The 244771-nt window shown below is 41.3% G+C and overlaps 6 protein-coding genes and 1 long non-coding RNA gene across 13 annotated transcripts; 3 read left to right on the plus strand and 4 right to left on the minus strand.

The window, feature by feature from the left end:
• Positions 1 to 1445: 1445 nt before the first annotated feature.
• ZAR1 (zygote arrest 1) lies at positions 1446 to 3049 on the minus strand. The gene is made up of 4 exons (XM_071432436.1): positions 2150 to 3049; positions 1973 to 2065; positions 1824 to 1898; positions 1446 to 1740 (listed from the first exon to the last, which is right to left on the minus strand). The coding sequence occupies exons 1-4, from the start codon at positions 3047 to 3049 to the stop codon at positions 1597 to 1599; spliced, it is 1212 nt and encodes a 403-aa protein (XP_071288537.1). The 3' UTR covers positions 1446 to 1596.
• A 220-nt stretch (positions 3050 to 3269) lies between these two features.
• SLC10A4 (solute carrier family 10 member 4) lies at positions 3270 to 6124 on the minus strand. Its single transcript, XM_071432437.1, has 3 exons — positions 5499 to 6124; positions 4888 to 5098; positions 3270 to 4231 (listed from the first exon to the last, which is right to left on the minus strand). Exons 1-3 carry the CDS (start codon positions 5882 to 5884, stop codon positions 3716 to 3718), a joined length of 1113 nt encoding a protein of 370 aa, XP_071288538.1. The 5' UTR covers positions 5885 to 6124; the 3' UTR covers positions 3270 to 3715.
• Positions 6125 to 6156: 32 nt separating this feature from the next.
• LOC139592473 (uncharacterized) lies at positions 6157 to 36892 on the plus strand. 2 transcript variants are annotated; one of them, XR_011680008.1, is made up of 5 exons: positions 6157 to 6308; positions 7246 to 11976; positions 29774 to 29900; positions 30910 to 36125; positions 36643 to 36892. It is a non-coding gene; the product is annotated as an uncharacterized lncRNA (long non-coding RNA). The 2 variants fall into 2 exon arrangements; XR_011680007.1 differs by having other exon boundaries at positions 36711 to 36892.
• Positions 21871 to 56306, minus strand: SLAIN2 (SLAIN motif family member 2). Of its 5 annotated transcripts, none has more exons than XM_071432431.1 (9): positions 55852 to 56302; positions 46355 to 46503; positions 41261 to 41425; positions 39694 to 39855; positions 38146 to 38505; positions 35905 to 36042; positions 30898 to 30975; positions 26228 to 26537; positions 21871 to 24512 (listed from the first exon to the last, which is right to left on the minus strand). In XM_071432431.1, exons 1-9 carry the CDS (start codon positions 56208 to 56210, stop codon positions 24446 to 24448), a joined length of 1788 nt encoding a protein of 595 aa, XP_071288532.1. In that variant the 5' UTR covers positions 56211 to 56302; the 3' UTR covers positions 21871 to 24445. The 5 variants fall into 5 exon arrangements, with proteins under 5 accessions (XP_071288532.1, XP_071288533.1, XP_071288534.1 ...); XM_071432433.1 differs by lacking the exon at positions 21871 to 24512 and adding an exon at positions 29024 to 29145 and having other exon boundaries at positions 26337 to 26537; positions 55852 to 56306; XM_071432432.1 differs by lacking the exon at positions 30898 to 30975.
• Positions 56307 to 73658: 17352 nt separating this feature from the next.
• TEC (tec protein tyrosine kinase) lies at positions 73659 to 117293 on the plus strand. The gene is made up of 18 exons (XM_071432439.1): positions 73659 to 73808; positions 89149 to 89330; positions 103147 to 103248; positions 104267 to 104348; positions 105879 to 106007; positions 107378 to 107418; positions 107929 to 108110; positions 109052 to 109117; positions 110851 to 110905; positions 111068 to 111147; positions 111695 to 111828; positions 112647 to 112721; positions 113424 to 113595; positions 113759 to 113975; positions 114501 to 114565; positions 115522 to 115640; positions 115992 to 116149; positions 116804 to 117293. The coding sequence occupies exons 2-18, from the start codon at positions 89193 to 89195 to the stop codon at positions 116879 to 116881; spliced, it is 1893 nt and encodes a 630-aa protein (XP_071288540.1). The 5' UTR covers positions 73659 to 73808; positions 89149 to 89192; the 3' UTR covers positions 116882 to 117293.
• A 2405-nt stretch (positions 117294 to 119698) lies between these two features.
• Positions 119699 to 139666, plus strand: LOC139592475 (tyrosine-protein kinase TXK-like). Of its 2 annotated transcripts, none has more exons than XM_071432440.1 (15): positions 119699 to 119765; positions 125594 to 125645; positions 125864 to 125966; positions 126156 to 126364; positions 127373 to 127435; positions 128047 to 128101; positions 128924 to 129003; positions 130343 to 130470; positions 131654 to 131728; positions 132664 to 132835; positions 133536 to 133752; positions 134683 to 134747; positions 136717 to 136835; positions 137307 to 137464; positions 138774 to 139666. In XM_071432440.1, exons 1-15 carry the CDS (start codon positions 119750 to 119752, stop codon positions 138840 to 138842), a joined length of 1581 nt encoding a protein of 526 aa, XP_071288541.1. In that variant the 5' UTR covers positions 119699 to 119749; the 3' UTR covers positions 138843 to 139666. The 2 variants fall into 2 exon arrangements, with proteins under 2 accessions (XP_071288541.1, XP_071288542.1); XM_071432441.1 differs by having other exon boundaries at positions 126159 to 126364.
• Positions 139667 to 143272: 3606 nt separating this feature from the next.
• On the minus strand, positions 143273 to 154024 carry NIPAL1 (NIPA like domain containing 1). The gene is given in 7 exon segments (XM_071432442.1): positions 143273 to 146071; positions 146203 to 146363; positions 148158 to 148248; positions 148701 to 148757; positions 149826 to 150092; positions 153891 to 153961; positions 153963 to 154024. Coding segments are annotated over 7 exon segments (1314 nt in total). The 3' UTR covers positions 143273 to 145466.
• Positions 154025 to 244771: the final 90747 nt, after the last annotated feature.

Consider the following 244771-nt stretch of genomic DNA (forward strand, 5'->3'; position numbering starts at 1 on the left):
TAGAACCATGCTCTGCTCTGGAGGGAGTAGGTCTACTTCTTCCCAGAATGCCTCACACTGCTATAATAATGAATGCAGCAAGAATAAATAAAATTACTTTGCAATAAATTGACACTGAGGCATTAAGCCTACTGCAGCAGGTTCAAGGGCATATTGAAATAAGGCAGGAATTTACAGCAAGATGAGTGAAGCATATAGAAATAACACTCACTGCCATTTACAGAAACTGGGACTGAAGCTGTTCTACAGCATGGGCTCAGACTGATTCTCTCTTTAGCATTTAACAGAATGGTCTCTCAAGTAAGCTGGGTATAGATGAAGAAAGGTTTGCTATAGCAAATATAAAAAAAATCACCCTTTTGAAAGAGAAGTTATCTTGAGAGTTCTGCAAAAGGCTTGGTGACTCTATGCCCAATTTAAAAATTAACAGTGCTGGTAGCATTCTCAGAAAAGTAGGTTTTCATCTGAGTTTTTCCAGCTTCATAGCTAAAAGGTAGACTGGGGCAATGGTGTAGGTTTTGCTAGCTTGTGAACCTGTTCAGATGGTGAGGCTGTACATTGGTCACAGAGCCAGCTTGTAACACTTGGCTGAAGCATGGTGTTCCTGTAGACAGCACCACCACTGAGAGCACCAGCAGCCCACAGAGAGCATCATCTGCAAGTAACCAGTGCTGGTTCTGCCATTACTACCAAACACAATAAGTACAATTCCTAGCTGCAAACCCAACCCCAGAGGAGTGTGGCAGTGTCAATCCTTCTGATGGCGGGCATCTAAACTGTAATTAGATCAAACTCCTCAAGTATAATCCACCAAGTGCACCGCTCTTGCACTTCACCTGCAGGTTGAAAAGGAAGCCAAGCAGATGCAGTATTATTGCATCTTGCTCCTCTGAAGTGTCACTTCTCTCCATAACCTTGTGCAAGTAAGATGAGCAATACATTTACCAAGAGACCTTACCATAACATCAGTGACTCCATTCCTCAGCATTTTGTGAGAACCATCCCTGAAAAGCTTTCTTTCACTTTTACCTACAGACAAAACCACCAACTTAGCTAAATGCAGGCCAGTACCAGTAGAATGATTCAGTACTTACACAGCATTTCTCAATCATTTTCTAGTGATGAAAAACAGGTGCAGGATGCTTTATACATTGAATAGCAGTGTGACAAAACAAGTGAGTACTACTGGTGTTTTGTTCATCATGAAGGATGGACTACTACCTACTGCAGATGTCAATTTGATGTTAGCTTCAAGCATTTGATTAGTTCAAGAGCAGGAGCAGTAACAGAAACCCTTTCCACCTGAGAGTTACAAAATCCTGAGTCAGTTGCTTCCAAGACCATCACTGATTTACAATACGCCTCTAGGCTTGTTGCCCATGCAAGTTACAGAATTTACAATATGCACCCTCTGAGTTGGGCACAAACCCACCTGATCATTGGAGTATGCTTTGCAATGCTTTTATTTTCATGCTTTCCTAGCTACATCTCACCAAGTACCTTCAACAATACCAACAAAAACAACAACAAAAAAAATCTGCTCAACTTGCAGTTTTCTTGAAGAGCCCTAAACAAAAACAAAGAACCCCATCCCACTCAGATGATGTATTTGAAACTGAATGTGCTGTCGCAGGAGAGGCGTTTCCCTTTGCATCTCCCACAGAGGTCCTGGCGGTGGGGCCTCTTGGGATCCACGTGGCGCATCTTCACGGGGCAGGTGCACCGCGTCTGCTTGCAGCTCTGAGGGAGGGGAGAAGGCGGCGGTCGGCGCGGGCAGCCGGGCCCGGGAGAGACCGGGCTCAGGGCAGGGCGGGGTCCCTTACCTGGCAGGTGATGTCCTCCACGCGGTACGGGTTGTAGGACTTCTGGCAGGTCCGGCAGAACTGACGGAAATAGACCTGTGGGGAAGGCCAGGGTCAGCAGGAGGGTGGCGGCGAGGAGCGCTCGCCGGGGCAATCCGAACCGGCCCTACCTTGTTGGTGCCCTGGACGCACCAGACGTAGGCGCTCTCCCAGCGGATGTTGCAGGCCTTGCAGTGGTAGTACCCGTACTTCTGCTCCAGGAACTGACGGGGACAATGTTATTCGACGGTGAGGGCTCCTCCCGGGCCTGCCCGGCCCCGCTCTGCTGCCCCGCGGCCGACACTCACCTGGAAACGCAGGCGGGTCTTGCCCGCCGACGACTGCTGCTCCTTCTGGGGTGAGGCCGGCGGCTCTGCCGGCTGGGCTGCCGGCTCTGCCGCCCCTGCCTGGGCTGAAGGCTCTGCCGGCTCTGCCGCCCCTGCCTGGGCTGAAGGCGCTGCCGCCCCTGCCTGGGCTACCGGCTCTGCCAGCTCCTCCTGGCTTGCCTCCGTCGCCGGCTCCGGGGGGACGGCCGAGCGCTGCCCGAGTGGCTCGGCCGAGCGCTGCTCCAGCGGCTCGGCGCCAGCCTCGGGGGGCTTCTCCCAGCTCGCCCTCACGGCAGCCGCCTCCGCCGCCCGCTGCTCCCGCAGCGCTGCCGGCTCCTCCTCGACGGCCGGCGCCTTGTCCTGCTGCTGCGGCCGCCGCTCCGGCTCCGGGCTCGGCTCCTCCAGGAAGGCGGTGAGTCTGCGGGACGCCACGGGCGAGTAGACGGCGATGGTGCGGGGGAAGCGCACGGCGCGGGTGTTGGTGGTGGCGGGGCTGCCCAGCTCCTGCTCTCGCTCCGCCTCACGGGGCCGCGGCGCTGCGGGGCCGGGGCGGCGGCGCAGCAGCGTGCGGGGCCCGAGCGAGCACTGCACCGAGGCGTCCTGCCGCGGGTTCACCTGCACGCCCACCTCCTTGGTATTGGCCTTGCGGAGCCGCGGTGTCAGGTTGGGGTTGACCTGGGACAGGATGGCTTTCAGCTGCGCCCGCTGGTAGTTGTCGAAGTACTCGGCGGCCGCCTCCCCGTAGCCCGAGAAGTAGCTGCTGCTGCTGCCCCGCGGGCGCCAGCCGCCCGCCGCCCCTCCTTTGCCCTTGGGCGGTGGGTAGCGGTAGGAGTAGGGGTGGTAGGCGGTGTACAGATAGCTCGCCATCGCCTCCTCGGCCATCGTACCGGACCCAGGGCAACCCCCGGGCAATGGCCTTAAATACCCCCGGGGCGGGGCCCGGCTTCCCGCGCCCCCGACGGGCGCCGGCCTTGCGGCCCCTTACCATCCCCACCTGGTGCGCGGCCTTGGGCCATCCCCCACCCCCCTCACAGCTCCCCAGCTGAACCAGGTAGCGCGGCTATTAATTGCCTCCGAGGGAGTAAACAGCGGAGAACACGGGTTTGGTTCGGCTTTGCCATGTATTTGTGGTGACAACAATGAGAACAATGCTTTAACAGCAGGTGGGAGGCACAGAGATACACATGCTACGTGGTTTTTCCTGTCATCTGAACTGACACTGAGTTGGTGTTGACTCTGTAGAACACTGTTTCTTCTACCCATTCCTGCTGCACTCAGCCAGGCAGCAGCCTCCTTGCATGAAGTTTTACAGTTACTGGTTTGTGTCGCAGTGATGCTTTTTCTTTTTTCTTTTTTTTTTTTTTTCACGTTTACTTTTGAGGAAGTAGAACTGTCATGGTAATAAACACATATCACCTTGTACAATGGGAGTAGCTGGAGAAACGATAGAGGCCGGGCAGCTCCACTTGCACAGCAGCGAGCACGGCCCCAGCCTGGTTGCAAACACAACACACATTCGCGTCTCTGGGAGTTACCTCTTTGTCCTGCCTAAAGCGCCGTCTGAGTCGGCTCCATCTGAATGGAGTTGTGCTCCTCTGTGGTCACTGTGCCATATGAAGTATCAGCTACCTCCTCTTCCTTCAGCTTCTTGTAGGAAATATCTGTGTCTTCCTCTTCACCAAGTGCATCTTGCTTGTAGCTGTCTTTTCCGTACATCTTGTATGCCAGCACAAACAGTCCCGCTTCTGCTGACTGAAAAAGCGCATAAAGCAACGGAAACATGTACATGCTCCCTATGAGCTCCGGGGAGAAGGTGAGTTTTAGGATGGCGGTGCAGAGCTGGACGTTTTGGCACCCTGTTTCCAACGATACCGTTCTCCTGCAGTGTGGGGGCATTTTAAAGACTGTGGCTAAGCCGTATCCCAGGGCGTACCCTGCCAGAGGCATCAGCACTGCAATGGCGTAGACAGACGCAGGAATCTGTGCCAACAGATCCGGGCCCAGCATGGTCCCAGTCAGGATGAACAGGACCACCAGAGTCACCAAGAGGGACCACAGGGAAATCTGGCAACAGATAGAGACGTTGATAAACAATATGAGGGCTATTATTTTGTAAGGATAAGCATAGCAGTTAGAGGCTTGCTAAAGAATCTAAATGGCAAAACGTGGTTGCGCTGCCCTTCCCAGGTTTGCTCCTGGCCTGGGATTTTGGTAGTATTTGATCATATCCCAGGAAAGAAATGGGCTGAGGTCATCGTCCATCATTTTGCTTTGGGATGACTTGCTGGGAAACAAGAGTCGGCACTTGTGCCTCATTCTTCCTTTCTCAATTAAGGTAATTTAGTTGCACTTTTTAAGGAAGTGTGGCTGTGCCTGCAGGTTGGTTTTGCCTGACCTGGGTGCAGCAAGAGTGGGGAGAAAGTAGGATGTCACGGAATGCCTCTCTTACAGGGTCCAGGATGCCTGCCGGGGTAGAACACCACGCTGCCCTGCCTCCTGTGTGCTGCGATAGGGGGTAACCCGCCCTTTCTCTCGCTTTCTCTGTCCCACCGTTTTATTTCAAGACTATAAGTCTTTGTATTTCACCTAAGTAGTTGAATATGCTTGTGTGACACTAACACCGGTTTGGAGAGACCACAATGCTCACTGCCATCGGCTCCCGGTCCCCGGTGTCGCCCCGCGACGTGGCCGCCCTCCTCCCCTCCGGGCGCCGTGCCTACCTTGACCAGGAGGTCGGCGGCGCGGGGGTGCCGGTAGCGGATGAGCACCCCCAGGCCGATGGGCAGCAGGGTGCTGCCCAGCGTCAGGCTCACCGCCCCCAGGGGCAGCAGCTGCACCACGGCCGTGTTGATCCAGTGGCGGCTGTAGATCCAGAGGCAGAGTGGCATCAGGAAGAGGGCCAGCAGCGTGGAGGAGGCCGTCATGATAATGCTGCGCCGGGGGAACCAAAGAAATGCTCCATCACCGCGCGCCCGGCCGGGGGGCAACCCTGAGAAGCTCCAACCCCCGCTGGAAGCGGCTTCTGCAGCCGGCCGGGCACTTCTCACGGCAAGAGCCCGCTCGCTCCCCTCTCTCCTCTCTCCATCCTCCACCCCGTTAACTGCTCCGGCCAGGGCGCGGGCACGCAAGCTTTTTAGGGAAGGAGGCAGGAGGCGTGTGTCGGGCTCCACGGGAGAGGCAGGAGAGCAGTGCTGGCGATTCCCAGCGCGCCGTGCCCACCCGCCCCTCCGTCCCGACTCCACCGGCGGCAGATGCCCAGCGAGCCCTCCCCGTTTCCCGGGGCCGCCGCAGCCCCCGGCCGGCCGGGGGCGAGGGGCAGCGGGGCACCTACCTCAGATTCATATCCCCGTCGACGAGCACGGACATGAGGTTGGAGAGGTTGCCCCCGGGGCAGCAGCCGCACAGCAGTACAGCCACGGCCGCCACCTCGTCCAGGGCGAAGATGAGGGCGAGGAGGAAGGCCAGCAGCGGCATGGCCACGAATTGTCCCAGCAGCGCCAGCAGCAGCCCCACGGGCCGCCGGAGCTGCTGCCCCAGCTGCCCCAGCTCCACGGCGCAGCCCAGCCCCAGCATGGTCACGCAGAGCCCCAGCCCCACCAGCACGCTCAGGCCCTGGCTGAGGGAGCGGTCGCCGAAGGTCTCGCCGCCCCCCGCCAGGGACCCGCCGTCGGGGCCGCCGCCCCCCGCCGCCGCCGGGGGCTGCGCGGAGCTGGCCATGGGCTGCGCGGCCCCGGGAGCCGCCGGCTCCCCGCCGAGCCCCGAGGAGAGTGCCGGCGGCGGGGCGGCCGTCAGTGCGGGACGCGGGGAGGTGTCGCCCCGGCGGGCGGCGGTGCCCGCATCCCTCCCCGGCTCCGCCGGGAGCTCCGGGCGCTGCCGATGCGCAGCGGCCGCGGTCCCCGGCTGCCTGTCTGCTGCGGGCGCCGCCCGCGCGTCCCCGGACCCACGCGGGGCCACCCCCGGCGTGGGCGGTGTCTCGCTGCCGCCTCGACGGCGGTCATCGCCGGCCGCCAGCGCCGCCCGGGCCCGGCGGAGGGAAGCGCAGGCGGCGGCGGGTTCGCGGCTGCATCCCCCTCCCCGGTGCGACCCCCGGCAGCCTCTTCTGGAGCCAGCAGGGCCCGACCCTTCCAGCGGAGGACCTGAGGTATCACAGGGTTTACTTTGGCGTCGGCATTACAAAAAGGTCAATTAGCGTCGCAATGTCACGCGATGGGGGTGGGCAGCACTAGACCCCTCTGCCGAGGGATTGCCAAGCTCGTTCCCCCTCCAGGCAAGTTGCTATTGATATGAAGGTTTTGGAATGTGTGAGGAAGGATGGAAAGCCCCTTCATGAAGTCGAGAAGGCACCACTTTCTGCTGGTGGGGACCCAGAAACTTGTCAGGAGAGGTGATACCTTTTAAAGGGTAGTCAGTACACGTGAAGGAAGCAGGCAAGCTCAGAGGCACACAAATATTCAAAGCAGGGTAAGACTGTCACCCAAAAAATCACATTCAAGGGCGATTAAATTGCTTTCAGTCATAAAATTGTGCTTACAACATTTGCTTTTCATTTAATAATTGTGTGTCACTCTGTTCCTTCAGGAGTAAAGTGCTGTATAGAATGCCCAAATAGACTCACAAGGGCAGGAGTTCCTGAGAGAGGAGGGCAGCTTCCCAGGGCAGGAGATACATCGTGACTCTCACTCTTGGCGCTGCTATTGGCCGTGTCTTAGGAATGTAACTCTTCCCCTCCTTCACCCACGGGGTTTAGAGGGATCACAGCCACCGCTTCACATTGCCACTGCTGGGTGAGGGTAGCTGATTCAGGACAGAGCATCCCCAGGGCCTCCCCCTTGGCTTCTGCACTCTGTGGCTCTATTTCTGCATGGAACATTTCGGGTCACAGCTGAAGGAGAGCACACTGGATGTAAGGAGACAGCCTGTGGGAGCTGCCCTGACTGGCTGCTTGCCTTAAGCTCCATCAAACAGCAAGTGTGGGTAAAAGTTTAGGTTGTCCTGGGACTCGAGTAGAAATTATTGGTGGCTTGAAAGAAAACTGGACAGTTTGTTTATTAAACCTTTGGTTGTTTCTTGGCGCACAGGTGTTACAAGAAGTGCAAGCAGTACCTGGTGACAAAATCCTGGAAAAGCAACTTTGCCAAAATGATGCCAAGTTCAATACTGTTCTGCCTGTGTTTGTTTCCTTGTCATTAGCCTAAGAAGAGCTCAGATGAGAGCTCAGGGAAGATGAGTCATCAGAGCTGAACAACCAAATAGGACCCAGATTGCTTTAGTTCATTCATATTTTTGGCCTCCAGAGGAGGGGAGCTCAGGATCTGGTTGGCTTTTTGAGCCAACAGCATCCTCTGGATTTAATTTTCTGGTTTGCATACACAGAAGAGTGCTTGCAGTGTATTTATTGTGGTTCATAAAGTCTTACCCCTGTTATATCTTATTCCATCCGTCATGTAGCCAATTCTTGGCTTTGCAGCATGCAGGTCATTTGCTTATCATACCCTCCTTGGTTTGTGCCTGGGTGTTCCCTGTGGTGTGGCTGACCAGGGATCACTGTGGGCAGACCCAGGATGGATCCACTGTGTAAGCACAAGGGGGCTCCTTATTGAGCAGGTGGGAAGGGCACAGCCAGCCCTCCTGTTTTATCTCTGACTGCCACTCTCCAAACTCCCCACTGCAGCAGGGCTGGCCACAGGAAGATATTTTTATATCATAATGTGTGGCACCTATGGTGCAGGCAGTTACAGGAGGAGTCCAGTATCCCTGGAAGCAGATGCAAGCTCTTTCAGGGCCCACCCAGTCAGCATAAACTTCAGTTTCAAGGGACACTGAACTATAGTGGGAAAATGTCATGAATGCATTGCAACAAAACAAGACCTCTTGAGATTTTTGTTATAATTTAGCAGCTAAAATTTAAGTTAAACTCTTGGTTTAAACATGAGCAGTGAAGCTGCCTTCAGGGAAAGCCAAGTGTCAACCCAGCCAATTGGTTTTGTAAATTGTCCATCCACAGAGTACCTCCACTCCAAGTGGGCACCCGGAATATTTTCACATGGAGCATTTAGAATGAAAGAAACATTGTACCTGCTGCTGAGCATGGTTCTTGTCTCTAACTTGCTGCAGGCTTTTCTGATATGTCATAATGAAGGCACAGTCTGGAGTCTGGAGTGATACTGAGTAGTTTTGCCGGATCTGGCTGAGATGCAGCCAGCTCACACATAGTGAACACCTCAATGTATCTACACCCATGGATAATTCCTTTCTGCTTTCTTTTGGGGAGGGCAGGAGAAAGGATACTGCCTATCCTACTGGAAGCCACAAATTAAATATTTGAGTATAAAAAGACTTGGCAAGTAAACCTGATCATACATCATTCTCAATTATTCCTTGTTAGTCCTTCTGTTGAAAAATGGGTAAAAAGATAAGAGTTAGCAAGAACAAAGAAGAGGGAGAGAAAGGACCACTGAAATACGAACTTGTTGTAATTTGTAACTTATATTAAAATATTGCCTTACAATAATCTTAGAAGAGGGTTGATTTCCACAGAAGAGCACTTGTGCTATAAGCCAGTCTGGAGAGAGAGAAGTCTCTCAAAACTAAGGAATTTTGTTTGCTCCTTTGTAAGAGGATTTTTGTGCCCTCCCTTTATTTAACTGGAATCAAAGGTGAAAAAGAGAGGATAAATTTGTAAGGAATTCTGATAGTACTGTAAGGAATGAGCAAAGCAACCTTGCTGTTTACTCAGTGACTGCTTCAGCATACTGTATAATGTTGCTTCTCCTGACAGAGATTAAAAGCATCTTGCATAGCCCAGGACTGCTGCAAAATTGCAATCATTGTATCTGTGCTTCCTCTTGGTGACCCCCAAGGGAAGTCACTGTGGGTGTTGTCCTCTGAGCTGAATTTGGGGCAGCAAGAGGAGGTTTGGTGTGTGCCTGTCGCTCTGCAGGCTCTAGAGCCTCAAGAAACAAGGGCTGGTTTTCAAATCCCAAGTGAGTTAAGGATAAATCAGGGTCTTGAACTTGAAAGCCTAAATCCCAAACGTGCGCTTCAGGTGTGTGCCTGCTGTAGTTATGAGCACTCCATAAAAGTGGCCAGTGGGGCTGGGTAAGAAAGCAAAGCGTGGTCACCCCCTCTTTTCCCACGCTTCCCATTTGAGCTCAATGTCCATTTCAGCTCCTCCCGCCCTGGCTCCCGCGCGCTGTGCCTGGGTCTGTGGGAAGTGGCGTCACCCTCCCCTAAGTCATGCTCTGCCTCTCTGCAGTCCGTGCCAGCTGATTTGTGGAGCTGTGCTGGGTGTTTGCAGAGGGGAGGCCTCTGAAGGATAGTCCTGGAGGATGGAAAGCTTTCAGTCAGCACCTTAAGGCAGTGTGCTACTAAAGATGCTGGGACAAAATACTGCTGTGAAAGTGATGTTCAGGTGAGACCTAGCAGGAGCAGTTTCTGATTTCCAGGGGATGTACAATTCCTTCATTTCTACCTTACTTGCTATGCAGCTAGGCTATGGATAGAAATAAAATTAAAGACTCAATAGGGAATTAATAATTTACCATGGGAAAAAGAAAAGTCTTTGCTGTTGCCTTGAATTAAAATATTCCTTTGTCATGTATTGTGTGATCCTCTATATGCAGTTAAAGGTAATTTTGTGGTAAACTCCATGAAATGCATAAGCTTGATCTTTATTTATAATGTAAATCCAGAGCACTGATTTTTGTGGCTTAGGAGAATTAGGAGTTGGAGCCTAATTGTGCAGAGATATTGGTGCTTTTGCTTGTTCTTCCATGGTTATTTTTGTGCTGGGAAGGATGTGTCACCTGTTCCCTTGCTGAACTAGGACCTGTCTCCCACTCTGTCTCTCAAGAGTAGCAGCACACAGGGGACTTGGCACCTTTTGTCACTCCTACCCATAGCCCACCTTCACGGAACCAGAAACTGTCAGATCTTAGCAGACAAGTGACTTTATCCTTTTTAAAAAAATTATGTTGTTTGGGATGTTGTTGTTATGTTGTCTGGTCACTAAACAGGTGAGAAAATACATTTTGGGAATAAGATGAAGCACTGAGATCTGTGCAATCAAGTTTTTCCCAAGAAACCTCCCCAGCCAGACATGGGCAGAAACTGCTTTGGTGAGGATGTGCCCTTTGATCAATGTTGCTCCTGCCCCAAGCTGCTTGTGGGTCACACAGAGGCAGAGTGCAGTTGTACCATGGAGGTGGAGAAAACACAAGAGTCGTGGGTTTCCTGCTAGTTCATTGCAAATGTCTGTAGTGCAGAAGCACTAGGATAGACCTGCCTTTCCTGCCTCCCAGGCTTTTCTGCTACTGTTCAACATGGCACCTGGCCCCATTGCAGCACTGTTACATCTCATCCTGAGCTTGTTTATCTTCAAGTCTCCTCTGTCCTGTCCTTAGCAAGGTGCTGCTGCTCAATCCTGCTTGGTAAATCTCCACAATAATCAGCATCTTTTATTCCATGGCCAGCATCCTCAACCAGTCCCAGGGTCTGAATTTCAGGGTGCAGAAAATTAGATAAATGTCCCTTCCTCTCCTCTTCAGCAGCAGTCATTGCTGCGTCCCTGTTGTCTCCTCTCAGAGATGAGATCCCATCAAATCATCCTTGCCTTCTCCTGGCTGAGGTGGCAAAGGCATCCAGGCACCCTCTTCTGCTGTGCTGTGTCTGCCTCTCCTCTTCTCTGCTGTCTTTGTAATTTTTCTGGTCATGGGAGTGCCATCCCCCTTTTCTCATGGGCTCTTCTTCCTAATGATGCCTGTTTCAGTCCAGTCCTGCTCTGTATTTATGCCTGCCTTGGGAGCAGTGCCCTCTACCAAGCAACTTAGAGCCTCTGAGATTTTATTAAATTGAACTGGTGTGGAAGGGAAACAAGTATAAGCCTTGTTACCTGGCAGGGCAGTCTCCTTTATGTCCCCGCTATACATTCAGTCTCTGACCATATGGGAACAGAGCCTTTCACTGAAGCTCTGGGTTAGCAATAAAGGGCAGAAATTATTAAAATCCTCCTGTTGCACTTGGTGTTTCCTCACATTTATTTTTAAGATGTCTGAAACATTAATCAACAAGTAAGTGCACGATGCCTCAGGTTGCAGTGTTCCTGTACTTCATAATTCCAGCTAAGTGTATAAGGCTGTGTGATCTGCCTTCCAAATGAAGAGGCCTTTTGCCAGCCATCCCATTAGAAAAGGTCATCTGGTCCATGAAAAGAGATGAAATCAGGGAATCATTGAAGGATAATTTTGTAAATTGACTGCTGACAGTGAGTTGTTTAGGCAGTTGTATCCCTACAACTGTAAAACAATTACTAGCAGCAAGTTTTTCTTTAAGCAAGTAAATGCCTTTGTGTGAGGTACCTTTACCCAGATTCAGATAAGAAAGGATTCTGCCTCATTCACTATTCCCTTTTGTTGTCATTTGATCTTTTTCTGGAGTTGGAGTATTACCAGAATTAAAAGGAAAAGTCATAATAAATGACCTGATGACTAATGCATATGTTGGTCCAGAAGAGCCAAAATTATCATCCTGCCCATCAGATAGGGACAAGGAGGTGAGACGAGGATGACTGAAAGCACTGGATTCAGATTTAAAATTCAGTGGTATTTTGCACTGCAGGGACAGGCTCTTACAGGCAGGTGTTCATAGGACTTTAGAAACAGGCATGTCTTGGATGTCAGAGCTCTGATTGACCTCCCCAAGAGCGTCACAACAGCCTGCTCAGCACCTTCCCTGATGGTGTGGGGGACCCTGATGGCTGTGGAGGACATCAAGGCCAGAGAGCACAGTGACAATGGGATGTGCACAGCCTGGTAAGTGTTGGGGCTTCAGGATGGATGTGCAGTTGCAGCTCCGAGTCCAGCTGGGTTTACTTGGCATCCATCACCTGCTGAGAGTCCCAGCCCCCTTTTAATTTTCTATGTTTGAACCTGGGGTTAAAGGCATAAATCAAGAGAGGTAATGTGGAAGTAGATCACACAGATGTGGTTTTGTGCCTATATAACCTATAATTTGGGTTTTGCAAAAAAAAAAAAAACAGAGTAAATTACACCAAGATATTGTCCCATAGATTAATTTAGTTATCAAAAATGTATAAATAAATACATTTAATACCATCTATAGCAGCAGTTGCTTCATAGACTATTCATTTAATTGAAGAAAGACACCCAAAAGAAAAATTACATCACTCACCTGCCAAAGCTTTCTCCATATTAAAAGGAATGTTAATGGTGAGCCCCATGGGAATAGCAAAAATTAATAGCATCAATATTCTATATCTCAGGTTGCACACAAAAAATATCTTTGCACTCAGTTACCAGCCATTTGTATCATGCCATTGAAGGTGCCTGGATGTGGACTAAAGCTGTTTTGTGCTAGCATAACCATAGAATAAAAATGCTTCTTGTCCTGCTGCCAAATTTTTACCGGATATTAAAAATGAGTATCAGTAATGCTGATCAGCAAATAAGGAAGCCCTTCAAAATAGGTGCACCATTACCTAAATTAACTCTTGAGCTGTCTAGAAAAAAATGTCAGGGAAATGGAGAGAAATAAATCTCAAATGTAATAGACATCTCTTAATACTTGTCTTAGCTAATGTTGTATATTAAGCCTATGAAAATAGCCTTGGCACAGTGTTATGTGCACTTTTAAAACCGTGATGAAGCAGAACATTTTTGAATAAACCACGGTATCGGTAGAGCCTGTATGTCACTGCAGCTGAGGCAGAGGGACTCTGGGCTTTGTATATTTGTTGATTTTCCAGAGAGATGAAAGCATGAATGTCTTGATCAACAAGATGTTTTATTTCCTTTCTGCAGTACCTAAGCAGAAATGCTGGGTATGAAGCTAGGGGAATGTGTTGTTCCTGCCTGGGCTGTCCATTCTACCAGTAGCTGAGACTAATCTCTCTTTATAAGCTCACAACTCCTCAGAAACACAGTGGGTTTAAGCTGCTGTAAGAGAGATTGGGATTAGATACTGCTGGGGCCAATAAAAGCCGTGGTGCTGAAGGCTGGATGGTCCAGGCAGGCAGCAGCGATCTCCTGGGAAAGGTCAGGCGAGCAGCTCTGCGGCAGCGCAAGCTGCTGCTGCTGCTGACTTGGCTTTGGGGTGGCACAGGCTCCTCCTGGCCCTGCTTACCTGGCTGCCTGTACCTTGTGCCCTTTAATGTGCCCTTTAATGCCCTTTATCCAGCGCAGTCACCGCCGGTACCAATAGAACCTCGCATCTCTCTGGGGCGTAACTGCAGCTGGAGCTGCCGGCAGCGCCTTCAGGATCGCAGGCGTCTGCCCAAGCTGGAGACATCAGGTGCAGTTCACAGCCCAGAAATGAAGTCTGTGTTCTGAACTGCTTGCAAATTTTATTAAGCTGGCAGCATCTTGCATCCTGCCTGCCAGAGAACGAGCCTCAGACAGAGCTGTTTCGGATTGGATAGTCAGTGGAAGGAATAAAAAGCGGTCAGTCCCTTGTTTCAGGGTGAAAGAATTAAAGAAAGACAAAAGATTGGAATAAACATACACGAAAGGGCCACCATAAGAGCTCCTTTCCTCTGCTCAGTCCATTATAAGAAAGCAAAATATTAGCGATATTATTAAATTAATTTTAGGATATTAAAATATATAAATTACTAAAATAATATAAATAAACATATAACATTTATTTCATACACACTGTTTAAAGCATATAATTTCTAAATAAAGTATTTGAAACACATTTTACCCATATGTACATAGGTAATCTAAATGCTGAGGAAGTTTCAGTAGGAGATTCTTGCTGCTGAAATCAAAGCTGACTGGGACCAAAGGAGTAGCTGCCCACAGACATCTGTAAGGTGTCAGTGCTCAGTGTTTGCACCCAGCTGTGAGTGGTACTGTGCAGTAACCCCAGGCCCATGGGGGAAATTCCACCCAAACAAACCCAGCCCAAACCCCTCCAGGCAAGGGAGCCCTGTGCAGGATAGAAGCTGGGGATGGGCAGGAGATGACAGAGTCACCACTTCCCGTGGAAATCCAGAAACTCATCCTTACAAAACAAGGGGCTTCAAGCTAACACCAAGACGTCTAAACAAATCCAGGTCCCAAATGCAAGGTGCTAATGCAAAGCTAGCTAGTGAAGGGACCTTCCCTGTCCCCAGAGAGTTTATTATCAAGTGCAAAGATGCAGGGTCATTACATTATCATGGTTATGTACAGAGGGAGAAGTTATATATACATGGGAGTGATTAATTTGCGTGAGATCATGCTGGAAATAGCAGCAAAGCTGCACACTGGTGACAAGTGCACTAAGCTCCAACAGGTACCATACACCTGAGGAGGCAGCATGTACAGTGTGATCCCTCAAGGACAAAACAATTCTGTTTCTCTACCACTGCAAAACAACTACAGAATCAATTTTCACTTGTACCTTCTTGAAGTGTTTGAGTGGTATTGCTGAGACCCTCCTTAGGACCTGCCATAAGCAGTGAGCAATCACCTCCAGTCCCTACAGACACATGAGTCCTGGTCCCAGAGAGACTCTACAGGGAGGATGGCTGCTGGGCTCCTCCAGGAAGCATCAATTCATTGTAAGGGCTTCATTAAACCCTTTGATTCAGTAGCAAAGGAAAGCTGTCCAAGCATATTTTCCCTTCAACTGGAGAGGCTGTCTCACAGCTCGTAGCTGCTCCCTGTCCCTGCAGCATGCTAGCACTCACCATTAGCATCCCAGGCCTTTTGACATTCAAGACATTTTTGGCAGTGATCTTAGCCTTCATTAGATAATGAAAGATATTATCTGAGAACTCAGAAGGAGATTTTAGAAAGACCTTAAGTAACCAAAAATTTAATTTTGAGGGATAACAAACAGTAAGAGCCCTTGGCCAACCAGCATAGGAAGCACTAATATATGAGTGCAAATTTCACTGTTGCTTGTGCAAAAAGGCATGTCACAGCTGAGCTCTTCCCAGGAGATTTCTTGGATCAGATGCCCAAATCTGGAAGCCCTGAGAAGCTGAGCTCTGCAGAAAAGGAGACTGACTCTTGCTCCCTGTTGCAGAGTAGTAACAGCATCAGTTTGCAGTCACTGCTGTTGCCCCAAAGCAGAAGCAGTCCTGGTTCAACTCAGACTCCCAATCCCTCCAGGGATTTCACAGCCATGCCAGTGGGAATTGGTGGCTCAGCACTGCACTTGGGTTGCTCAGAGGGGCTGCTCTGTAGGTTGGCTCTACTTGAGTGCTGTGCTAACTGCCACAGCAAGAAGAGGAGGGGTGTATGTCTTGTGCAATGCATGCAATCCCAAACTCTGTATTGAGTGGCTCAATGAAAGTCTTTGTGCTTTCCACAGTCTTGAGATGTTGCTGTGTCACCACACATTTAGCTGGAAAAACCCAGACCAGTAGGAAAATATTTCTGAAATCCTAAACAATTTAAGGAAGTTTAAGTCCAGTGACACTGAGTAAAAAGTCTAATGGGGGTGTTTCAGACTCCTCAAGAGGTGTTTTTTATGGCCTGCTGTGTGTGGCTTCATCCTCCCTCAGACTAGGGCTTTCCTGGCATAAATGCAGCTGTTAATTACATTCAGGACCTTATGGACAATTCAGTGAAAACTCCGGACAATGTGTTGAATTAAAGCTGAACTAGACCAAACTTGGCAGGAAAAAGCACAGTGAGGGCAAAATCATCCTCTAGTGTCTGAAGAGTCCTGGGTAGGAAGCAGAGAGCAAAAAGAAAACCCTGCAATACTTAATAGAGTAATAAAAGGCAAAAATTACAGGAAAATAGAAGGGCTAAAAAAATGCTTAAATGGGTTATAAATGTAACCTACCAGTGGTAGGTGACATTTCAAATTTTGAAAGAAGGTTTCTGGTAGGCAGATTTCAAGTGACTTGTTTGGGTAATTAATGTTATTTAATTATCTTGATAATGAGAAGGATGCAGAAAGTGAGAGCACAGGGATAGAATCTGGTAATGAAAACAGCTGAGAGACTTCAGTGTGGAGAGCAGCACAGAGAAATGGCCTGAGCAAGGAGCAGGGGAGATGGGCTGAGGCCCTGAATAGGGTACATGGTTGGAGCTCCTTAACAAGAAACACCTATTTTTGTACTTCAGTTCTGCCATTGAGGCACTTGGGCCAGGGAAAGGAGTCTTAAACTGATGTTGTACCTTTGTGAAGGTGGGGAAATAGGGTACAAATCAGTAGAGCCTACTACACTGTAGCAAGTCTTGAGCAGTAAGTTGTGAAGTGGCGTTGTAAATTGTAGGAACAGAGTTTGTGGTACTTGGGAGTGGGGCTGTGGCTGAGCCTCATCCCCAGTGGGTACAGCTGTGAGGAGCAGGTGAGCAGCATTGACAGCAATGAGCCATGGAGGGCTGAGGTTACTGACCAACCACCAAAGGGAACAGAGGGCACACAGTGCAATGTGTGAACATGAGGGGGATAAAAGGTTGGGCTAAAGAATAAGAAGAGCACATGCTTGCAGCCTTCTGATGTGGGTTGATGTTACTCTGTATGGGCAGACACTTGAAGCCTTCTGCTGTGGTTGGGTGTTGCTGTGTATGGTTGAAGCTTTCTGGCATTGTATGATGTGCTCTGTGTACCGTGGCCATCTCAACTGCGACGTGTGCGGTGGCATGTGCTGCAACAGTTAATGGAATTTTCCATTTCTTCCACTGACAGTGGGCCTCTGGGCAGGAGAGCTGGCCATGGTGGCTGGATGCAGGGACCTGCAGAGAATTGTATTTCGGTCCCCTGGGTAAATTTTCACGTGGGTATAAATTGCAAAGGTGAGAAGTCCACCATATATCAAATCCCTCTGTTCTGCTCTGGTAAAGGTAGCCTGAATTTGCCAGATTTTATCAGAGCCTTGTGTTGCCAAAAGTTGCTTTATTGCTGAGGAAGACTGAGCTGTGCTTGGGTGCTTTACCAGCTCCATGATTTTAAGCAAGTGCCTTTAATTTTTCTCCAGTATGTTTGTGTATGTGGGCCCCACCATTCATGCTGAGCCTGTGTGAATGGCAGCATCAATAGTCACTAAATCTTTGTTGATGTTCTTTTAAAGGGAGAATAAGAATCCCTTGACTCTGACATTTACAGTAGGAATTATCTGCTCTCTGACATTTGAGCTCATAAACTGAGGTCAACCAAATTTCTGTTCTTAACTTACCCTGCTGTATCAGACCAGATATGAACTGACTGACTGTCCCTTCCTCTAAAGAGCAGCCACCTGCCCCTTGCTCCCAGCACGTGAGTCAGGAAGCCTGGGAGTCATTTCAGTGATGATGGACTGAGCCTCAAGGAAATAGATGAGCAGAGCAGGGAACTGGCTGAGGGTATTCTATAGCCCACTCTTGCACCATAACAGATTATTTCCTTGAGTCCACAGGCATTCAGGAGGTCTGTGTGCACTGACTCAGCAGTGCTGGCCAGGCAGCAGCCGTGCCGGGTGTTATCAGTGGCTGCTATGGCAGCGCAGCCGCTCCCTCGGGGGAATTTCGGGCGGTGCCGTGACCCTGCTGCAGGTGCTGCGTGTGCAGGCAGGGGCGTCCTGTGGCTCGGGAGCTGCCCGTTCTGCCAGCAAGGCTGGCCCCGCATGGAGGGGGATGCTCTGGGCTCTTTTCTGAGGCTGTGTGATGGTGGTGGCATCACACTGCTGTCTCTGACGTGCAGGCATGGTTTTAAAGGGATGAGAATCAGGACGAGGTTTTCATGGCTCCTTTGAAGACCGGTCCCTTGAAGCGGCATTAACAGTGGTTTTCTGTGTCTGCATTAGCCTGGTGGGGAACAGATGAACAGAAACAATACAAGCCTGCCCTGGGTGCAGTAGTTGGGTGAATTAATGTAGGGGTAAATGGATCACTGTAGAGCTCAGAAATACAAGGCTAAGGCAGGAGCTGAGGCAGAGCATGAAAAGGAGAGGGTTTGCCTGATCTCCCTCTTTTCTTTTTCTTTGAGAAGGGACTCAAAATGGTAGCAAGTGCTTCAATGAAGTTTTTATTTTTAGAGGCGGAGAGTAACACAGATACAATTAATGTGGCACAATACTCTGTCCTGTCCATCATTAAGACAAACAGCTTTGAACAAGAACACTTACTCTGCTTTTAATTTGGCATGTATTGGGTTCAGTAAGCCAGGAGCACATTGGCCTTACCCTCTGCTCTGAACAGGAACCAAACTCGTTGTAGCCCAGAGCTTGGTCCAGCATGACTTTCTCCTGGTAGCATTTTGGCACTCGTGTGCAGCACAGACCAGCAGCAGCTGTACAATTTGCACAGCAGTGTTAACCCTGCTGAGTGAAAGGCAGGTAAGGATCAGTGGCATAACTAAGCTTTGGAATGGGTTGTGCAGTTTTGTTTGCTGATGATCTCTAAAGGGAGCAGCTTAGGAAGAGTGCTGTAAGAGAAATGGAGGAGACTGCTGGGGGTTACAGTGCAGTGATACTGGTGTTAGAGCAGGGCCCCCTGTCCAACCCAGCAGCTGATGTGTCAGTGCCCAAGGTAGGTGCCTGGGAAGAGCAGGAGACTGGGGAAGGCTCAGCATGCTGGCCCTGTACCCTGACCACTCTTCCATCACACCCCAGCTATTTCCTGATCACATTTGTGGCTTTAAGCAGCCAAGGCCACACAGAGTCCCAGGTCAAGTCACTGATGACCTACTCCCACATTTAATAAGGACCTTTTATCTCTTGGGTAGGGCAGAGGTGGGAAACAATGCAGAACAGAAGTGTCTTTATTCACCTTCCTGTTACTATGTAGAGAGTTTCCATGAAAAAAATCCTACCTTGCTACTGGAGGAGAGTGGAGGTAGCTGGTATGAGGCTTCCAGAGATCATGTGCTGGGTGGGGGGCCTGTCGTTTGTCTGACATTAGTCCAAGCTGTTTGCACTAGTGAGGTTTTTAATCAGCCTGTCATAGCAGGGCTGTGAAAGGTTGCAATTTTCCAAGTCCCAAGAAAATAATGGCAAAGAGAATGGAAAATAATATATAGTCTGTATTCTGTGCATTGTGCATGATAACCAGCAGCTGAGTGACACTGGGAACCACAAAGTCACCTTCTCAGTAAGGCAGATCCCACTCACCCCAAAAGGTGTTTTGGCTTGAGTCTCCCATACTGTAGTGCCAAGGGAAGCAAGCTTTCAGGGGTAAACTAAAAACAGCAAGGAGGGGAGAACATGCTGGGGGAGAAGGCATCATATGCCACTGGCTTTTAAACTTTACTGTTGTTAGTTATTAAAACTATTATTTACTGTATTTACTGATTAAGTTACTAAAGCTATTTTCAAAAGAAAATGGATTTACATTATTCTTGTTGCTTTCAGGGCAACAAAGCTAGTGAACAGTCTGGAGCACAAGTTCAAGTTGTTGTGTTCTAGTTTTAGCACAAGGAGCAGCTGAGGGAGCTGGGGTGTTTAGCCTGGAGAAAAGGAGGCTCAGGAGAGACCTTATCCCTGTCTACAACTGCCTGAGAGGAGGTTGTAGTCAGGTGGGGATTGGCCTCTTCTCTCAGTCAGTTAGTGACAAGAGGACATGGCCCAGCTGCGCCAGGGGAGGTTGCATTTGGACATAGAATTTTCTACACAGAAAGGGTGCTTAGACATTGGAATGCACTGCCCAGGGAGGTGGTGGAGTCACCATCCCTGAAGGTGTTGAAGGAAAGACTGGACACGGCACTTGGTTGGTTGGATTCGATGATTTCAGAGGGCTTTTCCAACCATGTGATTCTCTGCTTATGCTGCTGCTGACGAAAGCTCAGGTTACAATGTATCTTCTTTTGTTTAGTCTGATGTATCCTTATACAGTATACTTTTGTCCCCTGAGAGTGCCACATTGCATAGAGATCTCAGGCATTCCAGTTTTCAAATCTAGTAGGTTTTTTAAAATTCAGATTGTAACACGTTGATGATGCACCAAGTTAAAAAATGACTTTGCTGGTAAAAAGTAATTTTTGCTACCTATTCCTTTAAATCCTTTAAATAAATGTTGAAGAGCTACAAATCAGCTTAATCACTAGAGTTGCATTTTGTGTCCTTCTAAGTGCTTAATGTGGTCCCAGCGGAATTTATCATTTAGTGCAAAGAGGACAATGACACAACTGTGTGTGGTATCATAGGTGAAAACAGTTGTAAAAAAATCTTGTGGAGAGTGAGTCAGGTGGAGTTTGCTCCTTTAACTCTTAGAGCCAAAAGCCCCTTCTTCACGGGGCAGTTGCGTGTAAAACACGGGTGCTCCCGAGAGCAGCCGAATGCCAGCCCCACCTTCCTGAGGCGTACAGTGAGTGCAGACAGGCTGCCTGTAGGTGTCAGACTCGGACTGCACACGGCATAAATGCCAGTCAGGACCAGGTGGGCCTTCTGGTTTGTTTCTTAAATCAAAGCAACCTCGCTTGTTGCCTGTTTTAGTTAAAAAATAAACATTAAATCTAAAGTTTGTTCTGTTCCAATCAAAAGAGGGAGACCAATCAAAAGAGGGAGAACTGCAGACAATACTACTGTTCTAATGCAAATAATTCTGAGAAACAAAAAAGGTAAGTTTTAAATTATTGAATTGTGCATTCTGCAGCCATCTCAAGACCAGCAGCATATGCATTTTCAGCCTTCTGCCTCCTTATATGTTCATAGCTTTTTTTCCTTCACCACTGCAAGTGGGCTGCCAGAGGGGAATACACATGAAATGTAAGAGGACCCAAAGGAGCTGTCACACCTTCCCTCAGAATGAGAACTGAGAAAAATACTATTTCTAATCCTCAGTCTTGCAATATGGTGATGATACTAATTATAAACAACAGTTTAAAACAGAAGAGTTTGTTACAGAAACCTACTAAAAGAGAAGTGCAAAAGGCTAATAATTACCAGATTTTGACACTGCTCTACTTTCCTGAAGGAATGGGGCAAATGGTACTTGACTGCAGACTAAAAAGTGACAATACCTTTTAGAAGCAGCAGGTCAGAAGCCAGTTCTCCATAAATACGTCAGTTAACCAGGGGGAAACATCTTAACCTACTGGCTTAATTACAAAATAGGGGACTATGGTGGGATAAAGGATTAGTTAGAAGTTTTATAGCTTAAATTCTGTTAAATTTAAGTGCTACCATATAGAATTAAACCTGCCCTTATTAATACCAAGACAAAGATGGTATTCACATTACTATTGAATCCATTGCTTTATAATAAAATGCAGATTACAGAAAAATACCAAGTTCAAAACTAACTTCTTGCTTGTAGGTGAGCCAAAGATGGAGGCATTCATGTAGAAGGTAGATAAAATGTGGACTTTTCAGTTCCAAGAGGGCTTAGTAGGTACACTTTTACATGGGTCAATTTTCTGCTAAATGCCAGAATTTTCAAAATTAAAATTTTTTTTCATGTGGTGGTCTGAAGTCCTGGAAAATGGAAAGGAAGGCTTGTATACTTCAAACTGCCCATACAAATCTCTCGGGATGAACATTTAGAATACAGTTTTTCATGTAAATCTGAACTATGCAGGGTCTTTCTGGAACAGAGGCACGAGTCCACCTCTGTCTGTCAGTGAAATCACAGATTTTACCCAAATACAGTGTTGTACTCCGTTCATGAATTACAGTAGGCAGAAACCAATACTGGTAACCTCTAAAAAGAGAATACAATTCCTGAAAAACAACCCAACCAACGAGACAAAAAAAACCCCATAAAATATCCTCTAAATTTCTAAAAGATTTTGAAAACACTTTGTTGTAAAAATAATGATCCAGGAAGTATTTTGTGGTAAGAATATTTTATATTTTTTTTACACTTTTAACACTTACAAAAACATTCAAACACAAAAAAAAATTAAATTACTTTGGGAGCAGAATAAATCCTTCTGCCTACACACATACATCAATTCCAAGCTGTTGGCACAAAAAGGAATCCACATTCATAAAACCCTTACTACTATATCAAACATAAGTTAAGTAAATCATAGGCACTATTTTATCAAATCCATATTTCCACAATTCTGCAGTAAATCTCTAAACACAGAGCCCCATGATTTCCTGATATCAATGAACTGGTAATGCACAAAGGCTTTCTAGCAGACAGACAGTCTGTCTTCTCAGGAAGTCATTTGCTGTATTTTGGGGAGAACAGCAGAGAAAAAAATCCTATAAAACTCAAGCTGAATTTACCCAAGCGATGAATTACTTAACTTAAGGAAACGTACACAAGTTTGATGCAGCCATGGCAAAACCCCCAATATTGTCACCTAAACTGACTTTCAAAATTTGTAAGTCAAGTGAAGTTTGATCAAATCCATCAAGTTAAATTCCCCTTTCTTCAGTGAAGACTGCCGCACTGATTTGTACAATGCTGAAATATTAAAATTCAGGCTTTACTGAGAATATGCACATTTGATCTAGTCCTGTTTTCTGCTGAACAGTGCTGTGAGATACATCCATTCCCTGTACCTGCAGGTGACTCAAGGCTGCGTTAGTGGTATGCACTGCTCTGTAGTGGTGAAAGGTGGTTTCTGCTGCAATCTAACAATTACAGTATATTTGACACCCTGACTTTGAAGTCTTAGCACAGATCTTGGTCTGGTGTGTGAAATCACCCATCAACCCAGAGCTTGCTTGAGTAGTTTAAGTTGCAAGTTAGCCTCCACTCCTTCCTATTTGGTTTCTTCCAAGTCAAGTAGTATTGAATGGCTTTTCATCCAGGAATATGTTAATGTTGGCCTAAAATTCAAGTGCTAGAATTTCAGGATTAGTTATCCTCTTAGTGGTGGGAGCAAAATACACCAGCAGTCCCAAACTCAGTTACTAATGGGGTTGAAGGCTACCTACCGTCCAAGCTGACTTGTAGTGTTTGTCAATCATTGCACAAAGGATTCACATTCTCTTACTTCATCAACTGTACATCCAAAATATTGAAAAACCTTCAAACAAAATCCCTTCTGCTTAACTAGTCCCACTCAATACAACTTCAGGTACAGATTTTTGTATGATGTCTTCCAAAACAGAAAACAATGGTTCAATGCTAAATATATCAGTTGTTCTGAGCAAAATGTATTAGAGTAAGTCAGAGCCACCAGAGGAGTTTAATAGCTTGTAAACAGACATAGCAGGTTTCATACTCTGTTACCAGTAATGTAAGATACACATATGTAAGGCAAAGTACATATTTAAACACACTTACATGGGCAATATCTTCTGTAAAAATATTTACAATTTAAAATAAACCAATTTAAGAAATGGATGAAAGTAAAAAAATAGGATACAGAAAACTCCCTCATACCATGGAACATCACCTAAATGAATATCATTTGGCATCAAGAGTCAACTCATTTCCTTAAAATTTGTATGTTACAAGTGCATAGTTGTGTTTCCTTCTCCTTAACTATCAGCATTTATAGTTGCTGCAGGCTGCATGTATAGTGGTATGGTATTAGAATAAATCAAAATTATCACTTGCTCTTTCTTCTGCAAGGAAACCTGCTATAAAAATTTTTTCCCCAAATAGCAAGCCATGTGTTAAAAATGTGGCTACAATAATGAAGGCCATCTTTCCTGAGCCAGGAATTTAAAATTAGAAAGATTGTACAACTGATACTAAGCCCTTCTGGCAATCAAATGTAGGAGTAGGTAAAGCCAATAAATCAACATAGGAAAGATGCAATCTATACTATTGCATTGTGTGTGTCTGCTACATTCAAACCTTTTAATGTGACAGAAGTCATGGCTACAACTCCCTGTCCTGCCCAATCCTCCAGAGTAGCTGCTGATTCTTCCTGCGCTACTGAAGGACAGATCCAGCCCCAGTTGGGATCTCACACAATTGTTAAAAGCAACATTTCCCTAGCACTGTAGCAGTCTGCAATCAGAACATGCGCTCTGATTCATGTAGCCTTGTTTCAATAGTACATATTCAGCAATCTTTCTTGCTGAGTTAAAGCAGGTTGAAAATGAAGTTTTGGATGATGTGTGTTGATAGTTATCCTTGCTGTTTTTCAAGATGGGCATTTCTTTGGCATTCATTCATTTTTGCCCCGACATTGGCCACTCTCATAAATGCTCATATTGATAACATTTTTAGCAAGCAATAAAAAAGCCCCCAGAACTGATAGCAATTTAATGTAGAAGTGATTGTATGACCACCAAACATCTGATGTTAGATGTCATTAAAGTGCTGCTTTATAATAATCTCTGCCAGTTTGTGCTAATTAGAGACAGAGAGGTTTGGAATTTTTACAAATTCCAAGAGTCATATCTGAACAGTTTGTTTAATCAAGCTGTCTTTTTGCCTGGTGAGGAAGTATCCATGAGCACTGGAACTCTGCATTAAGCTGTGCAGATCAGTAGCAGCCATCTTTCCAACTCTCATCTTTCACGTTGCCATATGTCTTGGGAGTGGGTAATGATCTAAAATGAAATGAGATTTTTTCAGTTTCATATATAACTGTTCAAGTTATATACATAACAATACAATAAGAATACATAAGAATTTAAACATTTTATAAATAACTGAAATATACACTTCATTCATTTACTTCTCTGCAATACAGTTTACTTAAGATAATATTGAGAGTATTTTCCATTTTAGGTTTCATGTGTTGTATCTTCGCAACTACCACGCCAGGAAAAACGCTAAATAAATAAACAGACAGAAAACTTATTGCTATTATACTCTGTGAAAATGCAAACTTAATCTGCTTCCACCTAAAATGGGCTGATTTTTCAGTGATGTATATAAACAGGCAAATCCTTGTTTAGAATATAGCATTTTGCTTACATCAAAATCTGACATTCCTAGAAACTTGATTATTGCATTGTGTATAGAGTCTGCATTATAGAGCCATGGAATTGTTTAGGCTGGAAATGACCTGTAAGATCATCACGTCCTACCATTAACTCAGCACTGCCAAGGCCACCACAAGACCATGTCTCAAAATGCCACATCTACACATCTTTTAGATATCTCCAGGGATGATAACTCCACCACTTCCCTGGCCAGCTGTTCCAATGTTTGAGAACCCTTTCGGTGAAGAGATCTCCCCTGATACCCAATCTAAAACTCCTCTGGTGCAAGCTGGGTCTATTTCCCTTTGCCCTATACATGCAAACTTTAAAAAAAAATTTTTATAAAGTCAGTTTTAAAAAAGTTTAGTAAGGGAAACACTTTTCTATAAGCTGTGATTTGGACAACCGCACTTCACTACTATTAGCAAACTCCTAGCAAAACAATTGCTTTTTATTACACACAGTTCTGTACTGCTGATCAGTGCAGGCTTTAACCACAAAAGTCAGTGCTGTGACAGTCACTTGTCATTCCCCTGCCTAGCACTCACTGCAGAGCAGAACTTTTCCACTGTGCTATTTACCACCATTTTGTCTTTTCTACAGTACTACAGACTAACTGTTTTTCCCTTCTGTTTAAAGAGATTCTTATTTCTCATGGATGACTGCTTCCTTATGTGAGCTTCTACTTAACACCTTCAGTGAAAACTGACATTTACAGTTAATACTCGGTCTCTCTTGCAGTAGTTTTCAAAAAGACACATCAAGCAACGTCTATAGTTGGGTGTTAGCACAGTTATGTTTAAGCTAAAAATTCTGTTTCATCCTGGGGGTTAACTGCAGTGCTTTTTATTTTAAGTTTAGCAAATGCTATAGATGTCTCAGTGCATCTTCCTTCTGGAAGTTTTCAGCTGCCCAAGGAGAGAAACTACTCTCACCATGGTACTGTTGCTTGAGTTATGGAGGCAAGCAGTTCTGACTTCAGAATGTGTGACTCACACAAGTGAATTTTCTCTTGCCAGCTGTATTTTGGTAACTTTTTACCACATGAAGACAAATTCTTGCTGCCTTATCAGCCCAGACTAAGATTTTGTTTACTTAGTTCAGTATCTTCCATTACTGATTTCACTTTCACTCGTTTACTTTCACTCTCATTAAAGAACCTTTATCTCTCAGTTTGGATTCAAAACTGTTTTGGAAATACTTCACATGGAGGTCTCCATTTCTGTTCTGAAAACCTTAAGATCAAAATAACAATTGCAAGAAGCAGCAGCACAAATACACAGTGAACAAATTTAGTTTTAAAAACTTCAACCTCAGACTGCCTGTCAGAGACTCACCTGCGAACAGGCTGTGCAAGTTTGCTACGAGGCACTGGGATGCCCCCTGTGGAAGGGGCACTGGGTCTGGGCAAGCCACTCCTCATCCCTGCTGGTCTGGTAAGAGTAGTACTGTTAATACTGCTGGCAGGACTGGGCAAGCCTGAGCTCTGGGCTGCGAGGGGCCCTGGTGAAGAACTGCTGTGCGTCAGCTGAGCGGCTTCTGGAGAGGCAGCCAAGCCCGGCCCGTGGGTGCTGAATGCTTTCACCGGCTGCCGCAGGGCCAAGGGAGACGGTGCCGCGGGCGAGCGGAATTTACTTGAAGAAGGTACTGCAAAATACAGAAGTCACTTTCAGCTTGTGCTACAATATTACTGAAATGAACAACTGGAAATTACTTTATGTGATTGTACAAACAATATGGAATGTATAATGGAATACAGCCAATCAAGCAGCAATGAGAAACAGGAATTCAGATGTCCTCTTTGTCATGTGTTTTTGATATCATAACTCTAATGCCCTCTTTGCTGACTACAAATATTTATTTGGATTTGTAAGTGATCCTAATCAGGCTATAACTGTTGTATCAGTTAAGTCAAAAGAAATAGAGAAAAAGGCTTAAGAAGAAGTTTAACTGCTTCAGAAACATGTGAACTTAATTCCCGTCTGTGAAAGAACACGTTGAAGAACACAGTATTCTAGTGTGACACAGGCTTTAAACAGATTCAAAGGCTATTTTAGTCTTCAATGATGAAATTTTGAGCACAGAGCATCTTGGTGTTTTTTTAATGCTGTTCTGTTTAACCACTGAGTTAGAATTCATCTAAAGATATAGTTACATCCCACATTTTCTGGCAGATGGAAAAAAAAAAAAGATGGGGTTATCTGTCCTGATTTCAGCTGGGATAGAGTTAATTTTCTTCCTAGCAACTGGTATAATGCTGTAGTTTGGATTAAGGATGACATCAGCCAACCCCCAACACCAAAGAGGTTAAGGTGCTGCTTAATGAAACTTAAACCAGACAACTCTTAACAATTTATAGCCTTCCTCTTCTTACAAACATTACCTAAATGATCAGTATAACTAATACCTGTTTCTAGTACTTTGTACCTGAGTTAGTATGCAAGGTTTTGTTATCAGTCCTTTCTGGGATATGTTAATAAGACAGAATATTCAACAGTCCTTTGATAATGCCAAACCTTAAGCATAATTCTTCACAAGTATGAGGAATATTTACAAATTATGCATAACTTATCACTGAATAGAATACTTAAATAAACTCATCATCTTAGTAATGGAATGAAATTTCACCAGCTTTTCGAAATGATTAGTGAGTCAGTAAGAGTCAACACAGGATGATCAAATCAATCACGTAACAAAAGCATGTTTACATCTAGTAAATCTGCATTAACTATACTTTCCTCTACTAAATAATTGTTTTATACTGAGACCAAAGTTGCATCGTTTTTGACAGATGTTGTGCATAAAGAAGCTGGTCCTTAACACAGCTTTTATTATAATTTTCAAGGTAGATCCAGTAAGAACACGAGGAGTGAGAAAGGAAACAGGTAATGCAGGAATGCAGCATCCCAAATGGGGTACATAAGAACTGGTAATTTTGAGATTGTATTCTGAAGCTGTTTCTTATAGGGGATGTCTAGGAAGATTAATATGTACCTCATTAGAGATGTGAATTGGATTTGATTTCTTTCTGGATTACCCAAGGGGACCTTTCCCCTGACAGCAATATCAAACACAGCATGAAGCCGCTCATGGGAAAAGCTGACAAGAAAAGGTGACAGAGAGGTCAAAACCACATGACAGTTGCTAAGTGGCAGGGAGATTAAGTAAAAAACCTTAAAATAAAAGCTGGCATGAAGCCAGAGTATGGATTAAGGAAAGCATTACCAACGGAATGACTGGACAAGAAGAGCATCCAAGTGCTGCTAGGACTAAGATAGATTATATGTGAGTTTTTAAAACGTGACATCGCCTGTTAACATCGATGCAATCACATCTGCAGAATTTCCAAGTGACTCTACAGTGCAAATAGTGGGAGCTTTTATCACTGAACTCCTCATTATAATGTTTGGAACACAAACACAGCACCATGTTAGCAACTACCAACAAAGCAATGCCAGTGTATAAAAACTGAATACAGCTTCAGGCCTCTTACAGGCACAACAGGGAAAAGGTTTTTAGGTAAAGAATACAAGCAACAAAAAGTTGCAACAGAAGTAAGCTTCCAGCATTCCCAGAAGTAAGGATCCAGTAAATTACTCTTCTCCATCCTCTTTAACCTTCTGCTGGCCATATTTTACCATGCTGCTAACTTGAGCTGTCAATTCATAAAACATTTCCTGTCAGCACAGCATTGCAGACATTGCTGAGAGCTATATTCATTCTTGTGCATAAAGGAATGAATTGTCTTCCAGAGCAGCCCACATGATGCAGTCTGGCAAACTGCCTAATAGTTCTGTTCTACAGATAAAGAATTTGGTCTCAGAGCAGTTTTTGATATTCATTATAGTCAGTCTGGTCTATCTGTAAGACAGGATCACAAAGACTGAGGTACTGCCTCACAGACTATTTGGTAACTGCATAACCATGTATAGTATTTAGCTGATCCATGTTCAACAAAAACATGTAAACATGTAAGTGTAGTGCTTAATAACTTTACACAACTCAGTCTCTCCTTATAAAGTAAACTAGAAACAGCTACAATTAAAACATCTGGCAGCCAAAAAAAAAAAGAAAAAGAAAAAAAAGAAAAAAATTAAAAGGCATGGTGCAGTTATGATATTTAGATGTCCTACCCTCTCTGGACTCTGTCCTGGATTGTGGGCAGGGAGCACGAGATCTCCATGTGGCAAAGTAGGGTGCTGTGAAGCTGCAAACTTATTTGGCTTGCACTCCAAGGCCAGCTGCTGCACACCAACTTGAAAACAGATTAAATTCTAATGCAGTTTTTAAACCACAACCATTATGATGAGATGAATCACCCCAATATGAAAGAACAGATGAGGTATAACTATTGGAATCAGTAAACTGATCTGTCATCTCAGTACAGGAAAGATGTGGACCTGTTGGAGCAGGTACAGAGCATGGATGAGTATCTCTCCTCTATCTGGAGAGAGGTGGAGGTCTTCAGCCTGGAGAAGAGAAGGTGCTGGGGAGATGTTACCACAAAGTGGTAAAAAAAAGCCAACATGTGTGTGAAAGGTGTCAAGCTATGTAATGAACAGTATTTTAAGAAGGTAAAATCAATTGTTGCTCAGCTGTTAATTTCTCTGCTTCATTACTATTAAATACTTCTATACTCATGAGGATCTCAGATCAGAAGAAAGAAAACCAACACATTAAGGACTATAAAATAGCAAATAACTGAAAAAGACAAAGCAAGTAACTGAAAGGGTCCTCATTTGCAGTAAGGAATGACAACAGCTATAAACTGGAATATATAACTGGCAGCGCAATGTGCTCTGTTCCTCATTCTCTAAGGTTTAATAAATTTTTACAAATTATATAAACTCAAAGAAAAGCTGATTTTCTGTACATTCCTACAGGCTCAGACCAGGCCACTGACCTAATAAGTGTTCCAGACAGCCAGAGGAGGGCATGGCCAACTGGAAAGAAAGCAAAGAAAGCTCTGCAGAGGAATAGCAATGCAGAACACTGTGAGAACTTTATCTGGTACGAAGTATGAAAACTGTTAGAAGACTTCCTCTTAAGACATGTGAATCTGTTTCACAGGCCTCATACTCTGCTAAAACTTTCTGCATGGTATGAAGATGACTCTAAGGAGTTGGCATTGTTAAAGCCCCAAGATAAACACGTACATTCTGTCAGCCCCTCATGTCTGCACCAGTGACTCTCACAACACTCTAAGGATTCTAGCATCTACAAGCTTATGAATTAGTCTCAAGTGTAGTATGAATTTTAAATTGAGATCTTGATTGTAATAGACAACAGACCAACTATGCTTAAAACCAAAATCATTGTTTACCTTAACTGTGAAATTGAGGCAGTGTCACATACAAGGCTGCCAGAGCTGATTAAAAATCAGATAAAACTGTCTAATTGTATTAGAGACTCGATATTTCATTGTATTAAAAAAAAAGTCAAGTTCAACCATTAGCAAACTGGAATATTATATACAAGAGTCTCTAATTCCTTGAGTCAACAAACCTTAATTCATCTGTGTTGGGATTAACCTTCTGGTTTTGAGAGGAAAAGAGAAAGCACAAATACATGCAAAATAAGTTGATAGCCTACACTCATCTTCTCAAGATAAATTTGTTAGCTTTTGTTCCCAGCACAAAGGATTGTATGAGTATTTTTACAACTTCTGTTTTAAAAACTGTATTTTGCCATTTAAAGAATTCCTATACAAATGCAGCCCTAGTGAATATGTATTTAGGAGTCCACTTTTCTAATCCCCATTTCCTGATTAATGTTAGAAAGTCACTGTTCCTTGGATTTTTATCTCAAAATTAAACTCCTATATAACACAGAGTTTATTTTCAATATTTAGACCAAGAAGTTAACTTTCATACAGCAAGGACCACTTGGTTAATCTCTACAGTAATTGCAAGAGCAAGTTTATTAATCTAGAACATGTGAGATTTAATGCAGGCGAACCATTATCTGAGATTTGCTGGAGCTTGATAAGAGGTTGTAAGTTAATTACCTCCTTTTGTAGATGGAGTTTGAAGAAACTGTTTGGTTTTGAAGGCAGCACGAGGCAAATTTTTCTGCCTTTGCAGAGCTGTTGAAAGACAAGAAGTGTTATATTTGTCTAAGAAGATAAGAAAACTAAATTCACTGGGAATTTCAGAATTGTATCCACTTGTGAAGCATCAAGAAACTGTGAGTAAAACACTCAAAAAGCTGTTATGACTCTGGAAGTGATGGAGTTTTGTGAATGGTGCTTGCTCTTAATGGCAAAGAGTTGCAGAGGAGTGTGTCAGAAATTTTGCAGTGCAAAATGCGCAGATTTGGTAAGAGTAAAGCTTCTTGCAGGGCAAAAAGCCCAGAAATGCAAAACAAAAATTAAAACACCAAAGGGAGAACAAGCCACCTAGCAAACATGCTACAGCAATATGAGAGCAAGATTAGATACAGATGAAAATTAAACTGTTGTATTTGACCTAGCAAGACTAAATTTTTAATTTTAGAAGTGTTTTCAAAAAAATATTCTAATACTATACAAAAGCATAAATCTTTGTCTAATATGATCATCATATAAACAAATTGTATTCTTCAGTTATGGAGACTTAAGCCTTCTTGAGAGATGTCTTTTTTCTCTCCTCTTCAAAAGGTATGCAAGAGGACTTAAGCTTAAAATGAAGACTTAACACTATGATTTATCAACTGCCAGCATGTACCCAGCATGATGGAAATTGGTTTTTATTGCTCCTTTTCTCCCTCATCCTGCCTTTTGTCTAGTAACACTCAAGGGCTGGTGCTGCCTTGAAATGACCTCACTACCTACCAGTTACCAAGAGAGAAGCCAATATTCCGAGAGCTGCAGAATCTTGGCATGGAGAGAATTACTTATTGCCAGAAGGAATGCACTGACTCAGCCTATTTCCATCACAGCACATTTAAGGGGGAGAAGGAGGAAAGTAGTCAATGAAATAAAGCTTTGACTACACAGAGACTTCATAAAATGATAATGTATGAATAAACATCTCTGCTTATCTCAGCGTATGAAGTTTTATAGCAGCATAAAACTGATTGCACTAGCAAGGCTTATTTCCATAGTGAGAAGGAAGAAAGATGGGGGAACAGCTGTGCAAAAAGATCCTGACCCTGAGTAAGGAATAATATCCCATCACCAATTACTGAATATCACTATAAAGAAGGTGGGGGGGAATAATTTGAATCCTAATATTAGTTAATCCTTTTGATAGCATATAATGATTACTATCACCTCTCCTATACTTCAGTCAGTGCAAAATACACAGTATTTTATGAACTATAAAAAATTCATCATATGTTTTAACATCATGCTGAAATTATGACTAGGCAGGCTACTCAATTTAGTCTTAATAACTAACTAAAACTGTCATGTTCAACAAACAGCAAAAAGGAATTAGATTGTTCATAAACAGTAAAATTCTGCCTGTGCCTACTTGTAATAAAAACATTATTCCTTCTACCAACTAGAATCTAATGCAAAATAGCCTGTGGCAATATGTAATTCTTACTCAACTGGCACATGGTCTTCCTAGAAACTTTTTTTAAAGCATACATGTGAACAGCCAATTAAGTACAGTATGGTCTCTAAATATGAGCACAATTCCTAGAAATTTACTGAGGCAGACCACTAGGCAGACTGCTTCAGTCCTCAAGTATTCCACTTTATTAAATATTTTCTACAGAATCACTGTTTTTGTTATACCACACAAAATGAAGAAAAGCTTCTTTCTTCATATTTTGAATTTGTTTTGTCCTAATCCACTCAGATTTCAATATGTTACTGCACATGGCACTTTCTTCCCCCATCATTATTCACACTTCTTGCAAGTCAGAGAGATGGGATGATATGGAAAGGATTTTTAAATACGGATATATCAAATTCCTTCCTTCTCAATGGAGACTCTAGGAAATAGACACTCAATAGCAAAACATTTCTGTGCACTGAAACACTGAACAGAGCTTAGGCAGTACAATCTGAGCAATGCTGAGCAAACATGCAGTTTGAGATAAGCGCCCAATGCATGTTTATCCACACCACTTGCTGCTCTTGAAGTGCTCTCTGTGTGCTGTGACATTCCCGGTCACAGTGCTGCGTGCTGAACTCATCTAGTTACATTTACTTCTGATCAACTAACTGGACTACTTGGTCTCTTCAAAACTTACTCTTCCTCCTTTTACTCTGAACATGCCAAGCAGTTGGATCTTGGCAAGCAGACCAGTCACTTTACTGATAGTTTGAATCTACAGCTTGAGAAAGTTTTGTATTTAGCTCTTTTTAAAAGCATCCATGTGCTCATAGTGCCACTAAGTACAAAAGCATCACACAGAATTCAAAAGCAGGTAGCTCCCACGTGGAAGTCACCCTACCATTTCTAGAGCTTTGTACTATCTATGTGGTACAGGACCCAAACACAGAGATTTCCCATCACTAACACTTTAGACAATACCTATTCCTTGGGGAACACACATATTACCATATCTTCTAGTGCTTTAAGGTGAACTATTTACTAGCTTTCATGTACTTTCTGCAGAATGGCACGGAGAATCAGATGTAAATGAAGAATCAAATTGTTAAAATTGCTACTTAATTCAGTCTCTCTTCAAAACCAATTTGGATTGTTCACCCCACTGCAGCTAAAAGTTAAAAGGCCTATGTTTTCATGTTTACAGTTGTACCTCTAAACACATCACATGTGTCTTCCCTCTCTTCTGTAAGCAAGCAAATACAATTTGGCTATAAAACTGTAAGAGGAATTGTCATTTCAGAAACTTACTGGATTCCTAGCTCATTTTTTGAATGCCATAGCAACCATAGCAAGTTCAGTATTGCAGCCACAGCAAATGTGCAAGTAAATTATGAACCGCAAATCTTTGACAAGGAGCAAAGTAGTGACCTCGGGTGGCAAGCCAGCATCCTCGCAAAGGTAAGCTCATGCAAGACTAGCAGCTGTATGAGGAAGCTTCAAATCCCAAGACCCAGAAATCATTGCCAAGGGAAAACAAAAATTTGCTGCAATTTAACAGTGCTTTGTGCAAAGTGACAAAATATAAAACCAATAAAACAAAAAGTATACAATAAAAGGACACAATTCTGGAAATCTTTATACAATGTACAGTTTTGCAGAAAATTTTTTAATCCGGACTAAGCAAAGATACTTACTCATCGACTTCACACACAAACCGTTTTACGATTGTCAATAGCAAGACTCTGACAAACATCTGTAAGAGCAGGGAAACTGTAAAAGCTAGAAATCTGGCCTTTATTAATGATATTTAACTTACATTTAAATGTAAGTTGGTCTAGAGTGGTTCACATTTGGGGAAATTGTCTATGAAAGAAAAGCAAATTTACCTAAGTAATTCTTAATGCATCCACAAGTTGAAAAAATGAAATATAAACACAATCAGACCACTTTGGTTCCTGCAATGAAGTAACTGACTAAATATTGAATACTGAGTCTTCTGTTGTCTGATCTTTCCAGAAAGTTTAACCATGAATATACTTTTAATTCTGGAAATAGCCTTCTAGCTAAGTTGCTCTCTATGCTCTTCCCTTTCCAGTTCACTCAATTCTAAAGCACCAAATGAAATCTGTAGAGATTTTTACTAAAAATATTTTTTCATTAAATTTATTTCAGCTCATTTTGATAATTCTTCCTATCACTGAAATAACACAGCTGTAGACCAGCTGCCCAACTGCTCTGAGTGCTTTATACTTTGATAAGGCTGCCAAACAGGTAACAGTTGTGCATTTGAACTACACAAATGTCCTTTTAGCTTGAAATCCCACCTTCTGAGTGTCTGCCAAAGGTGGAAGAAGAGGGCCAAGGTGGAAGGATGCTGGAGTAACTTATATGAATAATGGTAAAGTCACACTAACTTCTGTCTACTGCAGTATCACACACCTGGGACTGACTGTCCACAGAATCCTTACATCTGCTCTGAGTCTGTACAAAGATGGAAACCTTGGAGTCTTTGGCTTGGTCTCTATTCCTTATGCTGTATTTAACTGTACTTGGTAGCTTTAACACATTGTTTTGAAAGTTTTAAGACAACCAACTAGGTATGCCACTATGGCTTCACTGTTCTATAGGTAAAATACCCCTAGTTAAATTCACAAACATTATTTTTACATTTCCAAATATTTAGTTTACTGATGAACCTTTATCACAGAATTTTTACAGTTCAAAGCTCTTCGCATAAAAATATTCATAATGTGTTCTTTCCTTGAAAATGTCACACAAGGTTATTAAATTCAGAAACTTGTTTTAAAAGAAATGGTCAGGAAACATTTAAACAACAGGAACTGGCAATATTGACATATAAAGAAACACTGAATATTTAATTTTCATTTGCTTTGGCTTCTTTAAGGTCACCATTTTCAAGAGATTTGTGAGAATAGCAGTATTTTCATATCAGCAGTTAACTTTTGGAGAAACTAGGAAAGCAATGGGAGTCCAGCAATGGGCTAATATGTTTTATGAGACACAGGTTCATCCAAACCTTTTTTAGGAAGTAACTAACACTTAAAGTAAATAAAATTGCCAACTGGATATATAACCCATATGCCCAGGAAAAAAAAAAAAAAAAAAGAAAGAAAGAAACAAACTGCAGAACTGCAGACATGAGTTAACTTAAAGGGCTAAACTGAAATTAACACTTTCAGGTCATGTTTCACTAGTTAAAAAAAGCAATAAACATCATCTAGCCTAGAAAGAAAAGCTTTGGACATGCCCAAATACTGTACTTATAATTCTTCATATTACTTCTACATATACTTCTGGGAAACTATGAATGACACCTTAATAAGAAACCAGACTTCGACTATTTTGCGAACCATAAAAACAGATTCACCAAAATCTGATTACAAATCAAGATTAGCATCTCTAGTGTGGCATGCAATGTTCTGCTTTGCCCTGAGACTGGGAAAAGACAGCTGAATACCATCACTTAACTCTGAAATTCACACTGAACTACTACTAAAGGTACTTACTGGCTGAGGCTTGAGGTTGAATGCGAGGTATTCCTCCATTTGGCACTTGGAAATTTGAGTCACTTCTGCTGTTTTTCACAGACTCTGCTTGGATGTTGGAAGTCCTGGACAAGTTTGGAAGACTACGCCTTAGCTTTTCTGTATGAAATAATACAAAGACACAATGTGTAGTCTGATGCTGGACAAAGGTCAGGTTGTGAACCTGTGGCTGAGCCCCAAATGTAAGTGAAACAAAGTGTTAGCCATATAAAACTACAATTTAAAAGTGTATTTTGCTACATTACTTCTTCTATCACATACAAAATATGTATCTAAAGAGTAAGAATGTCTATTTCTCACCTATGGTGAAAACAGTCAAGCATATTGTGTTTTGAAATTGAAACATATCTGGATTGTGATTCTCTGGGTTTTATGGTAGTATTATCAAAGCTGAACAGACAAACCTAATTTGCAGTTTTGCACAGTTTTCAAATTATTTACCTACAAGGTTATTTGTAACAAAATGCTTGCCTGAAGAGTAAAAACAACATAGATGTTTGAGTGAATTTTTGAGACTGCCTTGTCCCATATCAGTCCATTATACAACAAATAACAGAGTCCCACTTGGTAAGGACCTCTTCATACACAGCATTATTTAAGTGTCCAGTTATGCTTCATCTTTCACATATGACTTGACTTATCTACTCAGCTAATGCTGATACGTCAGAGGCCTTCTAATATTTGTACCACTGTTCACAGAATATGAAAAGATGTCATTAAGTACTTCTCAAGTCTAATGACATTCTGTGTATCTCCAACCCATGCAGAGCTGGGTTGATGACATACTTTGGACAGAAGACTGAAGAGGCCTTGACAGGATGAGTGGCCAACCTGATTCTGCAGAGGGATGCAGGGAAGAAGTAGGTTACAATGCACAAGCACTAAAGGTGAAAACAAAACTAAGTCTTCATTGGCTGAATTATTCCAATAAATGTACTTTCTTCACTTAGCAGTTTGCATTCCTTTGTACTGCACTTGGTACATTGTTGAACCATATCAACCAAATGTCCCTCCAATCATTCTAGACAAATAATATTAAAAAAAAATGAAACAAAAGAGCAAACCTGAACCACTTTTTTTGGCTGCTGCTGTATCAATTCTGAATATCCAAGCAACACTCAACTGCACAAAAACCACTGCAAGATAACTCCTTCAAAGTGTTTCAGAAACACATGATCACATACTCTATTTTGATCCCTCTGGTATGTGGGATACTAGCTTTTGGTACCATTCCTCTCATAGGATATTTTTACTGCAGCTCATCTAGCACATATTAAGACTTTCATTTTAAGAAATTCTCGATTAAGTTACAATATAATTGTAAAGGAAAGGAATTCTCGATTAAGTTACAATATAATTGATTTGCTTTTGTGTTGCACATTTTCCTAGATACCTAAAATTTCCTCAAACCACTATTACTAGTAAGGGGAATTCTTAATATTTAAATGTACATTCTTTCTAAATTTAAAATCTTACTTGCTGGATAAAAAATACATTTGTTGAAATGGGAACCTGCTTGCAAAATTTCATCCCAGTAGAAGGAGTTTCTGCTAGATGGCTACTAGGAAAAAGTACATTCAAGAAGAAAAGTTGTATCAGGATTATATTATTTTGTTCTATGCCAATATAGTATAACTCTATTGAATTTACTCCAAACTTTATTTATTACGCAGCAGTTTTCACAGCTTTGAGATATCTAAAATATCCAACAAATGCATGAGTTAAGTACTAATATTTTTAAGACTATGTTCATGATTGAAAAGTTTCAGAGTCCTGTGCAACCAGAAGAAAGCATTCAGCTGGCTCACAGGCTACAGGCATGCATAAATCACCATGTTACTCTTATCTGACCACAGTTACTTTCCTCTGCATTTTGTTCTGTCATCTGCAAGGCCTAACTCTATTAGTAAATGAGCTTCCCTGCTTCCTTTTAGTGCATTTGCCTGCCAAATATAGACCTTGGTCACTATGAATATAACATAGTGGATAACATCTAAAATAAATATAAGCCTATCAACTCATCTGACTGTAAGGGTGCCCCAGCAGAACTTAAGCTTTGCTTGTGCTGCGTTTTCTTCAGCAATTCAGAGATCAAACCACAATGTTACACAGGCACATAATTTTAGGACTGCACACTGACAAAACTCCTTTATACAGAAACTACGCAACTACTCGTGTAATGAACTTCAAACAGTTTTTTACCTTCACTTTTGACATTACTAGTCTGCAAGTCTGTAGGATGGCCTTGAAGGGAAAGACGAGGCTGCTGCAAGCGGCTGATCATGGGCTGCGGTGACACTCTGCTGTACTCTATGCTTCGAGCAGGTGATCGGGAGCGAGGCGAGTTTCTTGGGGATTGTTTTGGTGAAGGCCAGGGAGAACTGCGAGGTGATGGTGAGAACCTGCTGACAGCAGGGTGCACTGTGTGATGTGTGCCATCCTCCTCATCTTCTAAGCTCTGTGCATCAAGCTCCTGGTCGCTGAACGTGCCTCGCCGCGTGGAATTGCAGGAGGAGCCAGAACTACGCCGAGATGCCGTGGCTGCATACTCTTGCCGCAGGCCTGGCAACAACAAGAGCATTGTTTACTTGCTTCCAGCCCACAAATGGTTCCAACTAGAGACTCTGCACACAGATATCTGCACAGTTCTCAAACTCAGATTTGGCTCACCTTAACTCCTTTTATTGGAGGCATTAAATAAATTCCAATCAGTACCAAAAAGTTATTGACCAGCTAATAATGACTTGAATCAGGTGAGCTCATTCCTTTTCCTAGTAAAGCAATCACCAGTATAGGTGTATTGTGTATGTACATGTTCATCTCCTCTCTCAGGCTGCAACTAGCAACGCAGGCTACATCATAATTTTGGTATCAAGTAACATCCTACAACAATTACAGCAACCACAGTGAAATGTCTCTTGCAATGTGTTAGTGAATCTAACCATAAAAGCAACACTAGAGAAACTGGAGGTGTTAGATCAGTGATCTCTGAAGTGTGGTGCCCACACCTCTGGGGATATACAAACCAATCCACTGGCATAAAGCAAGAAAATTCTGAACAACTGATATTTTTAAAACAGCATTTATCTTGTCTTTATCTCATACTTTTTTAAATTATATTTTTGTGTATATTTCTGTATGTTATACATTAGAGTAATACACGTCTATAGTTTATTAAAAAGTACATATATTAGGCATTTGGTTTTAGTTTTTTTCACTGGTAAGGACACACAATAAAATAGTCTCGAGACCACCTAGTTAGACATCTGAAATTATTACCACTGCAAATTCGGAGGGACAAAAATCTCAACTAAAGCTATAATTAAAGACAGACATCTATATAGGCACTTTTCTTAATAATTCTTTGCCATATTGACTTTGTATTTCAATTATTTAAATTATGATTTAAGCATTGATGTGAACAAGACTGGATTACATCAGGAAGGCACCAATCTCCTTAGAAGAATGGTGGCAAGCAGTAGTCCATTCAAACAATCATCCTTTTAGCAAATACTGTACCTTACAAAAGTCTTGTCCATTGTTCCTAAAGAAAACTTCTGCACAGCAACTTCCTTTGTTTAGCCTGGAGGCTGAAGTCCTTAACCAGCTTTCTTGGGCAAACTACATTTGTACATCCATAGTAGAAGTTATACTGCTTTTCCATGCTTACTAAACAACTACTACTGCAGTTATTAAAAAAAACCAAAACGCAACAGCGCTATTTGATTTCAGGAAAAAAACCCCACTTACTTTCTTCCTGCATTCGTGCTAAAATTTGCACATCTGTAACATCATTTAACTTGTAATTAGACCCGATAGAGTCTTCATCCATCTCCGACGCACTTAATTCACTGTCCAGAGAAGACTGTGGACTTAGTGGAGGATTTCTGTCTCCTGAAATTTTAAGATGACCTATGGAAGGAAAATAAGTAACAGGAATCGCTGTTACTAAAAAAAAATTTAAAAAAAAGGCAAGCTGCATTTCCTTTCCTAGTAAAAACCACCAGTCTGAAGAAATTGCTACTGAGACATTGATCTGACAAACCATTTGACACATTTGATTATTTTATTGCAAACCTAGGCTGAAAATGTAACTTACAAAAGCAGGTCATAGCCATTACCTTCTAAAAATGGGCAAATTTATAAAATCATTGCGATAATCTCAAAACAGACTAGTGGCAAATAATTTGGTCTATCATAGCATGTTACAACTGCTATGAAGTTTGCACAGCTCTACAAAAAAAGCAACTGGATACCTGGTTCCATCTCTGCTTTCATTCTCACCTCTGTATATACCTTGTAAAATGTCAGTTTGGATCTTTCTTAACAATAACATTTTTGCTGATCCAATGAATATTGATTCAGTTTAGAATGCTTAAAATAGACTTTATCTGAAAATACTACCTGTTTCACAAACACACCTTTGCTAAACTGTAACATGGAAAGTACAACAAGGAGAAACTCTCCCTGTTCGCTGCCTTCTGCCTTCCCATTGCCTGTTACATCTCTGTCCCTCAGGCAGACATGTCATTGTAGCACACAATGCAGAGCAGAGCTACCAAGATAAAAACTGGGTAATGGCTCTCATGCAGTGCAGGCTTCTGTAAAAGTCCAGTGAACTAGTGATAGCTGGATTGTCAATGCAACGTTTTTTCATCTTTCCTGTAAGCTAACTTAAATTATATACAATAACACAACAGCCTGACTTCAGAGTAGAGAAACGTTCCAGGCACCAATTTTTTTCATGCAAAGAAAGTGTCTACAGAGCAGAATAAAAGCAGAAAACATTGCCAGAAGTTAATGCTTACACTGATGGCTACAAAGGCTCATGGAATGCTTAATTGGAATGTATGCTTCTTCCTTATATTATATTGTTCACATCGCAGAGGTATTGCTGGATACACTGCATACCAAATGTTTCAATTAGTAAACAATAGGATAGTTGAAAAAACTTCACAACTAACCTTTGAACAGCTACTATGGAACTTACACCCCTGTCAATTACAGGGTCAGTTCCAGAAGCCACTTGGAACTCTACAGAATGATCTCAGGTGTTTTGGTCTAACTGCTAATCACATATATCAGTAATTTTTGGGTCACAGACACCCAAAGAAAACATTTTACATGTTTCTCATGCCAGAGAGTACGCAAAAATCCCTTCCTCAAAAGCTTAAAATGTGTGATGCACACATCCTACAAGATGCTGGAAAGTTCTGGAGTCTTTCTTACTCTAGTTCGATGCAAATGTTGTCTATCTGAGCATATTTGTGAAAGAAGAGGAGGAAGAAAGGAAAAGACCAGACACACAGTGCCTTACCTGAGGTACCAGGAGGTATGAGCTGTTTCACTAAAGCAGATTTCACTGGTGTTGAGGAGGGAGAGTTGAAGCCACTGCTGTAGGGGCTGCCGGTATTTGGACTGTAGGAGCTCGCGTAACTGACCGCACTGAAAGGGCTGCTGTACAAACTCTGTCTCTTGAGAGCTGCAGGAAGGAGGGGAAAAGTGATGAATTATACTGAATGAATCAATGAAAAACAAATACAATACTATATTGTGTCTTCAGTGTGATTTAATTAGTATGCAATTCAAGTAGAAAACTTCAGTCACCAGAAAGTTTTTCCACTGCTTTCTTCACCCCTAGGTATAACCATAATGTGAAAGGAGTGGCAGAAGAGGGCAAGACAAGATAGTTACAAGTGTTTTCTTTTCAGAAGTCAGATCTAAGATCACTACAGCTGATGTCTTTGAGATGTCCAGTGTAGGTGTGCTGGGAAGCAGGAAGGCAGTAGTAACTCAGTTACACTAACACACACCCCATACACAACTACATAGAAAGCAGAGCACACCAGGAAGTCATGTTCTCAGAACTCTCAGACCTGTCTGAATCACACAATACTTCAACAGTAACTCCAAGTTTGGCATCACACAACTAAGCAGTATCACCTACAAAACTTCCCTAAGCATATGCTAAAATCAAAAGCCACTAAGTAAGGCAAACGCTTCTGTATAGATTTGCGGGTACCAGAACGTACCAGACTAATTGACAATCAATGGACTATCTCCTACTGTTAAACTTCTGTTCTAATAACTTGGGATTTTTTGACCATAGGCTTCAATCTCATATGCAATATAAGATCTAAATTTGGTACTTTCCTCTGCCATTTGTTGTAAATGTTTCAATGTTGAAGAATTTTCAGATTAATTTTAAACACTGGTGAACATTAACAGTGGTGAACAGTATGATACTGAAATTCCGCTGGTTGTCGGGTATATTATTTGTTTAGTTACTTGACTATTTTGTTCAAAAGTTTACATTTTAAATGTAACAGAAAATGGAATTTCAGCTACAGAGGTAGTGGGATCCAAAAGATATTTAGACACTTTTGCTACAAATCAGTTCCTTCACTGCTGGAAGTATATTAATGCAGAAATGTATATAAGGACAAATTAAATTGCAAAATGTTAAGAAGAAAAAGCTAGAAAAGCCAACTTGATGTTATGTAAATCCAGATTAGATTTAGTTGCAGCTCACCCAGCTGCTGAAAGTAGCAATTAAAAAATATTGTGTGACATTTCTCTTAGTGAAAAGGGACTTCAATGAGTGCAGTAAGTATTAGGCTACTGATAGCAGTGGACAGGAAAAAAAAAAGGAAAAGAACCCAAATTTCCTCACTAATAATCATTGTTAATTTGACATTAGACGCCAAAACAGACTACAGTTGCATGAAATGCTGCTTTCAGCAGCCAAGCCCAGCAAAGATTCAGTTTCTCCCCTTTGCTCTTGGTCACTACATCCTCAGTTGTCCAGTGCAAACACTGGTGGGGCCGCACTATTATCTGACCTACTAAAGTAGATTTAAGTTTAAAAATATATTATTTTAACTGATTTTAACTGTATTGCATCACTTAATCAGTTTTTAAGAGTGCCCCCAAAAAAACATAACATCCAACCTAGCCAATAGCAGAATACAGAGGCAAAAGCAGCAGAAATTAAAGCTGACTTTGCAGCAAATTCCTAAAATCACATCTCATGTAAAGATCCTTTCTAAACCAGTTAATATTACCAGTGTTTTAGTTAGAATGAAAAGACAGTTAGAGATGAAGGATGAAAGGTTTATATTTCAGCTTTCACTGCAAGTCTTAAACAATATGTGTTCATTTCAGCAAGTTGTGACTTCACGAAATTCTAGCAAGTATTCATGAGGTATTTTCAGTTTATTTTGAGTGTCAGAAGGGAAAACCTCCATTTGATTACAAAGCTCAGTAAACAAAGCCAGTAATTACAACTCACTCTGATCTGGATGATTATGATGAGGCCTTTGATATCAACTTCTAGCATTCACAAAGGGAACCCCAAAGCATCTATTCCAATTGAATCTTTGTTCTCATACCAAAAAAAAAAAAATCTACTTTTCATCTCTTGCCGAAAAAGTCATTAAAAATCCCTAAGATGTAAGTCTGCACAACAGTTCTTTCTTTTGTATTTATTACACAGACAAGTAATTTAAAATATTAACCACACATTAGAAAACAATTCTACTACTGTATAGTCTTCAAAACAGGCTCTTTGTATACATCCATAATGATACAAAGTATTTGATCATACACAGGTTTTTTTTTTTTTTTGGATGAAACTTAGCAGGACTGTGCTACATGTAAAAAGTTTGCTCCTGTATGTGGTGAGACTTGATACACACAGTAGTTCTCAAGGTAGCTAATGTGAATCTTCATCAGCACAGTAGATTTTCCAAGACAAAGAAAATCTGGATTCAAATCCATTTTCTGGACCAGAATTCCTAAAGGTTTTCCAACAGGGATTTTTGTGACTCAGGAAGACATTGCTATTTTTACAAATAGAGATATGGTCTTTATTAGGAGTGTCAGACAAAACTAGCAAGACAGATAATCATTTTATAATTAAAATGATCCCAATATTAAACACTAGCTCACAAAAGATTACACATTAGCTTTCAAAACACCAGAAGGGAGGGCTGATAATCAGCAAGTTTATTTTATCTTTTTTAAAATACAGAAACAGTATGCAGCATTTAATTCCTTTTAGTTATGTTTCTGCTGAAATGGTAATGAATTTCTCTTTTGCTATAGAAAATAGGAAAAATTGAGTACAGAATATATCTAAAGTTCCCTTTAGTCTGAACACACTTCCAACACTGAGCATGACTTGCTCTGCAATGGTAAACCTGACTGCTGACAAGGCATTGTGCATCAGTAACTGCTAGCAGTAGCATGGAGCTGAGAGCTCCATGTTATTCTTCCCTCCTTGATTGTCATGCAATGAAAAATATGATGGAAGAAGAAAATAAGATATACAAGAGGGCATTTGAGACTGAAAAAGAGGAAAAAGATATTAAGTCTGATATTAGATAGACCTAACATAGACCTAAGATATTAGAAAGACCTAACAACAGGAACTAACAATGTAAAAAGAGTAAATGCAAAAGAAGAATAAGAGAGTCAATGCAAAAGAAGCATCAGCAAAGATTCAGGGAAGAAAGTTACAGATGTTGAAAAGCCTTTTCCATGGAGACTGGAACCAGAATCTATGAACTGAACCAGTAGCTAGTAACAGTTTAAGTGATGGGTCCATGAGGTACAAGTACTATGCAAAATGCAAGTTACACGACACTCCTGAAGTTTAGAATAGGAAATACACACAAAGTTACAAGAAACACTACTTGTCTTCTCCAGTGGAACTCCCTGCTACCCTTATTCTTAAAGGAGGCTGGTTGCTCTGAAAAATAATTTTCTGTTTTGTTGAAAATTCATTTTTACATGCAATCTGCTCCAAGCAGCATGTGCCCCATTAGTATTTCCACCAATTATTATTACAAATTGTGTTATTCTTACAAGTATCACTGCCAGAAGCAGATTCACAGATCTAGGGGAAAACAAAAAAAATAGAAAATACATCATTGGAATGTTAAAACTTTCAAATATATCTATTTCACAGAGAAGTTTCCTGCCATTCTGCTTCAGCTGTGAATTTTTAAAGATACCCTGTGGGTAGCAGAATTAGTGGTATTTCCGGAAGACTTCTACTTAATTCTGAAAGAAGTTAAACCACAAACAGAATTATGTCAATCAACTGCTATCCATTCATAAATACTCAGTAGTATTCAGATTCCCAAACCTGTATCATCCTTCATAAATCCCTGTGATGTGGGTGCTTTTTGTTGTTCACAATCTCCGTCTTTGCCTGTATCTAAGTCATATATCATGTTAACTGTTGAGGTAAATTTTTAATAGACAATTGTCCAGGCAGCATAAAAAAGCACAAGAAATAGGGAAATATGTAGGGTGACTCGTACTGAAGACACTTCCACTACTATGCCCATGATTTTCCTAAGAATAAAGAATGGATTCAAATTTTATTAAGAACAGTTTTAGTACAAACCAGAATAAAGACTGAATTGCTCCAAAAAACAATACAAGGACAGGAAAGAAGTTACAGCCAAATAAATTCAGCACGAAGTTTACATATAACCATGGAAAGGAGGTGGCTGCTGGAACCACTCCTGGAACTGTGTGTTTATACACTCTTAGCTCAAGTCCAACTATTCTGCTAATTCATGAAGCTAAAAGTTTAACATGTAGCAGCAGCAGACTACAAAAAGAGGCAACAGGAGGAGACTAGCTATTAATAACAAGAAAGTAAGTTTTCTCAGCATAATTTAAAAAAAATAGGTTCCAACAAAGAAACAAAACAAAGCAAGAAACCAGTGGACAGAAAATTCTAACCAGACCTTCAGCATTTTGCTGCTGGTTTGACATAAAAAAGTCTGGTAATAGAAGGATGGAGAATGCAGACTTTCATTCTCACAGGGTCAAACACTCTCCAGTTTTGAATAGGAGCAACTAATTAGTATTAAGGAAGAATCAAACTCTGGATTTTTTTAAAATTTGATGTAACTAGATCTCAAGTTACTGGGGATGTGAGGAGAAGAAATCATTATCATCTCCCAAAAGTATTCAAAAACATAACCCTCCATTTCTTTAGATGAAGTAAAATAGATAATCTAGCAGAAAATCAAGTTTCATGCTAACATACTGACAAACACCTAACAATTATGATATCTTAATACAGGCTTCTATTTAAAAAAAAAAAAAAGATGAGAAAACTTTTTGAGTTAAAACCATTGGCTTTTCCTGAAAACATCAGACCAAACTATGCAGGTATTAAAAAACTCTGAAATCATGACTCATGATCTAATGCCTTTTTTAATTTCATTCATATGAGTAAAATGAGTAGAATTGATGACTTTATAAACCAAAATGACAGCTTTAGACACAAGTAATTGATAGATGTTTTATCTCACAACCATTAGCTAATTTTGATGCTGTTTCAGGATAAATACATACAACCCAGTGGTTTCAGTGTGCACAAACTCACCTGACATTGTTTGTTCCAGCTTGTGGATCAGTGACTTCTTAGCACATTCAACATCAGGACTTGGGTAATCCAATACCTGTCTGCACCAAACTAATGGACTGACACTTTTTTGCAGTGGATTTTTTTTCTTCTTTGGAGATGTATATAACCTGGAAAAGAGAGAAAAAAAAAATTATGAGGACAGACAAAATGAGCATAAGATCAGACATGCAACAGAACACCACAGAGTATGCTATTTCTGTTTTTATACTCCATCTACACTATAGTACAATCCCAAAAGATAAAGAAAACTCAGATTTGACCCTAAAATTAACTATTTTGGATAGAGTATAACAGCGATAACATATGGCTACCAAGGATTTCAGACACATTATGGACAATTTCACTGTCCATAATATACATAAACATACAAATGAGGATTAATCTTTTCAGATTCACCTGAAAGAAATAAAACACTATGCAATAGAAAACTCTTGTTTTCCAAAGCAAAGGAAGCAATAAGCATCTTAATAGCCAAGGAGCAGTGCTAAAGTACACAAAACACAACTACTGTTTCAGTAGCCTTGAACAATAAACAATTTATTTTTTTTATTATTTCTATCCTAGCACCTGATCTTTTCATTCTCTTTGAACATAGAACAAAGAAACTATCTCTGTCCTAAGGAGGTATACAGTCAAGCATTAGCAACAAGGAAAAAGAGATAATGCACACAGGAGAGTGGAGAGAAACAACGAGATCATATTGCTTTGCCAGATATACTGAAACCTTTGTCTGTCTGCATCTCCACTCGCTTATTTTAACATCAACATTCCATGACTGAAGAAAGTAGTAGTCCAGTTTAAAAACTCTAGAAATATAACTGAAAACTTCTCCTCCCTCAAGAAACAGATCAAAAGAAAAGTCATAACCAATCACACACTCACAACAGGGAACTTTAAGCCTTACTTTGAATTAGAACCAAACTTGGAAATGTGGTTCAGCAAAAGACAAAAATGAATTGCAAGACATAACTCTTAACTAGAGATAATGCATGTGTAGAATCAGCTAAACAAGTGTTTCTTTTAGGGTAATGACAGACTTCATATTCCAAGTGAATATGACTGTATGCCACACAGCGTCACTTAGGAACATCTGACAGTCTAATCAGACAAGTTTCTGTACAAAATACACAGTAAAAGTTGTTCTCTTTATGCAAATGACATTAGCAACACAGAAGTTATTTCCTACAACTTTCTCTCTACAAGATTATCTCATCTCTCCTCTGTAATTCTAGAACTTGAACTGTTTGTGTTATAATAGCTTTTAGAGATTTTTTGTAATTACTACCATTAAGTTCACTTCTTACAAAAGCTTATGTTTATAAAACCACCACTCACTGATCTTTATTAAGAACGAGCTCCAAAACACTCTTCCCTCTAACACTGAAATTAGCAAGCTATGCTTGCAGATCCAGGCAAGAAAATATTTATCAGCTGCCAGGTTTTAAAATAAAAATGAAGCTGTTTGTAACAATCCAAATAAGTCACTGCCACTTACTGTAGTTCAAGGGGTTTATGCTTTGGCCAATATCATGCTGTCTGTCATAACTACTTTTGTAGAAATGCCTGCAATTGAGCACTCAGCCCAAAAGAAAAGCTAAAAGCTCTTCATGTATTTATAGCCCTGAAGATCCTTGAAAAGGATCACAAGAGTCACTCAATTTTCACAGTTGTGTAAACAATTACACCACTTTCTGTAATTTTTAGGACATCTCCATACCATTAAAAGTAATGTTTAACATTTACTATCTCTCTAGCATTTTGAATTTACTGTCTTTAATACTTACCTGTACTCCTTTCTGTCCTAAGGTATGTTTATAGAATACAAAGAAGTGTCAGAGGCAACAAGGCCAGACTCACTCCTGGTGCTCTGGATAGCTGGCATGCCTTGCTGTGTTTGAGAAGTTCCATGCACATTCAGTTTACAGTAGCAGCCAGTATAAAAGGCAAGAAATTAAAATGCATGTCCTCTTTGAGGACTGGTCTAATCAAAACTCTACCTGATATTTTAAGCTTCAACACATTCTTTTCAGGAATTCCCAATTGTTCCATAAGTACTTTATTTACTGAAGCAATCCAGGCTCACACAGCTCCCTCCCTCTTCTCCACCTCCCTTTCTAACCAGTATATATTGCATATTCCCCCCACCTCTTCCAACTCCTTTATCAACCTTTGTTTCATAACTTGGACTTCAAGGAAAGACAGAACTTGACAACATACATATTTCATGCAACTCCAACACACACATGTATACTGATGCAGTGACCAAGCAGCTCTTTCAGGGCAGTTTCTTGCACATCATGCAATTATCAAGTCTCACTATAAAGCAGTGATCTTAATATTCCACCTGACAAAGAACAGCCAGTCTCAAGTCTTGAGACTGACTTAATTCTACTTGCTTTGCCTAACTTGGATTTTACAAAAACCAAAAGGACCAAGGGCAAGGCTAAGAATCAGAGTGATGCCTGTATTACTTCCTCTTTGCCCAACGTCAGAAAAAGAACAGATACATCAAGCACATATAAGTAACTTCACACAGCTAAGTGGTTTTCCTGGTCAAACTGTTTGATCCAAATGATATAGGTCCTCTTTAGCTGAAGAACCTTCCAGAAGAGATCCCATTTGTACCTGTCAATGTATTCTACAGCAACACAACAGCACTGACTGGCAGTACAGCAACTTCAAGACAGAAGATTATCAGAATGACTTCATACATCTTTACCCACTGTAAATCAACTCTCTCAAAACAGGAAGTTAAAAATTATTGACGAAGCTGACAACTTACAGTTGCCATCCATACTACAAATGTTAACACACCAGAAATATATACTCCAATCTCTCCTCAACAGAGTAAAGACTCCACAACTCAGTGACATAAGGTAAAGCAGAACAAAATGGTATATTAAGAGGAGCTCAGGAGCTTTGATCTACTTTGAAACAACACTAAGGAGACCAGACACTATGACTCTGCTGCAGCCATTAATATTTCCTTCCTTTGGCTCTTACAAGTCAACCACACCAGAGCAGCACCAACCCAAGGCTGAAAGCAGCCAGGGGCTCTACTGATTAGTTCCAGGAAGATGCAGACAGAAAAGGGCAGAGCTTTTGCAGGAAGACTGCTGTGACTACAAGCAAATATGATGTCAGCCAAATGGAGCAAGATGCAGCATGTTGCACTGGGACACAGATGAGTCAGAAAAGGCTTTGAAGAAAGAGGACACACCACTGCAGCAGGAGTGGAATATCTGCCTACAGATTACCTCACCTGAGGAACACCTCCCAGTGCATTAAAATACAAGAGGCTAGTTGCCACAGGCATGAAACAAGAAGCCAAAATTCTCACTGGGAAAAAAGGAAGTGTCCTTTTGTATCAAAATCCTTCCACTGCTCAGTATAAGAGTGAGGGAAAACATGCAGATGAACATGAAGTCACAAATCTGAATTAGAAAGAAGAGGCAAGTGGAAGGAATCTGAAGTTAGAGCTCATTTATTTTAGTTACACTAGGTTTAAGCAAAAACTGGAAGTTACAATAAAGGAAATTAAATGGGAGCACACAAAACATGATGCGTGCAAAAGCAAGATTAAAAACCTGAAGACATGATGAGGAGAAAAAACTGAAATCCAAGGATAAATCAATAAGAAATGCCCCTAAAATACAAGAAAGAAACTTCACAGTGAAAAGCTAATGAAAACATATAAATCAGGAGACAATAATACTGGACAGTCTTGGAAACAGATAATTTAGAACACAACAGTGTCAATCTAAGCTATTTTAAGACAATTTAAAAGTTTTAAGAAATCCTATCTGAAGTGGCTTAAGCACGTTAAAATTTAAGACAGATTTTGAATGGACAGGTAGAGATCTGAAAAGCATCTCTGTTTGAAAGAAAAATCAAAAAATTAAGTGACATCCCTGCACTTATGTGGCCCACAGATCTCCTTTCCTTCTCCTCACCCCACAAAATTCCTGTGCCACAGCTGTGGCTGACTAAGATACACATTGCTTAGCCTGCAATTATTCGTTTTCAGCTCTACTTCACAGAATACTTCTAGTTCCGAGAGATTGCACAAACTACAGCAAACTCCAGCCTATGAATATAAACTGCAGAATGTGAATACTACAAAAAGCCTTTGACAGTCTCATTAAACCTTCACATTACAGTGGTACACCTCAGTTACATAATGAAATTTTTAAGTAGAATTAAGAATATCCAAGAGGTTGCAAAGTGAAATTTGAAACACAACTACCTTTCTGTGCCCAACAATTAAAGCTAGTTAGCTGTGCCCTGGCTAGTTGCTGGAAATTACTGCCATTATTCATTTCCTCATCCAGAAGAACATGTTTGTGTCGGAAAAGGATCTTGGGAAATGGGCCATCAAAACCACCATCATGTACCTTCTCTAGAATTATCACACAAATTGTACAACTGTCCACTATTTGAGAAGCTTTTCATAAGAAATTTGTTAGTGCATCTGTGCTTAAACATAGCATTGTTCATATTTACACTGAAGAGAAAAAAGTTGAGAAGTTCTGTGTCCTAATAAATGTGTTCCAAAATAAAATTCCGTTTCATGACTATGCCTGAGAGCTCTATCAACAACTACAAGCAGTAGAAATGTGAACCATGCCTAAACAAGACATGATTATGTAGTAAATTTCAGGAATATCATTAGGACAGTAAAGGAAACCCATATCAAAGATTTCATTATATCTAAATATCAAGCATGTTTAAAAGCTGTAATTATAACAAAAATGGTCAGAAATTGAAATAGTTCTTTCTCAGGATTCTTCCTCCAGTCCTCAAATATCTGTTTCACAACAAATATGGATATCTCAAAGACAATAATCAAACTGAATATTATTTAATGTTACCAGTTGTTTTTCATTATAACACTGATGACTTCCATAACTCTTGCTTTTCCTACATGCTTCTTTTCATATTATCTTCCTAGTTTGTGAAGATGTTATCTGAATTTGGTTAAACCCCAACAACTTTAAATCAAATTGACTTTTTATGTGCCACAAAATGAAAAACCGCAACTTCTCTTTTACTTACACCATGGAACAGAAATTGATTAGAATCTGTCCTGCTTCCAAAGGGCCCAAACCACATTAATACAATAAAATTTAACAGTTAAACAGGAAATGCTGCAATGCAATTTCAGCAATGGGGTTTCATTCAGGTGGAGCTCTAGCCTAAAATAGTCAAAGTATACTTTACCAGCTCACTATGGCAAACCAGGATTCCAAAACAATGCTGGTGCTCAAGGGACATCCAGCAATATGAGACAGAAGAATCATTACAGACGACAATCGTGTATCTCACACGGGCCCTTGGCCAACTACCGCTAATGGATGGCTAGAACGGAAACTTGCACTGTTATCAACAGGTGCAAATTAGAAATAGCTGCTGAAGAGTGTGAGTATAATAGTAAAAGTATGTGCCTTCCATTTTAACTAGTCAGGATACACAACCAGTCTGAGCTCTTAAAAAACACTGAAACTATTACTTTTAGCTATTCAGTAAGTAAAAAAAAAACCACCAATAATTTAATTTTAAATACATAATAACTGCCTTTTGTTTGTAAATGAGGTCAGTCAACTGTAAGCTATTTTAACCCTACCAAGGAGACTTGATGCTGATATGAAAGCATGGGTGCTAGCTTTTATAGCACTGTCATTTAAAGAGGAACAACTGTTCTGAAGTTTGCTGAGCAATTACATGTACAAAATAGATACACAGCAAGCTCTATACTCTTATGCACGTGCTGCAAGTAAATTTTGAAGAAAAGTACAGCATGCTTTGCTCACATTTAAAACAAAGCTTCTCAGAGAGCTCAGTTTGGGACCGTGCAACAAGTTACCACAAAGGAAGTTACAGTGGGTTCCCAGCACAGTAACTCATCTAGAGTAATTGCCCACGTGTGCACACTTATCCTGCAATAAACTCAAGACCCAATAAACTCTTTTTAAAAGCAGCATGGCAAGCCACCCTGCACACTGTTATCCAGGTAACACATCCACACCCAACCTTACCCAGCAAGTCAGGCAAGGAGGTGCACACCACTTCTCTGAAGATTTCTCCACTCTGGTCACCTCTTCCGCCCTACTGTCTTTTCAATTAATTAGTAAGAAAAGACCTGTTCAGACTGAACTTGAAAAAAATTAAATTTGATGCAATCTGGTTCAAGAACAGCTAAATAGGAACACCCATAGAGTAGATTACGAAAGTTGCTGATAACTGGAGGAAATAATCAGCAGGCCTAAAGCAAAGTCTCCAAGGGTCTGTGTAGAGCTCAGTACAGTGTGCAAGTACAGATGTGCCAATCTGCAACCTTCAGGACCTTATCAGGAAGAAAGTTTCAGCACATTAAACAACTTTCAGAAGCATATAGACAAGAAACTCAATCTAAATTCACTAAAATATTTTTAATAATTTACCACATAATTTGAAGATTGTCTGATGCAAAAATGTTTAAAACGTGAAGTGAATTTGGATTTAAATAACCTCAGAGAAGAAAAACAATCAAGCAAAAATATAAACAATCCCAAAATTCACTAATACTGTATGGATGTTTTAATAGCTAATGCTGCTATTAAAACAGCAGTGTCAAAGTTCCTTTGCTTGTTTGATAGCTACAGCAGAGAAGTGAAAAAGTAAGGAGAAGGTGCACTTACCTAAATGCATTTTAAAAGCTAAAAATAAGTTGATCAACTCTACAATGTAGATTTAAAGAAACATGTCACATTCTAGTATCAATTTCAATCACAGTATCAGGTGTTCTGTCTTAAATTCACAGCCACTAATCTCATGTAGGCATTAAATGTAAAACAATTTTAACAATTAAGAAAAACATTTATTCTGCCATGACAAAACTGCAGACAATTTCATAATAGGGTATGAAAATGTCTGTATTACACAAAACAGAAAAGAACAGTGATAACCAGCACCCTTGAACACCTATTACTGCCCACAGCAAGGTCCTTTTGAAATCAAAAGTGAAGACAAATCTTAACTTCTATGTGTAGACAAGCAAAACAGGCAAGATGAATCAATTTTTTATGAACAAACGATGATTTAAATTTAGTTTGTTTCCACAAGAGGTGTCCTCAGCTGCTAAGAAGTATTTGATTTTGAAAGTGTATAATCCCATATTTTAAACAGGACTTTGGGTTAAGCATTAGTGATCCAATCCATTTGAACCTCAAAGAGTTCATATGATACTTAAATTTCATTGAATACATTCACCCTTACAGTTGATTAAATTATTTTATGAATGACCTTCCATAGCCAAGGCCTTAGGAGGAGGATCTTTATGAAACAGTTTAAGGGAAATCCACTTATTCACAGCAACCCCTCCTAAAAGAAACAGGCTTGTTTCTTTTAGATTACTCCATTAGCCCTCTGAAAATGTCAAACTTCATTAAGAGCAAAAACCTCCATTAATCAAATGCATAAATACAAAGGCATCTTACCTTCATAGGAAAATAAAAGGGGTTGGACTATTTAGTGTTTCAACAGTTGAATTAGAAGTTGTTTAGAAATTCCAAGAGCTTGATTTCCATTTTTATTAAGCACTTTGGAACAAAAAAATCATCATTCTAGCCAAACTATGTTTATCATTAATTGCATATTAAACAACAGCAGGAAAACACTTTTTTTAAACAACCACATATCCATATTTTGTGATATGTGTGACAATTCGTAAATTTTTACAATTGCTTCTTTTGTTTCATGCATTTGTGTCTCACTCAGTGTCCTATGCCTGAGACTGAAAATTAGTAGCTAAAACAATTCAGCATTATAGTTGCCAAAATATTAGTAAAGGAATCAAGATGTGCAAAAGACTGCCTATAAGTTTTGCTGCCTTTTGAGCACCAGAACTTGCACAGCAACATGACGGTGCCACAATAATTGGCAGCCAAACACCTGACACCAGCAAGGGCAGTGCTCAGTGAACCATGTGGCTGCCCCGTGAGTGCCCAGAACTGTGTCAACAAAAACACAGCACTAATGCCACCACTGTCACCATACACTCTGTCGGGACATTCACTTTCACTTAAGAGACTCATTATGTTACCCATGATTTAGAATTAATGTATAAAACAGTAAGATCTATTGTCACTAGAATTCACGACATTTACAGATTCGGCCATGCCACTCCAAACTTGCAGGGCAAATTTACCAGATTCTATTTCCATCAAGGGCTGTAGGCCCTTGTAGGTTACCAGGCATACAGTGAGAAATAAGAGTAGCTGCCTTGCACAGACTCATCTTCTGAGAGATGATGCCTTGTGTTAATTTAGTGTTGGATGAGAATAAACTTATGCTCTCATACTTCTCCAGTGGATCGGGCTGAATGTCAGGCAAATGATTTCTCCAAGGAAGCGCACACGCTGTCTCCTCCCTGAGCAACTAAAACATTGCTCATGCATGGAGTCATTCCAGCATTTTTAAAGGCGTTCCTAACTCTGCAAGACATGTTTGTTTGTTTTGTAAATTTGTCTGCATGTTTGCTTCCAGAGACCTTCGTAGATGGACCCACAATCAGTTCTGTTGCAAGACAGTTTGCATGCCTGTTTAAACAAAAGTTTACACTTTTTGTCATGCTTCCCTTGCATTTCTCTGTTGACATGCTGCTGACACGGTGCTCCTCCCCACTATTTCTCCTGCAGCTCTGAGGCTGCCCCTCAACAACTGTCACAGGAAACTTCAAACCGACAGCTGGAGACAGTGTCATGTTTGGAGAGAGCCAAGTCTTCTTGATTCTCAGTGGAAGCTCAATCAAGTGTTAATAATGACAAGGCACACAGCCACCTGCAGCTGTTTCTGCTGGAGCAGCAGGGTAAGCAGTCCATTTATAACGAGGAACCACCTAAGGGAAACCGTGATCCTACATCATTAGCAATAAATTAGAACGCCTAAGGGCAACACGTTCATGAGATGAAAAAGTGCTACATTTGCTGCCTTTACAGCTGAAAGAAATCGAGGCATTAAAGGTGCCCGATGCATGTCTGAAGTCTAACAGTACCTGTGGGCCAATTCTAATACGCAGAAATTTCCCACAAGTTTCTCAATGCCTCTCCACCGCCTGCACTCCCGAAAACACTGATGGCTCATTCTGCGGCAGCACCGGAGCCCGCTCGGTATCCGAGTACCCCCAAGTAACGCTCCCCTCGCGGCCGAGCAGCGAGCAGGGCAGAGCCGCGGCCTCCAGGGAGCTTCACCGCCGTTTGCAGAAAGCGAACACCCTTCCCCGGCAGGCGTCTAGTCCAGCTCACCAAGCCCTTCACCCAGCCCAGAGGGCGAGGCTGCCTCCGCACACAAAGCCCCGAGACCCCCTACGACATCAGGCACACGCCTGGAAACTGCCCCTTCCCCCAGGCACGGCGGAGCCTTGCCCGCCTCCTCACCAACCCGCCCCCACCCCATCCCCACCCCGGCCGCCTCCTCACCAGCCGGTCTCGTCCTCATCGCAGCCGGCCAGCCGCTCCAGCTCCTCCGGCCTGAGCACCGCCGCATCGTCCAGGAGGCCATTGCCGCCGCTGCCCCCATCGCCACCGCCGGGCTCCTCGGGGAGCGAGCGCCGGGCGACGGCCCTAGGGCTGAGACAGCGGCCGTCGGGCGACGGGGAGACGGCGGGGGGCGGCGAGGAGGGCCCGGCGCTCGGCAGGCGCTTGGGGCTGGCGGGGGCGGCGGGCAGGGCGCCGTGGCGGCTGCGAAGCTGTTCATTCTGCTTCTCTAGCTTCTTCACCAGCTCCTGCAGCTTCCGCACCTCCGCGTCCGCGTTCACGCCCGAGCCCACATCCTCCATGGCGGCCGCCGGCAGAGCGGCGGCTGCGCGGGGAGAGGCGGCCGTGCCGCCCCGTCTACGCGGCCCGGCGGCCGGCGCCGGGGCAGGGCCGGGGCGGGGCGCAGGACGCACATCCGCCGCCGCCATGTCACCGCCTCCGCCGCTGCCGCCGGAACCGCCGGCCCTCGCGCCGCCTTCTCTCTGGGCGGGCCGGAACGGAACGGCACGGAACGGAACGACGTGCCATGGCTGAGCGTGGCGGCGGCTCGCGGCCCCGGCAGCGGGAGGCTGTGACTCAGTCCCGCTCGCGGCCGTCCGAGGGGCTCGTGCGGTGGGCTCGCTCCTGAGGGAGCGGCCTGGCTTGGCCTGGCCTGGCCTCCCGTGTCTTGGGCACCGCAGGTCCCGGACAGGAGTTGTATGGGAAGCCCCGGAATACCTTCCAAAACCGTTCAAAACCTCTGGAGAATACAAGGCTGCCCATGGTCCGAGGCCTAGGTGAAAGTGTTGGGCCTATTGTGTTTGACGGACGTGTGAACTGAACATCCTTCGAGTGTACATTTTGTATAAATAGATGCATATTCTTTTAAAGGTTGTGGTGATTTTGCCTTCCATAGCAAAACTTACACCTTTAGGTTTAAGGAATTAGTGGGGCTTTGGGATTTGTCACAGAATCACAGAATGGATAATGTTGGAAGGGACCACAGTCGTTGATCTGGTCCAATCTCCCTGCTCAAGCAGTTATCCTAGAGCTCAGGGCACAGGATTGTGTTTACTGGGCAATGTGTTCCAGTAAAGAAGTTTTTAATATTCAGGTGGAACTTTCTGTGCATTGCTTTCTGCCCATTGCCTCCTGCCCTATTTCTTGGGATGTTTTGTATCTTGTGATGAATTGTCTCCAAATTTCGTCAGATGGCATTGTGGGCATGCTCTGTGTCCCCCTTCCCTGAGCCACTGAGTGACACTGTCCTTAGTCCCACCCCTTCACAATTTTTTCCTCTTCCCAAGTTCCATCTACTCACCAGCTTCATTTTGGAGCCTGGTTTGGCAGGGGAGAGGAGGAACACCAGCAAGTGGGCCAGAGGATGGCTGGAGTCTGCAGGGGATGGCACTGCTGTGAGCAGTTTTTACCAGGCTCAGGAAGGGAAGAAGGAAAATAAGACTGGGGTGCTCAGACCTGTGGGATGTGCTGAGAAGTTGCAAAGTTTAAGGGCATTTAATGCTACACAATCTGGTTGTGTTAGGTATGGTGCATGGACTGCTGGTGTGTTGAGACTGCCAGGCATGAGTTTACCACATCCTTACAAGACTGGGTCACTTCCTTGCCTTACACAACACTCTCCCCTTATACATTCAAAGAATACGTTCCCTGTATGTACAGCATTATTTGAGGGTTTATTCTGGGGTGGTTTTGCATTGTTACTGTTAGCTTCTCACCAGAATCCAGGCCTTTGATCCATACATGCAATTTATGTCATTATTTTCCCAAAACAATTATCACCTTAAGTGTTTAACTGCATTAAAATACATCAGGGCTGGTATCTTTCAACAAAGCAATTTAATTACTCCTATGGTAATGTCTTCATTATCTGCAAATGAAGCAAACTTCTTATCAGCAGCAGATTTTGCCACAGACTTTGTATAATTCTCACAGCTATAGAACTACTAAACAGTTTTGGCCCATGAGCTGAGACCTTTGGCACTCTGCTCACTGGCACCACGTTAATGACTATCATAACTCCTTAGGGACTGGTCTGTAAACCAGTTTGTAAATCCAGCTCATTCTCTGTGTCTGTATGATATGGTACAAAGTCAAATGCCTTAAGGGAATCCAGATATATTCTGTGAGAACAGTTACTTATCAACAGAATTTACAGTCCTACCAAAGGCCAGGAAAACTATTATATAAAGGTTTTTTACATTAAGGATCTTTGATGATCCCTATACTTAGAGTGACACTGCTGATTATTCAGTAGTTGATGGGTCTTAAACTATGCAGGGAACTTTATTCCAAATTAGAGCATTTATAGCAGGACCACACAATAGAACTTCTTTCTTCTTCTATAACTATCTTCAGGCCAAACATCAGTGGCATGAGAAACCCTGTCACTTGAATTAATCATGCTTCTATGGTGGCAGCAGGAGGAGTTTAATCCTTTCTATAGTGCAACTGCTGGGATCAGGATGGGACTGGTGGCTGGAACTGGGAGTGTGGCAGTGTGAAGTGGGGCTGTGACAAAGGGCTCTGCCAGGAGATGCAGACAGGCAGTGCAGCGGAGGACCAGGACCACAGAGAGACCCAGGCTCCTGGGAGCTGCTGCCAAAACTGCAGCTGTTCCTGGTCATTCTGTCATGTTTAGGGGCCTGCTCTGATAGCTAATGGGGCACCTCTGAGAGCTCTTTAGTGGTCAGTGCACTGCCTGCATCCTGCCTCTCCTCTGCTCTTCCTTCTCCCTTCCTCTCCCCCCTGTTCATTTTATGGTCTGTCTGTCCCCCAGATTTCCTACTCCAACTTTCTGTTTACTTTGCTGCCAGCAGCTGTAGCAATTTTTTCTCCCCACAAGATACACTCCCTGCAGGTGTGTGTGGACAAAGGGGGAGGAAAGTGAGAAAAAAGTCTCAGAAAAAAGCTTCAGAACTGCTGAGTCACCTGCTATTTTTACAAAGAGTAAGGGCATAAATGAAATGAACAAAGGGAGTCACTGCTTAATAGTCACCATAGTCTGTGCTTTGAATAGCAAGAGCCATGATTCTGCTTTCTCATTCATTCCTGTGTTGTGAGTGCCCTTCTCATGTGCTGGGAACTGAAGAGCAGCAGGGCTTGGTCCATAAGCTTCCTATGAAATATCAGGTCAATAATAAGCTTCCATGACCTTCTTGTTCCTCAGATTCCAAGCTTGCTCTGGCCAGATGTGAGACCACACCCAAGCAGAGGCCCTTGGGTGAATATACAGAAATAGTATTAATTGATAGTAATGCTACAAAAATGAAACCTTTCCACTGTGTCACAAGAGCAAGAGAAATTCTTCTCTGTGTGAAATTGGATCTGTTGCAGAGTTTTTTGTGAACAGCTGTGATTGCACCCACGCTGTGTTTTCCCTTTTCACAGAGAGGGAGGAGAAAAGCAGCCTTTCCACAGCACTATTTCCAGATCTCAGGACATGCTTGGGTGCTTCTCTTGTCTGACTTGGGGCAGGTTCTAAACTCACCAGATGAGAGAAAATGAGGAGCAGTCTCTCCAAAGGAAAAGAAGTCTGAACAAGGTTCTCATGTCACTCAAATAATTCAATACACATCCTTCTGGCAAGTGGATCCTAGAAAATAGCCACCAGGAGCCTTGTTTTGCTGACCTTTGAGCTCTCTAGCATGGACAGCCCTATGGTTAGTTTCTCAAAGTGGTGATTTGCTGAATCTTTGCCTTTACATCTGTCAAAACTGTTAGAATCTGACTTTGAAACCTTGATTTCATTTGTCACCTGGGAGGGCAATCCCTCAGGGAGAATAGTACATGAAGATGGGCAGATGCATGGTGGGAAGTTAACATTTGTTGTAAATATTTAACTTGATGTCTGGAAAACTGGACTGGTTTTTAAGCAGCTTTGCTTATTCTCCTGCAGAAGGGTTGTTGCCTGCCAGACTTGTCAAAGGAGGTGTTCAGCAGGCCCACACATGTTTGTGTTAGGCAGTGTTTAGCTAAACCTTTGACAAAATATAAAGTATTGTTTATCATTACAATATATGGCACATGCAAAAATTGAATACAGAGTGGAGTGAAGCATGTTCCTGTCATAATATGTTCCTTTCAGAATTAAAGGCAGAACTGTTCCTCTAGTTCTACTAAAAGAACCAACATTGTAACTTCAGTTATTTATAAGAGATACCTCTGAGTACATCAGGCTCATCAGTGGTGAGACAGCACCAACAATGTTTAGCCCTTTAGATTGGGGTTTGGAAACTTAAAAATGTAGTCACTCTGCACACATCTTCAGTACCCATACCCATCCCCTAAAATCTTTAAACAGCAGTGAGCTGTGCATAAATACACTTTAAAAGTCTTTATAAATAATTTTTAAAAAGTGTTTTCTGCTGACAGTGTTGTGGATGATGGACCCATGATCAGTACATTGGTCTCCTTACCAAGTTACAAGGCACTTAACAAAATTTAGTTGAGCAAGCTTAAACTTAGCCAAATTTAAATTATTCAGACAGAACAAGGTACTTTCTAAGGCATTGATTAGAATTTTTTAGTCTGGCTTACAATATATTTTGAGAAGAAGAAAGGAAAGGAAAGGAAAGGAAAGGAAAGGAAAGGAAAGGAAAGGAAAGGAAAGGAAAGGAAAGGAAAGGAAAGGAAAGGAAAGGAAAGGAAAGGAAAGGAAAGGAAAGGAAAGGAAAGGAAAGGAAAGGAAAGGAAAGGAAAGGAAAGGAGAAGCAAATTCAGTTTTATCATGGCATTAGCTACCAGTATTTCATATTTATCAATCACTTGGAAATAGCTTAGTTGCTCTTTAAAAAACTGCTGAGTTCAACACACTTAAAATGCTGTGGTGACATGGACATTGAATTGACATTGTGGTGACTCAGAACATTGGGAAAGGATTTTTTGTTGTCAAGAAGATTCATGATTGACGTTAAGTTGCGAGTGCAGTGATTTTAATCACTTGGGTAACAGTGAGTGAAACCTTACATGTCTCCACCCGTATGAAGCAATCTTCTGTTCTATCATTCAAAAAAAAGTTCCTAAATTTGCTCTCCCAACATGGCTTTATTACCAGGCCAAGGCTGGAAGGAAGAAGACTTCATTGCACTCAAGAAGTTTTTAAAAACAGTTTTCCCTCTGCATTTTTTTTTTTTAGCATGATAAAGCACCAAATCTTCAGAATGCAAACTAATTGGAAACTTTAAAATGCATGATAAAGCACCAAATCTTCAGAATGCAAAGTAACAGGAACTTTCAAACGTGTTGAAAGTTTGAAATGCTGCATACTGGAAAAGCTAGTATGTTTTAAATGTCTTTTTGCTCAGATTTACAGAAAAGATTTGTTATTGAATAGGAGAGAGAGGGTATTCACATTGCATAGACAAAACTTTGCAATTAAATTAGGTTTATGCTCGATTTATTGATGGCTGGTATTTAACAATGCTCTGCCTCTGTCTGAAGACAGTATGCTAATGCTGACAAAAGTAATTGAGATTGGCAATCAAGAAAGGAAAATGTGTGACCATGAGTAACCAAAATACTGTATGCAAACAAAAGAATTACCAAAGAAGCCTCAGATACTACGTTGGTACTTGAGTCTGGAGAGAAAACAAGAATATGTTATTTGAGATGTGGCATATCACTGTATAATGCAACTTCTGATCTTTTTTTTTCTCTTCCCTGTTCTCTTTTGAGAAAGCTTTTGGCTACTTTGCACAGTATCGAAGGTATCCATCGCCATCTAGTGACACCACGTTGTGCCTGAGTCTGAGCTTGTAACCGGAGCGTTCCCAGGGAGAAGCTGGTGCCCCAGGACTCCTGCCACCCTCGTTCAGAGGTCTTGAGGGCAAGAGACCTCGGTCATGGCTTTGGTGGCCCAGGGCTCACTCCTGAGGAGGTGGCTCAGAGAGGGGACAAATGTGTGTGGAGAGTTTCTCGTGGGACAGCTCTTGCCATGCCTGTGCAGTGGGGAGGTAGCACCGGTGTGTGTGTGCCCTGGCCTCTGCACTGACATTTTCCTGCCCACATTTTGGGGGCACTTGGAGAGGACACCCTGCACATTCCACAGTGGAAGGAGTTCCCTGTATTTGGAGGATGCCATAAAGGAAATCCTACCATGTAGTCAGTCCCAACACTTAGTGATCTTCTTTTCTTCAAGACCAGTATTATTTAATGCAGTGTCATGTTTTTCTTTTGGATTCTTGTATGGCAATTTTTTAATATATCAAATGAGGGCTGATTTTACTCAGCAGGGATAAAATAACAAATAATTCATAGGACTGGCTAAAACATTCCGTCTGTGGTCCCTGCTGTTCAAATAAATGAGCTAACCTCAATGAGGAGCTCACTTAGTCACCGTGCCCTCTATCAGCAAGGACGAGTGAAAGGAAAGGCTCTGCAGGGAAACGAAAAGAAAATTAAAATTCATTTGTTTCCCAAAGCATGTTTTCCAGGGCCTAATTAAATGCATACCTTTTTGCTGAAGCCCACAAGAAGAACTATCATTATATTTCCCACTGCAAGAATATTAGAGGGTTTGTAAATGAGAAGCAAATTGGGAAAATATTGTTTAGAAATCACATTGGAATACAAGAGCAGGAGACCCCTCGGAAGGGCTTGCAGGCAAATGGCCCTCTCATTATGGCTCTCAGCAAAGTCAAAGGAAAATAGTCTGGTCTTGATATGACAGGTCACTCACCATAAGTCAGTAGGCTTGATACAGAGATTCAGCTGCCCAGCTGCAGGTAGATCTTGATAAACAATTTGATGTAAAAAAATCAGGACAAATGTATTCCATTATTTCCCTACTGTATTATTTGCTTCCCTTCTAATATTATCACAACATTCACCAAGCAGACTGAGATTTTTTTCTTTTTCAGTAATGACTGCAACAGCAAGATCATCCTTTAAGGTATACAGTATCACAAATCCTATTCATTTCCCTCTAGTTTTGCTTTATTTTACAGACATTTTAGAGACTACTAAAAATTAGAAAAACCAGGCTGATAAAATGGTCTGTGTCATTATCCATGCTCCTGCATGTATAATGTATTTGTATTTCTTCTGTTTCTGTTATTATCTGTAGGGGGATACAGTATGGGTAAATGAAAGTGGTATAGAATGTAATCTTATCCCCTAAAGAGTTGCAGCTGAACCAATTACTAAAGATTAGGAGCAGGCCTGATGTTAACAGGCCACAGTTGTAGCCAATAAGAAGAGTGCTATAAAAAAGTGGATTGGTGGGAACTAGAGTCAGTTGGCTGCTGTGAGGACAAGGAAGAGTCAGTGCTTAGAGGAGCTGCCTACAAGAAACATCGAGGAGGTACAAAAAGCTAGCAATATGGAACCTTTGCAATGTAATGACAATAGAACTCTTGCACTATAGCAACAACAATTATCCTATTTATATTTTAAGATCTTTGGAGCAGTTTTGCTCCAGCTTCTGTTTTTTAAGTGCTTTGTTTTTCTCTAGTACACCTAATAGAACTACTCAAGCATAAGTCAAGCTCTGCAGAATATAACTAGCTGAAATATTAATTTTAAACTATTTGTGCTACTCAGCTGATTTGAAGCCAGAATAGCTCAGTCAGATAACTGTGGAAGGCAACTAGAATTCCTTTAAGCCTAAGTGCTCCAGAAATTATCTTCAGCATGTATCCCAAAGGGAAAAAATATGGAAATAGCTCCATTCACAATTAACTGGGAAACCCTGAACTTTATAAAGTAATGAGTGAGTCTACAAGGAACAGAAAATGAAAAAGTGTCTTGCTAGACAAAAGGCATGTGAAAATGTCAAAAGTCAAGCTTAGGAAAAGGCTGCAAAAGAAGCTTAAGCAAATAGTAAAAGGTACCTTGGCCAAATAACCAACAAAAAGGAGTGGATGCCATATAAATCATGGATGAGGTTATAATTAAAGATAATTAAGGTCCCACCCCAAACTACCTGATTATTTGGCTCAGCATGAGTAATGATAATGCTGAAGTACACAGAGCTAAACCCAAAGTTGTTCATGAGAATGGGTGTGGAAAGAAATTATGTGTGAGGTGAAAATGAAGGGCAGAGATCTTGCCTGTCAAGGAGGCCCAGTAGCAGAGATAATAAATCCAGCAGTAAGGTTTTTTACGAAAACAGACAACAATACTATGTGATTAAAAGACTAAAAAGTGAAGTAGCAATATTTAAGGAAAAAAGTGTTGCACAAAAGTGGATTGTGATGATTTCAGTTGTCTGTAAGGACTCAATGTTTTTGTGAAAGAAACAGCTATGAAAGCAGATAAAAATTGGGACAGTTGCCAAGGATCAGCTTGTATTTTTATTTGCTAAAATACACAATGTTTTTAGACAATTGCAATAAAGCAAATCCATATAGATTTCAGTAAAGTGACTGACATGGTGTTACATGGAAGTTAGTTTGATGATGCAGGAAAATCAGAGGAAAGAAACCAGCCAAAGAGCAACAGCAATTACTGTACTTCAAGGAAACTGCCTTGGCTATAGGGGATGGTTTATGTAACTGGATTAGGGACCGGTGCATTTATTATTTCTGTTAATGGTTATGTCCAAAGACAAGAACTAATTAATGAAATACACTTGTGACCAAAATAAAATATCTGGACTGAACTGCATAAAACAAAGTCTTAATTAACAGAAGTCTAAGGCAACAAAGGCAAGGTACTTAAAAGAGTAGGAGGAATTTCTTCAGTTTTATCAGGTTTATCAGCTGCTGAATAAAAATGAAGAGAAAAGCCTGGCTCGAAATAGTTTTGAAACTGTTTAAGCTGAGACCTTATGGAGATTATTCAGAACATGTCACAGTGAAGAAACATTAAAATACACTCAGAGAAGTTTAGGAGACAGAACCTTGAAATGGTGATACCTTAAGTATAGGTCAGGAGGTGTCTTGTTTGGCTCAACCAGATGAAACCAGATGTGGTTTTAGACAGCAACAAGGGTAAACACTGGGGAGGAAGAACTATGCAAGCCAAAGAACAGTGCCCCATGAGCAGGTTCTCCAGCTTCCTCCACATTCAAGTTGCAGTTCTACACAGTCTGAACATTCCCAGTGCAAACAATAGATTAATAAGCCACGCATTGATGGTTTACTATAACCAAAACCTGATCTTATGCTCCCTATTTATTCCTATTATCAGTGGGAATTAAAAACTTGTAGCATCAGGATCCCTTAGGTGCCTTTGTAATTCAAGTAAGTTGCAAAAATGCAAGATTTAGTGTTGGGTTTTGTTAATGCATGTAATAATTATGACTGTCAGTACACATACCATGTTGCAAGTGTTCACTGATGTATTTCTCTGTTTATATATATGTATTTAACTTCAATCAAAATGCTAAGCTGAGGTATTAGAATATGATAAGTAAAATAGCAATAGAAATATTCTACCTTGCTGCCAGGTAGAATATAAAATTTTTAATACTTTTAAACAATTATATTTCTCTCCCAAAATTAAAAAGGAGAAATAATATCTGAACGTGTAGTTACCATCACAGAAAATCTGTTTATTGAGGGCTTGACAATAATAAGCACAGCAGAACATGTGCATTTTATTAGAAGTTACCTTCTGTATCCTTCTCTGTAAAAATCCCTGGCTCTTTGCAGTATTGTACTTTGTACACATGCAGTTTAACTTATTTTATCATTTTCATCTTGAAACAATCTTTGGAATGAGCTGTAACCTTCTAAATGCCTTTGTTCCTTGGTGGAAAGGCTGAGTCACTCGTCATGAGGGATTGATGGAGGATGCAAAATCAAAAGAATATATGGGACAGATTCAGCCCAAGTGTGGCTGAAGTCAGTGGTGCCCTAGGGCTAAATATGAGCCACAGTTAGGCTTTCTCCAGGAGAAGGGAACTGTCTTGGGCTGAGGCATCTTGCCCCCATCACAACCAAACCTGCACATCAGGGCACAGTAGAATGCTGGTGTCTGGTTCAATAAGACACATTTTGCAATTCCTCTGTTAACAGGTCTGAACCTGTTCCACTGCTGCACAATTCTTTAAGTACAGAAAGCCCTACATAAAAGCTAAGCTATATTCAGACTTCAGAAGATGTGCCAAAATGACAAAAGTCAACCCTTAGTGGAAAGTTCAGAGTAGAGGGAAAATTCAAAGGGCTCTTATTTTTAACTGCGAATGTAGCAGTTTGTCTCAATTTCCCAGCTCAAACAATGTGGCAGGCTGGTGAGAGTGAGATATTTTCTATGGGCTCAGTTCCTGGTATTGTTTGCAAGCCAAATGTGAGGGTAGATAGCAATGTGTCAGCCCACTCACAGTCATGGCACAGGCATCTCCTACTAGTGACAGGCCTGGCTATTAGAACAAAGAAACACATGAGGCAAGAGACTTAAAGACTTCTTCCTTTCTCATAAGCATTTTGGCAAGAAAATTTTGAGAAAAACATTAAGGTTTGTCCAAGGAATATAATTATTATTAAAAAAAACAAAGCTTTTAGTGCTCTTGACAATTAATTTTTTTTTTCCAAAGAAATAAGTGACAGCTAAATTGTTCTCTGAAAATGTTGGATTTATGACAAAGTCCAATGAAGCAGAGAGGGGTATTGATTTGGGAAGACTAGGGTTATGATCTGTTCATTTTGCCATATTTCAAAGTGATGAACCATATTGTGTTGTTTTAACTTGTCTGTATAGCAAATAGTGTGTGTGCAACCACGCACACGTGTGTATCTCTATGCTTATACATGCACATACACCTGTTAAACACCATATTTGCAGCCCATGTTGGACTTGAAAAATTGCTAGAATGCTGGACTGCAGCTTCAGGAGGTTGCAAGGAAACAGCAATGAAGTATGAAGTGGAAATTCCCTCTTTATGACACTTGAGGGTCCCTAACTCTTCCTATACATCAATATTAAGAGCTTTTAGGAACAATGAAGGCAATTTTTTCAGCAAGACCATAGCTTTAGACATGATGTTGCGAGGGATGCAACATTCATCTTCATTCAGCTTTGTTCACAGCAATGCACATTCACAGGAGTTGAATCAGGAAAAAAAAATTTCCATTTTATGTCCCTACTTCATTTAATCAGTAAATATAACTTGAAAAGTGATCATCAGTTAAATAAAACTTTCTAACATGAAGTTGCAAATTCTTTAATAACAAAACAAATGTTACTTGCTGCAACTGTTTTGAAAGTTGTAACATTAGTAGTGTCTGTCAATGAAGGCTGGAAAATGGGTTTTAGCGGGAGTGTAGAATGTCAAATTCACTCTAAAATAATAGTAAGGTCATGTATGTGATTATCACAGTGGATTTACTCTGAATTGTCATTACTGGAATGCCAGCCTGATAAGGGCAGAAATTAGGCCATGTGGCAAAATGCTTGGACTGAAGGCTGCTGCCATACTACTGATTCCATTTGTTGAAGTGAACTTTTATTGTCAACTGGATGCATGGTAAATTTTATTTTGCAATTTTGTTAGGGAATGCCAAATACACTAAGCTCCATAGGCAAAACCATAGTCTGACCTACATGTGAATTCAGAATAATTTAACTAGGAACACAGCTATAATAATATCACAATCAGAATCTGACCTTCTCTTGGGGATTTGGCGTGATAGGCTTCTAATCAATGTGGTTCAGCTGCTTCTTTAAATTAAATCAGTATAACATGGTTATATATACAGTGATACAAACCTCTCAGAAATGGAGATAAAATATTCTTTTCTCTTGAGAGAGGAAAGTTGTTTGCATTTTTGCTTTGCTTTCTAACCTTATTCAGTCTTACATAATACTTTATATACAAGCTAAAATTATGCATTGACACCTACTTTTCCATAGTATATTCCAGTTCAGCAGATCACATCTTGACACAAAATTTTCTTTCAGCATTTTCCCTGTAAATTTGGTGTAACTCCATTAAAGTCAGATGTGAAATCCCAGTTTTGCTGAGCTCAGATTCTGTTCACTGAGCACCCATATTAATTGGTTAAATTTTTCTTTGCCACCCGTATCTAAAGGCTAAACTTGCTTTTGAAATCTAAGAGTTGCCTCTTCAAGCAGACTTACTGTTTCCTTAGCAGCAGCATGTGCTAAGCCACATATGATGCTATCACAGTGTCTGAGGCTGCCCTGCAGTGTCACCTAGACAGTCTTTGCCCACAGCTCCTGGTAGCTGCATACTTCAGACAGTCCACACTGACCACATTAGCTGGCAGGGCAGTAGTTTTCAGATCTAAAGATCCTTAGAGAGTGAATCCTACTGTGGTCCTTCTTGGTTACCTCCTAGGGGTCCTCCTAGAAGTATCTAGAGACTCAGAGAGCACAAGCTGACAATCACCAGAGCTGAACAACCCAGCATACTAATCCACATCCTTGTCTTTTTAGACAGTTGTTCTTTGTACCAGGACTGGCAGAGAATTTCAATGTACTCCTTAGCACTACTGTTCTGACCCTGGATGTCAGGTAAAATGTGCAACTAAATGAAGACTCTTTATGTTCTCTTCCATGTTATATATTCATGTTACTTTCCTGTCATGTTATTACATTAGCACATCAAGCCACCACTCAAATCGGGCTGCACTGTGCTGAACAGGGCCCTGTTTTTAATAACTAACTCCTTTGTTTGTGGCAAGTTGCACTGCAGCAGTACACCATAGCACAGAGAAAAAGGAAAGAAAGGTTTGACAAATGTGTGTGGTTATATGATTTTACCAAACATTGTGGTCAAGCAGGCCCACCACTTACTAAAGAAATTTCTCAAACTCTTTTGCAAGTTTATGGGTCTGGTAGCTTTAGAGAGGTCTATGAATTTTTGAAGGCTAATTTAGCCTGATACATGCTTCTTTTACCTTTTGTTCATTAAATCAGTAACTATATTAGAGTTCCTTGCAAAGTCTTGTGGGTTTTACTCCTGGCTTATCAATAACCTGACTGATAAACTATTTCCCCAGTTTCTTTTTCCTGCATGGAGTTAGCATTCATTTATGAGTCCTGCTAGACTGTGGATATGAAAATCCCAAAATGTCAGGTGACACAGCTGCATGCCAAAGGAAAATCTAGCATCAACTGACAACAGTTCACACTGAAAGGATAAAAAGTTATCATGGTGGGAATCACCCTGCATCCCCAAGAAGATTAATCCCAGCTAGACCAGTGAAGGTTATCACCACGGTAGGTCAGGGCCTGCCCCTTCCCAGCCACCCAGCAGTAGCAGCTACATCCTCCCACTTGGAAACACTGGCTTCCTAGTCCAGAAAGTTCCTAGAGGGAACTTTTTAGAGGAGATGGTGATCAAGGAAAGGACAAGTGATACATATGGATAATTGCTGTTCCATAAATCTAGATTATAACCACATAACAAAACAAATGTTATGTGGTTATATGTTTTGTTTGTGCACATAGCTTTTGCACAGATCTTTCATGTTGTGCTGGGCAATGTTTATAATGAAAAGTGCTACAATATTCTAAAGCAGTGGGTAAAAACCCAGATTCCCTGTATTCTAGAGTGCTTTCAAAACTCCTTGGTATTTTGACTGTACCTTCCTGTTGAGACTACGATATCTTGTAAATCAAAGAATCACAGAATCATTTAGGTTGGAAAACACCTCTGAGATCATCAAGTTCAATCTTTGACCAATCACCACCTTGTTGACTAGACCATGGCATTGGGTACCACAAACAGTCATTTCTTGAGCACCTCCAGGGCTGATGAGTCCACCTCCTACATGGACAACCCATTCCAATAACTGACACCCTTTCAGTGACAAAATTCCTCCTAATGTCCAGCCTGAACCTCCTCTGGCATAACTTGAGCCTATGTCTTCTCATCCTGACACTTGTTACCTGGGAGAAAAAAAATCAATCCCTACCCAGCTACAACTTCCTTCCAGGTAGTTGTAGGGGGGAATAAGGTCCACCCTGAGCCTCCTTTTCTCCAGGATAAACACCCCCAGCTCCCTCAGACACTCCTCACAGGACTTGTGCTCCAGACCTTTCACCAGTTCCATTGCCCTTGTGTGGACTCACTGCAGCACCTCAATGTCCTTCTAGTAGTGAGGGGCTTAGAACTGGACACAGGATTTGAGGTACAGCCTCACCAGTACAGGGGAACAATCATTGCCCTGGGCCTGCTGGCCACACTATTGCTGACACAGGCCAGGGTGCCATTGGCCTGCTTGGCCACCTGGGCACATCTGGCTCACGTTCAGCCACTGTCACCAGCACCCCCCAGTCCTTTTCTGCTGGGCAGCTTTCCAGACACTCTTCCCCCAGCCTGTAGCATTGCAGGGTGTTGTTAGGGAATACCAAATACACTAAAGCTCCATAGGCAAAACCACAGTCTGACCTACATGTGAATTCAGAATAATTTAACTAGGAACACAGCTATAATAATATCACAATCAGAATCTGACCTTCTCTTGGGGATTTGGCGTGATAGGCTTCTAATCAATGTGGTTCAGCTGCTTCTTATAATTAAATCAGTATAACATGGTTATATATACAGTGATACAAACCTCTCAGAAATGGAGATAAAATATTCTTTTCTCTTGAGCTGGTGCTGCACCCAGCACTTGGCCTTGTTGAACCTCATACTACTGTTCTTAGCCCATTGATCCAGCCTGTCCAGATCCCTCTGCAGAGCCTTCCTGCCCTTCAGGAGATCAGCTGCCACCTAGCCTGGTGTCATCCATGAGTTTGCTGAGGGTGCACTTGATTCCCTCATCCAGATAACTGATAAAGATATAGAACAGGACTGGGCCCAGTACTGAGCCCTGGCAAACACCACTAAGGATTGCCACTAGCTGGATGTGGCACCATCACTCTCTGGGTCTAGCTGTCCATACAGTTTTTGACAAAGAGTGCACCCATCCAAGCCATCAGCTGCCTACTTTTCCTGGAGGATGCCGTGGGAGAAAGTATCAAAGGCTTTGATGAAGTCCAGGCAGACGACATCCAGAGCCTTTCTTATCCAAGTGGTGGTCACCTGGTCATAAATGGGAGATCAGGTTGGTCAGCTGGACCTGCCCTTCCTAAACCTGTGCTGGCTGGACCTTATCCCCTGGTTGTCCTGTATGTGCCTTGTGATCGCACTCAGCATGATCTCTTCCATAACCCCACTGGGCAAGCACTTTTCCCGAGGGTGGCATTTGTCTATGACAGACACATCTTACAGACATGACACAGCTGATAGTACCCTGCACCTGTGTCCCAACCTGTTGCTATGTTGATATGGTGCTTTTGCTTCTTGACACAATGTGTGTCTCCTCAAAACGGTGGCACAGCTAGGAAACATCCTCACATTTACTGCAACAAAACACAACCCAGTGGCTGGCATTGAACTGGCATACACCTTCAAGACAACAATATTTACTGCAAGAAAGAGTATTTTATGGTAGGTCTCTATTACACTCCGCTGTTTAGTTACTTTCAGTGGTACAATGGAATTATCACTCCCAAAGTCTCTCAAAACTGGGCCAAAGCTATGGAGAAAGGAAAACCAGCACATTTGCTGATAGGAAAACCAGATAATGAAGAATGACTGAAATTTTTCTCTCATTCACAGGGTTCCCTCTTAAGAGTGTTATCTCTGCCCACAGCAAGTGAGGGAAGAGAAATAAACAAAGAAAATGCTCAGTGACTAAATTGACAGAATCCTCTGAGAAATTAAGGGACAAAGAGGATTTGACAGGCATGTAAAGGAAAAAGAAAAAGAGCCTCTCTGTGATCGAGGAACTGGTAGACATGCCTCCCTCTGACCAGAAATATTACTTTTTGAATCCAAGAGCACACCCAAAAGAACAACACTGGCTTCAATGAGAAAATGGGCATGAACCATGAAATGCTGAAGCATTAGTAGATGAAAAACTGCTGGAAAAGGTGGTCTATTAAAGTTGCCATCCAACTTGTGTATTTGCCTTTCTCTCCTTGGTACTTTATATGGGCCTGAAATTTCACGAGTCTCAGTCTTTCCCAAAGTGGAGACTTTCTCCTTGAGACTTCGCCACAAGGACTCTTCACTATTACTCATTCCTTAGTAGTAGAGCAAAATCCTGAGAAGCAGTGGCATCCTATAGTTGCTTTGATTCCACCATCCTGATGATGTCCTTTGTCTGCAGTTGTGGTAGAAAAAACACAGGAAGGGAACTGAGAACTGCAAACTCCACAAAATTTGCAAGCAAGTTTGTGCTCCACAAGTCCACCACAAATGCTCTGTCTGTTGGCTGATCAACATCAAAGTAGTTAACCCCTGATCAGTGGTTGTAAGAAGAACAGCACGGCAATGGCCACATGCTTTGAACCACAGGGATGTGCCCTGCTGTCCCTTTGCTTCTGCTGCAGCTCTGGAGTGAAGCCTCAGGAGTAATGTAGCTGCTGCTGGTTAAGTCACAGTGTAGCTTAACACATAATCTAGTTCTCTGCTAGATGTCACTTCTTTCTAGAGCTCAAAAAGGGCACCATATAGGGCAAAGCTATTTCAAGTTCCTCCTTTAAGCAACTGTTTGGTTTTATTGCCCTTTCCCTGTGCCACAGCAGCAGCAGAGGGGGCGAGGAAAGCTGTAGCTGCCATTGCTTGAAAAATGAAGCAATAGTTGCCTGTTTGCAAAACTGACCACATCAGTGGCAGTGGGTAAAGGTGTCTGAATGGATGCCTGAGCGTGTGCTACCACAACTGCGTGGATGCGGAGGGAAGTGGGAGTGGTGACATGGGCTGGTGGTACTAGTCATCATAGAGTGGCCTCAAGGAGACTGCCCATGTATTTAAAACAGAGAGGCCCCACACACCAGGCATTCAGATCATAGAGTGGCCTCAAGGAGACTGCCCATGTATTTAAAACAGAGAGGCCCCACACACCAGGCATTCAGCCCTGTGACTCCCAGGTCTCAGCAGTAGTGTGACAGGCATGGGAGACATGGCCACAGTGCCAAAGTAAGTTGGAGGAAATCCCTCAAGTAAAAACAAAGGCTCGGTAAGTCATTTCCTCTGAGCTGAACCAAAAGACATCTGTGTTGATACAGCTATTACACACTAATCATAACAAAACAATTCTCTTGCAAACAGCAATAGACCCTGCTTGCTTTCCTCTAGGCTGACTGAAATGTGAGAGACGTATTTCTGTTGAACTTTACAAGATCTTTTTCTTTCAATGTGGTTTTGCAGTGACAGTTTCTGTAGGTCAGACTGGTCTAGGAATGGGAAAGGAGGTAAAGAAAAGAGCCTACGTGCCATTTCAGTACAGACTCTGAACTCTGAAGTTCAGCACAGGCACCTGAGGGGCATAAAAAGCCACTTCAATTATTCTGGCTGTGGGTTTGAGGTGGCTGGATGTGACTGTTGGCACGGTTAATTATGAAGGAAGGCACTGTAACCCCTGGGACACGGGGACACGAGCAGATCTGCGATGGGCATTGAAGAGGAGCAGCCTCGGGGATGCACAGCCCACTGGGGATGGGGGAATGCTGTGCCCACCGCCACAGCACGGCCCAGCCCGGAGCCCCGCGAGCACTCATTCTCTCCGTGGTTTGGTAAGAGAAATGCTGTAGTCAAAGCACAGCTTTCACACAATTACAGCCAGCTGGGGCCAAGACCATAGATTTTGAGGGAGCGTTTGCAACCTGCTCCGAGTTACGTAGTTTTCCTTTTTCTTGTACTTCTCGGACGGGATTCGAGGCAGCTCCCGACGGATCTAGTGGGTGTGGGACACCTCAGCTCAGCCTCTCGCAGCGCCGCACCCGCCCCGGGCGCCCAGACAAGCGCGGCCGCCTCGGGTTGCCCCCGCTGCTTCCTCCGCGGGGAGCCGCGCTCAGCGGGAGGAGGAGGAGGTGCCGCCTTCCCGGGCCGGAGCGAGGCAGTGCGGTGCCTCTCTCCCTTCCTCCCTCCCTCCTTCCGCCGCCCTCCACGCCGCCGGCGCCCGGATTCCTTCCGCGACAGCGGCCGGGACACGCAGGTAGGGCAGGTGAGGCAAGGCGGGGGTGCCGGCCCGCTGAGGGACCTGCCGGGGTGCCGCACACGGAGCCCCCCCTGCCGCCGCTCCGAGCCCCAGAGTGTGCGGCACCGCCAGGGCCGAGGGGCTGCTGCCTCGGCGCACAGGTGTCACAGCAGCCCCAAGTGGGAGCGGTGACAAAAGCCGGCTTTGAAACCTTTGCTTAAAATTGCTCTAACTGTGTGATATAAAGGGGCTGTGGCCCAGGCTGCCAAATCCATTTGAAAGGCAACACTGATGAGTATTTCTTTGTTATGTGACTTTCTTCTCTGAGTCTTAGCTCCATGCAACTACTGTGCTTTGCTAAGACTGTTTTGCCTCAACTCAAGGGAAGACTTGCCTTCTGTTGAGTTCAGTTACCCTAATAATTCCTCCTGCTTTCTGTCCCACATGGGGTTCCCTTTTGTTGGCAGTGCATGCTCTTACATAGCCTTGTGCTGGGACACAGCACACCTGCTGCTTGTTCAGTACCTGACGAGACTTGCGTGGTGTTGTTTTTCCACAGGCTTCCTTTCTGCACTCTTAAAAGTTGGAACGGGTAATTATTTGAGCTGTAAACTGAACTTTTAGTACCGGCATGGCTGTGAAGTCCCTGCTTGAAATGACAGATTATAATCTGAAATATTCAGGGTTGTTTTATGAATCAAATACATATAGCTCTTATAGATGGAAAAACTGACTGTGGTAGAAATGCAGGCAAAAAGCCGTCTTGTGAGTACTTGCTTCTGGAGCTTTTGTTTTCATTTTAGAGTACGTGTTTCTGATATTCTGACTGTCTCACCTTTGATAGAAGATGATGTTTTGTTCAGTTTCTCAGAACTCTTCAGAGACTGGAAGATGGGTTATTACTTATTGCTGTTACAGAAATGTTTAGAGTATTTTGGGCTATCAGAAAGCACGTGCTTTTCTTTCTTTCTGACACACCAGCTGTGCTGCTCAGATAATTTCACCTGTGCAGAGGAGGCCCTTCAGGTGTCCTGGTCTTGTTTGCTGGGTACTGCTCTTGTATGTGGGGAGGTAGCTCCCAGACAGGGAGTTAATTACAGTCGTTTGGTGGTTATGGTTTGTAAGGGAACTGCAGCAGGAAAGGGCCCATTTACTATCAGACTCTCCTCTGGTATGCTTTATGTTTCTCTGGGGTTTATTTATGTTTTATTTGTTGTGAAATACATTGTATCATGAAACGATCACATTTATCTCTGCCCTTAGTTCTTATTGAAAGGGTGCCTTATACGTTCCTCTTAATTTCTAAATGAATATTATGATTGTTTTGAACCAAATGGTTGATTTCTATATGAGCTTGCCTGCTGAAACCACTGAAAGCAGAGCACTGTGATTATGTTTGGCATGTTTTTTGTTTTGATAAGATAATCTCATAGGTGTGCAAATCAAAACCATACTGGCAGTTACACCTCTGTCTTGAAGGAGCTCTGGTTATCAACTGCCAGCCCTGCTTTTATTAGCACTTCAAAATTTATAGGAGTACCACCTTTTTTTTTAACATTAATATAGACTTCTTAAAGTCTGAAATATTTTAAAACCATTTACTGTGAGGCGGTTTGATCTATGTCCTAAGTTAAATCACATTTTAATGCTTAGCTATAGGCATTGTGGATTTGGCATTGTAGTGTATCCACTAGGCTGTCTACAGTAGATAAAAAGAGAGAAAAATAATTGAGCTGATAAAACAATTATTAGCTCCATATTTTTTCATCTTGCCCTGAAACAACATTGTATTCAGAAACACCATGATGTGTGATAACCTGTAATGAAGTTAAAATAACTGGGAAGTGGTTAATTTAATAGAATTACTTGGAAGCATCAAGAAAAGTCTTCCCCCTCACCAAATATAGGCGCAACTTGTTGTATATTTTATTACCTCTGTGTTGTGTTAGCTTATAAACTGGATGCCCAAGATAAGGTGCAGAATAGTGTAAGTATCATACAAATATTTATACCTCAAATATGCAAAACATTTTGTGTTTCTTAGACAATAGAAGTCTGTGCTGCCTGCTGTCAATGCAAAGGTCATGGAAAACAGTCTTTAGCCTTTGTTAACCATTGATGTCTAAGATGTTTTTCTACTTTTGCTTAGTTTGACTTTTTTTCAGTAACCTATTACCTTCTTGCTGCTGAACCTGGAACTATTCTTCAAAAAAGGAAGATTTGTGCATGCCAAAGAATCAGTTGTAGCAGTCTACAATGACTGTTGCAGAAATAATATAAGGAACTATAAAAACTGAAAAATATGGAAAACAGTACTCAAACAGAGTGGAGTACAGGTTGGCATGATGAAGAAAGCCTGAGGTGGTGGACCTTTTATATTTCTAATTACATATGTGCTCCTGAAGGACATATATCATATATTTTTGTATTTGTGCTTCATATATTTTTATTTTTATCTAGATGAATCTATTTGCTCAGAATTACTGGGACCTTGTCTGGAAAGCGTTGGCAATGGTCAGTCAGTTGCTCCACCATGGAAATTAGAGTGATGAAGTTCATTAAATGACCTGCTGATACCCATAGCTTTCTCCATTATGCAAAATGCAAGGGAAAGACTCTCACTACACTGGCTGCTCCTTACTGCAGAGGTATCAGCCCAATTTACCCTAATGCTCCTGGCCAGGACTTCATGCCAGCACTAGGCATTAGAGGTATTACTGATATAGTGGGACACAACTCTCCAGAAACCCATTAAATTGCACCAGTGTTTTACCAAATGGTCAGCCAGGTCTCAAGAAATGTATTTTTGTTAATAGAGCAGTTTACTTCTAGCAGCAAATCACCAGTTTGCTCTGCCAGCCCTCAGACAGAGGAGCATTCTGCTCTCCTGCTTCTGGTCTGTTTTTCTAAGTGTATTTTCTAAAGGAAAAAGCATTAGGAAAGAAAACAGTGTGCAAGTGAGGGAAACAAGTGTTTGGATGGACACGTCTGCTCTTTGTCTGGTGTGGCAGAAGAGGAACTGGGGAACTGAGCACTGCCCCGTGGCAATTACAGCACTGGCAGTTCTCAGTCATCCCTTGGCCTGGCTCAGCCCCACGGGCTATGATTCAGAGTCAGGACAAACAACATGTGAGCTAAAACCTTGAAAAATAGACAGGCACCTACGTACCAGTGTGACGACAGTCTCACTGCAGAAGGTGCTTTGTGGGGAGGGGAGCAGCTTTCTGCATTTCCTGGGCATGGAGGTGGGATGGAGAGAGAGCCATTTCTGACAAATACTGTGAAGTGGCCACTGTGTTCAGATGGGATCATGAAATCTTGGGAAGAATTACAGAAGTCTCCTGAGAGTAGGTCTGTCCATCATGGGCAGGGTTTACCTTTCTTAGGAAGAATGACATCACTTAGAAGTTGTCTTGGGTTTGGACAATACCCAAACATTTAGGAGGAAATGATATTGCTGAAAAGGCACCTCTTGGTTGCATGGCTGTCCTGTATTCTGGGCAGTTCAGTAAAGCTCATGCTTAGCATGGTGTGGTCCTGCCTTTGTGTGTGAGCAGGAGACAGGGTTTTCAGGAGCCTGCTGCAGAGAGAGGAGTTGCTCCAGGAGAGTCTGAGCCTGGCCAACAGCTGATGTACAAGAGCTGTTTCCCATCAGGTGTGGGACTCAGGTGTTGGTGAGGGGAAGGAGAAGTGTTTGGCCATGCTTGCAGTCACAGCTCCTCTGCTGAAGCAAAGCACCAAGCTGCCAACTGGGCTACTCTCTTTCAGCTCTTAAAGTAAAAATCCTGTGCAACATCAAACAAATGCAGGAAAAAAGGAAAAAAAAAGTAGTGTGCTGAGGCGTGTGGGACTTGACCAAAGGCTTTCTTGGCACTCCTGCTTTTCCTCATTTCCATTTCTCTTATCAGCAGATATGTGAATAGATGCCACTTTGCCACACATAGGGTATAACTTTATGTAGGCTCAAGTAGGTCACAGCTGAGTTTCCTGTGAGGAGGGGTTTTGTTCAGCCTTGTGCCTATTGCAAGCTGTGATCTGATTAACTTGTAAGATCTAGGCCTTGTTTTCAATTGAATGTAGGGCAGAGAAGCATGGCTTTGGGTAGTAAAGGAAGCAGGATTCTTCCTTCTGAAAGAGGGTCTGGCCATGACACTGGGACCCTGCCCTTCTAGGGGCACTTCCAGAGTGTGCACTGTACACTAGACTGGGACAAACTCCTGGCCATTTATGTTTATGAAACAAAAAAAGGCTCTCTTTGTTGTCTTTGGTTTTTTTTCCCTCCACAGGATAGCCACATAACTCACCATCAAACCCAGGTGATATCTGCACCTTCATTTTAGTTAAACATTGTAAATCTGTCCTAGACAGCCCTGTGAACAAATCTTGTCAGATTCACTGTGCTAGCTTACTGGGTAGGTGAGATAATTATAATTAAGTTGAATACATGAATATATATATATATATATTCATATATATATTAATATACTCAAGGTTACTACTTGTCCTGTGAATTACAGGATGTCCTATATCACTGGGCAAGCTCCATATCCTGGCAGAAAAAATAACTGTGTGTTTTCCCTGCCTCCCCACCCTTATTCTGAGCATCTCTTCCCAGCTGAAGTGGCAGGCCACATCAGTGGTCTCCAGTGCCATGGCAGGAGGAGGAGGAGAAGGGGGGGTACTCATCCGCTTTAAATTGTGTGACCCAGTTCAAGGGATGGGCAAAGTAAGTTGAGCTGAATGGGCCTTTTTCTGTCCCGTGAGAGATCCCCTAAACTGACAATTTTACATATACTTTGGGATCTTTTGAAATTAAAATTTCTACCTAATCTGTATCCAGAAGATGCTTAAAATAATATTTTTTTTAACATGAAGAGATCTAACACTCCAGTATTAAGAGTGGCTGGTTCAAAACTGCTATTGCAACTTGAATTCTCCTTGCTTACACATAATCTGTTACATGTTTAGTTATGCAGCCACATGTGATCTTGCTGTTTCACTCAGACCATGGCTGGCTGGACTGTTTCCACTTGCTTTGTCTGGTCAGCCATGAGGACCATCCTCCTCCTCAGAGCTGCAGGCTGGCAATCAGTCATCGTCAGTGGTCCTTGAATATAGCAGGTTCAGTTGTTGGACACAGACATATTTACAGCTCCAGAGTGTCAGATGAGCTCTGAGGGTCTGTTTTATCAGCAGGGAGTTTGGGAGAAGAGCACAGTGAAAGGCTGTGGAGTGTGAGAGCACTGGGAGAAGGGCCATGGTTCTGTGCAGGCCTCTTTGCCACCACAGCAGCTTTCTCTTCCCACCAAGGCACTCTCTCCAACCATGAAGGGGATTACAGCTTTCTGACGAAAAAGTAAAAGTCATGGGCAAGCAGCAAAATTCCCTCAATTTGGTTTAGTTACTTTTCTGGATCTCTTAACCTGAAGCTAACTCTGAAAGTCAGTGTGATGCAGGCACTCCCCATGAAAAGCTGAGACCTAACCATAAGTCTTACCTTTGCAGTGCCTTAGCTTTACTTGTAATTTTGGCCTCAATGGGACTGGATTATGGTAGCCCAAGTTGTGATGATGTTTGGTTGATTCTCCAATATCCTTGTGTCTCACCGTGGATAAGCAGAGTGCAGTAAGATGCTGTGAAGCATTAGTGACTGTGTTGCATGATGTCTCAAAGAGTTTGAGCTGAATGCTGTTCCTTAATACCATAAATGTGACTCCTGGCAAGTGCAAGTCCAATTCCCTGTTTAACTTGCAACAGTTGAAACACCTCACCTTGATATCAAGGAGATCAAGGAGAGCAGAGATAACAAGCTGCTTTGCTAGAGATGCTCACTATCTTGCATTAACCAGAGGAAAGGAAAAACACAAGACCACAGCCGTGTGTCAGTTGTGTTTATTTTCAGATTCAGTGAGAAACTTTTCCCTTGAATTAATACTTCTATATTGACATGAATGAAGCTGAAGTTCTTTGGTATTCCTTGTTGCTTAGGATGCATTCTATGTGAAGAAGAAATTCTTCAAGGTCACAGCCTGGCTTTTCAGTCCTGTATGGGGAGACTTTATTGGCAAGTGGCTGACATGCAAGTAAAAGCAAGGATTTCTTTCACTACTTCCTGTGGGTAGGCAGGTGAAAGGAAATCCCCAGGAAAGCAGGTCTACAACATGCAAAGCAGTTTCTTGGGAAGACAAATGCCATAACTCCAAATGTCTCCCCTTCCTTCTTCTTCGCCCCACTTTATATACTGAGGTGATGTCACATGGTCTGGAACGTCTCTTTGGTCATTTGGGTCACCTGTCCCTGCTGTGTCTTCTCCTAATTTCCTTTGCATCCTCAGTCTCCTTGCCAGTGTGGCACTATGAAAGGCAGAAAAGGTCCTGGCTCTGTGCAAGCACTGCCCGGCAATAACAAAGCCATCTCTATATTATCAACACTGTGATCAACACAGTTTCAAAACACAGCTCCATATTAGCCACTGTGAAGAAAGTTAACTCTACCCCAGCCAAAATAAGCACACCTATCCAACATATCAGGGTAAGAGAGTCTGGAATCACAAGATAAGCAGGCTGACCTTGCCAACACCACTGCTTTGCCACGCAGGGGAAGGGCAGAACACCATCTCAGCTGAAATGTAAATGGTTGTTCATTTTGTGTTCCATCTCCTGCACTTGTTTTGTAGCACAGGGGATGTGTCCCTAGTGAAAACAACATGGGGAAAACGTGACAAATGGAACTTGGATATTTTCTGTTCCCCACTCACTGCCTTGGGTTTTTCCTGCACAGAAGGCTGTTCTGACCTGTAACTTTAGATATATGGTTTAGATATAGATAAATGTTGCTTTTTCACACCTACAGGACCCTGTCAGGTGGGACTAGTCAGTTGCTCAGTAGGTGTGAAAAAGCAACATTTTTCGAGTGACCTCAAAATAATTACTTTGATGGTAAATACATCCATTAGTCGACATGTGATATGGGCCCAGTAGTTCATTATCTGAGTCAACTCAAAGTTCTCAGCTTTGTCTTCAGCAGAAGTTCTCATGTTTGTTGAAGCATTTCTTACTGTGTAGCTTCCACAGAGTCTAGCATGTGGAGAACAAGTAGTTCTTTAGTAGGTGGAGAACAAGCAGTTGTTTAGGGAAAAAAGATCTTGGAATGTTTGGAAAGAGAAATAACTGAGGAAGTATTAGTCATTCCCTGTGCATAAAGACAGTCATAATTTGTATGTATTTCAGTATTTTAGTTAGACCATGTCAAAAGAGTGTCTTGAATACTGAAATAAATTGAGCTTGTTTTTGGTATAATATATCACGTGCTTGCCTGAGATTGTTTAACATTTGGGAAGACAAGTTCAAATTGTGAAAAAAGTTAATTAAGTTGACTCCTTTATGGTAGTTGAAAAGAAGGATACCCTCGAGCACTGTTCACCCATTTTCTTTTTATATTTTTCTTTCCTATAGATTTGATCTGTTTTTCTCATACTTGCAGTTTTGTGTACAAAAGCAATTGTCCTACTTGATAGTGAGCTTTAGGATTCCTTAACAGAGTTAGGTTCAACCTCTGATTTAATAGTGCTTTCATTTTTCCACCCCTCTAAACCTTCAGCTTCCTGGAGAAGTAGGAAAATCTTTTGCACAAGCATCACCCATTTCTTTGCCTGTTTCGTTACCAAATCTCATCTTTGCCTGTTTCTTTAGAAAGTGGGTGTTACTGTTTCTCTTCCCTTCTTATCAGCAGGGGATTTTTGGAAAAAGCCGAGGCATCACTCTGCTTTACTGAATGTCCAGCCAGTGGGGTAGTGGTAGGGTAGCCTTGGCCTATGTAGAAGTGAAGCATATACACTCTGCTCCTGAGGTGCTTCTGCTCCTCCAAAGCAATGCCATGCCAGCTTGGAGTTAGTTCTTCCACGTCCCTCTCTGACCTTATTTTGGAAACACTTGCCAGAATAAAGCAGATTGTTCCCTTTCAAAGGTACATAACCATGTGAAGGGGACCAGTACACCACATGCCTCTTCCCAGTCCAGAACCTGTCCTTCCCTTCCTGTTCTTACTTTATCTTTTACCTTTTCTCTGTCAGGTGAGGGTCAGTTATATTTGTGCAGGTAAACCAAGACAATATTCTTCACCAGACCTTTATGCTGCACAAGTGAATTAAGCAAATCTCTTTATGCTCTGCCTCATCTTGCCAGCTACAGTCAAACCTTGCAGCATCCTGAAGTCTTGGTGATAGCACCATAGAGGGCAAAACCTGCTGGATGACAACAGAAAATTGTTTGCTATTTTCATTCTGCTTTATACATGGTATTTAGAATAAAAATAAACCTGAGTTACAAAGTCTGGACCTGGGAAAATCTGCTGTCTCCCTTTTAAGGGTTAATTAATATAAAATACTGAAGTTTCAGTCTTTTTTTTGTGCCTTGCTTTCCCATGTCCCAGACTAATTTCAGCTTTATTGTCTTGCAGCAGAGAACATTACAAATGATAGAGGTTTTTGGTCTGAATAAACTGAAGGCAAAATAGTCAATGCAAATTTGTAAATACTGCAAAGTTTTTGTGTGGGGAAAAAAAAAGAAAACTAGAAGTACTCAACTCTAGAGGAATGAATAACAACATAAGAAGCTGATGAGGATAGTGAAAATTGATCAGTCCATCTTTTGTATGGCATCTCATAGTGCTGCTAAGTCAAACTGAATACTAAATAATTTCAAGTAAAAAATGCCCGTGTCAACATATTTCCTTCATCACAGATGGTAATAATGTAATTTTTGTTTCATAAATTTCCTGAATAATTTAGTTGTGAAGAAGGTGCCCCTCTAAAGCTGTGAAAGGATAACTTAGTAACTGGAGTGTATGGTTTGCGGGCAATCCCAGTAAGGAGCAACAGCTGAGTTTATAAATGGAGATTTATAAATGGAGTTTATAAATGGAGATTTATAAATGATTTGGAGACCTGGACATGCCTGTTCTAGTAAATCATTGTTGTAAGGGGAAAAGAAACCCTCTTGGTGCTCTTACCATTTTCCCTGAGCTGTTCTGTGTAGTCTCTGGGGTGCATTTCCCTTTTGCAATGGTTGATGCTCCAGTTTGGTTTGATAAACCACCTCAATGCCAGCTGACCCTAAGAGGGACCATGACTTCTCATCACTGTTTTTTTTACTTACCCCAACTACCTAAGTTAGAATACCAAAAGGAAACAAATGATGTATTTTGTAAAATGCAGTGAGCCTGTTTCCAAGAAATTTTGGAAAACTGGTTCTGATTGTGATAAAATGCTCCTTCTGTGTGTGTACATGAGTACCTCTCAGCTGAATAAAGGATATTTTGCAGTATCACATGGTCTCAGAATCTCCAGTCAGAGTTGTCACAGGGTTGCCCCTTAGCCTGTTTACTTTTAAACCTAAATTTCATACAGGCAAATATAAATTTTATTTTTGCAGGGTTTGATTGTGTGTATAAAATTAGCCATTTGTTGTTTGACTGATTTTCAAAGAGAAACTAAGCTTTTGCAAACCTTTGGCTGTAATTTTGAAATCTCTTAGAAATTAGTCCCCCCAAATTACATTTCTCACAGTTAAAAAAACCCCAAACTTGCATTTGATGGAAGTGGTTTCTGAGAGTCTGCTGTTAAAAAAAAAAAAAGAGGGAAAAAAGTAAATCTAAATATTTCCTAATGGTTTTACTTCTCCTTTTTCTGGATATGACACATTTTGTATATTATTACAGTATTTTCCCCTGAACTTGAATTTTAAAATTATGACAGATTTTTGCTAAAGTATATTTCTTTTGTATTTGCATTTCTGTGAAATTTACAGAAATGCATTTCTGTGAAATTTTAAACAGGGATTAATAACAGTTATATTTTATTTTTTTGAGTTTGAATTTGCAACCTTAGATGTGGGACAAAAAGGCAATACAAGAGTATATTTTGCAACCCTTGCTTACACTGAGTTGTAATTATTCAAATAAGCCTGTGCTGGATACTTATGTAAATGCTCACATGTAACTCAGTTCATGGTTTCATGGTAAAGCAACAGAAGCTCCAGGAGAAAAAAACAGGGTAAGGAGTTCTCCTTTCCTTGTTCCTTCTGCACTGTTTCTGCTCTCTACCCAAAAGGAGCTCTGGGCTGCCTGTTCACTTGCCCCACTGCAGACATTTGCACAATGTGAGCTTGGTCAGCAAACTGATCTGAGCTGATTAAAATGGAGGAAAAATATTCTGAAATGTACAGATTTGAGGAGGGATTACCAATTGGGTTTTTAAAATCGACATTTTGATTGATACTTTCAAAAATTGAAGTAGTGAATATTCTGTAATTTTTTTTTTCAGTCTCCTGTCCTAGGAGGTACATTTTCAATGTTAAGTATCCAGATCTGGAGTTGACATGGGTTTGGATTGATGTGTCCCAAATCTGAAAAAGAGCAGTTGTGCACGATGTATGAAATCCAAGTCAGAAAGCTGAGGATGCTTATTCCTTAGAGGGATTGTCTGCCTTGATTGCCCATCAGCTTAACATTAAGACTTTGCTCTGAAGGACACAAATTCCTAGGGACATTTTACCATCACTAAGGAGGTGGTGAAACTCAGAAAACAGTTCCACCTTGCTTTCATTTTTCTCTTCAGCTACAAATATTTCCTCCTCTGTTCCTTTTGTATCATTGTGATAAGTGTGTTTTTTCTTTTTTCTTGTGAGCCCCTCCATGACTATGTGTGGTGCAAAGATTTGTGCCTTGAAAAGTGACAATTACTTGTTACATTTGGCTGAGAGAAGCCCTGATCAGACTGGATGCACTTTCTCTTTTCTGCTCACTACAGCTTGCACTGAGAATTTCATAATTTTTTTCAACTTTTTGAATGTAGAAGGTGCTTACAGTCCAGCTGGCTTACAGTGACTAATTGTTTCAATAAACAGACACAATCTGGGAGCTGGGAGTGGGAAGCAGAAGATGTGTGGGGTGGGTAGTGTTGCAACACCTGAGCTTACCACATCACTTAGTGGCTCAGTTTTCCCCTGTGAAAACTGGCAAAAGTGGCATGCATAAGAAGCTCTGTGTACAAGTGAAAATGTACCTTGTGCATTTGGACCAATATTGACTTAGAATGACTTAGAAGGCTCATCTGAACAGTGGTTTTCATTTGTTTTGAGGAGGTGTATGGTGACTTCATGGCTGTACAGATTAATAGTTGTACAATGGGAGGATGGGAAACCTGAGCTGATGCAAATATTTTGACATTTAAAGTTGAGGATGTTTTCCTTCCCTCAGAAAAGCTGAGAATCTGTAACTCTTTCTGATTTCTGCTGTAATTCTGAGTCTTCAGCATCTCTGCAAATTAGATTGTCTTTGTTATTGTGTAACTACAGTTGGCAGGGAATAGGGCAATTCCTTGGCACCAGTCACATTGTGAAAAGTTTATATTGGGTGTCAGCCTGAAACTCCCACAGATGTTTATAACAAGATAACAAGGTGTCATGCAAACAGCTTCGTGTTCTGAGGGTTGGTCTGGGAACAAAGGAGGGTTTGGGGGCAAGTGGAGGCAGGGAAAATGTGCAGAAAGTGTCTAAAACTCTAATGAAGAAAAGCAGTGAGATAAGGGTTTGTTGAGAGGTAAGTGTGGCTGTTACAGGGACTTCTTGATGGAGTATTGATATTCTGAAAAAGAACTTTCAGAATAATAGGTGAGGGTTCACTTATCCTGAGCCAAACAGAAATGTATCTAGAGCCATTGACTTGGAAATAACTCCAAATAAGGCAGGTTTCTGTGACCAAATGCAGATTCAAAGACTGATCTTGTGACCTGGGAAACTGGTTCTAATCTGCTGAAATCTTCATAGCAGAGATAATTCAGTGTAGCAACCAAGAGCAGACATTTACTGATGTTTTTATTTTTTAACCCTGATTTTGTCAAAAGGATTTTTTTTATTCTTGTGTCATGTTAATGTAACCTAGAGAGAAATGAAATATATTAGCATTATCAGTATTGAGGTTTGAAATCATAGTTAATGTTGAATCCTTCTTGTGCTCTGTAATGCAGGCAGCACTCTAGGGATCTAGAGATAAGATGGATAGTAATTATGTTTTTCTTAAGGACAAACAGAGAATTTTTACTATTGAGAACAGTAGAATTGTTTTGAGTAGGAGATCATGTGATGGGACCCCTTAAAGTTTTGTGTGTATTAAGCTGGTCTGAAAGTTAATACTGAATTTTAATTTTTTTGGACAATGTTTATATTTTCAGTTTATGGTAGTATTCTTCCTTCTGCAATTACCTTTAAGATTGCAAATTTATTTTTAGAAGGGCAATAAAACAGAATTGGTCAGCTTTAGTAGTTAAATAACATATCCAAGACAATTACTTATTGAAGATCTGCCTTTTTCCCAGAATGCAATATGACAGATTACCAACAAAATGTATGTGTATGCATTTCAGAAGAAGAGAAATAACAAAATGTAGATTATTCATAATAATCACCATTCTCAGTCCAATTGTCATCTTTTATTTATGCATCCTAGCCTTGTCTTATTTTGTAGTTCCATTTAAACCAATGAATTTTTTTTTGACATATGAAGAGGTATTCCTAGGAAAGAAAAAGATATTTTAAAGCTGTTAACAACTACTTCCAGCTGTTGAGATAGCAGCAGTATGGGCTATGAGAGCTCAGCTGATCAAACCAGGCAGTGAAAAGTAGTATCAACACTGGACTGGAAGGCAAAGAGTGTAATTTCATATATTGTGACAGCCATCAATTGCTCACAAAATGAGACACACTAGTACAAACACCCATTGTACAAACAGTGAGTTTGTTTATATTTGATTTTATTAAAAATTATATAGTGTAAGGCAATTTTGTGAGGAGGTTTGTGGTTTTTCAGGATTCTCTGCCACAATTCTGTGAAATGTACTGTTTTGTCCATGCTGAAGTTATGTTGCCTGCAGAGAAAAATGTGCATACCATTTCCCCAGTGAATTCTGAAATACTCTAAATAGCACATAGGTGCATAAAGTAAGCCCTGTGAAGAATGAATTATTTTTTTGTTTTACTCTAGGGCTTTGGTTTGGGTTATCCCCCCACCCCCTCCAAAGAGCTGAGAGATTGTTCACAGTCACTGGTGCTTCAGCAGATGCTGCTGTTCCTTCTTCAAGCCATGGTTTCAGCTCCAGCTGTGCTGCTCTAGCCTGAGTTGCTCTCCAGGTCTGTGCCTGCAGCTTCTCCTGGCTTTGGAGCACAGCTTCAGGCAGGGAGGGCCAAGTGGTGCCATGGGCAGGGCTGGCAGAAAGTGAGCAAAGCAAAAGGGAGTGGGGAGGAAGATTTCTGGAACAGCTTCTGCACAACCTCTCCCACAGCTTTCATTCCTGCCTCCATGCACTTCATTTAATGTGTCTGTGCAGGCAGCTGCCTGTGCTGCATGATGAAATCCTGCTTGGATCCCATCCCTCACCTGCTTCCCAGCCTGGCAGAAGGAACACCTGCACAAGGCAGGGTGGCATGGCAGGACAGTGGTGGGTTGATGAGGGAGGAGATCAGCTGTGTTTAAGCTGTCATCGTTGTGAAGAACAGAGAGATTGCCTACGGCAGAGCCCTGGAGCCAGATTTGCAAACGAAGCAGCTGTGGGTGCATTGGTTTTCATGGACTCCTAAGTTTGTCCTACAGGTATCAGTCATGGTGTAGAGCTTAAAGCAGCTTGACATTATTGAGTGACCAAAACTGTCTGAATTCAATTGCTTGATTTTGACAGTCAGCATGAAGTCTTTCTAAACAGAAGTTGGAAGGCATATGCTTAGCAGTTTCTGAAAAATAAGCTTAAGTTCTTTGTTCCCAAACTGACATCTTCTAAACAACCATTTGTGTCTGAACATTTTCATTCATAAAATTAGGGTAAATTTTTAAAATTACTTCTACTGATCCATCTGAAGTACAAAGGGTTGTAGTAAATGGCATTACATCAGGCTGATGACTGGTCACTAGTGGAATTCTCCAGGGCTTCATTTTAGGCCCAGCATTCTTCAACATCCTCATAAACAACTTGAATGCAGGATTGAAAGAATATTAAATGAATTTTCCAAAAATACTAAATTGTGAGTAGCTGTTGACTGCCTCAAGGGCAGAAAGAGGCCCTGCAGAGAGCCCTTGACAGATTAGAGAGATGGGCAATCACCAACCAATTGAAGTTTGACAAGGGCACACTGGGGATTCTGCACCTGGCATGGGGCAGCCCTGCTTGTGTGTATAGACTGGGGAATGAGAGGCTGGAAAGCAGCACTGTGGAAAGAGACCTGGGAGCCGTGGTCGATGGCAAGTTGAACATGAGCCAGCAGTGCCCTGGCAGCCAGGAGGGCCGACCCTGTCCTGGGGGGCATCAGGCACAGCATCACCAACCAGGCAAGGGAGGGGATTGTCCTGCTCTGCTCTGCACTGGGGCAGCCTCACCTTGAATATTGTGGACACTTTTGGGTACCACAATGTAAGAAAGACATTAAGCTATTCAGGAGCATCCAAAGGAGGGCAGCAAGGATGGTGAAGGGTCTGGAGGGGAATCCATATGAAGAATGTCTGAGGACACTTGGTCTGTTCAGTCTGGAGGAGACTGAGGGGAGACTTCATTGCAGTTGCAACTTCTTTGGGAGGGGAGGAGAAGGGGCAGACACTGATCTCTTCTCTCTTGTGACCAGTGATAGGACCCAAGGGAATGGCCTGAAGTTGTGTCAGGAGACGTTTAGGCTGGATATCAGAAAAATATTCTTCACTTAGAAGATGGTTTGGCACTGGAACAGGCTCCCCAGAGAAGTGATCACAGCACCAAGCCTGACAGTTGAAGGAGCATTTGGACAATGCTCCTTCAGATAAATGGTGGGATGCTTGGGGCTGTCCCATTCCAGGCCAGGAGTTTGACTTCCATGATCCTTGTAGGTCTCTTCCATGCAGGATATTCTATGATCTTCAATTTTGTGTATAGAACTCATTTGCCAATTACATTTATACATGCACAGACCTTAGCAATTAAAACTTCTGTACAGGTTAGAAACTTCTGTACAGGTTTGTGGTGAAGAGCAGTTGTGCACTGCTTGCCTGGAGCACATTTCAGACTTCTCACCCATATTCTCTGTGACACAGGCTGCAGTGTACCTGATTTCATCCCAGTCACATACAGCTTTGGGCTTCCTGGGAATGTGCCAGTGCAGCCCTCAGCTGAGCAAAGCCTGAACTTTTTAGTCTAATAATTAACTTTTGTAAACTTCCATGTGACCTCCAGCTTTCTGTATATTCAGGCAGTTTCGTTTATAAGTAGAAGCTCTTTTTGTTACAGAAGTCTCCAATTCTGTGATCCTCCAAAGATCTGGTAATGTTTTATTCCTCATCTTCACAGGAACTGATGTTCAATGGCTAGAAGAGAGCTGACAAGTGGCTGAAATGAATACGACTACTATCCTACAAGAGATTTTGATTAAAAGATCGCAGCAGAAGAAGAGGACTTCTCCCTTAAACTACAAAGAGAGGCTTTTTGTACTTACAAAGTCTATGCTAACATACTACGAAGGTCGAGCTGAGGTAGGAGACACAGATTGCCTTTGTTCCTTTTTGCTTTTGTACCACACTGGCTTTTTTTCCTACTGTATGTCGTACTATCAAGAGCTGATCAGGGAAATGGTCTTTAGTGGCTGTGAACATGAGCTGGCATTTCTCTTATTTATAATGCAAGCTGACAGAGGTGTAGGTAACTTACCTGGTAGTCAGTGTGAATTGGTTCTCAATAGGAGAAGTAGTGTATGGCCAGGATGGCAGGAGTGACATAAAACAGCATTTAGAGGTGGTCATCAAAGCTGATTTCTTTCTCTCTCCAGAGAGATAAAAGATCACTGCTATGATGAATTGGGGAAAAGGTAGAAAAAGTTGCAATTGCAGTTTCTTGTAGCTGTGGGTACTGTGAAGGTCATTACATCTGGCAATTAACTGCATTTGAACAGGAGAAAGATCATTTGATAGGAGCAGTGCATTGCAGACCAAGTTCAGCAGAGACAAGATCCATTAGAGTGGATCATGCAACCTGGTGATTGAAATGAAACTGGAAGCAGTTTATCTTTGACCATACAAGCAACTCATCCAGATTACCACTTTCTGTGTAAATTCAGTTACTCAGAAAGTCATTAGTGTAAACCATGCAAATCCTCAGATCAGCATTTATTCAAATAATCTTCAGACTCTGTTTCATCAAGGTCACCTGCCCTGTCATATCCTCAGTGCTCAGGGTGAAATTTTTTTCCTCAGGTCATCTGCCCTGTCATATCCTCAGTGCTGGGGGTGAGATTTTCCACTTAAGTGAGGCTACTTTCCATGTTTGTCACAATGCTGAAGAGGATTAAAATGACTGCAGTAGCTTGTGAAACATGTATACCTTGGGAAGCCATTTAACACATAAAGCTTAATGGAGGGACCCCTGCAACCTCTTGTCTTGGCTGTCTTACCTGTGCTAAAAGAAGAGGGTACAGGAGAGCAAAGGCTTGCTAAGCACGTTTCTCTGCCAGATGTTATGGTTGCACCAGAACTGAGCTCACTTACCATGCTGTAAGATGCTCACAGCACTTTGTCCTCTGAAAGTAGCTTGGACACAGTCAGGGATGAAGAACAAGATCACAGACTGAGGCTGGAGGGGGCCTCTGGAGGCTGTCTGATCCAAGCCCCCTATTCAAGCAGGGCCACACAGAGCTGGTTGCCAAGAGCCAGCTGGCTGTCAAATATCTCTGTCCAGCTGGCTGTTGAGTATCTCCACTGATGGAGTCCTCACAGCCTTGCTTGGCAACCTGTGCTAGGGCACGGTCACCCTCACAGTAAAAAAAGACCAACATTATTTCCTGGTGTTCAGATGGAGCCTCTTGTCTTTCAGTTTGTGCCCACTGCCTCTGGCTCTGTCACTGGACACTGCTGGCAGTAGCCCAGCTCTGTCCTCTTTGCACACTCCTGTCAGGCATTTTATCTCCCCATTTTATGATGGCAGAGTGTACCAGTCACTCCTGTTTTGGTGACTCTGGCCTCCTTCCAGAGAATAAAAAGGTGGGGGCGAAGAAGCCCTCTGAAATATGTCTTGCCTGCTTATCCCATGTCTTACATTCAGATGAAATAGAAATGTGACAAACAGGTTTTGCAGGTCTAGTTGTCACCCTTTAAGAAGTTACCATTTCCAGCTTCCCCTCTTCCAGTCTTCCCCTTCCAGTTTTCCCTTTGCCCTGCAGGTTAATGTCCTCTGGCTAAAATGCTTTTCCAGGAGACTGACTTGTGGATCTCTCTGAGAGGGGGTTTAAACTGTCAGTTTTATTTGCAGTGAGATTGAACAGGGCAGCCCATTGTGCCATCAGCTGAGGATGCAGTAACTTCTTAAAAAATTCTGCCTAAGATACAGCCAGTTGGGCTGAAAATATGCATTATGCCTATGCTATGCCATTGGTTTGCTGCTGAAAAAGGCCATTTTATCCCTGTCCTAGACCTCCTAGACTCCCCTACTCACTTGAATTCATACTGGTCCTTCTTGGAATCCATATTACTCTGAAAAAAATTGCTAACCATGGAATCATAGAATGGCCTGGGTCAGGAGGGACCTTGAAGTTCATCCAGTTTGAGCCCCTCTGACCCTGGGCAGAGATACTTTCCACTAGCCCAGATTTCTCAGAGCTCCATCCAACCTGGCCTAGAGCACTTCTAGGCATGGGGCATCCACCACCTCTGTGGGCAGCCTGTTCCACTGCCTCACCACCCTCACAGTAAAGAATTATTTCCAGAAAACTGATCTCAGCCTACTCTTAGTTGGAAGCTATTCCCCACTGTCCTGTCACTACATGCCCTTGGAAACAGTTTCCCTCTTGCTCGTCGTCTCCCTTCGCGTGCTGGAAGGCTGCAATTAGGTCAGCAGAAAGATATTTGATCTGGTTTTATTTTTGCTGGATTAGTGTTCTGCTGGGCTAGCACGCTGCATGACTGGGCACAGGATCTAACAAGTGCCAGAGGCTGTGCCAGGTGGTGGAGAACAGGATGCTCCAACTGTTGACATCAGCAGGTTGTTAGACTGGCTCAGCCATAATGCATTACTTTCCAGCCTCAAACCATTTTCATTTTCACTGTTCCTCTCATTTGAGATTCTTTTAAACACTAATCAGCATTTTATTTTATTAACAATGTTGTCTGAAAATTGTGAGCTCTGATCTTAAAGGGGCATACTGAATACTTTTATCTCTTTAAAAAACCACAACTGTAAGACTAAGATCTCTGTGGCACAGTTATTCCTTAATGTCTCTGGAGAACTTAAATGGCAAAGATGTTTGTGGGTTTAATTATTTGTTTGGTTATTGTTTGGGTTTTTTTAAAGCCAGTTGTGGTGGCTATAAATATGTAAGCTGCATATTCTGGCTGAGGTAATTTGTATGAAGAGAAAAAAAGTTATTAGCCATCAAGATAATTGTGCCCCCTCTGAATAACTGGGGGTTTGTTGCTGAAATAAATGTGACTCCTGTGTATGCTGGTTGAATTTAAAGACATGACAGATGAAAGGATAGGTACAGACTGATTTAATTTTGGGCTTGGCAGTATTCAAAGTCCAGATTGGTTAAACTAGCATGGAAATCCCAAGCCAATAGGATCTCACACCCTCATTTTAATTCCATAACCACAGTGATAGCAGTCTGCCAAGGGTGGTTGAGTTCAGCTCCTCTAGGCAAGTGTGCAATTCCCAGTTTGATTGTTGGCCAGTCTGAAGTATTTTCTTGTTTTCTTCCATTTTAACTTTTGTGGAAGTTCAGTAGAGAGAGTTCAAGAAAAACCCAAGGCTTGTGGGCACGTGAATAATCATACCACTTCTTTTTTAAAACAAGACTGAAGTAAATCTTGTTAACCAGATTAGTCAATACTCAGAGTGTGGGCAGGTTGGGTTTATTAATAAAGTGACAGAATTAGACATTTTGTATGTCTGGTGACAGAAGTAGAACATTTATGACAACAAAAAGCAGTCAACCACAGCAAATAGTATTCATGTAAATGCTGCTGAGAGCTATAATTGTTCTGTGCAGCCAGAAGTGGAGCATCACTTGCTCTTTGAACAGAAACTGCACATTATAGATACCACACTTCTCTGTTTTGTCCTGTCCTGTGTACTGAAAAAGTCCAATATACCTTACTTGGAGCAATAAATTATTATCTCCTAAACATAACTACTAACAACAGGCTAAAATCTTGTTTTAGCTTGCTCATTACTAGTTTAAATCTTTCTATACATGCTCTCAAGCAGATCAGCCCCCTGCCATGGCACAATGACAGTGCCTGCCTGCAGTGAAGCTGGAACTGCACTGCTGCCATGAGAAGGAGAAATACAGTTTATTCACTTAAAGATACTGCTCTGCTGTAAGTCATGGAGCAGGTGCATGAGCTATTGATGGAGCACAGCTACAGAATCAGTGAAGAGACTGCATTTCAAGACTGGTTTCAAAACACAGAAGCCTGAGGAAGGAGAATCCTGGTTTGGGTCACCTGTGCAAAGCTCTACAATTATGATTAATATCATGGGAAACTTACTTTGCATAGGAAGCCAATAGGACCTTGGCTTTTACTGATTACCTTGTGGGCATGATGCTGTTAGATAAAAAATGTAGAAGTATCACCTTTAGTTTTTTTAAAAAGATGGACATTAAGAAGCTTGAAAATAAAAATACATCAGGAACCAATGTACCTTAAGTGTCATGGAGATAGCTTTTTAATGTCAGAAAAGAGAAATATTCTGTTTAAGCTGGGATGTGTTCTGCTTTTGTCTTTTTTTCTTGGTCATAAATTCTGAGAATTACTAAGTGGAGCTGTTGGGGAAATAGCATCATTGCACTATTGTGCAATATTGGACTAACAATGATTATAAGCAAATGAAAAGGCTGAGCTAATGTTGTTCCTTGAAGCTCCTAATGGTTTATCAGCTGTCATTGTTGGAAAGAATATTTCCTGTATTTTTTTCCTAATGTTGCAAAAGTGGCTATTGAAATCTGAATGTGATGTGGTCCATTTACAATGAAGACAGAAATTCACTGTAGTAAAATATAACTGCATCGGTCTCCAAGCATGGAGTACTGGTCATGAATGTATAAAAATAGGGAAGAAGTAAAATATCTTCCTATTCTGAGCATGGAGATGTACTATAAAGTACATCTTGCTGGTTATGCTGCAGTCAGAAAGACTTAAGATATGCACAGTATTCTCAAACGTTTATTGTAGACTTAACCAAGCCGGCTTTAAACACATTTATGTAGACAGTAGTAACTAGTTTGAAAGTGGGAGGTGGTAGGCATTTTTTCACAAACTGGCCCGTGTTCTTGAGGGCTGCTGCACTATTCTTACTGGTGTCAGCTGGAGTAATGGATTGTAGTGTGACTTTGCTGGATAATCTGGTTGTATAGCAAAGGCAGTGTTTGTTTGTCTCAAATGAGGAAACACAAGCACAAAATATTTTATTAGGAAATCTCTTTTCAATTTTGTGTGGTTTGAAAACTGAGGATAATGTTTCAGGTGTTCTTCTGGTCATTTTCCTGAACTATTTTCTTTCAAGAAATCAAAACATACTAGTCAGTTTTAAATTGATAAGCAAATTCAAGCAATTTTGAAATTATTTGACTTGCTTGAAAATCAAATATTTCATGCAGTGATTAAAAAAAAATCTCATTCAGAACGGCTTTCTTTATTTTTGACCAGCAAAAATTTAGCTGAAGTTTTAGTATGACTTTTTTCAAATTGCTAATTTCATCTCGAATGGAGTGTAGGTTTGAATTCCAAGGAGGCATTTGTGGAAATAATACCACATATGCATGGCCCTAGGTAAGTTTAGCCCTTTTCTGTCAAAAGTGAGCTCATATCTTGCATATTCAAATTAAAATTCCCTGGAGTTTATTTTCAAAGGATCAGTGCATCCTCACTTTCATCTGTTTCTGCTTGGAAAATCAAACCTTAAGTGTTTATCTAGGAGTCCACTGAAATTGTAAACGCTTCAGTAAATATCAGCTGGACAATGGAAAGGAGGACGCATTTTGCAGCGTGGCTGGTGTCACACAGTTCACGTGCCCCCCACACTCCTTTGCAGGCTGGCTGCAAATAACAGCATCCTTTACTCCTCTTGAGTTAGCCAAGACCACACAAAAATTGCATCCAAGCTACTGCATCCATCAGGGTTGGCCACCACCTGCTCGTGGTTTATTGGCTTTCTCCTTGTGTGCCAGTGAGTTTGGCTGCTGTGAATCCTTTCTCAGCACACAGTGAGAAGGTGTCTCTCACTGGGCAGTCGGATGGCCTCAGCTGGGGCAGGCTTGCTGTTTCATTACAGAACAGACATCACAGCAAGTAACACCTACTGCACAAAAATTTTAGTTTGCTAGTACTGGCAGGGCATCTTGCTTGAACTTAAAAGTGCCACCAGACTAGAGGTTTTTGCTCTAGGTGGCATTTTAGGTAAGGGAAATCCATCATGCTGAAGGAAAGAGAGTAAGTGTAGGTGTTAAAGTACTTGCAGTGAAATAGTTGAAAAGAGCTGGTCTGTGTAAGTGAGATGTCCTGCTAGTTTGTTGATTTGAAAACTTTCACATTGATGTTTCTCATGAGTGTGGTGCTTCCAAAAGGCGACACAGATCTGGTCACAATTTTATCAATCCTCGTCAATATGTGAACTGTTAGTATCCTCATAATATATTGAGCCTGTGCAATGTTCCCTTTCACCATGATATTTCTCTCTCTTTGTCACTCAGCTTGTTTATCAGTGATACTCTCTAGTTTGAAAGTGTGCTGATGTGTGTGGTTTGGTTACTGTCCTCCCACACAGGGCACAGCATGCTTGAATTAACCTTTCCATCCCACTGCAGCTTGCATTGACCATGAATGTGAAGCTGACTATGAGCTTATGAACATTAAATTTCTTTATGCTTTGGCATCTTTATTGTTTGCTCACGTTTGCTGTATGGATGACAGTTCAGAGCAATAAATAGTGTACATAGGATTTTGCATTTTCTAAAGGCATAGGCTAAATGCTGGTTCCTGTGGTTACCCTGCATGTGTTTGGGTAGACGGGAGTCTGCAGTGCTAGAAGGGAGGAAGAGAAGGGGGCAGAGTTTGGGCTGCAATGCCCACTGGCTCTGGAACTGCTGCACAGAAGATGTTGGAGTAGGCACATCATTTACCTGTTAATTAGTGTGCAGAAACCATTTGCTTCTACAGAGAAGGCAAATGATAGTTCCCTGAGGGAAAACATTTGAGAGTCTGAACTTGAGAGGTGCAGAATGCTCCTGTCATCAGTGGCAGTAGTGGTATTTGCCATTGGGATCAGACTTGTGTGAAAAGTTTATTGTGTAAACAGGACTGTTACAAATGATAAAAACCAACCAGAATATAAATGAAAAAAGCAGAATACAAACCTGAACGTTTTGGGGGGGTTGCTCATTTTGAAAGTCTCTTCCTAAGGAAAAAAGGTCCTTCTGTAAGGGTTATGTTTGGTACTTGTAATTTGAATATAGAGGAGACAGAAGCTACTGAAATTACAGTGGTGATATTTTAAGGAAGGAAAAATAAAGCTCTGGGGCCCATCCCGAAGCTGTAGGTCTCAGGGTAAAATTGTGTAGCTTCATTGCAACACTAATATTGTGCAAATACTTCATTTGGAGCACAACAACATTATAGAGTTCCAAAAAGCTGTGCTTCTTACTTTCCTTTTTTAACAGAAGATGAATTCATTCTAATGTTGTTTATTCCCATAGTACTTTATAGTATCCTTTATAATTTAGTATAATTTTTAAAATAATTACCCTGAATTATGGGATTACCTTAGTCATTGCATTGATTTTTTAATTATTTTATATAAATCAAAGCACAATTCAGTATTACAATGTTTCTGAAACCAGTAGGTTTACAGAGAATTTTTTAGTTCCAAGACACAGGTCATAATGATAGAGCTTTCGTAAAGTACTTGTGAGTGAAAAGTGTTCAAGCTGGAGACATAATGTAAAGCTATTAATGTGAATGGGAGCAGCTTAACAGATGCATGGGAATGCTCATTTCTAAAGGGCAATTAATAAAGATACCTATGTTGTAAAAAAAACATTGGTTATGTTGTAGTAATGATTCCCTGATTTCTGTAACAGCTACTGAAAGAAAAGTCAGCTATAAAATGAGAGTCTGTAGTAACTATCTTTCTACAAGAATTTTGATTTTTATGATATGGAACAAATGAAATGTAGATGAAGTTGAGAAGCATAGATTGTAGTTGTTGAGATATAGAAAAGGCAGGAATGAGAACATTTACCTTATGACTAGACAGGAGTGGATGAGTCTTTAAGGTCTTAAAAAGGAAGAACTGGAAAATAGATTAGAGAAGGCTAGAGAAGTCCTAGTTTTTTAAAGTGTGCAGAAGAGAAGCTGAGAAACTTTAATCTGTGAAGGTAATTTAGAGAAAAATGCAAGAATAACCAGGCTTGTTGAAGGTACCTGAAAGATGCAGGAATTGCACATCAGCCAAGAAAAAAACAAAACAAAATAATCTCAGACTTATCTATGCTCTGCTATGAGGTTACAAGTCTTGTGGATAGCAGAGAGCAGCAGAAATCCTGTGTTTTCATACCAGTAAGGGTTTTTTGACACTACTGAATGAGACATTTTCATAGGTCAGCATTAGAAAATATCTATATAGACTTGTGTAAATCTGATTGCAGAGCACATGGGAAGCTGGTACTGTGTTGAATAGGCATTGGTGGCTTGTTTCCAGATTAAGAGCCTGTCTTGAATGGGATGTCCTATTTTGCATTTTAGTATTTTCACTTCTGATACTATTGTTGGAATAGAAGCTTGTGGAGTTCTCAGGTGAAATTAAACTTGAAGGAGCTGCAAGTATTTTGACAAATAAGTCTAGAAATCCATGGGGTATATTTCAATTAGGTATGAGGTGGGTTTGATTGTTGCTTTTTTTAAAAAGTTTATTTTGTAGAATGCAATTCAGTGTGGACAAGTAAAAAAGGCAGGAATGCTGATATGTTTAGATACAGAACAGCAAAAAGTAGCCAAGAGTCAGGCTGTCCCCAGCAGGGCCTGGGGCCTGTAGTTGTGGAGTGCATCATCTGGACCTTGAGAAAGTAGCTGAAGCAGCAAGTGCCTTGGCTGAGTGACCTCTTGGATCCTGTTTTGGGCTCTGGTCACTGGCCTGTGGTGCCTGTGGACTTGGGCTCTCCTCTCTGCATGGCTCAGACAGCATGGAGCTGAATTTGGGGTGAATGCAAGGTGTCACTCACCCAGCAGCCAGAGGGTGGTCCTGAGCAGGGAGAAAACAGGGCAGAAATGCTGCAGCTGGGCTGGGCAGAATGAGAGCTCTGTGTGTGTGGACTTCACAAAAAACCAAGAAGAGAAGACTTGTCTGAAAGAACCTGTAGAGGTATAGCAGTTACTTTGACAGCAGAAGGGTTGAACGTTATTTAAGGCCTGGTATGGATGGAGACCTGGCTGATTTATTATGTGTCCTTTACTTTTATGAGGTTGCAGCAATGTATCATAACTGCAGTTGTGCACATTTTAATTGCAGGAAAAGAATAAATTAATTACATTAATTACAGATACTGCGCTGTAGTCATGGTTAGGAAGTTGTATCAGTGCTATGACAGAGAGTTTATTTTTGTGCTTCTTAGTCTCTCCAGTGCTGGTCATTGACATCTGCTGAGCAGCCAGGCCATGGTAATGGATTCTCAGTTTCTTAATCTATAAGACAGGGTTTAAAACTTTCTTCTTCTTAATTATGTCTGTATTTTTTTCCCCTTTAAATTCCTCCTTGCAGAAAGATACTGGATCAGGTCAGACTAGATCAGAATAGTAATCACCTTTCACTTTTCCTATCAATTCTAGCCACTTTCAAAAGGTAAATGATAATACTTGATACTTGCTTTTCCTAATAATTTAAAAATATAATTGAAAGGAGAAGGGCATTCTTCAATGTATTTAACACACTGGAAAATATAGGAATAGAAAATGTGGCCACCTAGCACATAGCTACAGGAATTATATTCACATAAACCGTAAATGCTTGCCTCAAGAGGGACTGCAGAAGTGTCCAGTCAGTGCTTCTTATTAATAAATGGCAATATTATGAAAAGGAAAAAAACCCAAAAACCTGAAAGCTCAACCTCCCTCCCTACAAAGAACGCAAAAATGAAAATACCCATACATTTGGCTCTGGAGCGTATTCTATCAGAGCAGCTGTCTGTAGGCAGTGTTAGCTTAGCCAGGCTTTTTGTGGTTTTGCAAAGTTGAAGAGACACTCCATAAAAGGAGATAAAAGTAGTGCTGTGATGTGTTGCACTTGTGAGAACACAAGCTCCATGGTCACATGCTGATGACCTCAGGATTTCCTATATCAGGGTCGGCATGGAAGAAAGAAATAATAAGTACATCAAGGAAAGAGAGAGAAAGCATGGGGGAGACAAAAAACTAGATATTTCTTGCCAGCTGGGCTGACTTATGCATGTTTTCATCGAGGCTTTTTTTTCCAAATCTAACATCCTTTGTATTGTTTAACACCCCCCCCCCCCCCCCCCCCCCCATACATACTTCTGCAGGGGTAAACAGTGCAATATGTTCATCAGCAAAGAGGAAATACGCTGAAGAAATATTTTCATCTGATAGTGAGAATATGGGCTTCTGTAGCTGTAAAGCTTCTGTATTTAGCAGAGGAGGAATTCCAAATGTACAGAGGATCAGCTGTTTGATTGTACACTTATCTAACACTTGGGTATTTCTTGTTTTACTGTTTTCTAAGATTATTTTTTTAAGGAATTGTGTAATCCTGTTTTTGTTCCGTATCTGACAACATAGGTCTAGTGTTATGACTTCTTCATATTACTGTTTAATATGCTAAAATAAAGAGGAATAGCTCGTTCTTTTGAGATTGTATGGAAACAAGACTTGGCCATACCCATTGTGAGCAAGGAGCAGGACTTCTAAAACTGTAAATTGATATTTTGAAACATAGATAAATATGAAATATGTACCGCATTTTGGAAAGCTTTGTAAAATAGTTTCTGTATAGTCACTTCCCTTTTGTTATTTTCAGAAAGAAGATAGATTAAAAAAGAAAACCCACACCAAAACCTCGACCTTTAGTGTCACTTTGAAGCACATATTTTACCTATTTTAGGTTTTCCTTATTGGGATTTAGTATTTTTATTCCTTTATTACTGTTCTAACCATATTTGCTTCTATAGGCCTCCCTCTAGAGGCTTATGTTTATCTTTAGTAAAGGAGCAGACCAGGTTTGATAGATCCCTGCATTTCACTGACCTGTGATTCTTCCAAATCCTCTCTTGTATCCCATTCAGAGAGCATGCATGAACGTTCTGGTAAAATACTGCTACTTCTACAATAAATCTATCTTTTTTCCTCTGTTAGCCATCTTTCACCTAAAAAAAAAGAATCTCTAAAAATGTCCCTCTGCTTCCTACAAATCAACATTGCATGATTAGCCATTGTACTAATTTTGTCTCTTTGTAGCTTTTCTTGTTGGAAAGAGTGGTTATGGTTGGATTTCTCAGGGCTGGCTCATTCCCACATCTCTACTTCCCAACTGCTTCAGGGCTTGAGCTCTGCCTTGATTCTGCATTTCATGTTTGCTGTACAGCTGGGTGTAGGGCCCATAGAACCCATTTGCCTGGAGAATAAATGCAACACAGTTATGGTATGCAAGATGTCCTATTATTATTAAAGGAAATCATTAAGGTAGGGAGGAGAGAGAATTGCAGTGGTCTTTTTAGCATTTTTTTTTTAATCATTCTTTCCTGCTTCTGTGCAGCATAGTTTATATAATGAGTAATGGTCAGCTAAAACAGAACTGCACACTTGGCATTAATAATTGTTGCTTCTGATGTGATCTGAAAATGTCTTGAGCAACAGGTTTGTTTTTAATTTCACATATGCAAGGGTGGTTTTAAATCTATAAAATATGCAAGAACAGAAGAATCTTCCCTGACATTAGGTTTAATAAGGTGGATTGCCTGGTAAGGCGGGTCAGATTTGTGTTAGCTTAATTTAGCATCTTGTGATGAAGCAAACTGAGCCACCCTAAATCAAGAAAGCATACAAAGGTGTGAATTAGGAAATACAATTACTAGAATGATGTGCTGTACACCAGGGTATTTCCTTTATGTTTTCCCCCCAAATGTTGGGTGGTTATCTAGTTGGATTCCTAGTCCTTTGTCCTCCTGTCAGTGTCCTCTGAGTGAGCTCCCAGAATGCGAGAATTGGCATGAAAATCTCTGAGCCCAGAAGGACTCACTGGATTCAAGATAAAATAATAGTGTGTTCCTCTAAGGGATTTCTGTGATTCTGGACACAAAAAACCCCTCCAATGTGTATTGTCTGTCTGTCCTGCAATCTCAGTTAAGCAGCAGGGATCCAAGAAGTATGGGCACCCCTCTGTACACAGAAAGCAGGGTGGATAAGTTACAGGAGTGGTGTTTCTTCTTCTTTGCCTGTTGTTGTGCAAGAAAGAATCTGGGGAGGTGTCTTCAGCACAGTTATGTGGGTGTTGAATTCTGGGGTTCATGAAAAGGCTGATCTTGTTTGGACCCTCCTGTTCTGCCTTGGCTAACCTGGCATCCCTGAAACTGCCAGGCAGCCACACAGCGACAAGGAGAGCAAGAGACAGTACTGGCTGCTCTGCCAAGTGGTGTGGATTTCAGTAACAACTTCTGGCTTTTGCATGAACTTTAGGGAGTCACTGTTCAAGTAAGGGGATACCATAGAATATACTGAGTTTGGAGGTGACCAACATAAAATAAACAAAAAACTTAAAATGATTTTTTGGTAAAAAAAATCCAAGGTTGCATGCTTAGGACAAAATTATTTTTCAGTGTTACTTGATAAATCTTTGTAGTACAACTCACAGTAATGTTTATGATTTACTTTTTTCTTTATGCTTGGTTTAAGTGCCTAATTCCCCCATACATTCCCCTTAAAAAAACTACCTTTCTTGTGTGTGTTGGTTTTTCTGGTAACAAATAGCAGTTGCAGCTTTATCTGAATTTATCCCTTGTCATTCTTCCTGATGCTGACCATGATGTACATGAATTCTTTATGTATGTTTTCTCTGCACTAATCTATGTAAGACTCAGAGCGCTAAATGCATTTTAAGTGCTGATGGAGCTTCATGGGTAATTTACTGTAGTGTTTCTAGGGTGATGGAATCATAACTATTGTGTTTGAAGTTGTTCTTTGCTTCTGTTGGCAAGACTGTGTTTTCAGTTGCTTGTGATTGTACCAGACTTCTGCTATTTGGGCTCAAATTTCCATCCCCAAGAGAGGAGCTGAGTAAGGATTAGCATATCTCAAAGAATTCAGTAATTGCTAATTATTTCCACATTGTGTGAACAGTGTCAGTCTTTCATAACATGTACTCTGGACTGGATGTTCTGGAGGTGCTTGGCAAATCAATTTTTTTGATGTGTATTAATTCAGTACCAGCCATGAGCTGCTACTGCTATTTTTTTGTTCTGGATTCCAGTAGAAACTTCCTCTTCTATTAGAGATTTGGTTGTCCCAAAAGTGAGAGGTGGCACTGTACAGTCTTTCTGTGGATTTCAGTGCAGACTAAAGCCCAGTACACCTTCCTCTCATTACCAGTTTTCTTCCAAGGGGCTGCCTCTCCAGAGTGTTGAGCTACACTGTCATTCCATGCACAGTGTAGCGCCTGCTGAGCACCTATGCCTTCTTTAAAATACTCATAATTATCAGTGAAGGTGACTAAATCTCAGATTTAGTCTGTGCTTTTGACTTCTCTGGACTTCTGCTAGCCTTGTTCAAAGAAGTTCCTTCAATACAGACCCCACTTTGGTCCAGGGTTACACCTGTATCTTCTGCCTTCTGTCTCATCAGGGACTTGTGTTGCCCGTGTAGCATCCAAATTTCTCTGGAACCTTAGTGGAACACTGCAGAAGCCTCCAAATGGTGGAGCACTTCAGCAACAGAGCAGCGAAGCAGATGAGATGATACCAGTTTTAATCATAAACTCAGCAAGGGGGAAGCACTTCTTTTTTCTCAAGTTATTTTTTGTAAAGAAGAGTATATTAAGCTTACAATCATGTCTGATTGGAAATTTTCTATATAAAGAATTGGTACTTTTCACTAAGCAAATTTACTGTACTCTGGGCATTTTCACAAGCTTAGATCTTTATACTTTCAGTTTTCAGACAACTTCTTCAGTTAAAGTCACATAAAGTGAAATCACTCTTATAAGTGGGAAAGAAATCAAGATGCCTCTGCTGAAAAAAAAAAGATAATTAGATAAATTGGTTATCTTTTAACAAATGTTTTCTTTCTTTCTTTTCTCTTATAGAAAAAGTACAGAAAAGGATCTGTGGATATATCAAGGATTAAATGTGTAGAAGTTGTAAAAAATGACGGTATTATTCCATGTCAAAATAAATATCCTTTTCAGGTATGTTTTCTAAATATAAACTACATAAATTAAAGTGCTCTTTTCAACAACACCAAATCATTTGGACATAACCAATTTAATCTAAAATTACTGTCAATTCCAAATAATGAGCCCTTTCTCTGTTTCTTTTGGGCTGGTGGGAGGTAATTCAGGATCAGTGGTTAAACACATCCCCTGCAAGCTCTGCTGCCCTTGCAGCCCCTTCCCTTGGGAGTTGGGCCACAGACACTTGGTTGTTTTCTTTTCCTCACCCTCACAGCTTGAATTTTGACTGGAAACTGCCTTGCCCTGTTTTTCTGCTGGAACAAGAGAGCTGACAGCTCAATTTACCAGTCTTCATTCTTTCACATTAAATTAAATCTAATTGCCATGAAATTATATAGGAATGAGAAAATCAAAATATAACTAACTTGTTGCCTTTTTTTTTCCCTGCTTCGCTGTGAATTGAATGGAAATTAAAACCGAAAACAAAGTGCTTAGAGGGGAAAAAGAAAAATGTGGGGGTTGGATGCTTACTATTCCCCCCTTACTATAGAGGGAATGGTTGGAGTGAGGAGGAATTCCACTGCTGGAGAGGGGCAGCACTGACTCTGATCCATTTTTGCCACAGCAATACTCTTTTTCTGCCAATACAAGCAGTGGAGAAATAAAAAAGAGTCACTCCAGAGCAATACTGAATCAGATGGGAGAATGTCTGATTGCAAAGTAGCTTTCATTCATTAAACAGAGCTGTTTTTAGAAAAAGCACAGTGAAGAATGAACAAAGCAAAGCGTGAAGTAAGCATTTTAAGGAATGCTGACAAGATCATATACCATTACAAAATTCTTCCTAATTCCCCTGAAAACATCATATCTGAATAATACACCTTAATAACCTTTCCCAGTTTCTGCATTTTGTGCCTGAATACACTAATTTTGCCAAATGTAACAGTTATTTGTCCTACTCTGTTTCTTTAGGAAGAAATGAATTAACATTATGAGGTTAATGTATGTTGATTATTTCTTTTCTCCCCTCCAGGTTGTATATGATGCTAATACACTTTATATTTTTGCACCGAGTGCACAAAGCCGGGATCAGTGGGTGAGGAACCTGAAAGAAGGTAATTGGAACAGCTTGTACTTAAACCCTAACACAGGCAGATAGCTTTGCCTGAGCTGTCTGCATGGATTGGACTTAACTTGGTGCTGTGTTTTGGATTTGTGGCCAAAACAGTGTTAAAAACATACCAGTGTTGTGGTTGCTGCTGAGCAGTGCTTGCACAGCATGGAGAATTTGCCTTTTTCTTCCTCTTTTGCCCCCACACACTGGGGATGGACAAGAGGCTGGGAGGTGACACAGCCAGGACAGCAGGCTGGTCTGACCAAAGGGATATTCCATATAAAATTGAGCTCAGCAATAAAAACTGGGGTGGAGGAAGTCAGGGGTTAGGGTTTTCCCTTCCCTATTATCTGCTGCACAGGGGCTGGCTGGGCACTGCTTGGCTTGTGGGAGATGGTGAGTGATTTACTTTACATTACTTCTGGGCTCTTTTTTTCTCTCTTTTGGTTATTAAACTGTTTTTATCTCAAGCCAAAAATTTTTATCTCTTGTTCTTTCTATTCCTTCCCCCATCCCACTGGGTTGTGGGAGTGGGTGAGTGCCTGCATGGGTGCTTAGCTGCTGGCTACATCAGCCCACAACAAATTACAAAAATGAAATGGTAGAGTTTCTACGGCTCATATCTACCAATTTTAATTTTTTCCTTGCTTTAATTTCATTGCTTGCATACACAGGGTGTGGTAACAGGTACTGAGAGCCTCACATACTCAGACTGATCTAGTTTGATTTTGTGAAGTGCAGCTGCAATCAGAATTTGACTCTGCTTTTGCACAATGAGTTAAAAAGTTTATCCAAGCTAGCTGATGGCATCACTGGAAATTTTTGTGTGGATGTAGCTAGACAATATTGTGGGCCTTTAGCTGATGTAAAATGATAGGAGGTATCTCTGCTGAGATGTGATTAGATAGTTGCTTTCACAGTGAGTAAAGGTGGTTTTTTAAATTTGCCTCTTAATGCAATCTCACCATCAGGTACTCACATTAATTACAGGTGGTCTGTAAAGTAATAAGAAATTATTTCTGGGCTGGGGTCAGGGGGCAAGGAGTGACCTCTGAAACTGAGCAAGCCCATAGCATGGGGTAAGCAGCCTTTCAGGCCAAAATGATGAATTGTGCCACGAAGAGAGATATATATCAGCTCTCTTTCCCTCCAGAGCACTGTTTGTAGATGAATTTGAGTCACTTGCAACAGCAACAAAGGAGGAGGCAGAGCTCCCAAAGCCTACACAGCTGCCTGACTGATCCCAGTGGTGCAGGGTCTCCTTTCACTGATGCACCAAACCCCTGCTAGGATGACTGGGGAAGGGGGGGAATATGGCATACCCTGCTGGAATAAAGTTACTACCTTAAATACGTCCTCTGTGATTGTTTTATCACCCCCATGTAAACTTGCAAGAAGAGATGCCATGCTAAAGTAAGGGCAAGCAAAGATTATGCCTCATCTTAAAGATATTGCAATATGTATTAAAAATTACCCTCTTGCAGAATTCTTTTTTTGTATCTTTCAATATATGCTCTTTATCTTCTTGTAGAAATAAAGAACAACAGCAATATAATGGTAAAATATCATCCTAAATTCTGGACAGAGGGAATTTATCAATGCTGTAGGCAGACAGAAAAATTAGCACCTGGCTGTGAAAAATATAGTCTTTTTGAAAACAGTAAGTACATATGTTTTCTTATGAAGTTCTTCTGGCACATTTTTCTGCTTTTTTTATGTGATTCTGTCATCACACCTGAATGCCCTTGGTATTAGGCAAATTTGTAGAGCAGAGTCAATCATTGGTACTGTGACTAAAGTAAGACAAAAACAATTACCAATCATTCCTGGTAAAAAAATAGAAAAGCCAGCAAATTAGCCTTGCAAAAAAGAAAAAAGCTTAGCTAAATCTGAAAGGAATTATTGAAGTTGCTGAATTTAATTTGGTTTTTTTCTCGGATTTGAAACTTATTTGACCAGGTGTTTACCTTAGACTGAGGATAAAACCTTATGGTAAAAAGATTCAGCTACAAATCTTGCCAGCTCTTCAGTTATTTATTAAAAACTCTGCATAGCCATGTGAAAGAATAGTAACTGCAATGCATTTGGTGTTCCTACACCAAGCTAAAAACGAATATTTACAGACAGTGGACTGAATTACCTCAGAGTTTGTAAATGCTCCTGTGCTGAACCTGGATGAGCTGTGACTTTTTCCAGGCTCCAGACTGCAGGTTCTGCTGATTCAGCAGTGGATGCTGCACTGTGCACTGCTGTGGCGCTGCAATATTGTTCAACAAAGGAGCTAGTAATTATCCAGTCCTTGATTTAAAGAAAATTCTGTTGTAGGGAAAGAAATTGAGCCATTGCTTATGTCCCAGTTAAATCTGTGGCACCCAGTCATTTCTTATGTGTGCACAGGCAGTCAGGGGGACCTGGGGATTTATTAACATTAGAAAACTTGCAGAATAAACAGGCCCTCATGGCTGATCTGATTCAGAAAAGTGAAAAGCATGACCTATAGCTCAATGTTTTAAATGCATGAAAAAGGCATTGCAGGGGGAAAAAAATGGATCTGAGACATATAATAAGAAAATACAACTGTTATGCATTACTTAGCAAGGCAGGGTTCAGGGGCTTATGTATTTTAAAAGGGCAGATGTTAATACTAACAGACTTTTAGATCATCATGCTGACAAGAACACAGCTTCATTGTCTTATGCCTTTTTCATATCTATCCCTTTTTTATTTCTCATAAATTTTTGCATCTGAGGAACTGGCTCAGAGCTCTCTGTGGCATGCTCTGGTGTGGCATAGATGTTGCCAAATCTGTGGTCGATGTAACCTGCTGGGTGATTTAGGATGTTTTTGCAAGAATATTTAACCATTTTTCCTATACCTTAATATGAGTTGTCTTTGCTTTCTGAATATCTAAGCCATACTGAAGGCTTGTTAAGATATTCAAGCCTAATGTGAAATTTAAACCTTTTATTTAATTTTAAGATTTATAGCTAAATGAATAGGCATAAATCCTCTCCTGTGCTTTGTTTATAGATGTAATGAGATTGTCCTCTTCAATGCCAGAAAAAAGTGCGGTAGGTAGAATCTTTAAAATATTGAACAGATAATTTGAATAGACAATTTGAATCTTTAAAATATTGAACAAATAATAACTTTTTGAAAAAGTGCTTGCATTTCTCAAAATACTTGCTGTATCCTGGAGCAAAGGTCTGTTTCTGGATGCAACAATTGGCGCTATGCTCTATCTCAGGGTGAAAAAAATCCCACTGAAATTTAACTGCATCTGTTAGCTGTATCTGTACTGCTGGTGGAAGATGTGGGCAAAAAGCAAATGCCAGCCAGCTTTGCTCTGTACTGGCAGCTGCAGGCCTGCAGCACAAACCAGCCCCATGGATGGCACCTGCATGGTTTGCCTCCCCAGCCCCAGCTGGCCCCCAGGCCACCAGGGGCCTAGCCCAGCTTTTGCCTCCAGGATGCACTGGTGGGATGGTAAGGGTGAATGGGGAGGGAAGGTGGAGCAGCGTGGGATGATAATGATAATCTATAATGGTAATGATAATTTTATAATGTTGTGTTGTTTTCAGCGAAGGCCTCCACCACCTGTTCCTCCAGTTGAAGAAAATGGGAATGAAGAGGAGGAGATAGTGGTAGCAATGTATGACTTTGAACCTACAGAACACCATGATTTAAGATTAGAGAAAGGTGAAGAATATACAGTGATTGAGAAGAATGACATTCATTGGTGGAAGGCGAGAGACAAATATGGGTAAAAATGAGTTCCTTATTTTTTGTTACAAAGTTCAAAAGTCTATTTTCATATTGTAGAAGTTCATATTGACTATGTATCAAGAAATAACTGCATTAGACTTTACATTGGGCCCGGGCTCTGAAATCTCATCCATGTATTCTCATGCAGAACCCAGTTTTTAAAAGGGCAGTACTCGACAGATAGATTGTGGGACCCAAGCGCAAAGACAGTTCCAGAACTGGAAGTCTTTCCAATTATGTTTACTTTCCAACTTTATAGTTCCACAATTAAAACACCAGCCATCCTTTGAAACCTCACTAGACTGGGAAAGTATTCCCACTTCCCTGGGGAACATCTCATTAGGGAGCAATATGGTTAACATTTAGCTCAGCAGGCTCTAACTTCCAGACTTGAATAATCATCATTTTACTTAATAGCTGGATCATTAGGGACAATCTTTGAATAAGTTGAGAGAGAATTACAGTGAGATGCTGTAATGACTACAACTTCACATTCCCTGTATTAGAATTTTCCCTGCGGTTTCAAAGATGAAAGTTTTCATATTTCAATATTTATCAGGTTCCTGTTGCCATATGTTATGGGTAATTGTGAGTTATCAGGCTGTGCCAGGCTCCACACATATTTCCCCTGACTGACTGGGACTTCTGAGTGCAGAAGAGTGACAGAGCAGCAGAGAGTTTCTCACTTTACTTCATCCCTTCTCTTGGTTTTCTTGGACACTTTTGCTGCCCATGACACTTTTCTAGGGGTGCTGAAAGTTAATGTGGAAATGCTGATGCAGAAAATTAGTTTCTGAATAATCAGTAGTAGAGTGGGTGGGTCAGTAATTAATAAATTACATTGAGAGACCTCTGGTAATTAGCAGAATGGAACAACTATCTTCTAGGCATGCAGTTTGACACGTTTTCACTCAGATGATCTATTCTATATTTTTTTAGAAAACAAGGATATATTCCAAGCAACTATGTAACAGGAAAGAAGTCCAACAACCTTGATCAATATGAGTGAGTGAATGCTTGAATTAAAATCTGGAGTATCATGAAATGAAACCTATGCTTCAAGAATGACAATGTGTTTTTAACATTTTGAAAGCAACGGCTCATATATGGTAACACCTAGAGGTTAAACGTAAACAACTGAAATAGGCATATATTTTTTCAGATTCTCCTCATTGATTTTGTTGGGATTTATAATGTAGAGTCAAGTCAGTGAGACAGCCATCAGCCTGTGGTATTTAGGCTATCATGGTTAAAGCAAAATTCCCCTCTTAATTCTCTGGTAGACAAAGGGAAACTTTGAAGGAAATTTACCCATTTTTAAGTGTGCTAAATGTTGTTTTAATAGTAAAGTGACATGTCTGTCCAAAGTTTGTAGCAGTAAACAGTAGAGGAGAAAACAGTGGAAGTCACTCCAAATAAACATAAAAGATTGGATATTTTGGAAGCTCTAGTTTTCAAGAAAATATGTAATTCGATGCATTTCAGATTTCAATGTAACTTAACAGCTATAAATGTCTAGCTTTTTTTTTAAATTCTTTTTCCAGTTGATGTTTAGTTAGGGAGTACTTATTTAAGAACATCAGGGTAAAATTTAACATGATAGTCTCCAGACCTGTTCTTGATGCTCAGACATCATTATAAGATAAACTGCTATGTCTGAGAATTTAGGACATACTTCATGTGATAAAATGGAGCTGTAAGAAAATAATAAACAAAACCAAATTTCAAAGTTACATTAGTAGCTCCAAAACTTTACTTTTGGCTACATATGGTTTCTACTTGCCATGTTTTGACAGAAGACAGAATTTCATCTGGGATTTTGCCCTTAGCTTGACTAGAGGGAATTCTTTGTTGCTTTCTCATCTTAGGAACTCTTGCTAAGAGCTCTGCTCAGCTCTGGGCTGGGCTGCAGGGCTGGCAGAAAGGGAAGGAAGGAACTGGACTGCCTTATCTGGTCCAGCCACTTTGTGCTTTTACCACCTTGGGGCCAAAATTCTGAGTCTCTGTGTAGTCCAGAGAGCATTACTCCAGGTCATGTACCAACTGCAAGAAACCACTGTCTCCTGAACAGGCACAATCTGATTAAAGGTTGCTGTGCCACTTCCCTGCTAGGTTACAGAAATAACAGCACAGCTCAAAACAACTGCACCACACCATTTGCAAACTGCCTGGTTTTCCTTTTTTTGTTATTCTCTGTGACTGGCGGACATGCTGGTGCTGCTGTAGCTGCTTTAACCTGCCCATGCAGCACAGAGCTCAGAGACGTGCAGCCATGGCTTAATTCAGAGTTTCAGCCTCCCCTGTGCTAGGTGGGTCCTCCCTGGGAGCCCAGAAGTGTGGAGACACTGAATGGCGGAGCAGTCTGGCAGCAGCTCCACGGGTGGTTTGACTGGTGTGCAGACAGCTGCTTCCCAGGGCTGCCAGCCTTCCCCTTGGGCTGCTCTTCACAGCAACTGCTGCCATCAGCCTGGGCATGTTTGACAAGTGTTTTTTCCAGAAACTTACATCAGTTCCCTGAGTTTTATGGGCTTTTGTGGGATGGATTTGTTTCAGGGCTTTTTTATGGGACAACTGCACAGTGTAGTAGAGACTTATTTTTGCATGTTATCAAAGGTTCAATTCTTGATCTTCATTTATCATAAAATTATTTAGTCTCCAGCTTCATAATACTTTGCTTAAAGCATTTTAGGCAAATCATGCACCTTGGGGAAGTTTTATTTACTGATGCTGTGTTGCAGGTGGTACAGCCGAAACCTGAACAGAAGCAAGGCAGAGCAGCTCCTCAGAAATGAGGTGAGCACATCAGCCTGGTAGTATCAACTGTGAAATTCACTTTAATTGCTTCTTCAGTTAAAGCAGAGGCTTATTTTGGCAAGTGCATATCCTGGAACCTAGTAAAAGAATCATGTAACTTAAAACCAGTTGCTCAGAATTGTCAATGTGCTTATGTTTTAGGATAAAGAAGGTGGTTTTGTGGTGAGAGACTCCAGTCAGCCTGGCCTGTATACTGTTTCCCTTTACACAAAATTTGGAGGGTGAGTTTCTGTGGCTTCTATGCACACCTTATCTCATCTGAATCTGTTTGTATCTGTATCCAAGTTCATTGGCTGGGGGAAAGCAAGGAGAAGGCTCAATAAAGAAACAAGGGCTGCTGTGATAGAAAAGATGGGTGACTAAAATGAACTTTCCAACTCCATGGTTAGCTCCCATTTGGTTTAATCCAGCATAGACCTTAACCCCCACCCACAGGAGGAGGATTTGCTCTCCCAACCCATTTGGTCTCTTCTCTCCTGCCAGCCTGTATTTGTGTCTGCATGTGTGAGCTGGACTGGGGAGCTCACTGGGCTGAAAATTAACCTTTTCTGGGTTAATCTTCAACTTGGTTGGAGCACTGAGATGAAGGTGAGTTGCCAGTGCTTAGGATATTTGATATTCAAGCCATTCCCAAAGCATGTGGTGCTCTGCAGCTGTGCTGGCCCTTTCAGTTTACTTTTTCTCGTCAATGTGCTCCTCTTAAAAAAATTCACCACAAATGACATGATATTATTACTAATTATTATTGTTGTTGTTTTTTTTTTCTAGGGAAGGTTCATCAGGAATAAGACACTATCATATAAAAGAAACCGTGACATCACCAAAACAGTACTACCTCGCAGAAAAACATCTCTTTAACTCCATTCCAGAAATAATTGAATATCACAGCCATAATGCAGCAGGTAGATGGATTGGATTCTTTCTATCACTTAATATTGATTTGAAAAGGAGCTTGAGACATTTTATTGTTTTAATGAAATTTTGGGGGGTTTTGTGTATCCTTCCTTTTCAGGGAAGTAATGAAACACTGCAGTTCCACATTATTTCAATAATGATAGTAATTTGAAAGGTTTTGTGTGTGTGTGTCTAGATCTAGATCTGTATGGTATATAAAATGTTACTGCCCCAGAGTAACAGAAGAATAGTTGTAACAAGTCAGGAAAAATTGTCCCCTCAGCTCCACATAGTGTTTCTATCAGCTGCCTGTAACTCACAGTAGATGGATAGGGATGGTACTTCCCCAGAAAACTCTCCATACTCTACCTTTTTACCTGCTCCTCACTGCCACTTGAAATAATCTAACCTTCCCATACAGCAAACAGTTGAGGAAAACAATAATATGTTGTTTAGAAAATCCCTACTCCAGATCCATAACTGATGGCTGATGCTGGTCTCTGCCCACTGTATGATGAAATGGGAAGAGGATAGGAACTGGGTTCAAGGCACAGATACTAATACTTCTTTTTTCCAAGTCTGGTCTGTGCATAAATCTCACTCAAGATCTATAATTTCCATATTTTTACATCAAACTCAGACGGCTCAGCATTTCCTGATGATGTTCTGGAAAACACACCCCAAAAACATACTCCCACTTTTCATTTATTATAACTGATTTTTCTACATATTCTTAATTGTAGTCTGCAGTGAACAAGAGGCTGAGTTGCTGCCTGGTGCTGTTTCAGAAGTAAACTGTGTCTCTTGAATTGTCATTGAACCTCAGGTCTCGTTACCAGGCTGCGTTACCCGGTGACCCCAAAGAGGACGACAGCACCCACAACAGCGGGATTCAGCTATGGTGATTGCCTGTTATCTTCATCTACACTTACTGTAATGATTTTATGTATGCTGAGATCCTACAGTACTTTCTAAAAGTTTTGAAAAGATCTGATTCTCTGCTGTGATTGGCTATATGAACTTACGCTGGTCCCAGCTGTACTTTCAAGACCCTTGCACAGAGTATCAGCATGCGGAGGCACCACGTGCCACTGGTGCTCCAGGGGAATTTGGTCTTTTCCTCCCTGCTTTCTGCATGGATATCTTGAGCTCTGCCTTATTAGAGAGCTGTGCCTTTGGTTCCTTCATTAGTCTCCAGACTTCTGACTCAGACTTGACCCTTTGGTCTTTGTTGATGGGTTACTGTTTTAAAATACAAATTTAGAATAGCCATTTTTCAAGTGTGGTGATGTGAGCAACTTCTATGCGTTGGCACAACTTTGTGGTGGCATATTGTTGAAATCAAATCTGATAATATCAGTACATAATTACTGACCTCAGTAAAGTTTGAATTTTGACTGCAGTGTTAGTCAGGAGTTGCTTAACGGTCCCATTTACCTAAAAGTTTGTTTTGTAATGTACAGAAGTGTTCCATTTTAAAGTTAATTCTCAGACATTTTCTACCTAAATTCCTTAATTTGCTACTAGTCCAGTTTCTCTTTCCTCTTCCTTATCCTCTACCAGCTCAGTAGGTTCCTTAACTGTTTGTTAACTTTTTTTACAGAGAAGTGGGAGATCAACCCCTCAGAGCTGACCTTCATGAGGGAGCTGGGGAGCGGTCTGTTCGGGGTGGTGCGCCTCGGGAAGTGGAGGGCGCAGTACAAAGTGGCCATCAAGGCAATTCGGGAAGGTGCCATGTATGAAGAGGACTTCATTGAAGAAGCTAAAGTAATGATGTGAGTTGTGTGCTTGGCACTTTGATTTCCAGTCCTAGGCCTCTGATGCTCTATACTGATTGCAAATAAAACTCTGGAGGAGGTGATATTTCTGCAGTTTTGTGTGCTGTCGAACTAGCACTGCATGGAGGAAGTAATAACGACATGATCTCAATCTTTTCAGGAAGCTAACACATCCTAAACTAGTTCAGCTGTATGGTGTGTGCACACAACAGAGGCCCATTTACATCGTGACAGAGTTCATGGAGCATGGCTGCCTTCTCAATTACCTGAGACAAAAACGGGGAGTTTTGAGTAAAGACACTCTGCTTACTATGTGCCAGGATGTGTGTGAGGGAATGGAGTACCTGGAAAGGAACAGCTTTATTCACAGAGACCTGGTAACATCCCATTAGGCAATTCATTCCTCTTTGAAATTTTTATTTTTGAATGTACTTATTCCTTTTTTGAAATGGCCTGTTTGTTTACAGCTGCTTCTGTCCTTGCAGAAAATGGAGTGCATGAAGTTGGCTCTTTGGTCTAGTCAAGTCTCTAAAACTGCTCTGTATAGAAAATCATGAGAGATTTTTCTCTCTCAAGAAAATGGAATAAAATCTCTCTGAAATGTTTATCAATAGTAGCAATTTGTGCTGATATAACAGCCTATCTCCTTTCTGTATTGCTGCCATTTTCACCCCACATTAATCCCTTGAGAAGATATTTTTTTCTGTTGATCCTTTCCACAATAGTGTAGTTGTGAAAATGGTGCTATCAAGAGGAGATGCACATGTACTTTTTCTAATGAGAATACACCACTGAATGTGGTAAACTTGCTAAGCAATGAATACAAAGACATGATTAGATTGCTGTAATTTATCTGCAAGAGACTCCGAGTTTTCATCCAGCTCTAACCATTCCCATTGCAGGCTGCCAGGAACTGTTTGGTGAGTGACTCAGGAGTGGTCAAAGTCTCGGATTTTGGAATGACAAGGTATGTGTGACTGTGCAAAGGAATTTATAGAGATTTGGAAAAATTCATCTAAGCCTTGTACTTAGCCCAAAGGCAACACAGACCAAGCAAAATTGCATACAAAAATGATCTTTTTTGGCCTCTTCTTTTTGGTTTTTTGGGCTTTGTTTTGCTTTTTTCTTTTCTAGTGTCTTTAATGCTTGCTGGTTCTGTGTTGATTTCCTTACTCATTTTAAAAAAGACAGAGTTTGTGTTTCAGAGAGCAGAGCTGCTGGAGAGATAATAGTTAAACTGTATTTTGTTAAATAGATGTTAGAAAGAGGCTATTCAGTGAGTCTGGGACTCTCTTGGGTTCAATGTTTCAAAGTTGTGCTGGCTGAAGGGCTGGGAGATGCTGAGATCTGGAGGGGGGTTAATTTCCTGCCCTTGTTAGTGCCTGTGTGGGTGATGTGTTGGTGAGGCAGTGGTGGGAGCAGCTCTTCCAAGAAAGGTGTTAAAGCACCGTGGTTTGACTTTTGCCACATCTCTGTCTTGCTAAGTTTCTATGTCCCCTGACAACTGAACTCAGATTGGCTGCTGAAAAACAGAACATCAAATTTCTGCTTTTCCCTCATTTTCTCTCATAATAGAGACATTTAACTAGCAGGTGGCCTAGACCTGTGTTGTGTAGCTAATAAATCACAAGAAAGAACTCTGGGGTAATATGAAAAATGAACAGAGTCGTGGCTGAAGCAGTAGTACTGCCCCAGGGAAGCTATTTTTATCTTGTGATGCTAACGCCCATGGCCATTAGGTGGCAATATGAGCTTCTAGTACTCCAATCCAAAGCTAAATTAAAATTTGCAGGTTTGGAGGCTGACAGAAGGATATAATGTCTCTCCTTGTCTCTCCTTTCTTTTTTGTTCTTTTTTTTTTTTTTGTTCTTTTTTTTTTTTGTGGTGGTGTTTTTGTTTTGTTTTTTTGTGGGGTTTTTTTAGGTATGTCCTTGATGACCAATACACAAGTTCTTCAGGGGCTAAATTTCCTGTGAAATGGTGTCCCCCAGAAGTCTTTAATTACAGCCGATTCAGCAGCAAGTCAGATGTCTGGTCATTTGGTAAGATATTCATCATAGAATGAAAGCGTTTTTTTTATATTTTATCAGTAGCAGTTAAGCTCTGGTTATTGGGAAGGATTCAAACATCTGAGAAGAAGCTCGGAGAAATCATTTGCCATGATTTTATTAGTGATAAAGTTCCAGAGACACATTTAGTTCTGTTATTCATTAAACCCCATGCTACTAGAATAACACATTTTCAGTGATGACACATGTGAAAAGTGTCTAGAATATGGATATAAAACTATTTATCTATCAGAAAGCCTGAGTCCAGGGCTCAAAATAAACACACATGTTTAATGAACACATATGTTTAAGAAGTTATTTATTTTCTTTTTTTTTCCCCCCCAGGTGTTTTAATGTGGGAAGTATATACAGAAGGAAAAATGCCTTTTGAAAAAAGCTCCAACTATGAAGTGGTAACAATGGTTAGCCAAGGACATCGCTTGTATCGGCCCAAACTGGCCTGTAAGCAGATGTATGAAATGATGATGATGTGCTGGCAGGAGGTATGTATTCATATACATATATTTAAATTTTTTTTGGTCTTTGAATTGAAATAAAGGTTGATCTAGAAACAGCAGTTATTTTCTCTAGAGCAGTGTTCTGAATGCATCCAGGTCTCTCAGCTATTCATGTGCAACTGAACTAGAGCTCTGATAAGACAAAACATTGAAGAAATTTCTATGAAATAAATGAACGGTCAGATTAAGTATGTGAAGGCATTTAGTAACAAAATTAAATTATTTCTCATTTCAGAGGTAAGAAAATAAAGTTGATTTAAAAGAGGCATCAGCAAATGACACCCAGAATTCTTAGGAGCATGAACAACTTGCATAAAGAAAGATTGGAGCAGTTCATTGGGGAAGAGTAGGAATGGGGAAGAAAAATAAAAAGATGTAAAACTATGCAAAATAATGAATTATATAAAGAGTGTAGTCCAGCTACACCTATTTATGCCTTTTTCAAAGCATAAAGAAAATTGTTGCTTACTGAGATTAAGTGGCACATGCCAAAATCCAGACAAGGAAATATTTTTACATTTAATACTTAATGAAATGCTAAATTCCTCACCAAAGAATGATGATATGTCCAGTAATTTATCAAAATCAACACAACTTTATTGATTTCTGATAACATCTGTGCATGCTTTTTATTTTTAGAAACCAGAGGAACGCCCGACTTTTGAAGAGTTGCTTCATGCAATCATTGACATAGCAGAGGGCGAAGATGCTTTTTGAAAAAAGGCAACAGCAGCACAAGCAGAGAAAATAAGGCACTTACCAGAGATATGTGCCGTCATAGTTTCTTTTTAAGAACTTGATCCTGTAAGCTGTTGGATGCTGCTAAATAAGCAATGCGGGGAACCTGTAATATCTGATGCACTCCAGGACAAGGAGAATTTTCCATTATGTTGGGAAATGAGCACAGTATCTTCAGCAATATTAGCAATCTCTGTATTATCTCTGAACAGTCAGCATAGCTGTAAAGTTCACTCTTAATGGAGGGAGAAAATGTGGCCAGAGGCCAGGAGCCTCGTTTGTATTTAGTGGGTTGGGTCCATGTACATACAGTCCACGTTTCTGGGTTTCTCCTTACATGGGCAGTAGCATTAGTAGTGATTTGCATGCTTAAAAATGGAAGGTATCTATAAATAGCTTTTTACTGACACTGAAATGTTTCCAGAGATTCTCCAGAAACGTTCTTTTTCTTGGTTGATGGGTGTTAATCAAGAAGATGAAATGCACCTCTTTCATTTGCACATAGTAAGTTGTTGCCAGCTCAGTTTAGCACAACACTCTAAAAGCTGTGCTTCATGAGCCATGGTATGCCTAGAGTCATTGTAAAGTTGGCTTACCAGAGATCTCCCATGCTTAGTCTTCATGTTACTAATGAAAAATAAGTCCAAGATTCACAACTGGCTGTGAGTGAACCATAGTACCATGTTTTGGATCAATTAGAAAATTATTTATATGCTGTATGTACTGTAAATATATAAATTGAATGCATTTATTTATATAAAGTGGGGTTTTTTTTTCTTGAAATGTTCAGGCAAAAATTTTCCTTCCTGCGCTTAAACACACAATTCTATACAAGGAGCTGTAAATGAAAGAAATTCTCAAATGTGTTTAAGGAGGGCTCATGTTTCTGTCTGTTGTCTGTACATACAGTGATCTAACCTTTCAGTTCATGACAGAAGATATCATACTGCATGTGTGTGTAAATAAACTGAATGTTAACTATTGTTTGGAACCAACTAATTTGTAGCCTATAATTTACTGTCAATGCATCATCAGTCAACTAATTGTTCACATGAATATGGCATTTTGGTAGTGCATGTATATATGAATATACAGATATGTACATATATATATATATATATATATACACTTTGGTGTGTATACATACACTCTCTCTCTTTTTTTATAGATATGTATATGGTAGAATGAATACATATTTAAATGAATTTGGCCATGATGAAATGTTCAGCATTACCTGAACTCTCCTTGGAAGTTACATGCCCTGTCCCCACTGCTGGAGGCTAACATCTCCACAGTCTTACTGAAGCCTACTTCAGTTAACCTCACTTTGTAGCAGTGCATATGAGGACTATTTGTACTCCTGTTTCACTGTAGTCACTTTCTAAGGAGCTCTATTAAAATTTTTCATTTTCTGTTGCTACTTGTGCTGTTGTGCCACATATAATAGCAAATAGATTGCACCAAAAGTTTTTTTTGCAAGTAGTCAGAGAGAAGTACGATGAATTTAATTTTCAATGAAGTTCTTAAGGGCAACCATAGTTAGCTTAATACATTGCATGGAGTAATCAATTTTAGAGATGTTTAGATTCCCACACTGCTTTGCTTAATGTTTGCCTTTATGTTCAAAAGGAGGAAGCCTCCTCTTTCTTGGGAGAAGTGCTTTCCTTTTCTGATGCTATTCTATTGAAAAGCTACAGGCTGCCAGAAAGGTTCAAATGCCTATTTCCTTCATGACAAAGTCTCAGAGATTATTCCAACCATGCAAACTAACTTGTCAAATTGCTGAGTCCAAAACCACTCTCCAATCAATACCAACAGCAAGTATTGTTGAAAGGGAAAATCTAGGCATTTCTACTCTACCTGGTAGAAAAAGTAGTGGAAAAAAAGCAATGTGGAACATTTAAGGTAAGCCAAGCACATCTTTCCTTCCCTAACTGCTCCTTTGAACCTCACTTTCTCTTAGGATCCTCCAAAGTATGGTGCTGCTAACTCTTTCAACAACACGTCATGTAATAAGTGATAATGTTTCTCTTAAAATCCAAATGAAGCTTAGGAAAATCAGATTAATTGCTTGCAATGAACCTTAAGCCTATTTCTTTGCAATAATTAATTATTTATCATTAATTTATATTATAAAACACACCCTAATTGTGTGGAGGTTTGGCAGCAGTTTTCTCAGTGAGATGGGTGCTTTGAATCTGACTCTTTCACCTGCCTCTTCCCAGAACCTGAAGATAATTTCTGCCTACTTGGTATTGGGGTTGATACTTAGGATGTCAGGAACTCTGAGACACCCAGTTTCTAGATGAATTAATTTTTTTTATTTAATGTAGCCTTAGGTGGTTAATTTTAGAAAGGATCAGAACTCCTCTGGAGGCAGCTGTGTTGCTGACTCTCCTGGAATCTTCAAAGGCAGGTTGTAATGCTGTAGCATCCTTACTTCTGGATGAGCTCAGTCATCCTTGAGCAACTTCAGCCCTTTCTCCCATTTTTATTATAACTGAATTCAGTCAAATGTTGGGGTCAAAAATCCATTTGAACAAAACCATTCTGTGATTTATATCTGCTGTGGGTTTTTTACTTTTTTTAAAAGAAATAGTTAGACCTAGTGGTAACAGTTTAATAAGTTTTTTTTCTATAAAATGTTTGATACTAGACCATTTTTTCTCCTTCTACTCTGTTTGGGTCTTTTTTTTTTTAAATAAAAAGTGAGTAGGCGTGGTCAAGCAATATTTGTGGTTTACCATGCTTCATATCAGAGGAAAGAGCTCAGTTTGGGCTGTTTTACTGGCACAGCTGATGAAGGGAGGTTTGCATTTTCATTTTAATATAAACGGATAACCAGACATGATTCTTTCTACCTGTAAGTAAAGCTGGCTGCATATTTTGATGTTGTAGTTTTGTTTTGTGCAAAAGCAGTGTGCTTAGCAAATGAAGTATTTAAATATTGCCATAAAAATATCAATCTACTTTCTCTTGCACTGCTAAGGGGATCTCTGTTAAGACTGCTTGTTTTGACTTTCAAAATTAACACACAAATATTAATAGATTGTATCAGATTTAGCAAAGCAACTGATTTTACATATAGATAGGGAGATGTTTCCAAATACTGTTCTTAAACTTGTGAACTGCATAGACCTGGACATGGATAGAGAGTTTGGTAGAACTAAACCTGTCCTTCCTCCAGAGTAGAGTTAACTCACAGGAAAGACAGGAAGCCTCAGCTTGCACACATCTAAACCTGAAAGCTTGTATTTTAAAGTTATTTTAGAAGCAAACTATACTGTGACTTTCTACCAGGTTATTGATTTTTGTAGTAATGTTGAAAACTGACAGACCAGACCAGGAGGCACACTGTGTTACAGCAAAGGTGGGTGAAGCTGAGTTTGTAGTGTTGAACACAGTTAATCTTCTGCTCCATTGCAAGAGCAAGAGCTTCTAGCAAAAAATGGTGGAAGAGTGCAAACCTTAGATGTGGACTGGAGTGTCTTCAGTGTTAGTAGCACTTTGGGAAGCTGATTCAGAAAAAGGGATTTTCTTCTCAAATGAAGAAAATGGTGAAATAGCAAAGTTATAAAATGGAAATGATAAAAAATAATTTCTAACTTGTTGCTTTTGTCTTTGATGTTACTTTCCTAAAGCTGCCATTTACAGTGAGTAACAACTGAGGATGGGAGGAAGATTGCAAATATATGTGTGAATTTGCCATGTATACAGACAACATTATCAACCCAAAGTGTACTCTGGGTGTTGTGGGACTGTATCAGGCCATGATGTGTTTTCACTCTACCTCCTCTCTTCTCATGAGACTCTCTTTAAGCTGCTTAAGCGAATGGCTGTTCCTGACAGCTGACCCATCTTTTTCTTCTTCCTCTTGCATCCCATCTGCTCTGTTGTGCACAGATAAACTTATTTCCAGGACTCAAAAGTTGGTTATCAAAATGTCAGCTGCACATTTTTAGGCTGAATATTTGTCAGTTTAGCTTCAACACCACTTTCCTAGTGTTTTTACTTTAGCCACATGCTTCTCGTGCTGTGGTTATTTCTTGTTTTGAAACAGAACATCCTAATAGGTCTGATGTACAGAACTGTCATGGTTCTTGCTAATGTTGGGATTTGTGCTTGCTTGCCTGTCATCAGGGAGATAATGTGACACTGCTTTATAAACAAGTGTCTTCCTCCTAAACTGCTCATTTCCAGAAAGAAAAAGACATTAGCAGTGAAATACACTGTATTTGTTTGTTCCTGTGTTAAATAACTTTGTCTAAGGTAGCGAGCTTTCATCAAAAATGGCAGAAATGAAAAATTCTCTATACAGTTGAAGAAGGAAGATGGCAAGTTCTAGATTCAACACCTCAAATACTCTTCTTGTTTAATTTAAACCTAGGTTTTAAACTAGTGAATTTAGTTGTTCCATCATGATGTACCCTGAGGATCAAAGCAACATGTGTGCATAGCTTATGTTGTGATAGAACTCAAGTGAATGTGAGCTGGAAGATTTAATGGGGCTGTGGATGCTGGAGAAATCTTCCTTGGTATGGATTTAAAAGAAGCAAGATTTGATTACTTTTTTTTATTGTTTTTAATTTATGGGAAGCTTTTTGGTTAGGTAGGAAACAGAGAAGTGGAATCTAAAATAATTGTTGGCTCTATAAGTACTTTATTTTAACATACTTCAAAATTAATTTACTGTTAAAGATTATGGACTATTTCTTCCTCTTAGCCTGTATTTCTTTCCTGTGTCCTGTCCAAGCAGTTTGTAATTCATTACATGGCAAATCTAACTGGTCTCTCTGTTCTCTTCCAAATATGGAATCCAAAGTGTGATTTCCTTGCTGAAGCACAACTCTCAGTGATACCATCTGTGACTAATCTTTAAATTATGAACTCTTCAGTGTGGTTACTTGAGCTGGGGACCAGGGGATCTAGGCCAGCTAATACGTGACTCTAACGTTCCTTGACAAATTCAGTGTTTTGCTTAGGAAAATGCCCTTGGTGAAAAATCAAAGGAAATCAGAATTGTTCCACTGATTTCAGGGATCTAGCAGAAGGGATAATCAGGAAGAAATGGTTTAAATGAGTAAATTCTGTTATCAATGTATTTGTATTTTAAATTATAGCTTTTAAAAAATTGGAATATAGGAGTTTAAGTATTATAATTCTTTCTTAGTTTTTCTGATGGGTGTTGAGAAAAGAGAAAGGAAGGAAGAGCACAAGACATGAGAGAGTGCATGTGGGGGTGAGAAGTGTCAGGCAGGAAATGCCATCTTCCTGCTGCAAGACAGCGCGCACTGCCGTGCAGCCCTCAGTGTCAGCATCTCCCTTGGCCACAAGGAGAGCAAGTTAAATTATTCACTCAGTGTATCAAAGCTTTCCCTATCTGTAGTGTTGGCCAAGTCTTTCTAAAACAGCATCACAGTTTGGGCCTACTTTCTGAAGTAAGTTTTGAACTTAATAAATATGAATTTAATTGGGAGTGAAAAGTGTAGTTCAAGAAGCTTACCAATGACCAGGAAAGATATAAAATATAGATCAGGACATGAGTCTTTGCTTGAGAACTGAAATTCCAAGCCATCAGGTCAAAGCTTTTGGCCTTAAGTCAATTTAACTAAAGCAGGACTTAGCTCTGCAGAGCTGAAGGCCTTTTTCTATGGGCTTTGATAATGTTTCCTTGCAGCCTTGGCAAATTTCCTACCAGAAATGTACAGTTTGCACTGCATTAATTTGGACTTGCACTAATTTCTATTGAATTAATTCCACAAATACTCTAGGAGTAATGCAGGGACAAAAGAATTTCAGAAGTGACTGAGGTTTCTGAGAAAAGATGTATAAAGACAAATTAATTCTCAAAGAACTGGAAATTATCTGCTTTAGGATGATATCTGCTGGATTGATAGGCTGTGATTTCACACTTAAAATGCTTCAATGGAGTGAATGAGGACAACTAAACTTTGGTAGAACTGTGCAAAGTTTGTGCTGCTCCTCCAGATCCTGCAATTCAGTTCAATGTGGTCTTGTCTGATCCATGGCCTTAATCTAATCTGAGCCTTAATTAACTGTCTGCAGAATTTATCATCTCCTGTTTTGTCATCTTTATTAGGTTACACACACTGTCCTTGGAAAAATTGCTCACCAAATGAAGCACATGTCCCAGGATGAAACACCACCATTACAACTTCAGCCTATAAGTTTTCTGTGGTTTTATGGATAGGACAAGAGGATAAACATTCAATATCATATATGCTTAGGGTATTTTCTAAAATGTCACATACAGTCATTTATTACTAATAGCTTTTAGCACAGTAAAAGGAGAGGGTCAGACATAAAAATCATCCATTAACAAAACAAGTCTGAGATTCACTGAAGGCAAAAAGGATTCCTGACCTTACACTATAAATATACTCAAATTACTGGGCTCATAAAGAAAACAAGACAGAATTACACATCTATGGCATCTGTCTGAACCCCTCGTTTTCAAGCTAACAGGCAAATCTTTAAAATCTAATTAGAAGATTATTCTAGTGTTACAAAGAAATTCTGCAATGCTCTTTCTAACTATTTATTGTAAATGTTTTACATGGAGAGCAAATAAACTGAAGAGAAATAATGTATTTAATTAGACTAGATGGTTCAATGAGAAGAAACAGGTTTTCAAATATCATGTTCCTATTTGCAAGTAATGACATGCTTTATAGACATTGATTAAACTTCATGTCACTGGCTGAAATAAAAGAAACCCAAGTATTTCTTCACCCATAGTGTTCACTATTTATAAGGCAGGTTTAAATGGCCAAGGGACAATTCAATGTACACTGGACAATTATGCAGCAAATGAACTTCATTGACAGTTCAGACTTTTTAGCCTGGCTGCTTTGAAGAGAATTGTTGCTGTCAGCTGCTTTGGGTATTTTTATTTGCTGCATTTTCCACAGCTGTCACTGGAAACTTTTATCAAACAATTGATGGTGTCTTCTGATTACTGTCAGGTCATCCATTTCCCACACAATAGATTCTTCACAGGATTCAACAGCCTCTAAGGGAAACTTCATCATGACTTTCAAGACAGTCTAAGCAAGCCACTTATGAGACAGGGGTCTTCCAACTAAGAACTAGATTTGGTCTTATCATTTGGACATCCAACATTCTCACTTCTTTTATTAGCACAAGATTTGCTATACTGTGTACCTTCATGGGGAAAATAACTACATTTTCATTATGTGGTAAGGTTGCTTAATTGTTTGAATGCTAATATTCATACTCTTACCACATTTGGCTTTCAGTTGGTCATAGGCAGTGGCAAAAAGTCTCACAGGACACCAGAAGGGACATCCTATTTATTCCAGGCTGGGTTAAGTCATTAGGATCAGCAATGCAAAAGTTCCATGAGGGCAAAACAAATAATGTGGAAGGAACAGGTGGGACTGCACAAAGAAATATCATATGAAATACAAAGCAGCAAAATTCTGAGACCTTGGGAAGTCTATTTCAAATAAAAATCTGAGGCCTCTTTGCAAACTATGACATCTGTGGCAGAGAAAAATAGGACACATTATAGTGGGATATAAAGTTTATTTTGTGTTAGTGCTGCTGAATATGAGGGGAACCTTGTCTCTCCATCCCTGACTGTCATGCTTCTTAAAAGAACCTGAGTCTGTCCTGCAGGTGCTGCTGCTGCCCTCCCACCTGCCCAGTGGTGACACTTCAGGGATCTGACCCAGTAAAAAGGGAGTACCTGCCCTTTTAGCATCCTGTCTTGCTCAGTTTGAGATGAGATGAGGTGAGATGAGGTGGAGAGGGAAAGAGTACAGGGCCATAACTGCTGCAGCTTAGCTCAATCTGTTCTGGGAACACAAACTGGGGAAGGTACATTGCAGCCTAGGTAGGAGTGGACCAAGTGTCAACCATTTATTTACTTCACTCAAATCTTCTTAATGCCTTCCAACATATTTAATATCATATCCTGTCTTCTGCATACAAGATAGATTCGATTGGTTTCTCTCTAAATTTTTGATGTCTGTGATGACGTATCCAATGCATTTTGGATTTTAGAAACAATTCTATAAAGAAGGGTTATCAGCCCCTTGACATGCAAGTGTAAAGAACATATTCTCTCTGCACTTCAAACCTAGGCTAGTTCATTTATTATATTAATGGCTGCAACAGAAACAGGAAAATCAGTATTAATTCAGAGGAGTTAATATAGTGTGGCTCCTTTAATAAATCTCAAAATAAGGAAAAGCTTGTCATACAAACGTGGTTTTGTATTGGGCTTGAATAATCTAAAAATTATGTCAGTGCTGAAGGGGACAGTTCTCTACCTCCTGTCCCTGACAAGATTCTCATCCCCATCACTGCACTAGGTAGAGCTTGTGCAGGGTGGTGTAATCAGTTAAATTGGTATGAATTTGGCTGAAAATGTATCTTTTTTATTATTTATTTTTGCTGATTTAGTGAGCTGATTTAGCTCATACATATAGCCTCATGATTGCCAAAACATTGTAAGGAAGCCAGTGGTAGGAAAGATCTGCTTGTTCTGGTGGCTGCAAATTCAGCTGCAATGATTTGCTAGATATCTCACAGCAAGACAGAGCTAACAGTGGGTGTAAGCACATAGGATAGTCCTTAATTCTGTAAGTTTTGTGAGCAAACAAACAGGAACACTGAAAATATGGAAATTGTTCTTGTTCACAGATCACACCATCCAGTCTGTTTTCTGCTGCTGCTGCTGCTCAGTGCAAGAAAGGTATGTGAAATGCTTAAACTTTTCAGTAATTAAATATCTACACATAAAGGACTTCTTAAAGTCCCTCTATTTGCAGTAGAAGAGCAAATATGTGGAAGTTTAAAGACACTGTACTCTGCATATCCCTAATGAAGGAAGGCATGTATGGCCATGGATATTTTTATGTGGATGTTTACAGGTAGGCATTCACACCAATGCTTCATGTTTTTCAAAATCAGGGAAATGAGAACAAAAGTGAACCTGGACCCTGACACTGTCCTGGTGACCCAATACTCTGCCTCACAACCAGATGTTTCCTATGAATCTATTTGGAAGTGTGGGGTAAGTAACATTTTGGCAGGTGAAAAGAGAGAATTGACACACACTGGCTCAGCACCAGAATAAGCAGGGGAGTAACTAGCTCTTGAGCATATAAAGTTCTTTGTTGCATAAAAATTACAGAGTAAGAGCAACTAAGCAATCTATACTAGAGAGAAAAGTCTAGTTATGAAAAATAATTTGATTTTTCAGCAGCACAAGAGACAATTACAGTTTAAGGACAAGCCATTACCTCCTCTGCCTCCTGAGGCCTTTGAAGACTACACGGACAAACCCAGAGTTATTGCACTCTATGACTTCTTTGCTAGAGGGCCTTTAGATTTACCTCTCAAGAAATCAGAAGAATACATCATCCTGGAACAGTATGATCCCCTCTGGTGGAAGGCAAGAGACCAACATGGGTAAGAGAGAGGGCATCTATTTCAATCTCCCTTCACAGAAAGTAAAAAGCCTAAAGCAAGCTGTGCAAAAGTGGGTAGATAGAATGAGATTTATGGGACTATTCAGGAACAGGCTTGAAATTGTTCAACTATATGTGAGGCACACAGGATGACTGGGCAGACTTTCAGCAGGGCTTGGCACCCCAGAAATGCACAGGGAATTAGAATCTGTTGGGAATTCAGAGTTAAGCCCTACACTCAGTAAGTTCCTGAGCCACATAAGGGTGTTTGAAGACCATGTGAATCACTGGGCTCTGGGCCATGTGAAAATCCAGCTTTCCATATTCCAAATGCTCTACAATGGAGCATGGATGTATAAAAACTTTATGAAACCACAGAGATTATGAAGACATACCTGAAACATAACCTCTTCCCCAAAATACCTGGTTATTTTAGAGAACTCGATAACTTCAATTAGAATCTTTTTCACACTTATGTTTGTTTTGTGTTGTTCCCCTTTCTCCCTTGCATTATCTTCAGTATATCCTGTACTCTGATATTGGGAATGGTTGTATGTTATATTATAACCATCTCCTTTCCCTTCAGATTTGTCCTTTAAATATTTTAAATGCTTTTTCTCAACTTATGTTTTCAGCAAAAGTATACTGACAACTATTTTGAACGCACAAGCAAGCACACACTTTGTATTTCTTCATATAGGAGGTTTTATAGGCCAGAAATAAAAGATGGTGGCTTTTGGTTCAGAAGAAATTTTTTTTTTTCCTAAATCTCAGCCTGTACCATCTACCTTTTTCATCTGAGTAGCAATCCACAGTCATGGGACAAAAAGGTTGTGCCTGGGATGAAAGGACTCAAATTTTTATTCAGTTCTAATGCTGGAATTCACTATCCAGCAACATAGCCCCCAGGATAAGGTATCCTTGTAATTCAACAAAAGGATGATGTATATCTTAATCCTACTTATCTTTTACACCATACTATATTATTATCCCCAATATGTTGTTTCAGGAATGAAGGTCTAATTCCCAGCAACTATGTTACAGAGAAGAAAAGCAATTTAGAAACATACAAGTAAGTACCTTTGAAAATTATAATTGGGCTTTTACTTTTAAAAATGGATTGCAGAAATACATTTTAATGTTTGAGCCTTCACATTTTTATTAGACATGAACATGTTTATCAAAAGCTTTCTTTTTTTTAATACAAAACATTACTCTTAAAATGAATTAACATTAATGTACATGAATCATAGTGTCAGAATCCAGATTTTTCCTGTTTCTGTAGACTCAATGCATAATATTTCTGTATTCTGATCTTTGCCTGTTGTGATCATGTAGCTAATTCCAACTACTATAAAATTTAATTACTGGAGAGAAGATTAAAATTCTGAAAAATTGTAGAGAAGAAAGACTTGACACATTATCCAGGACTGTAAATTTCATCACATTTTGGCATAATTTTTTTCTTCTTTTTTTTGAGCTAATATTTAGTCACAGTAAATTGGGGCCAAAAAGTTCTAAAAAAAAGTCTAATAAAATCATTCCAAATTAAGATATATTCATATACAATGATAGTTCTAAACATTTTTTTGACTTGGAATAATGCAACTACTAAACTGTGAAACAAAGCAAACATTCATTTTTACTGTCTGAAATTAAGGATAGGCTATGTCCTTGTTGCAGGTGGTACTGCAGAAACATGAACAGAAGCCAGGCCGAACTTCTTTTGCACCAGAAGGTAATTCAGCTTACACATAGAGCTAACAGTACTGAAAAATACCTATCAGTAGAGGCATCAGGAGCATTATCACAGTCAAATCAAAATCTCTTTGGTATTCTGTAAGAGAGAAAAGTACATTTTAAGATTTCTACCTTAAAAGGAAAAGACTTGCTGGTATAAGTGTAAAGTGCAGACTATCCAGACTTCACAAAGCTTTAAGTTGTAGCCCCAGCAAATTCTATGTAGATTTTCCATGCCAGATAAATCAAATTATGTGCCTTACTGTGCTTGTCTGTTACATTAGACATTAAAAACTGAAATCCATGTAGTTAGCTAATTAGCTCCAAGTTTAGCAGAATTTAACAAACCACTGCATCTTCCTTAAATAGAGAGCAAACAATCCACATTGCATTCTACCCCCTGTCAGTTACCAAAGTGCCTAACTCAGTCAAACTCATTGGATCTTTGCTCAGGCCTAGGGCAAGAAAGATCAAGGAAGAACATCTCAGAAAAAAAAATGTTTTAACTGGAGTTTTTTTCCTAGTGATTTGTACAATTTGATTTTTTAATAAATTGAAGCATTTTCACTACCTCACACTGAAGAGTATAATTCAGCTAAATTACTTATATCTTAAAGTTTCCTGGCACTTATTATTTTCTCTTGGTTTATTTTGCTCTGCTGTGTACCTGGCTATCCATTCCTGTTCTCCACTTCTTGATCTTCCTCCCAAATAGTCATAGGTATTCTACAGAATTTGGTAATCAGCTGCAAGTCCTGTCTCAAGGGAGCATTACTGAAGCTCAAAAGCATAAAATAACTCTACTTGGATTTCTTTTCAGCCCAAAGAAGGTGCCTTTGTTGTCAGGGATTCAAGCCGGCAGGGTCTTCTTACGCTGTCCATGTATTCACGGGCTAAGGGGTGAGTTCCTCTGAATGGTCAGGGTCTCAATCAAGTGGTGATGGAAAAGCTTCCTCCAGACTCCTCAGAATAATGGGATAGGTTGGACATGCAGTGCACAGGAGCAGGGGACCACAGGGATGCTGTTCATGCAGAGTTGATCACCCTGTGTGCAGACAAGATCAAGGGGGGTGGTGGATCTGGGAGTCAGTGTGCAAAGGTCCTGGCAAGACAGGATTACCTGCACTCACTGGAATTCTCAAGTGATCTGCTGTGGACACCATGCCACAGCCTTTGGCCACTGCACCAAACTGTTTCCTTTCTCCACATCTCTGTGCACTGTAAATCCATCCCAGACACTTCTGTGCTCAAACTTCACTTGTTTGTCTCCCAAAATCATCTCACCCCTACTGTGCAATCTTACTTTTGCTGGACAACAGCCACAGGATTCACACTTGCCCATATCAGGAGCAATGACCTACAGAACTGACTTAACCTATTTCAAGCTGTCTCATACCCTTTTCTTCAGCCCTCCCACATCCCCCTGTATCAACTGTGTCTGCTTTCCTTCTCTTCTTCTTACAGCAAGCCAGAGGTGAGAGCAGCTAAGGCATTGCTGTTACATCCACCCTCTTCCTCCCTCCTTCCATTCCCGCCTTGGAAATCTGGGGCCAGCCTTCCCCACCATCCCTGTGCTGGGGTCAGGCTCACAATTTCTGTAGGCTCAGTAGTGTTTCTGACAATGACTCAGTAATGCAGACTGTATAATGTCTCTGTATTCTGAACTCTGCTTGCTGTGTCCACAATTTGGAGTACTAACCTTCAGCAACCACCAGTCTGAAATGCAGACTTAATTGCTTAATTTTGAGTGTCACAGAAAGCAGGGATAAGCAGACAGCAAAATACACAGAAAACAAAAAAGACAGATAATGAGAAGAAATACAGAAAAACAAAGGTGTCAAATAAAAGCTCCAATGAAGACCCTTTGAAGAAGTGGAACTAAAAATTTAATCTCATGCTATACATGAATATGTGTTTAAGTTTTTTGGAAGAAAATGCAGGTAATTTGTAACATTTTAATTTCAAGATATTGTGTTCAAATGAATGTTAAATGAGGAGAAGCAATTCTTAAACACTGTGGCTATTTCTTATGAATGCATTGATACAGGGGTAAAAAAATACTTTGGCAACAAAAGTCTTTTTTTTTTTCTCTTGAAACAGTGTCCCAGCAAGACACAGCCATTCTCAGCTGAGAACTGTGTCCCAAGTTTTCAGATTTTTCTGTTTTCATAGTGAAATTTAAGCAGATTTATAGTATAAATTATTTTTACTGAAAATTCTAATGCTTTGTTGATTTCAGAAGTCATAATGGAAATATTCTACATTATCAAATTAAACAAAATCACTCAGGACAATATTATGTAGCAGAAAATTATGTCTTCTCATCCATTCCTGAGCTCATCGAGTATCATCAACACAATGCAGCAGGTAATGCATGTGAGCTGATAATGGTTTTACATCTTTTTCTAATAGCTTCCTTATAAAATCTGACACAAGTGTTTTTAATGCTAATTCAATGCTAATTCAAATATGCCTTGATTCTTTCTGCCAAACTTATAGCTGTCATGTGCATATACTGTGGGGGAAGTGAAACTACCAAACTTGCCTACATGTATTAAATGAGTTTAGCAAAAATAAAAGGCTGCCCTGTATTCTCCTGGTTCACATTTGACTGAATGGGACTTGGGTGAAATTTGATCATAATTCTTTCTTTGTCTATGACAAGGACCAGCATCATGCAATCTAATAAAAGCAGGAGCTATGCTGTGCATCAGCAGGCAGCCTTCTACCGATTTTGAAAAAAACCCAACCCATAACACAAACAATCAAGGGCAGAATTAGTCCTTGTGCTCACAAGGACTCTCTAACACTGACTTTCAGCTTACCAGGGTTAGATATCTCTAACTGTTGGCTGATGGCAGATTTTTGTAATTTTTAGCATGAAAAATATCCTTCACCTTGGTTCTTCCCATCATTTTAATACAATATAAAATTGTTTTACTCTGAATGAGGGAAGATGGGAAAACACATGGAGATCCTTTGCACTAGAGAGGAAGACATGGGAATGGACAGAGCCTTTTTCTGGAGGGAGGAGAATTGTAGCAAACATTTGTAGCAGAATTGGCCCTAAAAGTAGTAGTGGGAAGAATCAATGAACTCAGGGAGTCCTTAGTGAAGGATGTATTCACTAGGACTCTTGGTTTATGAATGCAAACAAAATAAATGACAGCCACAAAAAATATTTCAAACCTGGGAAGTCATGCTTGCAGACCCTGCTTAGGTCAGTGATACAGTTTTTTGTGAGTTCATTAAAGCTCACTATCATGGTACAAAAAAGCAAGAGTATTACTGTTGGCTTTATGAAAGTAGAAATACTTTTGTAGTCAGGCCCTTATTAAATAGTTTTTCTCCATTTCTTCTCGCTCTAGTGTTTTATATGAGCAAAAAGTGTTTTATCTGTTTTGTCTAGTGTTTTATAGGCAAAAATAACTTAAAGAAATAAGACATTTACATCAGATTCCAAGTAGTTTTGTTTGAGAAGAGGTATGATATAGCATATTTTAAAATTAGGTAATTTGTCAGCAGAATATTGTGGCTTTGTCCCCGACAGGTCTTATCACACGTCTCCGACATCCAGTGGGATCAGATGGATGCACCTCACCAGAAAACGCAGGATTGAGTTATGGTAAATTTTTAATCTTCTTTTGAAGGAGATTTAGCTATCTGCTGAGGCAAGAATTTAGCTCTTATTCACCCAGCTTAATAATTAATTATCTGTGAAATTCTTTGGTAATACTAAACACATAAACAGTGTAAGGTGTCAGTACCAAATGAGACACCTGACTCAGCTGCTTCTGTGACTGTTGTGCTTCTGTTACAACCACCAGTGCATTCAGAGCTATTTGGACTTTTCTAAGCAAACCTAAGACTCAAATAGACATTTAATAGCTTTTGAAAGGCTATTTGATTTACATAAATGCTTAGGAAACCAAAATTGAAACCTGAAATTAATACTATTAATGGAGAAGATTTTCTTTGTCAGTTCTGCAGGTTTTAGAAATAAGAATGGAATCTTATGTGGTATTAAAACAAGCAAACAATAAATCCCAGGTTTGTGTATATAGATTGGGAATCTCATACCATCTATTAGACAATAGGAACCTTCAAAACTGAGTATCTTTCATGTTCCCATGAATCTCATGGCTTAATATTTCTGAAGGGGTGAGCTATTGTAGTTATTACAATAAAGGTGGCCAGTGACTATTTGTATAGCTATACAATCCATCTGGAACTGGTTTGGAGCTAAAAACATCACACATCATAGTGCCAAAAAAGTTCTCATGTGTAATCAAAGCTAAACACTTGCCTTATCTTCAAGCCTCAGACATTCCTACATTAAGCAAAATTCCCAATCACATTCTTTAAGCTGTAAAATAGCATTTATATTTAAACATATATGAGTCAGTGAAAATTTTCAGATATTTAAAACTCATGCTATAGCTGATGAACAAGTGTGATGCTTTGCAGTGCTCATTAACTGCCATCAGCAAGGCGTGTCTCCTGCAGCATGGCTCAGGAAAGCTGGCCTGACTCTCCTGCAATTTTGGGTTGCTTTTACAGAGGAGTGGGGATTAAACCCATCTGAACTGCTGTTACTGAAAGAACTTGGGCGTGGGCAGTTTGGAGTTGTTTATCTTGGTAAATGGAAAGAGACTATCAAGGTTGCCATCAAAACAATCAATGAAGGTGCAATGTCTGAAGATGATTTCATAGAGGAGGCCAAACTGATGATGTAAGTACAAAAGCTATTCTGTCTGTTTACCAAGAAGTATAACCTAATTCCATTTCAAACAAACAAAGCAGTTTGATGAGAATGGTGATTGTATGGGACAGAAAGGCTGACATAAAGGTCTGAACCAAGCTGATGCAGGTGCTTCCTATGCCCAGACTCTTTCTTTAGAGTGTGCATGCTTTGTACTATGGAGCTCAATGGGGAATAAATGTTCTGGTAAAATGTAAATGTGCTCCTACAACTATTCTTTAATCCATACCTCAGTGCCTCAGGAACACTAGCAGAGCTTCTATCCAACTAAAGCTTTTGAGAAACTGTATTACCATATCTGCAAATTTTCAAATTAGGGAAGTATCCACATGAGGTCTTGGCAAAGCCCAGAAGAGATGAACCCTTGCAGGGTCAAGGCGCCTGCCTGCAAACCAAGTGTAGCTGGACCTTTCCATTTTGCAGCGACCAAATCAAGCTTTGCATTCACTGCATTTATACAACTGGTGAAGAATTATGAGTTCACAGAGTGAGCTTTTTGTAGGAAGTTGTAGAGAGAAAAGTGCTAAGTACTGGGAGAACTCTGAGAACAGCTGAATAGGAAATTCTTTATCAAGTAGTAACAATTTTTTTCAAAGCCATCACGAGAATCAAAGGTTTAGTTACCTGCCAAGAACAAATATTAGCCTGTCTAAAATGTGATTTTAAACAGGAAACTCTCCCACCCAAAGCTGGTCCAGCTTTATGGAGTGTGCACACATCACAAACCCCTCTATGTTGTGACTGAATTCATGGAAAATGGTTGCCTGCTCAGTTACCTGCGGCAAAGGCGGGGGAAACTCGGCAGAGACGTTCTCCTGAGCATGTGCCAGGACGTTTGTGAAGGGATGGAATATCTGGAAAGAAACAGCTTTATTCACCGTGATTTGGTATGTACAACAGGTTTTTTGAGGTTCTTATCAAATATTTGCAGTAGAGAATGTGCTGTTGCATTTTATGGGGCACTATGTACCCTGTAAGACTTAAGCCCTGAAGGATCTAACAAGGCAAAACCAAAATTTCAGCTGTTGTTTTGCCATAGACAGCTCAAAAAACCACTTGAGAGAACTTTGTCCATTGGAAACACCCCTTAAGAGGTCAGAGAAAATTAGGATATTGACATGGAACTACCTGGTATTATGATATCTCAATGTGAAAGTGCTTAGAACACAACCAAAATCACAGCATTCAAAAGGTCAGCAACAATGAGAATTTTTAAAAATTGAAATATTTTTCTATCTATTTTTTTTTGGCTCTCTACAGCAATTCATTAATGCTGGGATATATGAGTGGCTTTTCTGCCCATAGGCAGGTAATTAGAGGAAAGGAGTTTGTTTCTTTACTCCTTGATACTTTTTCAATGCTCACATTTGGATGTAAAGAGGAAATCTTCCTCCTCTCCTACCTAGTTGCATGAAGAAATGTAAAATCTTGAAAATCACCAGAAGGTTCCTGATTTCTGTAATGAAAACATCACAAAACAAATTTTAAAATTTACACTGATTGTCCCTAGTGTTGATGTTCAGGAAAATATCTGGTTAGATCATTAGACTCTGCAACCTAAGTCTTTCACTATTAAAAATATGTAAACATATTGCAACTCATACTACAAGCATATAAGTTGCTAGGTGCTATGTATGTGTAACTACACAATAGTGAAATATGTTCCCTGACTCAAAAATTCATTAATATTTTTGACCAATACACTAATCTCCTTTCAGATATAAACAGCACGAGCTAGAGCAAATATAATCAGCTGCTGTATTTCTCTTAAAAATCTTTAGCACAGATTTCAGATATGTTTCTCTCATTTTCCCCAGGCTGCAAGAAACTGTTTAGTCAATGAAGAGCACGTGGTTAAAGTATCTGACTTTGGCATGGCAAGGTACGAGGCCACTGACAAAAGTTTTGTGAGCACCTATTCTCAGACAGCTGCAGTATGATCTTTAGTTATCCTCACTGCTTGCTTCACTGGTTTGGGGAATCCCACTGTGGGTAATTTTTGAATGCTGATGAAAATTGTAAGGTTGTTTAACCACTGTACCATGAACTGGATATCCTGTCCTCCTCTTGCTCTTGGTGAGTGCAAGATAGGTAAACAAAGTGCCAGGTAAACTTCAGAGGTGTTTATGGACAGAGAAATGCCCAGAGTGCACAGGACAGCCAGAATCCTGAAGAAAGAAGTTCCCCAGCTTTGCTGAGCAGGATGGAGGTCAGAAAGTTACTGGGACAGAACTGGGAGCTGGTGCTGGCCTCTGGAGGCAGCGGTAGCTGAGTAGGTGAGGCAGGATGCAGGGAGGACCATGTGGGTAGGAAGTGACACATGCTGCTCTAGCAGGGAAGTGGTTTTTCTGCTTAGAACCAGCCAAAGTGAGGAAAGAGAGCACTCTCAACTCTGACAAGCACCAGCCTGAGAAACATAGCTCTAGCCTCACAGACTTTGCTCAGAGAACACAGCTGAGCTGGCCAAACGACTGAATGCTGCCCAAAGGGGATGTCTTCTTTCTTCTTTCCTCTTGCAAGCCCAGCACAAAGTCCTCCACTTTTGTGCTTTACTGGCTGGTTTTTCTGTGGGTTAGCATTAGGAGGCAGATGAGCTTGAAAGACAGACAGTGGCTCTGACAGAAGGTTGTGGTGACACTTGTGGCTGCGAGTCGTTAGGTCAGCACAGCCATGCTCCTTCAGTTCTGCCTCCTATTTCTAACCTCAGGCTTATAATATCCTAGCAGTTTATAGCTAAGGACTTGTTTTTCAAAGGGCTATCCTGTACCATGGTTGTATTGCTCCCCAAAAGGGAAAGGCCAGTATTAGGGTACTGGACTCATCCAAATGAATGAGAAAATACAGTAAGACCAAGGTGGCTGTCAGGCTCCAGCCTAAGAATAATGGACCTGAAAGGCTCACTGTGGCCACAAAGTCTGGCTCTAGGATTCACTATCCTGGGGAAGCTGTGAAGAAGTGATGGGAACACAAAAACCTAATTATTCAGAGCTCACACAACTGCTATTACAGGCTATTTTATACTGTTATTTCATATGTTCCTTATTCAATAGCTTCCTGTGTTTCTGTGCCTGCACCAAAATGAGAAAGTAAGGCAAAAAGATTACTTATTTCAATGTGACCTCTTTTAAAAGGTGCTTAAAAAAAATACCTTTATGCTTTCCCTGAGAATAAACATGTACTGCACATCTGTGATCTGCTCAGGAACATTAATACTTGGAAAATGTGCCCAGAGTTCATAAGGATGTTTGGGTCAGCCTAGTAGTAATTTAAAAAGTTGCCCTATAAATGCCTGCCTTAGGCAAATAATTTCATTTTATCTGGGAGGTCAGCTCCTATAAACTTGGGGAAAAACAATTACTTTAGTGCACCTACAGGAACTGCTGTCTTGAATGTGATGAACATTTCTTTGTGTGTTGCTTTGGTAACAATGTCCCTGATACGGCATCTGTGAAGATGGACAGCAGGAGTCTTATTTGGTAGAACAAATGGTGGAAAAGGTGGATCCTTTTTAAAAAAGAGTAATTATTTATTGCTGCTGATTTTCCTGCCCATGGTGAAGTGGTGTGTCTTATTAATATACACCCAAAAGATGACAATAATAACTATCCTATCCCTCTTATGCTTGTATCAAAATGTTTTATTCTGACATAATTCTGATGAATAATCCAAATCATTCATTTAGACAAAAATGTCTTTAAGTGCATAGCTATGGGGTTTTTTTGTGTGTGTGCATTTTATACTAAAATAGTGATATAATTTTGTTCCCAAATTGATACTGTTTTTCTGGAATTCTAAACCATTTGTGGAAATGCCACTCATTCAAATATATGTGGTTTCCTCTTATTCTTCAGGTATGTCATTGATGATGAATATATCAGCTCTTCAGGTGCCAAGTTTCCAGTCAAATGGTCATCTCCTGAAGTCTTTCATTTCAAAAAATATAGCAGCAAATCCGATGTCTGGTCATTTGGTGAGTTGATTAGGTGAAAGGGCAACCATACTTCCCTAAAACTACTGATGTGATTTAGGAAAGTGTAAATTTTTACCCATGCTACCTAACTGAAGCTTCAGTCCTTCCCATTTTTCAAAGTTTGCTTATATTGGACAAGCGGACTTTTCATTTGGAAGGTTCTGCACCTAAAAAGTAGATTTTGACCAAAATGTGCATTTCTGATGAGTCCTCATTAGCCAAACACATTCATCTGAGTTTCATGGACCATTACCTTAGCTGAGTTAAAAGAGAGCAGAATTATATTAGTTGAAAATTGTTTGGGTTGTATCCTTCATTCAGCTCAGGTTGCCTGTATTTTGATTCATTTCTCAACACATTCATTTTTCAACACAGAAAAATCAGGAGTGTTTTTTATTCTCCTAATTTTGTTAAAAGCTTGTGGATTTGGCATCTTTTGTTTTATCCTAAACCTATTTTGGTCACTTCTAGGTGTACTGATGTGGGAAGTTTTCACAGAAGGCAAAATGCCTTTTGAAACCAAGTCAAATGCTGAAGTTGTCCGTGAGATTTCTCAGGGTAACCGACTTTATCGACCACATTTAGCATCACATCCTGTGTACAAAGTCATGTACAGCTGCTGGCATGAGGTTTGTTTCCCTTTTTTTTCCCTGAGGTATTACTTTGCTCTTAATTTTTAACATGGATATAAGAGCAATCTTAAAAGCCAAGGCATTAAATCCTTATTTCACATCTGTGGCATTCTCGGCATCTCCAAGTATGTTTTTCACAAATCACACCGAAGTTTACAAGCTTCTGCTTCTTTTGACTATTGCAGCCAAGAAATATAAAGCACACTATCAGTACAATAGGTCTAGAGCATCTCTGGTTGGAATATGCTGTCCTGTTTCTCTGCTGGGTGCAATGTGATACCTTTTTCATGCCTTTGTATTGTTCATGGCTTTCTCTAGATCTGCTCTGGATGATAACTCATTCATATACAAAGTGGATATGCCCACTAAATGTAGATTTTGAAACCCCTTTTTCAAGTGTATATTGGTATATCTGTACATCAGTACAGCTCCAAGGCTGCACCTCTTTCACCCTCTCTAAGCTGATTTAGTACTTCATGTTCTTTCACCATTTGTCTAGCACCTATTACCTCCGGTATTGGTAACAAAACACTGATTTCCTCAACTTCTCCATCTGATTAATCCCTTAAAGGCCCTTCTTCTCTAGTTTCTAGGAGAAATGAATCTTTATTTTAGGTTAAAAGTCCTTTCAGAAGAGCTTTGTGTGCAATTTTTTCATGTAAATGTGCAGGCATACACAGCGAGTAGCTGGGGAATCTTGTTGCTACCATTGCCTCCTTTATCTCCCACCTTACTCCTCTGAATAAAATTTTTAAATCCTGAGTTAAAAAAAAAAAAAAAAAGCTTAAGAGATGGAAATCTAAATTGCATCCAGCTTGCCTGCTTACTGCAAACACCCATTGGGGTGCCAGCCAGTGGAGAGGTCTTGGGGAAGTTCTCTTTCCTGTCTGCCACCAGACAGGAGTTTGTTCCATACTGAGCTGCAGCATTTCAAATCATATAGCAGTGAAGATCCTTTTTCAAAAACACAGGAAGCATTCCTGAGCACCATGTTTTCCTGACTGGTAGGGCTTTCCATAGACCTACCAGGGAGAAATTCCATAAGATTTCTGCTCCAGAATTGAAACAAGTATAAAGAAATTTCAGGAATCTTTTTACAAATGTCTGTGCTCATGCTGCTGGTGTCATGAATAACAGATTTTTCTTTTTCTCTAAAATTACAAACTTGATTTTGTTAATCTTTATTAATAAAATTAAATGTAATTTTTAAGTGTTATCTCATATGTACTCATATCCAATTTCTGAAGTCTGGTACTGTAAACAACCAATCTGCTAACACAAGTTTATCCTCTGCTTTTCTTTTCAGAAACCTGAAGGACGTCCTGCTTTTGCAGAGTTAACAGAGACCCTCAGAGATCTAACAGAGATGACATAATCACAGATTTTATACCAATGTATTTCCTGAAAGGTTACCATTAAGCATGCCACTAATGAAGCTGGTACAGAAAACTTCAACCTTTTAGAGAGGTCTCTACCTAAATCACAGTACCAGCATCCTGCGTATTGAAGCAGCTGTTTGGTCTTGGCACAGTTTATCTTTTTTGAGAAAGATACTCCAGGACACTGGTTTGGGACTCTCAAGGCTTTCTTTTCATGGTTAGGGAGAAAAATCTGTCTGAAAAGCAGTAACCAAGCCTACTCACCTTATAGATATTTTTATTAATTCTTTTGTTCAGAGTTACACTAATTCTTGCATCAGTATTACATTATTTATACTTACTATGACTCATGCACTGGGGAATACTGATTCCCCAGATACAGAGCAAAAATGATGGAAGAAGCTCTGAGAAGCTCTGGCTAGGTCACTTTTAAAGGCAAGTCCTTGTGCACTGCAGAGCATCCAGCCCTGGAGAAGCAGAGCAGGGCTCTGTCCAAGGGACAGCCAGCCAAGTGACTGACTACTGGAGCAGTGCCCACACGTGTGCCTGGATCCCCTACTTGGACAAGTAGTGCCTCAGCCCTGCCCTTGCAAATGGCCAGGATGCTTCATGGGCAAGTTAAAACTGGAACCTGACAGTACCTATGATACCTTACCTTACATGGACATGTCTGTATCCCTACTTCTTATGTTATTATTCACTTTTAATTTTAAATCTTAACTGTGGTCAACACAAATATGTGGTAGAGAAAGAAAGGTAGATGGAATTCATAATTATTTAAAACAAAATAGATCATTGCAAATAAATATGTTCTTGGAAATATGTGATTGCATTGTGAATTATTTATAGGTAAGTACATCACAATATTTAGTTTTAGGGCTTTGTAGACAGAGTATGTAAAACATGCTAGATTACGAATGAGTTCAAATTAATTTTTGTCACAAACTGAGTCACAGTTTAATTTTTATTTCCAAATATAAAAACTAACTGTAACATTAAAATTAAATATAGAAAACCCCACAAAGTTTGGAATTTCTGAAGGATGATGGTATCTCATAATCAAATATTGTCCTGGCAGTAATCAGTCATCTTTACTGTAATAGTATTTTGATAGTTATCAACCCTTGGGAAAGGAAATCATTATTCTCAGTGTTTGAACATTTGGGAGTACCTTCAAACACACTTCTAAGGTATTTCTGCATCAAGCAAACCATGATATTCTCATTATTTCATGTAATTTCCCAGAAGAATTGATGTCACTGTTTACATTCATAATCAATATATTTATGAGCATTCAGCCCTTTATCAGACCTATGACTGAATGCAGTCTGTTGTGGTTTAATAACTGTTGTGGTTTAACCCCAGCTGGCAACAGTACCATGCAGTGCTTGCTCACTGCCTCTGCCCTGGTGGGACAGGGAGTCAGAAAGTAAAACTTGTGGGTGAGATAAGAACAGGTTATCAGCTGAAGCAAAGTAAAATGTAACAATAGTAATAGCAATTAAAAGGAGAAAGAGAGAGGAATAGAACCCAAGAGAAGCCAGTGATGCTCAGTACCAATGCTCGCTCCCTGCTGACTGATGCTCAGCCCATCCACAGGCAATAACCAGCAACCCCCAGCCAACTTCCCTCCCTCTCCCCCCCAGGTTATACATTGATCATGACATTCTACGGTACAAAATATTCCCTTGCCCACTTCAGGTCAGCTGTCCTGGCTCTGCTCCCTCTCAGCCAAGACTGAGACAACAACACGGTACACACATGGAGCTCACCACAGTTTATGCCCAGACCACAGAAGTACAAAGCTTTTCAGCAGATGATGCACTACCAATGTGAAATTCAAGCTCTCTCCACAATATAAAGTACATGGGGACTTTGAATAATATGAGACATCTTTTTAAGCAGCTCTTGTAAAACTGGTTTTGCCATATTACTGCAGGTTAATGTGTAATACGTTACAGCACCATGCAGTGAAAACCAGCTGCATTAGATTTATGTACTCAAAGCATCTTGCTCCTGCCTCTCACTGAGCTGTTCCATGGTGAATATGGGACCCATATTCATGTTTCCACCCATCCTGGAAGCATGCTGGTCTAATAACTGGAGCCAATAATGCTTGCCTACCAGGCTTCCACTTCTCAATATAATCTTTCTGTAGGTTGCTTGGGGAAAAATTTGAAGAAGCTGTTATTAACATTCTGACAAAGAATAAATTTAACAGCTGCTATCATCAAGCTGACAGTAAATAAATGAAAAAGCATGAGAACTTGCTTCAGAGTCAGTGAAACTGGTGCTTAATTGGCAGCAAGAAATGGTCTGCAGTACAAAGGTCAGGTATCTACAGTGCATTTATTTACCAGAACAGCTACACCCTTACATAAAGACTGAGTAGGCCACCTTAACAGTTACACCCTTACATAAAGACTGAGTAGGCCACCTTAGACCTCATGGTGACTGTGAGCTTAGGTCAAATTCCAACCATATTCTAACAGGCAAAAAAAGGATGAATAGTGAGTGACATCCTTATCACTAACCATAAAGAGATGTCTGTTTGATGGTTTCTTTTTAAACTTCCATATGATGAAAATGAGATCTGGAAAAAGCAGTAAAGGAGACACCTCCATACAGGGAAACTTCCATCAAAGGCTGTAGGAGTGTTCAGCATTTGTAAAAATTTAGCTACTGTTTGCTGATCAAACATCAAAAAACTTGAACAAGTCTGTATTATGGATGGGAGGAAAAAAGGCAGAACTCCAAGCTTTTGTGAGCCAGCCACTTAGGATGCATCTATTTTCTATTAAAAAGGTGCATTTTTATGCAAAATGGAATTTTTATGCAAAATGGAATTTATTTTCAGAAAGTGAAATTAATTCACTTGTCAAAAGTATTCCTGAGAAACAATGCAGACCAATAACTAGTGTGTACAGGGCTGGTGACACTTGTTTCAGACCAATTCCTGCCTCCATCCCTCTCCCCCCAGCAGATTTCACAGATGGGAGGCCCTGCAGGCCCACCAAAGCACATCACCATCCCTCCTCCCTCATGTACCACCAGTCTGGCTCCTGCTCAGCATCCCACCCATGTTCTGAACCATGGCACAATTTTAAAGCCTGTCCAGAAGGAGTCAGCTACTGCAAATATGCCCTGCTGGAAGGATATTTCCTAGCACACTTACCAGTTTTATGTGGAGGGATAGAATGTAAGAAAATAGTGCAGAAGGTAATCTCACCCCTGAGGAGTTGCAGCTGTACCAATCACCAAAGATTAGGAACAGGCCTGCCCTTAGGCCACAGCTGTGTCCAATAAGAAGACAAGTGCTACAAAAGGGTTAGCTGGGTGAGGAGAGAGATAGAGTTTGTTGGCTGTGCTGTGAAGAAGAAGGAGTTAGTGCTGTGAGGAGATACCTGTGAGAAATCACCAAGAAGGTATGAGAGCTTTTTGAAATAAGATGACAACAGTTTTATTTTGCTGGAATTTAAAGAAAGAGAGAACAACATTTTCTAGGAGTATGGAATTCCCCATAAAGCTCCAGGATGCAGCCTGATGAGTAGAGTTTGAATTTTTGAATATGCACCCTTTGGGATGAAGTTTTTTTTTGTTTTTTTGTTTTTTTTTTTTTTTTTATGGCATGGGTCTTTCAAGTGTGGCTGAAAATTAAGATGGTAGAACAGATTTCTAGAGAAATTAGTAATTGATGTATTTCCTTCCAAAATGGTACAGATTTTTTTTAACCTATTGAAGTCTTCTTGATCTACCTAAATTTAGTTGATGCAGCTGTGTAAGGAACTTAATTGCCCATTAATTTGTCCTGAGATGTGGTAATAATGAGTAGCTGCCAAGATTTGTTTGGTATCAGCATTTAAAAGCTGTAATTTGGTTAGCAATGTATTGCCTCTGAGGATTGCTTTGTTCTCCTTCTTAACCATTCGCCCTACATACCAAAACACATCTAATTACTTTAAATAGTGTTCTTCATTTCACTGCCTGGAAAACCTGACAATTCACTGAAACATTCTCCACTGAGACTGGCTGTGAGACACACATGCTTTGGGTTTTCTTCTCCAGTTTAGAAATATGAATGACACTCTTTTTTTATCCCTTGTTTAAAAACTACAGATAATTTAGCGCATAACCATGAATAATTTATTACAATAGAAATATTAGCATAATTTCAATAAAAAAATCAAAGTTATTCCAAACCAGTAACTAAATATAAACATTTAAAAAAATAGCATCTCTTACAGCAAATGTTTTTATACAAAAAATTAATCACTAATTTACTTCTAACATGATGGACTTCTTGTACACCATGAAAATAACCATTAACTTCGTTTTTTTGACATTGTTAGCAAATAGCATTCTTTTATTATTAGTTGCTATTTATGTGTAATAGCAGATACAAAGATCCAGTAGAAAATACAGAAATTTTGCTTGTTATAAGCTAATTATTGCCAGCAGCTGGTACATAAGGAGTCCACACCCTTCTCAAAGGAAGTATTATGATATATCTTTAAATGCCAATGCACATCCATTCAAGAACTGGACTGGTTGTTATTTCTTACAAATAACTGATTTGGTCACACCACAGTGATGACTCTATAGGCAAATAAAGGGGCCATGAACTATGCAAAAGTATTTCTTTTTCTCTTTTTTACAGTCAACGTTTTCTTCAGTTATTCTTTGAACTGTGTAATTCAGAGTGAAAAGCAAGTTTTTGTTAAAGAACAAACTATAAAACCCCCTCCATCTTTAGTTTTTTTATTGTTTGTATTACTTGGTCTTAACTATTAAGATTTAGAAGCTTGAATCTGGTAAATAAAACCAAAGTATTATCTACATTAACTAAGAAGTAATGAAACCCTGTTAGTAGATTTTCTTGTCTGAAGCTTTTTGAACAGCAAAGAATTGCTGTGAATTTCATCACTCAAGCTGAAAAATACTCCAAATTGATAATGTGTACAATGTCATTATATTTTGAAGGCAAGTACATTTTTAGTGAAAATGTCCCTTTTGCTGGGTAATAGTGATGCCACTTAAATATATGACATATAAGCAGCAACCCTTTTGTGAAGGATGAGGTTTCTTTGACAGAACAATCTTCTATCCATCCAAACTGTCGTCTTCTACTAAACCTTCTGAACATTAGGAAACATATAGCCTGCTTCATGAGGAAGTTCTGCTTGGCATATAAATTTCAGCTGATTTAAACCAGTTTTTAAGTGCTGAAGTCATGGCATCCTCTGGCAAACTTTCTGGACTCACACTTAAAGATCCAAAGACTGGAAATGCTGCTTTCTGATGAGCTTGTCACCAACCACATGTCTGATTGCTGAACTTACTTACTTACAAAGAGGGTTGTAATGAGTAAACCATGGACTGTGCAAGCTTTTTTGTGACAGGAAGATCAGTGACCACAACTGAGGAACTACAGTACAGTTACCAAACTTCAAGGCCTCTGGTAGGTTAACATATTGTTAAACCTCTAATAGGGGTAAATAGTTTTTTTTAGAGAAGTCCAAACTCAAAAAAAGACATTCTGACATTTCTCACCCCTTGCCTACCACTCATCCCCTACCTAGTATTTTTGGAAGTAGTGCATGGATTGTAAAATGAATTTTGCACTTATAAAAGAATAAAAATTAACAGGACTGCTTTATTATTAATAAAGAACAATGCCTTCCCAGAAAATGAGGAAAAAATTTTGAAAAGCTTAAATGGGTTATAACTAATAGATGGCTGCATTAGGAAGAAGTATGGAAATAAGTAAAGCTCCTTCTTAATCCTCAAAATAATATAAAGCAAAGTGGAAATTTTTAATTGCATGCTCTGTTTTTCTCCTGCCTTTGAATACTTAATTCTATAACCTCATGTAACTTTTTAAGCCAGTAGCAACTGTTTTCAGGCCTCTAATGAATTTTATTTTTCTTAAACTCAGTCTTAGTTTTGTAATAAAAAAGTTACAGGCACATTCAGGGATTCACAATCCATTCAGGATTCCTTGAGAAGAAAAGCTGAGATGTATCAAGAATTGTATTTGCTAAAATTTTTGTGACATCTAATCAATGCTCATTGGCAGGTCATCAAAAGTGAAAAAATCTTGCATAAAATTTTATATGAAAAACTAAGCGTTAAACACTGTTTTCTTCATATTATGTCTCCAATGAAGATCCTTCATGTAGAGTATCTACAAGCTCACTTGGCAATAAATTATAAAAATATAAAGCCAGAAATATTAAGGCTATCACAAGATAATAGCAGAGTACCTGCCATTTCAGCAAGGATTGTCTTTTATCATCAAAAGAAAATTGCATTTGTAAACATGGCTTACAAAAACCATTCTTTTTTGCTAAAATTTCCCAGGAAGAGATGCTGCATAAAAGAAGGACCATGTTTTTCATTGCCTAACATATAATCACCACCAGGTTTCTGTCTGTTGTGCTAATTACTGACCATTTTCACTCATTACTGCCAACAGCTGACATAGAGAGGAGTGATCCACACTTAACAGGCCTCACAGACTAATTTCCAGAGGACTGCAGAAAAGTAGAGCTTTTTAGTAGACATGGGTGGGCTGAGTTTGCAATTCATGATACTTTGATGATAAACACTTCTTCAGTGTTTCACTGACTGAATAAAATGTTGTCCTCCTCATATGCCAGAGCTGGGTTTTCCATGCTCTCCAGCAGAGTGTGACTGGTTTCAGATTCACGGTGTGATGGTGATGGCTCTTTGGCAACAGTGGACATCAACTGACTCCAGGTGATGTTAGTGTTTTTGAAAGCATGCAGTAGGAAGATGCCAATGATGATGATGCAGAATCCACTCAGGGTTCCAATGATATCACCCAGTTCCATACTGCTCCACTCCTTGAACAAGATGATGGAGCACGTCACCACTGTGGTAGTGAAGCACACGTAGTAAATGGGTGTCACAAGGGATGTGTTGAACACATCCAGGGCTTTGTTGAGGTAGCTGATCTGAGTGCTGACTGAGAGCACCAAGATGCCCACCAGAATGTAAAGCAGGGGATGGCGATAGACTGGCTTCCTCTGCAGCATCTGCTTGATGGCAATGCCCAGACCCTTCACAGACGAGACGGAGAAGGCACCGATGAGAGAGCAAATTAAAACGTAGATCAGTATATTTGTCTGACCTCTCTTTGGAGCCACAGCAATGATCAGGACAAGGGCAACGACTGTCAGCAGAACAGCAAATGTAACAAACACTGTAAAAAAGAGGAAAGGGAAGAGTAATACACACAACACCAGACTATGCTCACGAACATGCTCAGTTGTTCAGTGTCCTGGACACTTCCCTATGAACTGCAGCATGTCTTCACTGCAATTGCATACAGACCTGGATCTTGCAGCTTTCTTTCCATCTCATCTAGTGAGGTGACCTCCTCCTCCTCTGGGGCATGAATAACCATGACTGTTGACCCCAAAATGCTCAGTACACAGCCCAGCTTTCCATGAATATTCAGCTTCTCATTTAAAAAATAGGATGACAATATAGCACTGTTCAGCAAAATAGAAATAAAATGTTCAGCTCCACCAGGCACAGAAGACATTCAAAATCTCTCTGTGTAGCATATCAGAAAACCTCTCTTGAATTTGGATATATGGTAAACCAGTCTGAAACAATCAAATTGTGAGGAGTTTTTCCAAGAAAGTTGGTCATGACCGAGAAGGTAAGGTTAGGTTTTAGGGAGTTTAGCAACCCTTATTGCTTCCTTCCAGGTTGTAAAAGGGTCCAAATTGCTAAGGAGCTTCTCATTCCTGATGCCTGGGTCAGGGTATGCACTCTCACTGTAGATTAACCACAAGAGCTGTTTATTTCTTCCAAAAATGGCTAAAAGCAGTTCATTTGCTATTACAACCAATGCACATGAGTGCTGGAAACTATTCCTTATCTCTCCCCAGGCTCTCCCACCCAGGCACACTTTCTGCCTGGCTTGCCAAGGGCTTCCCCCAAAACACAGAGAAGGCATGTCTCCCCCTTCAGAGATCAACCCCAGAATCTCCACGGGGTTGATTATTTAACCTAAGCACAATAACGTGGCCTAAAACACCACTCATAGGGCATGATTAGCCTGTTGGAGAACAACCTTGGGCACAGACACGGGCTTAATGGTGTGTGAACACACAAACAGTTACTCAACCCACTGATCAAAATACAGACCTTTTTTCACACAAGGGTAATGAGTTCACTGACATGAAGTTCTAACAACCCCTCTGTCTCATGAAAATTTGAATGATTGCTCTCCCTGTCAAAGATGAGAGCAATAAAACTCAAGCTGTTTTTGCACAGCAGCAGCCAGGCAGCCAGCTGATCTGCATTTACCAACACGCTGACCCCAGCACCACTGCAGGGACTCAGTTACATTGGTTTTGCTATGACAGAACAGCTGCAGTTTGAGCAGGTAGATCATTCCAAGTATCCTGGGCGGGGGGGCTTGTTTGGAGTTTTTTGTTTGGGTTATTTTTTGTTTTGTTTTTAATATGTGGCGCATATTGTTTTAAACACAGTGTTTCATATAATATACTCAGTTCTTAAAAATCAGTTTTACATTTAAATTACTATAATTTCATTTTGCTAAAAGATTGTTTCCTATAAAATTTTTGTATGCGCAGTCCATGTCCTTTCTGCTGCTATGATAGCCGCATTACTGTATGTGCTTAAGAACTTGGAAATTATTTTTTTCTTCATACATAGGAAACAATAAGTCTGTGAAGGACATTTATGTTTCAAAAGAACCACAAATTTTAATTGTGGATACAGAAGAAAGCTTAGATTTTCTTTGCCTTCTTTCCATAAAGATTTCAAAAAGATCAAACAAAATCAAAATATGTACTAATATGTGCCTTAATATGAAATTGCGCTCTGATCAATAGAAATGTTTTTGAAAACATTTTGTGAAGGAATGTTGTATTTTTATTTAAAGTTCAGGCACAGCCGAAGAACAGGATAACAGTTCTTTAAAAAGTTCCAGTTCTCTAGGAATAGATAAATTACCTTTTATCAGCAGTATACCTTGTTTATGCTGATAAGAATTACTTTGTGATCTAGGTGAAAAGCTAATGGGAAGGCATTCAGTGGCCTTTGCAACAAGACTTCTGATTCTATCTATCCAGATAACTCAGTTCTCAATAAGGAAAAATATATTTCCAGAAAGCAATGAAAAGCATTTTCTGCCCATCAATTGCTTTTCAGTTTTCTTATTAAAAATCTCTACTTTCAGCCAAAGCCAGTATTTTTTCCCTCATGCAGTGAGTGGTTTTTGGCAAGGCTTGCTCCCCATTGGTACTGACCTTATTAGAACACTCAGTGCACCCAAGGGGGTAACCAAGGTTGCAGGTGCAAAGGCATAGGCAGCAAAGTTTGCAGCTTCTCCTAATCCCACTGCAGAAGAAAGAACATTTGGATCAGTTTGGAGGAGAATATTAAAAGGCACGCTATTGTAAATATTTTGTATGACAACTATGACAGCAAATACAAACCAAAATCCTTTTTCTGCACTATATATATGCACATTTTCATTTCAAAATTAGCTGCACAACTAATAAATGCTGGAAGAAAGTAGAATACTCTTCTCCTAAGTACTCCTAGAATCTGGACAGATGCAATTCCATGGCATTTGACCAGATATTAAAGAAAAGATGGTTATTCTGCAGAGAGCTCTTAAGACCAAATGCAGTATTTGAAAGATGGCATATGAGAAGAGCTTGTCATGAATGTGATTGCAAGGACATTTCTTTTAAGTGAAGGGAATGAAAAATCAGACAACAAATCTATTTAAAACAATCTGCTTTTTGTAGATTTACATATAGGCTGAGAGGAAAGAGCTGACTTACTTGATAGCAGTCCAGCCCACCAAAGCCATTCCTTCAAATAAGAATATCCACCTTGTCCTGAAAGAGAAAAAATAACCTTATCTTAGAGGAAACAGATCACCTTACTGTAAGAAACAAAAAGTACAGCTTCACATTTGCACGTACAAAGTACAAAAAGAGCATGTTACCTAAATGCAAAAAGAAGAATATTTGATTTTGACTGACATTTTATTAACGACTCTACTGCTTTGTGACTTGGGCTTCTAAAAAATGCTATTTGACTAAATGTACACAGAGGTGAAGTTTCAAGCAAAAGTAAAATGTTTATAAAGATTTTTGGTGAGCTTAAGAGATGTTTCAAAATGCTTTTCCAGGTCAGATCCAATATATTCATACAGTCAACTGCAGTTTGACTCTCCTTTTACTTTAGGTTTGAAGAAATTAGAAAGAACAATGCCCCCGTGTGCATGACTTTTTTTTTTTTACATAAAACATAAGTATATCTTATATTCAGTATCGGTTTTTTCAAACAACCAAATTCTCTGGAATAATATTTTCCAATAAAGACAACAAACAAAAGAAAAACTGCTAATGCTATGTACTTAAATCCATGCAAAGCAAATTAAGACATTAGGGCAACTGTTCTTTTTCTAGCTGTTCATCTGTTGACTTTGATGAAGGGATAGTTGTACTAACTGTAGAAACTTGTGTAATAAATGTCATTTCTGCAACTCATTGCACTCACTTTAAAGAAGCTTAGCAAAACAAAAAAGGTAAACCAGCCTAAGACTTTCAATCTCAAATGAGGGGGAAGAAAAATTGAAAAAAAGAGGGAGAAGGGCAGTTTGGAGGATAAGACAAATAGAGAATTTTATTTTGGTAACTAATTGCTCTCAGTGAGGAACTAGCACCAGCTCACTAGATTTAATACCCACTGCATATCTCTTAGTCCTAAGAGTTCTGAAATCCCAGTCCCTGTAACCACACACAGAAATAATAGCATGTCTCCATCCCTTACCAAGACAGGACTTCTGATCACCATTAAAGTAGTTTTAAACATGTGATCTGTGACTTGAACCTTGATTTTGTCAAGTTAGAAGAGGTGTTTGTGTCCCCAGCTGGAGCAAGGATGGCACCATCACCTACCAGCTCGGGTGACTCCTTTGTCTGCCAGTTTCAAAAGTCCTTTCTTCTTCAGTATGAAACTAGAACCAATAAAGATACTGGAGCCTACAGCCAAAGCCAAGCCAATGTAGAGGTGGTATTTGCTTCCAGAAGGGAGGGAAATACTCCAATTTGTTTCATTGCCAGTCCCCTCCATAGAGGTGAGGAGAGGAGAGTGTGATTCAGACACGTTGGTGATCTGGCACCATGCCTGGCAGGAGTCAGGGCAAGAAAAAGAGAGCACAGCACCTGGGAGCAGAAAAAGAAGGACAAATGATTCTCAACACAGGCCCAGCTCTGGAAGAGCCCTGTTCCCACTCTGCTCAATCCTTTTCGTGTCTTTGCAGAGCACCTGTAATTTCTGACTGTGCAAATAACACACAAAACCCACACAATGTAGACGATGCTGCTGTGGGTCATTACCCACTCCTGTAGCTCACAGGTGATTACATTATTTTACATCCATGTTTTGCACTTCATTGGCTCATGCAATAAGGGGAATGCCGAGCAATGCAACAAAAAAATATTAGCTTCAGTTTAAAATTCAACTCAAAATCTTAAAAGCTAAACTGAAACCTGAAGATGAAAGAGCTCCTTTTTTTGTGCAGAGACCACAAACATATAGCCAAATCCATGATTTTGGACTTTGCCTGTTAAAGTAAGCCTGCTGCTCTTCAAGGCTTCTGGTTTTATATTGGTAGCTAAGATTGGAAAAACAAATGGAAAAAAAGGAAGGAAAAATCAAACAGAGAGAAAACTCTCACTGCATGTGGGTGCTAAGGCATTTTATAAAAACTGTTCAGTGAATACTGTGTGAGCCAAGTCTTATTTAACCAATCACAAAATTTTCAGGTGAAGGCCTCATTCCACCTCCCAGCAAATTTAATTTAACCTCAGAAAGCCCTGGGTGGAGGTAGATCACAGGCCACAGGGGACAGTTCCCCCAGCTATCCCTGCAACCCTGCTGGAGAGCTGTGTGATCCTGAGCAGGGACCAGAGGCTCACACTCAGCTAGCCAAGCATTATCAGTACCACTATGATGACAGTCTGTGGGAATGGCATCATTGTAATCAGCCTAGATTTGTTTCTAAAGGAAGAGCAGGTAGTGCATTTCCAAGAACAAAAGGAGTTGCTTTTTTCATGGGGAAGCAGGGGTCAGGCAGCAAAGCTGCTACAGGGCTTGGGCAGTCTAGGCTGATGTCTCAGTTTGTTACAGTGGAGTGCATCAGGCAGCCAGTGTGGATTACAGACTCTAGCCTGGAAAACTTTTAAGAACAATCTTTTTTGTAAAGAAGGCTTATTGTGAAGACATGTTAAAATATGAAACAATTTGCAGAAGTACAAAAGCTCAGTCCACCATGATACATAGGAAGCAGGAGTTGCAACAAATAGGTTTTTTTCCCATGGTTTCCCTGTAATTAAAATAATACATGAACAATTCATCCTAAAGAGTGACAGCATCAGTAATACACTCCCTTTTTTTCTTTTCTTTTCTTCTCCCCTTTCCTAACTGAAGAAATGGCACTTGGGGACTTGGTAGAAAAGGATGTGCCTCTGTGTTCGCATGTAAGCTCTGGAAATAAAAAATGTTATATCAAAAGTACTTCACTGAACAATTAACAAGAAGCAGACTTGGATAATTCATTTAATACAGTTTAACAAAGAATAGTTAAAATACATAAGGTCCTAAAAATATCCTATTTGCTGTTGGCAATGCTGGTATTAGCTCTGGGAGACAGAACCCTTTTCAAGTAAGGAACTAGAGTGAGTACCTGCTCCCTTTTTTCTCATTCTATATTATACAACATACTACAGGAAGTTATAATTTGATTTGCAGGCTGTGCAAACACACTTCCTTGTTTGCCAAGAGTGTTTCCATATAACAGAAGTTGTTTTGTATTGCTAAGTCAGACTTAATAAAATGTTCCCACAAGATAGGCACGTTCATATTCACCAGCTGAAGACTAAAATCTTAGAGAACTTAGATCCACATGCAGTTCCTGTTGCATAGTATGTAGGATAGATACTATTCTACACTCTTATCATTACTAGAAATTACAGTTGGATAATGTAAAAATACGGAATTAGCATTTGCACCTGAAAGTATTTTAAAATCCTAAACTATTAGCATAGTCTTAGAAGAAGAAAAATTTGCATATACTTGTTATGACATAATTAGTGAAGAATAAATCACAAAGCAAAATTACAGAAAAGTCCTTTAAGCATAACTATATTTTCTCTTTATAAACACATACCAGGGCAAGATAAAAATGCCCTGCTTGTGGCATGGGGGTTGGTTTAAATAGCCTTCAAAGGTCCCTTCCAATCCAAACTATTCTATTATTCTGTGAAAAAAAACAAGGGAGAGATGAATGAAATCCCTTAGCTCCCAATACCATACTGATGCCAAACCAGGATGGTGTGAGAAGCAGTAACATTCCTTGCCTTTAATGAAAAGAAAACATGAAGATAAACACTCCTGATAAGTATAGTCCTGCAGTTTCCTGCAACAGTAAGGAAACTGTAAGGCAGCTTTCTATCAGTGCATTGGGTTTCTACAGTGAAGAAAATAACAATTTTCTTCCCCCTTTTTGGTGACTGGTGTACTTTCATTTAGCTGGAGATGAATGGCAGGCTTATTTTGTTTCACGTGAAACAAAATGTTTTTCTATGTGTTCTAAAGGTTTTCATTCCTCAGCATACCTTACGACATCAGAAAAATTTAATCATGCCATTTGTACTAAGTCACCCAGTGACTGCCACAGGTTGTTTCTCTCCTTTCTGAATTACAATCTTTGCCCACATTCACAAAGAAATATTGGATTTATCACTGAGAAGAGTAATTTTGAATGCTTATGATCTCTGTTTATTGGGCTGAGCAGCTTCTCATGGTTAAAGAAAAAAAAGTCATTTGTTCCACTTGCATGAAAAGTGGCATGTAACTGCATTGCTCAAAGAACCACCTGAGAGACGGGAAGAGGAGGCTGATCCAGGAATTACTGTTATTTTATTACCCCTGTGAACAGTCTGAAGATCACTTGGAAAGGCTGAGGAAGATGATAAATCACTGAGGCTACCTGGCTTGCTCAGCACAGAGTTTCTGTAGCTAAGCTAGTTTCACCTCCTACTTCCAAATGTCAACAAACATGAACCTGTCAGCAGAACTCCTCCTAGCAAAAATAATCTCTCCCAGCTCTGACTCAAGACTGGCAGCAACAGGAAACCAGTCCGAGCCAAGGCAGCTGCTGGTGTAACTTCTGAATTTTTTATGATTCAGCTATTTTTTTTTCTTTTTTTTTCCCCTTAAACACCTAAATATTCTCTGTCTGAATTGGGTAGACCAGACACTCTGGTGCTATGCACTGCTTGTGACATGCATGACTTGCTGTCATTCTGCAGTTCAGGGCTGACTTGCCTTGGTTAGTGACAGCCAACTTGGCTCTTAACCTGCTACTGAAGATACTGGTCCTAAGTCATCTCAAAAACTAATTGCTTTGATTAGACAATAATTTAACCATTTCTAGCAGGCTCACGACTCAGCTCACCCCTGGCAGAAACATGAAATGCCTTTCTCGGTCACCCAGGAAATACCAAGCTCACCTTTGCCAAGGCGCAGCTCCTGGGGCCAAAAGTGGGTGTATCGAGAAGCAGCAAGGAATTCCTCCCTGGCACGCCTGGAGTGGAGACTCACCAAAAAGCACAAAACAAAGTTGACAAGATGTTTAACCCCAGGCAGCCTCGGCAGAAGCGCAGTAGCTTCCCCGGCGCCGGACCCACGCCACTCCTCGGAAAACAACGGGGTGCCGCCGGGGCGGAGGGAAATCTGACGGGGGCTCCGACACCGGGGAAACAGGAGGGCACGGCCGCGTCCCGAGCCCCGCCGACCCTCCGCGTCCCGAGCGATGCGCACGCCGAACAGACCGAGCCAGCCCCGCGCCCTCCCGCGGAGCCCCGGCCCCGCGGCCGCGCAGACACTGACCCGCAGGACAGGACGGGCAGACTCTGACCCGCACGGCAGGACGGACGGACGGGCGGGCAGACTCTGACCCGCACGGCAGGACGGACGGACGGGCAGCGCCACTCCGGGCCCCACGGCTGCCAGGATCCGCGGGCTCCGCCCGCCCGGGCGCGGCTCAGCGCACCTGGGCGCGCCCGCTCGCCGGCGGAGACGGAGGTGGCATCCCCTCCACTTGCGGGGGAAAGGGCGCGCAGGGCTCCAGGAGTGACCCCGAATGGGCTTTCTAGATCGTTATCGAGTCCCAGACCTAGGGAGTTCTGTGGCCCCACCTGAACACTGAATCCAAAGAAGAGCGCAGTCTCCTGAAGTACCTTGGCAGCATTTGCCTCTCCTGAAGTCTCTACAGATTTAGTTTCCTTCCCCTTCGCAGCTGGGAGAAGGGATGAGCAGTCTTGATGTGCAGCCACTTGTGTCTGTGACAAGCTGCCTGTGCTCGCTTTGGCCAGTGGGTCTGCGGGCAAGCAGAGGGATCCCCCAGCCAAACTATGGCAGCGTCCTAAAACAAGGGCAGTGCCTGGTGATGCACACCCTGAGATGACTCCCTGTGGCTTAACAGGCTCCAGGTTGTTACAAGAAATAATTACCTTTATTACCCAAGACCTTAGTTGAATAGTTTCAACTGAGGTCTTGGTTTTGACATGATTACGTGAAATACATTTACAAAATGTAAGGCTTAATAAAACATTACATGTTGTCCAGCGAACTTGGGACACTCTGCAGACCTTTAGCATGCACAAGGATTTCTCTAACTGGAATCAAAATTGCAAATTTAACACACCTCCACAGAGCACCACAGGGATACACAGGATTGAGATTACAGCTGGAACCAGGCTTTGCAGCACAGTACCCAAACTAATCATCATTGGTTTTGAAAAGTTGTACCATTGGGGCATACTGCTGAAATACATTGACATTATCAGCAAAATAACTTGGTTTTCCTTGGCTTAGGTATCCTTGACTTTGCAGTCCTGTGGTTAAACCAAGAGACCAGTTTCAATGTCTTAGTCTCATTTTTTTTTATTTCAGTATTTATTTTTTAACATTACCAGCACTCTGTATGTTAGGAGAAAAGGAACATTGAATTTCCTTTTTGTGATTTTAGTTACCATTCCACTTTATCTTTACTGTGTCTACACTATAACAACTTCTAGAGAAGGTGGCCTGAATCCAGTGCAGGCTGCATGATAGATAGACTTCTCTGCTTTAACATTTCTAAAGCAGGTTACTGCTAAAAAAACAGCAAAAATTTAAATTGTACTTGAAAGAGTTATATCAAAATTTTATAGCATAATCTGAAATTTGGGAGAAAACTGTGATCTTCTGTACAACATAAGCATGCCCATAGGATAAAAACATTTATATGGACAGATGCACGTCTGCAGTCTGTTTCAAATTCCTGTTTTTGTTCTGTGTCCTCTCAGATCTGTCAACTCTGTTTGTTCATATCCCTGTTTCTGCAAAAATATGTCAATTTTTTGAGCTTGCTGCATTCCTGCAAGTGACTCTGTTGGCAGATCTGCTGAGAAGGGAAGTGGTAATATCCACAGAGCCCTGCTGGAGCAGCAGAGAAGGTGGGAGAGGGTGAGCTGCCAAAGACCGCCTCTTCCTCTGGCACAGCTCTTGCTGACCTGCTGCTCACAGCTTCACTGTGGTGCAGTACCCAGAGCAAGAATGCTGAGAAACAGCACAGCTAACACTTCTCTGAAAGTGAAAGTAGATGGGCCTCTGTACCAGCCAAGTCCTTTAGCAGGCTGTGGACATCAAAGTCTATTTAATTAATAAATAAAATATTTAATCTGATTTACACATTTGTTGACAGCTGGCTGAGCATGAACCAGCAGTGTGCCCAGGTGGCTGGGAAAACCAATGGCATCCTGCCCTCTATCAGGAATAGTGTGGCCAGCAAAATTTTGTCTCCCTGAGGTTGACACTGATGAGGCCAGATTGTGAATCCTGTGTTCAGTTCTGGGCCCATCACTACAAGAAGGACATTGAGATGCTGCAGCAAGTCCAGAGAAGGGCAGTGGAGCTGGTGAAGGGTCTGGAGCACAAGTCCTGTGAGGAGTGGCTGAGGGAGCCGGAGGTATTTAGCCTGGAGAAAAGGAGGCTCAGGATAAACCTTACACCCCTCTACAGCTGCCTGAAAGGAAGTTGTAGTTAGAAGAGGGTTGGGTCTCTTGTCCCAAGTCAAAAGGACCTGGACAAGAAGAGACGGCTTCAGGTTGTGCCAGGGGAGGTTTTTCTTCACTCAAAGGGTTGTCAAGCATTGGAACAAGCCACCTAAAGAAATGGTGCACTCACCATCCCTGGAGGTATTTAAAAGATGTATAGATATGGTAGTGATGGGTATCATTTAATGGTGAATGTAATAGTGTTGGGTTGAATTTTACTTAATTATCTTAAGAGTATTTTCCAACTTAAATGATGCTATATACTTATTGTTCCTTGGCTGAAAATCTTTAAATACTTCGTATTTTTATATTGTAATCATCTGCAACAAGCACTATGAGACCCTTTTTCTTCTTAGAAAAAAATATGAAGTCACAAAAAACTTGTGACTAACAATCCAAGTCAATGGATAGATGCAAAAAACTGGCAATCCATAATATTATTACAGAAGAGAGTAGTCATAGTTCATGTATAAATACTTCACTGATGATTAGCAGTTTTCATACTCAATTTGTTTTGAAGAACTTTGAGAAAATGTCAGGAAGAAACTAACTACACAAAAGTAATTTATCAACATTGATGTATTTTTCTTTATTTTGGATGACATGTAAAGGTCAAATGGGAAAGAAAATAAAGTATTGATATACAATCTTGTTAACTGACATAAAGAGAAAAAAGATGCCATTTTGCCATTGAAAATGACACTTATGACTGATTTAGAGCAATGCCTGGATTATGAGCTAATGCAAATCAGCACAGAACCATTTAATTCCCTGGAGCTGTGCCAGATACACTAAGCACAGATCAACCTTTTGTGTATGAAGTAAAAATATGCATGTAGTAATAGTCATAGCAATTTTGTGGCAGTATCCATTTCTCCCAAAGAGGAATAAGTGTCTTATGAAACCTTGCTATGTCCTTCCATGTTATTGCATTATTCTCCCCCCCCCCCATTAAATGTTTGGAAAATGCAAGGAAAAATTTATGTTAAAATTCTGCTACTTATGTAGTTACATAACTTCATGAAATATGTAATATATGAAAGGTTTCATTAAACTTTCCTTAAAGCCAGTAAGCACTGACTTTAATTGTTGATCTTTTATAAAAATGGAAGCACTGACTATCTAGCCAATTTTAATCTTTTACATTTATAACTAAAACAGTAATTGTAAACCTCCTTTTTGTGCCTTAATAAATCCCATCTTTACCTCTGTATTAGCCATGAACAACTTAATTACCATAATTTGTGTATCTCTTTGGCTTTGTTATAAATTTAATCTTGTTGAAGATTTTTTTCTTATGTGAATGGACATTGAGTTCCTTATGCAGTATTGAATTACGTTTTTGTATATACTGAAGATGATGACAAGTTTCACCACAATTAGAAAACCTGTTCACTGTGCAGCTGGTTCAGGTGCAGACATGAAGCAAGAACTATCTCTTTTATTATTATTTAGGAAAATTACCTGTTTCATTTTAAAATCATTTTATAATTGCTCAGCTTCCCTGTTCTGCATTACTCTGCCAGCAGTCGTTGCTACACGACAGTGTCCAACCATGAGCTCTGTTCAATACAGAAGCTAAAAACACATTACTTACCATTCCTGGCATGTAGCCACACAAAAACTACTGAAGTAGATTTGTGAATGAAGCTCTAAACGTAGGAACTCTATCTTCTCCACTAAAAGGTGATTTAGTGCAGACCTGCAGGATCAGTACAAGTGAAGAAATTAGGTTAAAGTGAGAAAAAAAAGGGGCTCTAGACTGTGCAAAATTATTAGATTGCTCTACATACTGTGTAGAAATAAATTGCATAGGTGTTCAGTTTTAAATGCCCAGATAGTGCCACCTTAACCCCTATTATTCTACAAAGAGTGAATAACGTGTAAGGCGGGAATTATTAAACATTTTCATCTACAGTGCACTTTCTACCTCTCGTATTAAAGACAGTGTCATATATTGATGATTTTAGTTTAATTAATATCAGGTTTTATTGAGTTAATTTGAATGTGAATTTTTGTTTAATTAATATCTGTTGAATCACTATTTTATGTGAAATATTTCAGCATCGTAATTCTGTGAAAGAAAGCTTTCCTATGTAATTTAACCTTGGAAAAAAATTCTGCTAAACAGAAATACTGACTGTACAGAACTTCTGGAGCTTCAGAAGAGTCCAGAACACTTTCTATTATGCCATTAAGTGCAGACACAGGCAGCAATGATTGCCAACAGTGACACCTGCTAAAAGCCAAAAGAGAAAAGGACTGCCAAACAGGCTGGAATGGAGACACCATCAAAGGAATTGCAATTGGAGGAAAAAAAAAAAAAACTGGGAAATTTGGGCCATTTGGTGACTAAAAGAAAATGCACCGGGATTATATCAGAGCGCTGCAAACGAGCAAAACATGCCAAAACTAAGCTGACCGACGCTGCAAAAGCAGGGGAAAGAGTCAAGGAGGAAGAAACAGCTTGGGGGGAAGATATAATAGACATGGCATGGATGCTGAAAAAAAAGGAAAAAAAAAAGAGAGAAATCTTTCCCATACGCTATAAGCGCAGGCACATGCAGCAAAGCTTGCCAAAATTGATCCCCGCTGAAGGCCAAAAGAGAAAGGAAGGACTGCCAAACAGGCTGGAATGGAGATACCATCAAAGGAATTGCAATTGGAGGAGAAAAAAAAAAAACCGGGAAATTTGGGCCATTTGGTGACTATAAGAAAATGCACCGGGATTATATCAGAGCGCTGCAAAAGAGCAAAACATGCCAAAACTAAGCTCACAGATGTTGCAAAAGCAGGGCAAAAAGGCAAGGAGGAAGAAAAAACTTGCAGGAGAAGATATGAGGGACATGGCATGGATGCGGAAAAAAACTGAAAAAAAAAAAAGAAAAAATCTTTCCCAAAGTCAAAGGCATCAAAAGGCATGGCATGTCATCAAGTGCAGGGACATGCACCAAAGATTCCTCTCTTGGTCCCCATTGAAATCGCAAGATTCCGTTTCCCTTCCCGAAAGGAAATTTCATTTCCTTTCGGGAAGGAAACGGAATCTTGCGAACCCAAACAGAAAGGCTTACAAACACTCTGGAAAGGAGATAGGATCAAATGAAATGCAATTGAAAAAAAGCCGAAAAAATCCAGAAAATCAGGAGTTTTAGTGTCTTCAAGAAATGGTCTCTGAGGAAATGAGCTGCATGGCAAAGGACCAAAACATGCCAAAACTAAGCTGACCGACGCTGCAAAAGCAGGGGAAAGAGTCAAGGAGGAAGAAACAGCTTGGGGGGAAGATATAATAGACATGGCATGGATGCTGAAAAAAAAGGAAAAAAAAAAGAGAGAAATCTTTCCCATACGCTATAAGCGCAGGCACATGCAGCAAAGCTTGCCAAAATTGATCCCCGCTGAAGGCCAAAAGAAAAAGGAAGGACTGCCAAACAGGCTGGAATGGAGATACCATCAAAGGAATTGCAATTGGAGGAGAAAAAAAAAAAAAAAACGGGAAATTTGGGCCATTTGGTGACTATAAGAAAATGCACCGGGATTATATCAGAGCGCTGCAAAAGAGCAAAACATGCCAAAACGAAGCTCACAGACGTTGCAAAAGCAGGGCAAAAAGGCAAGGAGGAAGGAACAGCTTGGGGGGAAGATATAATAGACATGGCATGGATGCTGAAAAAAAAGGAAAAAAAAAAGAGAGAAATCTTTCCCATACGCTATAAGCGCAGGCACATGCAGAAAAGCTTGCCAAAATTGATCCCCGCTGAAGGCCAAAAGAGAAAGGAAGGACTACCAAACAGGCTGGAATGGAGATACCATCAAAGGAATTGCAATTGGAGGAGAAAAAAAAAAAAAAACGGGAAATTTGGGCCATTTGGTGACTATAAGAAAATGCACCGGGATTATATCAGAGCGCTGCAAAAGAGCAAAACATGCCAAAACGAAGCTCACAGATGTTGCAAAAGCAGGGCAAAAAGGCAAGGAGGAAGAAAAAACTTGCAGGAGAAGATATGAGGGACATGGCATGGATGCTGAAAAAAACTGAAAAAAAAAAAAGAAAAAATCTTTCCCAAAGTCAAAGGCATCAAAAGGCATGGCATGTCATCAAGTGCAGGGACATGCACCAAAGATTCCTCTCTTGGTCCCCATTGAAATCGCAAGATTCCGTTTCCCTTCCCGAAAGGAAATTTCATTTCCTTTCGGGAAGGAAACGGAATCTTGCGAACCCAAACAGAAAGGCTTACAAACACTCTGGAAAGGAGATAGGATCAAATGAAATGCAATTGAAAAAAAGCCGAAAAAATCCAGAAAATCAGGAGTTTTAGTGTCTTCAAGAAATGGTCTCTGAGGAAATGAGCTGCATGGCAAAGGACCAAAACGTGCCAAAACTAAGCTGACCGACGCTGCAAAAGCAGGGGAAAGAGTCAAGGAGGAAGGAACAGCTTGGGGGGAAGATATAATAGACATGGCATGGATGCTGAAAAAAAAGGAAAAAAAAAAGAGAGAAATCTTTCCCATACGCTATAAGCGCAGGCACATGCAGCAAAGCTTGCCAAAATTGATCCCCGCTGAAGGCCAAAAGAGAAAGGAAGGACTGCCAAACAGGCTGGAATGGAGATACCATCAAAGGAATTGCAATTGGAGGAGGAAAAAAAAAAAACCGGGAAATTTGGGCCATTTGGTGACTATAAGAAAATGCACCGGGATTATATCAGAGCGCTGCAAAAGAGCAAAACATGCCAAAACTAAGCACACAGACGTTGCAAAAGCAGGGCAAAAAGGCAAGGAGGAAGGAACAGCTTGGGGGGAAGATATAATAGACATGGCATGGATGCTGAAAAAAAAGGAAAAAAAAAAGAGAGAAATCTTTCCCATACGCTATAAGCGCAGGCACATGCAGCAAAGCTTGCCAAAATTGATCCCCGCTGAAGGCCAAAAGAGAAAGGAAGGACTGCCAAACAGGCTGGAATGGAGATACCATCAAAGGAATTGCAATTGGAGGAGAAAAAAAAAAACCTGGGAAATTTGGGCCATTTGGTGACTATAAGAAAATGCACCGGGATTATATCAGAGCGCTGCAAAAGAGCAAAACATGCCAAAACTAAGCTCACAGACGTTGCAAAAGCAGGGCAAAAAGGCAAGGAGGAAGAAAAAACTTGCAGGAGAAGATATGAGGGACGTGGCATGGATGCTGAAAAAAACTGAAAAAAAAAAAAGAAAAAATCTTTCCCAAAGTCAAAGGCATCAAAAGGCATGGCATGTCATCAAGTGCAGGGACATGCACCAAAGATTCCTCTCTTGGTCCCCATTGAAATCGCAAGATTCCGTTTCCCTTCCCGAAAGGAAATTTCATTTCCTTTCGGGAAGGAAACGGAATCTTGCGAACCCAAACAGAAAGGCTTACAAACACTCTGGAAAGGAGATAGGATCAAATGAAATGCAATTGAAAAAAAGCCGAAAAAATCCAGAAAATCAGGAGTTTTAGTGTCTTTAAGAAATGGTCTCTGAGGAAATGAGCTGCATGGCAAAGGACCAAAACATGCCAAAACTAAGCTGACCGACGCTGCAAAAGCAGGGGAAAGAGTCAAGGAGGAAGGAACAGCTTGGGGGGAAGATATAATAGACATGGCATGGATGCTGAAAAAAAAGGAAAAAAAAAAGAGAGAAATCTTTCCCATACGCTATAAGCGCAGGCACATGCAGCAAAGCTTGCCAAAATTGATCCCCGCTGAAGGCCAAAAGAGAAAGGAAGGACTGCCAAACAGGCTGGAATGGAGATACCATCAAAGGAATTGCAATTGGAGGAGAAAAAAAAAAAACGGGAAATTTGGGCCATTTGGTGACTATAAGAAAATGCACCGGGATTATATCAGAGCGCTGCAAAAGAGCAAAACATGCCAAAACTAAGCTCACAGATGTTGCAAAAGCAGGGCAAAAAGGCAAGGAGGAAGAAAAAACTTGCAGGAGAAGATATGAGGGACGTGGCTTGGATGCTGAAAAAAACTGAAAAAAAAAAAAGAAAAAATCTTTCCCAAAGTCAAAGGCATCAAAAGGCATGGCATGTCATCAAGTGCAGGGACATGCACCAAAGATTCCTCTCTTGGTCCCCATTGAAATCGCAAGATTCCGTTTCCCTTCCCGAAAGGAAATTTCATTTCCTTTCGGGAAGGAAACGGAATCTTGCGAACCCAAACAGAAAGGCTTACAAACACTCTGGAAAGGAGATAGGATCAAATGAAATGCAATTGAAAAAAAGCCGAAAAAATCCAGAAAATCAGGAGTTTTAGTGTCTTTAAGAAATGGTCTCTGAGGAAATGAGCTGCATGGCAAAGGACCAAAACGTGCCAAAACTAAGCTGACCGACGCTGCAAAAGCAGGGGAAAGAGTCAAGGAGGAAGGAACAGCTTGGGGGGAAGATATAATAGACATGGCATGGATGCTGAAAAAAAAGGAAAAAAAAAAGAGAGAAATCTTTCCCATACGCTATAAGCGCAGGCACATGCAGCAAAGCTTGCCAAAATTGATCCCCGCTGAAGGCCAAAAGAGAAAGGAAGGACTGCCAAACAGGCTGGAATGGAGATACCATCAAAGGAATTGCAATTGGAGGAGAAAAAAAAAAAAAAAAAAACGGGAAATTTGGGCCATTTGGTGACTATAAGAAAATGCACCGGGATTATATCAGAGCGCTGCAAAAGAGCAAAACATGCCAAAACGAAGCTCACAGACGTTGCAAAAGCAGGGCAAAAAGGCAAGGAGGAAGGAACAGCTTGGGGGGAAGATATAATAGACATGGCATGGATGCTGAAAAAAAAGGAAAAAAAAAAGAGAGAAATCTTTCCCATACGCTATAAGCGCAGGCACATGCAGCAAAGCTTGCCAAAATTGATCCCCGCTGAAGGCCAAAAGAGAAAGGAAGGACTGCCAAACAGGCTGGAATGGAGATACCATCAAAGGAATTGCAATTGGAGGAGAAAAAAAAAAAACCTGGGAAATTTGGGCCATTTGGTGACTATAAGAAAATGCACCGGGATTATATCAGAGCGCTGCAAAAGAGCAAAACATGCCAAAACTAAGCTCACAGATGTTGCAAAAGCAGGGCAAAAAGGCAAGGAGGAAGAAAAAACTTGCAGGAGAAGATATGAGGGAGATGGCATGGATGCTGAAAAAAACTGAAAAAAAAAAAAGAAAAAATCTTTCCCAAAGTCAAAGGCATCAAAAGGCATGGCATGTCATCAAGCGCAGGGACATGCACCAAAGATTCCTCTCTTGGTCCCCATTGAAATCGCAAGATTCCGTTTCCTTCCCGAAAGGAAATTTCATTTCCTTTCGGGAAGGAAACGGAATCTTGCGAACCCAAACAGAAAGGCTTACAAACACTCTGGAAAGGAGATAGGATCAAATGAAATGCAATTGAAAAAAAGCCGAAAAAATCCAGAAAATCAGGAGTTTTAGTGTCTTTAAGAAACGGTCTCTGAGGAAATGAGCTGCATGGCAAAGGACCAAAACATGCCAAAACTAAGCTGACCGACGCTGCAAAAGCAGGGGAAAGAGTCAAGGAGGAAGGAACAGCTTGGGGGGAAGATATAATAGACATGGCATGGATGCTGAAAAAAAAGGAAAAAAAAAAGAGAGAAATCTTTCCCATACGCTATAAGCGCAGGCACATGCAGCAAAGCTTGCCAAAATTGATCCCCGCTGAAGGCCAAAAGAGAAAGGAAGGACTGCCAAACAGGCTGGAATGGAGATACCATCAAAGGAATTGCAATTGGAGGAGAAAAAAAAAACCTGGGAAATTTGGGCCATTTGGTGACTATAAGAAAATGCACCGGGATTATATCAGAGCGCTGCAAAAGAGCAAAACATGCCAAAACTAAGCACACAGACGTTGCAAAAGCAGGGCAAAAAGGCAAGGAGGAAGGAACAGCTTGGGGGGAAGATATAATAGACATGGCATGGATGCTGAAAAAAAAGGAAAAAAAAAAAGAGAGAAATCTTTCCCATACGCTATAAGCGCAGGCACATGCAGCAAAGCTTGCCAAAATTGATCCCCGCTGAAGGCCAAAAGAGAAAGGAAGGACTGCCAAACAGGCTGGAATGGAGATACCATCAAAGGAATTGCAATTGGAGGAGAAAAAAAAAAACCTGGGAAATTTGGGCCATTTGGTGACTATAAGAAAATGCACCGGGATTATATCAGAGCGCTGCAAAAGAGCAAAACATGCCAAAACTAAGCTCACAGATGTTGCAAAAGCAGGGCAAAAAGGCAAGGAGGAAGGAACAGCTTGGGGGGAAGATATAATAGACATGGCATGGATGCTGAAAAAAAAGGAAAAAAAAAAGAGAGAAATCTTTCCCATACGCTATAAGCGCAGGCACATGCAGCAAAGCTTGCCAAAATTGATCCCCGCTGAAGGCCAAAAGAGAAAGGAAGGACTACCAAACAGGCTGGAATGGAGATACCATCAAAGGAATTGCAATTGGAGGAGAAAAAAAAAAAAACGGGAAATTTGGGCCATTTGGTGACTATAAGAAAATGCACCGGGATTATATCAGAGCGCTGCAAAAGAGCAAAACATGCCAAAACTAAGCTCACAGACGTTGCAAAAGCAGGGCAAAAAGGCAAGGAGGAAGAAAAAACTTGCAGGAGAAGATATGAGGGACATGGCATGGATGCTGAAAAAAACTGAAAAAAAAAAAAGAAAAAATCTTTCCCAAAGTCAAAGGCATCAAAAGGCATGGCATGTCATCAAGTGCAGGGACATGCACCAAAGATTCCTCTCTTGGTCCCCATTGAAATCGCAAGATTCCGTTTCCCTTCCCGAAAGGAAATTTCATTTCCTTTCGGGAAGGAAACGGAATCTTGCGAACCCAAACAGAAAGGCTTACAAACACTCTGGAAAGGAGATAGGATCAAATGAAATGCAATTGAAAAAAAGCCGAAAAAATCCAGAAAATCAGGAGTTTTAGTGTCTTCAAGAAACGGTCTCTGAGGAAATGAGCTGCATGGCAAAGGACCAAAACATGCCAAAACTAAGCTGACCGACGCTGCAAAAGCAGGGGAAAGAGTCAAGGAGGAAGAAACAGCTTGGGGGGAAGATATAATAGACATGGCATGGATGCTGAAAAAAAAGGAAAAAAAAAAGAGAGAAATCTTTCCCATACGCTATAAGCGCAGGCACATGCAGCAAAGCTTGCCAAAATTGATCCCCGCTGAAGGCCAAAAGAGAAAGGAAGGACTACCAAACAGGCTGGAATGGAGATACCATCAAAGGAATTGCAATTGGAGGAGAAAAAAAAAAAAACGGGAAATTTGGGCCATTTGGTGACTATAAGAAAATGCACCGGGATTATATCAGAGCGCTGCAAAAGAGCAAAACATGCCAAAACTAAGCTCACAGATGTTGCAAAAGCAGGGCAAAAAGGCAAGGAGGAAGAAAAAACTTGCAGGAGAAGATATGAGGGACGTGGCATGGATGCTGAAAAAAACTGAAAAAAAAAAAAGAAAAAATCTTTCCCAAAGTCAAAGGCATCAAAAGGCATGGCATGTCATCAAGTGCAGGGACATGCACCAAAGATTCCTCTCTTGGTCCCCATTGAAATCGCAAGATTCCGTTTCCCTTCCCGAAAGGAAATTTCATTTCCTTTCGGGAAGGAAACGGAATCTTGCGAACCCAAACAGAAAGGCTTACAAACACTCTGGAAAGGAGATAGGATCAAATGAAATGCAATTGAAAAAAAGCCGAAAAAATCCAGAAAATCAGGAGTTTTAGTGTCTTCAAGAAACGGTCTCTGAGGAAATGAGCTGCATGGCAAAGGACCAAAACGTGCCAAAACTAAGCTGACCGACGCTGCAAAAGCAGGGGAAAGAGTCAAGGAGGAAGGAACAGCTTGGGGGGAAGATATAATAGACATGGCATGGATGCTGAAAAAAAAGGAAAAAAAAAAGAGAGAAATCTTTCCCATACGCTATAAGCGCAGGCACATGCAGCAAAGCTTGCCAAAATTGATCCCCGCTGAAGGCCAAAAGAGAAAGGAAGGACTGCCAAACAGGCTGGAATGGAGATACCATCAAAGGAATTGCAATTGGAGGAGAAAAAAAAAAACCTGGGAAATTTGGGCCATTTGGTGACTATAAGAAAATGCACCGGGATTATATCAGAGCGCTGCAAAAGAGCAAAACATGCCAAAACTAAGCTCAGAGACGTTGCAAAAGCAGGGCAAAAAGGCAAGGAGGAAGGAACAGCTTGGGGGGAAGATATAATAGACATGGCATGGATGCTGAAAAAAAAGGAAAAAAAAAAGAGAGAAATCTTTCCCATACGCTATAAGCGCAGGCACATGCAGCAAAGCTTGCCAAAATTGATCCCCGCTGAAGGCCAAAAGAGAAAGGAAGGACTGCCAAACAGGCTGGAATGGAGATACCATCAAAGGAATTGCAATTGGAGGAGGAAAAAAAAAAAACCGGGAAATTTGGGCCATTTGGTGACTATAAGAAAATGCACCGGGATTATATCAGAGCGCTGCAAAAGAGCAAAACATGCCAAAACTAAGCACACAGACGTTGCAAAAGCAGGGCAAAAAGGCAAGGAGGAAGGAACAGCTTGGGGGGAAGATATAATAGACATGGCATGGATGCTGAAAAAAAAGGAAAAAAAAAAGAGAGAAATCTTTCCCATACGCTATAAGCGCAGGCACATGCAGCAAAGCTTGCCAAAATTGATCCCCGCTGAAGGCCAAAAGAGAAAGGAAGGACTGCCAAACAGGCTGGAATGGAGATACCATCAAAGGAATTGCAATTGGAGGAGAAAAAAAAAAACCTGGGAAATTTGGGCCATTTGGTGACTATAAGAAAATGCACCGGGATTATATCAGAGCGCTGCAAAAGAGCAAAACATGCCAAAACTAAGCTCACAGATGTTGCAAAAGCAGGGCAAAAAGGCAAGGAGGAAGAAAAAACTTGCAGGAGAAGATATGAGGGACGTGGCATGGATGCTGAAAAAAACTGAAAAAAAAAAAAGAAAAAATCTTTCCCAAAGTCAAAGGCATCAAAAGGCATGGCATGTCATCAAGTGCAGGGACATGCACCAAAGATTCCTCTCTTGGTCCCCATTGAAATCGCAAGATTCCGTTTCCCTTCCCGAAAGGAAATTTCATTTCCTTTCGGGAAGGAAACGGAATCTTGCGAACCCAAACAGAAAGGCTTACAAACACTCTGGAAAGGAGATAGGATCAAATGAAATGCAATTGAAAAAAAGCCGAAAAAATCCAGAAAATCAGGAGTTTTAGTGTCTTTAAGAAATGGTCTCTGAGGAAATGAGCTGCATGGCAAAGGACCAAAACATGCCAAAACTAAGCTGACCGACGCTGCAAAAGCAGGGGAAAGAGTCAAGGAGGAAGGAACAGCTTGGGGGGAAGATATAATAGACATGGCATGGATGCTGAAAAAAAAGGAAAAAAAAAAGAGAGAAATCTTTCCCATACGCTATAAGCGCAGGCACATGCAGCAAAGCTTGCCAAAATTGATCCCCGCTGAAGGCCAAAAGAGAAAGGAAGGACTGCCAAACAGGCTGGAATGGAGATACCATCAAAGGAATTGCAATTGGAGGAGAAAAAAAAAAAAACGGGAAATTTGGGCCATTTGGTGACTATAAGAAAATGCACCGGGATTATATCAGAGCGCTGCAAAAGAGCAAAACATGCCAAAACTAAGCTCACAGATGTTGCAAAAGCAGGGCAAAAAGGCAAGGAGGAAGAAAAAACTTGCAGGAGAAGATATGAGGGACGTGGCTTGGATGCTGAAAAAAACTGAAAAAAAAAAAAGAAAAAATCTTTCCCAAAGTCAAAGGCATCAAAAGGCATGGCATGTCATCAAGTGCAGGGACATGCACCAAAGATTCCTCTCTTGGTCCCCATTGAAATCGCAAGATTCCGTTTCCCTTCCCGAAAGGAAATTTCATTTCCTTTCGGGAAGGAAACGGAATCTTGCGAACCCAAACAGAAAGGCTTACAAACACTCTGGAAAGGAGATAGGATCAAATGAAATGCAATTGAAAAAAAGCCGAAAAAATCCAGAAAATCAGGAGTTTTAGTGTCTTTAAGAAATGGTCTCTGAGGAAATGAGCTGCATGGCAAAGGACCAAAACGTGCCAAAACTAAGCTGACCGACGCTGCAAAAGCAGGGGAAAGAGTCAAGGAGGAAGGAACAGCTTGGGGGGAAGATATAATAGACATGGCATGGATGCTGAAAAAAAAGGAAAAAAAAAAGAGAGAAATCTTTCCCATACGCTATAAGCGCAGGCACATGCAGCAAAGCTTGCCAAAATTGATCCCCGCTGAAGGCCAAAAGAGAAAGGAAGGACTGCCAAACAGGCTGGAATGGAGATACCATCAAAGGAATTGCAATTGGAGGAGAAAAAAAAAAAAAAAAAAACGGGAAATTTGGGCCATTTGGTGACTATAAGAAAATGCACCGGGATTATATCAGAGCGCTGCAAAAGAGCAAAACATGCCAAAACGAAGCTCACAGACGTTGCAAAAGCAGGGCAAAAAGGCAAGGAGGAAGGAACAGCTTGGGGGGAAGATATAATAGACATGGCATGGATGCTGAAAAAAAAGGAAAAAAAAAAGAGAGAAATCTTTCCCATACGCTATAAGCGCAGGCACATGCAGCAAAGCTTGCCAAAATTGATCCCCGCTGAAGGCCAAAAGAGAAAGGAAGGACTGCCAAACAGGCTGGAATGGAGATACCATCAAAGGAATTGCAATTGGAGGAGAAAAAAAAAAAACCTGGGAAATTTGGGCCATTTGGTGACTATAAGAAAATGCACCGGGATTATATCAGAGCGCTGCAAAAGAGCAAAACATGCCAAAACTAAGCTCACAGATGTTGCAAAAGCAGGGCAAAAAGGCAAGGAGGAAGAAAAAACTTGCAGGAGAAGATATGAGGGACATGGCATGGATGCTGAAAAAAACTGAAAAAAAAAAAAGAAAAAATCTTTCCCAAAGTCAAAGGCATCAAAAGGCATGGCATGTCATCAAGCGCAGGGACATGCACCAAAGATTCCTCTCTTGGTCCCCATTGAAATCGCAAGATTCCGTTTCCTTCCCGAAAGGAAATTTCATTTCCTTTCGGGAAGGAAACGGAATCTTGCGAACCCAAACAGAAAGGCTTACAAACACTCTGGAAAGGAGATAGGATCAAATGAAATGCAATTGAAAAAAAGCCGAAAAAATCCAGAAAATCAGGAGTTTTAGTGTCTTTAAGAAACGGTCTCTGAGGAAATGAGCTGCATGGCAAAGGACCAAAACATGCCAAAACTAAGCTGACCGACGCTGCAAAAGCAGGGGAAAGAGTCAAGGAGGAAGGAACAGCTTGGGGGGAAGATATAATAGACATGGCATGGATGCTGAAAAAAAAGGAAAAAAAAAAGAGAGAAATCTTTCCCATACGCTATAAGCGCAGGCACATGCAGCAAAGCTTGCCAAAATTGATCCCCGCTGAAGGCCAAAAGAGAAAGGAAGGACTGCCAAACAGGCTGGAATGGAGATACCATCAAAGGAATTGCAATTGGAGGAGAAAAAAAAAACCTGGGAAATTTGGGCCATTTGGTGACTATAAGAAAATGCACCGGGATTATATCAGAGCGCTGCAAAAGAGCAAAACATGCCAAAACGAAGCTCACAGACGTTGCAAAAGCAGGGCAAAAAGGCAAGGAGGAAGGAACAGCTTGGGGGGAAGATATAATAGACATGGCATGGATGCTGAAAAAAAAGGAAAAAAAAAAGAGAGAAATCTTTCCCATACGCTATAAGCGCAGGCACATGCAGCAAAGCTTGCCAAAATTGATCCCCGCTGAAGGCCAAAAGAGAAAGGAAGGACTACCAAACAGGCTGGAATGGAGATACCATCAAAGGAATTGCAATTGGAGGAGAAAAAAAAAAAAACGGGAAATTTGGGCCATTTGGTGACTATAAGAAAATGCACCGGGATTATATCAGAGCGCTGCAAAAGAGCAAAACATGCCAAAACTAAGCTCACAGACGTTGCAAAAGCAGGGCAAAAAGGCAAGGAGGAAGAAAAAACTTGCAGGAGAAGATATGAGGGACATGGCATGGATGCTGAAAAAAACTGAAAAAAAAAAAAGAAAAAATCTTTCCCAAAGTCAAAGGCATCAAAAGGCATGGCATGTCATCAAGTGCAGGGACATGCACCAAAGATTCCTCTCTTGGTCCCCATTGAAATCGCAAGATTCCGTTTCCCTTCCCGAAAGGAAATTTCATTTCCTTTCGGGAAGGAAACGGAATCTTGCGAACCCAAACAGAAAGGCTTACAAACACTCTGGAAAGGAGATAGGATCAAATGAAATGCAATTGAAAAAAAGCCGAAAAAATCCAGAAAATCAGGAGTTTTAGTGTCTTCAAGAAACGGTCTCTGAGGAAATGAGCTGCATGGCAAAGGACCAAAACATGCCAAAACTAAGCTGACCGACGCTGCAAAAGCAGGGGAAAGAGTCAAGGAGGAAGAAACAGCTTGGGGGGAAGATATAATAGACATGGCATGGATGCTGAAAAAAAAGGAAAAAAAAAAGAGAGAAATCTTTCCCATACGCTATAAGCGCAGGCACATGCAGCAAAGCTTGCCAAAATTGATCCCCGCTGAAGGCCAAAAGAGAAAGGAAGGACTACCAAACAGGCTGGAATGGAGATACCATCAAAGGAATTGCAATTGGAGGAGAAAAAAAAAAAAACGGGAAATTTGGGCCATTTGGTGACTATAAGAAAATGCACCGGGATTATATCAGAGCGCTGCAAAAGAGCAAAACATGCCAAAACTAAGCTCACAGATGTTGCAAAAGCAGGGCAAAAAGGCAAGGAGGAAGAAAAAACTTGCAGGAGAAGATATGAGGGACGTGGCATGGATGCTGAAAAAAACTGAAAAAAAAAAAAGAAAAAATCTTTCCCAAAGTCAAAGGCATCAAAAGGCATGGCATGTCATCAAGTGCAGGGACATGCACCAAAGATTCCTCTCTTGGTCCCCATTGAAATCGCAAGATTCCGTTTCCCTTCCCGAAAGGAAATTTCATTTCCTTTCGGGAAGGAAACGGAATCTTGCGAACCCAAACAGAAAGGCTTACAAACACTCTGGAAAGGAGATAGGATCAAATGAAATGCAATTGAAAAAAAGCCGAAAAAATCCAGAAAATCAGGAGTTTTAGTGTCTTCAAGAAACGGTCTCTGAGGAAATGAGCTGCATGGCAAAGGACCAAAACGTGCCAAAACTAAGCTGACCGACGCTGCAAAAGCAGGGGAAAGAGTCAAGGAGGAAGGAACAGCTTGGGGGGAAGATATAATAGACATGGCATGGATGCTGAAAAAAAAGGAAAAAAAAAAGAGAGAAATCTTTCCCATACGCTATAAGCGCAGGCACATGCAGCAAAGCTTGCCAAAATTGATCCCCGCTGAAGGCCAAAAGAGAAAGGAAGGACTGCCAAACAGGCTGGAATGGAGATACCATCAAAGGAATTGCAATTGGAGGAGAAAAAAAAAAACCTGGGAAATTTGGGCCATTTGGTGACTATAAGAAAATGCACCGGGATTATATCAGAGCGCTGCAAAAGAGCAAAACATGCCAAAACTAAGCTCAGAGACGTTGCAAAAGCAGGGCAAAAAGGCAAGGAGGAAGGAACAGCTTGGGGGGAAGATATAATAGACATGGCATGGATGCTGAAAAAAAAGGAAAAAAAAAAGAGAGAAATCTTTCCCATACGCTATAAGCGCAGGCACATGCAGCAAAGCTTGCCAAAATTGATCCCCGCTGAAGGCCAAAAGAGAAAGGAAGGACTGCCAAACAGGCTGGAATGGAGATACCATCAAAGGAATTGCAATTGGAGGAGAAAAAAAAAAACCTGGGAAATTTGGGCCATTTGGTGACTATAAGAAAATGCACCGGGATTATATCAGAGCGCTGCAAAAGAGCAAAACATGCCAAAACTAAGCTCACAGATGTTGCAAAAGCAGGGCAAAAAGGCAAGGAGGAAGAAAAAACTTGCAGGAGAAGATATGAGGGACATGGCATGGATACTGAAAAAAACTGAAAAAAAAAAAAGAAAAAATCTTTCCCAAAGTCAAAGGCATCAAAAGGCATGGCATGTCATCAAGCGCAGGGACATGCACCAAAGATTCCTCTCTTGGTCCCCATTGAAATCGCAAGATTCCGTTTCCTTCCCGAAAGGAAATTTCATTTCCTTTCGGGAAGGAAACGGAATCTTGCGAACCCAAACAGAAAGGCTTACAAACACTCTGGAAAGGAGATAGGATCAAATGAAATGCAATTGAAAAAAAGCCGAAAAAATCCAGAAAATCAGGAGTTTTAGTGTCTTTAAGAAACGGTCTCTGAGGAAATGAGCTGCATGGCAAAGGACCAAAACATGCCAAAACTAAGCTGACCGACGCTGCAAAAGCAGGGGAAAGAGTCAAGGAGGAAGGAACAGCTTGGGGGGAAGATATAATAGACATGGCATGGATGCTGAAAAAAAAGGAAAAAAAAAAGAGAGAAATCTTTCCCATACGCTATAAGCGCAGGCACATGCAGCAAAGCTTGCCAAAATTGATCCCCGCTGAAGGCCAAAAGAGAAAGGAAGGACTGCCAAACAGGCTGGAATGGAGATACCATCAAAGGAATTGCAATTGGAGGAGAAAAAAAAAACCTGGGAAATTTGGGCCATTTGGTGACTATAAGAAAATGCACCGGGATTATATCAGAGCGCTGCAAAAGAGCAAAACATGCCAAAACTAAGCACACAGACGTTGCAAAAGCAGGGCAAAAAGGCAAGGAGGAAGGAACAGCTTGGGGGGAAGATATAATAGACATGGCATGGATGCTGAAAAAAAAGGAAAAAAAAAAGAGAGAAATCTTTCCCATACGCTATAAGCGCAGGCACATGCAGCAAAGCTTGCCAAAATTGATCCCCGCTGAAGGCCAAAAGAGAAAGGAAGGACTGCCAAACAGGCTGGAATGGAGATACCATCAAAGGAATTGCAATTGGAGGAGAAAAAAAAAAACCTGGGAAATTTGGGCCATTTGGTGACTATAAGAAAATGCACCGGGATTATATCAGAGCGCTGCAAAAGAGCAAAACATGCCAAAACTAAGCTCACAGATGTTGCAAAAGCAGGGCAAAAAGGCAAGGAGGAAGGAACAGCTTGGGGGGAAGATATAATAGACATGGCATGGATGCTGAAAAAAAAGGAAAAAAAAAAGAGAGAAATCTTTCCCATACGCTATAAGCGCAGGCACATGCAGCAAAGCTTGCCAAAATTGATCCCCGCTGAAGGCCAAAAGAGAAAGGAAGGACTACCAAACAGGCTGGAATGGAGATACCATCAAAGGAATTGCAATTGGAGGAGAAAAAAAAAAAAACGGGAAATTTGGGCCATTTGGTGACTATAAGAAAATGCACCGGGATTATATCAGAGCGCTGCAAAAGAGCAAAACATGCCAAAACTAAGCTCACAGACGTTGCAAAAGCAGGGCAAAAAGGCAAGGAGGAAGAAAAAACTTGCAGGAGAAGATATGAGGGACATGGCATGGATGCTGAAAAAAACTGAAAAAAAAAAAAGAAAAAATCTTTCCCAAAGTCAAAGGCATCAAAAGGCATGGCATGTCATCAAGTGCAGGGACATGCACCAAAGATTCCTCTCTTGGTCCCCATTGAAATCGCAAGATTCCGTTTCCCTTCCCGAAAGGAAATTTCATTTCCTTTCGGGAAGGAAACGGAATCTTGCGAACCCAAACAGAAAGGCTTACAAACACTCTGGAAAGGAGATAGGATCAAATGAAATGCAATTGAAAAAAAGCCGAAAAAATCCAGAAAATCAGGAGTTTTAGTGTCTTCAAGAAACGGTCTCTGAGGAAATGAGCTGCATGGCAAAGGACCAAAACATGCCAAAACTAAGCTGACCGACGCTGCAAAAGCAGGGGAAAGAGTCAAGGAGGAAGAAACAGCTTGGGGGGAAGATATAATAGACATGGCATGGATGCTGAAAAAAAAGGAAAAAAAAAAGAGAGAAATCTTTCCCATACGCTATAAGCGCAGGCACATGCAGCAAAGCTTGCCAAAATTGATCCCCGCTGAAGGCCAAAAGAGAAAGGAAGGACTACCAAACAGGCTGGAATGGAGATACCATCAAAGGAATTGCAATTGGAGGAGAAAAAAAAAAAAACGGGAAATTTGGGCCATTTGGTGACTATAAGAAAATGCACCGGGATTATATCAGAGCGCTGCAAAAGAGCAAAACATGCCAAAACTAAGCTCACAGATGTTGCAAAAGCAGGGCAAAAAGGCAAGGAGGAAGAAAAAACTTGCAGGAGAAGATATGAGGGACGTGGCATGGATGCTGAAAAAAACTGAAAAAAAAAAAAGAAAAAATCTTTCCCAAAGTCAAAGGCATCAAAAGGCATGGCATGTCATCAAGTGCAGGGACATGCACCAAAGATTCCTCTCTTGGTCCCCATTGAAATCGCAAGATTCCGTTTCCCTTCCCGAAAGGAAATTTCATTTCCTTTCGGGAAGGAAACGGAATCTTGCGAACCCAAACAGAAAGGCTTACAAACACTCTGGAAAGGAGATAGGATCAAATGAAATGCAATTGAAAAAAAGCCGAAAAAATCCAGAAAATCAGGAGTTTTAGTGTCTTCAAGAAACGGTCTCTGAGGAAATGAGCTGCATGGCAAAGGACCAAAACGTGCCAAAACTAAGCTGACCGACGCTGCAAAAGCAGGGGAAAGAGTCAAGGAGGAAGGAACAGCTTGGGGGGAAGATATAATAGACATGGCATGGATGCTGAAAAAAAAGGAAAAAAAAAAGAGAGAAATCTTTCCCATACGCTATAAGCGCAGGCACATGCAGCAAAGCTTGCCAAAATTGATCCCCGCTGAAGGCCAAAAGAGAAAGGAAGGACTGCCAAACAGGCTGGAATGGAGATACCATCAAAGGAATTGCAATTGGAGGAGAAAAAAAAAAAACCTGGGAAATTTGGGCCATTTGGTGACTATAAGAAAATGCACCGGGATTATATCAGAGCGCTGCAAAAGAGCAAAACATGCCAAAACTAAGCTCAGAGACGTTGCAAAAGCAGGGCAAAAAGGCAAGGAGGAAGGAACAGCTTGGGGGGAAGATATAATAGACATGGCATGGATGCTGAAAAAAAAGGAAAAAAAAAAGAGAGAAATCTTTCCCATACGCTATAAGCGCAGGCACATGCAGCAAAGCTTGCCAAAATTGATCCCCGCTGAAGGCCAAAAGAGAAAGGAAGGACTGCCAAACAGGCTGGAATGGAGATACCATCAAAGGAATTGCAATTGGAGGAGAAAAAAAAAAACCTGGGAAATTTGGGCCATTTGGTGACTATAAGAAAATGCACCGGGATTATATCAGAGCGCTGCAAAAGAGCAAAACATGCCAAAACTAAGCTCACAGATGTTGCAAAAGCAGGGCAAAAAGGCAAGGAGGAAGAAAAAACTTGCAGGAGAAGATATGAGGGACATGGCATGGATGCTGAAAAAAACTGAAAAAAAAAAAAGAAAAAATCTTTCCCAAAGTCAAAGGCATCAAAAGGCATGGCATGTCATCAAGCGCAGGGACATGCACCAAAGATTCCTCTCTTGGTCCCCATTGAAATCGCAAGATTCCGTTTCCTTCCCGAAAGGAAATTTCATTTCCTTTCGGGAAGGAAACGGAATCTTGCGAACCCAAACAGAAAGGCTTACAAACACTCTGGAAAGGAGATAGGATCAAATGAAATGCAATTGAAAAAAAGCCGAAAAAATCCAGAAAATCAGGAGTTTTAGTGTCTTTAAGAAACGGTCTCTGAGGAAATGAGCTGCATGGCAAAGGACCAAAACATGCCAAAACTAAGCTGACCGACGCTGCAAAAGCAGGGGAAAGAGTCAAGGAGGAAGGAACAGCTTGGGGGGAAGATATAATAGACATGGCATGGATGCTGAAAAAAAAGGAAAAAAAAAAGAGAGAAATCTTTCCCATACGCTATAAGCGCAGGCACATGCAGCAAAGCTTGCCAAAATTGATCCCCGCTGAAGGCCAAAAGAGAAAGGAAGGACTGCCAAACAGGCTGGAATGGAGATACCATCAAAGGAATTGCAATTGGAGGAGAAAAAAAAAACCTGGGAAATTTGGGCCATTTGGTGACTATAAGAAAATGCACCGGGATTATATCAGAGCGCTGCAAAAGAGCAAAACATGCCAAAACTAAGCACACAGACGTTGCAAAAGCAGGGCAAAAAGGCAAGGAGGAAGGAACAGCTTGGGGGGAAGATATAATAGACATGGCATGGATGCTGAAAAAAAAGGAAAAAAAAAAGAGAGAAATCTTTCCCATACGCTATAAGCGCAGGCACATGCAGCAAAGCTTGCCAAAATTGATCCCCGCTGAAGGCCAAAAGAGAAAGGAAGGACTGCCAAACAGGCTGGAATGGAGATACCATCAAAGGAATTGCAATTGGAGGAGAAAAAAAAAAACCTGGGAAATTTGGGCCATTTGGTGACTATAAGAAAATGCACCGGGATTATATCAGAGCGCTGCAAAAGAGCAAAACATGCCAAAACTAAGCTCACAGATGTTGCAAAAGCAGGGCAAAAAGGCAAGGAGGAAGGAACAGCTTGGGGGGAAGATATAATAGACATGGCATGGATGCTGAAAAAAAAGGAAAAAAAAAAGAGAGAAATCTTTCCCATACGCTATAAGCGCAGGCACATGCAGCAAAGCTTGCCAAAATTGATCCCCGCTGAAGGCCAAAAGAGAAAGGAAGGACTACCAAACAGGCTGGAATGGAGATACCATCAAAGGAATTGCAATTGGAGGAGAAAAAAAAAAAAACGGGAAATTTGGGCCATTTGGTGACTATAAGAAAATGCACCGGGATTATATCAGAGCGCTGCAAAAGAGCAAAACATGCCAAAACTAAGCTCACAGACGTTGCAAAAGCAGGGCAAAAAGGCAAGGAGGAAGAAAAAACTTGCAGGAGAAGATATGAGGGACATGGCATGGATGCTGAAAAAAACTGAAAAAAAAAAAAGAAAAAATCTTTCCCAAAGTCAAAGGCATCAAAAGGCATGGCATGTCATCAAGTGCAGGGACATGCACCAAAGATTCCTCTCTTGGTCCCCATTGAAATCGCAAGATTCCGTTTCCCTTCCCGAAAGGAAATTTCATTTCCTTTCGGGAAGGAAACGGAATCTTGCGAACCCAAACAGAAAGGCTTACAAACACTCTGGAAAGGAGATAGGATCAAATGAAATGCAATTGAAAAAAAGCCGAAAAAATCCAGAAAATCAGGAGTTTTAGTGTCTTCAAGAAACGGTCTCTGAGGAAATGAGCTGCATGGCAAAGGACCAAAACATGCCAAAACTAAGCTGACCGACGCTGCAAAAGCAGGGGAAAGAGTCAAGGAGGAAGAAACAGCTTGGGGGGAAGATATAATAGACATGGCATGGATGCTGAAAAAAAAGGAAAAAAAAAAGAGAGAAATCTTTCCCATACGCTATAAGCGCAGGCACATGCAGCAAAGCTTGCCAAAATTGATCCCCGCTGAAGGCCAAAAGAGAAAGGAAGGACTACCAAACAGGCTGGAATGGAGATACCATCAAAGGAATTGCAATTGGAGGAGAAAAAAAAAAAAACGGGAAATTTGGGCCATTTGGTGACTATAAGAAAATGCACCGGGATTATATCAGAGCGCTGCAAAAGAGCAAAACATGCCAAAACTAAGCTCACAGATGTTGCAAAAGCAGGGCAAAAAGGCAAGGAGGAAGAAAAAACTTGCAGGAGAAGATATGAGGGACGTGGCATGGATGCTGAAAAAAACTGAAAAAAAAAAAAGAAAAAATCTTTCCCAAAGTCAAAGGCATCAAAAGGCATGGCATGTCATCAAGTGCAGGGACATGCACCAAAGATTCCTCTCTTGGTCCCCATTGAAATCGCAAGATTCCGTTTCCCTTCCCGAAAGGAAATTTCATTTCCTTTCGGGAAGGAAACGGAATCTTGCGAACCCAAACAGAAAGGCTTACAAACACTCTGGAAAGGAGATAGGATCAAATGAAATGCAATTGAAAAAAAGCCGAAAAAATCCAGAAAATCAGGAGTTTTAGTGTCTTCAAGAAACGGTCTCTGAGGAAATGAGCTGCATGGCAAAGGACCAAAACGTGCCAAAACTAAGCTGACCGACGCTGCAAAAGCAGGGGAAAGAGTCAAGGAGGAAGGAACAGCTTGGGGGGAAGATATAATAGACATGGCATGGATGCTGAAAAAAAAGGAAAAAAAAAAGAGAGAAATCTTTCCCATACGCTATAAGCGCAGGCACATGCAGCAAAGCTTGCCAAAATTGATCCCCGCTGAAGGCCAAAAGAGAAAGGAAGGACTGCCAAACAGGCTGGAATGGAGATACCATCAAAGGAATTGCAATTGGAGGAGAAAAAAAAAAACCTGGGAAATTTGGGCCATTTGGTGACTATAAGAAAATGCACCGGGATTATATCAGAGCGCTGCAAAAGAGCAAAACATGCCAAAACTAAGCTCAGAGACGTTGCAAAAGCAGGGCAAAAAGGCAAGGAGGAAGGAACAGCTTGGGGGGAAGATATAATAGACATGGCATGGATGCTGAAAAAAAAGGAAAAAAAAAAGAGAGAAATCTTTCCCATACGCTATAAGCGCAGGCACATGCAGCAAAGCTTGCCAAAATTGATCCCCGCTGAAGGCCAAAAGAGAAAGGAAGGACTGCCAAACAGGCTGGAATGGAGATACCATCAAAGGAATTGCAATTGGAGGAGGAAAAAAAAAAAACCGGGAAATTTGGGCCATTTGGTGACTATAAGAAAATGCACCGGGATTATATCAGAGCGCTGCAAAAGAGCAAAACATGCCAAAACTAAGCACACAGACGTTGCAAAAGCAGGGCAAAAAGGCAAGGAGGAAGGAACAGCTTGGGGGGAAGATATAATAGACATGGCATGGATGCTGAAAAAAAAGGAAAAAAAAAAGAGAGAAATCTTTCCCATACGCTATAAGCGCAGGCACATGCAGCAAAGCTTGCCAAAATTGATCCCCGCTGAAGGCCAAAAGAGAAAGGAAGGACTGCCAAACAGGCTGGAATGGAGATACCATCAAAGGAATTGCAATTGGAGGAGAAAAAAAAAAAAACGGGAAATTTGGGCCATTTGGTGACTATAAGAAAATGCACCGGGATTATATCAGAGCGCTGCAAAAGAGCAAAACATGCCAAAACTAAGCTCACAGATGTTGCAAAAGCAGGGCAAAAAGGCAAGGAGGAAGAAAAAACTTGCAGGAGAAGATATGAGGGACGTGGCTTGGATGCTGAAAAAAACTGAAAAAAAAAAAAGAAAAAATCTTTCCCAAAGTCAAAGGCATCAAAAGGCATGGCATGTCATCAAGTGCAGGGACATGCACCAAAGATTCCTCTCTTGGTCCCCATTGAAATCGCAAGATTCCGTTTCCCTTCCCGAAAGGAAATTTCATTTCCTTTCGGGAAGGAAACGGAATCTTGCGAACCCAAACAGAAAGGCTTACAAACACTCTGGAAAGGAGATAGGATCAAATGAAATGCAATTGAAAAAAAGCCGAAAAAATCCAGAAAATCAGGAGTTTTAGTGTCTTTAAGAAATGGTCTCTGAGGAAATGAGCTGCATGGCAAAGGACCAAAACGTGCCAAAACTAAGCTGACCGACGCTGCAAAAGCAGGGGAAAGAGTCAAGGAGGAAGGAACAGCTTGGGGGGAAGATATAATAGACATGGCATGGATGCTGAAAAAAAAGGAAAAAAAAAAGAGAGAAATCTTTCCCATACGCTATAAGCGCAGGCACATGCAGCAAAGCTTGCCAAAATTGATCCCCGCTGAAGGCCAAAAGAGAAAGGAAGGACTGCCAAACAGGCTGGAATGGAGATACCATCAAAGGAATTGCAATTGGAGGAGAAAAAAAAAAAAAAAAAAACGGGAAATTTGGGCCATTTGGTGACTATAAGAAAATGCACCGGGATTATATCAGAGCGCTGCAAAAGAGCAAAACATGCCAAAACTAAGCTCACAGACGTTGCAAAAGCAGGGCAAAAAGGCAAGGAGGAAGGAACAGCTTGGGGGGAAGATATAATAGACATGGCATGGATGCTGAAAAAAAAGGAAAAAAAAAAGAGAGAAATCTTTCCCATACGCTATAAGCGCAGGCACATGCAGCAAAGCTTGCCAAAATTGATCCCCGCTGAAGGCCAAAAGAGAAAGGAAGGACTACCAAACAGGCTGGAATGGAGATACCATCAAAGGAATTGCAATTGGAGGAGAAAAAAAAAAAAACCGGGAAATTTGGGCCATTTGGTGACTATAAGAAAATGCACCGGGATTATATCAGAGCGCTGCAAAAGAGCAAAACATGCCAAAACTAAGCTCACAGATGTTGCAAAAGCAGGGCAAAAAGGCAAGGAGGAAGAAAAAACTTGCAGGAGAAGATATGAGGGACATGGCATGGATGCTGAAAAAAACTGAAAAAAAAAAAAGAAAAAATCTTTCCCAAAGTCAAAGGCATCAAAAGGCATGGCATGTCATCAAGTGCAGGGACATGCACCAAAGATTCCTCTCTTGGTCCCCATTGAAATCGCAAGATTCCGTTTCCCTTCCCGAAAGGAAATTTCATTTCCTTTCGGGAAGGAAACGGAATCTTGCGAACCCAAACAGAAAGGCTTACAAACACTCTGGAAAGGAGATAGGATCAAATGAAATGCAATTGAAAAAAAGCCGAAAAAATCCAGAAAATCAGGAGTTTTAGTGTCTTCAAGAAATGGTCTCTGAGGAAATGAGCTGCATGGCAAAGGACCAAAACGTGCCAAAACTAAGCTGACCGACGCTGCAAAAGCAGGGGAAAGAGTCAAGGAGGAAGGAACAGCTTGGGGGGAAGATATAATAGACATGGCATGGATGCTGAAAAAAAAGGAAAAAAAAAAGAGAGAAATCTTTCCCATACGCTATAAGCGCAGGCACATGCAGCAAAGCTTGCCAAAATTGATCCCCGCTGAAGGCCAAAAGAGAAAGGAAGGACTACCAAACAGGCTGGAATGGAGATACCATCAAAGGAATTGCAATTGGAGGAGAAAAAAAAAAAAACGGGAAATTTGGGCCATTTGGTGACTATAAGAAAATGCACCGGGATTATATCAGAGCGCTGCAAAAGAGCAAAACATGCCAAAACTAAGCTCACAGACGTTGCAAAAGCAGGGCAAAAAGGCAAGGAGGAAGAACAAACTTGCAGGAGAAGATATGAGGGACGTGGCATGGATGCTGAAAAAAACTGAAAAAAAAAAAAGAAAAAATCTTTCCCAAAGTCAAAGGCATCAAAAGGCATGGCATGTCATCAAGCGCAGGGACATGCACCAAAGATTCCTCTCTTGGTCCCCATTGAAATCGCAAGATTCCGTTTCCTTCCCGAAAGGAAATTTCATTTCCTTTCGGGAAGGAAACGGAATCTTGCGAACCCAAACAGAAAGGCTTACAAACACTCTGGAAAGGAGATAGGATCAAATGAAATGCAATTGAAAAAAAGCCGAAAAAATCCAGAAAATCAGGAGTTTTAGTGTCTTCAAGAAACGGTCTCTGAGGAAATGAGCTGCATGGCAAAGGACCAAAACATGCCAAAACTAAGCTGACCGACGCTGCAAAAGCAGGGGAAAGAGTCAAGGAGGAAGGAACAGCTTGGGGGGAAGATATAATAGACATGGCATGGATGCTGAAAAAAAAGGAAAAAAAAAAGAGAGAAATCTTTCCCATACGCTATAAGCGCAGGCACATGCAGCAAAGCTTGCCAAAATTGATCCCCGCTGAAGGCCAAAAGAGAAAGGAAGGACTACCAAACAGGCTGGAATGGAGATACCATCAAAGGAATTGCAATTGGAGGAGAAAAAAAAAACCTGGGAAATTTGGGCCATTTGGTGACTATAAGAAAATGCACCGGGATTATATCAGAGCGCTGCAAAAGAGCAAAACATGCCAAAACTAAGCTCACAGACGTTGCAAAAGCAGGGCAAAAAGGCAAGGAGGAAGGAACAGCTTGGGGGGAAGATATAATAGACATGGCATGGATGCTGAAAAAAAAGGAAAAAAAAAAGAGAGAAATCTTTCCCATACGCTATAAGCGCAGGCACATGCAGCAAAGCTTGCCAAAATTGATCCCCGCTGAAGGCCAAAAGAGAAAGGAAGGACTACCAAACAGGCTGGAATGGAGATACCATCAAAGGAATTGCAATTGGAGGAGAAAAAAAAAAAAACCGGGAAATTTGGGCCATTTGGTGACTATAAGAAAATGCACCGGGATTATATCAGAGCGCTGCAAAAGAGCAAAACATGCCAAAACTAAGCTCACAGATGTTGCAAAAGCAGGGCAAAAAGGCAAGGAGGAAGGAACAGCTTGGGGGGAAGATATAATATAACATGGCATGGATGCTGAAAAAAAAGGAAAAAAAAAAGAGAGAAATCTTTCCCATACGCTATAAGCGCAGGCACATGCAGCAAAGCTTGCCAAAATTGATCCCCGCTGAAGGCCAAAAGAGAAAGGAAGGACTGCCAAACAGGCTGGAATGGAGATACCATCAAAGGAATTGCAATTGGAGGAGGAAAAAAAAAAAACCGGGAAATTTGGGCCATTTGGTGACTATAAGAAAATGCACCGGGATTATATCAGAGCGCTGCAAAAGAGCAAAACATGCCAAAACTAAGCTCACAGACGTTGCAAAAGCAGGGCAAAAAGGCAAGGAGGAAGGAACAGCTTGGGGGGAAGATATAATAGACATGGCATGGATGCTGAAAAAAAAGGAAAAAAAAAAGAGAGAAATCTTTCCCATACGCTATAAGCGCAGGCACATGCAGCAAAGCTTGCCAAAATTGATCCCCGCTGAAGGCCAAAAGAGAAAGGAAGGACTGCCAAACAGGCTGGAATGGAGATACCATCAAAGGAATTGCAATTGGAGGAGAAAAAAAAAAACCTGGGAAATTTGGGCCATTTGGTGACTATAAGAAAATGCACCGGGATTATATCAGAGCGCTGCAAAAGAGCAAAACATGCCAAAACGAAGCTCACAGATGTTGCAAAAGCAGGGCAAAAAGGCAAGGAGGAAGAAAAAACTTGCAGGAGAAGATATGAGGGACATGGCATGGATGCTGAAAAAAACTGAAAAAAAAAAAAGAAAAAATCTTTCCCAAAGTCAAAGGCATCAAAAGGCATGGCATGTCATCAAGTGCAGGGACATGCACCAAAGATTCCTCTCTTGGTCCCCATTGAAATCGCAAGATTCCGTTTCCTTCCCGAAAGGAAATTTCATTTCCTTTCGGGAAGGAAACGGAATCTTGCGAACCCAAACAGAAAGGCTTACAAACACTCTGGAAAGGAGATAGGATCAAATGAAATGCAATTGAAAAAAAGCCGAAAAAATCCAGAAAATCAGGAGTTTTAGTGTCTTCAAGAAATGGTCTCTGAGGAAATGAGCTGCATGGCAAAGGACCAAAACGTGCCAAAACTAAGCTGACCGACGCTGCAAAAGCAGGGGAAAGAGTCAAGGAGGAAGGAACAGCTTGGGGGGAAGATATAATAGACATGGCATGGATGCTGAAAAAAAAGGAAAAAAAAAAGAGAGAAATCTTTCCCATACGCTATAAGCGCAGGCACATGCAGCAAAGCTTGCCAAAATTGATCCCCGCTGAAGGCCAAAAGAGAAAGGAAGGACTACCAAACAGGCTGGAATGGAGATACCATCAAAGGAATTGCAATTGGAGGAGAAAAAAAAAAAAAACGGGAAATTTGGGCCATTTGGTGACTATAAGAAAATGCACCGGGATTATATCAGAGCGCTGCAAAAGAGCAAAACATGCCAAAACTAAGCTCACAGATGTTGCAAAAGCAGGGCAAAAAGGCAAGGAGGAAGAACAAACTTGCAGGAGAAGATATGAGGGACGTGGCATGGATGCTGAAAAAAACTGAAAAAAAAAAAAGAAAAAATCTTTCCCAAAGTCAAAGGCATCAAAAGGCATGGCATGTCATCAAGTGCAGGGACATGCACCAAAGATTCCTCTCTTGGTCCCCATTGAAATCGCAAGATTCCGTTTCCCTTCCCGAAAGGAAATTTCATTTCCTTTCGGGAAGGAAACGGAATCTTGCGAACCCAAACAGAAAGGCTTACAAACACTCTGGAAAGGAGATAGGATCAAATGAAATGCAATTGAAAAAAAGCCGAAAAAATCCAGAAAATCAGGAGTTTTAGTGTCTTTAAGAAATGGTCTCTGAGGAAATGAGCTGCATGGCAAAGGACCAAAACGTGCCAAAACTAAGCTGACCGACGCTGCAAAAGCAGGGGAAAGAGTCAAGGAGGAAGGAACAGCTTGGGGGGAAGATATAATAGACATGGCATGGATGCTGAAAAAAAAGGAAAAAAAAAAGAGAGAAATCTTTCCCATACGCTATAAGCGCAGGCACATGCAGCAAAGCTTGCCAAAATTGATCCCCGCTGAAGGCCAAAAGAGAAAGGAAGGACTGCCAAACAGGCTGGAATGGAGATACCATCAAAGGAATTGCAATTGGAGGAGAAAAAAAAAAACCTGGGAAATTTGGGCCATTTGGTGACTATAAGAAAATGCACCGGGATTATATCAGAGCGCTGCAAAAGAGCAAAACATGCCAAAACTAAGCTCACAGACGTTGCAAAAGCAGGGCAAAAAGGCAAGGAGGAAGGAACAGCTTGGGGGGAAGATATAATAGACATGGCATGGATGCTGAAAAAAAAGGAAAAAAAAAAGAGAGAAATCTTTCCCATACGCTATAAGCGCAGGCACATGCAGCAAAGCTTGCCAAAATTGATCCCCGCTGAAGGCCAAAAGAGAAAGGAAGGACTGCCAAACAGGCTGGAATGGAGATACCATCAAAGGAATTGCAATTGGAGGAGAAAAAAAAAAACCTGGGAAATTTGGGCCATTTGGTGACTATAAGAAAATGCACCGGGATTATATCAGAGCGCTGCAAAAGAGCAAAACATGCCAAAACTAAGCTCACAGATGTTGCAAAAGCAGGGCAAAAAGGCAAGGAGGAAGAAAAAACTTGCAGGAGAAGATATGAGGGACATGGCATGGATGCTGAAAAAAACTGAAAAAAAAAAAAGAAAAAATCTTTCCCAAAGTCAAAGGCATCAAAAGGCATGGCATGTCATCAAGCGCAGGGACATGCACCAAAGATTCCTCTCTTGGTCCCCATTGAAATCGCAAGATTCCGTTTCCCTTCCCGAAAGGAAATTTCATTTCCTTTCGGGAAGGAAACGGAATCTTGCGAACCCAAACAGAAAGGCTTACAAACACTCTGGAAAGGAGATAGGATCAAATGAAATGCAATTGAAAAAAAGCCGAAAAAATCCAGAAAATCAGGAGTTTTAGTGTCTTCAAGAAATGGTCTCTGAGGAAATGAGCTGCATGGCAAAGGACCAAAACATGCCAAAACTAAGCTGACCGACGCTGCAAAAGCAGGGGAAAGAGTCAAGGAGGAAGAAACAGCTTGGGGGGAAGATATAATAGACATGGCATGGATGCTGAAAAAAAAGGAAAAAAAAAAGAGAGAAATCTTTCCCATACGCTATAAGCGCAGGCACATGCAGCAAAGCTTGCCAAAATTGATCCCCGCTGAAGGCCAAAAGAGAAAGGAAGGACTGCCAAACAGGCTGGAATGGAGATACCATCAAAGGAATTGCAATTGGAGGAGAAAAAAAAAAAAAAACGGGAAATTTGGGCCATTTGGTGACTATAAGAAAATGCACCGGGATTATATCAGAGCGCTGCAAAAGAGCAAAACATGCCAAAACTAAGCTCACAGACGTTGCAAAAGCAGGGCAAAAAGGCAAGGAGGAAGAAAAAACTTGCAGGAGAAGATATGAGGGACATGGCATGGATGCTGAAAAAAACTGAAAAAAAAAAAAGAAAAAATCTTTCCCAAAGTCAAAGGCATCAAAAGGCATGGCATGTCATCAAGTGCAGGGACATGCACCAAAGATTCCTCTCTTGGTCCCCATTGAAATCGCAAGATTCCGTTTCCCTTCCCGAAAGGAAATTTCATTTCCTTTCGGGAAGGAAACGGAATCTTGCGAACCCAAACAGAAAGGCTTACAAACACTCTGGAAAGGAGATAGGATCAAATGAAATGCAATTGAAAAAAAGCCGAAAAAATCCAGAAAATCAGGAGTTTTAGTGTCTTCAAGAAACGGTCTCTGAGGAAATGAGCTGCATGGCAAAGGACCAAAACATGCCAAAACTAAGCTGACCGACGCTGCAAAAGCAGGGGAAAGAGTCAAGGAGGAAGAAACAGCTTGGGGGGAAGATATAATAGACATGGCATGGATGCTGAAAAAAAAGGAAAAAAAAAAGAGAGAAATCTTTCCCATACGCTATAAGCGCAGGCACATGCAGCAAAGCTTGCCAAAATTGATCCCCGCTGAAGGCCAAAAGAGAAAGGAAGGACTACCAAACAGGCTGGAATGGAGATACCATCAAAGGAATTGCAATTGGAGGAGAAAAAAAAAAAAACCGGGAAATTTGGGCCATTTGGTGACTATAAGAAAATGCACCGGGATTATATCAGAGCGCTGCAAAAGAGCAAAACATGCCAAAACTAAGCTCACAGATGTTGCAAAAGCAGGGCAAAAAGGCAAGGAGGAAGAAAAAACTTGCAGGAGAAGATATGAGGGACATGGCATGGATGCTGAAAAAAACTGAAAAAAAAAAAAAAAAATCTTTCCCAAAGTCAAAGGCATCAAAAGGCATGGCATGTCATCAAGTGCAGGGACATGCACCAAAGATTCCTCTCTTGGTCCCCATTGAAATCGCAAGATTCCGTTTCCCTTCCCGAAAGGAAATTTCATTTCCTTTCGGGAAGGAAACGGAATCTTGCGAACCCAAACAGAAAGGCTTACAAACACTCTGGAAAGGAGATAGGATCAAATGAAATGCAATTGAAAAAAAGCCGAAAAAATCCAGAAAATCAGGAGTTTTAGTGTCTTCAAGAAACGGTCTCTGAGGAAATGAGCTGCATGGCAAAGGACCAAAACATGCCAAAACTAAGCTGACCGACGCTGCAAAAGCAGGGGAAAGAGTCAAGGAGGAAGAAACAGCTTGGGGGGAAGATATAATAGACATGGCATGGATGCTGAAAAAAAAGGAAAAAAAAAAGAGAGAAATCTTTCCCATACGCTATAAGCGCAGGCACATGCAGCAAAGCTTGCCAAAATTGATCCCCGCTGAAGGCCAAAAGAGAAAGGAAGGACTACCAAACAGGCTGGAATGGAGATACCATCAAAGGAATTGCAATTGGAGGAGAAAAAAAAAAAAAACCGGGAAATTTGGGCCATTTGGTGACTATAAGAAAATGCACCGGGATTATATCAGAGCGCTGCAAAAGAGCAAAACATGCCAAAACTAAGCTCACAGACGTTGCAAAAGCAGGGCAAAAAGGCAAGGAGGAAGGAACAGCTTGGGGGGAAGATATAATAGACATGGCATGGATGCTGAAAAAAAAGGAAAAAAAAAAGAGAGAAATCTTTCCCATACGCTATAAGCGCAGGCACATGCAGCAAAGCTTGCCAAAATTGATCCCCGCTGAAGGCCAAAAGAGAAAGGAAGGACTACCAAACAGGCTGGAATGGAGATACCATCAAAGGAATTGCAATTGGAGGAGAAAAAAAAAAAAACCGGGAAATTTGGGCCATTTGGTGACTATAAGAAAATGCACCGGGATTATATCAGAGCGCTGCAAAAGAGCAAAACATGCCAAAACTAAGCTCACAGATGTTGCAAAAGCAGGGCAAAAAGGCAAGGAGGAAGAAAAAACTTGCAGGAGAAGATATGAGGGACATGGCATGGATGCTGAAAAAAACTGAAAAAAAAAAAAGAAAAAATCTTTCCCAAAGTCAAAGGCATCAAAAGGCATGGCATGTCATCAAGTGCAGGGACATGCACCAAAGATTCCTCTCTTGGTCCCCATTGAAATCGCAAGATTCCGTTTCCCTTCCCGAAAGGAAATTTCATTTCCTTTCGGGAAGGAAACGGAATCTTGCGAACCCAAACAGAAAGGCTTACAAACACTCTGGAAAGGAGATAGGATCAAATGAAATGCAATTGAAAAAAAGCCGAAAAAATCCAGAAAATCAGGAGTTTTAGTGTCTTCAAGAAATGGTCTCTGAGGAAATGAGCTGCATGGCAAAGGACCAAAACGTGCCAAAACTAAGCTGACCGACGCTGCAAAAGCAGGGGAAAGAGTCAAGGAGGAAGGAACAGCTTGGGGGGAAGATATAATAGACATGGCATGGATGCTGAAAAAAAAGGAAAAAAAAAAGAGAGAAATCTTTCCCATACGCTATAAGCGCAGGCACATGCAGCAAAGCTTGCCAAAATTGATCCCCGCTGAAGGCCAAAAGAGAAAGGAAGGACTACCAAACAGGCTGGAATGGAGATACCATCAAAGGAATTGCAATTGGAGGAGAAAAAAAAAAAAACGGGAAATTTGGGCCATTTGGTGACTATAAGAAAATGCACCGGGATTATATCAGAGCGCTGCAAAAGAGCAAAACATGCCAAAACTAAGCTCACAGACGTTGCAAAAGCAGGGCAAAAAGGCAAGGAGGAAGAACAAACTTGCAGGAGAAGATATGAGGGACGTGGCATGGATGCTGAAAAAAACTGAAAAAAAAAAAAGAAAAAATCTTTCCCAAAGTCAAAGGCATCAAAAGGCATGGCATGTCATCAAGCGCAGGGACATGCACCAAAGATTCCTCTCTTGGTCCCCATTGAAATCGCAAGATTCCGTTTCCTTCCCGAAAGGAAATTTCATTTCCTTTCGGGAAGGAAACGGAATCTTGCGAACCCAAACAGAAAGGCTTACAAACACTCTGGAAAGGAGATAGGATCAAATGAAATGCAATTGAAAAAAAGCCGAAAAAATCCAGAAAATCAGGAGTTTTAGTGTCTTCAAGAAACGGTCTCTGAGGAAATGAGCTGCATGGCAAAGGACCAAAACATGCCAAAACTAAGCTGACCGACGCTGCAAAAGCAGGGGAAAGAGTCAAGGAGGAAGGAACAGCTTGGGGGGAAGATATAATAGACATGGCATGGATGCTGAAAAAAAAGGAAAAAAAAAAGAGAGAAATCTTTCCCATACGCTATAAGCGCAGGCACATGCAGCAAAGCTTGCCAAAATTGATCCCCGCTGAAGGCCAAAAGAGAAAGGAAGGACTACCAAACAGGCTGGAATGGAGATACCATCAAAGGAATTGCAATTGGAGGAGAAAAAAAAAACCTGGGAAATTTGGGCCATTTGGTGACTATAAGAAAATGCACCGGGATTATATCAGAGCGCTGCAAAAGAGCAAAACATGCCAAAACTAAGCTCACAGACGTTGCAAAAGCAGGGCAAAAAGGCAAGGAGGAAGGAACAGCTTGGGGGGAAGATATAATAGACATGGCATGGATGCTGAAAAAAAAGGAAAAAAAAAAGAGAGAAATCTTTCCCATACGCTATAAGCGCAGGCACATGCAGCAAAGCTTGCCAAAATTGATCCCCGCTGAAGGCCAAAAGAGAAAGGAAGGACTACCAAACAGGCTGGAATGGAGATACCATCAAAGGAATTGCAATTGGAGGAGAAAAAAAAAAAAACCGGGAAATTTGGGCCATTTGGTGACTATAAGAAAATGCACCGGGATTATATCAGAGCGCTGCAAAAGAGCAAAACATGCCAAAACTAAGCTCACAGATGTTGCAAAAGCAGGGCAAAAAGGCAAGGAGGAAGGAACAGCTTGGGGGGAAGATATAATATAACATGGCATGGATGCTGAAAAAAAAGGAAAAAAAAAAGAGAGAAATCTTTCCCATACGCTATAAGCGCAGGCACATGCAGCAAAGCTTGCCAAAATTGATCCCCGCTGAAGGCCAAAAGAGAAAGGAAGGACTGCCAAACAGGCTGGAATGGAGATACCATCAAAGGAATTGCAATTGGAGGAGGAAAAAAAAAAAACCGGGAAATTTGGGCCATTTGGTGACTATAAGAAAATGCACCGGGATTATATCAGAGCGCTGCAAAAGAGCAAAACATGCCAAAACTAAGCTCACAGACGTTGCAAAAGCAGGGCAAAAAGGCAAGGAGGAAGGAACAGCTTGGGGGGAAGATATAATAGACATGGCATGGATGCTGAAAAAAAAGGAAAAAAAAAAGAGAGAAATCTTTCCCATACGCTATAAGCGCAGGCACATGCAGCAAAGCTTGCCAAAATTGATCCCCGCTGAAGGCCAAAAGAGAAAGGAAGGACTGCCAAACAGGCTGGAATGGAGATACCATCAAAGGAATTGCAATTGGAGGAGAAAAAAAAAAACCTGGGAAATTTGGGCCATTTGGTGACTATAAGAAAATGCACCGGGATTATATCAGAGCGCTGCAAAAGAGCAAAACATGCCAAAACGAAGCTCACAGATGTTGCAAAAGCAGGGCAAAAAGGCAAGGAGGAAGAAAAAACTTGCAGGAGAAGATATGAGGGACATGGCATGGATGCTGAAAAAAACTGAAAAAAAAAAAAGAAAAAATCTTTCCCAAAGTCAAAGGCATCAAAAGGCATGGCATGTCATCAAGTGCAGGGACATGCACCAAAGATTCCTCTCTTGGTCCCCATTGAAATCGCAAGATTCCGTTTCCTTCCCGAAAGGAAATTTCATTTCCTTTCGGGAAGGAAACGGAATCTTGCGAACCCAAACAGAAAGGCTTACAAACACTCTGGAAAGGAGATAGGATCAAATGAAATGCAATTGAAAAAAAGCCGAAAAAATCCAGAAAATCAGGAGTTTTAGTGTCTTCAAGAAATGGTCTCTGAGGAAATGAGCTGCATGGCAAAGGACCAAAACGTGCCAAAACTAAGCTGACCGACGCTGCAAAAGCAGGGGAAAGAGTCAAGGAGGAAGGAACAGCTTGGGGGGAAGATATAATAGACATGGCATGGATGCTGAAAAAAAAGGAAAAAAAAAAGAGAGAAATCTTTCCCATACGCTATAAGCGCAGGCACATGCAGCAAAGCTTGCCAAAATTGATCCCCGCTGAAGGCCAAAAGAGAAAGGAAGGACTACCAAACAGGCTGGAATGGAGATACCATCAAAGGAATTGCAATTGGAGGAGAAAAAAAAAAAAAACGGGAAATTTGGGCCATTTGGTGACTATAAGAAAATGCACCGGGATTATATCAGAGCGCTGCAAAAGAGCAAAACATGCCAAAACTAAGCTCACAGATGTTGCAAAAGCAGGGCAAAAAGGCAAGGAGGAAGAACAAACTTGCAGGAGAAGATATGAGGGACGTGGCATGGATGCTGAAAAAAACTGAAAAAAAAAAAAGAAAAAATCTTTCCCAAAGTCAAAGGCATCAAAAGGCATGGCATGTCATCAAGTGCAGGGACATGCACCAAAGATTCCTCTCTTGGTCCCCATTGAAATCGCAAGATTCCGTTTCCCTTCCCGAAAGGAAATTTCATTTCCTTTCGGGAAGGAAACGGAATCTTGCGAACCCAAACAGAAAGGCTTACAAACACTCTGGAAAGGAGATAGGATCAAATGAAATGCAATTGAAAAAAAGCCGAAAAAATCCAGAAAATCAGGAGTTTTAGTGTCTTTAAGAAATGGTCTCTGAGGAAATGAGCTGCATGGCAAAGGACCAAAACGTGCCAAAACTAAGCTGACCGACGCTGCAAAAGCAGGGGAAAGAGTCAAGGAGGAAGGAACAGCTTGGGGGGAAGATATAATAGACATGGCATGGATGCTGAAAAAAAAGGAAAAAAAAAAGAGAGAAATCTTTCCCATACGCTATAAGCGCAGGCACATGCAGCAAAGCTTGCCAAAATTGATCCCCGCTGAAGGCCAAAAGAGAAAGGAAGGACTGCCAAACAGGCTGGAATGGAGATACCATCAAAGGAATTGCAATTGGAGGAGAAAAAAAAAAACCTGGGAAATTTGGGCCATTTGGTGACTATAAGAAAATGCACCGGGATTATATCAGAGCGCTGCAAAAGAGCAAAACATGCCAAAACTAAGCTCACAGACGTTGCAAAAGCAGGGCAAAAAGGCAAGGAGGAAGGAACAGCTTGGGGGGAAGATATAATAGACATGGCATGGATGCTGAAAAAAAAGGAAAAAAAAAAGAGAGAAATCTTTCCCATACGCTATAAGCGCAGGCACATGCAGCAAAGCTTGCCAAAATTGATCCCCGCTGAAGGCCAAAAGAGAAAGGAAGGACTGCCAAACAGGCTGGAATGGAGATACCATCAAAGGAATTGCAATTGGAGGAGAAAAAAAAAAACCTGGGAAATTTGGGCCATTTGGTGACTATAAGAAAATGCACCGGGATTATATCAGAGCGCTGCAAAAGAGCAAAACATGCCAAAACTAAGCTCACAGATGTTGCAAAAGCAGGGCAAAAAGGCAAGGAGGAAGAAAAAACTTGCAGGAGAAGATATGAGGGACATGGCATGGATGCTGAAAAAAACTGAAAAAAAAAAAAGAAAAAATCTTTCCCAAAGTCAAAGGCATCAAAAGGCATGGCATGTCATCAAGCGCAGGGACATGCACCAAAGATTCCTCTCTTGGTCCCCATTGAAATCGCAAGATTCCGTTTCCCTTCCCGAAAGGAAATTTCATTTCCTTTCGGGAAGGAAACGGAATCTTGCGAACCCAAACAGAAAGGCTTACAAACACTCTGGAAAGGAGATAGGATCAAATGAAATGCAATTGAAAAAAAGCCGAAAAAATCCAGAAAATCAGGAGTTTTAGTGTCTTCAAGAAATGGTCTCTGAGGAAATGAGCTGCATGGCAAAGGACCAAAACATGCCAAAACTAAGCTGACCGACGCTGCAAAAGCAGGGGAAAGAGTCAAGGAGGAAGAAACAGCTTGGGGGGAAGATATAATAGACATGGCATGGATGCTGAAAAAAAAGGAAAAAAAAAAGAGAGAAATCTTTCCCATACGCTATAAGCGCAGGCACATGCAGCAAAGCTTGCCAAAATTGATCCCCGCTGAAGGCCAAAAGAGAAAGGAAGGACTGCCAAACAGGCTGGAATGGAGATACCATCAAAGGAATTGCAATTGGAGGAGAAAAAAAAAAAAAAACGGGAAATTTGGGCCATTTGGTGACTATAAGAAAATGCACCGGGATTATATCAGAGCGCTGCAAAAGAGCAAAACATGCCAAAACTAAGCTCACAGACGTTGCAAAAGCAGGGCAAAAAGGCAAGGAGGAAGAAAAAACTTGCAGGAGAAGATATGAGGGACATGGCATGGATGCTGAAAAAAACTGAAAAAAAAAAAAGAAAAAATCTTTCCCAAAGTCAAAGGCATCAAAAGGCATGGCATGTCATCAAGTGCAGGGACATGCACCAAAGATTCCTCTCTTGGTCCCCATTGAAATCGCAAGATTCCGTTTCCCTTCCCGAAAGGAAATTTCATTTCCTTTCGGGAAGGAAACGGAATCTTGCGAACCCAAACAGAAAGGCTTACAAACACTCTGGAAAGGAGATAGGATCAAATGAAATGCAATTGAAAAAAAGCCGAAAAAATCCAGAAAATCAGGAGTTTTAGTGTCTTCAAGAAACGGTCTCTGAGGAAATGAGCTGCATGGCAAAGGACCAAAACATGCCAAAACTAAGCTGACCGACGCTGCAAAAGCAGGGGAAAGAGTCAAGGAGGAAGAAACAGCTTGGGGGGAAGATATAATAGACATGGCATGGATGCTGAAAAAAAAGGAAAAAAAAAAGAGAGAAATCTTTCCCATACGCTATAAGCGCAGGCACATGCAGCAAAGCTTGCCAAAATTGATCCCCGCTGAAGGCCAAAAGAGAAAGGAAGGACTACCAAACAGGCTGGAATGGAGATACCATCAAAGGAATTGCAATTGGAGGAGAAAAAAAAAAAAACCGGGAAATTTGGGCCATTTGGTGACTATAAGAAAATGCACCGGGATTATATCAGAGCGCTGCAAAAGAGCAAAACATGCCAAAACTAAGCTCACAGATGTTGCAAAAGCAGGGCAAAAAGGCAAGGAGGAAGAAAAAACTTGCAGGAGAAGATATGAGGGACATGGCATGGATGCTGAAAAAAACTGAAAAAAAAAAAAAAAAATCTTTCCCAAAGTCAAAGGCATCAAAAGGCATGGCATGTCATCAAGTGCAGGGACATGCACCAAAGATTCCTCTCTTGGTCCCCATTGAAATCGCAAGATTCCGTTTCCCTTCCCGAAAGGAAATTTCATTTCCTTTCGGGAAGGAAACGGAATCTTGCGAACCCAAACAGAAAGGCTTACAAACACTCTGGAAAGGAGATAGGATCAAATGAAATGCAATTGAAAAAAAGCCGAAAAAATCCAGAAAATCAGGAGTTTTAGTGTCTTCAAGAAACGGTCTCTGAGGAAATGAGCTGCATGGCAAAGGACCAAAACATGCCAAAACTAAGCTGACCGACGCTGCAAAAGCAGGGGAAAGAGTCAAGGAGGAAGAAACAGCTTGGGGGGAAGATATAATAGACATGGCATGGATGCTGAAAAAAAAGGAAAAAAAAAAGAGAGAAATCTTTCCCATACGCTATAAGCGCAGGCACATGCAGCAAAGCTTGCCAAAATTGATCCCCGCTGAAGGCCAAAAGAGAAAGGAAGGACTACCAAACAGGCTGGAATGGAGATACCATCAAAGGAATTGCAATTGGAGGAGAAAAAAAAAAAAAACCGGGAAATTTGGGCCATTTGGTGACTATAAGAAAATGCACCGGGATTATATCAGAGCGCTGCAAAAGAGCAAAACATGCCAAAACGAAGCTCGCAGACGTTGCAAAAGCAGGGCAAAAAGGCAAGGAGGAAGGAACAGCTTGGGGGGAAGATATAATAGACATGGCATGGATGCTGAAAAAAAAGGAAAAAAAAAAGAGAGAAATCTTTCCCATACGCTATAAGCGCAGGCACATGCAGCAAAGCTTGCCAAAATTGATCCCCGCTGAAGGCCAAAAGAGAAAGGAAGGACTACCAAACAGGCTGGAATGGAGATACCATCAAAGGAATTGCAATTGGAGGAGAAAAAAAAAAAAACCGGGAAATTTGGGCCATTTGGTGACTATAAGAAAATGCACCGGGATTATATCAGAGCGCTGCAAAAGAGCAAAACATGCCAAAACTAAGCTCACAGATGTTGCAAAAGCAGGGCAAAAAGGCAAGGAGGAAGAAAAAACTTGCAGGAGAAGATATGAGGGACATGGCATGGATGCTGAAAAAAACTGAAAAAAAAAAAAGAAAAAATCTTTCCCAAAGTCAAAGGCATCAAAAGGCATGGCATGTCATCAAGTGCAGGGACATGCACCAAAGATTCCTCTCTTGGTCCCCATTGAAATCGCAAGATTCCGTTTCCCTTCCCGAAAGGAAATTTCATTTCCTTTCGGGAAGGAAACGGAATCTTGCGAACCCAAACAGAAAGGCTTACAAACACTCTGGAAAGGAGATAGGATCAAATGAAATGCAATTGAAAAAAAGCCGAAAAAATCCAGAAAATCAGGAGTTTTAGTGTCTTCAAGAAACGGTCTCTGAGGAAATGAGCTGCATGGCAAAGGACCAAAACATGCCAAAACTAAGCTGACCGACGCTGCAAAAGCAGGGGAAAGAGTCAAGGAGGAAGAAACAGCTTGGGGGGAAGATATAATAGACATGGCATGGATGCTGAAAAAAAAGGAAAAAAAAAAGAGAGAAATCTTTCCCATACGCTATAAGCGCAGGCACATGCAGCAAAGCTTGCCAAAATTGATCCCCGCTGAAGGCCAAAAGAGAAAGGAAGGACTGCCAAACAGGCTGGAATGGAGATACCATCAAAGGAATTGCAATTGGAGGAGAAAAAAAAAAAACCTGGGAAATTTGGGCCATTTGGTGACTATAAGAAAATGCACCGGGATTATATCAGAGCGCTGCAAAAGAGCAAAACATGCCAAAACTAAGCTCGCAGACGTTGCAAAAGCAGGGCAAAAAGGCAAGGAGGAAGAAAAAACTTGCAGGAGAAGATATGAGGGACATGGCATGGATGCTGAAAAAAACTGAAAAAAAAAAAAGAAAAAATCTTTCCCAAAGTCAAAGGCATCAAAAGGCATGGCATGTCATCAAGTGCAGGGACATGCACCAAAGATTCCTCTCTTGGTCCCCATTGAAATCGCAAGATTCCGTTTCCCTTCCCGAAAGGAAATTTCATTTCCTTTCGGGAAGGAAACGGAATCTTGCGAACCCAAACAGAAAGGCTTACAAACACTCTGGAAAGGAGATAGGATCAAATGAAATGCAATTGAAAAAAAGCCGAAAAAATCCAGAAAATCAGGAGTTTTAGTGTCTTCAAGAAACGGTCTCTGAGGAAATGAGCTGCATGGCAAAGGACCAAAACATGCCAAAACTAAGCTGACCGACGCTGCAAAAGCAGGGGAAAGAGTCAAGGAGGAAGAAACAGCTTGGGGGGAAGATATAATAGACATGGCATGGATGCTGAAAAAAAAGGAAAAAAAAAAGAGAGAAATCTTTCCCATACGCTATAAGCGCAGGCACATGCAGCAAAGCTTGCCAAAATTGATCCCCGCTGAAGGCCAAAAGAGAAAGGAAGGACTACCAAACAGGCTGGAATGGAGATACCATCAAAGGAATTGCAATTGGAGGAGGAAAAAAAAAAAACCTGGGAAATTTGGGCCATTTGGTGACTATAAGAAAATGCACCGGGATTATATCAGAGCGCTGCAAAAGAGCAAAACATGCCAAAACGAAGCTCACAGATGTTGCAAAAGCAGGGCAAAAAGGCAAGGAGGAAGAAAAAACTTGCAGGAGAAGATATGAGGGACATGGCATGGATGCTGAAAAAAACTGAAAAAAAAAAAAGAAAAAATCTTTCCCAAAGTCAAAGGCATCAAAAGGCATGGCATGTCATCAAGTGCAGGGACATGCACCAAAGATTCCTCTCTTGGTCCCCATTGAAATCGCAAGATTCCGTTTCCCTTCCCGAAAGGAAATTTCATTTCCTTTCGGGAAGGAAACGGAATCTTGCGAACCCAAACAGAAAGGCTTACAAACACTCTGGAAAGGAGATAGGATCAAATGAAATGCAATTGAAAAAAAGCCGAAAAAATCCAGAAAATCAGGAGTTTTAGTGTCTTCAAGAAATGGTCTCTGAGGAAATGAGCTGCATGGCAAAGGACCAAAACGTGCCAAAACTAAGCTGACCGACGCTGCAAAAGCAGGGGAAAGAGTCAAGGAGGAAGAAACAGCTTGGGGGGAAGATATAATAGACATGGCATGGATGCTGAAAAAAAAGGAAAAAAAAAAGAGAGAAATCTTTCCCATACGCTATAAGCGCAGGCACATGCAGCAAATCTTGCCAAAATTGATCCCCGCTGAAGGCCAAAAGAGAAAGGAAGGACTGCCAAACAGGCTGGAATGGAGATACCATCAAAGGAATTGCAATTGGAGGAGAAAAAAAAAAAACCGGGAAATTTGGGCCATTTGGTGACTATAAGAAAATGCACCGGGATTATATCAGAGCGCTGCAAAAGAGCAAAACATGCCAAAACGAAGCTCACAGACGTTGCAAAAGCAGGGCAAAAAGGCAAGGAGGAAGGAACAGCTTGGGGGGAAGATATAATAGACATGGCATGGATGCTGAAAAAAAAGGAAAAAAAAAAGAGAGAAATCTTTCCCATACGCTATAAGCGCAGGCACATGCAGCAAAGCTTGCCAAAATTGATCCCCGCTGAAGGCCAAAAGAGAAAGGAAGGACTGCCAAACAGGCTGGAATGGAGATACCATCAAAGGAATTGCAATTGGAGGAGAAAAAAAAAAAAAACTGGGAAATTTGGGCCATTTGGTGACTATAAGAAAATGCACCGGGATTATATCAGAGCGCTGCAAAAGAGCAAAACATGCCAAAACGAAGCTCACAGATGTTGCAAAAGCAGGGCAAAAAGGCAAGGAGGAAGAAAAAACTTGCAGGAGAAGATATGAGGGACATGGCATGGATGCTGAAAAAAACTGAAAAAAAAAAAAGAAAAAATCTTTCCCAAAGTCAAAGGCATCAAAAGGCATGGCATGTCATCAAGCGCAGGGACATGCACCAAAGATTCCTCTCTTGGTCCCCATTGAAATCGCAAGATTCCGTTTCCCTTCCCGAAAGGAAATTTCATTTCCTTTCGGGAAGGAAACGGAATCTTGCGAACCCAAACAGAAAGGCTTACAAACACTCTGGAAAGGAGATAGGATCAAATGAAATGCAATTGAAAAAAAGCCGAAAAAATCCAGAAAATCAGGAGTTTTAGTGTCTTCAAGAAATGGTCTCTGAGGAAATGAGCTGCATGGCAAAGGACCAAAACATGCCAAAACTAAGCTGACCGACGCTGCAAAAGCAGGGGAAAGAGTCAAGGAGGAAGAAACAGCTTGGGGGGAAGATATAATAGACATGGCATGGATGCTGAAAAAAAAGGAAAAAAAAAAGAGAGAAATCTTTCCCATACGCTATAAGCGCAGGCACATGCAGCAAAGCTTGCCAAAATTGATCCCCGCTGAAGGCCAAAAGAGAAAGGAAGGACTACCAAACAGGCTGGAATGGAGATACCATCAAAGGAATTGCAATTGGAGGAGAAAAAAAAAAAAACGGGAAATTTGGGCCATTTGGTGACTATAAGAAAATGCACCGGGATTATATCAGAGCGCTGCAAAAGAGCAAAACATGCCAAAACTAAGCTCACAGACGTTGCAAAAGCAGGGCAAAAAGGCAAGGAGGAAGAAAAAACTTGCAGGAGAAGATATGAGGGACATGGCATGGATGCTGAAAAAAACTGAAAAAAAAAAAAGAAAAAATCTTTCCCAAAGTCAAAGGCATCAAAAGGCATGGCATGTCATCAAGTGCAGGGACATGCACCAAAGATTCCTCTCTTGGTCCCCATTGAAATCGCAAGATTCCGTTTCCCTTCCCGAAAGGAAATTTCATTTCCTTTCGGGAAGGAAACGGAATCTTGCGAACCCAAACAGAAAGGCTTACAAACACTCTGGAAAGGAGATAGGATCAAATGAAATGCAATTGAAAAAAAGCCGAAAAAATCCAGAAAATCAGGAGTTTTAGTGTCTTCAAGAAACGGTCTCTGAGGAAATGAGCTGCATGGCAAAGGACCAAAACATGCCAAAACTAAGCTGACCGACGCTGCAAAAGCAGGGGAAAGAGTCAAGGAGGAAGAAACAGCTTGGGGGGAAGATATAATAGACATGGCATGGATGCTGAAAAAAAAGGAAAAAAAAAAGAGAGAAATCTTTCCCATACGCTATAAGCGCAGGCACATGCAGCAAAGCTTGCCAAAATTGATCCCCGCTGAAGGCCAAAAGAGAAAGGAAGGACTACCAAACAGGCTGGAATGGAGATACCATCAAAGGAATTGCAATTGGAGGAGGAAAAAAAAAAAACCTGGGAAATTTGGGCCATTTGGTGACTATAAGAAAATGCACCGGGATTATATCAGAGCGCTGCAAAAGAGCAAAACATGCCAAAACGAAGCTCACAGATGTTGCAAAAGCAGGGCAAAAAGGCAAGGAGGAAGAAAAAACTTGCAGGAGAAGATATGAGGGACATGGCATGGATGCTGAAAAAAACTGAAAAAAAAAAAAGAAAAAATCTTTCCCAAAGTCAAAGGCATCAAAAGGCATGGCATGTCATCAAGTGCAGGGACATGCACCAAAGATTCCTCTCTTGGTCCCCATTGAAATCGCAAGATTCCGTTTCCCTTCCCGAAAGGAAATTTCATTTCCTTTCGGGAAGGAAACGGAATCTTGCGAACCCAAACAGAAAGGCTTACAAACACTCTGGAAAGGAGATAGGATCAAATGAAATGCAATTGAAAAAAAGCCGAAAAAATCCAGAAAATCAGGAGTTTTAGTGTCTTCAAGAAATGGTCTCTGAGGAAATGAGCTGCATGGCAAAGGACCAAAACGTGCCAAAACTAAGCTGACCGACGCTGCAAAAGCAGGGGAAAGAGTCAAGGAGGAAGAAACAGCTTGGGGGGAAGATATAATAGACATGGCATGGATGCTGAAAAAAAAGGAAAAAAAAAAGAGAGAAATCTTTCCCATACGCTATAAGCGCAGGCACATGCAGCAAATCTTGCCAAAATTGATCCCCGCTGAAGGCCAAAAGAGAAAGGAAGGACTGCCAAACAGGCTGGAATGGAGATACCATCAAAGGAATTGCAATTGGAGGAGAAAAAAAAAAAACCGGGAAATTTGGGCCATTTGGTGACTATAAGAAAATGCACCGGGATTATATCAGAGCGCTGCAAAAGAGCAAAACATGCCAAAACGAAGCTCACAGACGTTGCAAAAGCAGGGCAAAAAGGCAAGGAGGAAGGAACAGCTTGGGGGGAAGATATAATAGACATGGCATGGATGCTGAAAAAAAAGGAAAAAAAAAAGAGAGAAATCTTTCCCATACGCTATAAGCGCAGGCACATGCAGCAAAGCTTGCCAAAATTGATCCCCGCTGAAGGCCAAAAGAGAAAGGAAGGACTGCCAAACAGGCTGGAATGGAGATACCATCAAAGGAATTGCAATTGGAGGAGAAAAAAAAAAAAAACTGGGAAATTTGGGCCATTTGGTGACTATAAGAAAATGCACCGGGATTATATCAGAGCGCTGCAAAAGAGCAAAACATGCCAAAACTAAGCTCACAGATGTTGCAAAAGCAGGGCAAAAAGGCAAGGAGGAAGAAAAAACTTGCAGGAGAAGATATGAGGGACATGGCATGGATGCTGAAAAAAACTGAAAAAAAAAAAAGAAAAAATCTTTCCCAAAGTCAAAGGCATCAAAAGGCATGGCATGTCATCAAGCGCAGGGACATGCACCAAAGATTCCTCTCTTGGTCCCCATTGAAATCGCAAGATTCCGTTTCCCTTCCCGAAAGGAAATTTCATTTCCTTTCGGGAAGGAAACGGAATCTTGCGAACCCAAACAGAAAGGCTTACAAACACTCTGGAAAGGAGATAGGATCAAATGAAATGCAATTGAAAAAAAGCCGAAAAAATCCAGAAAATCAGGAGTTTTAGTGTCTTCAAGAAATGGTCTCTGAGGAAATGAGCTGCATGGCAAAGGACCAAAACATGCCAAAACTAAGCTGACCGACGCTGCAAAAGCAGGGGAAAGAGTCAAGGAGGAAGAAACAGCTTGGGGGGAAGATATAATAGACATGGCATGGATGCTGAAAAAAAAGGAAAAAAAAAAGAGAGAAATCTTTCCCATACGCTATAAGCGCAGGCACATGCAGCAAAGCTTGCCAAAATCGATCCCCGCTGAAGGCCAAAAGAGAAAGGAAGGACTGCCAAACAGGCTGGAATGGAGATACCATCAAAGGAATTGCAATTGGAGGAGAAAAAAAAAAAAAACGGGAAATTTGGGCCATTTGGTGACTATAAGAAAATGCACCGGGATTATATCAGAGCGCTGCAAAAGAGCAAAACATGCCAAAACTAAGCTCACAGACGTTGCAAAAGCAGGGCAAAAAGGCAAGGAGGAAGAAAAAACTTGCAGGAGAAGATATGAGGGACATGGCATGGATGCTGAAAAAAACTGAAAAAAAAAAAAGAAAAAATCTTTCCCAAAGTCAAAGGCATCAAAAGGCATGGCATGTCATCAAGTGCAGGGACATGCACCAAAGATTCCTCTCTTGGTCCCCATTGAAATCGCAAGATTCCGTTTCCCTTCCCGAAAGGAAATTTCATTTCCTTTCGGGAAGGAAACGGAATCTTGCGAACCCAAACAGAAAGGCTTACAAACACTCTGGAAAGGAGATAGGATCAAATGAAATGCAATTGAAAAAAAGCCGAAAAAATCCAGAAAATCAGGAGTTTTAGTGTCTTCAAGAAACGGTCTCTGAGGAAATGAGCTGCATGGCAAAGGACCAAAACATGCCAAAACTAAGCTGACCGACGCTGCAAAAGCAGGGGAAAGAGTCAAGGAGGAAGAAACAGCTTGGGGGGAAGATATAATAGACATGGCATGGATGCTGAAAAAAAAGGAAAAAAAAAAGAGAGAAATCTTTCCCATACGCTATAAGCGCAGGCACATGCAGCAAAGCTTGCCAAAATTGATCCCCGCTGAAGGCCAAAAGAGAAAGGAAGGACTACCAAACAGGCTGGAATGGAGATACCATCAAAGGAATTGCAATTGGAGGAGAAAAAAAAAAAAACCGGGAAATTTGGGCCATTTGGTGACTATAAGAAAATGCACCGGGATTATATCAGAGCGCTGCAAAAGAGCAAAACATGCCAAAACTAAGCTCACAGATGTTGCAAAAGCAGGGCAAAAAGGCAAGGAGGAAGAAAAAACTTGCAGGAGAAGATATGAGGGACATGGCATGGATGCTGAAAAAAACTGAAAAAAAAAAAAAAAAATCTTTCCCAAAGTCAAAGGCATCAAAAGGCATGGCATGTCATCAAGTGCAGGGACATGCACCAAAGATTCCTCTCTTGGTCCCCATTGAAATCGCAAGATTCCGTTTCCCTTCCCGAAAGGAAATTTCATTTCCTTTCGGGAAGGAAACGGAATCTTGCGAACCCAAACAGAAAGGCTTACAAACACTCTGGAAAGGAGATAGGATCAAATGAAATGCAATTGAAAAAAAGCCGAAAAAATCCAGAAAATCAGGAGTTTTAGTGTCTTCAAGAAATGGTCTCTGAGGAAATGAGCTGCATGGCAAAGGACCAAAACATGCCAAAACTAAGCTGACCGACGCTGCAAAAGCAGGGGAAAGAGTCAAGGAGGAAGAAACAGCTTGGGGGGAAGATATAATAGACATGGCATGGATGCTGAAAAAAAAGGAAAAAAAAAAGAGAGAAATCTTTCCCATACGCTATAAGCGCAGGCACATGCAGCAAAGCTTGCCAAAATTGATCCCCGCTGAAGGCCAAAAGAGAAAGGAAGGACTACCAAACAGGCTGGAATGGAGATACCATCAAAGGAATTGCAATTGGAGGAGAAAAAAAAAAAAACCGGGAAATTTGGGCCATTTGGTGACTATAAGAAAATGCACCGGGATTATATCAGAGCGCTGCAAAAGAGCAAAACATGCCAAAACTAAGCTCGCAGACGTTGCAAAAGCAGGGCAAAAAGGCAAGGAGGAAGAAAAAACTTGCAGGAGAAGATATGAGGGACATGGCATGGATGCTGAAAAAAACTGAAAAAAAAAAAAGAAAAAATCTTTCCCAAAGTCAAAGGCATCAAAAGGCATGGCATGTCATCAAGTGCAGGGACATGCACCAAAGATTCCTCTCTTGGTCCCCATTGAAATCGCAAGATTCCGTTTCCCTTCCCGAAAGGAAATTTCATTTCCTTTCGGGAAGGAAACGGAATCTTGCGAACCCAAACAGAAAGGCTTACAAACACTCTGGAAAGGAGATAGGATCAAATGAAATGCAATTGAAAAAAAGCCGAAAAAATCCAGAAAATCAGGAGTTTTAGTGTCTTCAAGAAACGGTCTCTGAGGAAATGAGCTGCATGGCAAAGGACCAAAACATGCCAAAACTAAGCTGACCGACGCTGCAAAAGCAGGGGAAAGAGTCAAGGAGGAAGGAACAGCTTGGGGGGAAGATATAATAGACATGGCATGGATGCTGAAAAAAAAGGAAAAAAAAAAGAGAGAAATCTTTCCCATACGCTATAAGCGCAGGCACATGCAGCAAAGCTTGCCAAAATTGATCCCCGCTGAAGGCCAAAAGAGAAAGGAAGGACTGCCAAACAGGCTGGAATGGAGATACCATCAAAGGAATTGCAATTGGAGGAGAAAAAAAAAAAAACTGGGAAATTTGGGCCATTTGGTGACTATAAGAAAATGCACCGGGATTATATCAGAGCGCTGCAAAAGAGCAAAACATGCCAAAACTAAGCTCACAGATGTTGCAAAAGCAGGGCAAAAAGGCAAGGAGGAAGAAAAAACTTGCAGGAGAAGATATGAGGGACATGGCATGGATGCTGAAAAAAACTGAAAAAAAAAAAAGAAAAAATCTTTCCCAAAGTCAAAGGCATCAAAAGGCATGGCATGTCATCAAGCGCAGGGACATGCACCAAAGATTCCTCTCTTGGTCCCCATTGAAATCGCAAGATTCCGTTTCCCTTCCCGAAAGGAAATTTCATTTCCTTTCGGGAAGGAAACGGAATCTTGCGAACCCAAACAGAAAGGCTTACAAACACTCTGGAAAGGAGATAGGATCAAATGAAATGCAATTGAAAAAAAGCCGAAAAAATCCAGAAAATCAGGAGTTTTAGTGTCTTCAAGAAATGGTCTCTGAGGAAATGAGCTGCATGGCAAAGGACCAAAACATGCCAAAACTAAGCTGACCGACGCTGCAAAAGCAGGGGAAAGAGTCAAGGAGGAAGAAACAGCTTGGGGGGAAGATATAATAGACATGGCATGGATGCTGAAAAAAAAGGAAAAAAAAAAGAGAGAAATCTTTCCCATACGCTATAAGCGCAGGCACATGCAGCAAAGCTTGCCAAAATCGATCCCCGCTGAAGGCCAAAAGAGAAAGGAAGGACTGCCAAACAGGCTGGAATGGAGATACCATCAAAGGAATTGCAATTGGAGGAGAAAAAAAAAAAAAACGGGAAATTTGGGCCATTTGGTGACTATAAGAAAATGCACCGGGATTATATCAGAGCGCTGCAAAAGAGCAAAACATGCCAAAACTAAGCTCACAGACGTTGCAAAAGCAGGGCAAAAAGGCAAGGAGGAAGAAAAAACTTGCAGGAGAAGATATGAGGGACATGGCATGGATGCTGAAAAAAACTGAAAAAAAAAAAAGAAAAAATCTTTCCCAAAGTCAAAGGCATCAAAAGGCATGGCATGTCATCAAGTGCAGGGACATGCACCAAAGATTCCTCTCTTGGTCCCCATTGAAATCGCAAGATTCCGTTTCCCTTCCCGAAAGGAAATTTCATTTCCTTTCGGGAAGGAAACGGAATCTTGCGAACCCAAACAGAAAGGCTTACAAACACTCTGGAAAGGAGATAGGATCAAATGAAATGCAATTGAAAAAAAGCCGAAAAAATCCAGAAAATCAGGAGTTTTAGTGTCTTCAAGAAACGGTCTCTGAGGAAATGAGCTGCATGGCAAAGGACCAAAACATGCCAAAACTAAGCTGACCGACGCTGCAAAAGCAGGGGAAAGAGTCAAGGAGGAAGAAACAGCTTGGGGGGAAGATATAATAGACATGGCATGGATGCTGAAAAAAAAGGAAAAAAAAAAGAGAGAAATCTTTCCCATACGCTATAAGCGCAGGCACATGCAGCAAAGCTTGCCAAAATTGATCCCCGCTGAAGGCCAAAAGAGAAAGGAAGGACTACCAAACAGGCTGGAATGGAGATACCATCAAAGGAATTGCAATTGGAGGAGAAAAAAAAAAAAACCGGGAAATTTGGGCCATTTGGTGACTATAAGAAAATGCACCGGGATTATATCAGAGCGCTGCAAAAGAGCAAAACATGCCAAAACTAAGCTCACAGATGTTGCAAAAGCAGGGCAAAAAGGCAAGGAGGAAGAAAAAACTTGCAGGAGAAGATATGAGGGACATGGCATGGATGCTGAAAAAAACTGAAAAAAAAAAAAAAAAAATCTTTCCCAAAGTCAAAGGCATCAAAAGGCATGGCATGTCATCAAGTGCAGGGACATGCACCAAAGATTCCTCTCTTGGTCCCCATTGAAATCGCAAGATTCCGTTTCCCTTCCCGAAAGGAAATTTCATTTCCTTTCGGGAAGGAAACGGAATCTTGCGAACCCAAACAGAAAGGCTTACAAACACTCTGGAAAGGAGATAGGATCAAATGAAATGCAATTGAAAAAAAGCCGAAAAAATCCAGAAAATCAGGAGTTTTAGTGTCTTCAAGAAATGGTCTCTGAGGAAATGAGCTGCATGGCAAAGGACCAAAACATGCCAAAACTAAGCTGACCGACGCTGCAAAAGCAGGGGAAAGAGTCAAGGAGGAAGAAACAGCTTGGGGGGAAGATATAATAGACATGGCATGGATGCTGAAAAAAAAGGAAAAAAAAAAGAGAGAAATCTTTCCCATACGCTATAAGCGCAGGCACATGCAGCAAATCTTGCCAAAATTGATCCCCGCTGAAGGCCAAAAGAGAAAGGAAGGACTGCCAAACAGGCTGGAATGGAGATACCATCAAAGGAATTGCAATTGGAGGAGAAAAAAAAAAAACCGGGAAATTTGGGCCATTTGGTGACTATAAGAAAATGCACCGGGATTATATCAGAGCGCTGCAAAAGAGCAAAACATGCCAAAACGAAGCTCACAGACGTTGCAAAAGCAGGGCAAAAAGGCAAGGAGGAAGGAACAGCTTGGGGGGAAGATATAATAGACATGGCATGGATGCTGAAAAAAAAGGAAAAAAAAAAGAGAGAAATCTTTCCCATACGCTATAAGCGCAGGCACATGCAGCAAAGCTTGCCAAAATTGATCCCCGCTGAAGGCCAAAAGAGAAAGGAAGGACTGCCAAACAGGCTGGAATGGAGATACCATCAAAGGAATTGCAATTGGAGGAGAAAAAAAAAAAAAACTGGGAAATTTGGGCCATTTGGTGACTATAAGAAAATGCACCGGGATTATATCAGAGCGCTGCAAAAGAGCAAAACATGCCAAAACTAAGCTCACAGACGTTGCAAAAGCAGGGCAAAAAGGCAAGGAGGAAGAAAAAACTTGCAGGAGAAGATATGAGGGACATGGCATGGATGCTGAAAAAAACTGAAAAAAAAAAAAGAAAAAATCTTTCCCAAAGTCAAAGGCATCAAAAGGCATGGCATGTCATCAAGTGCAGGGACATGCACCAAAGATTCCTCTCTTGGTCCCCATTGAAATCGCAAGATTCCGTTTCCCTTCCCGAAAGGAAATTTCATTTCCTTTCGGGAAGGAAACGGAATCTTGCGAACCCAAACAGAAAGGCTTACAAACACTCTGGAAAGGAGATAGGATCAAATGAAATGCAATTGAAAAAAAGCCGAAAAAATCCAGAAAATCAGGAGTTTTAGTGTCTTCAAGAAACGGTCTCTGAGGAAATGAGCTGCATGGCAAAGGACCAAAACATGCCAAAACTAAGCTGACCGACGCTGCAAAAGCAGGGGAAAGAGTCAAGGAGGAAGAAACAGCTTGGGGGGAAGATATAATAGACATGGCATGGATGCTGAAAAAAAAGGAAAAAAAAAAGAGAGAAATCTTTCCCATACGCTATAAGCGCAGGCACATGCAGCAAAGCTTGCCAAAATTGATCCCCGCTGAAGGCCAAAAGAGAAAGGAAGGACTGCCAAACAGGCTGGAATGGAGATACCATCAAAGGAATTGCAATTGGAGGAGAAAAAAAAAAAACCTGGGAAATTTGGGCCATTTGGTGACTATAAGAAAATGCACCGGGATTATATCAGAGCGCTGCAAAAGAGCAAAACATGCCAAAACGAAGCTCGCAGACGTTGCAAAAGCAGGGCAAAAAGGCAAGGAGGAAGAAAAAACTTGCAGGAGAAGATATGAGGGACATGGCATGGATGCTGAAAAAAACTGAAAAAAAAAAAAGAAAAAATCTTTCCCAAAGTCAAAGGCATCAAAAGGCATGGCATGTCATCAAGTGCAGGGACATGCACCAAAGATTCCTCTCTTGGTCCCCATTGAAATCGCAAGATTCCGTTTCCCTTCCCGAAAGGAAATTTCATTTCCTTTCGGGAAGGAAACGGAATCTTGCGAACCCAAACAGAAAGGCTTACAAACACTCTGGAAAGGAGATAGGATCAAATGAAATGCAATTGAAAAAAAGCCGAAAAAATCCAGAAAATCAGGAGTTTTAGTGTCTTCAAGAAACGGTCTCTGAGGAAATGAGCTGCATGGCAAAGGACCAAAACATGCCAAAACTAAGCTGACCGACGCTGCAAAAGCAGGGGAAAGAGTCAAGGAGGAAGAAACAGCTTGGGGGGAAGATATAATAGACATGGCATGGATGCTGAAAAAAAAGGAAAAAAAAAAGAGAGAAATCTTTCCCATACGCTATAAGCGCAGGCACATGCAGCAAAGCTTGCCAAAATTGATCCCCGCTGAAGGCCAAAAGAGAAAGGAAGGACTACCAAACAGGCTGGAATGGAGATACCATCAAAGGAATTGCAATTGGAGGAGGAAAAAAAAAAAACCTGGGAAATTTGGGCCATTTGGTGACTATAAGAAAATGCACCGGGATTATATCAGAGCGCTGCAAAAGAGCAAAACATGCCAAAACGAAGCTCACAGATGTTGCAAAAGCAGGGCAAAAAGGCAAGGAGGAAGAAAAAACTTGCAGGAGAAGATATGAGGGACATGGCATGGATGCTGAAAAAAACTGAAAAAAAAAAAAGAAAAAATCTTTCCCAAAGTCAAAGGCATCAAAAGGCATGGCATGTCATCAAGTGCAGGGACATGCACCAAAGATTCCTCTCTTGGTCCCCATTGAAATCGCAAGATTCCGTTTCCCTTCCCGAAAGGAAATTTCATTTCCTTTCGGGAAGGAAACGGAATCTTGCGAACCCAAACAGAAAGGCTTACAAACACTCTGGAAAGGAGATAGGATCAAATGAAATGCAATTGAAAAAAAGCCGAAAAAATCCAGAAAATCAGGAGTTTTAGTGTCTTCAAGAAATGGTCTCTGAGGAAATGAGCTGCATGGCAAAGGACCAAAACGTGCCAAAACTAAGCTGACCGACGCTGCAAAAGCAGGGGAAAGAGTCAAGGAGGAAGGAACAGCTTGGGGGGAAGATATAATAGACATGGCATGGATGCTGAAAAAAAAGGAAAAAAAAAAGAGAGAAATCTTTCCCATACGCTATAAGCGCAGGCACATGCAGCAAATCTTGCCAAAATTGATCCCCGCTGAAGGCCAAAAGAGAAAGGAAGGACTGCCAAACAGGCTGGAATGGAGATACCATCAAAGGAATTGCAATTGGAGGAGAAAAAAAAAAAACCCGGAAATTTGGGCCATTTGGTGACTATAAGAAAATGCACCGGGATTATATCAGAGCGCTGCAAAAGAGCAAAACATGCCAAAACGAAGCTCACAGACGTTGCAAAAGCAGGGCAAAAAGGCAAGGAGGAAGGAACAGCTTGGGGGGAAGATATAATAGACATGGCATGGATGCTGAAAAAAAAGGAAAAAAAAAAGAGAGAAATCTTTCCCATACGCTATAAGCGCAGGCACATGCAGCAAAGCTTGCCAAAATTGATCCCCGCTGAAGGCCAAAAGAGAAAGGAAGGACTGCCAAACAGGCTGGAATGGAGATACCATCAAAGGAATTGCAATTGGAGGAGAAAAAAAAAAAAAACTGGGAAATTTGGGCCATTTGGTGACTATAAGAAAATGCACCGGGATTATATCAGAGCGCTGCAAAAGAGCAAAACATGCCAAAACTAAGCTCACAGACGTTGCAAAAGCAGGGCAAAAAGGCAAGGAGGAAGAAAAAACTTGCAGGAGAAGATATGAGGGACATGGCATGGATGCTGAAAAAAACTGAAAAAAAAAAAAGAAAAAATCTTTCCCAAAGTCAAAGGCATCAAAAGGCATGGCATGTCATCAAGTGCAGGGACATGCACCAAAGATTCCTCTCTTGGTCCCCATTGAAATCGCAAGATTCCGTTTCCCTTCCCGAAAGGAAATTTCATTTCCTTTCGGGAAGGAAACGGAATCTTGCGAACCCAAACAGAAAGGCTTACAAACACTCTGGAAAGGAGATAGGATCAAATGAAATGCAATTGAAAAAAAGCCGAAAAAATCCAGAAAATCAGGAGTTTTAGTGTCTTCAAGAAATGGTCTCTGAGGAAATGAGCTGCATGGCAAAGGACCAAAACGTGCCAAAACTAAGCTGACCGACGCTGCAAAAGCAGGGGAAAGAGTCAAGGAGGAAGAAACAGCTTGGGGGGAAGATATAATAGACATGGCATGGATGCTGAAAAAAAAGGAAAAAAAAAAGAGAGAAATCTTTCCCATACGCTATAAGCGCAGGCACATGCAGCAAATCTTGCCAAAATTGATCCCCGCTGAAGGCCAAAAGAGAAAGGAAGGACTGCCAAACAGGCTGGAATGGAGATACCATCAAAGGAATTGCAATTGGAGGAGAAAAAAAAAAAAACGGGAAATTTGGGCCATTTGGTGACTATAAGAAAATGCACCGGGATTATATCAGAGCGCTGCAAAAGAGCAAAACATGCCAAAACGAAGCTCACAGACGTTGCAAAAGCAGGGCAAAAAGGCAAGGAGGAAGGAACAGCTTGGGGGGAAGATATAATAGACATGGCATGGATGCTGAAAAAAAAGGAAAAAAAAAAGAGAGAAATCTTTCCCATACGCTATAAGCGCAGGCACATGCAGCAAAGCTTGCCAAAATTGATCCCCGCTGAAGGCCAAAAGAGAAAGGAAGGACTGCCAAACAGGCTGGAATGGAGATACCATCAAAGGAATTGCAATTGGAGGAGAAAAAAAAAAAACCTGGGAAATTTGGGCCATTTGGTGACTATAAGAAAATGCACCGGGATTATATCAGAGCGCTGCAAAAGAGCAAAACATGCCAAAACGAAGCTCGCAGACGTTGCAAAAGCAGGGCAAAAAGGCAAGGAGGAAGAAAAAACTTGCAGGAGAAGATATGAGGGACATGGCATGGATGCTGAAAAAAACTGAAAAAAAAAAAAGAAAAAATCTTTCCCAAAGTCAAAGGCATCAAAAGGCATGGCATGTCATCAAGTGCAGGGACATGCACCAAAGATTCCTCTCTTGGTCCCCATTGAAATCGCAAGATTCCGTTTCCCTTCCCGAAAGGAAATTTCATTTCCTTTCGGGAAGGAAACGGAATCTTGCGAACCCAAACAGAAAGGCTTACAAACACTCTGGAAAGGAGATAGGATCAAATGAAATGCAATTGAAAAAAAGCCGAAAAAATCCAGAAAATCAGGAGTTTTAGTGTCTTCAAGAAACGGTCTCTGAGGAAATGAGCTGCATGGCAAAGGACCAAAACATGCCAAAACTAAGCTGACCGACGCTGCAAAAGCAGGGGAAAGAGTCAAGGAGGAAGAAACAGCTTGGGGGGAAGATATAATAGACATGGCATGGATGCTGAAAAAAAAGGAAAAAAAAAAGAGAGAAATCTTTCCCATACGCTATAAGCGCAGGCACATGCAGCAAAGCTTGCCAAAATTGATCCCCGCTGAAGGCCAAAAGAGAAAGGAAGGACTGCCAAACAGGCTGGAATGGAGATACCATCAAAGGAATTGCAATTGGAGGAGAAAAAAAAAAAACCTGGGAAATTTGGGCCATTTGGTGACTATAAGAAAATGCACCGGGATTATATCAGAGCGCTGCAAAAGAGCAAAACATGCCAAAACGAAGCTCGCAGACGTTGCAAAAGCAGGGCAAAAAGGCAAGGAGGAAGAAAAAACTTGCAGGAGAAGATATGAGGGACATGGCATGGATGCTGAAAAAAACTGAAAAAAAAAAAAGAAAAAATCTTTCCCAAAGTCAAAGGCATCAAAAGGCATGGCATGTCATCAAGTGCAGGGACATGCACCAAAGATTCCTCTCTTGGTCCCCATTGAAATCGCAAGATTCCGTTTCCCTTCCCGAAAGGAAATTTCATTTCCTTTCGGGAAGGAAACGGAATCTTGCGAACCCAAACAGAAAGGCTTACAAACACTCTGGAAAGGAGATAGGATCAAATGAAATGCAATTGAAAAAAAGCCGAAAAAATCCAGAAAATCAGGAGTTTTAGTGTCTTCAAGAAACGGTCTCTGAGGAAATGAGCTGCATGGCAAAGGACCAAAACATGCCAAAACTAAGCTGACCGACGCTGCAAAAGCAGGGGAAAGAGTCAAGGAGGAAGAAACAGCTTGGGGGGAAGATATAATAGACATGGCATGGATGCTGAAAAAAAAGGAAAAAAAAAAGAGAGAAATCTTTCCCATACGCTATAAGCGCAGGCACATGCAGCAAAGCTTGCCAAAATTGATCCCCGCTGAAGGCCAAAAGAGAAAGGAAGGACTACCAAACAGGCTGGAATGGAGATACCATCAAAGGAATTGCAATTGGAGGAGGAAAAAAAAAAAACCTGGGAAATTTGGGCCATTTGGTGACTATAAGAAAATGCACCGGGATTATATCAGAGCGCTGCAAAAGAGCAAAACATGCCAAAACTAAGCTCACAGATGTTGCAAAAGCAGGGCAAAAAGGCAAGGAGGAAGAAAAAACTTGCAGGAGAAGATATGAGGGACGTGGCATGGATGCTGAAAAAAACTGAAAAAAAAAAAAGAAAAAATCTTTCCCAAAGTCAAACGCATCAAAAGGCATGGCATGTCATCAAGCGCAGGGACATGCACCAAAGATTCCTCTCTTGGTCCCCATTGAAATCGCAAGATTCCGTTTCCCTTCCCGAAAGGAAATTTCATTTCCTTTCGGGAAGGAAACGGAATCTTGCGAACCCAAACAGAAAGGCTTACAAACACTCTGGAAAGGAGATAGGATCAAATGAAATGCAATTGAAAAAAAGCCGAAAAAATCCAGAAAATCAGGAGTTTTAGTGTCTTCAAGAAATGGTCTCTGAGGAAATGAGCTGCATGGCAAAGGACCAAAACATGCCAAAACTAAGCTGACCGACGCTGCAAAAGCAGGGGAAAGAGTCAAGGAGGAAGGAACAGCTTGGGGGGAAGATATAATAGACATGGCATGGATGCTGAAAAAAAGGAAAAAAAAAAGAGAGAAATCTTTCCCATACGCTATAAGCGCAGGCACATGCAGCAAAGCTTGCCAAAATTGATCCCCGCTGAAGGCCAAAAGAGAAAGGAAGGACTACCAAACAGGCTGGAATGGAGATACCATCAAAGGAATTGCAATTGGAGGAGAAAAAAAAAAAAAACTGGGAAATTTGGGCCATTTGGTGACTATAAGAAAATGCACCGGGATTATATCAGAGCGCTGCAAAAGAGCAAAACATGCCAAAACTAAGCTCACAGACGTTGCAAAAGCAGGGCAAAAAGGCAAGGAGGAAGAAAAAACTTGCAGGAGAAGATATGAGGGACATGGCATGGATGCTGAAAAAAACTGAAAAAAAAAAAAGAAAAAATCTTTCCCAAAGTCAAAGGCATCAAAAGGCATGGCATGTCATCAAGTGCAGGGACATGCACCAAAGATTCCTCTCTTGGTCCCCATTGAAATCGCAAGATTCCGTTTCCCTTCCCGAAAGGAAATTTCATTTCCTTTCGGGAAGGAAACGGAATCTTGCGAACCCAAACAGAAAGGCTTACAAACACTCTGGAAAGGAGATAGGATCAAATGAAATGCAATTGAAAAAAAGCCGAAAAAATCCAGAAAATCAGGAGTTTTAGTGTCTTCAAGAAACGGTCTCTGAGGAAATGAGCTGCATGGCAAAGGACCAAAACATGCCAAAACTAAGCTGACCGACGCTGCAAAAGCAGGGGAAAGAGTCAAGGAGGAAGAAACAGCTTGGGGGGAAGATATAATAGACATGGCATGGATGCTGAAAAAAAAGGAAAAAAAAAAGAGAGAAATCTTTCCCATACGCTATAAGCGCAGGCACATGCAGCAAAGCTTGCCAAAATTGATCCCCGCTGAAGGCCAAAAGAGAAAGGAAGGACTGCCAAACAGGCTGGAATGGAGATACCATCAAAGGAATTGCAATTGGAGGAGAAAAAAAAAAAACCTGGGAAATTTGGGCCATTTGGTGACTATAAGAAAATGCACCGGGATTATATCAGAGCGCTGCAAAAGAGCAAAACATGCCAAAACGAAGCTCGCAGACGTTGCAAAAGCAGGGCAAAAAGGCAAGGAGGAAGAAAAAACTTGCAGGAGAAGATATGAGGGACATGGCATGGATGCTGAAAAAAACTGAAAAAAAAAAAAAAAAAATCTTTCCCAAAGTCAAAGGCATCAAAAGGCATGGCATGTCATCAAGTGCAGGGACATGCACCAAAGATTCCTCTCTTGGTCCCCATTGAAATCGCAAGATTCCGTTTCCCTTCCCGAAAGGAAATTTCATTTCCTTTCGGGAAGGAAACGGAATCTTGCGAACCCAAACAGAAAGGCTTACAAACACTCTGGAAAGGAGATAGGATCAAATGAAATGCAATTGAAAAAAAGCCGAAAAAATCCAGAAAATCAGGAGTTTTAGTGTCTTCAAGAAACGGTCTCTGAGGAAATGAGCTGCATGGCAAAGGACCAAAACATGCCAAAACTAAGCTGACCGACGCTGCAAAAGCAGGGGAAAGAGTCAAGGAGGAAGAAACAGCTTGGGGGGAAGATATAATAGACATGGCATGGATGCTGAAAAAAAAGGAAAAAAAAAAAGAGAGAAATCTTTCCCATACGCTATAAGCGCAGGCACATGCAGCAAAGCTTGCCAAAATTGATCCCCGCTGAAGGCCAAAAGAGAAAGGAAGGACTACCAAACAGGCTGGAATGGAGATACCATCAAAGGAATTGCAATTGGAGGAGAAAAAAAAAAAACTGGGAAATTTGGGCCATTTGGTGACTATAAGAAAATGCACCGGGATTATATCAGAGCGCTGCAAAAGAGCAAAACATGCCAAAACTAAGCTCACAGATGTTGCAAAAGCAGGGCAAAAAGGCAAGGAGGAAGAAAAAACTTGCAGGAGAAGATATGAGGGACATGGCATGGATGCTGAAAAAAACTGAAAAAAAAAAAAGAAAAAATCTTTCCCAAAGTCAAAGGCATCAAAAGGCATGGCATGTCATCAAGTGCAGGGACATGCACCAAAGATTCCTCTCTTGGTCCCCATTGAAATCGCAAGATTCCGTTTCGCTTCCCGAAAGGAAATTTCATTTCCTTTCGGGAAGGAAACGGAATCTTGCGAACCCAAACAGAAAGGCTTACAAACACTCTGGAAAGGAGATAGGATCAAATGAAATGCAATTGAAAAAAAGCCGAAAAAATCCAGAAAATCAGGAGTTTTAGTGTCTTCAAGAAACAGTCTCTGAGGAAATGAGCTGCATGGCAAAGGACCAAAACATGCCAAAACTAAGCTGACCGACGCTGCAAAAGCAGGGGAAAGAGTCAAGGAGGAAGAAACAGCTTGGGGGGAAGATATAATAGACATGGCATGGATGCTGAAAAAAAAGGAAAAAAAAAAGAGAGAAATCTTTCCCATACGCTATAAGCGCAGGCACATGCAGCAAAGCTTGCCAAAATTGATCCCCGCTGAAGGCCAAAAGAGAAAGGAAGGACTACCAAACAGGCTGGAATGGAGATACCATCAAAGGAATTGCAATTGGAGGAGAAAAAAAAAAAAACCTGGGAAATTTGGGCCATTTGGTGACTATAAGAAAATGCACCGGGATTATATCAGAGCGCTGCAAAAGAGCAAAACATGCCAAAACTAAGCTCACAGATGTTGCAAAAGCAGGGCAAAAAGGCAAGGAGGAAGAAAAAACTTGCAGGAGAAGATATGAGGGACGTGGCATGGATGCTGAAAAAAACTGAAAAAAAAAAAAGAAAAAATCTTTCCCAAAGTCAAAGGCATCAAAAGGCATGGCATGTCATCAAGCGCAGGGACATGCACCAAAGATTCCTCTCTTGGTCCCCATTGAAATCGCAAGATTCCGTTTCCCTTCCCGAAAGGAAATTTCATTTCCTTTCGGGAAGGAAACGGAATCTTGCGAACCCAAACCGAAAGGCTTACAAACACTCTGGAAAGGAGATAGGATCAAATGAAATGCAATTGAAAAAAAGCCGAAAAAATCCGGAAAATCAGGAGTTTTAGTGTCTTCAAGAAATGGTCTCTGAGGAAATGAGCTGCATGGCAAAGGACCAAAACGTGCCAAAACTAAGCTGACCGACGCTGCAAAAGCAGGGGAAAGAGTCAAGGAGGAAGGAACAGCTTGGGGGGAAGATATAATAGACATGGCATGGATGCTGAAAAAAAAGGAAAAAAAAAAGAGAGAAATCTTTCCCATACGCTATAAGCGCAGGCACATGCAGCAAAGCTTGCCAAAATTGATCCCCGCTGAAGGCCAAAAGAGAAAGGAAGGACTGCCAAACAGGCTGGAATGGAGATACCATCAAAGGAATTGCAATTGGAGGAGAAAAAAAAAAAAAACGGGAAATTTGGGCCATTTGGTGACTATAAGAAAATGCACCGGGATTATATCAGAGCGCTGCAAAAGAGCAAAACATGCCAAAACTAAGCTCACAGACGTTGCAAAAGCAGGGCAAAAAGGCAAGGAGGAAGGAACAGCTTGGGGGGAAGATATAATAGACATGGCATGGATGCTGAAAAAAAAGGAAAAAAAAAAAGAGAGAAATCTTTCCCATACGCTATAAGCGCAGGCACATGCAGCAAAGCTTGCCAAAATTGATCCCCGCTGAAGGCCAAAAGAGAAAGGAAGGACTACCAAACAGGCTGGAATGGAGATACCATCAAAGGAATTGCAATTGGAGGAGGAAAAAAAAAAAACCGGGAAATTTGGGCCATTTGGTGACTATAAGAAAATGCACCGGGATTATATCAGAGCGCTGCAAAAGAGCAAAACATGCCAAAACTAAGCTCACAGATGTTGCAAAAGCAGGGCAAAAAGGCAAGGAGGAAGAAAAAACTTGCAGGAGAAGATATGAGGGACATGGCATGGATGCGGAAAAAAACTGAAAAAAAAAAAAGAAAAAATCTTTCCCAAAGTCAAAGGCATCAAAAGGCATGGCATGTCATCAAGTGCAGGGACATGCACCAAAGATTCCTCTCTTGGTCCCCATTGAAATCGCAAGATTCCGTTTCCCTTCCCGAAAGGAAATTTCATTTCCTTTCGGGAAGGAAACGGAATCTTGCGAACCCAAACAGAAAGGCTTACAAACACTCTGGAAAGGAGATAGGATCAAATGAAATGCAATTGAAAAAAAGCCGAAAAAATCCAGAAAATCAGGAGTTTTAGTGTCTTCAAGAAATGGTCTCTGAGGAAATGAGCTGCATGGCAAAGGACCAAAACATGCCAAAACTAAGCTGACCGACGCTGCAAAAGCAGGGGAAAGAGTCAAGGAGGAAGGAACAGCTTGGGGGGAAGATATAATAGACATGGCATGGATGCTGAAAAAAAAGGAAAAAAAAAAGAGAGAAATCTTTCCCATACGCTATAAGCGCAGGCACATGCAGCAAAGCTTGCCAAAATTGATCCCCGCTGAAGGCCAAAAGAGAAAGGAAGGACTGCCAAACAGGCTGGAATGGAGATACCATCAAAGGAATTGCAATTGGAGGAGAAAAAAAAAAAAAACTGGGAAATTTGGGCCATTTGGTGACTATAAGAAAATGCACCGGGATTATATCAGAGCGCTGCAAAAGAGCAAAACATGCCAAAACTAAGCTCACAGACGTTGCAAAAGCAGGGCAAAAAGGCAAGGAGGAAGAAAAAACTTGCAGGAGAAGATATGAGGGACATGGCATGGATGCTGAAAAAAACTGAAAAAAAAAAAAGAAAAAATCTTTCCCAAAGTCAAAGGCATCAAAAGGCATGGCATGTCATCAAGTGCAGGGACATGCACCAAAGATTCCTCTCTTGGTCCCCATTGAAATCGCAAGATTCCGTTTCCCTTCCCGAAAGGAAATTTCATTTCCTTTCGGGAAGGAAACGGAATCTTGCGAACCCAAACAGAAAGGCTTACAAACACTCTGGAAAGGAGATAGGATCAAATGAAATGCAATTGAAAAAAAGCCGAAAAAATCCAGAAAATCAGGAGTTTTAGTGTCTTCAAGAAACGGTCTCTGAGGAAATGAGCTGCATGGCAAAGGACCAAAACATGCCAAAACTAAGCTGACCGACGCTGCAAAAGCAGGGGAAAGAGTCAAGGAGGAAGAAACAGCTTGGGGGGAAGATATAATAGACATGGCATGGATGCTGAAAAAAAAGGAAAAAAAAAAGAGAGAAATCTTTCCCATACGCTATAAGCGCAGGCACATGCAGCAAAGCTTGCCAAAATTGATCCCCGCTGAAGGCCAAAAGAGAAAGGAAGGACTGCCAAACAGGCTGGAATGGAGATACCATCAAAGGAATTGCAATTGGAGGAGAAAAAAAAAAAACCTGGGAAATTTGGGCCATTTGGTGACTATAAGAAAATGCACCGGGATTATATCAGAGCGCTGCAAAAGAGCAAAACATGCCAAAACGAAGCTCGCAGACGTTGCAAAAGCAGGGCAAAAAGGCAAGGAGGAAGAAAAAACTTGCAGGAGAAGATATGAGGGACATGGCATGGATGCTGAAAAAAACTGAAAAAAAAAAAAGAAAAAATCTTTCCCAAAGTCAAAGGCATCAAAAGGCATGGCATGTCATCAAGTGCAGGGACATGCACCAAAGATTCCTCTCTTGGTCCCCATTGAAATCGCAAGATTCCGTTTCCCTTCCCGAAAGGAAATTTCATTTCCTTTCGGGAAGGAAACGGAATCTTGCGAACCCAAACAGAAAGGCTTACAAACACTCTGGAAAGGAGATAGGATCAAATGAAATGCAATTGAAAAAAAGCCGAAAAAATCCAGAAAATCAGGAGTTTTAGTGTCTTCAAGAAACGGTCTCTGAGGAAATGAGCTGCATGGCAAAGGACCAAAACATGCCAAAACTAAGCTGACCGACGCTGCAAAAGCAGGGGAAAGAGTCAAGGAGGAAGAAACAGCTTGGGGGGAAGATATAATAGACATGGCATGGATGCTGAAAAAAAAGGAAAAAAAAAAGAGAGAAATCTTTCCCATACGCTATAAGCGCAGGCACATGCAGCAAAGCTTGCCAAAATTGATCCCCGCTGAAGGCCAAAAGAGAAAGGAAGGACTACCAAACAGGCTGGAATGGAGATACCATCAAAGGAATTGCAATTGGAGGAGGAAAAAAAAAAAACCTGGGAAATTTGGGCCATTTGGTGACTATAAGAAAATGCACCGGGATTATATCAGAGCGCTGCAAAAGAGCAAAACATGCCAAAACGAAGCTCACAGATGTTGCAAAAGCAGGGCAAAAAGGCAAGGAGGAAGAAAAAACTTGCAGGAGAAGATATGAGGGACATGGCATGGATGCTGAAAAAAACTGAAAAAAAAAAAAGAAAAAATCTTTCCCAAAGTCAAAGGCATCAAAAGGCATGGCATGTCATCAAGTGCAGGGACATGCACCAAAGATTCCTCTCTTGGTCCCCATTGAAATCGCAAGATTCCGTTTCCCTTCCCGAAAGGAAATTTCATTTCCTTTCGGGAAGGAAACGGAATCTTGCGAACCCAAACAGAAAGGCTTACAAACACTCTGGAAAGGAGATAGGATCAAATGAAATGCAATTGAAAAAAAGCCGAAAAAATCCAGAAAATCAGGAGTTTTAGTGTCTTCAAGAAATGGTCTCTGAGGAAATGAGCTGCATGGCAAAGGACCAAAACGTGCCAAAACTAAGCTGACCGACGCTGCAAAAGCAGGGGAAAGAGTCAAGGAGGAAGAAACAGCTTGGGGGGAAGATATAATAGACATGGCATGGATGCTGAAAAAAAAGGAAAAAAAAAAGAGAGAAATCTTTCCCATACGCTATAAGCGCAGGCACATGCAGCAAATCTTGCCAAAATTGATCCCCGCTGAAGGCCAAAAGAGAAAGGAAGGACTGCCAAACAGGCTGGAATGGAGATACCATCAAAGGAATTGCAATTGGAGGAGAAAAAAAAAAAAACGGGAAATTTGGGCCATTTGGTGACTATAAGAAAATGCACCGGGATTATATCAGAGCGCTGCAAAAGAGCAAAACATGCCAAAACGAAGCTCACAGACGTTGCAAAAGCAGGGCAAAAAGGCAAGGAGGAAGGAACAGCTTGGGGGGAAGATATAATAGACATGGCATGGATGCTGAAAAAAAAGGAAAAAAAAAAGAGAGAAATCTTTCCCATACGCTATAAGCGCAGGCACATGCAGCAAAGCTTGCCAAAATTGATCCCCGCTGAAGGCCAAAAGAGAAAGGAAGGACTGCCAAACAGGCTGGAATGGAGATACCATCAAAGGAATTGCAATTGGAGGAGAAAAAAAAAAAAAACGGGAAATTTGGGCCATTTGGTGACTATAAGAAAATGCACCGGGATTATATCAGAGCGCTGCAAAAGAGCAAAACATGCCAAAACTAAGCTCACAGACGTTGCAAAAGCAGGGCAAAAAGGCAAGGAGGAAGAAAAAACTTGCAGGAGAAGATATGAGGGACATGGCATGGATGCTGAAAAAAACTGAAAAAAAAAAAAGAAAAAATCTTTCCCAAAGTCAAAGGCATCAAAAGGCATGGCATGTCATCAAGTGCAGGGACATGCACCAAAGATTCCTCTCTTGGTCCCCATTGAAATCGCAAGATTCCGTTTCCCTTCCCGAAAGGAAATTTCATTTCCTTTCGGGAAGGAAACGGAATCTTGCGAACCCAAACAGAAAGGCTTACAAACACTCTGGAAAGGAGATAGGATCAAATGAAATGCAATTGAAAAAAAGCCGAAAAAATCCAGAAAATCAGGAGTTTTAGTGTCTTCAAGAAACGGTCTCTGAGGAAATGAGATGCATGGCAAAGGACCAAAACGTGCCAAAACTAAGCTGACCGACGCTGCAAAAGCAGGGGAAAGAGTCAAGGAGGAAGAAACAGCTTGGGGGGAAGATATAATAGACATGGCATGGATGCTGAAAAAAAAGGAAAAAAAAAAGAGAGAAATCTTTCCCATACGCTATAAGCGCAGGCACATGCAGCAAATCTTGCCAAAATTGATCCCCGCTGAAGGCCAAAAGAGAAAGGAAGGACTGCCAAACAGGCTGGAATGGAGATACCATCAAAGGAATTGCAATTGGAGGAGAAAAAAAAAAAACCGGGAAATTTGGGCCATTTGGTGACTATAAGAAAATGCACCGGGATTATATCAGAGCGCTGCAAAAGAGCAAAACATGCCAAAACGAAGCTCACAGACGTTGCAAAAGCAGGGCAAAAAGGCAAGGAGGAAGGAACAGCTTGGGGGGAAGATATAATAGACATGGCATGGATGCTGAAAAAAAAGGAAAAAAAAAAGAGAGAAATCTTTCCCATACGCTATAAGCGCAGGCACATGCAGCAAAGCTTGCCAAAATTGATCCCCGCTGAAGGCCAAAAGAGAAAGGAAGGACTGCCAAACAGGCTGGAATGGAGATACCATCAAAGGAATTGCAATTGGAGGAGAAAAAAAAAAAAAACTGGGAAATTTGGGCCATTTGGTGACTATAAGAAAATGCACCGGGATTATATCAGAGCGCTGCAAAAGAGCAAAACATGCCAAAACGAAGCTCGCAGACGTTGCAAAAGCAGGGCAAAAAGGCAAGGAGGAAGAAAAAACTTGCAGGAGAAGATATGAGGGACATGGCATGGATGCTGAAAAAAACTGAAAAAAAAAAAAGAAAAAATCTTTCCCAAAGTCAAAGGCATCAAAAGGCATGGCATGTCATCAAGTGCAGGGACATGCACCAAAGATTCCTCTCTTGGTCCCCATTGAAATCGCAAGATTCCGTTTCCCTTCCCGAAAGGAAATTTCATTTCCTTTCGGGAAGGAAACGGAATCTTGCGAACCCAAACAGAAAGGCTTACAAACACTCTGGAAAGGAGATAGGATCAAATGAAATGCAATTGAAAAAAAGCCGAAAAAATCCAGAAAATCAGGAGTTTTAGTGTCTTCAAGAAACGGTCTCTGAGGAAATGAGCTGCATGGCAAAGGACCAAAACATGCCAAAACTAAGCTGACCGACGCTGCAAAAGCAGGGGAAAGAGTCAAGGAGGAAGAAACAGCTTGGGGGGAAGATATAATAGACATGGCATGGATGCTGAAAAAAAAGGAAAAAAAAAAGAGAGAAATCTTTCCCATACGCTATAAGCGCAGGCACATGCAGCAAAGCTTGCCAAAATTGATCCCCGCTGAAGGCCAAAAGAGAAAGGAAGGACTACCAAACAGGCTGGAATGGAGATACCATCAAAGGAATTGCAATTGGAGGAGGAAAAAAAAAAAACCTGGGAAATTTGGGCCATTTGGTGACTATAAGAAAATGCACCGGGATTATATCAGAGCGCTGCAAAAGAGCAAAACATGCCAAAACGAAGCTCACAGATGTTGCAAAAGCAGGGCAAAAAGGCAAGGAGGAAGAAAAAACTTGCAGGAGAAGATATGAGGGACATGGCATGGATGCTGAAAAAAACTGAAAAAAAAAAAAGAAAAAATCTTTCCCAAAGTCAAAGGCATCAAAAGGCATGGCATGTCATCAAGTGCAGGGACATGCACCAAAGATTCCTCTCTTGGTCCCCATTGAAATCGCAAGATTCCGTTTCCCTTCCCGAAAGGAAATTTCATTTCCTTTCGGGAAGGAAACGGAATCTTGCGAACCCAAACAGAAAGGCTTACAAACACTCTGGAAAGGAGATAGGATCAAATGAAATGCAATTGAAAAAAAGCCGAAAAAATCCAGAAAATCAGGAGTTTTAGTGTCTTCAAGAAATGGTCTCTGAGGAAATGAGCTGCATGGCAAAGGACCAAAACGTGCCAAAACTAAGCTGACCGACGCTGCAAAAGCAGGGGAAAGAGTCAAGGAGGAAGAAACAGCTTGGGGGGAAGATATAATAGACATGGCATGGATGCTGAAAAAAAAGGAAAAAAAAAAGAGAGAAATCTTTCCCATACGCTATAAGCGCAGGCACATGCAGCAAATCTTGCCAAAATTGATCCCCGCTGAAGGCCAAAAGAGAAAGGAAGGACTGCCAAACAGGCTGGAATGGAGATACCATCAAAGGAATTGCAATTGGAGGAGAAAAAAAAAAAACCGGGAAATTTGGGCCATTTGGTGACTATAAGAAAATGCACCGGGATTATATCAGAGCGCTGCAAAAGAGCAAAACATGCCAAAACGAAGCTCACAGACGTTGCAAAAGCAGGGCAAAAAGGCAAGGAGGAAGGAACAGCTTGGGGGGAAGATATAATAGACATGGCATGGATGCTGAAAAAAAAGGAAAAAAAAAAGAGAGAAATCTTTCCCATACGCTATAAGCGCAGGCACATGCAGCAAAGCTTGCCAAAATTGATCCCCGCTGAAGGCCAAAAGAGAAAGGAAGGACTGCCAAACAGGCTGGAATGGAGATACCATCAAAGGAATTGCAATTGGAGGAGAAAAAAAAAAAAAACTGGGAAATTTGGGCCATTTGGTGACTATAAGAAAATGCACCGGGATTATATCAGAGCGCTGCAAAAGAGCAAAACATGCCAAAACTAAGCTCACAGACGTTGCAAAAGCAGGGCAAAAAGGCAAGGAGGAAGAAAAAACTTGCAGGAGAAGATATGAGGGACATGGCATGGATGCTGAAAAAAACTGAAAAAAAAAAAAGAAAAAATCTTTCCCAAAGTCAAAGGCATCAAAAGGCATGGCATGTCATCAAGTGCAGGGACATGCACCAAAGATTCCTCTCTTGGTCCCCATTGAAATCGCAAGATTCCGTTTCCCTTCCCGAAAGGAAATTTCATTTCCTTTCGGGAAGGAAACGGAATCTTGCGAACCCAAACAGAAAGGCTTACAAACACTCTGGAAAGGAGATAGGATCAAATGAAATGCAATTGAAAAAAAGCCGAAAAAATCCAGAAAATCAGGAGTTTTAGTGTCTTCAAGAAACGGTCTCTGAGGAAATGAGCTGCATGGCAAAGGACCAAAACGTGCCAAAACTAAGCTGACCGACGCTGCAAAAGCAGGGGAAAGAGTCAAGGAGGAAGAAACAGCTTGGGGGGAAGATATAATAGACATGGCATGGATGCTGAAAAAAAAGGAAAAAAAAAAGAGAGAAATCTTTCCCATACGCTATAAGCGCAGGCACATGCAGCAAATCTTGCCAAAATTGATCCCCGCTGAAGGCCAAAAGAGAAAGGAAGGACTGCCAAACAGGCTGGAATGGAGATACCATCAAAGGAATTGCAATTGGAGGAGAAAAAAAAAAAACCGGGAAATTTGGGCCATTTGGTGACTATAAGAAAATGCACCGGGATTATATCAGAGCGCTGCAAAAGAGCAAAACATGCCAAAACGAAGCTCACAGACGTTGCAAAAGCAGGGCAAAAAGGCAAGGAGGAAGGAACAGCTTGGGGGGAAGATATAATAGACATGGCATGGATGCTGAAAAAAAAGGAAAAAAAAAAGAGAGAAATCTTTCCCATACGCTATAAGCGCAGGCACATGCAGCAAAGCTTGCCAAAATTGATCCCCGCTGAAGGCCAAAAGAGAAAGGAAGGACTGCCAAACAGGCTGGAATGGAGATACCATCAAAGGAATTGCAATTGGAGGAGAAAAAAAAAAAAAACTGGGAAATTTGGGCCATTTGGTGACTATAAGAAAATGCACCGGGATTATATCAGAGCGCTGCAAAAGAGCAAAACATGCCAAAACGAAGCTCGCAGACGTTGCAAAAGCAGGGCAAAAAGGCAAGGAGGAAGAAAAAACTTGCAGGAGAAGATATGAGGGACATGGCATGGATGCTGAAAAAAACTGAAAAAAAAAAAAGAAAAAATCTTTCCCAAAGTCAAAGGCATCAAAAGGCATGGCATGTCATCAAGTGCAGGGACATGCACCAAAGATTCCTCTCTTGGTCCCCATTGAAATCGCAAGATTCCGTTTCCCTTCCCGAAAGGAAATTTCATTTCCTTTCGGGAAGGAAACGGAATCTTGCGAACCCAAACAGAAAGGCTTACAAACACTCTGGAAAGGAGATAGGATCAAATGAAATGCAATTGAAAAAAAGCCGAAAAAATCCAGAAAATCAGGAGTTTTAGTGTCTTCAAGAAACGGTCTCTGAGGAAATGAGCTGCATGGCAAAGGACCAAAACATGCCAAAACTAAGCTGACCGACGCTGCAAAAGCAGGGGAAAGAGTCAAGGAGGAAGAAACAGCTTGGGGGGAAGATATAATAGACATGGCATGGATGCTGAAAAAAAAGGAAAAAAAAAAGAGAGAAATCTTTCCCATACGCTATAAGCGCAGGCACATGCAGCAAAGCTTGCCAAAATTGATCCCCGCTGAAGGCCAAAAGAGAAAGGAAGGACTGCCAAACAGGCTGGAATGGAGATACCATCAAAGGAATTGCAATTGGAGGAGAAAAAAAAAAAACCTGGGAAATTTGGGCCATTTGGTGACTATAAGAAAATGCACCGGGATTATATCAGAGCGCTGCAAAAGAGCAAAACATGCCAAAACGAAGCTCGCAGACGTTGCAAAAGCAGGGCAAAAAGGCAAGGAGGAAGAAAAAACTTGCAGGAGAAGATATGAGGGACATGGCATGGATGCTGAAAAAAACTGAAAAAAAAAAAAGAAAAAATCTTTCCCAAAGTCAAAGGCATCAAAAGGCATGGCATGTCATCAAGTGCAGGGACATGCACCAAAGATTCCTCTCTTGGTCCCCATTGAAATCGCAAGATTCCGTTTCCCTTCCCGAAAGGAAATTTCATTTCCTTTCGGGAAGGAAACGGAATCTTGCGAACCCAAACAGAAAGGCTTACAAACACTCTGGAAAGGAGATAGGATCAAATGAAATGCAATTGAAAAAAAGCCGAAAAAATCCAGAAAATCAGGAGTTTTAGTGTCTTCAAGAAACGGTCTCTGAGGAAATGAGCTGCATGGCAAAGGACCAAAACATGCCAAAACTAAGCTGACCGACGCTGCAAAAGCAGGGGAAAGAGTCAAGGAGGAAGAAACAGCTTGGGGGGAAGATATAATAGACATGGCATGGATGCTGAAAAAAAAGGAAAAAAAAAAGAGAGAAATCTTTCCCATACGCTATAAGCGCAGGCACATGCAGCAAAGCTTGCCAAAATTGATCCCCGCTGAAGGCCAAAAGAGAAAGGAAGGACTGCCAAACAGGCTGGAATGGAGATACCATCAAAGGAATTGCAATTGGAGGAGAAAAAAAAAAAACCTGGGAAATTTGGGCCATTTGGTGACTATAAGAAAATGCACCGGGATTATATCAGAGCGCTGCAAAAGAGCAAAACATGCCAAAACGAAGCTCGCAGACGTTGCAAAAGCAGGGCAAAAAGGCAAGGAGGAAGAAAAAACTTGCAGGAGAAGATATGAGGGACATGGCATGGATGCTGAAAAAAACTGAAAAAAAAAAAAGAAAAAATCTTTCCCAAAGTCAAAGGCATCAAAAGGCATGGCATGTCATCAAGTGCAGGGACATGCACCAAAGATTCCTCTCTTGGTCCCCATTGAAATCGCAAGATTCCGTTTCCCTTCCCGAAAGGAAATTTCATTTCCTTTCGGGAAGGAAACGGAATCTTGCGAACCCAAACAGAAAGGCTTACAAACACTCTGGAAAGGAGATAGGATCAAATGAAATGCAATTGAAAAAAAGCCGAAAAAATCCAGAAAATCAGGAGTTTTAGTGTCTTCAAGAAACGGTCTCTGAGGAAATGAGCTGCATGGCAAAGGACCAAAACATGCCAAAACTAAGCTGACCGACGCTGCAAAAGCAGGGGAAAGAGTCAAGGAGGAAGAAACAGCTTGGGGGGAAGATATAATAGACATGGCATGGATGCTGAAAAAAAAGGAAAAAAAAAAGAGAGAAATCTTTCCCATACGCTATAAGCGCAGGCACATGCAGCAAAGCTTGCCAAAATTGATCCCCGCTGAAGGCCAAAAGAGAAAGGAAGGACTACCAAACAGGCTGGAATGGAGATACCATCAAAGGAATTGCAATTGGAGGAGGAAAAAAAAAAAACCTGGGAAATTTGGGCCATTTGGTGACTATAAGAAAATGCACCGGGATTATATCAGAGCGCTGCAAAAGAGCAAAACATGCCAAAACTAAGCTCACAGATGTTGCAAAAGCAGGGCAAAAAGGCAAGGAGGAAGAAAAAACTTGCAGGAGAAGATATGAGGGACGTGGCATGGATGCTGAAAAAAACTGAAAAAAAAAAAAGAAAAAATCTTTCCCAAAGTCAAAGGCATCAAAAGGCATGGCATGTCATCAAGCGCAGGGACATGCACCAAAGATTCCTCTCTTGGTCCCCATTGAAATCGCAAGATTCCGTTTCCCTTCCCGAAAGGAAATTTCATTTCCTTTCGGGAAGGAAACGGAATCTTGCGAACCCAAACAGAAAGGCTTACAAACACTCTGGAAAGGAGATAGGATCAAATGAAATGCAATTGAAAAAAAGCCGAAAAAATCCAGAAAATCAGGAGTTTTAGTGTCTTCAAGAAACGGTCTCTGAGGAAATGAGCTGCATGGCAAAGGACCAAAACATGCCAAAACTAAGCTGACCGACGCTGCAAAAGCAGGGGAAAGAGTCAAGGAGGAAGAAACAGCTTGGGGGGAAGATATAATAGACATGGCATGGATGCTGAAAAAAAAGGAAAAAAAAAAAGAGAGAAATCTTTCCCATACGCTATAAGCGCAGGCACATGCAGCAAAGCTTGCCAAAATTGATCCCCGCTGAAGGCCAAAAGAGAAAGGAAGGACTACCAAACAGGCTGGAATGGAGATACCATCAAAGGAATTGCAATTGGAGGAGAAAAAAAAAAAACTGGGAAATTTGGGCCATTTGGTGACTATAAGAAAATGCACCGGGATTATATCAGAGCGCTGCAAAAGAGCAAAACATGCCAAAACTAAGCTCACAGATGTTGCAAAAGCAGGGCAAAAAGGCAAGGAGGAAGAAAAAACTTGCAGGAGAAGATATGAGGGACATGGCATGGATGCTGAAAAAAACTGAAAAAAAAAAAAGAAAAAATCTTTCCCAAAGTCAAAGGCATCAAAAGGCATGGCATGTCATCAAGTGCAGGGACATGCACCAAAGATTCCTCTCTTGGTCCCCATTGAAATCGCAAGATTCCGTTTCGCTTCCCGAAAGGAAATTTCATTTCCTTTCGGGAAGGAAACGGAATCTTGCGAACCCAAACAGAAAGGCTTACAAACACTCTGGAAAGGAGATAGGATCAAATGAAATGCAATTGAAAAAAAGCCGAAAAAATCCAGAAAATCAGGAGTTTTAGTGTCTTCAAGAAACGGTCTCTGAGGAAATGAGCTGCATGGCAAAGGACCAAAACATGCCAAAACTAAGCTGACCGACGCTGCAAAAGCAGGGGAAAGAGTCAAGGAGGAAGAAACAGCTTGGGGGGAAGATATAATAGACATGGCATGGATGCTGAAAAAAAAGGAAAAAAAAAAGAGAGAAATCTTTCCCATACGCTATAAGCGCAGGCACATGCAGCAAAGCTTGCCAAAATTGATCCCCGCTGAAGGCCAAAAGAGAAAGGAAGGACTACCAAACAGGCTGGAATGGAGATACCATCAAAGGAATTGCAATTGGAGGAGAAAAAAAAAAAAACCTGGGAAATTTGGGCCATTTGGTGACTATAAGAAAATGCACCGGGATTATATCAGAGCGCTGCAAAAGAGCAAAACATGCCAAAACTAAGCTCACAGATGTTGCAAAAGCAGGGCAAAAAGGCAAGGAGGAAGAAAAAACTTGCAGGAGAAGATATGAGGGACGTGGCATGGATGCTGAAAAAAACTGAAAAAAAAAAAAGAAAAAATCTTTCCCAAAGTCAAAGGCATCAAAAGGCATGGCATGTCATCAAGCGCAGGGACATGCACCAAAGATTCCTCTCTTGGTCCCCATTGAAATCGCAAGATTCCGTTTCCCTTCCCGAAAGGAAATTTCATTTCCTTTCGGGAAGGAAACGGAATCTTGCGAACCCAAACAGAAAGGCTTACAAACACTCTGGAAAGGAGATAGGATCAAATGAAATGCAATTGAAAAAAAGCCGAAAAAATCCAGAAAATCAGGAGTTTTAGTGTCTTCAAGAAATGGTCTCTGAGGAAATGAGCTGCATGGCAAAGGACCAAAACGTGCCAAAACTAAGCTGACCGACGCTGCAAAAGCAGGGGAAAGAGTCAAGGAGGAAGGAACAGCTTGGGGGGAAGATATAATAGACATGGCATGGATGCTGAAAAAAAAGGAAAAAAAAAAGAGAGAAATCTTTCCCATACGCTATAAGCGCAGGCACATGCAGCAAAGCTTGCCAAAATTGATCCCCGCTGAAGGCCAAAAGAGAAAGGAAGGACTGCCAAACAGGCTGGAATGGAGATACCATCAAAGGAATTGCAATTGGAGGAGAAAAAAAAAAAAAACGGGAAATTTGGGCCATTTGGTGACTATAAGAAAATGCACCGGGATTATATCAGAGCGCTGCAAAAGAGCAAAACATGCCAAAACGAAGCTCACAGACGTTGCAAAAGCAGGGCAAAAAGGCAAGGAGGAAGGAACAGCTTGGGGGGAAGATATAATAGACATGGCATGGATGCTGAAAAAAAAGGAAAAAAAAAAAGAGAGAAATCTTTCCCATACGCTATAAGCGCAGGCACATGCAGCAAAGCTTGCCAAAATTGATCCCCGCTGAAGGCCAAAAGAGAAAGGAAGGACTACCAAACAGGCTGGAATGGAGATACCATCAAAGGAATTGCAATTGGAGGAGGAAAAAAAAAAAACGGGAAATTTGGGCCATTTGGTGACTATAAGAAAATGCACCGGGATTATATCAGAGCGCTGCAAAAGAGCAAAACATGCCAAAACTAAGCTCACAGATGTTGCAAAAGCAGGGCAAAAAGGCAAGGAGGAAGAAAAAACTTGCAGGAGAAGATATGAGGGACATGGCATGGATGCGGAAAAAAACTGAAAAAAAAAAAAGAAAAAATCTTTCCCAAAGTCAAAGGCATCAAAAGGCATGGCATGTCATCAAGTGCAGGGACATGCACCAAAGATTCCTCTCTTGGTCCCCATTGAAATCGCAAGATTCCGTTTCCCTTCCCGAAAGGAAATTTCATTTCCTTTCGGGAAGGAAACGGAATCTTGCGAACCCAAACAGAAAGGCTTACAAACACTCTGGAAAGGAGATAGGATCAAATGAAATGCAATTGAAAAAAAGCCGAAAAAATCCAGAAAATCAGGAGTTTTAGTGTCTTCAAGAAACGGTCTCTGAGGAAATGAGCTGCATGGCAAAGGACCAAAACATGCCAAAACTAAGCTGACCGACGCTGCAAAAGCAGGGGAAAGAGTCAAGGAGGAAGAAACAGCTTGGGGGGAAGATATAATAGACATGGCATGGATGCTGAAAAAAAAGGAAAAAAAAAAGAGAGAAATCTTTCCCATACGCTATAAGCGCAGGCACATGCAGCAAAGCTTGCCAAAATTGATCCCCGCTGAAGGCCAAAAGAGAAAGGAAGGACTACCAAACAGGCTGGAATGGAGATACCATCAAAGGAATTGCAATTGGAGGAGGAAAAAAAAAAAACCTGGGAAATTTGGGCCATTTGGTGACTATAAGAAAATGCACCGGGATTATATCAGAGCGCTGCAAAAGAGCAAAACATGCCAAAACTAAGCTCACAGATGTTGCAAAAGCAGGGCAAAAAGGCAAGGAGGAAGAAAAAACTTGCAGGAGAAGATATGAGGGACGTGGCATGGATGCTGAAAAAAACTGAAAAAAAAAAAAGAAAAAATCTTTCCCAAAGTCAAAGGCATCAAAAGGCATGGCATGTCATCAAGCGCAGGGACATGCACCAAAGATTCCTCTCTTGGTCCCCATTGAAATCGCAAGATTCCGTTTCCCTTCCCGAAAGGAAATTTCATTTCCTTTCGGGAAGGAAACGGAATCTTGCGAACCCAAACAGAAAGGCTTACAAACACTCTGGAAAGGAGATAGGATCAAATGAAATGCAATTGAAAAAAAGCCGAAAAAATCCAGAAAATCAGGAGTTTTAGTGTCTTCAAGAAATGGTCTCTGAGGAAATGAGCTGCATGGCAAAGGACCAAAACATGCCAAAACTAAGCTGACCGACGCTGCAAAAGCAGGGGAAAGAGTCAAGGAGGAAGGAACAGCTTGGGGGGAAGATATAATAGACATGGCATGGATGCTGAAAAAAAGGAAAAAAAAAAGAGAGAAATCTTTCCCATACGCTATAAGCGCAGGCACATGCAGCAAAGCTTGCCAAAATTGATCCCCGCTGAAGGCCAAAAGAGAAAGGAAGGACTGCCAAACAGGCTGGAATGGAGATACCATCAAAGGAATTGCAATTGGAGGAGAAAAAAAAAAAAAACTGGGAAATTTGGGCCATTTGGTGACTATAAGAAAATGCACCGGGATTATATCAGAGCGCTGCAAAAGAGCAAAACATGCCAAAACTAAGCTCACAGACGTTGCAAAAGCAGGGCAAAAAGGCAAGGAGGAAGAAAAAACTTGCAGGAGAAGATATGAGGGACATGGCATGGATGCTGAAAAAAACTGAAAAAAAAAAAAGAAAAAATCTTTCCCAAAGTCAAAGGCATCAAAAGGCATGGCATGTCATCAAGTGCAGGGACATGCACCAAAGATTCCTCTCTTGGTCCCCATTGAAATCGCAAGATTCCGTTTCCCTTCCCGAAAGGAAATTTCATTTCCTTTCGGGAAGGAAACGGAATCTTGCGAACCCAAACAGAAAGGCTTACAAACACTCTGGAAAGGAGATAGGATCAAATGAAATGCAATTGAAAAAAAGCCGAAAAAATCCAGAAAATCAGGAGTTTTAGTGTCTTCAAGAAACGGTCTCTGAGGAAATGAGCTGCATGGCAAAGGACCAAAACATGCCAAAACTAAGCTGACCGACGCTGCAAAAGCAGGGGAAAGAGTCAAGGAGGAAGAAACAGCTTGGGGGGAAGATATAATAGACATGGCATGGATGCTGAAAAAAAAGGAAAAAAAAAAGAGAGAAATCTTTCCCATACGCTATAAGCGCTGGCACATGCAGCAAAGCTTGCCAAAATTGATCCCCGCTGAAGGCCAAAAGAGAAAGGAAGGACTGCCAAACAGGCTGGAATGGAGATACCATCAAAGGAATTGCAATTGGAGGAGAAAAAAAAAAAACCTGGGAAATTTGGGCCATTTGGTGACTATAAGAAAATGCACCGGGATTATATCAGAGCGCTGCAAAAGAGCAAAACATGCCAAAACGAAGCTCGCAGACGTTGCAAAAGCAGGGCAAAAAGGCAAGGAGGAAGAAAAAACTTGCAGGAGAAGATATGAGGGACATGGCATGGATGCTGAAAAAAACTGAAAAAAAAAAAAAAAAAATCTTTCCCAAAGTCAAAGGCATCAAAAGGCATGGCATGTCATCAAGTGCAGGGACATGCACCAAAGATTCCTCTCTTGGTCCCCATTGAAATCGCAAGATTCCGTTTCCCTTCCCGAAAGGAAATTTCATTTCCTTTCGGGAAGGAAACGGAATCTTGCGAACCCAAACAGAAAGGCTTACAAACACTCTGGAAAGGAGATAGGATCAAATGAAATGCAATTGAAAAAAAGCCGAAAAAATCCAGAAAATCAGGAGTTTTAGTGTCTTCAAGAAACGGTCTCTGAGGAAATGAGCTGCATGGCAAAGGACCAAAACATGCCAAAACTAAGCTGACCGACGCTGCAAAAGCAGGGGAAAGAGTCAAGGAGGAAGGAACAGCTTGGGGGGAAGATATAATAGACATGGCATGGATGCTGAAAAAAAAGGAAAAAAAAAAAGAGAGAAATCTTTCCCATACGCTATAAGCGCAGGCACATGCAGCAAAGCTTGCCAAAATTGATCCCCGCTGAAGGCCAAAAGAGAAAGGAAGGACTACCAAACAGGCTGGAATGGAGATACCATCAAAGGAATTGCAATTGGAGGAGGAAAAAAAAAAAACCGGGAAATTTGGGCCATTTGGTGACTATAAGAAAATGCACCGGGATTATATCAGAGCGCTGCAAAAGAGCAAAACATGCCAAAACTAAGCTCACAGATGTTGCAAAAGCAGGGCAAAAAGGCAAGGAGGAAGAAAAAACTTGCAGGAGAAGATATGAGGGACATGGCATGGATGCGGAAAAAAACTGAAAAAAAAAAAAGAAAAAATCTTTCCCAAAGTCAAAGGCATCAAAAGGCATGGCATGTCATCAAGTGCAGGGACATGCACCAAAGATTCCTCTCTTGGTCCCCATTGAAATCGCAAGATTCCGTTTCCCTTCCCGAAAGGAAATTTCATTTCCTTTCGGGAAGGAAACGGAATCTTGCGAACCCAAACAGAAAGGCTTACAAACACTCTGGAAAGGAGATAGGATCAAATGAAATGCAATTGAAAAAAAGCCGAAAAAATCCAGAAAATCAGGAGTTTTAGTGTCTTCAAGAAATGGTCTCTGAGGAAATGAGCTGCATGGCAAAGGACCAAAACATGCCAAAACTAAGCTGACCGACGCTGCAAAAGCAGGGGAAAGAGTCAAGGAGGAAGAAACAGCTTGGGGGGAAGATATAATAGACATGGCATGGATGCTGAAAAAAAAGGAAAAAAAAAAGAGAGAAATCTTTCCCATACGCTATAAGCGCAGGCACATGCAGCAAAGCTTGCCAAAATTGATCCCCGCTGAAGGCCAAAAGAGAAAGGAAGGACTGCCAAACAGGCTGGAATGGAGATACCATCAAAGGAATTGCAATTGGAGGAGAAAAAAAAAAAAAACGGGAAATTTGGGCCATTTGGTGACTATAAGAAAATGCACCGGGATTATATCAGAGCGCTGCAAAAGAGCAAAACATGCCAAAACGAAGCTCACAGACGTTGCAAAAGCAGGGCAAAAAGGCAAGGAGGAAGGAACAGCTTGGGGGGAAGATATAATAGACATGGCATGGATGCTGAAAAAAAAGGAAAAAAAAAAAGAGAGAAATCTTTCCCATACGCTATAAGCGCAGGCACATGCAGCAAAGCTTGCCAAAATTGATCCCCGCTGAAGGCCAAAAGAGAAAGGAAGGACTACCAAACAGGCTGGAATGGAGATACCATCAAAGGAATTGCAATTGGAGGAGGAAAAAAAAAAAACGGGAAATTTGGGCCATTTGGTGACTATAAGAAAATGCACCGGGATTATATCAGAGCGCTGCAAAAGAGCAAAACATGCCAAAACTAAGCTCACAGATGTTGCAAAAGCAGGGCAAAAAGGCAAGGAGGAAGAAAAAACTTGCAGGAGAAGATATGAGGGACATGGCATGGATGCGGAAAAAAACTGAAAAAAAAAAAAGAAAAAATCTTTCCCAAAGTCAAAGGCATCAAAAGGCATGGCATGTCATCAAGTGCAGGGACATGCACCAAAGATTCCTCTCTTGGTCCCCATTGAAATCGCAAGATTCCGTTTCCCTTCCCGAAAGGAAATTTCATTTCCTTTCGGGAAGGAAACGGAATCTTGCGAACCCAAACAGAAAGGCTTACAAACACTCTGGAAAGGAGATAGGATCAAATGAAATGCAATTGAAAAAAAGCCGAAAAAATCCAGAAAATCAGGAGTTTTAGTGTCTTCAAGAAATGGTCTCTGAGGAAATGAGCTGCATGGCAAAGGACCAAAACGTGCCAAAACTAAGCTGACCGACGCTGCAAAAGCAGGGGAAAGAGTCAAGGAGGAAGAAACAGCTTGGGGGGAAGATATAATAGACATGGCATGGATGCTGAAAAAAAAGGAAAAAAAAAAGAGAGAAATCTTTCCCATACGCTATAAGCGCAGGCACATGCAGCAAATCTTGCCAAAATTGATCCCCGCTGAAGGCCAAAAGAGAAAGGAAGGACTGCCAAACAGGCTGGAATGGAGATACCATCAAAGGAATTGCAATTGGAGGAGAAAAAAAAAAAACCGGGAAATTTGGGCCATTTGGTGACTATAAGAAAATGCACCGGGATTATATCAGAGCGCTGCAAAAGAGCAAAACATGCCAAAACGAAGCTCACAGACGTTGCAAAAGCAGGGCAAAAAGGCAAGGAGGAAGGAACAGCTTGGGGGGAAGATATAATAGACATGGCATGGATGCTGAAAAAAAAGGAAAAAAAAAAGAGAGAAATCTTTCCCATACGCTATAAGCGCAGGCACATGCAGCAAAGCTTGCCAAAATTGATCCCCGCTGAAGGCCAAAAGAGAAAGGAAGGACTGCCAAACAGGCTGGAATGGAGATACCATCAAAGGAATTGCAATTGGAGGAGAAAAAAAAAAAAAACTGGGAAATTTGGGCCATTTGGTGACTATAAGAAAATGCACCGGGATTATATCAGAGCGCTGCAAAAGAGCAAAACATGCCAAAACGAAGCTCGCAGACGTTGCAAAAGCAGGGCAAAAAGGCAAGGAGGAAGAAAAAACTTGCAGGAGAAGATATGAGGGACATGGCATGGATGCTGAAAAAAACTGAAAAAAAAAAAAGAAAAAATCTTTCCCAAAGTCAAAGGCATCAAAAGGCATGGCATGTCATCAAGTGCAGGGACATGCACCAAAGATTCCTCTCTTGGTCCCCATTGAAATCGCAAGATTCCGTTTCCCTTCCCGAAAGGAAATTTCATTTCCTTTCGGGAAGGAAACGGAATCTTGCGAACCCAAACAGAAAGGCTTACAAACACTCTGGAAAGGAGATAGGATCAAATGAAATGCAATTGAAAAAAAGCCGAAAAAATCCAGAAAATCAGGAGTTTTAGTGTCTTCAAGAAACGGTCTCTGAGGAAATGAGCTGCATGGCAAAGGACCAAAACATGCCAAAACTAAGCTGACCGACGCTGCAAAAGCAGGGGAAAGAGTCAAGGAGGAAGAAACAGCTTGGGGGGAAGATATAATAGACATGGCATGGATGCTGAAAAAAAAGGAAAAAAAAAAGAGAGAAATCTTTCCCATACGCTATAAGCGCAGGCACATGCAGCAAAGCTTGCCAAAATTGATCCCCGCTGAAGGCCAAAAGAGAAAGGAAGGACTGCCAAACAGGCTGGAATGGAGATACCATCAAAGGAATTGCAATTGGAGGAGAAAAAAAAAAAACCTGGGAAATTTGGGCCATTTGGTGACTATAAGAAAATGCACCGGGATTATATCAGAGCGCTGCAAAAGAGCAAAACATGCCAAAACGAAGCTCGCAGACGTTGCAAAAGCAGGGCAAAAAGGCAAGGAGGAAGAAAAAACTTGCAGGAGAAGATATGAGGGACATGGCATGGATGCTGAAAAAAACTGAAAAAAAAAAAAGAAAAAATCTTTCCCAAAGTCAAAGGCATCAAAAGGCATGGCATGTCATCAAGTGCAGGGACATGCACCAAAGATTCCTCTCTTGGTCCCCATTGAAATCGCAAGATTCCGTTTCCCTTCCCGAAAGGAAATTTCATTTCCTTTCGGGAAGGAAACGGAATCTTGCGAACCCAAACAGAAAGGCTTACAAACACTCTGGAAAGGAGATAGGATCAAATGAAATGCAATTGAAAAAAAGCCGAAAAAATCCAGAAAATCAGGAGTTTTAGTGTCTTCAAGAAACGGTCTCTGAGGAAATGAGCTGCATGGCAAAGGACCAAAACATGCCAAAACTAAGCTGACCGACGCTGCAAAAGCAGGGGAAAGAGTCAAGGAGGAAGAAACAGCTTGGGGGGAAGATATAATAGACATGGCATGGATGCTGAAAAAAAAGGAAAAAAAAAAGAGAGAAATCTTTCCCATACGCTATAAGCGCAGGCACATGCAGCAAAGCTTGCCAAAATTGATCCCCGCTGAAGGCCAAAAGAGAAAGGAAGGACTGCCAAACAGGCTGGAATGGAGATACCATCAAAGGAATTGCAATTGGAGGAGAAAAAAAAAAAACCTGGGAAATTTGGGCCATTTGGTGACTATAAGAAAATGCACCGGGATTATATCAGAGCGCTGCAAAAGAGCAAAACATGCCAAAACTAAGCTCACAGACGTTGCAAAAGCAGGGCAAAAAGGCAAGGAGGAAGAAAAAACTTGCAGGAGAAGATATGAGGGACATGGCATGGATGCTGAAAAAAACTGAAAAAAAAAAAAGAAAAAATCTTTCCCAAAGTCAAAGGCATCAAAAGGCATGGCATGTCATCAAGTGCAGGGACATGCACCAAAGATTCCTCTCTTGGTCCCCATTGAAATCGCAAGATTCCGTTTCCCTTCCCGAAAGGAAATTTCATTTCCTTTCGGGAAGGAAACGGAATCTTGCGAACCCAAACAGAAAGGCTTACAAACACTCTGGAAAGGAGATAGGATCAAATGAAATGCAATTGAAAAAAAGCCGAAAAAATCCAGAAAATCAGGAGTTTTAGTGTCTTCAAGAAACGGTCTCTGAGGAAATGAGCTGCATGGCAAAGGACCAAAACATGCCAAAACTAAGCTGACCGACGCTGCAAAAGCAGGGGAAAGAGTCAAGGAGGAAGAAACAGCTTGGGGGGAAGATATAATAGACATGGCATGGATGCTGAAAAAAAAGGAAAAAAAAAAGAGAGAAATCTTTCCCATACGCTATAAGCGCAGGCACATGCAGCAAAGCTTGCCAAAATTGATCCCCGCTGAAGGCCAAAAGAGAAAGGAAGGACTGCCAAACAGGCTGGAATGGAGATACCATCAAAGGAATTGCAATTGGAGGAGAAAAAAAAAAAACCTGGGAAATTTGGGCCATTTGGTGACTATAAGAAAATGCACCGGGATTATATCAGAGCGCTGCAAAAGAGCAAAACATGCCAAAACGAAGCTCGCAGACGTTGCAAAAGCAGGGCAAAAAGGCAAGGAGGAAGAAAAAACTTGCAGGAGAAGATATGAGGGACATGGCATGGATGCTGAAAAAAACTGAAAAAAAAAAAAGAAAAAATCTTTCCCAAAGTCAAAGGCATCAAAAGGCATGGCATGTCATCAAGTGCAGGGACATGCACCAAAGATTCCTCTCTTGGTCCCCATTGAAATCGCAAGATTCCGTTTCCCTTCCCGAAAGGAAATTTCATTTCCTTTCGGGAAGGAAACGGAATCTTGCGAACCCAAACAGAAAGGCTTACAAACACTCTGGAAAGGAGATAGGATCAAATGAAATGCAATTGAAAAAAAGCCGAAAAAATCCAGAAAATCAGGAGTTTTAGTGTCTTCAAGAAACGGTCTCTGAGGAAATGAGCTGCATGGCAAAGGACCAAAACATGCCAAAACTAAGCTGACCGACGCTGCAAAAGCAGGGGAAAGAGTCAAGGAGGAAGAAACAGCTTGGGGGGAAGATATAATAGACATGGCATGGATGCTGAAAAAAAAGGAAAAAAAAAAGAGAGAAATCTTTCCCATACGCTATAAGCGCAGGCACATGCAGCAAAGCTTGCCAAAATTGATCCCCGCTGAAGGCCAAAAGAGAAAGGAAGGACTACCAAACAGGCTGGAATGGAGATACCATCAAAGGAATTGCAATTGGAGGAGGAAAAAAAAAAAACCTGGGAAATTTGGGCCATTTGGTGACTATAAGAAAATGCACCGGGATTATATCAGAGCGCTGCAAAAGAGCAAAACATGCCAAAACTAAGCTCACAGATGTTGCAAAAGCAGGGCAAAAAGGCAAGGAGGAAGAAAAAACTTGCAGGAGAAGATATGAGGGACGTGGCATGGATGCTGAAAAAAACTGAAAAAAAAAAAAGAAAAAATCTTTCCCAAAGTCAAAGGCATCAAAAGGCATGGCATGTCATCAAGCGCAGGGACATGCACCAAAGATTCCTCTCTTGGTCCCCATTGAAATCGCAAGATTCCGTTTCCCTTCCCGAAAGGAAATTTCATTTCCTTTCGGGAAGGAAACGGAATCTTGCGAACCCAAACAGAAAGGCTTACAAACACTCTGGAAAGGAGATAGGATCAAATGAAATGCAATTGAAAAAAAGCCGAAAAAATCCAGAAAATCAGGAGTTTTAGTGTCTTCAAGAAACGGTCTCTGAGGAAATGAGCTGCATGGCAAAGGACCAAAACATGCCAAAACTAAGCTGACCGACGCTGCAAAAGCAGGGGAAAGAGTCAAGGAGGAAGAAACAGCTTGGGGGGAAGATATAATAGACATGGCATGGATGCTGAAAAAAAAGGAAAAAAAAAAAGAGAGAAATCTTTCCCATACGCTATAAGCGCAGGCACATGCAGCAAAGCTTGCCAAAATTGATCCCCGCTGAAGGCCAAAAGAGAAAGGAAGGACTACCAAACAGGCTGGAATGGAGATACCATCAAAGGAATTGCAATTGGAGGAGAAAAAAAAAAAACTGGGAAATTTGGGCCATTTGGTGACTATAAGAAAATGCACCGGGATTATATCAGAGCGCTGCAAAAGAGCAAAACATGCCAAAACTAAGCTCACAGATGTTGCAAAAGCAGGGCAAAAAGGCAAGGAGGAAGAAAAAACTTGCAGGAGAAGATATGAGGGACATGGCATGGATGCTGAAAAAAACTGAAAAAAAAAAAAGAAAAAATCTTTCCCAAAGTCAAAGGCATCAAAAGGCATGGCATGTCATCAAGTGCAGGGACATGCACCAAAGATTCCTCTCTTGGTCCCCATTGAAATCGCAAGATTCCGTTTCGCTTCCCGAAAGGAAATTTCATTTCCTTTCGGGAAGGAAACGGAATCTTGCGAACCCAAACAGAAAGGCTTACAAACACTCTGGAAAGGAGATAGGATCAAATGAAATGCAATTGAAAAAAAGCCGAAAAAATCCAGAAAATCAGGAGTTTTAGTGTCTTCAAGAAACGGTCTCTGAGGAAATGAGCTGCATGGCAAAGGACCAAAACATGCCAAAACTAAGCTGACCGACGCTGCAAAAGCAGGGGAAAGAGTCAAGGAGGAAGAAACAGCTTGGGGGGAAGATATAATAGACATGGCATGGATGCTGAAAAAAAAGGAAAAAAAAAAGAGAGAAATCTTTCCCATACGCTATAAGCGCAGGCACATGCAGCAAAGCTTGCCAAAATTGATCCCCGCTGAAGGCCAAAAGAGAAAGGAAGGACTACCAAACAGGCTGGAATGGAGATACCATCAAAGGAATTGCAATTGGAGGAGAAAAAAAAAAAAACCTGGGAAATTTGGGCCATTTGGTGACTATAAGAAAATGCACCGGGATTATATCAGAGCGCTGCAAAAGAGCAAAACATGCCAAAACTAAGCTCACAGATGTTGCAAAAGCAGGGCAAAAAGGCAAGGAGGAAGAAAAAACTTGCAGGAGAAGATATGAGGGACGTGGCATGGATGCTGAAAAAAACTGAAAAAAAAAAAAGAAAAAATCTTTCCCAAAGTCAAAGGCATCAAAAGGCATGGCATGTCATCAAGCGCAGGGACATGCACCAAAGATTCCTCTCTTGGTCCCCATTGAAATCGCAAGATTCCGTTTCCCTTCCCGAAAGGAAATTTCATTTCCTTTCGGGAAGGAAACGGAATCTTGCGAACCCAAACAGAAAGGCTTACAAACACTCTGGAAAGGAGATAGGATCAAATGAAATGCAATTGAAAAAAAGCCGAAAAAATCCAGAAAATCAGGAGTTTTAGTGTCTTCAAGAAATGGTCTCTGAGGAAATGAGCTGCATGGCAAAGGACCAAAACGTGCCAAAACTAAGCTGACCGACGCTGCAAAAGCAGGGGAAAGAGTCAAGGAGGAAGGAACAGCTTGGGGGGAAGATATAATAGACATGGCATGGATGCTGAAAAAAAAGGAAAAAAAAAAGAGAGAAATCTTTCCCATACGCTATAAGCGCAGGCACATGCAGCAAAGCTTGCCAAAATTGATCCCCGCTGAAGGCCAAAAGAGAAAGGAAGGACTGCCAAACAGGCTGGAATGGAGATACCATCAAAGGAATTGCAATTGGAGGAGAAAAAAAAAAAAAACGGGAAATTTGGGCCATTTGGTGACTATAAGAAAATGCACCGGGATTATATCAGAGCGCTGCAAAAGAGCAAAACATGCCAAAACGAAGCTCACAGACGTTGCAAAAGCAGGGCAAAAAGGCAAGGAGGAAGGAACAGCTTGGGGGGAAGATATAATAGACATGGCATGGATGCTGAAAAAAAAGGAAAAAAAAAAAGAGAGAAATCTTTCCCATACGCTATAAGCGCAGGCACATGCAGCAAAGCTTGCCAAAATTGATCCCCGCTGAAGGCCAAAAGAGAAAGGAAGGACTACCAAACAGGCTGGAATGGAGATACCATCAAAGGAATTGCAATTGGAGGAGGAAAAAAAAAAAACGGGAAATTTGGGCCATTTGGTGACTATAAGAAAATGCACCGGGATTATATCAGAGCGCTGCAAAAGAGCAAAACATGCCAAAACTAAGCTCACAGATGTTGCAAAAGCAGGGCAAAAAGGCAAGGAGGAAGAAAAAACTTGCAGGAGAAGATATGAGGGACATGGCATGGATGCGGAAAAAAACTGAAAAAAAAAAAAGAAAAAATCTTTCCCAAAGTCAAAGGCATCAAAAGGCATGGCATGTCATCAAGTGCAGGGACATGCACCAAAGATTCCTCTCTTGGTCCCCATTGAAATCGCAAGATTCCGTTTCCCTTCCCGAAAGGAAATTTCATTTCCTTTCGGGAAGGAAACGGAATCTTGCGAACCCAAACAGAAAGGCTTACAAACACTCTGGAAAGGAGATAGGATCAAATGAAATGCAATTGAAAAAAAGCCGAAAAAATCCAGAAAATCAGGAGTTTTAGTGTCTTCAAGAAACGGTCTCTGAGGAAATGAGCTGCATGGCAAAGGACCAAAACATGCCAAAACTAAGCTGACCGACGCTGCAAAAGCAGGGGAAAGAGTCAAGGAGGAAGAAACAGCTTGGGGGGAAGATATAATAGACATGGCATGGATGCTGAAAAAAAAGGAAAAAAAAAAGAGAGAAATCTTTCCCATACGCTATAAGCGCAGGCACATGCAGCAAAGCTTGCCAAAATTGATCCCCGCTGAAGGCCAAAAGAGAAAGGAAGGACTACCAAACAGGCTGGAATGGAGATACCATCAAAGGAATTGCAATTGGAGGAGGAAAAAAAAAAAACCTGGGAAATTTGGGCCATTTGGTGACTATAAGAAAATGCACCGGGATTATATCAGAGCGCTGCAAAAGAGCAAAACATGCCAAAACTAAGCTCACAGATGTTGCAAAAGCAGGGCAAAAAGGCAAGGAGGAAGAAAAAACTTGCAGGAGAAGATATGAGGGACGTGGCATGGATGCTGAAAAAAACTGAAAAAAAAAAAAGAAAAAATCTTTCCCAAAGTCAAAGGCATCAAAAGGCATGGCATGTCATCAAGCGCAGGGACATGCACCAAAGATTCCTCTCTTGGTCCCCATTGAAATCGCAAGATTCCGTTTCCCTTCCCGAAAGGAAATTTCATTTCCTTTCGGGAAGGAAACGGAATCTTGCGAACCCAAACAGAAAGGCTTACAAACACTCTGGAAAGGAGATAGGATCAAATGAAATGCAATTGAAAAAAAGCCGAAAAAATCCAGAAAATCAGGAGTTTTAGTGTCTTCAAGAAATGGTCTCTGAGGAAATGAGCTGCATGGCAAAGGACCAAAACATGCCAAAACTAAGCTGACCGACGCTGCAAAAGCAGGGGAAAGAGTCAAGGAGGAAGGAACAGCTTGGGGGGAAGATATAATAGACATGGCATGGATGCTGAAAAAAAGGAAAAAAAAAAGAGAGAAATCTTTCCCATACGCTATAAGCGCAGGCACATGCAGCAAAGCTTGCCAAAATTGATCCCCGCTGAAGGCCAAAAGAGAAAGGAAGGACTGCCAAACAGGCTGGAATGGAGATACCATCAAAGGAATTGCAATTGGAGGAGAAAAAAAAAAAAAACTGGGAAATTTGGGCCATTTGGTGACTATAAGAAAATGCACCGGGATTATATCAGAGCGCTGCAAAAGAGCAAAACATGCCAAAACTAAGCTCACAGACGTTGCAAAAGCAGGGCAAAAAGGCAAGGAGGAAGAAAAAACTTGCAGGAGAAGATATGAGGGACATGGCATGGATGCTGAAAAAAACTGAAAAAAAAAAAAGAAAAAATCTTTCCCAAAGTCAAAGGCATCAAAAGGCATGGCATGTCATCAAGTGCAGGGACATGCACCAAAGATTCCTCTCTTGGTCCCCATTGAAATCGCAAGATTCCGTTTCCCTTCCCGAAAGGAAATTTCATTTCCTTTCGGGAAGGAAACGGAATCTTGCGAACCCAAACAGAAAGGCTTACAAACACTCTGGAAAGGAGATAGGATCAAATGAAATGCAATTGAAAAAAAGCCGAAAAAATCCAGAAAATCAGGAGTTTTAGTGTCTTCAAGAAACGGTCTCTGAGGAAATGAGCTGCATGGCAAAGGACCAAAACATGCCAAAACTAAGCTGACCGACGCTGCAAAAGCAGGGGAAAGAGTCAAGGAGGAAGAAACAGCTTGGGGGGAAGATATAATAGACATGGCATGGATGCTGAAAAAAAAGGAAAAAAAAAAGAGAGAAATCTTTCCCATACGCTATAAGCGCAGGCACATGCAGCAAAGCTTGCCAAAATTGATCCCCGCTGAAGGCCAAAAGAGAAAGGAAGGACTGCCAAACAGGCTGGAATGGAGATACCATCAAAGGAATTGCAATTGGAGGAGAAAAAAAAAAAACCTGGGAAATTTGGGCCATTTGGTGACTATAAGAAAATGCACCGGGATTATATCAGAGCGCTGCAAAAGAGCAAAACATGCCAAAACGAAGCTCGCAGACGTTGCAAAAGCAGGGCAAAAAGGCAAGGAGGAAGAAAAAACTTGCAGGAGAAGATATGAGGGACATGGCATGGATGCTGAAAAAAACTGAAAAAAAAAAAAGAAAAAATCTTTCCCAAAGTCAAAGGCATCAAAAGGCATGGCATGTCATCAAGTGCAGGGACATGCACCAAAGATTCCTCTCTTGGTCCCCATTGAAATCGCAAGATTCCGTTTCCCTTCCCGAAAGGAAATTTCATTTCCTTTCGGGAAGGAAACGGAATCTTGCGAACCCAAACAGAAAGGCTTACAAACACTCTGGAAAGGAGATAGGATCAAATGAAATGCAATTGAAAAAAAGCCGAAAAAATCCAGAAAATCAGGAGTTTTAGTGTCTTCAAGAAACGGTCTCTGAGGAAATGAGCTGCATGGCAAAGGACCAAAACATGCCAAAACTAAGCTGACCGACGCTGCAAAAGCAGGGGAAAGAGTCAAGGAGGAAGGAACAGCTTGGGGGGAAGATATAATAGACATGGCATGGATGCTGAAAAAAAAGGAAAAAAAAAAAGAGAGAAATCTTTCCCATACGCTATAAGCGCAGGCACATGCAGCAAAGCTTGCCAAAATTGATCCCCGCTGAAGGCCAAAAGAGAAAGGAAGGACTACCAAACAGGCTGGAATGGAGATACCATCAAAGGAATTGCAATTGGAGGAGGAAAAAAAAAAAACCGGGAAATTTGGGCCATTTGGTGACTATAAGAAAATGCACCGGGATTATATCAGAGCGCTGCAAAAGAGCAAAACATGCCAAAACTAAGCTCACAGATGTTGCAAAAGCAGGGCAAAAAGGCAAGGAGGAAGAAAAAACTTGCAGGAGAAGATATGAGGGACATGGCATGGATGCGGAAAAAAACTGAAAAAAAAAAAAGAAAAAATCTTTCCCAAAGTCAAAGGCATCAAAAGGCATGGCATGTCATCAAGTGCAGGGACATGCACCAAAGATTCCTCTCTTGGTCCCCATTGAAATCGCAAGATTCCGTTTCCCTTCCCGAAAGGAA

Source organism: Agelaius tricolor, unplaced genomic scaffold (assembly GCF_023055355.1).
Source record: "Agelaius tricolor isolate 1412-34295 unplaced genomic scaffold, bAgeTri1.0.p SCAF_8, whole genome shotgun sequence".
NCBI classification, from domain to species: domain Eukaryota; kingdom Metazoa; phylum Chordata; class Aves; order Passeriformes; family Icteridae; genus Agelaius; species Agelaius tricolor.

Bases quoted from the DNA above. Each gene is read 5' to 3' on its own strand.
- ZAR1 (XM_071432436.1), bottom strand. From the start codon at position 3,049: ATGGCCGAGGAGGCGATGGCGAGCTATCTGTACACCGCCTACCACCCC. The intron at 2,066-2,149 runs GTGAGTGTCGGC...TGTCCCCGTCAG, and splicing joins AGACCCGCCTGCGTTTCCAG to TTCCTGGAGCAGAAGTACGG. The intron at 1,899-1,972 runs GTAGGGCCGGTT...CCTTCCCCACAG, and splicing joins GCGTCCAGGGCACCAACAAG to GTCTATTTCCGTCAGTTCTG.
- SLC10A4 (XM_071432437.1), bottom strand. From the start codon at position 5,884: ATGGCCAGCTCCGCGCAGCCCCCGGCGGCGGCGGGGGGCGGCGGCCCC. The intron at 5,099-5,498 runs GTAGGTGCCCCG...CCCCCGGCGCAG, and splicing joins GACGGGGATATGAATCTGAG to CATTATCATGACGGCCTCCT. The intron at 4,232-4,887 runs GTAGGCACGGCG...ATCTGTTGCCAG, and splicing joins CCGCCGACCTCCTGGTCAAG to ATTTCCCTGTGGTCCCTCTT.
- SLAIN2 (XM_071432431.1), bottom strand. From the start codon at position 56,210: ATGGAGGATGTGGGCTCGGGCGTGAACGCGGACGCGGAGGTGCGGAAG. The intron at 41,426-46,354 runs GTGAGTTTGTGC...TCCTTCCTGCAG, and splicing joins GCTGGAACAAACAATGTCAG to CTCTCAAGAGACAGAGTTTG. The intron at 38,506-39,693 runs GTAAGTGGGGTT...TGTTGTTGCCAG, and splicing joins AGCACGAATGCAGGAAGAAA to GCCTGCGGCAAGAGTATGCA.
- TEC (XM_071432439.1), top strand. From the start codon at position 89,193: ATGAATACGACTACTATCCTACAAGAGATTTTGATTAAAAGATCGCAG. The intron at 103,249-104,266 runs GTATGTTTTCTA...TCTCCCCTCCAG, and splicing joins AAAATAAATATCCTTTTCAG to GTTGTATATGATGCTAATAC. The intron at 113,976-114,500 runs GTAACATCCCAT...TTCCCATTGCAG, and splicing joins GCTTTATTCACAGAGACCTG to GCTGCCAGGAACTGTTTGGT.
- LOC139592475 (XM_071432440.1), top strand. The intron at 129,004-130,342 runs GTGAGTTCCTCT...TGTTGATTTCAG, and splicing joins ATGTATTCACGGGCTAAGGG to AAGTCATAATGGAAATATTC. The intron at 133,753-134,682 runs GTATGTACAACA...CATTTTCCCCAG, and splicing joins GCTTTATTCACCGTGATTTG to GCTGCAAGAAACTGTTTAGT.